At 39.1% G+C, this 257,148-nt stretch overlaps 3 protein-coding genes and 2 pseudogenes across 6 annotated transcripts; 2 read left to right on the top strand and 3 right to left on the bottom strand.

The window, feature by feature from the left end:
- Positions 1-80,614: 80,614 nt before the first annotated feature.
- On the bottom strand, positions 80,615-82,536 carry RETNLB (resistin like beta). Its single transcript, XM_066347330.1, has 4 exons — positions 82,396-82,536; positions 82,061-82,206; positions 81,473-81,547; positions 80,615-80,872 (listed from the first exon to the last, which is right to left on the bottom strand). Exons 2-4 carry the CDS (start codon positions 82,179-82,181, stop codon positions 80,745-80,747), a joined length of 324 nt encoding a protein of 107 aa, XP_066203427.1. The 5' UTR covers positions 82,182-82,206; positions 82,396-82,536; the 3' UTR covers positions 80,615-80,744.
- Positions 82,537-107,031: 24,495 nt separating this feature from the next.
- DZIP3 (DAZ interacting zinc finger protein 3) lies at positions 107,032-217,088 on the bottom strand. 3 transcript variants are annotated; one of them, XM_066346781.1, is made up of 33 exons: positions 216,750-217,088; positions 192,317-192,417; positions 188,831-188,900; positions 186,512-186,667; positions 180,984-181,100; positions 179,301-179,381; positions 177,799-177,923; positions 173,885-173,999; positions 164,311-164,430; positions 162,627-162,728; positions 158,037-158,129; positions 157,397-157,449; positions 153,267-153,343; positions 151,028-151,645; positions 148,751-148,783; positions 147,542-147,711; positions 146,588-146,632; positions 144,047-144,097; positions 143,561-143,586; positions 141,124-141,289; positions 138,975-139,070; positions 138,700-138,827; positions 132,252-132,320; positions 129,095-129,191; positions 127,289-127,392; positions 125,394-125,481; positions 123,576-123,677; positions 121,161-121,286; positions 118,763-118,899; positions 117,366-117,483; positions 110,733-110,876; positions 110,547-110,648; positions 107,032-108,391 (listed from the first exon to the last, which is right to left on the bottom strand). In XM_066346781.1, the coding sequence occupies exons 2-33, from the start codon at positions 192,343-192,345 to the stop codon at positions 108,281-108,283; spliced, it is 3,669 nt and encodes a 1,222-aa protein (XP_066202878.1). In that variant the 5' UTR covers positions 192,346-192,417; positions 216,750-217,088; the 3' UTR covers positions 107,032-108,280. The 3 variants fall into 3 exon arrangements, with proteins under 3 accessions (XP_066202878.1, XP_066202877.1, XP_066202879.1); XM_066346780.1 differs by having other exon boundaries at positions 121,146-121,286; positions 216,750-216,887; XM_066346782.1 differs by lacking the exon at positions 151,028-151,645 and having other exon boundaries at positions 121,146-121,286; positions 216,750-217,085.
- Positions 146,985-147,108, top strand: LOC136380254 (small nucleolar RNA SNORA51; annotated as a pseudogene).
- Positions 194,246-195,308, bottom strand: LOC136379624 (G patch domain-containing protein 11 pseudogene; annotated as a pseudogene).
- Positions 217,089-217,240: 152 nt separating the features above from the next.
- Positions 217,241-256,678, top strand: CIP2A (cellular inhibitor of PP2A). 2 transcript variants are annotated; one of them, XM_066346783.1, is made up of 21 exons: positions 217,241-217,369; positions 221,756-221,903; positions 222,868-222,980; positions 223,828-223,922; positions 224,432-224,528; positions 225,387-225,509; positions 225,666-225,811; positions 228,929-229,004; positions 234,278-234,496; positions 236,562-236,721; positions 239,204-239,345; positions 240,756-240,855; positions 242,384-242,502; positions 244,837-245,032; positions 246,284-246,358; positions 246,452-246,562; positions 250,930-251,126; positions 253,489-253,602; positions 253,843-253,925; positions 254,626-254,765; positions 256,160-256,678. In XM_066346783.1, exons 1-21 carry the CDS (start codon positions 217,268-217,270, stop codon positions 256,328-256,330), a joined length of 2,727 nt encoding a protein of 908 aa, XP_066202880.1. In that variant the 5' UTR covers positions 217,241-217,267; the 3' UTR covers positions 256,331-256,678. The 2 variants fall into 2 exon arrangements, with proteins under 2 accessions (XP_066202880.1, XP_066202881.1); XM_066346784.1 differs by lacking the exons at positions 217,241-217,369; positions 223,828-223,922 and having other exon boundaries at positions 221,765-221,903.
- The last annotated feature ends 470 nt before the right edge of the window (positions 256,679-257,148 follow it).

The following is a 257,148-nucleotide window of genomic DNA, read 5'->3' as shown; positions in this document are numbered from 1 at the left end:
TGATATACCTATTATTCTTATGTTATTCTTTTTGATGGAGTCAGATAATTCCTGTAGGGCTATCTCATTTTTTTAAATTTTTGAGTCTCTTTCTTCTTCTCTCTGTTGTGCCTTAAGTTGCTTGTCCTTTATCACTAATCCTCTCTTCTATCTGACCTGTTCTATTAGCTAAGCTTGTTACCTCGTTTTTCAGTTCGTGCATTGAGTTTTTCATCTCTGTTTGATTTGTTTTTATAGTTTCAATTTCCTTGGAAATATATTCTTTGTGTTCATTGAGTTGTTTTCTGAGCTCCCTAAATTGCCTTTCTGTGTTTCTTATATATCTCTGAGTATTTTTAGGATTTCTATTTTAAATTCTCTGTCATTTAACTCCAAGTTTTCCAATATATTAAATTTTTTCTCCATAGATTTTTCCTCATCTATCTGTGTTACCTCTCTTTCTTTTGTAACCTAACCAGAATTCTTAAGAAACTAAACATTAAAATAATAGAATACATAATAAAAATTGAGAAACAAGAAAGAGAAATGGCTAATAGCAGGTACAGTCTATTTTCTTACATGGGAAAAGTTTAAGTATCCATATTTTCTAAAAGAAGACAATTGGCCTCATTACACTGATTTTTATGTGATGTCTTAAAGGAAGTGCTATTAATAAAGTCAAAGCATTCTGAGAAATATTGTTTGACACACAACTGACTCAACAAATTAAAATCAGTATATTTACTGTAGGACTTTTCATGGCTTTAATGAGCCAGATGCAATTTCTCTTCTCAAGAGAAGGATGTATTCTGCAGTATTTCCAAAAATTATTGCACAAAAGGAAGCATTTTGCAGCACACTGGATCTAGCAACGTAATCTTCCTGTTGAACTGGCTCTTATCTTCTGGTTTCCTTCCTCATTCAGGACCTGATTTTACTAGAAAAACACCAAAAATATGAAATTTACCAACTATATATGAATTTCCATCTCTAGAGATGTTTTATTTGAACTTATACAGAAATAAGCTCTTAAATTCAAATGCTAAAGACACCATCTTCAGAATAACTTCCACAGTGAAACTAGTTTGAGTCCCTAAGGACCAGAAACATACACAAGTGAAAGTAGTTTAAGTATCCATATTTTCTAGAAGAAGACAATTGGCCTCATTACACTGATTTTTATGTGATGTTTTAAAGGAAGTGCTATTAATAAAGTCAAAGCATTCTGAGAAACATTGTTTGACACACAACTGACTCAACAAATGAAAATTTGTTGATACCAAAAAGTAATGCACCATCAGGGTCCTGACTAGAAACAAAATCAACAATTAAAAGGGATAGTCGAATGTAGGAACTAGTTTCAGAGGTGCAGGCAAAGCTAATGAGAAGAACAAGAAAATAGTGAGGCACTCTCAGATTAATAATAGCAAAAGCCCATGACTACTCCTTAGCTTGAAAGTACCAGAGGAATATCTCATTACTAGAAACCAGTGAGATATATAGCTGTAAGAAGGGGTTGCCTGACAAGAACTGTGACTCTCAGTTAAAAACACCACCACCACCCATAGCCACTGTCAGTTATGATCAGAGAAGGAGAAAGTTGTGGGCAAATTTCCCAATTTTGTTTTTCTTTGTCCTTCAATCTTTCATTCATTTTCATCATTGGTCAAACCCAGTGACATCAGAGGGAAAGGCAGCTCTCATAAGGCACTTTGTAGAAGTCAGCCTCTCCTGTGTCAATGAAGAGTGAGTGAAAAGCAGAAAGTGGATCCAGAGTGATAAATATTCACATAAGTGATGCTGAGAATGAACTTAGCCTTAATAGGTACTATCTGTCCTGCCAGACGTGGACTTCATAATTTTTTAAGTATACTTATTCTTCAGAACACAGAGGACTAAATAAGATCAATTAATTTTGAGAAATTTAACTAGATTCATCCGGGCAATTTTACTGACCCTAAAATAATATCTGAAATGTCCTGAATAAGATTAAGTTGGTTCTGCCAGAATAAAACAAAACAAAATAGTATTTATCCAGAGATGTTATCAAAATGATGGAATGGAGAATATAATAAAGAAAACTATATGTGAAAATCTCCTAGCATTTAATGAAGATAATGAATCTTTAAAGTGAAAAGACTCAGAGAGAAGGTAAAGCCAATGTGGCAGATGCTTAATAGTTTTAAAACTCCAAATGAAAAAGTACACGAGATTACTTTGAACCATGCTTGCTGTTGTTTTGTCAAGTCTGAAGTGATGACAAATGTAAATGTTTATAAATATATGTAAATTACAGCAGTATTTGCTACATGTGACATGCTCAGTAAGTACTAGATGTTGATATCATTATTAAACCAATAGCAAATTTAATAAAGACGTTACAAGAAAAGAAAACTACAGAAAAAATATTTCTCATAAACATAGATGGAAATATTGGTAACAAAATTTTAGCAAATCTAATCCAGCAATATATGAAAAGGATAATATACCATATAAATGAGTGGGTATGCAAAAATGGCCTAACATTAGAAAATTAATCAACGTAAGCAATAAAATCAACAGGCTATAAAATTCCCCCAACCAGAAAACAACCATGTGCTCATTGTAATAAAGGCATAAAAACCATTTAACAAAATCTCAACATGCCCTCCAAACTAAAATAATAAAATTCTCAAAAAACTGTGAATAAAAGGAAACTTCTTCAACAGAATAAGTACTTTCAAAAAAAACCTACAACTAACCTCATCCTTAATCGACGATTAAGGACATCAACCTTATCAATTACTGAATGTTTTTCTCTTAATAGAACCATAAGGCAAGGCTGTTAGGATAAAAACAGATACATAAATATATAGTTTATGTATAGGAGTGGGCAAAAGTACATTTATAGTTGTAATGCAAATAATTAATAAATAATCATACAAGTATAAACTGTGTCTTGTGTACTCACAACTGTAAGCCTCCTTTTGCCCACTCCTGTGTGTGTGTGTGTATTAATTCAATTGAATTCCAGTTTAACATTGTATTGGAGGTTCTAGCTCAAGCAAAAATATAAAGAAAATTAAATGTATGGATCTTGACTGGAAAGGAAGAAGTAAAACTGTCTTACAGATGGTGTAATTCTATAAAATATACAAAATATCTGCTAGAACTAGTTAGCAAGTGTAGCAGGGTTTCAGAATATAAGATTAATATATGAAAATTAATTGTATTTTTTACACTTGCAACAAAAAAATCAGAAATTAATATTAAAATTGGAACAAATGAGAACAATAGGTTTGGGGACTAAAGGCTGAGGGAGGGGTTGACTGCAAAAAGACACAGGGAACTTTATTGAGAAAAATTTGTAATGGTTTATTTTTACTGTATGTAAAATACACCTTGATAAATCTAACTTAAAAAATTTGGAGATAGAAAGGAGAAAAAAATAAGAATTTATGATTCTGTGTTGATAAATAAAAAATAACTGAAAAGAGAAAACTGTTTCACATGGATGGACCTTAATAACATTATTCTGGGTAAAATAAGTAAATAAGAAAAAACTAAAAACTATATAATTCCATACATAGGTGGGACATAAAAATGAGACTTAAGGACTTGGACAAGAGTGTGGTGGTTACAGGGGGAGGGAGGAGGGGGTGGGGAAGGAAGGTGCACAAAGAAAACCAGATAGAAGGTGACAGAAGACAATTTGAGTTTGGGTGATGGGTATGCAATATAATCAAATGTCAAAATAACCTGGAGATGTTTTCTCTAAACCTATGTACCCTGATTGATTAATGTCACCCATTTAAAATTAATTTAAAAAAAAGAGAGAAAATTGTTTTCTACCATGTGAACTGATACCTGTGGGAGGAATAATGAAGTTAGAAAATTCACCATTTTGAAACTATCAAATTAATGACTGATTCAAAAAAATTTTGTTGATAGTTGATAAATTAATAGGTTAATGATTAATAAACAAAGGGATATTTACATATCTCAAAATTACAAACTTTAAAAAGTTGACAAATTATAACTTGAAAAGAAGAACATAAATTTCTTGATGAACAAACAGCAGATAGAACCTTAACTAAGTATGAAAGTTAACCTTATCGATAATGGAACTAAAATCATGTATTTCCTAATATAGTGCACTGAGTAGTATTTTGCTGGTGTTCTTGTGATAAATGCAAAGCTTTAGTCAATTATGAAGAAATATAAGATGACAGTCATACTATATAGTAACTGGTTTATAAACCTCAAAAAATGTCAAGGTAGAGAATGACACAGAAATGCTAATTAACTGTTCCAGGCCACAGCAGACTAAGGAGACATGACACGTAAAGACAACATATGATCTTGCATTTGATCTTAGGATTTGGGAAAAAATAAGTATAAAGGACATTACTGGGATAATCGATAAAATTTTAATGTGGACCGTCAATTAGATAATTGCATTGTATCATTGTTAAATGTATTGATTTTAACAATAGTACTATGTTTATACAATAGAAAGACCTGATTTTAAGTAATACACACAAATATATTTAGAGATAAAGCGGCATAATATCTGCAATTTACAATCATTTCACAAATCCACGTGCAATGATAAATGTAAAGCAAAGAGAGAATGTTAACAATTGGTGTATTTGAATAAAAGACACGCAAGATATCTTTAGGCGATCAACTTATGGGCTGCAGTTTAACTAGAGCTCAGAAAAAAATGTATAACTTTTTTTTTTTTTTGTATTTTTCCGAAGCTGGAAACGGGGAGGCAGTCAGACAGACTCCCGCATGCGCCTGACCGGGATCCACCCGGCATGCCCACCAGGGGGCGATGCTCTGCCCATCTTGGGGCGTCGCTCTGTTGCAACCAGAGCCATTCTAGTGCCTGAGGCAGAGGCCACAGAGCCATCCTCAGCGCCCAGGCCAACTTTGCTCCAGTGGAGCCTTGGCTGCGGGAAGGGAAGAGAGAGACAGAGAGGAAGGAGAGGGGGAGGGTGAAGAAGCAGATGGGCGCTTCTCCTGTGTGCCCTGGCCGGGAATCAAACCCGGACTCCTGCACGCCAGGCCGACACTCTACCACTGAGCCAACCGGCCAGGGCCAAAAATGTATAACTTTATGCTATCAATAAATAAGAAAAAATTAGGTGAATTGTACACCCAACTATATAAGTAATAACTATAAAATACATTTAAAAATTAATGTAGAATATATTTAAGATAAAAGCAATAAAAGTTAGAAAACAAAAAGGAGTCAAATTAATAAATATATTTAAAAGCTAGTAATCAGAAACTTCATTTTAAAATAAATTGTTGACTATCAAAATCTAGTTAACATGGAGAATATTGTTTATATTTCTTAACCAAATAAGATATAAGAATGAGAAAATGTAATGCAGGAGGTTGGGGCCAGGTAGGTTCACATTGAATTTAGACAGACCACAGAAGAACTGCCCAAATGAAAGAGGAGTTTCCGTTTATTAGATTCTGGTAACAGTGGGCAAGTTAACAGGCTGGGAAGACTGTTTCTTTTGGGGATGGGCAAGTGAATGGGAAAGTCGCCACTGGAGAAGTACCAGTAGCCTTATGTAGGCTACACGCACACAAAAGTGGCTTTCTGCCACAAGCTCACCTCAGTAATTCTATAAAGTGATTGCAGCCAGAAAATGAGAAAGCAAGCCTAACTGTAGTGTTTTTTCCCTACACTCCATTCTTTAGTGTTGCTCACCTTACAACATATGCAACAGATATCTTCTGTGATGGCCCCTGTGCAAGGTTGAGGTACACTGTGCCAGTGCTAAGCAATGTACTACAAAGGCACAAGCTATACCGAAAATGACAAGGTGATGCATCAGCCTGCTGCTAAAGACACCCACCATTCTTGGAGGGGGTCCCCAGTTTAGCTCTCTACATCTTGGCTTACATTGTCCAAGTATGCTATGGACAAAAAGAGAGAGTTGTCATTGGTACCAAGAGAAGTACTTGCAGCTTGTGACCAGCGTGCAGTGTGTTCCAGGGAGCAACCCCCCCGAGACAATTGACATCACCTGGGTTGCATTCCACTGACATAGTGGCAGGTAGACATCATCGGACCCTTACCAAAGTTGGACGGATTCCAGCATGCAGTCACCTGTGTAGACACTGCCACTGCCAGGAAGCAGACACTGTGTAGGTCTGCTTCCTGCCTACCCTGCCCTTCTAGCCAGAGGGAAGTCATACAGGGTCTGGACCACCCATGTACTGCCTATGGGCAGACATTGGTTCTTAAAAGTGATGATGGTACTTATTTCACTGGTTCCATGGTGAAGCAATGGGCTCAAGACTTCATGGTAGACTGGAAGTACCATGTTTCCTACCACCCACAGGCCACTGGTATCACTGAGCAGTATAATGGACTCTTAAAACAGGGACTATGACAAGAGGTGGGGCAACAGCTCTCTTGCCGGATGGACATGCTGCTTGTGGACAGTACTCTGGATTTAGAACAAGAGACTCCAACAGGGGAGGGAGTGGGACCTGTGGAGGACCCCCTGCACTGGACACCTGCTACCATCCAGTTGCAGATAAGCACCAAGGACACATTACTGAAGCCAGGCTTTGGTGGCAGGGCAACATGCTCTTGCTTTTATCCCAACAGCCCTTTTTAAAATATTTATTTATTTATTTATTTATTTATTTATTTATTTATTTGAGAGAGAGAGAGAAGAGGGGAGGAGCAGTAATCATCACCTCATAGTTGCCTCTTTTTTTTTTTTTTTTTTTTTTTTGTATTTTTCTGAAGTTGGAAACGAGGAGGCAGTCAGACAGACTCCCGTATGCGCCCGACCGGGATCTACCCTGCATGCCCACCAGGGGGCAATGCTCTGCCCATCTGGGGCATTGCTCTGTTGCAACCAGAGCCATTCTAGCGCCTGAGGCAAAGGCTATGGAGCCATCCTCAGTGCCCGGGCCAACTTTGCTCCAATGGAGCTTTGGCTGCGGGAGGGGAAGAGAGAGACAGAGAGGAAGGAGAGAGGGAGGGGTAGAGAAGCAGATAGGTGCTTATCCTGTGTGCCCTGGCCTGGAATCAAACCTGGGACTCCTGCACGCCAGGCTGATGCTCTACCACTGAGCCAACCGGCCAAGGCCCAACCGCCCTTTTTAAAGGCCAACAGCTTCAATGGATATGGCCTTGGGCTGTACAGGCCCCTCACCTATGATGGATAGCCTTGTTGGCACTGTGGAGTTTCAAACCAGCAACCTCAGCATTCCAGGTCAATGTTTTACCTACTGGACCACCACAGGTCAGGCTCAACAGCAGATTTAAAATAGCAGAAGACTTAGTGAATTAGAAGATAGATCAATAGAAATTTTCTAACCCAAAGAACAAAAATAAAAGAAATTGAAAAAGAAAAAGAATAGTGTCTCACAAAGCTATAGGACAATTTCAATAATTCCACATATATTTATCGGAAGCCATGAAAAGAGAGCACAGAAAAGGGCAGAAAATTATTTAAAGTATAATGACTGAAAACTTCCAATTTGGTGAAAAACATTTATGTCCGGACCCTAGAAGCTCAATGAACACCAAGTAAATATACACGCACAAAAAAACCTCAACTAGACACATTATATTCAGATTCATGAAATCCAAAGAAAGTGAAAATCTTAAAGGCAGGAGATCAATTGTGTATAGGGAAACAATATGATTAATGTGTTATGTGCATTCTGTTTAGGGTGTTAAATGTTGGAGCCCAACTGCTCCGTAAGGGATGGTTCTGGCAGTGAGATTCCCAAGGTAAAGAGAGCACAAGGAGCCGGAGGCAGATGAGACATGCTGTAGTGCTTTATTTCTTCATTCCTTATAAGTGCGGTTTGTAGTACTTATTTCTTACTTCATGCTGTCTTCATTTAGCAGTGCCAGCACAGTGGATACAGTGCTTAGGGACAATAGTGGCATGGAGCCAATATGACATTAGTGAGGTGATGTCAGTTGCTGAGTCAGAAAGCCCAAAAGGGCATGGTTGCCCAAAAAGTCATGGCTGCTCTAGAAAGGCATGGGAATTGGAGCTGAGTCGGGCAGTCTGAAAAGGCGAAGGAGCTGGGGCTGCTGCCCAGAAAAGCCCGGCAGCTGAACTGTTCCTGTAGTCTTGTGTTGTTAACCAGAGCGCACATCCTGGGCCTTTCTGTCAGGCCCCCACATCATGGTTAACTTCTCATAAGAAATAATAGAAAGAGGAATGACATATTCAAAGTACTGAAAGAAAAAGTCAACCAAGAATTCTATAGCCTAGTGAAATTATCCTTAAAAATAATCAAAATAAAGACTTTCTTAGATAAACAAAAATTGATAGAATTCAATGCAGACCTGCTTTGACTTACAGGGAGAAAATTAAAAAAATAAATCTTTTAGGCTGAAGGAAATAACATGAGATAGTAACTCAGACCCATAGCAAGGAATGGAGGTCATCAGAAAAGTAAATGAAAAGACTATGTGTGTATGTGTAAACTTTTTCTTTCTTAATTTTTGTATAAAATTAGGATGTGGGTGGAGTGCATAGTGCATTCCTAGCAGCTGTGGCTGTTGCAATGTGTGTGAGAATACTCCAGCTCCCAGAAGCCTCCTGGGCACACCCAGGAAGAAAGCTCGCCCACTATAAGGAAGTGACTCAGCACCAACTACGCAGCTCCCTGATCTTTTCAGCCATTGGCTATGAAGGACATTCTGTAACATCCTATTGGCTGAACCCATGTATATAAGCTAGTTTGCTTCCTGAATAAAGTGGATCTGCATCACTGAACCTGGTCCCCAGAGTCGGGTCTTTGCGTCTCCGTTGTCCTTACCCCCACAGGACTTGTCCACAACTGGCGCCCAATGTGGGGCAGTGACCTAAATGGCATCCAAGGGACGGATGAGTGACCCTCTGCAATGAGAAACCTTCTCCCCCACTCTCAAGCCCCGCAAGCTAGAGCCCTGCACGCCCTATTGCAGAGTAGGCGAGTTGAAGTTTGTGAAAAGGATCCCTGTACTTACTGGGAGATTCTCTCTGGTTTCAACCCTTGGCTCCACAATGCACCTCTTTGGGACCCAGATACTTGGGCCTGAGCTTTCCAGCACGTCCATTCGGCCAAAATACATGAGGGACAAACCTTTCCTCTCGGCCTCATTCCTGCCTTGCTAGCGATACATGCCTGTCTGACCAGTGCTCCTCCTGGGGACCCTCCACCAGTGCCAAAGATATTGCAGACTGCCTCTCTTTCTGAGGAGCCCCTACCTCCCTATTCACCCCCCTCCACTGAGGAGGAAAGTAGTTTAGCCTCCGAGTTTGACAAAATCATGGCTGAGCGTGCAGAAACAAAACCAACCGAATTGCTAAATGTGCCATCAGTTCTGCTGCCAGAAAACACAGAAGTCACTACTTCTGCATTCCCTGCCAGGGCTCAATGACCCACCCTAGCCTCTCAGATGCCATTTACTCCAATACCTGTTGTTGCTGCAGACCCATGGGCCAGCCTATATGCCCCCATGTGTCTTTTTTCTTTCTGTCTGTCTGTCTTGTCTATTTTTCTGTATCTCTCGCTCTCTCTCTGCCCTGCCCCTCTCTCTGAAATGACACTGGAAGGACCCAGCCACAGCTCAGTGGCAGGGAGCACACCCTCTTCTAACACAAGGGAGAGGTTATGCTTTTGTTTTTCAGCCAATTTAGATCCCAGGAACCCCCCAACCTGCTTGACAGGGTTTCTTGGGCACCCACTAAGTGGTTAAGTCTTCACCCATCCAAAGCCACAGCCCTGGCCTTCTCCACAATGACTAGACCTGAGGGGAGGAGGTCTCAGCACTCCAGAAGAAGACCTCATGGCCAGCGTGTGTGCCCCATCACCTGGGGGGATGTGGAGGCTTTGGCGGGGCAGGCTTAGAGAATTGCCCCTGATGGGCCCCCAGGCCCTGGTGCTCTGTTCTTGCTTATGTGTGCTATAGTAACCACTGACTCCCAGACGCAGGTGGCGGCAGCCTGGGGCTCAAGCCCGGCAGTGCAAGCTGGTGTTTTCAGTTCATCTTTGGAGGATAAGGAGAATTGGGCCGGAGTTGCGATTCGCAGACTCCAGAAGGTAAACGGTGGCAGTTGCGGCGGGAGGATGAACGGAAGCCAGGCTTGCATCGCCGAGTGGCTGCTGGAATGGCAGGGAGTGCCTGCTAAGCCGCTGGTGGGTTCACTGGCATTTTGAAACATAGGGGTGGATACCATCATGCTCTCCAGAGCAGAGATGGAAATGCTGACTGCCATTACCACGTGCTCCTCTTTGGGACAGTGTAAGACCTGCCAGGACGCAGGGAGGAGGGGGGAGGCTGAGGCCCCATGTGCATGGACTGATTCCTGGACTATGACCTGAGTGAGCACTAGCTCCTTTGTTGGATGGATTTACAGATTTTGGACAATGTGAAATACCCTGATGGGAGTTGGGACAGCTTTGCTGGAGGCCCTTCCCCTGTCCCGGGAAGCTTTTCCCATGGCTAGAAAGAAGGCCAAGGACATTTTGTGCTTTTGGCAAAGTGCTCAGAGAGTGGTGAAATGTACCTTTGTAATTGTTGAAATTGTATGATTTGTCATGTTGTTGTAATTTGTGTATTGTGCCTTGCAACCATATGCAGTACGCAGCCCACGGCAAGCTATCCATTCTGTGTTTAGTTGCTGGGACCTTTGTGGGAAGGGGGCATGCATGGACCTACGTCCATTTTTTACAATCAAAATGGAACTGTGTTTAACGGCACCTAGAAGGTCTCTGTAACACAATGGGAGGGAAATGACATCCTGACCCTTAGGAGAAATCCCCTGTTTAAGACCCCCATCCTATTTCCTAACTAGTCAAACATTACAAAAGCTTGCCTCATTGTTTAATCCAGATAATTTATTAGCATATAGTATAATAGGTATTATAGTTGTTTTAGTTCTACTAGGGTTCTGTTGCATAATGCGGAGCATTCAGAAGCTAAAACAACAGCAAGCTGGTCATTCATCAAGTCCAATTGGCCTTAATTAAAAGAGAAGGGGAAGATGTGGGTGGAGTGCAGAGCACATTTCTAGCAGCTGTGGCTGATGCAATGCTGTGAGAATACTCCAGCTCCCAGAACCCTCCTGGGCATACCCAGGAATGGAGCTCACCCACTATAAGGAAGTGACTCAGCACCAACCATGCAGCTCCCTGATCTTTTCAGCCATTGGCTATGAAGGACACGCTGTAACATCCTATTGGCTGAACCCATGTATATAAGCTAGTTTGCTTCCTGAATAAAGTGGATCTGCATCACTGAACCTGGACCCTGGAGCCAGGTCTTTGCGTCTCCATCATCCTCACCCCTGGAAGGACTTGTCCACATTAGAAGGTTGCTTAAAGCCATAATTCTAACACATTATTATCAGTATTATAATATATATGAAGCTTCTATATATATGACAATAACACAAATGAGTGGGAATAGATGAAATTAAGCTTTGCTGATATTATCTATTTTGTTAAAATTAAGTCAGTACTAACTTCAAGTGAATTGTGAAAGTTAAAGATGAATATTTTAATCCCTAGAGTAACTAACAAAAAGAAAAATCTCAAAGAATACAGCTAAAATAATAAACAGCGAAATTAAAATGGTATCTAAAAAGTTTTTGTTTAGCACAAGAAGGAACAACAAGAAGATAGTTAGAAAACAAATAACACAATGGCAGATATAACTCCAACTATATTAATAATATTAACATGAATGAGCTGAACACTTCACTCAAAAGGCAGAGGTAGAATGGATTTAGAAAAAAAAAACCCAAGATCTTATTCTCTGTCTACAAAAGAAATGCTTAAAATTCAAAGATAGGTGAGGGTAAAAGGATGAGACAAAAATGTATGCATACAATAACTATATCAGATAGTGGCTACATTAATCTGAGATGAAACAGACCTCAAGGCAAAGAATATTACTAGTTATAACTTTGTGGACATTTCATAATGAAAAAAGGGCCAATACATCAGAAACATAAAATTATAAATATATGTACTTATAACAATAGGACCCCAAAACAAATGAAGTAAAAACTGACATAATTTAAGCAGAAATAGAAAGTACAACAGCCATATTTGGAGATTTAGCTACTGCTGACTTAATTATTGAAAAAAGTTGAGAGAAAATGAATAAGAATATAAAAACCTTGAACAACACAATCAAAAGGATTTAATTGACATGTAAAGAGTACTCTCCACATAGCAACAACAAAATGTACTTTATTTTTAAGCACACATGGAAAAATATTCAGGATAGACGGGTATATGCTATTTTATAAAGCAAGTATCACAATAATTAAAGAGGTTGAAATAACACCAAGTATTTTTGTTATTGTAATGGAATTAAACTAGAAATCAACAATAGAAAGATTTTTCGGAAATCCCCAAATAATCAGAAAATAAACAGCAGACTTCCAAATAACTGGTGGTCAAAGAAGAACCCACATGGGAATTTTCAAAATACTTTAAACTGAATAAAAATAAAACACAACACCAAAATTTATGGCATGCAACTAAAGCAAAGTTTAGAAGAAAATACAGGTCATAGAATGCTTACATAATTAAAGAAGGACAGTCTAAATCAGTAATCTTCTATTTGATAAGCAAGAAGAAAGATATCAAACTTGAAGTAGAAAGAAGAAAATAATAAAGATCAGAGCAAAAATCAGTAGAAGAGAAACATAAAAACAATAGAAAACATGAAAGGAACCAAGAGCTGTTTTTTGTAATGGTCAATACAATTGATAAACATAAGTAGAGACCCTGTAGGAATTAAAATAATTGTAATAACATATGGACAATTTACATGCCTAAAAACTAAAGAGGGATAAAACAGATAAATTTCTAGAAAGAGGCAAATTACCAAAACTGGCAAAAGAAAAAATTTAAATTAATAATTAAAAATAAGAGAAGAGGGAGATTGAAGGAAGGAGACTTTATGAAATTCTATATTATTTGAATGTTTTATGACGAGAATATAGTTATTAGTAATTTGTGTGGTGATAAGAATGTCTATTTCTACTAGCTGTAGTTGTTTAGAGTTCAGCTTAACAATTAACCTCACAGGACACATCAGGCTTCACTGAGCATCAAATTTATTTAATGTTAAGAAAGCAAACAGGAAATAGCTCAGTGCATACAACAACAGCAACGTAACCATCGTCTTGCACTTCCCAGGCAGAGCTTGCAATATTGTTGTCATGATGCTTATAGAACATGTGTGGTCATAAGAAATTAAGCTGAAAATGTGTAGAGGATGGAAGCTCAGGGAATGATGGACTCTAGGGTCACTTAAGCTTTTTTTATATATATCAATAGTGATCACTTTCCCTCTTTTTTTTTAAGTTTGACTTTTATTACAATATTTTTTTTATTTTTATTCATTCATTTTTAGAGAGGAGAGAGAGAGAGAGAGGAGAGAGAGACAGAGAGAGAGAGAAGGGGGAGGAGCTGGAAGCATCAACTCCCATATGTGCCTTGACCAGGCAAGCCCAGGGTTTTGAACCGGCGACCTCAGCATTTCCAGGTCAACGCTTTATCCACTGCGCCACCACAGGTCAGGTCTCTTTCCTTTCCCTCTTTTTAATTTTTGAAAATATTACTTATCTTTTAAAATTATAATTGACATACAATATTATATTAGTTTCAGGTATATGATTCAACATTTATCAATATATACCTTTGTTGTGATCAGCACGATGACCCTTGGAACCATCTGTCACTGCAGTAAGTTATAATGATATTATTGACAATATTGTCTGCACTGTACAAATTTTCTTAAGATTTATTCCTAATTAGACACACTGCTCTCTCAAATTATGCTATTAACATCAATTTTGTGGCACAGCTGCACTTCCTAAATCCCAATTATTCACTACTCAGTCTCAATAATGAGAAAGGTATGGTTTGGTCTTGTATCTGGTCCCTGGCCAAATTCTCTATTTTTAAAAATTATTTATTTAGTGAGAGGAGGGGAGGCAGAGAGACAGATTCCAGCACGTGCCCCAAATGGGATCCACCTGGCAAACCCACTGGGGGCAATGCTCGCCCATGTGGGGCCCTTGCTCTGTTGCAACCAGAGCCGTTTCTTAGTACCTGAGACAGAGGCCATGGAGCCATCCTCAGCACCTGGGGCCAACTTGCTCCAATTGAGCCATGGCTGCAGGAGAGGAAGAAAGAGAGAGAGGGAGGGGTAGAGAAGCAAATGGTTGCTTCTCCTGTGTGCTCTGACTGGGAATCAAACTCAGGACATCCACACACCAGGCTGATGCTCTACCACTGAGCCAACCAGCCAGGGCCCCAAATTCTCTTTTAATATGGATCTTCTCTAGTTAAATTCCTAAATATTTTTTTAGTTAATGTTGCAAGGAGGATTTAACATGAGCCAAATCCTCAGACTTCACTGAGACTAAAAAAAGGTCACAAAAACAGCTGTTAACTCCTCTTGAAAGTCTGGACAGATATTATTACTCAAAGATTAGTAAAAGTTATGTGTTAAGATTATAGAAATATTTTTATTTCTTATTTAAACTTTCACCTGTTTTGTAACTTTGCAATGAGCACTAATGATTTTATATTCATAAAAATAAAGCTAATTCCAAAAATAATACATTTTTATAAACAAACAAGCATTTGCTCAATTAGGGAAATGAACTATTGGTTCTGATGGGAAATATTTTCACACATGCCAATTTTTTAAAGACAAAAAATTACAGTGGCATGTGACGGTCTTAAAGTCAACATTTTAAGCACTGGCCAGGTAGCCTAGTTGGTTAGAGCATCATCCCTATACGCCAAGGTTGCGGGTTTGATCCAGGTTAGGGCACATACAAGAATCAACCAGCAGATGAATGAATAGGTGGAACAACAAGTTGATGAATCTCTCTCTTTCTCTCTCTTTCTCTTCCTCTCTCTATAAAATAAAACTTAAAAAGTTTAATTATATTTTAACTTTAATAATTCTAATTAAAAAAAATTATTTCAAAATTCCAAATAAGCTTTGAAACCAAAAGAGGAAGGAACATGGTTGTCGTAGGTTCAATTTCCTATTCTATTTTTGTAGCAAGTTGGGTTTTCCAGGAAGAAGACTCTGAAAGAAACGTTCGCTTGCAGGAGGTTTATTAAGAATGCAGTGGGGATCCAGTGTACCCGTGGAAGACGGCACAAGAGCAGGGCTGGGCAGAGGGAAGAGGAAAGCTTCAATGCAGTCTCAGCAGAAGCCCCAGCTGTGAAGATGGAAATACCTTTCACAGCTGTTCTAAGAGGTAGGGAAGAGGGAGTGGAAAAGGGGGGAAGAGTTAAGGGGAAGAGGGGGAGTCGAACCTTCGAGGCCTGCACTGATGAAGTCAGCCCTGGGAAGGGGCAGGTCCTTGGTAAGTCTCTCTTCAGTTCAGGTGACAGCTGAAGGAAACTGGTAGCTCGAGGCCTTCTTTCCTGGAGCAACCCTCCCAACAACTGAGCGATCGAGCCTTTATTCCTGAAGGGAGCTGTGGGCAGCACATTACAGTGTTCACCACAATTTGAAAATGACAAGTGAGTTATACTAAGTTTGTCTCATAACATAGTCTGTGTAGCAGATGCTATTAGTTGCCTGGCCAAGACTCGTCTTCTGGTGGCCTAATTTGTTTGAAGCAGTAACATGCCCAGAGCAGGTGAGGTAGTCAGAGCATCTAAACCAATTACAAGAATCCTGTTTTCTGCTTCCTAGAGCCTCTACCTGCCTTCCCACAGGCAGCAGTTAGATGTGGCCAAGTGGCCTGGTGATAAAAAGATAACGAGACCTCAGGAAATGTCTGCTACAAGAATTCTGAAAAATATTTTGTTTTCTTCTTAAAAGGAATAGATGAAGCTGATATACTCTTACGTCCTTCTAATTCCCTCTTCCTATTTGTATACACAGCTGTGGTACTTGCAGCTGCAGAAGTTCTTTTGCAGCTGCAGAAGTTCTCTTGCAGCCAAGAGTAAAAGGTCAGGAGAATGATTATGAGTTTGTTCCGATATTCATGATCCACTGACTAAAGCCACAAACCCACTTCTGGGTTTCTTGCTCTATAAAAGAAAAATACCCCTAATAGTTTAAATAGCTAAAATGGAATATTTTGTCACTGACTGTAAAGCATAATCCAAACCGAGCCAAGAGTTACAGGATGATGACCCTATTGAAAACATATAGTTGATCATGTAATATAAATATGTGTGTGTACGTTTATCAAATTTTGTGTGTTTTCAATAAACTTGGAAACACTAAATACTGTATCTTTCTCCTGGGATTTTATACTGCATATAGCATGAAGGATATTAATTAATTGCATTGAGATGCTCTGCCATAAACGAACTACCACAATGAACCAAAAAAAAAATACTCAGTAAAACTTCTCCCACTAATACAAAATGGATTGGGAAACGTTATTTAGCCTGAGTTCTGATCCATGATGCATTCACATTTTCCCTCTATGATTTTTTTTCTGCAGCAGTATTCCTAGGACCATTCCTTTTAAACTGAATTAAGCAAAAACGGTAAAACCTGGTTGCCCCAGATTTCTCAAGCAAGCAACCTAACTAGCTCTGAAATATGGACATGTTTGAACTGCGTTTTAGGATGTGGTCAGAGACCAACAGAGAAACGTGTGTAGCATGTTAGCAGATCACAACTAACCTGCAAACCTTGTTTGCTGGTCACAAGTAACATCCTGTGCCTTTCCATGCTAGCTATTTTTATCTGCCTGCCATCGGCCCCCTTGTACTACTGCGTGGGCTTGCTTATTGACAGTGCAGAAACAGAGACGTGAGGTGGAGGCATGCAGCGCTCCACGCTGAACAAGGAGCTTCACCCTCTATTTTGACAGAGGGAGTAATGGTCATGGCTACTTTAACAAAAGTCCTGAGTTGCATTTGTTCACAAAATTTCAGAGCCCGGCATCTACATTTAGCATGATCTACAAAGAGGGGTTTTAGACACTCCCTCCAAAGTCATTCTAGTGTGAATGACAGGATACTAGTCTTGCTTCTCTCTTTGATGTGCTTCAAAAAATGGGCCATTTTTTCTTGTAGTTATTTATTCAGTCATTCTTCTTTTGAAGGGTGACTCAGAATATCCCACAGACAGGTCAAACTAAAACTTTCTGAAATTGAACTTTTTTGGATTCCTTCTCCATCTTCCACATTTTGATATACCAGAAACCTAGGAATCATCACCTTTACTGCCTTGGCGTGTCTCTACCCCTTATAGCCAATCCATTTTCATGCCCAGCTTCAGAAGACATGTTAATTGATTTACGTCATCTCCTTGCTGCCCCCTGTAGGCCAAGCATCATGATCTCTCGCCCAGACCACTGCAAAGAGCTTCTCTACTCCTACACCGATGACTTTTATGATTGCTTCCCCACACAAGATCCAGAATAATATTTTAAAAACTAAATTATATCAAATCACTTCCTTGCTTAATGGGCACTCTTGGTTGCTTAACACTGCATTAGGACTAAAACTCCAGCTCCTTACTGTGCCCCCCGGCCCTACATGGTCTGGTCACTGCACAGTTTTCCAGTTTCAACCCGTAACATTTTTCCTTTTGCTCTGTAGTCCAAAGCAGGACAACCTACAACCCATGGACCAAATCCACCCCATCACCTGATTTTGCAAATAAAGTTTCATTGGAACATAGCCACACTTATTCATTTACGGACATCTAGAACTGCTTTTGTGCTGCAATAGCACAGTTGAGTGTTTCAAAAGAGGACATATGATCCCCAAAAGCCCAAAATATTTACTCTCAGACCCTGTGGAGAAACTTTTTTTTTTTTTTTTTTTTTTTTTCATTCTTCCGAAGCTGGAAACGGGGAGAGACAGTCAGACAGACTCCCGCATGCGCCCGACCGGGATCCACCCGGCACTCCCACCATGGGGCGACGCTCTGCCCACCAGGGGGCGATGCTCTGCCCATCCTGGGCGTCGCCATATTGCGACCAGAGCCACTCTAGCGCCTGGGGCAGAGGCCAAGGAGCCATCCCCAGCGCCCGGGCCATCTTTGCTCCAATGGAGCCTTGGCTGCGGGAGGGGAAGAGAGAGACAGAGAGGAAAGCGCGGCAGAGGGGTGGAGAAGCAAATGGGCACTTCTCCTGTGTGCCCTGGCCGGGAATCGAACCCGGGTCCTCCGCACGCTAGGCCGACGCTCTACCGCTGAGCCAACCGGCCAGGGCCTGTGGAGAAACTTTTGCTGACCACTCCTTTAAGTCCCACTAGCCTCCTTTCCCTCCTCGATCAAGATAACTTTTATCAACTTGAGCCTTTGCACTTGCCCTCCTTTCTGCTGGAAGAGGGTCAAGTGTTTCTTCACACAGCTTCTCCTATCTTCTCAATGACTCAGCTCCAACCTGAATATTCAGAACAGCCTTTCTTTAGAACTCTAATGAAAGTAGAGCACCCATCTCCCCAGGTCTGCTCCGCTCTATCATATCTTATTTCCTGTATAACACTTTAAAGATGAAAGAAGGTGAAGGAATTTGCTAATATATATACCACATGGGCACAAACAGGGTGTTGATGGCCAGAGGGGAAGGGGGGTGGGGACTAGGTGGAGGTGGGCAAAGGGGGGGAAGTGGAGAGGGAAAGAGACTTTGCTTGAGGTGGAGGGAGCACATGAGGGGTGCAGATGGTGCTTTATTGAGTTGTACATTTGAAACTGTATGGTGTTCCAAACCAATGTCATCCCAATAAATTCAATTAAACAAATAATAAAATAGAAATTATTTCTGTACAGAGTATGTGCTCAGCAAAATTTATTGATTTAATTAAGTAACAATTGTGACCAATTTCCCTAAATGACATCCAATCATCTACTTTCACATCCAACATGAATTCTCCCTGGAAAAACAGTGCTATTTCTTTCCTTCAGAATAGCCTAGAATACATGAGAGAATAACAATAAGCATTGTTACTGCAGCTTTTAGATCTAGTCAAGTTGCCTTTTGTATTCATTGCTCTGTGTGTTTATTCATTCAACAAATATTTATTGATAGCCATCTGTGGGAAACATGGGGCAAGATATAACATAATAAGCTTATCTATGGGGAAGCAGTATGACTATCATTGTCTTAATATGACAAAGAGTTTTCAAAAATCAAAACTTTTGACTGAGCCTGACCAGTGGTGGTGCAGTGGATAGAGTAGCGACCCAAGATGTTGAGGTCCCTGGTTCAAAATCCCGAGGTTACCCCTTAAAAGCAGGCTTGCCAGCTTGAATGTGAGGTTCCTGGCTTGAGTGCTCCATCATCGTCATAATCCCAAGGTCGCTATCTTTAGCCCAAAGGTCACTGGCTGAAGCCCAAGGTTGCTGGCTTGAGCAAGGGGTCACTAGCTCAAAGGTCCTTGGCTGGAGCCCCCCAGTCAAGGCACATATGAGAAGCAACCAATGAACAACTAAAGTGAAGCAACTATGAGTTAAATCTTCTCTTCTCATCTCTCTCCTCCCTCTCTCCCTTTCTCTCTCTCTCTCTCTCTCTCTCTCTCTCTCTCTCTCATCAATAAAAGATATATATATATATATATATATTTTTTATCCATTTTTAGAGAGGCGAGAGAGGAGTAGAGAAAGAGACAGAGAGAGAGAAGGGGGGAGGAGCTGGAGGCATCAACTCCCATATGTGCCTTGAACAGGCAAGCCCAGGGTTTTGAACTGGCGACCTCAGCGTTTCCAGGTCAACGCTTTATTTACTGCGCCACCACAGGTCAGGCCTAAAAGATATATTTTTGATAGAGATTTTCCCAACCCACTACCCTATTCATACTAGACATCCAGAAGCACTACCTCAAAAACTCAGCAAGAATTTTGCTGTTAACCTCAAGACTAGAACAGTCGGCACTGGTTACAGCCCTTGTGGAAATGGCTGTAGAACTAAGCATGCCTAGATGCGGCTGAAGTACTCTACAAGCAGAAATAAAGAAACTGGGCTTTCTTCTAGTGATTGAGTCTGGTTAGCAATGGAGGGAGAAGAGCAGTTTGGGATGGAAGACTTTTTTTGGAGCTCAGTGATATAGTGTCTCTCCAAGAGAAGGCTTTGGATAGTGTATCCCTTGGTATTTGTGGTATTAGACAAAATGTCATCTGACAGCTAAATTAGAAAAGAAAAGAGGAAAAGCACACTTTTTACACCTATGGAAAATTTCTTTATCTACCACTGCAAACCATTTAATTATTTCTCTTTGGCCATGGCCATAGCTTATAGGATCTTACCTTATATATCTTTGTAGCTTTCAGAATACCCAACTCAGACTTTCACATAGTATTCTCTTAAATACTTAGTGGATTGAATAGCAAGAAAACTTTGGAAGAAGGGGATTTCCCTGTGATTTTATCTGCATTAAATGTACCAGGAACATTTGCATGGTTTTCTGCCAGGCTCAGATTGGTGTTCCATGCTACTAAACCCACAGCTGGATAATATAATCAGGTTCTGAAACTTTTGTTCACTGTATGTATAGATAAATTGTTCATTGCAGCTGAAAGGTGGATCTATAGGCTTTGGTATTACAAGATAAAGCTGCTTGATAACACTGGGGAACAAAATTTTTGTTATATCCACAAAAACACTTGTTCTTACCTAATTCAACTGTGCTGATCTCAAATCTGACATTAGTTTTTCTCTGTAAACTACAGTGTTTTTGCAATTCAAGATTTTAGGTTTTCATCTCATTGTAAAATATTCAACATTTAGTTTAACATAATGAAGTATATAGAATGTCTTCTTGGGCATCATCTTTGTGAAAATATAATAATTTATATAATGCAATAAATACACTAATACACTAAAAATATGATTGCATCAGAATTTGTCAACAATTTTGAAATAGAACATATTAAGACACTTATTTTAATCATAAAATTTGCGCAAAACTTATTTAAATTCTATTCAGGAAAAAATTTGCATTTGTAGCACTTGTGTTTGTGTACTTGTTGAGGAAAATCTCGTTTGATGCTCCAGCAGTAGTCTGCTCATCACTAACAGCTCCAAGATTTTTGGGAACTTATCAAGGTGACTATTCAGGAAGTGAATCTTTTTTTTTTTTTTTTTTTTTTTTACAGGGACAGAGAGAGAGTCAGAGAGAGGGATAGACAGGGACAGACAGACAGGAACGGAGAGATGAGAAGCATTAATCATTAGCTTTTTGTTGCACATTGCGACACCTTAGTTGTTCATTGATTGCTTTCTCATATGTGCCTTGACTGCGGGCCTTCAGCAGACCGAGTAACCCCTTGCTCAAGCCAGTGATCTTGGGTCCAAGCTGTTGAGCTTTTGCTCAAACCAGATGAGCCCGTGCTCAAGCTGGCGACCTTGGGGTCTCGAACCTGGGTCCTTGGCATCCCAGTTCGATGCTCTATCCACTGTGCCACCACCTGGTCAGGCAGGAAGTGAATCTTAATGTTCATGTTACATCCAGTGTTGCGGAAAGCCAACAGCATCCTTTGAACCAGAAGATCATAGTTTTCTGCTTTTTTGTTGCCAAGGAAGTTCTTTGTAATTGCCACAAAAGACTGCCATGCTGCTTTCTCCTCCTTATTCATCTTCCTGGCAAATTCTTGTTTACGTATGAGGGTTCGAATTTGAGGTCCATTGAATACACCTGCTTTTATCTTCTCAAAAGACAAGGCAGGAAAAGCAGAAATAATATGTTGAAAGCATTCACTTTCTCTATTTAAAGCCTGAAAAAACTGCTTCATTAAGCCAAATTTGATGTGAAGTGGGGGAAAAATGATCCTGTCTCGATTAACTACAGGTTCATTCACAATATTTTGCATCCCTACTTCCGAGCTTCACATTTTGGCCACCTTCTGTGTCCAGTATTTCTCCCGAGCTCGCCTGTTCCACAAACACAGAAAGCAAGGAACACTTCGTGAAACCTCTCTGTTGTCCTGGCAGGAAATTTACCATTTTAAGATCCACACAAATCATCCAGTTATGCTCCTTATACTTCAGAAAGTCAAAATTCTTATTAAGTCATTTAATTCGGGTTGGCTAAACTGCTGAGGGGTTCATGACTGCTTGGCATCAGAAGAAGACCCTTCAGATTCTACAACCATTTCCTCATTCACCTTATCAAAATACACTTGATCACTATGTTCACTTTCTTCATCCTTAGAAGAAATAAAACCATTGAAAACTGGAACCAGGAGTGTCTCAGAGTGTGGGATAGGTTGTATTGCTGAAGGAATATTAGAATATGCAATCATATGCTGTTTTTTCTTGCCGATGCCCTTTGTATGGATCAGACAGAAATAACAGTCACTGCTGTGGTCCTTAGGTTCATGCCAAACCATGAGAATACCAAAAGGCACTCCTTTGCATTTCCTTTTGTCCAGTCATGAAGCATTTCCTCACAATTATGACACACAATATGAGGAGCCCAATTCTTGTCTGGATCGCCAAGGGGAACTTGAAAATAGGCAATATATGCACGTGTCACAAATGATGAAATATTGTGCCTTTGACGAAGTGTGTAACAGCCACATATATAATAGAAGTTGTCAGGACTATTCTTACATTTATGCCTACTTGAAGAAGCCATGATTCAATCTTAAAACAAAATAAGAGAATGTTTTTATCAGATAATAATTTTTTACATTGAAAAACAACTACAATTATGTAAAAGTGATTTTTGAAAAACATTAATAGCCTTGTGGTTATGTTCAATCCAAGAGTCATTGCCCTTTAACTCCAATTTAAAAACCAATGCATGCCATTAACTGTAACAAAAATAAATTAAAATTGCATAAAAACTAGAGCATGCACCAAAAAACGGATTTCAGATTTGGAATCAGTGATGCAGAGATATATAGAAACAGTTCTAAAACCTCATGCAATAGAAAATGAAAAAAAAAATTGTTCCCCAGTGTAATTGCCCTCTACTGCTCACAAAAATTAGGGGATATTTTATTGCTTCATTCTCATTTTGAAATAGCTCCTAATTTTTTTTTCTTTACAGGGACAGAGAGAGAGAAAGAGAGGGATAGATAGGGACAGACAGACAGGAACAGAGAGAGATGAGAAGCATCAATCATCAGTTTTTCGTTGCGACACCTTAGTTGTTCATTGATTGCTTTCTCATATGTGCCTTGACCGCGGGCCTTCAGCAGACTGAGTAGCCCCTTGCTTGAGCCAGCGACCTTGGGTATAAGCTGGTGAGCATTTTTTATTTTGCTCAAGCCAGATGACCCTGTGCTCAAGATGGCAACCTCGGGGTCTTGAACCTGGGTCCTCGGCTTCCCAGTCCAATGCTCTATCCACTGCGCCACCGCCTGGTCAGGCGAAATATCCCCTAATTTTTGTGAGCAGCATATTTGGCAATGGCAACGAATGGATTTCAGGATGACTAGCAAGCCATGATCTCAATAACCTGAACTTGAAGTCAGTTTTACTACAAATTGCGAGATGAATTTCCTATGGGAAACCACTATTCTGCCCCTAACCCTCCTCCTCCCACCACTGAATCTTAACTGGCGGCATTTCCAAGGAAGCTCTGCAGGGTTAGCATATAATGATAATGAAAGTGATTGTTTTTGAACCATATACATTTCCAGACAAGGAAAGGGAAAAAGCATGTAAATATTATGGATACAGTTTATACTCATTTATTCTTATTGAGGTGCTTTGTATATGTTGGTATAAGACTTCACCTTTGGCCTGTTCTCACTATAAAGAGAATTACAGTTTTAAAAAGGTCCTTTTGCTTATTTTCATTTTAATACATATTGTGTCTGTTTGCCTGCATCCTTCTTATATCAGTGAAGACTTAGTATTTGAAATATCAAAACTATTAACAGTGAAGGATTTCTACAAAACTCTCAATATTTCCCTGTTATTACTAAAAGCAAAACTGTTTGGGTGGAAGAGATCATTTAGTGCCAAAAACCTGCCAGATCAAAGCACCTAATCATCTAGGCAAAATAAAAGCTAATAAATCATTTTGAGAATCGTGGCTAAGGGTAAATCTTGAAATCTCACAGCTGTTTCAGGAACTGTCATTTATTTGAATAACGCTGAATTAATTATGTACAAAAGAAAAATGGGGAAATAGTCTTAGATAAAGAAAGGCAAGGCTTTGTTTGTTTTTGTTTGTTTGTATTTACTGAGAGGAGGGGAGATAGAGAGACAGACTCCCACATGCAGCCCAACCAGGATCCACCGGAAACCCCAGTCCAAGGCAGATGTTCTAATCAACTGAGCTATCCTCAATGCCTGGGGCTGATGCTCAAACCATTTGGCCCATTGGCTGCAAGAGGGGAAGAGAGAGAGAAGGAAGAAAGGGGAAGAGAAGCAGATGGTCGCTTCTCATATGTGCCCTGAAGGGGGATCGAACCTGCAATATCTACACACTGATCCAACTGACCAAGGCAATTTTTTAAAATTAAAAAATATATATTTATATATTACAATTAGCTCAATGTCAACTGAGCTCTCATGTGCTTGAGAAGAAATTGACACCATTTCTACCTTATATATGAATCAAACGCATGCAGCAAAACCCTGTGAGGCAAATGTCCAACTTATTTATTGACTCTATTGGTATAAAAAGAAAATCTGGATTTGTAAGGAAAGATAAATGTTACAGAAGTTGAATATAAAAGCCTTTAAATGTATTATATAATCTTCTTAAGGCAGAGACTGGTTCTTACTCATTTTTGTTATCCTTTATAAACCTAAGAAAGTTCCATGACCACAGGAGGGGCTCAGTGTGTAACAGAATGGCATTAGCACTGAAACAAACTGGTAACCCGAGCAGTCTTAAATTCAGCAGCGACTTATCCACATTTTGCACTTAAATATTGCAAAGAACTTTGTTTTGTCATACTCTTAAATTTTATCTCTCCTGAAATTCAGTTGTGATAAGTTGATATCAGTTCTTGATGAACCATAAGCAGATTTTATTGGAGACTGGTTTTTGAATTATTTATTTTATCAGTCTAATATATGGCTACCATTTATCACCTAGAACGTGACAGCATGCTAAAGAGATGCTGTGATCTTTAAGATGCACATTTCAGAGCAGCTTTTTTTTTTTTTTTTGGAAAGGTAGTACCATTTTATTTAGTGTTGTAGGAAATTTTAGGTTACTTCTTAAGAACAAACTCAGAGAAATTAAAAATTCCCAAAGTTACAAAGCAGGGAATAATATATAATCCAAAAATACTGGGCGATCCTTTAAAAACCCGAGGGAGGAAGAGGCCAAGTTAGTAGTCCACATACCAGATACCAAGAAACCACAGAGTTGAGGTTGGTGTGGATACTAGATTATGTTCTCCACGTAAGGCAATTAATCTTTCAGCCTCAGGGGATTATTTGTTTTTTGGGGTTTTTTTTTTGTATTTTTCTGAAGCTGGAAACGGGGAGAGACAGTCAGACAGACTCCCGCATGCCCCCGACCGGGATCCAGCCGGCACGCCCACCAGGGGCGATGCTCTGCCCACCAGGGGGCGATGCTCTGCCCACCAAGGGGCGATGCTCTGCCCCTCCGGGGTGTCGCTCTGCCGCGACCAGAGCCACTCCAGCGCCTGGGGCAGAGGCCAAGGAGCCATCCCCAGCGCCCAGACCATCTTTGCTCCAATGGAGCCTTGGCTGCGGGAGGGAAAGAGAGAGACAGAGAGGAAGGAGGGGGGTGTGGAGAAGCAAATGGGCGTTTCTCCTATGTGCCCTGGCCGGGAATCGAACCCGGGTCCCCCGCACGCCAGGCCGACGCTCTACCGCTGAGTCAACCAGCCAGGGCCTCAGGGGATTATTAATTGGTAGATTTAAGAAAAGAAAAAAAGAGTCATTTGGGAGAAGGGACCCAGTGAGAAAAGATCCCACCTAATTTAACATTAAATTGCCACTGGCCTTCAAGACAGTATGTGGCTGAGTGTCATGGACCCTCCTCCCTCAATGCCCTTTGGAGCTCACATGGTGAGCAAAGCTGGAACCACACACAGTACCTCATTGGTACCTGCATACACGCACACACCTCTCCACTCAGGTCAACAGCTGTTCCTCACGGCCAAGGGCAAACTTTCTTGCTCCTTCATTCTGCTGCCCTGATGAGGTTAACACACCAGCATAAAAGGGAAGGGCAGGACACCTGCCAAAGTCCAAGGAATGAGACGATATGAAACAACCAAGCAAATGATTGACATTTTTTTTCATGGAGCTGACCTCCAACTGAAATTCACTGCAAGGTGTTTGGTATTTAATCAGATGCTTCCCTAAAGTACTGACTGTTCTTTCTGGAGGCAGTTAGATAAGGCCGAGAAGAGAGCTGCCCCTGCTTCTCCAGAACACAGCCACCTCCCAGGCCCACCAGTTAGGCTATCATTCACAGCAGCTAGAGGCAAGTCCCAATTCTTGTAGAGACGGGCACAGGCCTTCAGACATATGCCATTTTAGAGCAGCTTTTTTTCTTAATTAAAAGTTTTTTTATTTTTAACTTGAACTTTACATTTAACTGTTTTGCCTTGTTTCTCAAATCATTTATTATCCACCCATTTTTATAAAGTTTTGATTTTACACCACTTTTAGATTTATAGAGTTGTATAGAATTGTGATAAAGAAAGCACTGAGAGTTCCTACATGCCTCAAACCCAGTTTCCTCAGTAATACCCTGCTACATTGGTTATAGTTAATGAGTGCTGGCACGGTGTGTATTTCTTGATCTCTTTACTTCTAACCTATCCCTTGCGTTTATACTTAAAATTTTTTTTTGCAGAACACATATATTTGGGTATTGCTTTTAAATCCACCCTGACAGTCTCTGTCTTGTGATTAGTGCATTTACACCATTCACATTTAAACTAATTGTTGATATATTTGGATTAATATTAACCAGTTTTAGAACTGTTTTCCATTAATTGTTAGAGGCTTCTATTTCTGCCTTCTCTGCTTCAAATTGAGCATTTTATAAGATTCCTTTTTCTGTCCTTTCACCATGACAATTACATTTTTAAAAAAACAAAATGTACTGGTTTTTCAAGTGTTTGAAATATATATATATATATATATATATATATATATATATTTAACTAATTTCACTTTCAATAAAAACTATTCCACTCCATGTATATATAGTACAGGAACAGATAATAGATTATTCCTAATTTCTACCTCTCATCTTTTGTAACATTGCTATTATTCATTCATTTATTCATAATGTCATCATCACTCAATAATTATTTCTATTATTATTCTGAATTATTATTTTTAGGTCAATTAAGGAAAAATATTTTATTTTACCTACATTTATTCTTTCTCTAAAACTCTTCCTTTTTTTGTGTATAACTTTCTGACCAATATAATTTTCTTTCTTCCTGAAAAAGGTTTTAAAGATTCCTTGCAGAGTATGCCTGCTGGTGATGAATTCACTCCATTTTTATTTGCCTGAGAAAATCTTCATTTCTCCTTTAGTTTTTTTAAGTGAGAGGAGGGGAGATAGAAAGACAGACTCTTGCATGCACCCTGACCGGGATTCACTCAGAAACCCACCTCTACGGTCAATGCTCAAATCAACCAACCTATAGCACCTGAGACTGATGCTTGGACCAACCAAGCCACTGACTGTGGGAGCGGAAGAGAAAAAGAGAAGGGGATGAGGAAGGGGAAGAGAAGCAGATGGTTGCTTCTCATGTGTGTCCTGACCAAGATCAAACCTGGGATGTCCACACGCTGGGCCAATGCTCTATCCACTGAGCCAAACAGCCAAGGTACTCCTTCACTTTTAACAGATAATTTCTATAGAGATATTCACCTGAAACCTATGTACTCTGTACTCTTATTAATTAATGTCACCCCATTAAATTTAATTTACAAATAAAGAATATATAAATAAATTACAAAAACTAAATAGAGACCACAGGAAAGATTTTTGGGGAGATTGTTACAAAAGGAGAGGTGTTGAAAATGTGAAGGGAAAAAGAAAGAATAAAAAAAGATAATTGAAATTATATATATAGAATTAATTCTAAGTTGATGGGTTTTTTATTTCAGCATTTTGGATATTTTATAGTGCTGAAATATTTCATAATGCTGAATATTTCATAATGCTTTTTTTCTGGCTTGCCTCTTTTTTTTCTTTTTATTGAATTAACTGGTGTAACACTAGTTTAAAAAATTATACAGGTTGCAGGCGCCCAATTCGACAACACATCATCTATACACTGTATTTGTGTGTTCACCACCCCAAGCCCTGTCTCTGCCACCATTTAACCCTCCGTACACCCTCATCCTAGAATTCCTATCCCTCCTCCCCCGGCAATCTCCACATTGTTGTCCGTGTCCATGACTTTCTTTCTTTTTATATCTTTTTTGCTCATTCCTTCCAACCACACTCACTCAACCCCACCCATCCAAAATTTGTCAGCCTGCCCTGTCCTTCAGTCTGTCTCTATTTTGCTTGTCAGTTCATTTACATCAGAGTCCACATATGAGTGAAATCATATAGTACTTGCCTTCTCTGACTGGCTTTTTTCACTTAGCATAATATGCTCAAGCTCCATCCATAACTGTTGCAAAAGATAAGTTTGTCTTCTTTTTTACAGCCAAGTAGTATTCCATTGTATTAATGCACAACAACTTCTTTATCCACTCATCTACTGATGGGCACGTGGGCTGTTTCCAAGTCTTGGCTATTGTTAATAATGCTGCATGAATATAAAGGTGTATATATTATTATGAATCAGTGTTTTAGGTTTCTTTGGATATATTCTTCTCAGAAAGGGAATTGTTGGGTTGTAAAGCAGTTCCGGTTTTCTTTCTTTCTTTCTTTTTTTTCTTTTCTTTTCTTTTTTTTTTTTTTTTTTTTGATGAAGCTTCACATTGTTTTACATAGTGGCTGCTCCAATCTGCATTCCCATCAACAGTACACCAGGGTTGCCTTTACTATTACATCTTTATCAGCACTTGTAGTTCGTTGACTTATTGATGATAGCCATTTTGACACATGTAAGGTGATATCTCATTGTGGCTTTAATTTGCACTTCTCTGATGGTTAGTGACATTGAGCATCTTTTCCTATGTCTATTTATCATCTGTATGTCCTCATTAGAGCAGTGTCTATTCACATCATTTTCCCATTTTTTAATTGGACTGTTGTGTGTGTGTGTGTGTGTGTTGAATTGTATAAGTTCTTTATAAATTTTGGATGCACCCCACAAGATATATATCATTGGTGACTATGTTCTTCCATAGCGTGGGTTATCTTTCCATTTTGTTGGTTGTTCCCTTTTCTGTGCAAAAACTTTTTAGTTTGTTATTGTCCCATCTGTCTATTTTTTCCCTTATGTTTCCCCTGACCAAAGAAATATATTAGAAAAAATATTGCTACTAGAAATGACTGAGATATTACTGTCAATGTTTTTTTCTAAAGTTTTTATGGTTTTGAGTCTTACATGTAAGTATTTAATCCATTTTTAGTCTACTCTTTTGCATGGAATAAGAAGGTAGTGTAGTTTTATTTTTCTGCACATATCTGTTCAATTCCCAACATCTCCTCTGTCAAATATCAATTGGCCATTAAGGCATGGGTTTATTTCTGCACTCTCCACTCTGTTCCATTGATTTATATGTTTGTTTTTATCCCAGAAGCATGGTGTTTTGATTACTATAGCTTTGTAATGTAGTTTGACATCAGGTGGTATGATTCCTCCAACTTTGTTCCTCTGTCTCAAGATTGCTGTGGCTATTTGGGGTCTTTTGTGGTCCCATGTAAATTTTTGGAATATTTGTTCTAGTTTAGTGAAGTAATCCAATGATATCTTGATAGAAATTGCTTTGAATTTATAAATTTCTTTGGATAGTATGGAATTTTAGTGATGTGATTCTTATCCGTGAACATGTGTATGCTTACACTTATTGATGTCTTCCTCAATTTCTTTCTTCAATGTTTTGTAATTTTCTGAGTACAAGTCTTTTTGTGTGTGTGTGACAAAGACAGAAAGAGGCCGAGAGAGGGACAGAAAGGGACAGACAGAGAGGAAGGGAGAGAGATGAGAAGCATCAATTCTTTGTTGCAGCATCTTAGTTGTTCATTGATTGCTTTCTCATATGTGCCTTGACTGGGGCACTACAGCAGACCGAGTGACCCCTTGCTTACGCCAGTGACCTTGAGCTCAAGCTGGTGAGCCTTGCTCAAACCGGGTGAGCCAGCGCTCAAGCTGGAGACCTCTGGGTTTCAAACCTGGGTCCTCCATGTCCCAATCCGACACTCTATCCACTGCACCACTACCTGGTCAGGCCTGAGTACAAGTCTTTAATATCCTTGGTTAAATTTATCCCTAGGTATTTTTGATGCAAATATGAATGGGATTGTTTTCATAGTTTCCCTTTCTGATAGTTTATAAAAATGAATTTTTATAATGTATAAAAATGCAGTTGATTTCTGGAGATTATATTTTGTATCCTGCCACTTTACTAAATTTATTGTTCAGTTCTAGTAGGTTTTTGGTTGAATCTTTAGGATTCTCTATATACAATATCATGTCATCAGAAAATAATGACAGTTTTATTTTATTTTTTTCCAATTTGGATGCCTTTTATTTCTTCTTCTGCTCTGATTGCTATAGCTAGGACTCTCAGCACTATGTTGAATAAGAATGGTAAAGACAGACATACCTGTCTTGTTCCCAATCTTAAGGGAAACATTTTTAATTTTTGCCCATTGACTGTGATGTTGGCAGGTGTGTGTCATACATGGCCTTTATTACATTGAGGAATGTCCTGTCTATTTCTACTTTGCTGATAAATTTTATTATAAATGGGTGCTGGAAATTATCAAATGCTTTTTGTTATCTATTGATATGATCATGTGATTTTTATTTTTCATTTTGATTATGTAATGTATCATGTTTATTATTTTGCCCCTATTGTACCAACCTTGTATCCCTGGAATAAATCTCACTTGATCATGGTGTATGATCTTTTTAATGTATTGCTGGATCTGGTTTGCTAATATTTTGTTGAGGATTTTAACATCTATGTCCTTCAAGTATATGGTCTATAATTTTCTTTTTTCATAGTATCTTTGTGTAGTTTTGGAATTAAGATAATGCTGGCCTTGTAAAATGAGCTTGGAAGTTATCTCTTCCCTTGAATATTTTGGAATAGTTTATGAAGGATAGGTGTTAGTTTTTCTTCTAATGTTTAGTAAAATTCTCCTGTGAAGCCATTTGGTCCAGAACACTTATTGGTTGAGAGTTTTTTGATTACTGTTTCAATTTCATTAATGGTAATGGGTAAATTCACATTTTGTGATTCTTCCTTGATTCAATTTAGGAAGATTGTATGTTTCTAGATATTTATCCATTTCATTCAGATTGTCCCAGTTGTTGGTTTTTTTCTGTTGGCTTTTGCAAAACAAGGACTTTTTTAATTTCTTTTTTTAGAGTATTTAATTTTTTTTAATTTTTTATTCATTTTAGAGAGAAGAGGGAGAGACAGAGGAGAGACAGAGAGAGAGAAGTGGGGGAGGAGCTGGAAGCATCAACTCCCATATGTGCCTTGACCAGGCAAGCCCAGGGTTTTGAACCGGCAACCTCAGCATTTCCAGGTCGACGCTTTATCCACTGCGCCACCACAGGTCAGATGCTTTTTTAATTTCTTTACCAAAATAGTACTATGCTATCATTCTCACATCAATAAAATTTAACAACAGTTGTTAAATCATCAAATGTTCCATTAATGTTCATATTTCACCAATTATTTTATAAATTAAAAAAATTAATTTATTGTGTAGACATGATTTCAAGTGTCCCACTCAATATAACACCCTCAACACCCCACACTGTGCCCTCCATAACCTATGAAAGTCTCTTTCTATTCCCATTTCACTCCTTGTACCTCCTCTCCTTACCTCATCCTCTCTTTCCCTCTCAGACTTGCTACCCTGTTATCTATATCTATGTGTTATGTATATATAATTTGGCTACTCCCTTCACGTTCTTTGATCCCTAACCCTCATCCTCATTCTTTCTGACAGCTGTTCATCTGTTCCTTGTGACCCCACCTCTGTTTCTATTTTGTTCCTCAGTATTGTGTTCATTAGATTCCACATACAAGTGAGATCATATGATATTTTCTTTTTACTGCCTGGCTTCTTTCATTTAACATAATAATCTTTAGGTCCATCCATGCCAACACAAAAGGCAAGATTTTCTTCTTTTTCGCAACCATGTAATATTCCATTGTGTATATGTAACACAGTTATTTTAATCATTCATATGCTGACAGACACTGGGCTATTTCTAGATTTTGGCTATTGTAAATAATGCCACAATAAACATGGAGTGCACATCTTCTTTTGAATTAGTGTTTTCAAAATCTTAGAATATATTCCTAGAAGTGGGATAGTTGGGCAATTACATTTTTAACTTTTTGAGGAAATGCCATAGTGTCTTCCACAGTGGATGCAGGAATCTACATTCCTACCAGCATTGCAGGAGGGTTCTCTTTTCTCCACACCCTCACCAGCACTTTTTGTTTGTTGATTTGTTCATGAGAACCATTCTGACAGGTGTGAGGTGATATTTCATTGTGGTTTTAATTTACATTTCTCTGATGATTGGAGACGTTGAGCATTTTTTCATATGCATATTAGCCATCTCTATGGCCTCTTTGGGGAAGAGTCTATGCAGATCTTTTGCTTTTTTTTTTTTTAGGTGAGAGGAGGAGAGATAGTGAAGCATACTCCTGCATGTGCACTGACCGGTACCCATGCAACAACTATATCTAGGTCTGATGCTTGAGTACTGAGCTATTTTTGGTGCCCGAAGCTGATGCACTCCAACTGGCTAGCCTCAATGCCTGGGGCTGATGCTCAAACCAATCAAGCCACTGACTGTGGTAGGGGAAGAGGGACAGAGGGGGAGGAGGGCGAAGCAGATGGTCACTTCTCCTGTATGCCCTGACTGGGAATTGAACCCAGGACATCCAAATGCCCAGCTGATGCTCTACCCACTGAGCCACTGGCCAGGGCCCTTTGCTCATTTTTTAATTGAATTGTTTGCCTTCCTGGTGTTGAGTTTTAGAAGTTCTTTATAAATTTTGGTTATTAACCCTTTATCAGACATATCAGCAAATATGTTCTCCCATTGAATGGGATGTCTTTTTATTTTGTTAATGGTGTCTTTTGCTGTGTAAAACTTTTTAGTTTGATGCAGTAGTCCCATTTGCTTATTTTGTTCTTTATTTCACTTGCCTAAGGAGATGTATCAGCAAAAATATTGCTATGAGAGATATCTGAGAGTCTACTGCTTGTTTTATGGTTTTGTGACTGACATTTAAGTCTTGTCGATCCTGAGTTTGTTTTTATGAATGGTGTAAGTTGGTAATCTAGTTTCATTTTTTTTTTTTTTTGCATGTACCTGTCCAATTTTTCCAACATCGTTTATTAAAAAGACTGTCTTTACTCCATTATATACTCTTGCTTCCTTTGTGCCAGCCCTGGGTCTCCCTGAAAGAAATCTGCTACAATCCAATGCAGGATATCGCCTGTGACTGGCCCTTAGCACCCTTCTTGAAACTACAAGCAATCAGAGTTTGTGGCTCCCTCCTCTGGGTCCAGGTGCACATGGAAACACCAATCCACCTACCTAGGCTGGCTTTTACCCACACTGGGCCTGGGGGGAAGTCAACAAAAGGCCCAAGGTTCCCTGAGGTCTGCTTCCTGCTGCCTCTGCCTGCTGGCTGCTTGTAGGGCTCAGCCACTGAAAAAAACCTCTGGTAGAGTCTAGAGCCTGGGGCACTTCAAGGATTAAGAAAGTTGGTGGGACCTGATCAGGCGGTGATACAGTGGATAGAGCGTCAGACTAAGATGCGGAAGACCCAGGTTCGAAACTCCGAGGTCGCCAGCTTGAGCGTGGGTTCTTCTGGCTTGAGAAAAAAAAAAAAAAGCTCACCAGCTTGGACCCAAGGTCACTGGCTCGAGCAAGGGGTTACTCGGTCTGCTGAAGGCCCACAGTCAAGGCACATATGAGAAGCAATCAATGAACAACTAAGGTGTTGCAACAAAAAACTGATGATTGATGCTTCTCATCTCTCTCAGTTCCTGTCTGTCTGTCCCTATCTATCCCTCTCTCTGACTCTCTCTCTGTCCCTGTAAAAAAATAAATAATAAATAAATTACATTTAAAAAAAAAAAGAAAGAAAGTTGGTAGGTGTGGTTTCCAATTCAGGGCCCCAGGTGTCAGTCTGTCCTGACTTTTTTTCACAGACCTCAAGTAGCATGTGGCTACTAGGAGTTGGTAGATGTGGCCTCTGTGACCCAGAGATTTCTGCCCACAGTCTGGACAGTTTCTACTAAATTTTCTGTGAGGCAGAAGCATCAGTCATATTCTTGCAGGAATGTGAGGGAAAGGTCCGGCTTCAACGCCAGAAAACTGAGTTGCAGACATACCTCACTGCTTCCTGGATTCTCAGTGGGGCAAGAGAGAATCCCAAGGGTGGGGTGGTTGCTTTCTCCCGGGCTGATGCAACACAAAGGGCACTGCTCTACCCAAGAGAGATGGCAACTTCAGTATTTGAGGACGAATCAGCACAGGGGTTCTTGTGGCTGTCTCCCACATCTCTCCCTGGACCACCAACTTTACACTCTCCTCAAACAATTCTAGTCTACTCAGGCCTCCCTGTGCTGGAGCCCTAAGTAAGTGACTGTGAATGAGATTTTCTGTGCTGGCCCTTTAAGATGGTGACTGAGTCTCTGAGAGCTCCCGTCTTTTTCTCAGAGATAGAAACCTCACCTCTTTTCACCAGCAAATGTTGTGTGGGTGTCTCTTCTATGGTCTGGTGTGCTAGGCTGGGGCAATCCAGCTGGAGTTTAGGACACTCCCCTCTCAGGGCAAAACTCCCCACAGTGAAAGTCCCTCCTGATCCTCAGCTGCCACTCAGTCCTGGGAGCAAGCTAGCCCTTTTCATCTCTCTGCCCTTCCTACCAGTCTCGATGTGGCTTCTTCTGTGACTCCTTGGTTAGGGACTTTATTTAGTCCAATGTTGTTTTTTCAAGATGATTGTTCGTAAATTTAGTTGAAACTCCAATTTGGTCCTGGGAGGTGTCAGTAGGAACATCTGCCTACTCTGTCGTCATCTTGGAATCCTTCTAGATTGTCCAATTTGTTGGCACATAGTTGTTAGCAATATTTTCTTACCATCCTTTGTATTTCTTTGGTGTCAGTGTTGCTTCTCCTTTTTCATTTTTTATTTTATTTATTGAGCCCTCTTTTTTTTTTTTCTTGTTGAGTTTGGTTAAGGGTTTGTCAATCTCATTTATTTTTTTCAGAAAACCAGCTCTTGATGTCATTGATCTTTTGTTTGTTTGTTTTTTCCTGTAGGATCTATTTGGTTTATTTCTGCTTTGATCTATTTTTTTAATTTCCTTTCTTCTACTCACTTTGAGCTTTGTTTGTTGTTCTTTTTCAAGTTTCTTTAAGTGTCAAGTTAGATTGGTTTTTTAAGACTTTTCTTGTTTCGTGCAGTAAGCCTGTAATGCTATGAATTTCTCTCTTGGGACTGCTTTTGCTGTGTCCCACAAGTTTGGGGTTGTTGTGTTCTCATTTTCATTTGTCCCAAAGTATCCTTTGATTTGTTCCATGATCTCATTGTTAAACCTATTCACTGTTCAGTAACATGTTATTTAGCCTCCATGTCTTTGTGTGTTTTTTAATTTTTTTCTTTTGCTCTATTTCTAACTTCTAATTTGGGGATTTTCCATTATCTATCTTCAGACATACTGATTCTCTCTTCAAGATGTCAAGAACTTTCATCTCTCTGCTTCTGTTATCCATCTGTACTAGCATGTTGGCTACATTTCCCATTTGTGTTCTTACATACTCATCACAGTAATTTTATAAATTTCTGTTTGATAGCTACAGCATTTATGTCATATTTGAGTCTGGTTCCAGTGATTTGTCTTTTCAGAATATATTTCCTTGCTTTTTGTTGTGCTAGTTGAAAGCCAGATATGTTGTTTTGGGAAGTAAAAACTTAAATAAATAGGTCACCGGTGAGGATTTATGTTAATCAGGCTAGGTTTGGGTTTTGTTTAATGATTGCCATAGTTATCTATACAGAATCTTCAAATTTCTCTAGTGTCTTCCTTTTCTGTCTCACATTTTGACTCCATACTTCTCTAAGTACTCCTCCTCAAATAGATTCTGGTTTTCTAGGTCTCTTAGTTGTAGTCCATCCGCTATTACTCCTGGAATCTGGTGGTGGAAAGAGGTGGGGCGTGGGGACTTGAGGCATGCTGTAATCTTCCAATTACATCTCAACCTTTTAGTGGGCTTATGTTTCTAGCCTGTGACTTTCACAAAGGATTCTTCTCATATAGCTGCCCTCTAACCCCATTAAGTGATGCGTGAGGACTAGATGAGGCTGGAATGAGAGAAATTCCTTTCTGTCAGAGCTTTGGAACAATGCTCTGACAAAGTCTTTCTCCATGAAAACTTTGTTATGAGAGAGGATTTAAACATGCATTTCAGAATAATTACTGCTCCTTTCCATCTGCCAGAACCAAAAAGACTATCTTTCTCAGATCTTAACTGTGAAAACCTTGGTTTCTTGTAGGCAAAGTTCATAAAATGTGAGAGTCTCTTAAAACTTAGTCCCCTAGGAGTTACTTACTCACACTAGTCCATAGTCAGCCTCCAGAAACTCTTAAAAATGATCATTTAAGTTGTTCTATCAGTTTATGCCTTCAGTGGTCTCTGCTCTAGGTCAGCAAATCCACTGTGATTAGTGGTGGGGTTCAAATAATTTAACAACCAGTTCTCCACTCTGATGACCATTTTAAGTATAAAAAAACGCTATACCAAAAGGTAGTTTTTTTATTATATCATGCATTTAATAATTAAATAAGAACAGTAAAAGAGGTACACAAACAAACTATAGAAATGATCCCTGAAAATATAGTCTTAAAAGAGGTACACAAAACTAGATTATATTATAAGGACAAGTTTTAAAATATTAATGAAAAAAAATTAAATAATATTTGACAGCAATAAAATTGTTATTTAAGATATTACCATATTGCTTCTTGATTGGTGTCCTCACTTGTGATTTTTTTCACCCATGGATGGAATGACCATTATTACTACAGGCGCTTAGAATATGCTGTTGCATAGACGAACGTTAAAAAAAGGTAAAGAATGTAAAATTGTGATTTCCACATTGGCAGCGGCCCAGGCTCTCACCTTAGAGAGAACCCTGATTATTGTTTTCAACTACACTATCTCTAAGTACTGCTTTTTTTTTTTTTTTTTTATCACAAAAGAAAACGTCTTTTCACTGTAGAAGTAGAATCCCATTCCTTTAGTGGCAGTTCGATTAGACTAATAGTCATAGTGTTTGATATATTAGAAACAGGCGACTTCTCTTCTCTGAACATGTTATGTTCATCTTCAAAAAAGCTCACTTTAGAGAGAACCCTGATTACAAGTGTCATTTTAACAACTGGCTCGCTGAACTCAACAAAAAATTAGGTATCGGTTCTGATAAACTGGTATGAACCAGCTGAATCCCGCCAACTATGATGTTCGATCCACCTGGCTCTCTAGATTTCAGGGCAGTGTTTTGTACTCCAAACTCACTTCTCTGATGGGTCCAAGAAAAGGTATTGATTTTCAATTTGTTCAACTTTTTTCTTACGAGCTTGGAGTAATGTCCTCTAAGCTCTTTAAATGTTGGAGATAACATCTGCATTTGACTTTAATTGGTTGTCTTTTGCAGATGAAATTTCATCCTTAAATACTAAAAATGTTTGTGCTTTTCTTTTTGAGGAAACATAACTACCATTGATTTACACTTTCATCACTAGCAATAAAAAGGCCACAGAACCACTTTTATCTCATTCTGCATGTTCTGCTTCTGTGGCGCTTCCTTTTTTTTTGCTGAAAATGCCTGGCTCTATATCTTAAATGCACAAATGAACATAAATTACTTCAAATAGCCTTTTTAAATGTATGTATGAATGGTTTACTTGTGTTACATTTTTTACCTTTTTATTCTGAAACACATATTCAAAAGAGTATACAAAATACACATGTGCAATTTAGAAAATAATTATAAAAGCATTACACCAGTAGCCACCTACATTAAAAATTGTAATATTGCTTTTTAAATACTTCACGTTTAATGTGAAATGGTAATGGAAATAGTGAGCATATTTGTTTTGTTTCTAACTTCATTAGGACAGCCTATAGATCTCCATTCAATAAAGTGATTACTTTGAGTATCAAATATATACTTTGTATCATGTTAAGGAAGTATCTCAATTATATTTTATTGAGTGTTTTTGTCAGGAATGGATATCTGGGGGGGGGTTTAAAGATATTTCAACATGTATAAATATACTCAAGTGATTTTCCCTTTGATCTATTAATATTGTGAATTAAATGAACAAGTTCCTTAATATTGATGGTACTTACATTCTGGGGATAAATCATACTTGGTCACGATGTGGGGTTTTTTTGTTGTTTGTTTTTTAATGTGCTGGTGAATTCAATTAGTTGTAACCTTTGGAGAGATATTAAGGTAAAATGAGTGGGTCCTAATTCAATATGACAGGTATCTTTATAAAGAGATTAGATAATTAATAGTAAAGTTGTACATATATCAATTTTTACAACTTAGTTATCTTTTATACATATATCTTTAGAAAATTCTCACTTGTGTAATATGAAGAGGAGTAAAAGGATTTTCTTAGCACTGGCATAAAAATTGAAAAATAAGATGCCATTTATCCCTCACAAAACTTAAAAAAAGATTGAGACACAGATATACACAGAAGGGAGGCCATGTAAAGACACTGGAGTAAGACAAATATCTACAATTTAAAGAGAGGTCTTAGAAAAAATCTACTGTGCCAATAATACCTTGCCTTGTGCTCTAAACCTTGAGAAATAAACTTCTGTTGTTTAAATCACCTGGTTTGAAATACTTTGTTATGGCAGCCCTGGCTAAGTAATATAATAAATGACAGTATTTATTTCAGTGGTTATGGGCAAGGTCAGAAAAATCACTGTGGTGTGTGTGATGCACAGGATGCTGAAGGCAAAGATTTCAGTGAATTGTTAACAGAAATCGGGATGTGTACTGTTTTACTGAGAAGTCAATTTGCCTGGTTCAATGATGGGCTAAGAGTTGTTCATTGCTGATCCATTGATTATTCTGTTTCAATTCTTCAAAGAAATATTTTTCAACATATTTTTTTTTTAGCCAAAAATGATGACTTATGGTAGTCATCATTTTCTTACGTAACCCTGTAAATAAAATGAGTACTAAATAATCCATTTTTTTTTCTATTATAAAAACTCTCTACCAACTCTCAAATGTTTTCTTGTTTGCATTTGTTTTGTCTTGAGCCATCATATAGGCACAGTGCACTCCTGCTTATTATGCACTGCAAGTTCAGCCTTGAAAAATTATCTGCTAGGAAAGCTAACTGTATGCATGACCATTTATCCTTAAAATGAGAAATTCATACACCTTTCCTACTCTCACCATTTGCCATGGTGCCTTTTCTTAACAATATTTTATTAATGAAGAAAAAACTAGCAAGTCAACCCTCATTTTAAAAACTCAGCAACTTTCCCTGGCTAAGAAAATGTATGTATTTGCAGCAAAATACCTTTTTTTTTAAGTCCTATGTAAGTTTTTTAAATGAATGATTTTTACCCTCTGCTGAATGTACAACGGCAGGTTTTGAGGCTCAGCGTCTTGCTACTCCACATTTAAGAGGCTTAATGGCCATTTGAGCTTCCACTTTTGTTCTTGTAGATATGGTGCAACTTTCTCCACATCTGTGCATTCAAGCACAATCAACTACATTATAAGTTACTCTCACTTCAGATATTACTAGTATAAATGTAATAAACAAAAGCAAGTGACCAAATCACTGATGTCTCTATTGTCATTCTGCCACATGGTAAGAATCAAATTCATGTTTATCTCTCAGCTCTTGTTCAAATCCAGCCTTATCTACACACAATGCTACCTCCGCAGGTTTTCTCCTCTGATGAGAGGTCCACCTTGTAAAGTAATTCTGAGATTGAGTTTAAGGGGAAAAAAATCAGTCAATTCTCTTCTGTTGTTTAATTATGCATTTTATGGTACTACTCCTTATCAAGATTTCTTTTCTTTTAGTTCCCCAAAATAGAAATTTTACTAAAGAAAAAATGATTAATTCATGCACATTCTCAATTTTCACCTCTTCTCAAGGATTCTAATTGTTTTTTTTTTAGACTTTAATTTTTTAATTTTTTTATTTATTTATTCATTTTTAGAGAGGAGAGGGAGAGACAGAGAGAGAGAAGGGGGGAGGAGCTAGAAGCATCAACTCTCATATGTGCCTTGACCAGGCAAGCCCAGGGTTTCGAACTGGCGACCTCAGCATTTCCAGGTCGACGCTTTATCCACCGCGCCACCACAGGTCAGGCATAATTTTTTTTTTTTAATTCATGTTGAGTCACCTCCTGGTCACTTGTTGGTTCTAAAGAAATGGCCAAAGGGAAGGGAGTACAGAGGAAGCCAAAGAATTCAGCATTGGCATGGCTAATAAAGAGCTAAAGTGGAACGAAGGTTGTGTGCATTTGGGGGAAGCTCCCAGAGCCGAGGGAGGGAGAAATTTGAAAAAGTTGAGCATGGATAAAGAGAACTGGAAAGAGTAGACATGTTTTGAATTAAGAATATGGAGGAAAGAGTGAGGATGAAAGGATTTTTAAAGATGCTTGTTTTGCTTTAAAATAGCTTTTACTCTTACATGATCCACTGAGTGACTATAAATTATTAAATCTTTTAAATTGCTTTTAGCTATCAGAATCAGCCATTGTGGGCTCTAGAATTGGATTAATTTATACCAGATTGATTTTTAAATGTCACTTCAGAAGGGATTACTTCATGCAGATATTGTTCAAGACTTTTTCACACAAGAATCACAAAGAAGAATGGAAAATAACAAAAAGCTAACTCTTTCCCAAAATATGATTTGGTGATGACCTGATTCTTCACCATCTGGTGATCCTTTGACTACACCAATCCACCAAACTTCTTACAATTTCATTCAGTGGTTCCATCAGGTATTTTTTAAAATATCTTTTCCAGAGAACCTTAGGAAGAGATCCTCACAAGTAAGCCCTCCATAAATGCTTCTTAAATGAAACATTTAATTCGAATTTATATTCATCTGCTTTTTGCTATCATGCTCCCTGTTTGTTTTTCTTTTTATTTTTTTATTTAACGAGAGATAGAGAGGCAGAGACAAACTCCTACATGCGCCCCAATGGATTGGGATCCACCTGGCAAACCCCCTACTAGGCGATGCTCTGCCCATCTGGACCACTGCTCTGTTGCTCAGCAACTGAGCTATTTTAGCACCTGAGGCAAGACCATGGAGCCATCCTCAGTGCATGGGGCCAACTTTGCTCGAACCATCCCAGTCATGGCTGCAGGAGGCGAAGAAAGAGAGAGAGATGGGGAGTGGGAGAGAAGCAGATGGTTGCATCTCCTATATGCCCTAACCTAGAATTGAACCCAGGATTTCCACATGCCGGCTGATGCTCTACACTGAGCCAACTGGCTAGGGCCTTTCTTTCATTTTGTATGAGTTTCTTGGTAACATTCTTCATGACTGTTTCCATCTGTCACCACAGTGATAGGAGAGGCAGATGACAAAGTAAGTGGGTTGCCCACATCTGCTGGCTAAATTATACATGGGGCAGCTTAAGCAGAGAAATGTCTCCCTTCCTTCTCAGAAGACTGTCCAAAACTAATTGCGACTAGCAAGGCTTCAGGAGACATTTCCGCAGCCCCATTGCTACTTTAGCATGCTCTGGGGGCAGGGCGGGATCTCAGCCTACCACATGCAGAGGTGGCCACTCGGCTCCATTTCCTTTGGGGCAGCGGTGCTTTTTAGGCCAGCGGGCTCTCAGCTGCATAAGACAGCTCCCGGGAAGTGGGCATGGGAGGATGCACCTCAACCCGCACTGGCACGTGCAGCAGAGGCTGTGCCCACGTGCCTATGTGGCTTCTCTGGAAGCCGTGGTATAGTCAGGAGTGGGATAACACTTTGCTTTGTGGTTGCGTCTATGTTTACCCTCTCCTTGTCAACCAATCTTCAAATAGTTTGAACCTACTACACTCTTCACTTGGTTGTTTTTAACTTTGTTCTCTGAAGCTATTTCCTTCACAGAAATGATAGAACACTTCAGGCAAGTGTACTATTTTGAGAGGGAATTAAATCATCTCAGTGGAATGGTCCTGCTCTGGGGTCAAGCAGCTAGCTACTGAGCAGAGTGTGGCTTTCCCCCAGGTATACCTCACTTCTGTTAATGAGCCTTAACAGATGAGAGAAAATGATCTTATTGCTGCCCTTGCTTTACACCAGGGGTCCCCAAACTACAGCCCGCGGGCCACATGCGGCCCCCTGAGGCCATTTATCTGGCCCCCGCTGCACTTCCGGAAGGGGCACCTCTTTCATTGGTGGTCAGTGAGAGGAGCATAGTTCCCATTGAAATACTGGTCAGTTTGTTGATTTAAATTTACTTGTTCTTTATTTTAAATATTGTATTTGTTCCCGTTTTGTTTTTTTACTTAAAAATAAGATATGTGCAGTGTGCATAGGGATTTGTTCATAGTTGTTTTTTTTATAGTCCGGCCCTCCAACGGTCTGAGGGACAGTGAACTGGCCCCCTGTGTAAAAAGTTTGGGGACCCCTGCTTTACATTTTTAAAGTGAGTTATACCTTTATTGCTATACTATCCTTTCTTTCAACAATTATTCTCTGAGTACCCCCAGCCACCATGTATTGTGCTAAATATTAAGGCTACACAAATGAGAAGATTACTGCTGCCTTTATAATCTACTAGAAACCAGACATAAAAATAACCAGTCATGCCTGACCAAGCCATAGCGCAGTGGATAGAGCATTGGACTGGGACGTGGAGGGCCCAGGTTCCAAACTCCGAGGTCGTTGGCTTGAGTGCGGGCTCACCAGTTTGAGCATGGGGTCACCAGCTTGAGTGTGGGATCATAGACATGACCCCATGGTTGCTGGCTTGAGCCCAAAGGTCACTGGCTTGAAGCCCAAGGTTGCTGGCTTGAGCAAGAGGTCACTCACTCTACTGTAGCCCCCCTCCCATCAAGGCACATATGACAAAGCAATCAATGAGCAACTAAGGAGCTGAAACAAAGAATTGATGCTTCTCATCTCTCTCCCTTCCTGTCTGTCTGTCTCTATCTGTCCCTCTCTCTGACTCTCTCTCTGTCTCTCTCAGAAAAAAAAAGCACTCACCATGAAAAAGGATTAGGAGAGGCATATATAAGATGCCAGGCTTAATCCTGGTGACAAGAAGACAGCACTAAGAAACTGACATTTAAGAAAGGAGTTAAAAATGATTAGAAGAAGAAAGCAGGAAAGGACTTTCTAAACTAATGAGAATATGTAAGTTAAAGCAAAAAGGCATCAAAGAGCATGGCATCTAACGTCCATAAACACAGCTGCTGAATCAATTGGATTAACTACTTTTCATATCCTTAATATTCTTATTATCGTTAGTGTTATTTTCCCATAGAATGCCAGCCGTTAATAGAAGAGTGTCTCCAACTTGAAGTATGGTGTCCCCCTCCTCCTTTTCTTTTTATTTCCCTCCATTTTTAAATTTTATGTATTTTTATGCTATGTTAATCAGTATCTAAACTTTCATCACTCTTTTATCTTCTTGATGGAGTGCATTTTTTATGAATATAAATGAAATCATTCATCTTTGTCTAGTCAAATTTCTACCGGGCTTAAATTTCCACTTTGTCTAATTTGTTGAGTTACTTTCATTAAATAAATTAGTTGAGTCTATAATAATTGGACCCTAGTCTTCTGCCTGGACCTTGAGAAAGAATAACGAGAGATGAGCCTGATCTCTGATACTTCAACCTTGAGAGTAGTCATCCATGAAGACATATTTTTTTGTTTTGTTTTGTTTTTATTCTTTGTCTGTTTGTTTTTAAGTGAGAAAAGGGGAGATAGTGAGATAGACTCCTGCATGCACCTTGATAAGGATCCACCTAGCACCCCCCACCCAGACAAACCAAGCTATCCTCAGTACCTGGGCCCAACGCTCCAACCGATTGAGACACTGGCTGCCAGAGAGGAAGAGAGAGAGACAGGGGCGGAGGGGAAGAGAAGCAAACAAGCCCTTCTCATGTGTGCTCTGACTAGGGATTGAACTGGGGACGTCCACACGCCGGGCTAATGCTCTATCCACTGAGCCAACTAACCAGGGCCATGAAAACATGGCTTTGGTGGGTAGAAACTAGAGAAGTAGTAGAAAAGGAGAAATCTATGAAAGTTCTAAGTCCTGGGCATACATCAGAGCCAATACAGTTAGGTAACAATCATTTCTTTTTTGATACTTCTTTGAAATCCAAACTGACTCCACTTTCTTCAAAAGTATGAGATGTGAGACCCTATAAGTTGAGCTGTTGTCCACAATAAACCATTAACACTTTCCAGATGCCTAGTAAGCTGCATCTTCTCCCCAGGGAAAGAATGGTCACTCAGTGGAACCCTTCTACCAGGGGGCCTGAGATGGGAAAATGGGAGGGACAGTAGTTGCTTATACTTTTTCTTGTTCATAAATAAATAAGCCTCTTTATCATTTAGTTTGGATCATGTGAGCTGAGACTAACTGCTGTTTAATTCAACTAGGCTAGAAGCCCCTTCTCATTAAACCTGCCCAAAGGGACTGGCTATGTGGGCAATAAGGTACCAGCAGAGTGAGTCTGTAAGGGGTGGGCAGCTCAGATAGAAGAATGGCAGTCCGAGGGGCCCTGTCCAGGAGACCCAGGTCTCTACCGAGTGCATGCAGAGAGGGACCATTAGACATCTGCCAGGCCCAAAGAGGAGAAAACATTTCTAGGGCAGTAAACATTCTGCTCCTCTTTGCCTTTTTCCCTGCCTGTACTCTTATTCTAGAGGGCTCAGGTAATGAGTAGCTGGAGGGAAAAATGGTGGAGGAAAAGACAAAGAAGCTAAAAAAAAAAAAAGAACTGTTCCCTAGGTGTTGTATTTGAAGAATCTATCCTACTGGGAGCCTATGCTTTCCTGGACTTGATATCAATGACAGCATCTGGATTTGGGGTTGATAAGACTTTGGGAGTAATTGTATTTTGCATGTGAGAAGGATGTGAATTGTTGTGTCCAGATAGAAGACTGTGGCAAATTGTATTTTTCAAAATGGATATAGTAAGAGTTCTTTCTTACTAGCACTCTTGCTCGCCTCGTCCAGTCAGCATGCTCTTATGTGACCTTAGCGCCTCTCATCAGTGTCCGTCTGCTTGAAGCTGGTTTGACCTTAGTGACTTATTTGACAATTAGAAGATGGTGAAAGTGACATTATGTATATTCAAGGCTAGGTCATAAGAAGTCTTGCCACTTCCTCCTGGGTCTTTTAGAATACTTGGACTTGTAAAACTCTTTTTGTAAATCCAGCCACCAGGCTGAGGAAAACCCAAGCTCTTGAAGAAGCACTTAGTGTTGCAATGAGCAGTTCCATCACAGCTGCCAGCTGACAGCCAGCAATGTGAGTGAGCCCCCTTGAACATTAGGCCCAGTGAGTCCTTCACATGCCAACAGCTGGCTGCAACTGCATAAGCAGCCCCAGTGAGGTCAACATGAGAGGCAATAAAAAATCTAGCTAGTATTCTTAGCCACAACATTGGTTGTAGCCCTATAGCTGATGAAACAATCTGCCTTTCTTCTTTTTTTTTTTGAACGTGACAAGTGCAAAAAATAAAAATGTTCTTTTTCCATTCCTTTTCCTCCCATCTTCTATTCTTAGAAACTTTATTTCTGTCACTCAAAGATTGTTTTCACTATCTGTGGTTTCTATTTATCTTGAGATTCTTGCTCTGTTTCTAAGAAGTCAGTGTAGAAAGATATGTTTTAATAAATTCTCTCATATAGCTGTGCAAAACTCAAGAATTGAGCACCATGAGCTCACTTACTTCTGAGGGATACATAGATGAAAGGAGAGTAGTTAGAGTGCAAGTGAATTTGTCCTTACATGCTATGTCTTCGGTATCAGGAACTTGCACAAACATTACCATAAAGAATAAAACTATTCAAATTCTTTTATACAGACAAGCAACAGTTGGATAGCACCATGACTTTTACCTTTTAAAAACCTATGAAAAGTCAGATAGAGATTAAAATTTTTCATTCCACAACCCTGGCCAGTTGGCTCAGTGGTAGAGTGTTGGCCTGGATTCCCAGGTTTGATGCCTAGTCAGAGCACACAGGAGAAGTGACCACTGTGTTTCTCCACTGCTCCTCCTTTTCTCTCGCCTTTTCTCTCTCTCTTCACCTCCCACAGCCATGGCTTGATTGAGCACATTGGCCCTGAGGGGCTAAGGATGGCTCTCTGTGGAGCCTCCACCTCAGGTGCTAAAAATAGCTTGGTTGCAAACATGGCTTCCAGATGGGCAGAGCATAGGCTCCAGAAAGGGGTTGCCAGGTGGTTGCCGGGTGGATCCTGGTTGGGGCTCATGTGCAAGTCTGTCTCTCTATCTCCCCTCCTCACACTTGGAAAAGAAGAAAAAAATTTCATTTCACAAATATTTAAAAAGGATAATTTTCATTCTGAGTTAGATTTCTGTTCAACCCACAATCAATCATAGATGTTTGATAAGGATTCAGTCCATTCATATAGTTTTTGTTAACACATTATAATGAATAACTCACATGCCTAGTTTGATTGAGAAAGGATGCTTTCCTTGCAACACTGATGAGCATTTATAATTTTAATATTTCTTTTACTTTTTAAAAAACCACTTTGACAAAGTGTTCAGTCTCATTTGGTGAGTTAAATAATGGGCAAGTTGTATACACTTTCCCTAAATGTAGAATGAGATTTAGATAACAGATGGAAGAATTAAAAGAAAAAAAAAACTGACTCAGGGACTATTACCAGAGACTCAGATATAATGTCAGCGTAAGTGTCCTCATGAGAAAATATAGAAAAACTTGGTACTGAAGTAATTGCTCTAATGACACAAAAAACTTGGTACTGCAAATTTCCAAGAAGTGTTTTGTAAGTAGAATTTACTTAAGTTGAACTACTGGTTTCTAATCAAGTTCATAATATCCATAATTTTTTTATAAAATAGCCACAAACAAAAAATATCATAAACCATAAATAATATGCTTATGTATATATACCATTAGCTAATCATTTGTGGATTTAATTTAATATAGAATACTAAAGTAGTTGTCTCACTTTTTATCTTATTTAAAAATCTCTTCTTTAACTTTATAACAACCTGCAGAAATTAGATAATTTCAAAAGCTTTTTTAAATCCTGGCTGGTTAGCTTAGTTGGTTAAAAATGACATCCCAAAACAACAAGGTTCTGGGCTCAATCCCCAGTTAGGGCACACAGGGAAACTAATCAAAAAATTCACAACTGAGTGGAACAACAAATGCTTCCATTCTCCTTCTCCTCTATCTCCCTTCCTCTCTCTGTCTCTCTAAAAACCAACAAAATGAAACCCTGGCCAGATACCTTGGTTGATTGGAGCATCCTCCCAGAGCACGGAGGTTACAGGTTTGATTCCCTGGTCAGGACACAAAGAGGAGCAGCTCCATGTTCCTGTCTTTCTCTCCTCCTGCCTCTCTCTCTCTCTTTCTTTTTTTTTTTTTTTTTTTTTTTTTAAATAAATTTTTATTAATGGTAATGGGATGACATTAATAAATCAGGGTACATATATTCAAAGAAAACATGTCCAGGTTATCTTGTCATTAAACTATGTTGCATACCCCTCGCCCAAAGTCAGATTGTCCTTCGCCACCCTCCATCTAGTTCTCTGTGCCCCTCCCCCTCCCCCCAACCCTCCCCCTGTCCCCCCTCCCCCCACCCCTGGTAACCACCACACTCTTGTCCATGTCTCTTAGTCTCATTTTTATGTTCCACCAATGTATGGAATCATGTAGTTCTTGTTTTTTTCTGATTTACTTATTTCACTCCTTATAATGTTATCAAGATCCCACCATTTTGCTGTAAATGATCTGATGTCATCGTTTCTTATGGCTGAGTAGTATTCCATAGTGTATATGTGCCACATCTTCTTTATCCAGTCTTCTATTGAAGGGCTTTTTGGTTGTTTCCATGTCTTGGCCACTGTGAACAGTGCTGCAATGAACATGGGGCTACATGTGTCTTCACGTATCAATGTTTCTGAGGTTTTGGGGTATATACCCAGTAGAGGGATTGCTGGGTCATAAGGTAGTTCTATTTGCAGTTTTTTGAGGAACCACCATACTTTCCTCCATAATGGTTGTACTACTTTACAGTCCCACCAACAGTGAATGAGGGTTCCTTTTTCTCCACAGCCTCTCCAACATTTGCTATTACCCGTCTTGTTGATCATAGCTAATCTAACAGGGGTGAGGTGGTATCTCATTGTAGTTTTGATTTGCATTTCCCTAATAACTAATGAAGCTGAGCATTTTTTCATATATCTGTTGGCCATTTGTATCTCTTCCTGGGAGAAGTGTCTATTCATGTCTTCTTCCCATTTTTTTATTGGATTGTTTGTTTGTTTGTTGTTGAGTTTTATGAGTTCTTTGTAAATTTTGGAAATTAGGCCCTTATCTGAGCTGTTGTTTGAAAATATCATTTCCCATTTAGTTGGCTGTCTGTTTATTTTTATATCAGTTTCTCTTGCTGAGCAAAAACTTTTTATTCTGATGTAGTCCCATTCATTTATCTTTGCCTTCACTTCTCTTGCCATTGGAGTCAAGTTCATAAAATGTTCTTTAAAACCCAGGTCCATGAGTTTAGTACCTATGTCTTCTTCTATGTACTTTATTGTTTCAGGTCTTATATTTAGGTCTTTGATCCATTTTGAATTAATTTTAGTACACGGGGACAGGCTGTAGTCGAGTTTCATTCTTTTGCATGTGGCTTTCCAGTTTTCCCAACACCATTTGTTGAAGAGGCTTTCTTTTCTCCATTGTGTGTTGTTGGCCCCTTTATCAAAGATTATTTGACCATATATATGTGGTTTTATTTCTGGGCTTTCTATTCTGTTCCATTGGTCTGAGTGTCTATTTTTCTGCCAATACCATGCTGTTTTGATTATTGTGGCCCTATAATATAGTTTAAAGTCAGGTATTGTAATGCCCCCAGCTTCATTCTTTTTCCTTAGGATTGTTTTGGCTATTCGGGGTTTTTTATAGTTCCATATAAATCTGATGATTTTTTGTTCCATTTCTTTAAAAAATCTCATAGGGATTTTGATGGGAATTGCATTAAATTTGTATATTGCTTTGGGTAATATGGCCATTTTGATTATATTTATTCTTCCTATCCAAGAACAAGGAATATTTTTCCATCTCATTGTATCTTTTTCGATTTCCCTTAACAATGCTTTGTAATTTTCATTATATAGGTCCTTTACATTCTTTGTTATGTTTATTCCTAGGTATTTTATTTTTTTTGTTGCAATCGTGAAGGGGATTATTTTTTTGAGTTCGTTTTCTAATATTTCATTGTTGGCATAGAGAAAGGCTATGGACTTCTGTATGTTAATTTTGTATCCTGCGACCTTACTGTATTGGTTTATTGTTTCTAATAATCTTTTTGTGGAGTCCTTCGGGTTTTCGATGTATAGGATCATATCATCAGCAAAAAGTGATACCTTTACTTCTTCTTTTCCAATATGGATGCCTTTTATTTCTTTGTCTTGTCTGATTGCTCTGGCCAGAACTTCTAGCACCACGTTAAATAAGAGTGGAGAGAGTGGACAACCCTGTCTTGTTCCTGATTTAAGGTAGAAAGTCCTCAGTTTTTTGCCGTTTAAAATGATGTTGGCTGATGGTTTATCATATATGGCCTTTATCATGTTGAGATATTTTCCTTCTATACCCATTTTGTTGAGAGTCTTAAACATAAAATTGTGTTGTATTTTATCAAAAGCCTTTTCTGCATCTATTGATAAGATCGTGTGGTTTTTGTTCTTTGTTTTGTTGATATGGTGTATTACGTTAACCGTTTTGCGTATGTTGAACCATCCTTGAGATTCTGGGATGAATCCCACTTGATCATGATGTATTATTTTTTTAATATGTTGTTGTATTCGGTTTGCCAGTATTTTGTTTAGAATTTTAGCATCTGTATTCATTAGAGATATTGGTCTGTAGTTTTCTTTCTTTGTGCCATCCTTGCCAGGTTTTGGTATGAGGGTTATGTTGGCCTCATAAAATGTGTTTGGAAGTATTGCTTCTTCTTCAATTTTTTGGAAGACTTTGAGTAGAATAGGAACCAAGTCTTCTTTGAATGTTTGATAGAATTCACTAGTATAACCGTCTGGGCCTGGACTTTTATTTTTGGGGAGGTTTTTAATAGTTTTTTCTATTTCCTCCCTGCTGATTGGTCTGTTTAGGCTTTCTGCTTCTTCATGACTCAGTCTAGGAAGGTTGTATTGTTCTAGGAATTTATCCATTTCTTCTAGATTGTTGTATTTGGTGGCATATAATTTTTCATAGTATTCTACAATAATTCTTTGTATATCTATGATGTCTGTGGTGATCTCTCCTCTTTCATTTTGGATTTTATTTATTTGAGTCCTGTGCCTTTTTTCCTTGGTGAGTCTTGCTAAGGGTTTGTCAATTTTGTTGATCTTTTCAAAGAACCAGCTCCTTGTTTTATTGATTTTTTCTATAGTTTTTCTGTTCTCTATTTCATTTATTTCTGCTCTGATTTTTATTATCTCCTTTCTTCGGCTGGTTTTGGGTTGTCTTTGTTCTTCTTTTTCTAGTTCCTTAAGGTGTGAAGTTAAGTGGTTTATTTCGGCTCTCTCTTGTTTGTTCATATAGGCCTGAAGTGATATGAACTTTCCTCTTATTACTGCTTTTGCTGCATCCCAGAGATTCTGATATGTCGTATTTTCATTTTCATTTGTCTGTATGTATCTTTTGATCTCTGCGCTTATTTCTTCTTTGACCCATTCATTTTTTAGAAGTATGTTGTTTAGTTTCCACATTTTTGTGGATTTTTCCCCCTCTTTTTTACAGTTGAATTCTAGTTTCAAGGCTTTATGATCAGAAAATATGCTTGGTACAATTTCAATTTTTCTAAATTTGCTGATATTGTCTTTGTGGCCCAACATATGGTCAATTCTTGAGAATGTTCCATGTACACTAGAGAAAAATGTATACTCTGTCGCTTTGGGATGAAGTGTCCTGTAGATGTCTATCATATCCAGGTGTTCTAGTATTTCGTTCAAGGCCACTATATCTTTATTGATTCTCTGTTTGGATGACCGATCTAGAGCCGTCAGCGGAGTATTGAGGTCTCCAAGTATGATTGTATTTTTGTTAGTTTTTGTTTTAAGGTCAATAAGTAGCTGTCTTATATATTTTGGTGCTCCTTGGTTTGGTGCATATATATTAAGGATTGTTATGTCTTCTTGATTCAGTGTCCCCTTAATCATTATGAAGTGACCATTTTTGTCTTTGAGTACTTTTTCTGTCTTGTAGTCAGCATTATCAGATATGAGTATTGCTACACCTGCTTTTTTTTGGGTGTTGTTTGCTTGGAGTATTGTTTTCCAGCCTTTCACTTTGAATTTGTTTTTATCCTTGTTGCTTAGATGTGTTTCTTGTAGGCAGCATATAGTTGGATTTTCTTTTTTAATCCATTCTGCTACTCTGTGTCTTTTTATTGGTAAGTTTAATCCATTTACATTTAGTGTAATTATTGACACTTGTGGGTTCCCTACTGCCATTTTATAAATTGCTTTCTGTTAGTTTTGTATCTAGTTTGATTCTTCTCTTTTGTTTTTCTATCATTTGTTTCTGTTTGTTTGTGTTCCATACTTCTTTCCTCTGTTGCTACCTTTTTTAAGTCATGTGTTTTTGTGGTGGTTTTTTCTAGGGTGGTTACCATTAAGTAATGAAAAGGGTACCTACCATATTCATTGTAGTACCCTATCTTATAAGTATTTCTGCACTTCATCGTCCTTTGCTACTGTTAATCTCCATTCTCTCCCCCCTTTTTTTTCCTTTGTTGTCACAGTTTAAGTTTGGTTTTATTGTGTTCTTGGTGGAGCTGTTACTTGTGGTGTTGTTTTCTTTTGTTCTTTGAATCTGGTTGGAAAACCCCCTTTAGTATTTCCTGGAGTGGGGGCTTTCTGGTGATAAATTCTCTCATCTTTTCTGTATTTGTGAATGTTTTTATATCTCCTTCATACTTGAAGGATAGCTTTGATGGGTATAGTATTCTTGGCTGAAAGTTCCTCTCTTTCAGGGCTTTAAATATTGGGGTCCACTCTCTTCTAGCTTGTAGAGTTTCTGCTGAGAAATCTGATGATAATCTAATAGGCCTTCCTTTATATGTTGTACTCTTCTTTTCCCTGGCTGCCTTGAGAATTTTTTCTTTGTCATTGGTTTGTGTCATCTTTATTATGATGTGCCTTGGAGTGGGTTTGTTGGGGTTAAGAAAACTCGGTGTTCTGTTTGCTTCTTGAATTTGAGGCTTTAGTTCTTTCCACAGGCTTGGGAAGTTCTCGTCTATTATTTGTTTGAGTATATTCTCCATTCCATTTTCTTTCTCTTCTCCCTCTGATATACCTATTATTCTTATGTTATTCTTTCTGATGGAGTCAGATAATTCCTGTAGGGCTTTCTCGTTTTTTATTATTTTTGAGTCTCTTTCTTCTTCTCTCTGTTGTGCCTCAAGTTGTTTGTCTTCTATTTCACTAATCCTATCTTCAATCTGGGTTGTTCTGCTAGCTAAGCTTGTTACCTCGTTTTTCAGCTCGTGAATTGAGTTTTTCATTTCTGTTTGATTTGTTTTTATAGTTTCAATTTCCTTGGTAATATATTCTTTGTGTTCATTGAGTTGTTTTCTGATCTCCCTATATTGCCTTTCCGTGTTTTCTTGTATATCTCTGAGTATTTTTAAGATTTCTATTTTAAATTCTCTGTCATTTAGCTCCAAGGCTTCCAATATGTTAAGTCTTTTCTCCATAGATTTTTCCACATCTATTTGTGTTACCTCTCTTTCTTTTGTATCCATAATATTCTATTTCCTCTTTCTTATTGGCATCTGAGGGTGGTCTTGTTGATAGCACTAATTAGAATTAATAAAGAGTAAAAAGTAAAAAACAAAAAAACAAAAAAACAAAAAAAAACAAAAACAAAAACAAAAACAAAAAACAAAAAAAAACCCCAAAAAACAAAGGGTAAAACACCCCACAAAAAAAAGCAGTAATAATTTATTATTTCCCCCTTTTTTTTTCTTTGTTCTCCTTCCCTCCTCTCCCCTCCTCAGGGAAATATCGTGCCTATAATGGAGGGCCTGGTTTGCGGTGTAGAGTTCAAGGGGGCAAAAAATAAAAAAGTAAATAAAAAAAAAAAAAAAAAAAAAAGGAAGAAAATCTTAGACAAGCATAAGTTGATCTGCCTGCGGGTGACGGTCAACCAAGAGATATAATGAGAGGGACAAGAGGGAACCAGAAAAAAGGACAAAAAAAGGAATAATCAAGAAGAAAAAATAAAAATAATAAGTAAAAATACGTTGTATTAAGTGGAGCAAAGACCAAATACAATGGAGACCTTGGGTTGGGAGGACCCAAAATGCCACAAAAACAAACCAACCAGAAAAAAACAAAAACAAAACCGAAAAAGAAAAACAAAGCCAAAAAAAAACCTTGAGTCCCAAATTAACTAATTTGTTCGTGATTGAGGATTAAATGGGAGGAAAGTAAAACGAGAAAAGAAAAAAACGAATAGAAAGGAAAAAATAAGAAAAAGAGAAAAACGAAGGAAGAAATAAAAAAGGAAGAGAAAAAAACAAAATAAGGCAAAAAAAAACAAAAGAGGAGAGAGTGAGCATTAAGTGTCCTGGAGTATAACCCCAAAGGAGGGTGAGGATGAAGAAGAGAAATAAAATGTAACACTTATGGGTAGTGTAGTTCAAGAAAAGGGAAGCATAAGATGGGCAGAGAATAGAAGGACTGAGGTGGAGGAAATAAAGGCAATAAGATAGAAGGAACAAACAACAACAACAAAAAAAAAAAAACAAAAAAAAAACAAAAACAAACAAACAGTGGAACAAGCTGCAAAGTCTGTGGATTTTTCCTGATTTTGAGATGTCAACCTCTTCCTCCTTCTCCTCTCTCCCTCTTCCCGGTCGGCGACTCTGCACCCCAGGCCCTGCCCCTGCGCCACACCCAGGCAGGGACTTGCAATTGATGGGGTTCTACGGCAATGTCACACAATTGGCTTTAGTCTTGCTGGTAGTCAAGGCCTTCCGGCGTCTGCAGGGTCTACCGACGTCTCTCTCTTTCTAAAAAAAAAAAAAAATTATTTTTTTAAAGAAATGTTGATTGGCGTTTTGGACAACAGTGGAAAGCATATGAATTTTGCAAATAAAGTTATCTGGTTAGTAAGTGAATTTCATGTAGGCTTGGGTAAATCACAGAGCCCTTTGAGACTAAACTTCCTTATTTTGAAGGACATAGCGTGCTTTCAGTTGTGAATCCCCACCCCCCTCACCCAGCTGGGGTTAAGTGTCTCTTTGCCCTTCTTCAGCACCCTGTAACCTATTCATTGTCTAGTATTGAAATTGTTTTGTTCATTATCATCTCACGTGTTCCTTAAGGCAGGGGCTGGATCTTGTTTGCTATTGTGTATCTAGTGCCTATCCACCTACTCTGTGGGACAAACAAATCTCTCAGCTAATGTTGAATGAATGAATAAATGAATGAATGAATCAGAGAGTCAAACTTGGCTCACTTCTCTAAATTTGTGTATTGTGTATTAGGCAGTACAGATATTACAGAAAATTTCCCTCACCACAGCAAGTTCTAATGGACAGTGAAACACTAGATTTGTAATCCTAAACAATAAATTGACATAGTTGGCTGAAGAAAAGGATTGTGCACAAGAAACAGTGCAAGAATTACATGTTCTATTTGTTTAAATATGTGACAGTTATCTTCTGGAATAACTGCATACCTATCTTAATATAACTCAATTAAATACAATTTCACAACATGCAAATCCTACCTGTTTACCATAACAATAAGCCATCTTTACAATGGGTGTTGGAAAGTCTTTTAGGTTCAGAAAGGGTAATGTAATCAAACCAAGATGGTAAATGTGAGTGAGTACTAATCTAATAACTACTTGTAAATAATTTCAAGTCAAGGAAAGGATTGGCCTAAAGCTTTAATGTCCTTCTTTTTTAAAAATGATTCTGTGATTTTATGAATTGAATGGTTTAATAATAATCCTCAGGAAGACTGTGTGATATTCAACTAAGTGAAAGATTCAAAAATAGTGATGTCACAGTAAGGGAAAAAGATACCAAAATAATATTCTAGGAGAGGAGACAGGTATTAAACTTGACATTCAGATGTCTTGATAGTTATTGTTTCTTTTAAGCAGTCAGAAAATTATCTCCCACAGATGTAAAGATGTGAGCTCATTTGAAACTAATCTGGAATCTTATCTAGTTTCTGAAGATAATGCTTGCAGAAGAGGGCTCCTCAACCCTTTGTCAGCACCTGGTATAAGAGAAGAATATTTATTCAGCACAAGTACTTCATTTTATCTTGTAAGACTTAGAATATCAGTAAATAAATGTTTATATCAGCAAATAAAGCATTTTCCTGATTTATTTACTCTCTCCAAGCCGTGTCATTCTCCTTCTGAGATATAACTTGTCTGATCTTTTTGTTGTCCTGCTCTACATGCAAAACAAACTTTTATAGTATTCTTGGAAAGTACTTCATTTAGTTGGACCAGGCAGTGGTGCTTGGATAGAGTGTCAACCTGGGATGCAGAGTGTTGGGCAGATAAAATGTATTATGCTCACTTTGTTAAAGAAGACGCTGCCCACGTGGAGGCCGTTGCCCAGGTGATATTAATGTGTGTTGAGAATCCTTGTAGCCTGGGGCTTGGTTTTGGGATTAAGCTTTTCCCACCCTTTTTGATGTGGGGCGGTACAATCCAATCATGCCTCAGAGAAGTGACTTTGTATTAGAGACTTCCCTATTTTGTATATTGGATTAAAGGTTTTGATCTCTACACTACAAAATGGGGCAGATCGGGAGCCTGCTCTCTCTTGGTTCCTGAGATTAGCATTAGAGGAGACAGCAGAGAGCAGAGAGAGGCCACGTGGAGGAGGCCAGGAGAAGCAGCCAAGATGTTGAGTGATGTCGGAGTGTTGAGTGAGATGCCAGTTTGTGTAGAGTTTGTGTAGAGAGAAGGAAGGAGATGGGGAACTGAGGAGAATAAGGCTGGTGAGCTAGAAATATTTGATTCTAGGAAACTCGGATAAGTCAGTAGCTTTGTGAGCACTGAATGTGAGTGGGTTTTGGAGCCCAGTGTGTGTTTTTTACTTGCCCGCCGGGTGCACGCTAGGATTAAAGATGAAGGTCCATCAGTTCTTGGCTCCATTGTTTCTTTGCCGACTGTCCAAAACCAATGCGAACCTGCATGGGCCAGGCTGCTGTAGTGGTGGCCCTGGCCCTGGTCGCTGGCTTTACACAGAGGATCCAGGTTTGAGACCCTGAGGTCAATGGCTTGAGCGCGGGCTCATCTAGCTTGAGCATGGGCTCAGTAGCTTGAGTGTGGGGTCGCTGGCTTGAGCATTGGATTATAGACAGGATCTATAACCTAGCCCTACCCCTACCCCTAAACCTACCGCTAACCCTACACCTACCCTTATACCTACTCATAACTCTACACCTACCCATAACCCTAATCCTAACCCTAACCCTACTCCTAACCCAATGGTTACTGGCTAGAGCCAAAAGTTCACTGGTTTAAAGCCCTAGGTCACTGGCTTGAGCCTAAGATCTCTGGCTTGAGCAAGGGATCACTGGCTTGGCTGGAGCCCCCTGGTCTAGGCACATATGAGAAAGCAATCAATAAACAACTAAGATGCTGCAACAAAGAATTGATGCTTCTTATCTCTCTCCTTCCTGTCTATCTGTCCCTATTTGTCCCTCTCCCTGTCTCTCTCTCTCTCTCTTGTTAAAAAAATAATAATAAAATTAAATAAAAGCACCTCATTTAAATTTTATTACAATACATTATGAAAAAGGTACTTAATTCAAAAGTTTACAAGATTACACTCTGTGTTGTTTGCCTGGATGCCCCACTGGATCAATAGCAACTGTAAAGCCAGGAGCCACGGCCAGGGCCACTATCACAGCAGCCTCCTGGCCTATGCAGGTTCGCATTGGATTCGGACAGTCGGTAAAGAAACAGCGGAGCCAAAAACTGATGGGCCATAGTCTTTAATTCTAGCTTGCACTTGGCGGGCAAGTAAAAATACACACTGGGCTCCAAAACCCAATCACATTCAGTGCTCACAAAGCTACTGACTTATCCGAGTTTCCTAGAATCAAAGGTTTCTAGCTCACCAGACTTATTCACCTCTGTTCCCCATCTCCTTCCTTATCCCAAATACAAACTCTACACAAACTGGCATCTCACTCAGCACTCCACCATCTTGGCTGCTTCTCCTGGCCTCCTCCACGTGGCCTTTCTCTGCTCTCCCCTGCTCTCTCTTCTAATGATAATCTCAGGAACCAAGAGAGGGCAAGCCCCCGTTCTGCCCCTATTTTATAGTGTAGCTTCACAACCTCTAATCCAATATACAAAATAGGGAAGTCTCTAATACAAAGTCACTTCTCTGAGGCATGATTGGATTGTACCGCCCCACATCAAAAAGGGTGGGAAAGGCTTAATCCCAAAACCAAGCCCCAGGCTACAAGGATTCTCAACACACATTAATATCACCTGGGTGACGGCCTCCTCGTGGGCAACGTAATCTTTAACAAAGTGAGCATAATACATTTTATCTACCCAACAGCAACAAATGATTAAAAAAACCAAAACACACACATTCCTCCTGCTTTCCCCAAACAATGGTATCTTGAATTGAATTGTGAGCCTCTGCCTCCAAATTCACATGTTAAAGTCTTAAACCTCAGTACCTCAGAATTTGACTGTATTTGAAGATAGGTTCTTTAAAGATAATTAAAGTAAAAATTGATGTTCTTATAAAAAGATGAGATTAAGAAACAAACAGATACAGAGAAAGGTCCATGTGAAGACAGAGGTATGAAACAGCCATCTACAAGCCAAAGAGAAGCTTCAGGAGAAACAACCCTTCCAACTCCTATATCACAGACTTCTAGCCTCCAAAACTGTGAGAGAATCATTTCTGTTATGCCACCCAGTCTGTGGTCCTGTGTTACAGCAGCCCGAGCATGCCAGTAAAGGTGTTGATAAACAAATATATTTCTGACTGCAGAGCTGAGACTTAAAATGGAGCTAGCCATGTATCTCCAAACTTAAAACTCAAATTCAAAACCAGGAAGCAAACTGATAAGGATAGTAAAGGACCTTATCAGTGTTTTCCCTTTCCCTGTACGTATTTGCTGTCCTTTCCTTATGACAATGAGAAACCTCTAAATATAAGAAAAATTTGTCTGAGAGAAATAGGAGTAAATAAAACAAAATAAGAAATGTCTGATTTTAATTACTAAGGCAATGAACAACTAAGGTGCCACAATGAAGAATTGATGATTCTCATCTCTCTCCCTTCCTGTCTGTCTGTCCCTAGCTGTCCCTCTCTCTGACACTCTCTCTGTCTCTGTCAGAAAAAAATAAATTACTAAGGCAAAAGCTAATTTTTAAATTGACTAGAACAGTAGTAGAAAAACTAAAGTAGGAATCAGCTCATGGTGGTCATTTCCAATGTTGAATAATGAAGATTGTTCTTTTATTTATTTATATTTTTGTATTTTTCTGAATTAAGAAGCAGGGAGGCAGAGAGATAAACTCCTGAATGCACCCGACCAGGGATCCACCTGGCAAGCCCACTAGGAGGCAGTGCTCTGCCCATCTGGGGCATTGTTCCATTGTAGCCAGAGCCATTTTAGCACCTGAGGCGGAGACCATGGAGCCGTCCTCAGTGCCTGGGCCAGCTTTGCTCCCATGAACTCTTGGCTGTGGAAGGGGAAGAGAGAAACAGAGAAAAAGGAGAGAGGGAATGGTGGAGAAGCAGATGGGCACTTCTCCTGTGTGCCCTGGATAGGAATTGAACCCGGGACTTCCACATGCCAAGCCAACATTCTGCCACTGAGCCAACCTGCCAGGGCCAGAAGTGTGTGTGTTTTTTTTTAAACCCAAAGTAAATAATATGCCAGTATGAATGAAAGAACTGAAAGTTAATATGTGACTAAATTCTCCTGCTATTTACACCACATGAATGTAAAGACCAGGAACATTTTATTTTAATAATACTTTCTGGAAGGAAAAAATGTATTTGTACGTAAGGTTACTATTTGGCTATGAGATTGGCTGTGACATTAATTACCTGAGTCTTAGATATGTCAACATAAAATAACTTCCACCTATAAAAATTTTAATGAGTTTATTTAAGCCAAACTGTTGACAATTGCCAGGAAGCAAAGTCTCAATGGATTGAGAAAGTGCTCTGGAAAAATGGCGGTTTTACCACTTATTTTATACAGAGATATAAGGGGGTTACATGAAGTTGATTTGATTGGTGATAGATCAGGGAGGTGGGAGAAAGCAAGGCAGGGAAATCTCTGGAATTGGATAAAAAGTACTGAAATTTCTTTTACATAGGCAGGAATAAAATACCGTATTTTTCTATGTATCAATATAAGATGCACCACCATTTTTCAAAATATTTGGGATCTAAAAACTGGGTGCATCTTATACAGTGGTTGTAAATTTTTTTACTTGCATTTTCCGCTTTTTTGTACTTGTCTTTGTGCTCACTGTTTTGCACTTGTTACTAGTATATTATGGTAGGTTACGTTTTGCCATGTTCTGCCCAGAAATGGCTCAGAAAATATTTTTGTACAATGCTGAATTCAAGTTAAGAGTGATCCAGTTTGCAAAAATGAATGAAAATTGTTGCTGAACATAAGTTTGGTCCTCCTCCAACTGAAAAATCAATCCGAGACTGGCTACAGGAAGAAGAAACCCTACTGAAAACACCACAGCAGAAGAAGGCCATGAAAGCCAACTCAGCAAAATGGCCTGATTTAGAGAAGGAATTGAAGATATGGACTGAAGAGCAAAGGGCAATTGAAATTCCTGTATCCACAAAGATGATTCAGCGTGAGACAAGAATTGCTGATGAAAAATAATTTACTGATTTCAAAGGAGGACACAATTGGTGCTTCAGGTTCATGAAACAGAATGGATTAAGCATGTGTACAAGCACAACACTTGCCCAAAAGATGCCTGAAAGCTATGAGCAGAAGTTCCTTGAACTTCATTGTTTTGTCTTTCAATGTCAAAAAACACATCAATGTGACTTGGGACAGATTGCAAATATGGACAGAGTCCTCTTTTAATTTGGTGTTCCAAGTAACAGAACTGTTGATAAGAAGGGGGTGAAAACTGTAACTTTGAATACTAGTGGACTGGAGCCATTATACAGATGTTCTAGCTTGTTGTGCTGACAGAACCAAACTGACTTCTGTGCTTATTTTCAAACACAAAACAATGCCAAAAGAAGACATTCCTTGAGGAGTGATTGTCTATGTTCATGACAGGGCTTAGATGGATCAAGATGGGATAAAAATCTGGTTTGAGAAAGTTTGAAGAAGGAGACCAGATGGACTTTTACACAAACCTGCCCTATTGGTGCTTGATCAGTTCAGGGTACACATAACAAAAAAACACAAAGAAGATTGCTGCAGAGCAAAAAACAAAACTTGCTGTCACACCTGGAGGCTTGGCATCCCAGCTCCATCTACTTGATGTCAGCATTAACAAACTCTTCAAAGCTGCCATGAGAGATGAACAGAAACAATAGATGAAGTCTTCTGGGGATATTTTGACACCAGCAGGAAGAGTGAAGAAATCAACTACAAGAGAAGTTAGTACCAGGGTGAAAAGATCCTGGGATAAAATCAAGATTGCGATCATTGTCAAGTCATTTAAGAAGTGTAGCATTGCAAATGCCATTAATGGATCTGAGGACGAGGAAATATATGAAGACAGTGATTCATTATCAGACACAGATTAGGACAAGTTAATGGATGGGAGTTTTGACAGTAATGAGGAGTTGTATGAATTTTATAATGAATGAAATGAGGTCAATAACTTTATGTAATACACTTTTTTTTTTTTTCAAATTTCAGGCCTCAAAATTAAAGTGTGTCTTATACATGGGAGCATCTTATACATGGGGAAATAAGGTATGCACTCTGATGTTCATTGCAGCATTGTTTACAATAGCCAAGATCTGGAAATAGCCCAAGTGTCCATCATTGGATGACTGGATAAACAAATCTGTTGCACAGTACATTTACACAATGGAATACTATGCAGCAATTAAAAAGGAGTAAATTAGCCTTGGCTGGTTGGCTCAGCGGTAGAGCATCAGCCCAACATGTGGAAGTCCTAGATTTGATTCCTGGTCAGGGCACACAGAAGAAGCAACCATCTGCTTCTCCACTCCTCTCCCTCCCACTTCTCTCTTTCCCTTCCCCTCTCACAGCCATAGCTCAAATGGTTCAAGCAAGTTGGCCCTGGTGCTGAGGATGGCTCCATGGCTTTGCCTCAAGTGCTGAAATAGCTTGGTTGCTGAGCAATGGAGTAGCAGCTCCAGATGGGCAGACCATCACCCTGTAGAGGGCTTGCTGGGTTGATCCTGGTCTGGGCACATGTGGGAATCTGTCTCTCTGCCTCCCTGCCTACCAGCCTTTCAATTTATAATAAAAAAAGAAGAAAAAAAATAAAAGGTATCTTACCTTTTATGACAGCATGGACGAACCTGGAGGTTATTATGCTAAGTGAAATAAGCCAGGCAGTGAAAGATGATACCATACAATCTCACTTATATGTGGAATCTAATGAACACCAAAAATTGAGGTACCAGACAGAAACAGAGGCAGGGTCACAAGGAACAGATGGACAGCTATTAGAAGGAAGGTGGAAGAGAGGATGAGATCAAAGAAGGTGAAGGGATTAGCCAAAATCATATATAAATAACCCATATATGCAAAGAACAGGGCACCAATTCCCAGAGGGAAAGGGGGGAATATAATTAGGGGCATGGGGACAAAGAGGGTGAAGTGGGAATGGAAAGAGACTTTGCACAGGGCATGGGCAATGCAGGGGGTAGAGGATGTTATATTGAGGGAGACACTTGAAATTCTGTCAACATAATAAATTAAAATTTAAAAAATTTAAAGAGATTTTATTTATTGATTTTAGAGAAAAGGGAGAGAGAGAGAAAGGGGGAAACATCAAATTGTAGCAGTTGCTTTCCATTTGTGCCTTGACCAGGCAAGCCTACAGTTTCAAATTAGTGACCTAAACCTTCCAGGTCAATACTTTATCCACTGTGCTACCACAGGTCAGGTAAAAACAATTAAAGAAAGGATTTTCTCAGAACCCCCCTAATCATACCCACTAGTGATGAGCTCATCTTTATTCAGAAGAGTGGAGTCACTGTGGAGGTATAGAGCGGTCTTTACCGCTCTATGTGGCCCCTTTCATCAGTAGAGGAAAGCCTAATCATAAGCAGTGATTCCTCTTCTAACTCTTCTCCATCTCCTGCAGAACGGTGTCCTCGTCTTAGTAATTTACATATACTCTTGTCCCTACAAACCCTGTGGCTTGATTTATTTTCTTAAGGATTTGGCAAAACTATCATTTTAATAAGAGGATTATTTAACACAAACGGCATTTATTACAACAGAAATAATATGTGTCAGCTAAAGATAGGACCCGGCAGTGACTGGTAGATTATCAAGGCCTTCTCAAATACTCTGCACTACTTTAACTTACAGTTATAATTATTAACATCTAAAAATGGAATTTGAAGAAAAAGTAAGTCAAATGGCATCTAATTTATTGAGAATTCTTTCTGGAGAAAGTTTTAATAATTTTTTTCCACAAAAAATAAAATGAATGTTTAAGTTTCTAAAGATGAGTATGTTTTTCCCCCAAAACATACTGTGAATCCAAAGTAGTTTTGTATTGGTGATCATGTCCCAACAGAAGAATGTTTTGATTTATTACATGGCTTGGAATTTTTAAGCAAATAGATCTCATTCTTCTATATGAGTCTTTGAAGGAAATGAGCCAATGATGACTAAACTTTCCTTCTAATTTAACAACCTTGAAGATAAGGGTCTATGGTGGTGGGGATGGGAGGTGACATTGGATTGATGGCCAGGAATGCACATGAAGAGATCGTGGTGAAGGGACAAGTACCATAAGAGGGTTGAGAACAGATCAAGGACCAGGAATGACATACAACTCTTCCCTCAATGACAACCCTCCGATGACATCTTCAGACGCAAACCTAATTTCCAGTCCTTCTCAGTATAAGAAAGGTACCTGAGCAGTAAAAACCTTATCTAGGAGGTCATAACACATGCCTCAATCACGTCATTCAAAGAACAACATCCTATATAAGATGTTGTTCTTAACTATAAAAATAATATCTGTGATTTCAAGGCAGAATAGAGACATGGAACACCAGCTTTTGGTAAAACTCTAGAATCATACTTTGACTTTCTATATAAAAGAAAGATTTCTGAATTTAGTTTAAATTTTCTTTTACATAATTTTGATTTTAAACATTATTTTTCCCCCAGGGATTCAAATAAGTTTGTTCGCATACAAATCTAAGAAATGACTCCATTGATTCAATGGGTGGGGAAACTATAAAAAAAACTAATAACTAGCTATTACTGAAAGCAAAAATAGTTTAATAACAAAAAAGATTTTTGCATCAGTAATTTTTAATATTTTTATATATTATATGTGTGTGTTTCATATTATTAAACAGCTGTTACAGTGGTACCTTGAGATACGAGTTTAATTCATTCTGTAACCGAGCTCTTAAGTCAGTCAACTCGTATATCAAACAAATTTCTCCCATTTAAAATAACTGAAATAGATTTAATCAGTTCCAGTCCTGTGAAACATCCCCAAACCATCCTAAATTATGAAAAAAGACATGTTTTTAATTAAGAAACACACATGTACACTTTACCAATGCATAACAAAATATGTGAAATAAAAGAAAAAAGTGTAATTTATATACCTTGGAGGCAGACAAGAGCAGCTAACAGAGGTGAATGGAGGAGGAGGAGGGAGGGAGGAAGGGATGCAGGCACTGTAGACATGTAAACTAAATCTACACTTTCTTAACACTAAATGTAAACTAAAACTGCATTTTCTTTACTTTAAACAAAACTAAAACTGCACTTTCTTTACTTAAATGAAACCACAAAAACTTAATTGTAAAAAAAAAATGCATTTTCTTAACTTTAAACTTAACCTAAGCTTAACATTATGTATTTTTTATTTAATCATCACCTGTTTTTGCCTTTTTGGCTGCACTTTCAGCACTTTCACTTACAGGACTTTTGAATAAAAATCTATCCAAAGAGGTTTGCTTTTGCCTGCCTTTTAAAATGTTACAGAAATGTGACAAACAAGTATCATTAAAAAGTGCTGAAGCATGACCAGTTGAAACTTTTTCTGGGTGTTTCTTTTCAATGAAATGAAAGCTTCTCCCACATTGCCAGCATGTCTTTAATTTCACTTGTAGAAATCACTTCCTCTGACTCTACCTTCTCCCCACTACTAATCTCTTGCAGAAGCTCCGTATGTTGCATCATCTGTAGCTCCTTCAACTCCTCAGTTGAGAGTTCCTTCTCATGTTCCTTGACAAGCTCATTTATGTCACTCTCATCTACCTCTAGACCAGGGGTCCCCAAACTATGGCCCATGGGCCACATGCAGACCCCTGAGGCCATTTATCCAGCCCCTGCTGAACTTCCGGAAGGAGCACTTCTTTCATTTGTGGTCAGCGAGAGGAGCACATTGACCATCTCATTAGCCAAAAGCAGGCCCATAGTTCCCATTGAAATACTGGTCAGTTTGTTGATTTAAATTTACTTGTTCTTTATTTTAAATATTGTATTTGTTCCCATTTTGTTTTTTTACTTTAAAATAAGATATGTGCAGTGTGCATAGGGATTTGTTCATAGTTTTTTTTATAGTCTGGCCCTCCAACAGTCTGAGGTACAGTGAACTGGCCCCCTGTGTAAAAAGTTTGGGGACCTCTGCTCTAGACCCATTGAATTTCCGAGGGACACAATCTCCTCCAACACTTGTACCTCGGTCTCGGTCTCTGGTTCAAATCCTTCGAAGTCCTTGTCTGCAACAACATCAGGCCATTACTTTTTCCATGCTGAGTTCAAGGTTCTTCTTATAACCTCTTGCCATGCCAAGTCAATAATGCATAAACATATCACGATGTTGTAGTGATCTTTCCAAAACTCTTGAAGGGTTAGAATTGTATTCTCAGTCACCTCAAAGCAGCAGCAGAACAAGTACTTTATGTAAAGCTTTTTAAAGTTGGAAATGACCTGCTGATCTATAGGTTGCAAGATTGAAGTCATTTTGGGTGGGAGGTAGAGGACTTTCACGAATTTGAACTCATCAAGAATGTCATCTTCAAGACCAGATATGTGGGCTGGAGCATTTTCAAGGATTAGTAATGCTCTTAACAGGATTTTATTTTCTTGAAGATATTTCTTCACTGCAGGACCAAAGACGAGATTTACCCATTCAATAAAAAAGTACCGCATATCCCATGCCCTAGCATTGGTGTGCCACATAACCTGCAGTTTTTCTTTAAGAATGTTGTGAGTCTTAAAGGCTCAAGGATTTTTGGAATGATACACTAGCAGTGGCTTGACTATACAGTCATCTCTAGCATTTGTACACAATGCAAGGGTCAGACGGTCCTTCATGGGTTTATGGCCTGGCAGCTTCTTCTCCTCTGTGGTGATGAAAGTCCTCCAGGGCATTTTTTCCCCAAACAGTCCTGTTTTGTCACAGTTGAACACTTGTTGGAGGATGTAGCCTTCTTTTGCGATAAGCGCAGCAAAATGTACGATGTACTCCTCAGCTGCCTTAACGTCAGCACTCGCAGCTTCACCATGCCTCACCGCTGAGTGGATGCCAGATCTCTTCTTGAAATTTTCAAACCAGCCATGACTTGCCTTAAACGTATCTTCTGCTGCCTCTTTTGAGGTTGATGGTTCTTTCTTCTTCAAGTCGCTGTAAATAATACATGCCTTTTCGCATATTACAGTCTCCGTCACTGTATCTCCTGCCAGCTCTTTCTCTATCACCCACACCAGGAGAAGCTTCTCCATTTCTTCATGGATATTTGTCCTGAACTGGGATGGAATTGTAGTTCCTTGCACTGGATTTGTGCTTTTGATGGCATCCTTTTGTTTAAGGATGGTACAAATTGTAGATGTATTGCAGCCGTACAGCCTTGCCAGTTCAATCCCTCGTACAGCACGCTCATGTTTTTCTATTATTTCTTGCTTTACTTCTATCGACATCAATCTCTTCTTCTCACCACTGTCCTTTACACTCACTTTTTTCAGCCCCATGATAGCACACAAAAAAAGTTAGTAAAAACTGCAAAAATGATGCAAGTACGAGTACAGCGCACATAATTCAAGTTTATTCTGCGGGTAACACGTGACAAAGAATGAAATGCTGGTGTTGTGCTGCCAATACTGGACCTGTGCATCAATGTACCAACTAGCGGTAGCTTTCTGAATCACAACTCATCTCTCCGAATTTCGCTCAGATCTCGATGGAAGATACGGACCAAGTCACAGCTCATATCTTAAAACAATTGTGTATTGGTCTGCTCGTATCTCAAGGGACCGCTGTATTATGAATATAGGTACTAATGAGCTCTACCTTACTCTTTTAAAAAAAATTATTTATTCATTTTAGAGCAAAGAGGAGAGAAAGAGAGATAAAAGGGAGGAGGAGAGGAACAGGAAGCATCAACTCCCATATGTGCCTTGACCAGGCAAGCCCAGGGTTTTGAACCAGTGACCTCTATGTTCCAGGTGACGTAGAGCCACCAGAAGTCAGGCTCTACCTTACTCCTCAGGGTAATGATTCTATTTTGAGGAGACCACACCCAAGGTAGTTTACCAATTTGTGTTTTACTCTGGAAGCATGGAATTTTACACAATCAATAACAATTAGTGAGTTATTCACCACTAGTTATGGTGATTGACTCACACAGAAGGTGCTTATCTTAATTACCATAAACCTTTAGCACTAGCTGCTTATTAAGACAAGCATATAATTAAGTGGTTCGTTGTGTCTCTTGCTTGTGAACCTGCTGCTTCTCTGTCCTAATCCTGCCAACAATATGCCAATGAGGGCTACACAAATCTCTTCCCTCAGGGTTTTCCATAATTAATGAAACTCCTAAGCCTCACTCATAATGGATTTTTCTTGAAAACTACCTCTCAGCCTCTAGTGGGAAGAAATCTACCTTTTTCATCTAAGCACATTCAGTCTCAGGCAGTCTTCAGCCTTCATCCTTTTCCTTTCAGCCCTTCCCTTCTGAGACCCACACAAACACATCCCCATATCCCCACTATTTCAACCGTTTGCTCTTTAGTCGTGTTATCCTCTCCCAGGTAGACCTTATTAGTAGACAGAACTCCTCTTCTTCCTTCTACTTTCTCCTTGTAAGGTTGAGCTCCAGGACTGATTTTCAAGTCTTGCCTTGGTAATTTTTCTTTTGTCCCTTTAGATTCTGCTGTTCCCCTATTATGCAAACAATACTGTTGGGTAAGGCTCAAAGTGGGACCACTCCTGTGGGTATGTGTATTTAAATTAGAAGTCTCAGAGATTTCTGGTCACCTTCACTCTGCAAATTAATCTAGTGATGGTATTTGAGGCAGGAAGAACAAGGATATTTGAAGAAAGGGAACTTCCTTAAAATTTTTTAAATTATATCACAAGTCAATTAAATAGTGATCACTGCTTAGACAGGTACTGTCACTGTTGAGTCATAGACTTGTTTTCTTGTTGTTTTTTCAATCTAGTTAGGGCCTGAATGGAGTTTCTATTCATAATCACAACCTTTCTATCTTTATTCTAATATACAAAGGGCTTACGTTCAACTCTTAGTACTAACATATTCTTTCCCTTATAGATAGATAATTATTTCCCTGATTGTCTGTGACTCTACAGTGATAGACAGACAGGAAGGGAGAGAGATGAAAAGTATCAACTTGTAGTTGTACTACTTTAGTTGTTCATTGATTGCTTCTCATATGTGCCTTGACTGGGGGGGGGGGGGGCTCCAGCTAAGCCAGTGACTGCTTGAGCTTCAAACAAGTAAACACAGGTCTATGATCCCAGGCTGAAGCTGGTGACCTAGCAATCAAGCTGGCACACTTGTGCTCAAGCCGGACACCTCAGGGTTTTTAACCTAGGACCTGAGCATCCCAGGTTGATGCTCTATCCACTGTGCCCCCATCAGTCAGGCACATGATCTATAGATTTAACACAATCCCAATCAAAATCTCAGCAAGTTATTTTGTGGATACTAACAAACCGATTCTAAAGTTTATATGAAGAGGCCAAAGACCCAGAATAGTAAAGAAGAACAAAGTCAAAGGACTGACATTATTCAATTTCAAGACTTACTGTAAAGCTACAATAAACAAGGACAAGGCAGTGTGATTTCACAAAAGAATTTTTAAAAGATCAATAGAACAAGATATATAGCCAAGAAATAGACCCACATAAATTAGTCAAGTGACCTTTGACAAAAGGTGCTGGAACAACTGTACATCCACATGCAAAATAACAAATCTAGACACAGTCCTACAGTCTTCCTGAAAATTCACTCAAAATGGGTCATAAACCCAAAACTTTCAGTAGATAACATAAGAGAAAATGTAGTTGATTTGGGGTATGATGATGAGTTTTTAGATACAACACCAAAGATACAATTCATGAAAAAAATAATTGTTAAACTGCTCTTCATTCAAATAAAAATAAAAAAAGAAACACTCTGCTCTGTGAAAGACAATGTTAAGGAATGAGAAGGCAAGTCACAGATTAAGAGAAAATATTTACAAGAGATATATTTGATAAAGGACTGTTTTCCAAAATATACAAAGAACCCTTAAAAGTCCCTTAAAAGTCAACATTAAGAAAATTAACAACTCGTTTAAAAAATGAGCCAAAGACATGCACAGACAGACACATCACCAAAGAAGATATACAGAGCACAAACAAACATATGAAAAGATGTTAAACATTATATGTCATTAAGGAATTACCAATTAAAAAATATGTTATTGGCCAAAATCCAGAACACTGACAACACAAAATGCTGATAAGGATATGGAGCAACCAGAACTCTCATATATTGTTGGTGAGACAGCCCAATGACCCAGCTGCTTTGGAACACAATTAGACAATTCCTTACAAAACTAAATATACTTTTACCATATGATCCTACAATCATGTTCCTTGGTACTTATTCATCTAAAAGAGCTGAAAACATATATCCACAGGAAAGACTGCACACAGATATTTATAGCAGCTTTATTTATAATTGTCAAAATTTAAAAACAACCAAGATGTTCTTCAATAGGTGAATGGATAAATAAATTAATACATCTAGACAATGGGATATTAAATCAATATTAAAATGAACTATGAAAACATTAAAAGACATAGAGAAACCTTAAATGCACATTACTAAGTGAAAGAAGCCAATCTGAAAAAAATCTACATATTGTATGACTATATAACATTCTGGTAAAGGCAAAACTGTGGCTATACAGTAGTAAAAAGATCAGTGGTTGCCAAGAGTTAGTGGAGGAAGGGATGAAGAGATAGAGCACAGAGGTTTTTAAGAGCATGAAACTATTCTGCATACTACAATGTAGAATACATTTCATTATACATTTTTCAAAACTCATAGAATGTACAACACCAAGAGTGAGCTCTAATGGAAGCTATGAACTTTGAGTTATAATAATGTGTCAGTGTAGGTTAATTGATTGTAACAAATGGACCACTGTGGGGCAGGTATGTCAATAGAGGGGGATTGTAGGTATGTAAGGACCAGGAGTATGTGAAAACTCTCTATCATTTCTGCCTAATTTTGCTATGAACTCAAAACTGCTCTAAAAAATAAAGTTTATTGATTATATGAAATGAATGTGAGCTATCCTATCTAGGGACCCAAAGGACCAGGTGTGAGGCTTATGTGGGGGGTAATCAGCATTTGAATAAAAATTGTGGGGAACTCAATATTTGCACACACATTTTTTACTACTTTAATTTTATTTTTCTGTTTCTGTGTTGAATGTTTCACCTCCCCAATCTCACCTTATGAATAATAAATATTCAAAGATCACTGAATAATGTATAGGTTTCTGAAAAAATGTCCTGTTCTTTTTGTGATCATGCTATTTTAGGGATTTGAGTAGTTAAAAATAAAGCAGTGGGTGAGCCTCATTTGGTGGATCTTTTTCTGCAGAATATTGCTACCATTTTTCTCTCCCCAAGGCAAAAGTTCAGAAAAAAGATGATAAATATGTTTTGGCTTAAACATGAATAGAAAGTGTTTTTGTTGAACTACATGATAAAGCTGATAGATAAATCATTTAAGATATTTGTAATCATATGTGTATTTTACATTGGAACTTTCAGCATGAATAAACCAATTCTTGTCTAAAGGGGTAACAAACTTTACTGTGAAGACAAGGGCTTGGCTGTAGTGGGTACAGTGAGCATAAAAGAAAGGAGGAAAGGAGGGAGCAACATTATAAAACCAACACCAGATCCCATGCCAGATCATCACATTGATGTTAACATCCTCCCATTAGAATGAGTATCTGAACACCAATCATACTTCTCTTCATCTTCCAAGCACAAAAAAGATGGTAACATGCTCAGTGGAATCACGGTGTGAAATTCTACACAGTACGTGGTGTGAGCCATTCCCATGTGAAGGGGAAGCATACCCAGAACCGTGAGAGTATTCCTACTGGGTCCTTGTGAAAGAGAATGAAAACATTGGATATTGGTTACGCTTTTATCTTTTTGTTTGTACATTTGGGAACTATCATTAAGTGTTTGATGTAGAATTGAAGAGAACTGTGTAAAAATCATGGGCGCTAGGCTATATGATCCCACAACAGTGGATGACTTATTTTCCTTACCGGCGGCATTGGGGACTGGTCAGCCTGGGACAAATCATTGCAGATTTCAAGGACGAGGGACTGAATGCTCATTCGTGTTAGAGTCAGAAGTAGGTTCGTTTATGCTGGATCCCGAGTCAGAAAAATGAAGATTTCTCCCTGTGACTTAGGGAAGCTTTAAACATTGTCAGCTTATGTCTCACTCCTGGATCATAGTGCTCTAGAGAGGTCCTGCACTCAGGGACTGGTCCTGGAGGCACCAGGAACCTACAGGAAGAATTAACACCTGCCTTTGGCACCTGCTACTTCCTTTTAGTCTTGGCTTCTCCAAAAACAAAAGGCTCTTCTGGGTTTTTTGGGGGTAATTCACAGCACTGATCACAATATAGTATATAACTCAGGCGTTCTCTTCTTTTTTTTTTTTTGTATTTTTCTGAAGCTGGAAATGGGGAGAGACAGTCAGACAGACTCCCGCATGCGCCCGACCGGGATCCACCCGGCACGCCCACCAGGGGCAACGCTCTGCCCACCAGGGGGCGATGCTCTGCCCCTCCGGGGCATCGCTCTGCCGCGACCAGAGCCACTCTAGCGCCTGGGGCAGAGGCCAAGGAGCCATCCCCAGCGCCCGGGCCATCTTTGCTCCAATGGAGCCTTGGCTGCGGGAGGGGAAGAGAGAGACAGAGAGGAAGGAGGGGGAGGGGGTGGAGAAGCAAATGGACGCTTCTCCTATGCGTCCTGGCCGGGAATCGAACCCAGGTCCCCCGCACGCCAGGCCGACGCTCTACCGCTGAGCCAATCGGCCAGGGCCTCAGGCGTTCTCTTCTGATATCAGCCTAGGGTCCAGTTCCAGGTCTGTAACTAACTCTTAGACAAATCACTCAAATTCCGTGAGAGGCAAACTACACTGTGAAGTGAGTGCAGTCAGTCCAACCTTGATGGTGAGTCAGGCTTAAACACTGAACTCTGCTAACAGCATCTGGGGTTTGGCTGCTGCCAATATTTTGCCCATATTTCTACTACATGTACCACAAAAAGTCCTCACAATGTGATAAGTGTTTCCTTGAACTTGTGACAAAGGGATTTTAGCACACCTTCAAGGATCTGGGGCGTCATATACAAATCCTCGGGCTGAAACGTCATAGTCGTCTAAAGTGGAACTATGTGCCAAGCTTCTTTCCTGGAGGAAGGGTCAGGAAAACTGACCACCTGTAAAATGTGAGTGTATTAATCCATCCCTTTATTTTCTGATGCTTTGACATCTTAAGGCTCTGATGACCCTGAAGGGCCTGCCTTTCCTAAGATGAGCTAATTTCTAGAGATAGCCAATAACGAGACCTTGAGGATCCATTTTGAATACAAAGCAACCAGTCAAGAGCTCAGAAACTTACCCACCTTCTCTGTTGGAGTCTCACACTCTAGGCTACCCTCTACCTGCTCTCATTACCACAAGGCCAGATAACAGACACCTGGGAGGGCGCCTATGCCCCAGAGCCTGCTGAAAGTGCGTCACCTAGTTGATTCTAAACCTGCTTACCCTCCCCCACCCATTCCTCCTTGTAGAAACCACAATAAAAGACTCTTGACTCCTTCCCCACAGCACCCCTCTCTCTGCCTCCTGCTGATCCCAGTGCTTCCCTGTGCCTGCCCCACCCCGCCGTGGTGTGGCAGGGCGTGTCCCTCTTACTAAGATGTAAGTACAACAAGCTGCCTTTACCAGGCAGCCATCTCCTGCTGTCGGCCTTGCCATTCCTAAATAACAATAAAACCTGCATTTTAAAGCAGTGTGTAATGATCAGGAGACTGGTTGCTAGACCACCAGGGTTGTTTCTGAGCAGAGACAAAATACATGTGCCTTAATGTCTAAGGAGTGTTCTAGATAATGAGCACTCTTGGGATATGTGTGTGTGTTGGACTGTAACCTCCTCAGAAGCTTCCCGAGTGTAATCTGGAACCAACCTCCTACCTCAGAGGGCAGGCAGAAACTAAAGAAAAGGCAGACCACTCCAGACTGGTAAACCACAGGTTTAATAAACCAGGAAACTTACTGAAGTGGCTTGTCTTAAGTGACCAAAAGACTAGTAGATTATCATGTCCACCTGCCAAATTTTCAAAGTGTATACAGAGGCTTTCGCTGGGGACAGTCACATACACAGGAAACCTAAACAGGGTTCAGTCATGTACACAGTCTCATCACCACATCACTATCTCAAAGCGACATCCTCAGGCAGCTTCCAGCACGGGGCAGGCTAGCAGAGAACACATTACAAACACAGGAGAGGAAGCGGGGGTTTCCAATTGCCCAGGTCCAGCTCACGAGTCATGTCTTCTTGATGACTTTCCCTAACAGCATGGTTTTACATCTGTCTACCCCTAGTGCCAAAAACAGAGCCCAGAACAGTGTGACTCAATGATTGTTGATGAAGAATGAGATGATGGTGGTGGAGGTGGGATGTTGATTTCAGTTCGTTTGATCCTCTCCATGGCTTCCCCATCTCAACACACACTTAGGGCAGGGAGACATCTGGTAGAGAGAAAAGACCCAGGTCAGGGGCTAGGAATACCAAAGGCACCAGCAAAGACTATCTTTATTATGTGGGAAGCAAGAATGTCACAGGCAGAGGAGACTTGACTTGAGAAGCTGTGATTTGAATGAGAACTGATCAAGGTTTCCTAGTTTTATTGCCTTCTTGGTCCCCAGGCTGGATCTGGGCCTCCTTTGCTTAGATGGGGCAGCGGGGGTGGGCAGCTGTCCACCCTACATGGTTGTACTAGCATTGGCATGTGGTTTCCTCCTGTATATCCGAGGAGCCACAAGGTAGCCACATGAGCATCCGGTGATGATGTACCCTGCATGGCATGGGTTAGAAACAGAAAACCACAGCCTTTATTTAGATTTTGAGGTCTTCATCTAATTACCTTTTTTTTTTTTTTTTTTTTTGACAGAGACAAAGAGATAGAGAGGGGAACAGACAGACAAGAAGGGAGAGAGATGAGAAGCATCAATTCTTCATTGCAGCTCCTTAGTTGTCCATTATTGAATTCTCATATGTGCCTTCACCCGAGGGCTCCAGCAGACTGAGTGACCCCTTTGCTCAAGCCAGCAACCTTGGGCTGCAAGCCAGCAACCTTGAGCTTCAAGCCAGTGACTTTTGGGCTCAAACCAGTGACCATGGGGTCATGTCTATGGTCCCACGCTTAAACCAGTGACCTGGCGCTTAAGTTGGTTAGCCTGTGCTCAAGCCGGTGACCTTGGGGTCTTGAACCTGGATCTTCTGCATCCCAATCTGATGCTCTATCCACTGCCACCACCTTGTCAGACCTCTAATTACCTTTTGTGCCCTCCCTTCTGATGGGACGGATGAAGTGTGAGATTAGATTGTGAGGGGAATAGAGGACATGGAGTAGGAGGTAGAGGACATGGCAAGGCACTGGAAGAAAAAAAAAAGGTTAGAGTAGGTGAGATGAAGGAAAAGGAGAGGGTGTAGAAGGAAATCTCAGATTCCTAAGCAACCCCTGGGGAGGAAATAATGGAAAGGAAATTATCGGTATGGGGTTGTGACTGAATCCAATGACATGACAGTCTTGATGTTGGGGACAGTTTGCTGGTGGCCTGAGCCCAGGAGCATGAGAATGGGGGTAGGGTGAGCTGGCATTTTTCCCTCATAGAACTATTAATACTTAAGCTGGCAGCAAGAAGCACAATCATTTTCATTAGTGGTGTGTAACATCCATCGGGTACAAGAACAAACGTCGGAGACTTTCAGGAGTATAGATGTAACTTTATTGGCCAGTTTTACCTGCGCAGGGGCAAATTCCCGAGGTGTCGGAGACACTGTGCTCACAAGGAGCTGCAGATGGGAATCGCACCTAGCGCTCACAGCTAAATCTTTTTATAAGCTAAGCAAGCAAGCCTACCTAATACAGAAGCAGATGTGGTGGTAACCTATTTGCTAAGGGGGCTGCACATAGCATAGCAACAGGGGCTGGGGTCTAGCTCTTTGGCGAATTCCAAACCTAAACTTCTGATAAGGGTCATTTAACCAATAGAATGCAAATGTTTGTCTCTTTTTCTTTTTTTTTTTTCTTCTCTCTCAGCCTCCCAGAGTCCCTATCTGTCTTTGCTTCTTGAACGACCTTGGGCATGTTATTCCTAACAGAACAGGAGCAGGACCTGCCTGTAACCCTTAAGTTCCCTGTTCCATTAGTGCCCTGCTTATTTTCTGATCTTCTCTTGGTCCTTACATGGTGCGGGTACAGGAGGGCTGTTTGTGCAGCCTGTGGGCTTATGCTCTGGGAGAGAGGCAGAAGCTAAGAAAGGGCCCAAACTGGCCACACCCTGTCCCTAAATCCCATTTCTCCCTTATGCTCATACAAAGCAGTCACTGTGTCCAGGATCTAGTCACTTAATAGCTGTGTGCTGTTGGCAAAATCACGTGACATTCCTAAGCTTCAGTTTCCTCTTCTGTAAAAAGTGAATAACAGTGCTTACCTCATAGAGTTGTGCTGAGGAATTAATAAAATAATAATAGAGCACCTAGCAGTGCATACTACGTGCTTAAAAAAAAGTTAGGTGCAGTCTTTTTTAAAATTGTTTATTCAGAAAATTAAATTTAACAGGGTGCATTGGCAGCAGCTCTAAGCACCAATAAGGCAGGGGTTTTGAGATGCATCTTCCAGTTAGAGGTTGCCACCTGGAGGGGGTTGGGAAATGAGGTGGGGTCTTGTAGCATGAGTCAGCATTGGGGGGGCGTAACTGCCTCCTTCTGTTCCCCCTCCACTATCAGCTACTCAGTTCACTGAGAGATGCTCTTATCTTTTCCTTCATAGCAAAAACTTAAGGAGTGTTGAGCATCTCCTGAGCTCATCAGTTGGAGAAGGGTCATAAGAAGGATGTGAGAAGTGGGCTCCATCCTGTATGAAGACAGAATCCACGATGAAGGGAAACATGGACAGAAGATGAAAAACGACTCCTGGGTACAGAGGGGAGAAAAGGAAGTAGGAATAGGTGTGCTTGGGAGGAAGGGAAGGGGAGCAGCAGGGTAAGGGCGGCCTGCACCTCTACCGCGCTCTCAAGGCGCAGGGGGCGCGACAGAGAGCCACGCGTCACCCACAGCCAAGTTCAAGAAAGAGCTGCCAAGGTTGGGAGAGCAGGTGCTTTACACCCTGGTGTCAGGCTGTGAGGCATTCTCTTCTTTTCACCAGCAAACCCTGGCAGTTCTTGGAATTTAAGGTAGCTGAAGAGCAAACCTTCAGAAAGAGTCTGAAACAAATACCAGCTTGTGTCTAAGGAGAGATACTTCCTGCTTTTACTCTGGTTCTCCACTTCAGTTCATCTTTCTGCCTTTCTCTGTTTCCCTTCTCCTCTCTCTGGGCAGTCCTACAAGCCTGGCAGCTACCCTGCCAGGAAGAGCCAAGTTTGCTGCCATCTCTCATTGTAGACCTTTTGTTTATACCTTCGACAGGAATAGGTGTGGTCTAAGAGCCCTGGTTTTCATCTGCTCAGATACCATAACATTACTCTTGGCTAATTCTGTTCAAGGGCAAGTAACAAAAATCCCAGCTGGCAAAGGCTTAACATTAGAATAGAGGCTCCATGAAGGAAGAAATCCTTGTCCATTTTAGCCTGTACTAAATCCCAATGCCTGTCACAGAGCAGAACTCTGTAAATATTTGTAAAATGAATGAACACAAACATTTATTATTTACTTATGAAGAAATGAGGTTCAATGACTTTGTTCCATGGCTGAATAATATTATTATAACTTCAGATTTTTTTTCCTTCCTTCTACTTCATATTTTTTATATTTTCCCCCAAAAGTCACAAAATGGTCGACTAACTCCATGGTGACAACTCCAGACCTCACATCCTCACACCAACATCGAAAGCAACAAGGTTTATGAATAATTTTGAATTTCTATTTTTCATTCAGGAAACAAACTCTTTCTCAAGAGGTCCAAAAAGATTTCTTCTCTAACTTCTTGGCCTGATTTTGGCCACATGCCATAACTCCACACCACAGAAATGTGTCTGGGAAAGAGAATATATGGACAAGAAGAGCAGGAACTCGGTCACTATTTTAAGCAGTAATTCATCGTTCAGGACTGGGCACACGACCAGCCCGAATGAAATCAGGATACTGTTAACATGGAGAAAAGGAATATTGGCCACAAAGTGGGCAATGGCTTCTGTCAGCCAGAGCTACAAAATCTGACTTCTGCTTCCATTGGTGCCAACTTATTGTTGGCTCTTTTTTTTCCCCCCCGAAAGAAGTGTCCTCTGATGTATAGCTATTTCTTCTATAGACTGGAACCCAGGGACCAGTTAAAACAATATCTGTTTTTTCAGTGATCAAGGCTGAGGTAAAAGAAGAGGAATAGAAAGCAAGAAAGAAAGTGGACTTGGACTCCGAGTTGGACTTGGTAGTAGGCTAACACATCATTTATTAAAACTGTTCCGTGGGCCAGGCACTGTGCTAAGCACTGGGGATTCAATGACATGCAAACTAAATAAGGTTTCACCTTTCATGGGTCACATGTCCCAAGGGGAGAGATAGTTAATAGATTGACAGATAAATACAAACTAGAATGTCAAGACTGAAAAGTATTTAAAAAGCAGAGGAACATAATAGGAAGGCTTCTCTGATAAACACTGAGGACTGATCTTGTGCGTGGAGAACCACGTTACTGTCTGGGGGGCACAGAGTGGAAAGGCCCTGCAGTAGGAGGGGGGTTATAACTTATAGGAACACCAAGAATGCAGGTAAGGCCAGGGTGAAGTGAGCAAAGATCAGAAACTAAGTCAGTGATCTAACCAGTGGCTAGATGCAGGGTTTTCTTAGCTATGGTAGATACTTGGGATTTTATTCTCTGTGTAATGAGAAGTCACTGGAAGTTTACTTTGGACAGGGAAGTGACATAATTTGGTTTAGATTTTTAAAAATGATTCTAGCTGCCATAAAGAGGAATACAGTTAAATTATTACAATGATTAACAGTACACAATTGAACAAAACATAAAATTTGATAAGTAATTAATAAACACAAAATGTATCCTTTGTAAATGTATCCCTTAAATGAGAGAGAGGTAGCTGCTCCCCCTCCCAAGTATTTTATATGCCCATGACTAAATAATCCTAGAGAAATAAAGTTTACATAAAACAGTTACAGTCCTATATTTTTCACAGTTATAAGCTTTGAGACTAATTCGTAATTATGTAAGAAGGGGAAATGTTGTGGACCGTAAATGGCAAAAGACCTTTGTAGATTTTTTTTTTTTTTTGTATTTTTCTGAAGCTGGAAACGGGGAGAGATAGTCAGACAGACTCCCGCATGCGCCCCACTGGGATCCACCCGGCACGCCCACCAGGGGCGACGCTCTGCCCACCAGGGGGCGATGCTCTGCCCCTCGGGGGCATCGCTCTGCCGCGACCAGAGCCACTCTAGCACCTGGGGCAGAGGCCAAGGAGCCATCCCCAGCGCCCGGGCTATCTTTGCTCCAATGGAGCCTCGGCTGCGGGAGGGGAAGAGAGAGACAGAGAGGAAGGAGGGGGGGGGGTGGAGAAGCAAATGGGCGCTTCTCCTATGTGCCCTGGCCGGGAATTGAACCCGGGTCCCCCGCACGCCAGGCCGACGCTCTACCACTGAGCCAACTGGCCAGGGTAAGACCTTTGTAGATTTGAGGCTTAGCAGAAGGCTAAATTCTTCCCCCACCACCTTCATATTGGCTGTGATGCTGAGTTTTTGCACCCACTTCACTTGCTTGCTTAAGTTGCTGGAAGCAATTTACATGCCCTTCCTCTCACTCTTTATTTGATTCAGATGTTGGTTGATTTTGCTTATGCATGGTGGGGGGATTCCTGTTTATGCCTTGGGAGAGTTCCTGTTTTTGCCTCAGATGAGTTAACTTTATATCAAGGACTTCCTTGAATTGCATATGGCTGTATAATAAAGCAAACTGGGGCTATGGGGCGCTCGGATATTGCCACCAGCATTGAAGAGGCTCCCGATCCCATTCTTTTTTCTTAATGAGTCTGTTTCCTTAATTCCACACCGTTCTCACTCAAGACCCAGAATTACGAGCCTCGCTGGTCCGCGGCAGGGAAATTTTATTATAGTAATGTCATTCAATTTGTTTGAATCCTTTTTGCGTTATTAGTTGAAAATCACACTGCAGCTAAGTATGAAAAGTTATTTTTGATGGTCTGTACAGTGATAACTGGTTATGTCCTCCTCCGGCACTGAGTCAGAAATGGGAACTTCCCAACTTGGAGAAGACTTGTTACCCAGACCCTGAATCACTCAACATTGGCGCCGTATTTTGAATAATTTCTTTGACATTCTGCAGATTGTTATACCTCAGGGCAATGAACCATGGGAAGATTCAATGGCAGGTAAAGGTTTGATTTTCTTTTGTTATGGGAGAGACACACGATGGCAAATTTATCACCTTGATCAAAGGAGACCTAGTATATAAGTTTAGGAAACAGTACATATACAAATCAAAAATCTAGAAATTAATTATTTTAATATTTTATTTTATTTTATTTTTATTTATTTATTTATTTATTTGTATTTTTCTGAAGCTGGAAACGGGAAGAGACAGTCAGACAGACTCCCGCATGCGCCCGACCGGGATCCACCCGGCATGCCCACCAGGGGCGAAGCTCTGCCCACCAGGGGGCGATGCTCTGCCCCTCTGGGGCGTCGCTCTGCCGCGACCAGAGCCACTCTAGCGCCTGAGGCAGAGGCCAAGGAGCCATCCCCAGCGCCCAGGCCATCTTTGCTCCAATGGAGCCTTGGCTGTGGGAGGGGAAGAGAGAGACAGAGAGGAAGGGGGGGGGCGGGGGTGGAGAAGCAAATGGGCACTTCTCCTATGTGCCCTGGCCGGGAATCGAACCCGGGTCCCCCGCACGCCAGGCCGACGCTCTACCGCTGAGCCAACCGGCCAGGGCTTAGAAATTAATTATTTTAAAACTGCCTCTGTTCGTCTCCACCTTGGAAAGTCTGCTTACACTTAGTTTGGAACCCACTGTGTTAGCTGGTGAAGTCTACAGGGGCATCGTGTTATTTTCTTTCTTTGTACATCTACTGCCAAGCAAAATGCCTGGCATAGAGTCATTATCTTTTTGTTAAATAATAAAAGAACTGAGTGTCCTTCTCAGCTTTTCCTATTTTCCTCACATTTTTTTCTAATCCTTGCTAAGATGGAGTAATTGGGATGGCGAAACATTTTCTGGCTGGAGGAGTCCTAAGTCAGAAGTGGTAACATCAAAAATATATACACAGAGAGCTTGACCTGTGGTGGCGCAGTGGATAAAGCATCAACCTGGAATGCAGAGGTCACCGGTTTGAAACTCTGGGCTTGCCTGGTCAAAGCACATACAGGAAGCAACTACTATGAGTTGATGCTTCCTGCTTCCCCTCCCCTATCTAAAAAAAATCAATACATTATATATATATAAATATATATATATGTACATATTGATTGATTGAATTTTGTATATATTGATATATTTATACACATATACACACAGAGAGAGATGCAAAAATTGCCTTTATTATCTAAGAAGCTGGGTTGGAATAAAAGAAAGGACAGGTTGAGTCAGGTTTCCTGTTTGGGGTCATGGCTCCATCACAGTCGTGGTCACAGAATAGGTACTCATCCTCCTCCTCAGCCCACGCGGCAGCAGCGGGCAGTGGTCCAGTCTATCACTTGGCACTGACAGTGGCACGTGGTTTCGCCCCGGATATCCCAGGAACCACAGCCATAGCCACAAGCACAACTGGTGGCAACACTCCCTGCATGGGCATATGAGACATGGACGTCAGAGCCCTGAGGTTTTGAGAGGAGGGAGGTCCACCCGTAACCATCTTAGGTCACTGCTTAGCCCACGGGTAGACCTAGGTTTTGTAGGACCCAAAATTAATTCACTTGTGAAAGTTCTCTTTAAGAAAAAGAAAATTACTAAAACAAATATAGGTATATGACCGTGGAGGAGAACCGTGGAGGTGAAGGGCCCAGGCACTTCTCTCAGATTCGTGATAAATTCACCCCTGTCCTGGCATTTCTACCCATCAAAACAGGGCAATAAGTTAAAAAGGGGAGACAAATGACAGGGTACTTGGTACATGACAGGTCTTTAGCAGGACAGCTGAGAGGAAGGCCTCGTGTATTAGGTCACGAAAGGAAGGCGGGAAAGGAAGAGGCAGAAACCCAGGGTCCCTCAGTAGTTTCCGTAAGGGAAATGGGAAGGGGGCAGTGATCTCTGGATGGCAGGAGTCTTGACTCAGCCCCAGGAAAACACAAATGTGAGGTAAGAGGAAGGTGTAGGTTCTGGGGATGGATAGGGGAGGACACAGGACATCTTACTTGCCACCCCTCCTCATGGAATTACTCACCTGCAGGGCACGAGGCCAGTCTGCCGGAGCTGGTGACACTGCTACATGAGATCGTCATTGAAATAGGATTGAAGTCTGAGTAGGAGAGAAGAAGGGGTATTGCCCATGAATTCTGTCTCCCATAATGCCCTCCTGAACCCCCTTCTTCCTCACAGGCGTCCCTGTGTTCATAATCAGGCTACTAACTAGTTTTAATGTTTAGTTTCCTCATTATTTGAGTGAAAGTAAGAGTTGTACTTACTTACCTCAGAAAGTGAAAATTAAACAAAGGCATCTATGTAAAGCTTTTCATCATACCTCGTTCATAATGAGTGTTCACAAATTACTGTTCTCCTCCTCCTCCTCCTCCTCCTCTACTTTCTCCTCCTCCTCAATCTCCTCATCATCAAGGAAACCTGACCTTTTCGCCAGGAATCCAAACGAAGGTGGGGGAGTGGGAAAGCCCTGGGCAGGAATCTCAGGCTTGAGGGGACTGCTTAGAGGCTGGGATGTGGGGACGGGAGAGTGTAGGTAGCTAGGGTTTAGGAGCAGAAGGCGTGACCAGGGGTTACCTTCCCCCACATCCCCCCATTCCCGTCAGTTACAGACCTTGGAGAGCTTCCTCTATCTTTGTATCCACAATGGAGTCTAAGGAACACTCAGTGTTCCCTGGGATTATCAGCTGGAGAAGGAGGATGGGGATGAGAAGGTTGCAAAAGGTAAGCTTCATCCTGTGGAGAGGCGGTGTCCTGCGGCTGGGAGGGAAGATTGGAAAGAAGCTGAGAGCTCTGAGCTGCAATGTGGCTGGGAAAGAAGGGAGGAGAGAACGTGGAGAGTCTCCGGGGAGTCCACACACAGGGAGGAACGGCAGTGTCTGTACGGAGTCTAGATCTCTAAGCAATTTGGAGAAACAGGGAGGCTGGCTGCACAGAGGACTCACTTACCAAAAACTTTAGAAGAGGTCTGCAAAGACTGCTCAGGCATCGGTGTTTTATAACCTGTGGTACTGACCTGAGCACTCCTGAACACACAAGCGTGCACACACACACAAACACCCTCCCTAATACAGTTTCAGAGAACTGTGCCAGCTGGGGTATGCCACACGACAACAATACTCTAGTTTGTCCATGGTAAGAGACAGTTGCCTTTGTTCTACTTCTCCAGTGCCAAGGGGAAGTTTCCTGCCTTTCTGTTCTTCCCTCTTCTTTTTGGCAACCTGATAAGGCCAGCACCTTGACCTTCTGTTGACCGCCCTTACCATAGGGCTCTTGTTTGATTCCTTATCAGGAAGCGGTTACTTTATGGTCTGTTGAATGTGAGCCTTACTTGTCATCTGTTATGACATCATTTTATTGTCCCTGGCTAATCTCACCTGTGGGAAAGTAACAGAAAATCTGATGACCACCGATTTACAAATGAGGAAATGTACTAGTTACTTAATTGGAAAAATGCTGCTTGATTTCGGCATTCTTCTGAAGATCCAGCCAGGGTCATTATCAACCTGATCCTTTCCCCTTTTTCTCCATGAGTCTCACTTATTGGCTTTTCAGCCTTGATCTTATGTCATCATGGTCACAGGTGGCAGGCATCACATTGTCAGCAAAGACCTGGAGCAGGAAGGAAGGATTGGATACAACCAATCTCTCTGTAGCCTTTGCCTTTTAATTTTGGAAGCATGATTTTTCTCTAGAAGCACAAGCAGATTTTTTCCTATACTGTATTGCATTGTGCAGTCCTGGGTCATGTGACCTCCTTTTCTACCGTGTGTGGCTGAGAAATCAAGTAGGGCTCCATAACTCCTATTCAAGGCAACTGATCCCAGATGTGTTTAAGAACTCAGAATCTGCCTGACCGGGCGGTGGTGCAGTGGATAGAGCGTTGGACTAGGATGTGGAAGACCCAGGTTCGAGACCCCAAGATCTCCAGCTTGAGCGAGGGCTCATCTGGTTTGAGCAAAAGCTCACCAGCTTGAGCCCAAGGTCGCTGGCTCGAGCAAGGGGTTACTCGGTCTGCTGAAGGCCTGCGGTCAAGGCACATATAAGAAAGCAATCAGTGAACAATTAAGGTGTTGCAATTCGCAATGAAAAACTAATGATTGATGCTTCTCATCTCTCTGTTCCTGTCTGTCTGTCCCTGTCTATCCCTCTCTCTGACTCTCTCTCTGTCTCTGTAAAAAAAAAAAAAAAAAAAAAAAAGAACTTAGAATCTTTACAGATTTCAGAAGGTAAAAGAGTACAAATTCTATGCTATGCTACCAAGGAGGTCTGAGGAAGCGTTCTATAATCAAACACATTAATAAGTGTCCTGCACAAGTGTACAAATATTTACAAAACGTGCGACAATGACTGTAAACAGCTTGACACCAAGCGAAGTCAGATTTTGCTGCTAAATGAGTTAGCTTCATACTTGGGAAAAATGTTTTAGGCTTTCAGAGAATTTTAGATTTTGGAATAATGAATGAAAGCTTGAATCTCGTGACTCAAGAGGAAGAGGGGGAAGCAGAGACCACGTGTGGGAGGCAGCCAGAGCAGAAAGCCTGGCTCCACCTCTGCTGTGGCCAGTTCACCGCCTCTTCCCGGGGATGCCCGCTGCTGCAGTTAGCTCTTCTACATATCTCTCCTGGGAAACTCTGAGGATGGGACTCACTGATGACAACAAAAAGACAAGGATGCTTTCTTACTTACCAGATAGGAGTTGAGGAAAGAAATGACTGAGGAAAGCGAGAAAGAGCCCAGATGGGGGAGCTTCTCTGTACCACTTCTAACTCTAGTACTCAACACTGTTAATAGTCTTTGCCCTCTTGAGACTACGTTGTAATGTGGGAGTTAAAGATGTGATATGTCATACATATAAAAATCCCCCGAAGAAAAAGAAATAAAGTCAACACAATTGAGGGTGCCTCTGTCGTGTTGGGCATGATGCAGGGTCAGGGATGGCACCTCAGAAAAGCTAACTGTGAGCAGTGTTGTGGAGAGGTGTGTGGTGAGACAGAGGAAGAGGTGGGCGAATGTTCCAGGCTGAGGGGCAAGCAGGTGTAAAGAGCCTAAGGCAGGGAGGTGGTTAGCATGTTGAAGCAATAATTACAAAGGCAGTGTGACCAGAGTAAGTGAAGTGAAGAAGGGAGAGAAGTCATAAAAAAGCCACACACACACACACACACACACACACACACACACACACACACACACACACCCAGGGCCAGATTATAGAATGCTTGTTAAATCAACAAGGGCATTGAACTTTATTGTAAATTTGACAGGTAATTACTGGAGTTTTTGGTTCAGTAAAGTAACATAAGATGATTCATGCTTTATAAAGCTAACTAAGGTTGCTGTTGTGGAAAAGAGACCTGAGGGAAAACAGGTAAGCAAGCAAACCGGCAGTGAATGTGCAGTTGCAGGTTTCAGAGGGCAGTTAAGGAAGGAGGGAGAATTGGGTGCATTTGGGTTAGCTATAGAAGATTGAGCCTCTTTGGGGTTTACTGATGGACTGGATGTGGGGTATAGTGGAAAGAGAATAGTGACAGATGAAGGTTATGTTCTGAACAACTTGCTCAAGAGTGATGCCATTTACTGAAATGGGGACTTCTGGGGACAGAGCAGATATCACAAGAACATTAAATCACATTTGGTGGTGATCTGTATAACATGCCTATTAAACATCCAAACAGAGCTGTGGCTTGAGTTGGGTATACAAGTTTGGGGCCAGGAGAAAGGTGAGAATGAGAGACATAAAACTGAGAATGATCTGTATATACAGATGGATGTAATAGCATAGATAATCTAAATAAGAAGAGGAATAAAAAAATTAAGGCTCATGTAAAGAAAGTGATAGATTGGGAAGTGGATGACCAGAAAAACACTGGTTTATAAACATGAGTTGAAATGCATTGCCTAGTGAGTTTGCTGAGAATGGCAGGGAGAGAGAAGAGAACAAGATCACACAAGAGTGCTCTTAGATTAAACTGAGCCTGCACAGCAGAGAGAGCAACCATCACTTCTGGGTAACACTTGTAGTCAGTGGCATGCCTACAGAGTATTTGAAACCCAAAGGAGGTCATTTTTAACACTACTGTCCTTTATACAAAAAAACTATTTCCTGTAATTATTATGCAGTGATCAGTAATAATCATTATTTTTTATTATTCATTATCTAGTTTTAAAACCAAAAATAATATTAAAAGAATAAATGTGAATTTTAAATATATTTTTATATTTAGTATAATATTTTTATGTGAACTAGAACTTTCACTTACCAAACAAAAATATTACAACTCTCAGTTTGCACACTCTTTGAATTTATTTTGAACACAACTAAACCCTTCATAGTCATATAGAATGACTAATTCAAATACTATTAACATGTCTTAACAGTCACTGGGTTGTCATTGCTTATTTAGAACCTACTGTGTCACTCTATAAATATGTAATAGCCTAGGGATTGGTGACAAAATGCAAACCTGAACACTTCTGAACTGTTAAGAACTTACTTTAAAAATGAAGGTATATAGCTAAGGCTGACGATGTGGGGCTCCACTGTGTAAGTGTAATTCTCTGAATTAATTTCTATGTATAATATAATGCTCATTAGAAGATAAGTCATAAAAATTGCTAATTAGAAGTTTATATGTCATTATTAAAACTCAACAGTGGCCCTGGCCAGCTGGCTCAGTGGTAGAGCGTCGACCTGATATGTGGAAGTGCTGGGTTCTATTTCCAGTCAGGACACACAGTAGAGGCGATCATCTGCTTCTATGCCCTTCCCCCTCCTCCTTCTCTCTCTCTCTCTTTTCCTGTCCCACAACCATGGCTCAATTGATTCAAGTGCAGGTGCTGAGGATGGCTCTGAGGAGCCTCTGTCTCAGGCACTAAAAATAGCTTGGTTGCCAGAGGCCCCAGATGGGCAGAGCATCAGCCCGAGATGGAGGTTGCCAGGTGGATCCTGGTGGGAGTGCATGCGAGAGTCTGTTATCTGCCCTATTGTCACTTAAAAAGAAAACCAACTCAACAGTAATCATAGTAATTGTTCAGACTAGTGTTTTGGGGGCGGAGTATTTTACCATGAACATTATTTAGAATTACCAGTGCATGATAATAATAAAAATCAAGTTTACTTTTATGCAGACTTATGATTACTTTTAAATTCTCTATAGACAATGCACTGTGTGCTTTGTGCCTGCACCCCTACCCTGGGTAGTCACTTCTTATGGTATGAGGACATTGGCTGGGACCAGCCATGGTAGAGCTTCTCCTGTAGCATCCATGGACAATGTTTAGAAAGTCTTATACAGAGAAGGTGGAAGAAAAGCTTTTGTTCCTCCAACATATGTAGATAAATTAAGTGAAGTTGTGAACCCTTTAGCCCTCTTTTCTCCCTAGAACTACCCACTTGCTAAGTGCGCTCCTTCCCTAAGCACCCAAAGGTGGAGGTACATTTTTCATCTTTCTTATCTCCCCTTCCCCAATGATTCTCCACTGACTACTTTGTATTTTATTTTATATAAATAAAGTTTTAAAAGTTAGTAGCATAGGGCAGAGGCTGCAAACAGGGAGACCATAAATTTGGGTAAAAGGAACTAAACAACTAAAAAAAGTTACAAGTTAAGTTAAGGCCAGCACTGTTTTCCTCTGTCTTTCTTTGTACATGGGAGCTGGGGTCACAATGGTACACAAAATAATCCACTGAGAATAAGAAATAAATAACAGAACTTTTATTTTTATTTATTTTTTCTTATTCTTTAATATTTTCTGTTATATATTTGCTTTAGAGTAAGCAAATTAATTAACACATGTTTATAGCCTATAAATTGCATTTCAATGTATGCTTAATTTTTAAAAACTCACAGTGCATCTGAAAAAATAATAGGAGACTAAGAAAACCAAGAACCACAGGAAGCTTGCAGATGTCTCAAACACAAGTTCCTAGCTCTCTTTTTGACTAGAGTTGGTGAGCTCTCTAATGAAATATGAAGTATTGCTCTTTCATTTTGTAGATTCATATACTTTAGATAGTACACGAGAAATCATCCAAGTTGATATTAGATGTAAAAAGTGAGATGCAGATAAAAATTGAGAAGTTGACCTGCGCTGAATAGAGATTAATCATGGATTTGCTTGGAGTTAAAGCAAAGTGTCTCTCAAAAATTATCTTGAAATCTGCTCAAGGGTTATATAGCTACTTGATTTAGACTGCAGAGTTCCGCATCATTAAGCAAGGGAAAAATCAGTTCTTTATAACTTGATCACTTGATACTTTCAATTAGCTGTGAAACCATAAAGGTTCCTTGCTCATCAAGGTTCCAATCAGGCACAAGTCAGCTAGAAGAATACTGTATTTGCATTCTGCTTGCCAAAGGAGTTTCTCTGAGTGGCTGAGCGGACTGATTTGTCCAAAGCTGTTGTTCCTTTGGATGATGGAAATATTTAATAAAGACAACAGTATATTCTTGGCGTTACTTATTGTAAAGTTAGTTGTGGTAACACTCGGTTAATAAACTCAGCTATTGAGTGTGGACAAAACAGAGGCAAGAGACAGAGATCATGGGTGAAGAATAACTACAAGGTGGAACAGCGGGAAGGGAATAATAGAAGATAAAGACAACATTAGAAAAGGAGGTAATAGGGAAGAAGAAGTGAAAAGAATGAGGATGAGCATGGTAGAGGCTAGAGGAGCCATAGATGTGTGGATTTTCCTGGAAGTATACAGTGTCTCAGTGGAGTAGCTTAGAAGTGACATAAGACACACCTCAATCAACAGAATCACCCTGGGATCACATACCATGGCAGCCATCCTAGCTCAGAGCTTCTTCCCCAGCTATTACCCTGTCTCTCTGTCTCTGTGTGCTGGTTAAAGAAAGGCAGTGGAGGATTCCAGGGCTCTGATTCAAGAAAAGGATGGGTCCCAGGGAAGATAGATAAGAACAACTATAAAAGAGGACACTACAATCTGACCAGGTGGTGGCGCAGTGGATAGAGTGCCAGAATGGGACGTGGAAGACCCAGATTTGAAACCCCAAAGTCACTGGCTTGAGCGTGGGTTCATCCGGCTTGAGCACAGGCTCACCAGCTTGAGTGCAGAGTCGCTTGCTTGAGCATGGGATCATAGACATCACCCCACGGTCGCTGGCTTGAGCCCAAAAGTTGCTGGCTTGAGCAAGGGGTCATTTGCTCTGCTGGAGCCCACCAGTCAAGGCACATATGAGAAAGCAATCGATGAACAACTAAGGTCCCGCAATGAAGAATTGATTCTTCTCATCTCTCTCCCTTCTTGTCTGTCTGTCCCTGTCTCTGTCCCTCTCATTAAACAAAAAATCACAGAATTAAATGAGACTGGTAAACTATCTTCATGTAGCCATAAATACAACATGATTGGGAACTACTTTTGGGGGCTACTTTTTGATTCACTCTACGTTTAAGTTTCCTGGAATGCAGAACTAATCACTGGGAGAAGGGAGCATATTTATTAAAAGGCCTAAGAGGTTTCTGGGAAGAAACGGTAGACACTCAAATACATTGATTTTGAAGTTCAAACTCTTTAGAATCTTATGTTTAGAATCAGACGTTTAAGACTGAGATGATCCTTCCAGGGGTCCCCAAACTTTTTACACAGGGGGCCAGTTCACTGTCCCTCAGACCGTTGGAGGGCCACCACATACAGTGCTCCTCTCACTGACCACCAATGAAAGAGGTGCCCCTTCCAGAAGTGCAGTGGGGGGCCGGATAAATGGCCTCAGGGGGCCAGATGCGGTCCGTGGGCCGTAGTTTGGGGATGCCTGCAAGGACTGAGATGGTCCTGGTTGAGTTCTGCTAACACAGAAGGTCACCGAGATCCCAGATGAGGACCTGTGGTGAAGGAGGAGGGGTCTGGATTGGTTGACCTGCTCCCCACCAGGAATTAGAGGTTTCACAGTTGAAGACTGATTCTGGAAAAGCCTGTGGCCAACTGAGGAATCCTCTTTGTTATTGGTCATGATTTGAAAATAAACACAACTTGGAAGATTCCGGATTGGGGTGTCTAGCTTAACTTATGCTTTGGAAAAAAATTCATGTTTCTGAGTTGTCTATTCTTAGTATTAGGATGATATTAATGTCACAAAAATAAGTGCAAGGGTCTCACAACGGACACATCATAGATTCATTGCCTGAATAATTAAACATGAGCAGATGTCTCTTCTCTGTCTAGTTGCTTCTTTTCTTCAATGCCTGATGCCTCACTGGCTTTTAAGTTGATTTGGAGTAAGAATCATATCTTATTCTTCTCTATACTTCCAGCATCTACTGTTTGGCATACGACAGGTGTCAATAATTGGTGATGGCTGGTGAATAAATGAATAGATGAATGTTGACCTACACATTTACTTTAACTTTTTATCTGGTTGGTGGATAAATGAATAGATGAGTGTTGACCTAAGAATTTATTTTAACTTTTTATCTGGTTCTATCCTGCCTCAACTTGAGGGCCAAGCCAAAATTTTTCATGTTGTTGAAATATATCATAAGGATTCTGGACCTTATGTCATCTTTAAAAAGATAATCAATGAGTTAAGGTTGAACAGGGTCAACCCTGGCATACTCCAGAAGCAGAAATAGGCTGCTCAGCCTCCCTGGTTCTCAGACCCCATCTTCCCTCCTCTAACTCAACATAGACATCCAGCCAGCATTAATTTTTTAAAGTTCCCTGATCCATCTCTGCTTATAAAATTAATTCTAGCTTTTTTTTTTTTTTTTTTTGTATTTTTCTGAAGCTGGAAATGGGGAGAGACAGTCAGACTCCCGCATGCGTCCAACCGGGATCCACCTGGCACGCCCACCAGGGGGCGACGCTCTGCCTACCAGGGGGCGATGCTCTGCCCCTCCGGGGCATCGCTCTGTTGCGACCAGAGCCACTCCAGCGCCTGGGGTAGAGGCCAAGGAGCCATCCCCAGCGCCCGGGCCATCTTTGCTCCAATGGAGCCTCACTGCGGGAGGGGAAGAGAGAGAGAGAGAGAGGAAGGAGAGGGGGAGGGGTGGAGAAGCAGATGGGCACTTCTCCTGTGTGCCCTGGCCGGGAATTGAACCCGGGACTTCTGCACGCCAGGCCGACGCTCTACCACTAAGCCAACCAGCCAGGGTAATTCTAGCTTTCTTTTTCCACCTCTCTGCCTTTTCTCAAGCCCATAACTTTTTACCTTTCTTTCTCTTTCCCTTCGCCTGACTCTTCCTTCACATTTCAGTGGGATCATTGGTTTTAAAAGAGGAAAGTCCTAAAAGTTATGCAATACTATAATATATCCATAAAACAAAACAGCAAAGTGACTCCTTTCTCGGGATGCAAGACCGCCTAAGACCACCAGAGAACGGAGGCTGCACAGATTGTTTCGGGTTGTGTTCTCAGCAAAGCTCTTTCCAAAGCCAGATGTCTGGTGATGGATATGGACTCTCTCCTCTCCTAATGGGCAACTGATTTTTATTATAAAACTAAAAAGGGTCCTGGCCAGCTGGCTCAGTGAATAAAGTGTTGACCTGGCATATTACATTCAGGGTTCAATTCCCAGTCAGGTCACACAGAAGTGACCTTCTGCTTCTCTTTCACCCTCTCCTTCTCCCCCTCCTTCTCCTCACCCTCTTCCTTTCCCACAGCCAATGGCTTGGTTGGTTCCAGCACATGCCCCAGGCACTGATGATAGCTCAGTTGGTCTGAGTGTCAGCCTCAGGAGCTGAGGATAGTCCGGTTGATTTGAGCAGTGGCCCCAGATGGCGCTTGCTGGGTGGATTCCGGTTGGGGCTCACTTGGGAGTCTGTCTTTCTATCTCCTCTCTTCTCAATTAAAACAATAAAAAAATAAAAATGAACAGGAGTGTGGGGTTTGGGGAAAAGAATTCTGACAACTGCTTGTTTCAATATTCTATTTTCCTCAGTACATTTCCCCCAAGTATAATCTTCATGAATGTCACACTCACTGATATATTTCTCTGTAATCAGTCTTCATTATTATTACTTAATCCCTTTTATGCTGAGCCCTGACCTAGAGCTCTGAGCTGGGTATGAGTCTTCATCGCCATGTTAGAAAACATAAGAATGATGATCTAGTGTCACCAAACTTGGCATTGTGCCCATAGATCAGAGTTTAGGAGTTAGTCCTTCTCTGAGAACCTCTTCTTCCTGCTGCACTACCTCCAGAGCATTATGTATTTTCAGCCCAGAAAGGGGGGAAATTTTAAACCACTGGCACTTTCTGATGTCAGTCAAGACTCCTAGCTAGGATGGGACCTAGCATTCCCTATTGGCATCGATTTGGGCACAAGACTCCACGATGTCTAAGCTTTCTTTAGTCCTGACAAGCCTCTAATTTTTTCTGGTCCTCTGAGTTCTCATTCATCTCACTCTTCTGAAAGCAAGGTGATAGGTTACCCTTGTACACATTTGACAAGAGCCCAGGATATTTTGGTAGCTGTCACTCTTTATTGGCATGGGGCCCTGTCTACTTGCTCTTTGTGGGGTCTGGTCTGGAGGTCTAGTGCTAGGATTGGAGGTCTAGACCAGGGGTCCCCAAACTTTTTACATGGGGGCCAGTTCACTGTCCCTCAGACCATTGGAGGGCCCAACTATAAAAAAACTATGAACAAATCCCTATGCACACTACACATATTTTATTTTAAAGTAAAAAAACAAAATGGGAACAAATACAATATTTAAAATAAAGAACAAGTAAATTTAAATCAACAAACTGACCAGTATTTCAATGGGAACTATGCTCCTCTCACTGACCACCAATGAAAGAGGTGCCCCTTCCGGGTGTGCGGCGGGGGCCGGATAAATGGCCTCAGGGGGCCTCATGCGGCCCGCGGGCCGTAGTTTGGGGACCCCTGGTCTAGACAATACATGGATCAAGGGCTGGAAAACCTGCTAACTTAACCTAGACTTTCTTTTTGCAGGGTTTTGATTAGGTCAAGGGCATGCATAGCATTTAAAGCAGGAGTCAGAGCCCAAGAAGCCAGGAGCTGAGCAGACACGTAAAACAGGATTGGGAACAAAGAAATGTCAAAATACAAAAGATGAAAATTTTGGCTAAGGAGCTTGACGTGCAAAATATTTTGAAAAAAGAAATAAAATATTTTTTCACATTTAATTAGAGGGGATATCACATTCAAATGATTTCCGTCACATTCGGCTCTGCATCTCCTGTTGCAGCACCTTGTGGGCCCTCAGCCCAAGCAAGGGGAGCCAGTCTCCTCCGGGGCTTTCTCTCCAGCCACTTCCCCCATCCTGAAGGAAAAGGCTCATTCCAGGTTTCCATTTCTTGGTCTTCATTGCCTGTGTTCTTCACAAAGCATTGGACAGGTACCAGGGATACATCTTACCGTTTCCTCTGACTTTGCTTCCTAAGGAGTAGTTTATAGTTTGTACCAAGATCTAGTACCCAAGAAACAGAATTCTGACACTTCTGAAGCTGCCTCTATCCCATGCTGATCTTTTGCTCTCCACATCCTACTTCAAATCATAGGCTTGAACCTGTCTTTGGGGGAAGAAATTTGAAAGCTCATGTTTGGTTTTAATGTTACCACTTTTAAGGAACTAAAAGAAGCTTCCCAAATATTATAGTTTATTTATTTATTTATTACTTTTTTTTTTAGCGAGAGTGAGAGAGAAGACAGATAGACAGGGACGGATAGACAGGAAGGGAGAGAGAGATGAGAGGCATCAATTCTTTTTGTGGCACCTTAGTTTGTTCAGTGATTGCTTTCTCATATGTGCCTTGACCGGAAGGCTCCAGCTGAGCCAGTGTGACCCCCTTGCTCAAGCCAGCAACCCTAGTCTCAAGCCAGTGACCCTGGACTTCAAGCCAGTAACCTTTGGGCTCAAGCTATCGACCATAAAGTCATGTCGATGATCCCATGCTCAAGTCGGCAACCCCGTGCTCAAGCTGGTGAGCCTGCACTCAAGCTGGATGAGCCACACTCAAGCTGGATGAGCCACCCTCAAGCCAGGGACCTCAGGGTTTCTTACCTGGGTCCTCAGCATCCCAGGCCGACAGTCTATGCACTGCAGCCCAAACAATTTATTTTAAAAAGACCCTTTAGGTGCTTTGAGATTTTGCCGAGTAGTCCTGGACGTTTTGCTGGTGGAAGCCACCTCGGTGCACAGCTGTTCCTTCCCACTCACCCAGTCCCCAGTACAGGCAGCCACAGAATATGCTTCACTTTGTAGCTCTGAATAGGTTGCCCAGAGCAAGTCATAGGCTATGTCTGACTGGCACCAGACCTGCACCAGAGTGCTCTCCAAGAGGTCCCAGACCAACACCCAGGGGACAGCTTCAGACAACATCAAAGTAGCACCCAATTAGCTTCACAAGTGGCATATACAGAGATCTCAGCTGGCTCCCGACACCGCTGAAGCAAACGGCACTTAGTGTGGTCAGCACCCATACAACAGCTCCTACACTGCTTGAGGCCAATCTTCACAGTCTGCCAAGCTGAGGGTGGTTAAAGGGGCCCTCTAAATAAATGTATGATTTGGGTCTCGACAAGCACCAAATAATCTTGATTGAAGTAAATGCAGACTGTTAAGGTGTATGGTGGATATGGTGGATTGGGATTGATTAGAATGAGCATAAACCATTACCCAGACCTAAAAATGATAGAATTTATCAGGACCTAATGTCTATTGAACCTAGCAGAGCCACTGAAGGGCTTCTTTGTGATCTGCACCACTGTTAACCATGTGTTAACCCTTCCATCTTAAAGGAGGGCTGATTGGCATTTGAGCCGAGATGAGATGGGTACCATTTGTGCATATAACAAAAGAAAGCATTTTTGAACAAGTAAACTTGAAAGATCCTGGACTCAAATATATTTAAACCATATTCTTAAGCTTAAATATGTTTATGTGATTGGGTATTGCCCTAATGTTTTAGATGCCCCGACTAATCCGGAATTGGACTGAATAGGTGGCCATGACACTTGAAAAACTGAGGCAAAATTTAAGTAAGCACCTGCTATCTGATTGCCTCAATGCTTACCTTTAACGGGAATGACAGCATTCATGTAATGTTCCTTTTATGCATGGGAATGGTAAGTGCCACAGAACTGAAAACAAACTGACCCTATCAGTAAGGGTGTTCAAGTAACAGTGTTTAAGTCTCTTTCTCAGCTGTGAACTTGTTCATAACAGGTGACTTTTTTACTAGATTCCAACTAAGTGCATCGGAAAAATGGTTAGATGTGAGGTAATTGAGCACTGTCAAATTCTGCATGTTTCCAGGTACTTGGATAGCGGAAATCACCATCTGCGTATAAAGCATATCATCTAGAGTAGACCTTCAAGTGAAAATGGGCTGTGGTGCAAAAAAGTTGCCAGTTTGTGAAATATCTCACACCTAAAAAGGTTTATGAGCAACAGGTCCATTACCACTGTAAAGATGAATATCAAACCTCCCTCCTCCGGGTGACTCTCAGTTCAATGACCAGACCGAGGTTTACAGCAGAGCAACTGGAATAACTGGCAAACGTACTTGGACGCATGTGACAATAGCAAAGAATGTCAATGAACGAAGAGCACTGGGCTCCAGTGAAACCTGGTTAAGATGCCCTGTACCAACCTGGCCGAGATAAGGTGCCTTTTATTCATTTTTGGTATGAGTGCTTTATCATATGATTTCATTCTTTGTGATGTCATATCTTTGGTCTCAGGCCTTGTCGAAATAATCTTACTGACATAGAATCATAACTAGGGTTTTCCTATAGAATGAGGAATTTGCCATTCTGAAATAAAACATAAATAAAATTATTAACTAGTTTCCTTCCAATCGGTTGACTTGAAAGATATGAAAAAGCATAAGGATGTGAGATAGTTGTATGATAACTCTGTGCATCAGGATAATAATAATACAGATCTTGTGAAGATGTCGAAGGGGTTAAATAGATAATATATGTAAGATATTATGTAAATGTTAGCTTTAGTTATTTATATAATTAAATATATTTAAGATATTATTTTCCAAAGTACAATTCAGATCCTACTAAACAGTCAGTGCTTCTAGAGTGTTATTTATCGCACCAGCGGTACCACTTCAAAAACATTACTCTGCCCTGATTGAGATTAATCTTCTCTTTCTTGTCTAGACCAAATCATCACTTTTTCTACTGCAAACAGGAGTGGACCTGGCAGAATAGGGCCTTCATCCAAGGAGATCAAGCAAGGAGATGGGGAGTGGGCCGGGGATCTGCCCATTTATCACTGAGGGAGAGGTAAAGAAGGCATTTCTGATGCATTAACTTATGAGCCTAGAATGCTAAATTACATCACCTATAAATCTAAGCTCGCTCAGAGTTAGACTTATACCTGAGCCTTGCGAGCTGAAGAATAATGGCGTTATTTATCTGCAAGGGCCTGGTGGATGGCAGCGATCCGGGAATTAAACACAGATAATCAGGACTGCTGAAGAAGCACTGGCCACTCTTGATCAGCTCCAGGTGTTTTATCTGGCGACAATCTCTGTTGTTCAATTCAGACAGAAAACGAGAGCGCTACTGACAGGAAATTCTATGGTCCTAGTTCATTTTGTTGGCTTTGGGTAGTTTTCAGGGGTGATATTTCTTTTCTTCCTCTCAGGAAAAGCAATCGTGGTTAGCAGGGCTGTTTTTAACCCCTCAGTGGTGCTTTTAGCTATCTCTTTCCTCCTTCTTTGGGAATTTAACATCTCCTAATGGTTTAAATGTAGCCTACAGTATTAGATTAATGTTGAAATTGCTTTTTTAGTGTTGGTTACAGTACTAAAAGATTTTTCTTTCATTTTATTTTTTTTTTATTTTTCTGAGTAAGAAGCAGGGAGGCAGACAGACAGACTCCTGCATGTGCCTGACCGGGATCCACCAGGCATGCCCACCAGGAGGTGATGCTCTGCCCATCCGGGGTGTTGCGCTATTGCAACCAGAGCCATTCTAGCGCCTGAGGCAGAGGCCATGGAGCCATCCTCAGTGCCCCGGCCAACTTTGCTCCAGTGGAGCCTTGGCTGTGGGAGGGGAAGAGAGAGACAGAGAGGAAGGAGAGGGGGAGGGGTGGAGAAGCAGATGGGCGTTTCTCCTGTGTGCCCTGGCCGGGAATCAAACCTGGGATTTCCACACGCCAGGTCCATGCTCAACCACTGAGCCAACTGACCAAGGCCAGATTTTTCTTTCATTTTAGTTTAAGCTGTCTTGTTAGTGACTGGAAAGGAATGATTCTTTTTTCTTTCTTTCTTTTCTTTTTTTTTAAAATCAATTGCCCTCTAAGGAAAAATACCCGAGATTTTCACAATGTTAATTTTTTAAAAAATCACCAAATGATGCTCAGAGCAAATTGAGGGTGCTACAGATCACCCAGTGACTATTAAGGAAATGTTTCAGCAGAAGGGAGAAAACCCATTTCTCTTAAAATTCAAGATAAACTAATGATATGTAACATAATTTCCTAATGTTCTGACACAAAGATTCTGAAACAAAATAACTAGAAGGGTGCCTGATTTTTGATATTTTAAAAGCAACTGGCTAGGAGATTTGGGAGGGGTTTCAGCCTGGAAAGAGAAGAACCACAGCCGAGCAGCGGGCGGAAGCACGGCCTCCCCAGGCAAGTGCTTACTGAAGGCTGCTGGCCAGGCAACACCGTGTTAGGCACAGGGACTGAAGACCTAACAGACTATATACATATATATATATTGCATGATTCCTTTTCTGGAAGTGCTGGAAATAGCCTGGAGAGCTATTATCAACCCAAGGACAGTAATTGAAGTATTAAAGTGGAGAATAAAGAGCAAAGTCACAGCTAACATTATTGGGTTCAGATCAGAGGTGACATAGATTACAGGACATAATGATAGACTAAGAAGAAGACAAAAGACCCGAGTTCTAGTCTTGACTCTGGCACTAATTAGTGTTTGGCTTTGAGCAAGTTACTTCAAGTCCCTGTAGTAGAGGCATGAAATGTGGGGATAAAGTCGAGCAAGCCTCGGGAAAGTGAATGTAGCTGTCCTGCCAGGTGCCAGGTGACTCCCTTCTTTCCTGACATACTGTAAGGGACAGAGCCATGGGTGATTCTGTATGCCTTAGAACCCCAAAGAAAACTGGACTTTCTGGAGTCGATGAACAAAGTAAAATCTCTCCTGTCTAGGAGTTTATTGTCTTATGGAGAAGAAAAGTTTTGAGTGACTATAGTTTTTTTTAAATCTGTTTTTGAAGTTTTCTACAATGATTGACTATAATCTATCATTGATTTTAGCACATTAAAGAGCTGTTGTGATTATGAGAAGCAAGTTAAGTAAGGTAATTAAAGTCTCTTTCATAGTAGGTTCTCATTTAGCTGGAGCTCTTATTATTTTCTCATCAACTAGGTAAACTTGTGGGCACCGGAGCCCAGGTCTCAAGTGATAGTTAAAGATGGGATTTATCCAGTGGTGGGATTCAAATAATTTACCAACAGATTTTCTGCCCTAATGACCGTTTTAAGTATAAAAAAACCCGATATACCAAAAGGTAGTTAATTATGTCATGCATTCAATACTTAAATAAGAATAATAAAAGAGGTACACAAAACTAGATTATATTAAGAAAGAGTTTTAAAATATTAATGAAAAAATATTAAATAATACCTGACAAAAAACAATACAAGTTGTCACCCCCTGCTTGTTTGGCACTTTTTCTCTCTACGTGAGATGTTTGTTTACTGAAGTATCAAACGTGAGGGAATTAAAGTGTAGTATTTCATCAAAGGTATAATGAGTTTTATGAAATGAATAAATAAATATTACAAGCATAGTTCTGTCAATTTTTTTCACCTATAGTACAGGTGCTTAGAATACGCTGTTGCACAGATGAATGTTAAAAAAGAATAAGAAATGTAAATCTGTGATTTCCACATTGGGTTGCTGCCCGCGGCCACCTTAGAGAGAACCCTGATTACAATGCCATTTTAACAACTGGTTCACTGAATTCAACAACAATAAAATGAGGTATTGGTTCTGCGGAACCCGGGCAAACTGGCTGAATCCCACCAATGGATTTACACTTCCACTTTAGTGCCTCTGTTTCTCTTTTAAAACATTTCCCGAAGTATTTGTAAAAGATTTTCCATTTGTTTATGAAAACGTAAGTGACCCTTGTGACTCTTGTTTCAAAGGAAATGAGAGCTTTTGTTTCTTCTTACACATTTCCCCCCTACAATAGGGTTACATGCAAGCGAATGAGAAGAAACCACCATTTGCCTTAGTGACCTAAAGCTATTTTTCTTTGTGGTTCTTTTTCATGTTTTTCTACTCAGGAATCTCTACCAAAAAGTCCTGTATAGCTGATGTGAGGATTAAACAGCAAACTCCTAATGTTTGGGAAAAGTCTGGTATTTGGAAGTTATTTCCCCTAGTCTTAGAATTTTAATTAAGAAAGATAAGAAACCACAGGTGTCTTCTGTGTAAAGTGTGAACCACAGTCTGGAAGTGCATACTTTTTGATAAAAAGTTGACACCACTGGTATTTAACAAGGCCAGTAGGTCACAGGACACCATCAATTTGTCTTGAGCTGAACTTATTTAATGATCTAAAAACAAATTAAAATATCATCTCTGGAACCATTAAGAATTATTAAGAAGGGTTGACTCTGTCCCTTATTTAAATTTTCAAAGAATTGCATTCGTCCTTGCCTCACAGAGGCTCTTCCCTTCTTTCGTTCTGACACCTGCTTTCTGTCTCCTGGCTCACTTCTGCCCCCTCCTTGCCCCCCCCCCCCCACTCCAGCCTGTTCTTTGTCTGAGACCCACACGAATAGGGGAAGGAGGGCACTGCAGTGTGAGTTACTCATTCGTCATTCCCCACAGTTAAAGCAGACTCAGCCCTACTCTGTAAAGTCTAAAACTAGCTTATTTTTGATATTTTTTCTACAGAAGTAAAACATATTAATCATTAAAAAAAGAACTCTAGTCAAGCAAAAAAAAAAAAAGAATCTATAATCTACCATCCCGAAAGCCATTGTTATGTTTTAGAATATATCTTTCTAGTGTGTTGCTATGCATATAAAACAGTTAACAAAGATTAGATCATATTATCAGTTTTCCAATTTATTGCCTTTCACTCAATCATTATACAAAATTGCCCATGTCAAAGTTCTACAACATTTTCTTCCATTTCATTTTAATAAATGTTTCTTTAGAGCTACCACATACACAACCGTTACCTGATGCAGGGGTCCCCAAACTTTTTACACAGGGGGCCAGTTCCCTGTCCCTCAGACCATTGGAGGGCCGCCACATACAGTACTCCAGGAGCACAGGACCTCACTGACCACCAATGAAAGAGGTGCCCCTTCCGGAAGTGCAGCGGGGGCTGGATAAATGGCCTCAGGGGGCTGCATGCGGCCCGTGGGCCGTAGTTTGGGGACCCCTGCCTGATAGGGTCCACAGGTGAACCAAACAAAGATAGTTCTGCTTGCAAACACAAGACAGGTGAGTGTTAGAGAGTGGGTGGATGAGGTGTTATAGAAAAAGTAAATATCCAGGAGATAAAACCGGGAGAAGAGTTGGGAAAGGGCTCCTGAGGAAGTGACCTTACCTTGTAAATAGAATGCAGGTATTCCAGTGTATTGCTGCACCTGTAGACATTATCAGCTCATATCCGAGGCCTCCTCACCTAGCTAGCTCTGCCAGGTGTTAATCTCTATTTAAATATTATGCTTTGTAACTTCTATTATCCATCTCTGTGTAAATAGGCTTGTTTCTTTGCCTTAGCCAATTAAGTGGATATTTGTTTATTAAAAGGTGTCTTCTAGGCTGGAAGCCTACAATAAGAGAGGTGACATAGGAAAAACAGTAACTATATAGTTCTCCAATCTGGCCTCAACTTCAGAAATGCCCGCTGAAGGCATTGCGGGCACACTGCCCGAGTTCAAACTCCAGCGCTACACGAGACGTTGGGGAAAGCCTCCACCTCTCTGAGCTTCTTCCCTTTCTGTACAATGGAGGGTAATTACCACATGCCATAAACATGTCACAGGGATCAAGTTAGAAAATTCATGTGATATATGGCTTAAATTTAGCATTTTATTATTATCCTTGTTGTTGCTGTTGTTATTCAACTATTTGGCTGGAAACAGCCAGAAGAGAAGACTGGAGGCCGGGTGTCTCGTACAACTTCTCCATTTCCCAAGTGACTGACGGTGTCCAGTCACAACACGGTTTCCAGATTGCTCCTAGCACCTTTGAAATGTGGGCACCACCACCCACTCCACCTGGAGATACCACATGGCTACCCTCCTGCCAAGCTTTAGACCTTGCCTGAAGGGTTTCCTTCTTTCTTTTTTTTAAATATTTTTTTTCCATTGATTTGAGGGCGGGGAGAGAAAGAAAAGCATCAACTTGTTGTTTCACCGAGTTGTGCATTTGTTGTTTGTTTCTTGACTGGGATTGAACCCATGACCTCTGAAGTGCCGGGACACCACTTTATCCACTGAGCCATCAGCGGGGGCTGAGGGTTCCCTTCTTTCTTGTATGCTCTGGATAACTGCTGCTTTAGACTGTTGCCCCTGCTCTCCACACAGCTTGAACTCACTTCCTTCAGGAAATTGAAACCTTTGTACTCTAATTGATTGTCACCCTGTTGAATTTAATTTTCTTAATAAAATTTTAAAAAATCGTCTACAAGCACTGCCACTTCACTGCAGCTGATGACCTCCGGATAAAGCCACCAAACATCCAGGACAGTAAGAAAGCCCTAGAATCCTTTCCACAAACCAGACTTCACAGCTCCACGTTCTTTCTGTTCCCTGCCACTTCCGCCAGCACGAAGTCTGCTATGACCTCCCTGCTCAATTTCTGATTTATGGGACATCCTGTTTACCTTATATATTTTCTCTGACTAAATTTGGAGGTCAGAAGTATTGAGTCAACAAATCTTTTACCTAAGAGGAAAAGGCTATCTTTGTTACTGTAATTACTGGAGTGAATATTTTCTTGCTTTGATATGGAGAGTTGGGGAAGCAGAAGAGGAGTTTTTAAAGATATTATCTATGGTGATGGGATTATGAAGTACAAATGGTCAGTCATAAGAACAGTGCTGGGTGTGGAGTACAGCATAGGGTGTATAGTCAATGAGACTCATAGCTGTGTATAGTAACAGGAGGGTACTAGATTGATCTGGGACATCATTTCACAAGTGATATAGATGTGTAATCACTATGCTGTATACTTGAAGTTAACATAATATTGTATGTCAGCTCTAATTGAAAAATTAAAAAAATAATTTAAAAAATAAAATAAAAAAGGTTTTTTCTTGAGCAGTAAGAAACTTAGGCGATACAGAGTGTGGAGATATGTCCCCTGATTACTGGCTCTGTGACCCTTTCTGAGGGTGGGATCCTCATTATGGGTCTCAGAAACTTGATGTCCTCATCCAAAAGTGGATCAAATAACAACTTGCCAACATCACAGAAATGTCAGGAAGCTCACATACTTGTGAAAGTGACTTAAAAACATTGTTTTATAAAAGTTAATTTTTTATTTTTTTTAAACGAGCTGGCACTTTTTTAGGTATAATATCTTCAAAAGTTAATGGAAACAGTCGTAAGTCTCCCTCCAAAAATTTCACAAATTTTAGAAAATAAAATATATTTCTTTCAAATTATTTGTATTTCTGTTACCATGTTTTCTTCTCAGAAATTCTGATTTTATCTCACACAAGCAGCTAAGAGTTTATTTCATCCATCAATGAAACTGAGGTTTTGTGAGTTAATCTTTTATGCTGGAGCATGAGCCGTTCTGACGGAGCACTCTACAGGTTCAAGGCTGGACACAGGAAGCAGAGGACAGGCACAGCTCCCAGTGACATCACTCACTCCTCGGCCTGCAGTGCTGCCCTCCTCCGGGACGATACTGCAGTGCTGCCCTCCTCCGGGACGACACTGCCGCGCGGCCCTCCTCCGGGACGACACTGCAGCGCGGCCCTCCTCCGGGACGACACTGCAGCGCGGCCCTCCTCCGGGACGACACTGCAGCTCGGCCCTCCTCCGGGACGATACTGCAGCGCTGCCCTCCTCCGGGACGACACTGCAGCGCGGCCCTCCTCCGGGACGACACTGCAGCGCGGCCCTCCTCCGGGACGACACTGCAGCGCGGCCCTCCTCCGGGACGATACTGCAGTGCTGCCCTCCTCCGGGACGACACTGCAGCGCGGCCCTCCTCCGGGACGACACTGCAGCGCGGCCCTCCTCCGGGACGACACTGCAGCGCGGCCCTCCTCCGGGACGACACTGCAGCGCGGCCCTCCTCCGGGACGACACTGCAGCGCGGCCCTCCTCCGGGACGACACTGCAGCTCGGCCCTCCTCCGGGACGATACTGCAGTGCTGCCCTCCTCCGGGACGACACTGCAGCGCGGCCCTCCTCCGGGACGACACTGCAGCGCTGCCCTCCTCCGGGACGACACTGCAGCGCGGCCCTCCTCCGGGACGACACTGCAGCGCGGCCCTCCTCCGGGACGATACTGCAGCGCTGCCCTCCTCCGGGACGACACTGCAGCGCGGCCCTCCTCCGGGACGATACTGCAGCGCTGCCCTCCTCCGGGACGACACTGCAGCGCGGCCCTCCTCCGGGACGACACTGCAGCGCGGCCCTCCTCCGGGACGACACTGCAGCGCGGCCCTCCTCCGGGACGACACTGCCGCGCGGCCCTCCTCCGGGACGACACTGCAGCGCGGCCCTCCTCCGGGACGACACTGCCGCGCGGCCCTCCTCCGGGACGATACTGCAGTGCTGCCCTCCTCCGGGACGACACTGCAGCGCGGCCCTCCTCCGGGACGACACTGCAGCGCGGCCCTCCTCCGGGACGATACTGCAGTGCTGCCCTCCTCCGGGACGACACTGCAGCGCGGCCCTCCTCCGGGACGACACTGCAGCGCGGCCCTCCTCCGGGACGACACTGCCGCGCGGCCCTCCTCCGGGACGACACTGCCGCGCGGCCCTCCTCCGGGACGACACTGCCGCGCGGCCCTCCTCCGGGACGACACTGCAGCGCGGCCCTCCTCCGGGACGATACTGCAGTGCTGCCCTCCTCCGGGACGACACTGCAGCGCGGCCCTCCTCCGGGACGACACTGCAGTGTTGCCCTCCTCCGGGACGACACTGCAGCGCGGCCCTCCTCCGGGACGACACTGCAGCGCGGCCCTCCTCCGGGACGATACTGCAGTGCTGCCCTCCTCTGGGACAATACTGCAGTGCGACAGCAGGAGCGCGGCCTTTTAGGTTGGGTTGGCCTGGCTCCAAGTTTTAGATGAGTCTTTTCATTTTGGTTTTCTTATCTTTTTTTTTTTTTAAACACATGCTTCAAGGGAACTCTTTTTTTTTTCTTTATTCATTTTTTTTTAGAGAGGAGAGAGAGAGAGACAGAGAGAGAGAAGGGGGAGGAGCTGGAAGCATCAACTCCCATATGTGCCTTGACCAGGCAAACCCAGAGTTTCGAACCGGCGACCTCAGCATTTCCAGGTCGACGTGTTATCCACTGCGCCCAGGTCAGGCGGTTTTCTTATCTTTAAGATGGAGATAATAATTCCTATCTTGCAGCGTGTTTGCAGATTAAATAAAGTGGGGAATATTAATCTACATCACAGGCCCTGGCCAGTTGGCTCAGTGGTAGAGCATCAGCCTGTCATGTAGATGTCCTGGGTTTGATTCCCAGTCAAGACACACAGGAGAAGTGCCCATCTGCCTTCCATCCTTCTCATTCTTTTTCCTCTCTCTCTCTCTTTTTCCCTCCCACAGCCAAGGCTCCGTTGGAGCAAAGTTAGCCTGGGTGCTGAGGATGCCTCCACGGCCTCCACCTCAGGCATTAGAATGGCTCCAGTTGCAAGGAGCAATGACCCACATGGGCAGAGCATCGCCCCCTAGTGGGCATGCCGGGTGGATCCTGGTCGGGTGCATGCAGGAGTCTTGTCTGTCTGCCTCCCGCTTCTAACTTCAGGAAAAAAAAAAAATCTGTCACAATCCTGGAATTTAGAGATGAAAAGAAAATGCTTCCTTTTTTCTTTCTCCTCCGTCTCTAGACTGATGCTCTAGTATCACCAGCTGAGTCCCCAGCCACCTTGCTCCAGCACCGTGAGGGTCAAGTTGGCACTGAGCTCAGTTGCTGCATGTCCCCATGGGAGGATCCTGCTGCACAAGACAATTTCCTAGATATGGTGCTAATTGCTTGGTCATATGGTATGTACAAAAGTGAATACAAATCTGTGTCTTCATGAATGCCTGTTCATTGAATATGCACCAATTTGTCACACAATGGCAATGACAATTTTTCCCAGAAAGAAGTGTTTCTGATTTACATATGTGTGGCGGATGCATGAAGTGGGTTTTATAAATCACTGTGACATCACCACCAAAATGTGCCCTCTAGCCATATTAAAAGGAGCCTGTGACAAGGGACCTATCAAATTGAATAGAAAGGCCATAAAACCATCAGTTCATTTGACATAAAACTGATATATTATGTGATAATGCTTCAAGTAGAACCCAGGACCCCATTCATCACACAGGCTGCTCCTGGGCTAGCTTCTGAGCTGTATGTTAATGAAACCGTCACGCTCCACTCACACTGCAGATTGCAGTCTCCACTCAGCACCTGGGGTCCTATACACCAGCAACGTTCCTGTTGAAAATATGTTTCATTCACTAATGAATTTTCCTGGGAGAAGGTTGCATCAGGACAAAGGTCACACAGCTTCTCGGGGGCACAGTGTCCTCACGTGTAAAAGGTCAGACTAAACCCACGGTTCTCAGTAAGAGAAGTGCATCGCTTCCTTGGCCAGCACACGAAAGCACAGGACTGAGACATGATGCTGGTGGGTCCCAGGGCTCCTCAGTTTCAGGAGATCCCTAGGTGATCTGAGGCTCACCTGGGTCGGGCCTTTTTACTCAAGAGTGTCATCCCAGGACGAACGCAGCAGCATCTGCTGAGAGCTTAGTAGACATGCAGAATCAGAATCTCAATTTTAAGAAGAGCCGCAGTGATTCACTGCATATTAAAATCTGAACAGGGTCAGAACAGTGTTTCACAGCCTTGAACCCATATTAACATCTCCTGGGAAGCTTTTCAATATCCCACTGCCCAGCTGTGCCACGGACTCAAATAAAAACCCTTAGGAGTACAATCTTATTGACTATATTCCCTGTGCTATACTTTATATCCCCAGGAATGTCTTTATAACTGGCAATATGTGCTCTTAATCCTCAGTTTTTCCATCAAGCCCCTAACCTCCCTCCCACCTGGCAACCATCAGTTTGTTACTATATTTTTGTGTGGACAAAGTCAATCCACATTGGGGATGCAGCCTGAAGTACGGGAAGAGTACACTAAGGGGCTAAAGATCTGCATCACTCCCAGAAGGCTACTCTGTCGCTATGACCTGGGACAAACTATTTCCCTTTTACTTGATCCTTACTTTTATCAGCTGTAAAACAAGGATAATATCCTCTCAGAGTCAGGTAACAAACACTGGAAGGTGTCCTGTAAAACCTGGATAATGTTATGCACATGGACAATAAACAGGAAGGAACACGTCACAAGACACACCCTCTGACAGAACTTGCACTGATAGTACCGGAAGCTTACAGGTGTTGTTGATGTAAGTACTGCCACTTCCATCACTGGATTTCTGGGCAGGATGCTATTCTGGGCCCATTATACTCACAGGAATGACAGTGATGATTAAAGTATCATGCGCACTACAGTTGTCTTTATTATTAAATTATAACTCAGAAAGAAAAAACAATCCCATTACCTTTAGCATCTACAGATTTGGACATGACTTTCAGGAGCACGTACTACTACACTCTCACCATGTATCAACTATGGTACTGAGACCTCAGCCCCATCTTTGGAGCCCAGAATAGCAGGTGCAGCACCAATACAATCTTGCAGCATGAGTTTATACAGAAAGCATGTGACCGAGTGTCAGGACCCTCAAGTATTAGGACTGCTTCAGCCACTGTTTAGCTACACGACCTTGGGTAAGATGTATCTGTAAAAGGAGAAGATAGACTAGAGCGTTACTAAGGGCCCTACAAACTCTGACACTCTATAATCCAAGACATCCTTGGCATTTTACAAGTCTGGATGACTTGGAAGTGGCCTTCTTCTTGGATAATTTCTTATTCTTTCTCATAACAGAAGACAAAATTGAAGCACAATTAAACAGAAACAGATTTAAAACAGCTTCAGGATACGGTTAAATAGATATATACAGGCAAATGAGGTGTTAAGAAACAATTATTCTTTCCCACATGAAAAATGAAATCGCAGTTGTAAACATAAACTAAGAACCATTTGTTTTACAAGATAATTGACTATATGACTATGACCTTAAGATGTTAGACAAAAAAATTATCATAGGCCCTGTAAGTCCTGAATTTTGCAGTTCTGATACATTCTTGGCATTTTATGTATCTAGATGACTGCCTTCATTTTTGGATATTTCCTCTACATTTTGCAGAAGAAAACATTTAGCATACTGTTACAGAAACAACAGATTTAAATAGAGATCTGAAGTAACCTAAAGATACATTTAAACTGAAATATTCAGAAAGAATAGTTGCTGAGTCAGAGAACACAATCTCAGTTTTATTAATTATGAAAAAAAACAGAACTAAGTAACATTTGTCTTACAAGTAACTGCTCTTTTAATTTTTATAACTGGAGACATGTACAACACTTACAGCATTTATACAATACTATTTTCAAAATCGGTTTTTGACTGCTAGGAATGAAAGCTCTTGGTGACAGTTTAGACGTGCAATTTAGCCCAGTGGGTATCAACTTTGTCACAAGAAGCAACTATACATAAACAGTTCCCCACCACCCCCAGCATCAGAGAGCGAAACTGGACACTTAAAGCAGAAAAGCAGTATCCCTACAAAGTGTAAATGAGTAAGGCTCAAAGACCATGTTCACAAATGGACATAAGATCTCAATTATTTAACTGAGCAAGTGACTTAATTCAGGCATGAACTCCTTTCTTACCACCTCCTTATTCCTGACTCTGGGAATATTTACGCCGTAGCTGCGGGCTAGACACGGGCACAGAGAGGCTCAGACATGGCCCCGGTGGTACCCTGGTAAACATTTAACAAGCAGCTCTTGAGAGGAAGAAAAGCACTTCATTACAGCATTTACCAATTTCTATGAGTGGCAAATTTCAAGCTGCCAGAAACTTGACAATTGGCTCACAAAGTTCCTGAGACTTTAACAATGAACTTTCACAAGCCATTATAAGCCGATTCCAACACACATTGCATGGTCCACACCCTCAAGTAGCTCATGGATACATATTTTAGAGAAAAGAAAAGAAAAAGAATAGGGAAGATAGAGATAAAATTTAAAGTTATATTTATATAAGCAGTTTTAAAAATGAAAACAAACATTAAAATCTGTGGAATTTCCCTACTTCTCTTTTTACTATTCCAGTGTTTCTCTTGCTTAAATATAGCTGAGGAAGTTAGAATGTAGTACAGTGGGGGAAAGTATGCATGAGTGGAATAAGAAGGAAAAATGACAAGAAAAGACACCCTAAGATACATGCTAACAGTTACAATGCTTATGCTGGAAGAAAACATCTAAGGTAAGGCAGATACGATGTAACCTTTAACACTTTATGCTCTTGAAGCCCTTTCCGTCTGTTCAGTCCTGATGATTTGTCCTGTCCTCTTTGGCTGCAGCTTTGGTGCGATTATCTAGCTTCGTCTGCACAACACTGAGGAGTGTACTCCTTCACACCACTCCCACTATAAGCTCACAATGAAAGGCGAAACTGAGCCGTGGAGTCTGGAAACTTCCTGTGCATAGCCGCCCCTTGTATCAGATCTTGGGCACGTGCCGGCCTGAGTGACCAGGAAATTCTTCTGGCAGAAACACATGGAGCCTGCAGGTAGGGCATGTCCCCTGCTGCAGTAACCAAGGTCTGATGCACTAAGGAGCAAAAAGATTCGTGTCAGTCTCAAGATTGAACCTGGCAGAGGCAGCTGTTCACGTATCTATGGACTGTCACCCCCATGTCTATCAGGAGACCTCAGAGCCCCATCTGGTGCCCTGCCGGGCCGGCGGCTGCGGTCACCGCGCCTCTCTCAGTCTGCTGAGTGCTCCAGCTGCTAACAGGACACCTGCCAGCCAGCTCATTCTACTGAGAGCCTCCCTGAACCCCAGTATTCAGGGTCATTAGCAGTTCTTTCCCCCTACTTGTTTACATATTTACAACTTAATAAACTTACTTAATAATATATCATCTATCTTTACAATTATAAAATTAATTCAAATTATAGAATAATGGTACTATTGAATTCCCTTAAATGTACATTTTGTAGCATTCATTTGTCCTAACCTTTATAAAGGGATTAGCAGTTCTTTATAACAAAAAGGTTGAGGAAAGCTGCTATATTTTTTTCTCTAGTTTATTATATATTGTTCTCCCTTATAACCCAGAAAATGTTATGACTGACATACAGAAGTCCCTAATACCTTGTATCAAGTGCTTAGGGTGGTTTGAAGTTAAGACCCCTAGATGATGGATACACTTTTCAGATTGCTTTTTCTTTGGTGACAATGGGAGTATAAACTATCTGTTAGGTCATTTGCTTGAAAACAAACTCTGCAAATTTTTTTTTACTGGTATGAATAATGGAGAGCGAGGTCAGGTGAGAAAGAATTAAGAATAGGCACTAGCCCTGGCCGGTTGGCTCAGCGGTAGAGCGTCGGCCTAGCGTGTGGAGGACCCGGGTTCGATTCCCGGCCAGGGCACACAGGAGAAGCACCCATTTGCTTCTCCACCCCCCCCCTTCCTCTCTGTCTCTCTCTTCCCCTCCCGCAGCCAAGGCTCCATTGGAGCAAAGATGGCCCGGGTGCTGGGGATGGCTCTGTGGCCTCTGCCTCAGGCGCTAGAGTGGCTCTGGTCGCAACATGGCGATGCCCAGAATGGGCAGAGCATCGCCCCCTGGTGGGCAGAGCCTCGCCCCCTGGTGGGCGTGCTGGGTGGATCCCGGTCGGGCGCATGCGGGAGTCTGTCTGACTGTCTCTCCCTGTTTCCAGCTTCAGAAAAATGAAAAAAAAAAAAAAAAAAAAAAAAAGAATAGGCACTATATATGAAGCCCTCTGAATCTAACCCTAAAAAGTAACCTGAATGAATTACTTGCTTTCTATTCATTGGGTAATGGCAAAGAATAAAATTAGTTAAGTGAAACATTTAAATTCTAAATGAATCAGACTTTTAAAACTTTAAATGGGAAGGTCAGGTGACTAAGTATGTGCCCTGGAGATCTTTTAAGATTAGTCATTCTGAGTATGTCTCTTCATATCAGAGTGGACGCAGACTATACTTCTGTAGCATGTATCACATATCACGTATCTCTGAAACGGTGTTTTACAAACATGGCTTGAATGAGCTCCTATAGTTCACTTCCCTGAGAAGCCCTTTTCTGTGTGTAAGATTATATTTTCTGGTGTCAAATTTTATCTCTGCAACAGAAGACCTGGATCATAAATTGTATATCAATAGCATGAGCACAGCAGCAACACCGGGAATTAACCTATATGATTTCCCAGAATCAACAGAAGATATGCCAGTATCACATTTTTCTAACATCAAAACTCAAGTCTGAGCATTTCAAAAGCAAATGCCAGAACCTGAGCAGATTGCTGAGGTAAGTCGTTTGCGTTATAACAGTAGAATCTGTCATTAGGTGAGGACACAGGCAGGTGTGGACACAGGACACCATGTATTATTTCTAGCACATCAAAGTGAGTGGCACTGTTGCTAAATCGCCACTGAATTGCCATGTCAATCGCATTCATCTCTGTTCTATTCAAGTGAACGGCCTACTCTCTACCACTTAAATCTCATCATTGTCCACTCTACGGTGAGGTGTACGGAGACCTGAGACAGCACGTGCGATCTGGAGGTAGGCATGGGGAACAGCTGCAAGCACATCTGTGTGGTACCCAGAAGGCTAGCATTATACTCAGCGGAAACCAAGAAGCAGTGTGGATGATGATACAGGCATATGATTTCAAATAAGGCAGTGTGAGTCTTGCTTAGTTGATCAGCGGTGAAATATTAAGAAGGTAAGTTTACCTGAGAGTGGAATTTGTGAGCACAAGGTAACACTGAGAGGTTTTCTGGAGAGAGATTCTCATGACAGATCACACAAGGCTCTTCTTCCCCTTCCTCATTATCCTGGGTAAATACACATAGGATGGATTCAGCTCATTTCTTTCTCTCAAATTTAAAGGTATTTGTAATCAAAAGTCTCAGTCTCACCAAACTCTTGGCTCCTTCCCAGGTCCCAGGACCTTGTGGAACGAGGGGCCTCCGGGCAGCTGTGGGGGGCTGGGCTGCGTTAGGCTGCAGTGGAGCATGGCTGGGTGAAGCACAGCCACCAGCGGGCACTGGTTTGCCTTGACTCTGAAAAGAATATTATATTGATTTTAAAGAACTGGTTGAAAACAGAAAGAATTAATAAACTAGCACAGTATAGTGAGAATTAGCAAAAGGCTACAGGTCAATCAGATTCATAATAAATCTTGAAACAAAATGTAGGCAATATTACTTATATATTTAGATCTAAGTAAAACAAAATAACTATATATACTTACTATATATACTTTTTTTTTTCTTTCTATTTTTCTGAAGTAAGAAGCAGGGAGGCACAGAGACAGATTCCCGACTGGAATCCACCCGGCATGCCCACCAGGGGGCGATGCTCTGCCCATCCAGGTGTTGCTCCATTGCAACCGGAGCCATTCTAGTGCCTGAGACAGAGGCCATGGAGCCGTCCTCAGCACCCGGGCCAACTTTGCTCCAATGGAGCTTTGGCTGCGGGATGGGAAGAGAGAGAGAGATAGACAGGAAGGAGGGGGGGAGGGTGGGGCGAAACAGATGGGCGCTTCTCCTGTGTGCCCTGGCTGGGAATTGAACCTGGGACATCCACAAGCCAGTCCGACACTCTATCGCTGAGCCGACTGGCCAGGGCTATATATACCTTTTCCCCCTTCTTTTCTAATTGAAAGGAGGGGAAATAAAGAGGAAGAAGACTCCCCCATAGCCTGACTGGGATCCACCCAACAACTCCTTTTGGGGCTGATGCTCCGCCCATCTGTGGCCATGCTTGCAACTGAGCTATTTTTAGCACCTGAGGGGGAGGCTCCATGAAGCCATCCTCAGTGTCCAGGGCTGATGCACTTAAACCAATTGAGCCATGACTGCAGAAGGGGAAGAGAGAAAATGAAAGAGAAGGGGGAGGGTGGAGAAGCAGATGGTCGCTTCTCCTGTGTGCCCTGACTGGGAATTGAACCCAGGACATCCATACACTAGGCTGGTGCTCTACCACTGAGCCAAACGGCCATGGCCTATATATACTCTTTTAATTTAAACAAATGTTTGCAGAAAATTAAAAAAAAAATTGCCTCCTTTAGAATCATTCAAACCAATTTATTCTAGAATAATCAGTTTATTCTAGAATGATCAGGAGGTATTTGAAAAAGACTTTTCATACCATTTGTCAAGTTGAAGTTGAATTTTTAAATTGTTAATAGATGACTTAATACAATACAGATTACTGATTTTACTGAACATGTTAGAGAGAGAATTAAGACAGCTAACTAAGAGTCTGAGGGAGCTGAAGATGGAAACTGGATGAGCACAGAAAGGCACAGCTCTGACAAGGGTAGGAGAGATACGGTCCTACCAAGGGGGAAAAAACCACACCCCGCTGTGGTGTTCCATGGTCAGGAACACTCTCAAAGGCACGAAACTCTTCCTTGAAGAGTGAGGGATTCAAATTCACATCAGGCATCCCAACCTTGGTACATGCATAAGACATATGAGAACCCAAACACTTGGCTTTGAAAACCAACAGAGACTTCATCCAGGAAATCTGAAGAACTGCAAGGAAAAGGAATTCAGCTCTTAAAGGGTTCGTGTACAGACCCACTTGACTTGGAAACCAGCAAGAAAACACCAGAAAAAAAGCACACAGACCAGTGATTTTCAACTGTTTTCATCTCATGGCTCACATAAACTAATTACTAAAATTCTACAGCACACCAAAAAATAGATTTTTTGACAATATGACCAAAAAAAGGAATAATTTTGATTCATTCATACCAAATGGCTATTGATGTGTTGTCTGCTGTTAGTTTATTTGACAGTCTGAGGGAAAAGAGGTCAGCGCCATGTTTTAGAAATTCCTGTGGCACCCTGACTGAAAACTGCTTCCGCTGAGCACCACTGAGGGAGGCACACTCACCATACTCGGAATGCTGCCACAGAGGCAGGAGGCACGAGGCGGCATGGACTCGCCACAGGCCTGCAACACTGGCAGCAGCCATTTGTAAGCTCTAGTTCTGCCTAGCTGATGCCGGTACTAGCAGACACCACTTAACAATTCTCCCTCTAGCCTCCTAACTCCAGTGGGCACATTGGTGAAAGCTTACACCTCCACATCTCAGCCCTGCTACACAGCCAGTCCTGCCCACACGACATGCCAGCAGCAATCATGGCTCACCACAATAGAAGCATGCATGAAGCTCAACCGGGAACAATCCTGGAGCACCTGGCTCTAGTGACCAGAGGGGATTACCCTACTGAGGTCCACAGGACATCACCTATATAAGTCTACTGCTTGAAGACTGGGAAACATAGCTGATATACCTAATGCACAGAAACAAGCACAGAGAATTAGGTAAAATGGGAAGACAGAGGAATATGATCCAAACTAGAAAACAAGAGAAAAACTAGAAGTAAATGAAATGAAGGTACACAATGGTCATAAAGATGCTCATCAAACTTAAGAGAAAAATGAACACAGTGAGACTTTCAACAGAGACAGAAAATATAAGTATCAATCAGAGCTAAAGAATACAATAAACTGCAATGAAAAATACATGAGGGAATCAACAAATGAGATGACATAAAAGAATAGATCAGTGATCTGGAAGACAAAGTAGCAGAAGTCACCCAAGCTGAAAAAGAGAAAAAAGAAAAAAAAATTAAAAAGAATAAGAATAGTTTAAGGAACCTTTTGGACAACATCAGCACACTACATTTGCATTAGAGGGGTCCCAGAAGCGGATGAGAGAAAGAGGCAGAAATCTTGTTGGAAGAAATTAATAGCTGAAAAATTCCCTAATTTGAGGAAGGAAACATATAGTCAGTCCCAGGAAGCACAGTATCCCAAACAAGACAAACCCAAAAAGGTCCACAGCAAGACACATTAAAACCACAATGTCAATAATTAAAGATAAAGAGAATCATGAGAAAAGCAAGTAGTAACAAACAGGGAAAGTTTGCAAGCCAGAAGGGAATGACACAGTATACTCAAAGTTCTGTAAGAAAAAATCCTATGCCCAAGAATACTTGATAGCAGGATTATCATTCAGAAGTAAAGGAGAGACATACACTTTCCCAGATAAATAAAAGCTAAATAAGTTCCTCACCACTTAGCCAGCCCTAAAACAAATGCTGAGGTTTTCTTAAATGGAAAAGAAAAAGACAGTAATTAGAAATGACAAAATATATACGTGAGGGAGATCCAAGATGGCAGTGAATGGGAAGTTACATTCAACTTTTCCCAGGATCAAATCGGAATTACAACTACATTATAGAACAATCAACCTGAACAACTAACTGGAGACTAGATGAACAGAAGTTTTATAACTAAAGACATACAGAAGAAGGGCAGAGATGTGAAAAAAAATGGACCAACACTCTTGTGTGGTGGTTGAGAATCCAGAGAAATATCTCAGCTTCAAACAAAGGTCTGTCTTGAGGAGCAAGGGGTCTACACTCCATGCTAGACCCCCAGCCCAGAATACCAGAGCAAGGAAAAGAAGCCCATGCCATATGGCGGTGAAAATCAGCGGGGATTCCAACTGCCAGGAACAGACAGGAGTCTGCTACAAACCCAGGTGCCAGCAGACAAAATCCCGTTCATGGGAACTCACCTGAGATTTGGTAGAGGGATGGCGGCTCTGAGTAGACTGGAGTCATACCGGGAGAGACTGGGGTGTGTAGCTTTGGGGAGAAGGCTAGAGTGACAGCTGCCATTGTCCCTGCGCTGAGACCCTCTTCCACACTGCCCACAGACACTTTTCCTGGGTAGAGCACTCTCCTCCATATGGCATCAACCGGCCTGGGGAGACCACTGGCCCCACTCTCCCAACTCCCTGTGGCCCCGCCCTGTCGCGCTGGCCCCGCTGAGGCATCAGCCAGCTGCAGGCAGCTTGGGCCTGCTGCAGTCTCTCTTGAAAGGCTCTCAGGGAGGGACAAGCAGTCTCAAGGAGTGTCAGAGATGCACAGGGAGACCAAGTCGTGTGGCTCTGGGGCAAAGCCATTTCCCCCCACCACACCCTGACAAGTGCCACCATTCCTATGCATGGCCTTCCCTCCACATGATAAACCCTGATCTGTTATAGACTGATAAACTGTGCTGGCCTCACCATGACGACTCTGAGACCCTGCTGCCCACCACCAAGATGTACAGGCCCCAGGCGGGTAGTAGCTGACGTTGGTGTACTCTGAGACTTTGGCTCAGTGGCCTTAGACCCAGAACTGGTGCCAAGATTGAATCTGTATCGACCTGGTGAACACCACTTGCCACTACCTAATGACTCAGAACTCTCCGGTTGCAACTCACTTACCACTGGAGGTTCTCTCAGTGGCTGAGCCAAACAGGCAGTGGAAGACAGAACCTAATCTCAGGGTGTCTCGGGCCTGCTAACCTGCCCCAGACTCAGTTCTGGTGGAAGCCAGCCTTGGCGCACAGCTTGGCTCCTCAAAGTGCATCCAAAACCAGCAGAGGCGGCCACCAACTGTGGATCATCTTATAATTGCTAACAGCTACCCAGTAGCCCATGGCCAATCACTGGAAGGTTCTGACACTGACCTGCACTGGAGTCCCGCCGAAGAGGTCCCAGAACCAACACTCCCAGTGGATGGCTTCAGACCCCCTCAGAGCATGATGCACTTAGCTCCACGAGTGGCACACCCACTGGGATGTCTCAGCAGGCACCAGACCCTGTGATGGTGAATTCTGCTTTATGGAGTCAGCTCCCTACAGAGCTACACTGTGATTGGGGGTCAACCTTCACATTCACCCAGGCTGAGGTCAACCACACCAACAGAGAAGCTGATAGCAATCAAGACTCAACTACAACAGGAGGGCTTACATAACCCAAATAAGGGACATTCTTGAAGTACTAGCTCAGATGATCAGGAACACTTTACAACTGAGCCCCATAGGACCTACTACATAAGGTCACCTTTCCAAGGCAGGGATATGTAACAGATCTACCTAATACACACACCAAAAAATACAGAGGTGCAGTCAAATGGGGAGATAAAGAAATATGCCCCAAATGAAGGAATAGGAAAAACAGCTATAAAAAAATTAAATAAAATGGAGGCAAGCAATCTATTAGATATAGAGTTCAAAGCAATGATTATAAGGATGCTCAAAATATTCCATTTCAGTAGCACAAAAAAAAAGGACATAGAAACCGTAAAACAGACCCAGGATAAAAGTAGAATCCTATATTTAAAATGAAGTATACTGCAGAAATCAACAGCAGATTATACGGAGTAGAGGAGCAAATCCGTGGTTTAAAAGGCAAGGTAGCAGAGCAGCAAAAGGAAAAAACTATATATAAAATGAGGATCATTTCAGGGACCTCTGTGAAAACATAAAGCATGGCAACATCCACATTAAAAAAAAACCAAAAAAAAACAAAACAAAAAAACCCCCCAACAAAACAGGAGAACACAAGGGATCAAGAACCTATTTGAAGAAATGATGACTGAAACCTTTCCTAACCTGGTTAAAGAAAAAGGTAAGTCTAGGAACATAAGAGAGTCCCAAACAAGAAGAACCCAACAGGGCCCACACCAAGACACATCAAAATCAAAATGACGAAGGTTAAAGACAAAGAAAGAATCTTAAAAAGCAAGAGGAGAAAAACAGATGCCACAAAGAAGCTCCCTTCAGACTGTCCGTTGCTTTCCCAACAGAAACACTTCAGGCCAGAAGGAAATGTCACAAACTATGCAAAGCAACGAAAAGCAAGAACCTACAACCAAGACTACTCTATCCAGCAAGGCTATCATTTAACTTGAAGGAGAAATAGAGCTTCTGAGATAAAATGTGGGAGTCTATCTCCCCTCCTCTCAGCTTGGAAAAGAAGAAAAAATAAAAAAATACATTTATATATCAATATATTGATAAATATATAAGGTCTACTGGAAAGTTCTGTCCGTTTCTATCACAACAAGTTTTGACACGTAAACACATGTTTATTTGGTGCATGTGTGCCTCTCTATTTTTATCACTTAATGTATACATACTGACATAGCAAATTAACTAAAACAAAGTCGATTCACGTTACTCTTATGTGTGAAGCGATAGTGTACCCATGGCTACTGATAAAGTTCATTTACGCCACTGTAATTTTTATGAATTTCAACAAGGAAGAAATCCTACAGAAGCATGTCTGTTGCATCTACCATATTCCTCGGACTTAGCACCCTCCGACTATCACTTGTTTTTGTCTTTACAAAATTTTTTGAAGGGCAAAAAATTTAAAAATGAAGAAGATATCAAACAAGCACTGGTTCAATTTTTTACATCAAAAGATAAAACATTTTTCAAAAATGGGATATACAAATTGCCCTCACGCTGGCAAGAAATCATTAATAATAATGGCAATTGTATTATTTAGAAAGTTTATTGATAGTAAGAAAAATTTGTATTTTGTTTTATTCCAAAAACGGACAGAACTTTCCGGTAGACCTTAAATATATATATATATATACACATAGTTTTTAAAAAGCTAACTATTAATACTATAGATAAGGGCAGAGAAAAATAGGTTTATTTTATTTTATTTTATTTTATTTTACCTGAGATCTCTTGGGGTCAATAAATTGAGAAATCTTGTAAACAATTTCATCAAATGTCAGTCCCGATGGATTCCCGTGAGCATCCCTCAATTTTCGTAAGAAATCTGTAAGCTCCTTTCTGGAAGAGATAAAGGAAAGAACAGTGGTAATTTTCCCTACTGCCTTGAGGATGTGCTCCCCAAACAAGATATAAAATCCCATTGTTTGACTGAAAGGTATCATATAGCCATGACCCTTTAGATCTTTGATCTAAAAACGTGATCACAGGTCCATCTGCATTTAGCTTAAGCCAAAATGAATAGTCCTAATGTTTTATTAATGAGCTAAATGTGTTCATGAGTTCAAAGTTTAGTATTTATTTTCCTTCAAAAAGATACTTTCACTGTGTTGGAAGCTCACCGTGTAACATTAGTTATCTCCTTATTGATGTACTGAGCTCTTCATATCGCATCTCTCACCCCTTACCAGGACTAAACATTCCTTTTTAACTCTTACTGTCTTTCTCTCCTCTATCACTCTTAATAGTTTTACTTTGTAAAATCCAGACACAGAAAACAAATATTAAACAACAGAAAAGCAAAGATTAAAAGATACATTAATTAAAAAACAAACAAACCTAGGAATATTTTTATTGATAGGTTCTTTTTCGATTCTCATGCTCCACTGACTTAAAAGCTTGCACATATATTTTTGGGGTATAACAGTAACAACTGTATTACTGTTCTGTTTTCACTAGCTATTTATGATAATATTTATAAAACTATAATCTATCCTGAAGCATAACAGTATGTACATTACATAAAAGTATTGGTTTTCAAATATAAATACTGGTGAAAACTAGAATTATTGCCTTGGATGAAAGAGTAAAGATAAAAAAAACTTCATTTCTGGAGGAGTAGAATTAATTACCTTTCTACTGAAGTCAGAACTGTGAAAGAACAGGAAAATTATGATTTCTTGCATTTAACTGTGTTGCCTAGTAAAGAAACTATAAGGACTCTCAATAAAATTAAGAAGATAGGAGAGCAAAACCTGATCATGTCTGGTTTTATATAGCATACTATCAACTTAAAACTCACTTTGGAAATAGGTTATTAAGCTAATTCTTGCAGCTGGTGGCATTAAAATTAGATAAGTTTACAACTAGATGCACTTTCAGTAAATGAGCAAAGCTAAATTTAAAAATGTATTTTCTCATGACTTAACACTAATAATTGGTGAAGAGGTTTAGCATTTACTGAACACAATCCCTTCCTGATGCACTTAATTTCCCTTAGCAAGGCCATGGTAAGGAAACTACTTTTCTGTGGGTGTTACGTCAAGTATTTCCTTGCTGTAAGTATGGCTGTGGCTGCAGAATATGATCTGCACTCAGCACTAAGTACAGACTCAGGTACCTGGTCTGCTGGGGGAAGGCAGTTTGTAGTCTGTCTGTAATCCTCTCCCAGTTCATCGCAGGGTCGCTCCCCAGACCCGCACCGGGAGGCACAGCCTCTCTCCCAGGGGCCGGCACAGCCCGGGCTATGCCAGTCATCTGTGAGGAACACAGGGTTACACATCATCAGCTTCAACTCTTACAAAGCAACATTCTATACCAACATGGTATTTCCATATCTCAGAAAATGGGTAGAATAAAAAAAGGAATACTGACATCAGGTTCCCTTTTTAGTTTTTTCTTAACTTAGCACAATATTTCTAATTGTTTATGTAAATTTATTTTTTATTTTTTACTGAGGGAGACAGACAAGAAGGGCTAGAGATGAGGAGCATCAACTTGTAGTTGTGGCACTTTAATTGTTCACTGATTGCTTCTCATATGTGCCTTGACCAGGGGGTCCAGCCAAGCCCATGACCCCTTGCTCAATCCAACAACCTTGGGCTCATGTCAATGATCCCACGCTCAAGCCAGTGATCCCGTACTCAAAACGGATGAGCTCGTATTCAAGCCGGCAATCTTGAGGTTTTGAACCTGGGAACTCAGGGTCCCAGGTCAATGCTCTGTCCACTGTGTCACCATTGGTCAGGCAGAGCTGTAACTTTATTTTATAAATGGAACATAGTAGTCTCAGTAATTGCAAACATGTACAGAAATACATATAAGATGTTTATTTCTGTATGTACAGAAAAAGGTCTGTAAGTTATAAAGCATTCTGTAAATAGTGATTACTTCCTAGGATTCAATGGCAGGGTTATTTTGTTTTTTGCTTTATATAATTATTTATTATATATTTTGTATATATTTCTGTATCTCTGTATTGTTTGCTTTTTTATGGTTAGCATATACTACTTTTATAATTATGAAAGTAACAAAGTTAAATTTTCAAACAACTAAATAAAATGAGACTACTACCAGAATGTCTGCCCAACGTCTCATGAACATTACAAAGGTGGTGTGGAAGCTGCAGGGACACCCCTGAGCCGTGAGACCACCCAAGTTTTCCCCATATTGTATGGGAGGTAGTTCCTTATTAGAACCTTTAGGATCCTAATTAACATCAATAAGTAAATGTTTTTGGAGTGCTAATTTGATTACTATGATAATTATAAACATGACATCTTTTACCTAAGGCTATACAAGTTATTTTCGAATATAAGGTTATCACTCATGAAAACCAGCAACTACTAACAGTCACTGGAATAACTCGTGCATAGCCTAGTAAGTCAGAAGGAGCAGAATACTGCTTGGAAATCCAGGTTTGCCTCCCTAGCAAGCTTCTTCCCAGATATCATGAAGTAATATTATTAGAAGGCTGATGTATTTTAATGTTTTCTCAATACAGTTTTGCCATACTTTCTTAAAAAACTGAGCAGGAGCAAACCACGTGAGCAACGCTGTGAAATTATGGTGATAAAGAGACGTGGTACTCAGTTAACATATTTGCTTGTGGAGAGGCAGCCTCTACGAAGATAAGCAGAGTTCCTAGGACTATATATTTCAAAGGGAGACTGTTAGCAATTTGTAGGCACAAAGAAAAAAAAAATTGACTAGAATGTACTTATGAGAAAGTCAAATTAAAAAATTTTTCATTAATTATAGTTAACATAATCTTCTGAAAAAATATTTTTCTTCTAATAAAAAAGTTTACCTTAACCAAGACTACAACTAATAATTCTATTCATTTTAAATTTCCCTATTGCTTCTTCAGGTTTAGAGAAGGCTAATCTAGCTATTTATAGATAGAAAGATTTGTAACTTTACAGTATAATATGGTCCAAGGTGAATCTATTTATATTGTCTGTTTATAGATCCTGTCCTATTGGACATATACACGTGTGTGTATTTAAATAAAATTTTTATTCACTTTGTAGCATCATTTAGTTTGCTGTGATTTGGCTTCTCTGCTTTTCAACCTACCCAACAATCATGCTAAATATAATTATCTATTAAAGCATCAACCTACCCATCACTATTGCTTGTTATAGAAGCAAAGTGTAACTGTGAGGATTATCAATTATAAAAATATGCTGCTCACAAAAATTAGGGGAAATTTCAAATGAATATGAAGTGATAAAATATGCCTTAATTTTTGTGAGCAGTATATATTTAGCTTTGAATCTAAAAACTAAGCTTTTTATCAGTTAATAAAATATTATAATTAAATGATATCTGTAAGGCCCTTAACACAGTGCCTCACATGAAATGATTTATTCCATTAGCACTGAGCTCTCATCATCATCACCACCCTGCCACTGTCACCATCGGTTATCAAGTAAATGAACAGAGAAGAGACAGACATTCCTCTGGAGTGATAAAGAACTTATGGTCAATGTCTATCCCACCAGAAAGGGCTCTACCAGCGGGGGTCGAGGCTGGCCAGGCACAGGGACGACTCCAGGACAAACGGCAGGCATGTGAGGAACGTTGAGTACGGGTCTAAAGAGAGGCTCTTTCACAAGAGGTCTTCCCAAGAACCGCTGCATCTAAAACAGAAACAGTAAATAATAATGAAAACAAAATCCCACACCTATCTGTTCATGTAGGCAATGATCCAAACTCACAGAGCGATGTTTGGGGAAGAGACTGATTAGAAATCTGGTTACAGAGCACAGTAGAAATAATGTCGTCATAAAACTAGTTAAATGCATAAATATTCAAACAGCAAAGAAGAGTGAAATATACTAAAAACACTAAAAGAGAGAACCGGGTTCTAGACCGGCTTTTTTACACCTAGCTGGGTAACCGTGGATGCCAAGTTACTATCTATCAAATAAGGCAGCTGGGTTAGTGACTCTTCAGGTTCCCTCCCGAAGGGGATAACAGAGACTCTGCGAAGGAGCTTGTCAGTAGTACTCCTGCTGAAGACAGTGCTGACACTCAGAAATCCCACTGGTTCTTCAGTTCAGAGATTCATCTTACTATTCTATTTTTATATATTTTTCAAAATTTCATAATGGAAAGTTTTTAAAGATAAAATGAAGGGTGGTTACAGAGTAAATAAATAGTCCTCCTGCTCTCTTTCAGGACAACTATTACCTAACACTACTTTGAGGATTAGATAGCCAGTATACAAAAATAAAAATATACTGAAACATAAAAATATTGGAATAAACTGGGAACAGTACCCATTATTTCCGACTTCTCAGGTTAGACTACAATATACATAGTTAAAACCTGGCGGCCATTTCTTACGGTACTAGAGTCTCAGGGATAGATGGCCTTTCTTGATCAGATTTCCTGACAGATAAATGAGAAAACCAAAGCCCAGAACAGCTCATTTTCCAAAGACCAATATAGTTCTTCAGAGTTACCCAGATCTCTAGCGTATTTCCATCGTATTATATCACCTGAATTTACAGTAAATAGTATATTCATAGTTACAGTACTTGTGCTTTCAAACTGCTGCACATGCTCAGTGGTCACTGATGCCTGTGCTTGAACACCACTGTCAGCTTTCAGCAAACACAGCATCGATTCGCTAGGGAGCACAAAGACACACCTGTACCTCTCAGATGTTAGCACAAGGATGCTCATGAATTAATTCCATAGGGCCTAGTATTATAGAATTGTGCACCTGAGACCCATATAATTTTATTAACCAGTGTAACCCCAATAAACTCAATAAAAATAATAGAAAATAACAAATAATGAAATAAAAATAAACAAAAAACAACAACAAAAATAATTCCATAGAGCCTAACTGCCAGTAGGTTTTGCCCTTGTCGAAACCTGGGTACCAACATCAGAACTAAACAGTGTCTGAAGGAATAAAAATATAGAGGTAAAAGTTTACTTATGTTTGTTAACTACATAGCATCACTGCTATCAGACAGCTTATGCTGGTCTGGTTCAAAAATATTCCAAACAACAGCTCTATATCTAGTTTTTGAGTCTCTGGAGCCATTTAAAATTTAGTCATGGGAGACTTTACCTACAACCTATAGGCCGCAGGATTCTGCTTTTGAAACACAGTGAAACACTATATAATTCACACAATATTTTTTAGGTTCTGTAATTTAATCAACTATTTGTAGAAATGAGATTTTAAAGTTCTCCATAAGCAGAAGTGCTGTCAAAAGTGATCTGCCCCTAATACCTCACACCTTTAGTCTTTTCCTTGCCCAGATTTGTTACGGGAATAAAAATGACCACCGAGCGGTTCTGTGCTAAAAGATGTTTTGGAAAGATATGTGTGCTAACTGGGTTAAAGCACTCTTTCCCAAAAAGGTAACATAAATAGTAGAGCAGGGATATTAAAATGTCTGATAAGGACTAATTGTTCCCTATCAACAAGCAGAGAAGGGGCATATAAATAAATGGAAGGCATCCTTGCTGTTAAAGGATAAAATGAAGGGAAAGACAGTTTTAAGCAGAAGTGAAGGGATGAAGTCCAGCCTGCTAGGGTATTATGCTGAAGGGTTTCAGTCATCTGGGGGTAACTTGTGGGCACTGAAATTCTGAGCACACATCAGTTTTCTTCCATGAGGTAGATGAGAGTGATAGGATGAATGAAAATATACTACCTCTTAAGATGTCAAATGTATCACTACAATCTAGGGATGCAACCTATGTAAGCGGCCTCGGTTGAGCCAGCCAACAGCTATTATCCTCTGAAGATGAAACAGCAGAAATGGACATGGCAAATGATTTGCACAGTATATGCCTATTCCATTTTGAACATGCATTAAACATACTGCATATTCAGTGTTTTACAGCCCTTACCATTTTATCAGGATGAAGACAGGAATTTTTCAGAATGTCACATTTCTTACCAGTATCTCTGGAACGGGTGGCGGGGGAGGAAGCTGGATCGGAGGCAAGGAGTTCAAGGCAAACCCCTGCTCCACCTTGCTGATCTGTTCATTATACTGTGTCTAGTAGAAAAAGGGAAACAACATTTTAAGCAAAATCAACCTCAAAAAAGAATATAAAAACAATTTCTGACATAAAAACAATTCTATTGAACGTTATCCCTGCATATAAATAGTTGTACTTATAGAAGTATCTGTTGATTGACAAGATACAGAGACACATAATTCAAAGATCCTTGTGATAATTCTTCTTTGTTTCCATAATATTCAGCCTCAAACTGGGAACCACTGACGTAAAGTGAACAGAACCTAAAGATTCAAGAAGCTATAACATATTGGCTGATTCATATAGGAGGAAAGGATCTGTAACGAAGAGTAGAATTATTTCCAAATTTCTTTATCCCCCCCCCTTCCCCCAGAGAGGAGAGGTAAAGATAGAGAGACAGAGAGACAGAACCATCGAGCTGTTCCTGTATGTACCCTGACCAGGAACCAAATCAGCAACCTCTGAGCTTCAGGACCACGCTCATAACCAACGGAGCTATCAAGCCAGGGCTTAACTTAAAAATATTTTTTTTATTGATTGATTTTTTAGAGAGACAGAAAGAGAAAAGGAGAGAGAGGGGGAGAAAAGGAAGCACTCATTTGTGAATTCACTGGTTGCTCCCCACGTGCGCCCTGACCAGGGGTGGAACCCACTCCTTGTTTCAGGCGGTGCTCGGACTGAGCTCACTGGCCGGAGCCCGAATCACTTGCAAATTTCATTTTACAACCTAGAGGAAAAATTTTAGGGGATATTTATTCAATATTCTTATTTTGTTTACCTCAAGTTATACCTCTAGTTTTCTCCAGTTCCAGATATGTCTTTTATTCTCTTGGATTTTTCCAAAGGATTCTAATCGCTTAAGTTTAGCCACATGCTTATAACAGTTTTGGGTGTTGTCCCCATTTTGCTTATATATTATTTTGTAAATATCCTATAACAGCTGGAAAAGAGTCTTAAGTAGCAAAACATTGAGAAACTCCCACTCAGGGAACGGTTGTTTGAAGGGAAAGAAGGATACAGAACGAGGAGCAGCTCTTCGGGCCAGAACTCTGAATCAACCCAGTGGAAACAATAAGCATCACTGAAGACTGAGGAAGAAAAGTGTGGGGAAGAGTCAACTCCACCAATAAAAAAGCTAGAGAAGTAGTTCATGCGACGAGGCAGCTTTTCACAATTGAATGTTATTGTCTATGCTCTGAAATCACAAATCAACATTATAAACTTTAAGGTATACATGCAAAAATATCCAAAATCCAAATGAATAAATTCGCTGGTTACCTCTTTACATTACCTTTATCATAGCCTTAATTCTATTAAACCAATAATTAAGAATGTATTATTTTGCATTATGGAACGATTATATAAAAAGTTAAGATTGAAAACTAATATGGGTCTGCTTAATCTTCCCTTTAATTCTGTAAACACACAATTAATTACTCAATCCAAGTAAGACATTTACTTCTGATTAGAGCAGAGTTAGCCTGGAAATTCTAAGATCAGGTATGAGGCATAGCATTTGCTTTAATAAGAACCTAAATAACCATGTTTATCTACAACAAACTATGTGGAAGTAATTGATCTCAAGCCTCAAAAAGGAATAAACTTTAATGACTGAAATAAAAAACATGTTCTTCTTTTAATTTCTCTATCAGTTGTTTTTAGTATTAAATGTTTTCTTTAAGTATATACCACCTACAACATTCAGCTTTCCCTCAGTATACTTCGCCACTTACCCTGAGGGCTGCAATCTTGTTCCTGACATCTGTCACGATGGCACTCCAACTATCCACGGCAGCCTTTAGCCGAATCGATTCCAGGTTGCTGGTGTAGAGAAGGAGACACAAGAGAAAGTTCTTTCTCTCTATACACCAATTAAGTTTCCAAAGATTTCCATTATGTTCTCTACCACATATGTAAATGTGTAAAAGAACAAGATTACCTCCATCACCAACCTCAAATGGGCACAAAGTTGTATGGAAGGGTTATTAAAAATAAATCAAGAAACGTATGATTGTTTTTTGCAAGAAAAAAAAAATCTGCCTCAGCACACCAAGATTTTATTTTTCTCTAGCTTGGCAATGTATTTTTAGGACGTATTAAAAAACCTTTTCACAGGAATCCATCCACGGAAGGTGGAAGGCAGTGGAAGCCAAACAAGGGAACTGCCCTAGACAATCAATGCAGGTTGAGAAGACTCATCTCGGAAGAAGGTTTGGACTATCTTCACGTTATCCTTGACATCACAAGGTCACAGCTGGCTGGTTTATCAGCCTCCTCTGTAAATTAGAAAAAGATAGTCCAGCCTTGGCCAGCTGGCTCAGTCCATAAAGCATTTGCCGGGTGTACGGACTCTCCAGGTTTGACTCCCGGTCATGGCACACAGGAGAAGTGACCATCTGCTTCTCTCCCCCTCCTTCTCTCTCTTCTGCAGCCAGTGGCTTGATTGGTTCGAGCCTTGGCCCTGGGCGCTGAGGATGTAGATAGGTTGATTCGAGCATTAGCCCCAGCCCGGGCACAGGGAAGGGGTGGTTTGCTGGGTGGACCCCAGTCGGGGCGTATGTGGGAATCTATCTCCACCCCTCTCACTTAAAAAAAGAAAAGAAAAGATATTCCACAGGGGAGGGCAAATCAGAAAGATGTACCACTTTTGCAAGAATGAATTAGATTGCTGCCTCGAAACAGTGCATAAATTGCACAAGCACAGCAGCTCTGCCAAACATACCCAGTAAATGATAAGTAGGAACAGCTTTGAGATGTTTAGGGACTGCTGTCTCCAGAAGAGAGATTTCAATGCCTTTCAAAAGGCTGTTAAAACATCCCAGCCCAGTATCACCCAGTGCATCAGCTTTAAAAAAGCAGAACAAGTTATCTTTGGGATTATGTCAAAGAGGTTTGATAATATTCTACTTTACAGAGCATTTCCCCCCTCTAACAAGGAGAGAGACTGACAACCACTTAAAACAGTGCTTCTGTGACCTGAATGCTCATCAGTGTATCTTGGGAATCTCGCTAAATCTCAGAGATTGTGATTCGTTAGAAATGAAGAACGATAATCATTAAAATGATAATTATTAAAAAATAATAATGCCTTGGCTCCAGAGATTCTAATTTAATTCTTTAAGTTTGAAGTTATATCTCATAAAATTACAAATTTAAGAAGAATCTTATACAACCTGCCCAATATTTGAAAATCACTTATATAACAACAGGAAATTGCTTTCAACATATAATTTTAGGTGTTACTACTGATTTTCCCCCCAACGTACTCCAAAGGTATTTAAAATCAAGCCTTTGAAGAGAAACAATTAGAAAAGTTTCCAGCTGGAATGCACCTTGGTTTGTAGATATCGTAAATGTCTGACTTTGGATCTATTTCACAGTGGAGTGCGGGGGGAATCTGTCAGCAGCTATTACCGCATTTAGCAGACTGTTCAGCGCTTCAGCAGAAGCAGCAAAGTAAAAAGCGTCAAAGTGACTACGTGACTTTTGAGGCTGAAAAACACAAGGACTCTTCACTCTCCGAAGACTCTGATGTCATATATGTAAAGCACATCAGAGATTATGTTCAACACTGGAGCCACTTGCGAGTACCTCTGAGATCAAGAAGCACAAGGAAGGGAGCAGTTACCTGGCCGCCATCTGAGTCACCCTGGCCAGCTGGCTGAGGCACTCCTTTTCCGTCTGCTCCAGATGGAGCACCCCGAAGTCTCTGCGGCACTGTAGGAAATACAGCTATGGGTTTTTGAGAGAAAGAAAAAGAAGTTGAAGGTGTCCTTGTAAATAAACACATTATTTTCCCAATCATTTCAAGTGAATTCTAAGCCACTTCTCTTTCTTTCTTTTTTGAGAGAGGCATGGAGAGACAGGAACATCGAGCTGCTCCTGTACGTGCCCTGACCAAGGGGAGTGGACTGGCAGCCTCTGCTCCGAGATGGCGCTCCAGCCAACTGAGCATCCAGCCAGGGCTAATTCTGTTTTCTTTTTTTTAGAGACAGAGATTAAAAGAGAGAGAAAGGGAGAGAAAGGGAGAGGGGGGAGGGGGAAGGGCAGCTTGCATTTGTTGTTCTACTCAGTTCTGCGTTTATTGATTGCTTTCCGCATGTGCCCTGACCGGGGATCAAACCCACAACCTTATTGTTTCGGGATGATGCTCTTAAGCAACTGAACTAACTGGCCAGGGCCTTCAGCCATTTTTCAATTTCTTCCAACAGCACCTGAGCTTCTTGACCAGCCACGATACATTATAAACCTTTTATAAAAAAAATCAATTCTGCAATTCTAATTTTTTATTCAATGGTTACTGGGTTTGTAAACAATCTCGAACATAGTTTTCAAACCTGTATATACACTGGAAACATCTCAAAAGTCTTAAACCACCTTTAAAAAATGATGTCTGGTCCCAGAGATTCTAATTTACTTGATACTAGATGCAGCCTGAGTATTGAGTTAAGAACACTCAAAAGAAATCCTGCTGTTTATTTTTTAACTGATGAAAAGGTAAGAAAAAAATCAGACCCTACAGGATCATGCAGTCCAGTAGGGCCTTGGAGGTCACCTAGTCCAATATCAATCCCACAGCAGGAATCCTTCCTGCATCATTGATTGAGAAAAGCATATTATTCTCTTAGGCAGCATTACGTGTTTCCAAAATGTCCATGGAAGTAGAAAGAAACTTCCTGACTAAACGCAGTAAAAAACAGAATACAAACTTGAGCTCCTAAGGTAATGAGATTTCTTGTCAATTAAAGCTGGCACTCCAACACTTCACTCCAGAGGTTTGTGGTTTACACACCACTCCTTGATTATTGACCTCTGGACTTCTGAGGACTCGACCAAAGAATAGAGCTTCTTATGACAGTGCTGAGAAGATCTGTGATGCTTTTAATACCAGTGAGCTCTCCCAAACTTAAATCTTACTGTATATCAAGTTTGGTTATCCAGAGACAAAAATTACATACATATATGTTTCTTTTGAGAGACCTAGTTGTGGGGTTGGTGCTAAGCTAACTTGGAAGAAACTGGGTAACTTTCTAGGTGCAGAAGATAGGTTGGTTTTGATATTGGAGTGTATGATGTGTATGTGCTTTTGCAAGATCTATGGAAGAAGTAGCAAAGAAGAGAGAATGGCAGCGGTGAAAGGTCGTTCTTCGAAGTCTAGCTTCATGAATTTCCCAAGATGTCTGCATTTGGTATATATAATGAAGAAGACCAATTTCTTGGAGTCATTTGAGGAAAACCATTGTACGATCATCAGCACTGAATCATGTACAAAATGCCAACAAGTCAAAAAAGCACAAAGGTTGGAGCTGAATTTTTTGGGCTGGTCCTAAAATATCTATTTCTCTTTATTCAAAAAATAGCCTTTTTCAAAATTCTATAGTATAAAGTACACAAATAAAACTTGCCTCCCCGGCCTCCCTCTCCCTCTTGTTACCTCAGCTGTTAAAGCTCTGCTGGTTTCTGCTTTCAGTTTGATTAAGTACGTTTTAATAGTGCTTTCCATATTATGCTTCTCCATTTCCCATTGAGATCTGAAATACATGATCATTAAAAAGTAAGCAGTATTGCAGCAAGAACAGACCTTTATTATTCAGGAGGAAGAAAGATAGCAAGCTATTAATAATTAATAATTTCTTGAAAAGTATACGGCATATAAAAGCAAGAGAAGACATTGCTTACTGTTATCCTTTGCTATCAAGAGTGTAGCAATTTAAAGCTGTCAATACAGAGGTAATAATTTAAAACTTGGTTCTAAAATCAAGTTGTGTGAGGATGAATCTGAGTCTCACAGTTTATTAAATGTGAAATCCTGGGCAAGTTAGTGAATTTCTCTGTATCTCAGTTTACTCACATGTAAAAATGGGGAAAATTTTATTACCTCAAAGAGCTATAGTAAAAATTAATTCAGATAATATACATAAAGAAGTTCATGTTTGCCACATAGTAAGTACTAAATTAATGTACCATTATTTATGAATTCTATATAAAATTTCTATGAGCCTTTTGTATCCCAACAATACCAAATAACAAAGGTTTTTATTTTCCCTGTCATTCAGGCATCCCCAAACTACGGCCCATGGGCCGCATGCGGCCCCCTGAGGCCATTTATCCAGCCCCCCGCCGCACTTCCAGAAGGGGCACCTCTTTCATTGGTGGTCAGTGAGAGGAGCACTGTATGTGGCGGCCCTCCAATGGTCTGAGGGACAGTGAACTGGCCCCCTGTGTAAAAAGTTTGGGGACCCCTGAGTCACTGCATAAATATTGATATTTTACTGGTTATCTCAGTGCTTACATTCAAGACCACAAAATGAAAACTAATCTATAGTTTGAGAGGGAGGGAGCTGATGATAGGACATTATTTATCAAGGACATTGTGGAAAATTACTACCTTAAGGTTTTTCTTTTTCTCATCTCATTTCAGCTTGAGCTCAGATCTAGAGCATATAAACCTATATCTTTTTTTAATTTTATTTTATTTTATTTATTTATTTTTACAGAGGAGAGGGAGAGACAGAGAGAGGAGAGACAGAGAGAGAGAAGGGGGAGGAGCTGGAAGCATCAACTCCCATATGTGCCTTGACCAGGCAAGCCCAGGGTTTCGAACCGGCGACCTCAGCATTTCCAGGTCGACACTTTATCCACTGCGCCACCACAGGTCAGGCTAAACCTATATCTTAAATGGAAACATAAAATTGGAAATATAACATACATTAATAGGGAACTTTCATAAAAGCTATCCTCAATATTATATTATTAGAACTATCTGTATACTTAAGTATCTGATAAACATTGATGAGCAGCTTGATAAAACAATATATTGTTAATATCATTAAAATAAAAGTATTTTGAGGGAAAAATCATAAAATACTCAAGAGATATATTAACTCAACCAAGAGAATTGTTATATCATTAAATATTGTACACAATTTGCCTACAAGAACAAGAGAAAAAATAAGTTGAACTTCATCAAATTAAAACATTAAAAACTTTTGTACTTCCAAGGACATCATTAAAAAAGTGAAAAGACAATCCACAGAATGGGAGAAAATACTTGTAAATATCTGATAAGGGACTTGTATCCAGGACATACAAAGAGCAGTTAAAACTAATAGTAAAAACATAAACAACCCAATTTAAAAAATGGTCAAAAAATATGAATAGATATTTTTCTTTCTTTTTTTTTTTAAAGATTTTTATCTTTTATTTTTTTTATTTTATTTATTCATTTTAGAGGAGAGAGAGAGAGAGAGGGAGAGAGGAGAGAGAGACGGGGGGAGGAGCTGGAAGCATCAACTCCCATATGTGCCCTGACCAGGCAAGCCCAGGGTTTCGAACCGGCGACCTCAGCATTTCCAGGTTGACACTTTATCCACTGCGCCACCACAGGCCAGGCATGAATAGATATTTTTCTAAGTAGATAAACAAAAGGCCAATAAGTACATGAAAAGATGCTCTACATAATTAACCATTAGGAAAATGCAAATGAAAACCACAGTGGTATACCACTTTACATCTGTTACAATGGGTAAAATAAAGACAGATAATCCAATAGGATTGGTGAAGATGTGGAGAAATAAGGATTCTCACCCATTGTTGGTGAGATTGTACAATGTTGAACTGATCTGAGAAATAGTTTGGTAGTTCCTCAAAAAGTTAAACAGAATTGACTGCATGTCTTAGCAAGTGTATTCTTAGGTACATACCTAGAACTGAAAATATATTCACACAAAAATCTATGTACAAATGTCCTAACAGCATTATTCATTATAGCCAAAATGACAACAAACCAAATGTCCATAAACTGATGAAAAGAAAAACAAAATGTGGCATATCCATACAATGGAATATTTATCTATCTATCCACAAAAAGAAATGAGCACAGATACATGCTACAACACAAATGAACCTTGAGAAAATCATGATAAATGAAAGAAGTTAATCACGAGAGACCACACATTATATGATTCCATTTACATGAAATGTCCAGAATAGGCAAATCCAGAGACAAAAAATTGATTAGTGGTTGTCAGAGCAGGAGGAAGAAGAGATTGGGAAGTGACATCTAATGAATCAGGGTTTCTTTCTCGAGTGACAAAAACATTCTGGAATTAGTGGTGCTGGCTGTACATTTTTGAATATACTAAAAACCAATGAATGGTATATTTTAACAGGGTAAATTTTATGAATTAGATCTCAAAAAAAGCTGTTATAAAAAATTTACCAACAGTCAAATCTATGAATGAGAACAAACCCTAAGCCAGTTTCATAAAGCAGTCGGAAGTAGGGGAAAGAGATAAGAACTCAGTCAACTCTCGTCCCTGACAGTAGTATGCTGTGGGACCATCTTGGCTGATTTTATTCTGTCTCAGCAGTTTTCTAGGGCCAGAGCTAAAGTGAACATACCTCACAATTTGCCTAGGATATTTACAGTTTATATCTATTGCTCCAGTGTAATTACAAATACTACTCAATTTCAGCCTCAAAGTGCCCCAGTTTGGATGACAAATTATGTGGCTACCCCATCCAGAACACGCTGAGTAGAATACAGTTTCAGAGAGGGTGCACTCAACCAAAGCAACAGCTGTTTATACCTTTTCATGGAAAGTTGCTCTTTAAGGTTCTTGATTACATTATCTTTAGCATGGCTCTGACGTTGTAATCTAAGCAAAAAAGAAAGTCATAAAATGTTAGAAATTAATAGTCAGAATTTTCTAGCTCTACTTATAGAGGAGGGATTAAGTATGTCCATTTTGGGCCACAAATGTTGAGCCTAAAATTAACTAAACTCTGATATCTTAGTCCTTCTGAAATTTACCTTATTTCTGATGTATGTCTGCTTACTGACTTCCTAAAGAAAGAACTAACCTCTTAGTTCTAACTAAGTTGCAAATTAGAAAGCCAAAGAGAAGAATTATGGTATCTTGTATTCTCAGTTCAATGACTTGAAGAAATGGCTTTCGCTTTGTCCTTTCCTGTGGCCACCAGAGAACAGAGATGTATCTTCTGACGTTCTAGGCCTATGGTGGGACTGAGAACTTTAAGTCCCTTAATGAGATATTATATCCAGTCATGCAAACTATTAAAGATGTAAGGTCTGAAGGAAATTAGACCTTAAATATAGAAGTAATAAAACTGTGTGCAAATAAGAATTTTAATAAAAACTATAAATTAAAACTGGGAATCAATCCTATGACCTAATCATGGAAAGAATGGGTAAAAAAATTGTGTAAATCAGAAGGCATAACCTTGATTAGCTTAAAATTAATACACAAGAAGCTATTAAGAAAAATGCAAATAGTTTTGGCTAACACACATTCACATGCTCTTTGTAGTGTTCCTCCCCTTGTGCTGCTGTATATCTTTTCAAAGCAAGCTTTCACATCCCCCTGTTAATCTGCTTCAGTGTGAAAAGATTTATAGCAAAAGCCTACTTCTTTTTAAGTTTCTAATATGTTGGGACACTTGAGATACACAAGAGTATTGGTTAATATAAATGATTGGGATAGTAAAGTCTTAAAAACAATCACTTGAACTGTGGGCTGGATTGCTCACTACTAGATTTCTGAGACTACCCACTCACCTCTACTCTAAGTTTCTCATTCAATAGAAGCTGTAGACTTCCAATTAATGTTTTGTTGGACTGAAAATGCAATGAAAGAAGCTAGATCTCTTTTTATACAAAAGAGGTCACATTCTCAAGTAAATAGTAAGAAATATAAGCTTTGTTAATGTAGTATACAGGAGAATGGGGAGAGAGTTGAAAAGTCTTAAGATTTCTAAAACTGGCATCTTCCTTCCCAGGCCCAGTTTAGAGTGGGTGGTGAGAGTTGGCAGCGCTGGCAGGGAACTCAGAAGACCCGGATTTGTAAGTAACAGGATAAGGTCTGCACAGTGCTTATCATCCAGCTTGGACATGAACCCGTCTTTATGTTCAGGCATTGTAACTCCTCGGTCCTTTTTTTCTCATGAATAACATGATAGGGTAAAATGAGATGTTCTTTTCTAAAAGATCTAAAGTTCTCAAGCTTATTCTGGCTGGCTATTAAGTTTATTATATGGACTTTATTGACAGCAGTTTCTTAACATTTATTAAGTACTAATTGTAATTTGTATAAAATGTCACTTTTATGTAAATCTTCTTTGTTAATCCTGTGATTACCATCAACAAATAGTTACCCAAACATTTATTTTAAGACTGACATTGAATTAGGTAAAAGAAAAACATTTTTTTTGTTTGTTGTTTCATATTAAACACCATATCCTAAGATGAAAAAAATCAACATTCTACAATTAAATAAAGATTATTTATATTTTTCTCACATACTCTTGGGGACATGATCAAGTTAGTTAAATAAAAACAAAAAGAAAGGACTCAAAAGCTTATATGAGAACACAGAGTGCTCATGTTTTTTCCCTGCCTTCTCTCCCATCTCATCTACCTAACCTATGTTCAATACTATGCCTTCCTCTTCACAAGATCTCTATGAAGTACAGCTCCATGTGACAGTGGTGTGCTGTTTAAAACGTTCAACTTTTGGAGATAACCATAAATTCACATGCAGGTATAAAAAAATGATACGAAAAGACCCCATGTACCCTTTACCAATCTTCCTGCAAAATGACAGTGAAATAATCAGGATGTTGAGAGATACAGTTCAGATACTGCATAATTTTATCACCACAAGGATCCCTCATTTTGCCCTTTTATAGCCACACTCACTTCCCTTCTACTCCCATCTCGTCTTTGTAACTTTGGGACCACTAATCTGCTTTCTTTTTTTTTTTTTTTTTTTTTTTTTTTTAGCGAGAGCCAGAGAGAGAGAGAGAGAGAGAGAGAGAGAGAGAGAGAGAGATGGAGAGATAGACAAGAAGGGAGAGAGATGAGAAGCATCAACTCATAGTCATGGCACTTTAGTTGTTCATGGATTGCTTTCTCATACATGCCTTGACCAGGGGGCTCCAGTTGAGCCAATGACACCTTGCTCAAGCCAGCGACCTTGGGGTTCAAGCCAGCAACTTTGGGGTTCAAGCTAGCAACCATTGGGCTCAAGCTAGTGACCATGGGGTCATGTCTATAATCCCATGCTCAAGCCAGTGACCCTGCGCTCAAGCTGGTGACCCTGTGCTCAAGCCAGATGAGCCCATGCTCAAGCTGGCAACCTCAGGGTTTCAAACTTGGGTCCTCAGCATCCCAGGTCAACACTCTATTCAGTGAGCCACCACCTAGTCAGGGTAATCTGTTTTCCATTTTTATCGTTTTGTCATTTCAAGAATGTAATAAAATGGAATCAGACATTATATAAGCTTTGGGGATTGGGTTTTTTCACTCATGAGTTCTCTGATGTTTGAAGTATATGTAGCAATATCACTGCTTCATTCCTGATGGTGGTAATAGTGTCTTTTCTCTTTTTGTCAGTTTTACTACAAGATTGTCAATTTTATTAATCTTTTCAAAAAATAGCTTTATTTAATCCTTGACTCGTTTTGTTTCAGATTTCATGATTTCTCATTTTTATTATTTCCTTCTGCTTGTTTTGGGTTATTTTGCTTTTCTTTTTCTGTGTTCTTGAGGTAGAAGCTTATATTATATACAGTTGAGGCTTCTGCCTTCTCCAATGTGCACATTAGTTCTTCTCAGAACTGCTTCAGCTATGTCCCACAAATTCTGATATATTGTATTTTCATGTTAACTCAGTTCAATGTATTTTTATTTCCCTTGGATTTATTGGATATGTGTTGTATAGTTTCCAAGTGTTTGGAGATCTTAAACTATTATCTTGGCATTGATGTTTTCAAGTTTGATTCCATATAGCACGAGCATATGCTTTACATATTTTAATTTTTTTTTTTTTGGACAGAGAGTCAGAGAGATGGACAGATAGGGTCAGACAGATAGGGAAGGAGAGAGATGAGAAGCATCAATTCTTGGTTGCAGCTCCTTAGTTGTTCAGTGATTGTTTTTTCATATGTGCCTTGACTGGAGGGCTCCAGCAGAGCGAGTGATCCCTTGCTCAAGCCAGCAGTCTTGGGCTCAAGCAGCGACCTTTGGGCTCAAGCCAGCAACCATGGGGTCATGACTATGATCCCATGCTCAAGCCAGCAACTTCAGGGTTTCAAACCTGGGCCCTCCACATCCCAGTCTAACACTCTATGCACTGTGCCACCACCTGGTCAGGCTTCGTTTAAATTTTTTGAGGTTTGTTTTATGGCCCAGGATATAGTTTATTTTGGCATATTTCCTGTGGACTCTGGAAAGCATACGGAATCTGCTGTTACCTGGTGAAATGTTCTAAAATATCTATGAGATCTTATTGGTTGATGGTACTGTAAAAATCTTCTATACCCTTGATTTTCTTTCTAGTGGTTCTATAAATTGCTGAGAGTAGGATGTTGAAGTCAGCAACTATAATTATACATTTTTCCATTTCTTTCAGGTTTTGCTTCATGTACTTTGAACATACAACTGTTCTGAACATATAACTTTGTTTCAGTATGTACATGATTATTGTGTCTTCCTGGTGGCTTGATCCTTTCATCATCAGTAATGTCCCTCTTTGTACACAGTAGTTTCCTCTGCTCTCAAGTCCACTTTACCATATGGTAACATAGCTACTCCTGCTTCTATTATTTTGATTAATGTTTACATGACATATCTTTTACCATCCTTCCACTTTCAACCTACCTATGTGATTGAAACTGAGGTGAGTTTCTTGTAAACAACATATTATTGGATCATATTGATATTAGTGATTAGGTTGCCATTTCATTATTGGTTTTGTTTTTTTCTGCCTGTTTCTCTTTTCTTACTTTCTTGTGGATTTTCTGAACATTTTTTAGGATTCCATTTTGACTTAGTATTATTGACTATCTGTTTGAGTAGCTTTCTTAGTTGTTGTACTAGGTTTTATAATATGCACACATAGCCTACTGCCATTGATCTTTTCCTACTTCAGGTGAAGTGTTTAAGCGCTGATTCACACTGTGTTCTTGCTGTAGGGTGGAGAGAGGCAGGAGCTCCCAGTTGGGCCTCTCTGGCATGGGGGGAGGAAGAAGAAGGGGGGGACTAGTCCCAGTGGTGGAGACTCAGCTCCTCATAGAAAGAGCAGCAATAAAACCTAGCACTGACTAGTCCCACCTCCAATCAGTTTGTTAAGTCTCACTAGTGCTGGGTAGAGGTAGAAGCTTTGCTTGCAGCTGGACCACTTTGATGCTATCGTGGCAGAGGAATTGGAGCAGTACCTGCTGTCTCCTGGTGGAGACTGGAAGATCAAATGCATGCTCAGTACTGCTGCCCCAACAGAGGAATCTGATTTCTGCCATCTGCTTTTGCCAGAGCATACTACCTACTTCCAAGGAGTGGTGTGTGCTATTGGTATTGGGCTGGAGTAGGTGCATAGTGCCAAGGAGGTTTTTAGTTGTTAAATTTTCCTTTGTCTGAGCCTTTGGCTAGAGGGAACAGGTTTTTCTCTTGGAGCATTTTTCCCCGTGCACACTGGCCAGCACAGGTTGGAAGTTTCGGTGGGGCCCTCTCTAAGATATGTGGGAGGCAAAAAGAAACATTCACTGCTGTATCATTCAGGTCCCGAAGTCTCTAGGCAGGTTATTTTAGTTGTAAGAGGGACTTGCAACTATAATGGAGCTACTACATACTGAAATCCCGCAGTTATATGCAATTTTAATTCCCTCATAGTAATCTATGCTCTCTGTTAGCTCCCAGTTGATATCTGACATGTCTTGGTATCCTTTACATGTGCCTTACATAATTCTTCTCCACACAAGTAGTCCTTAATTTGGTAAATGTTCAACACTGAATGCTTACTGAGTGAAGACATGTGCTTCCCCGAAAATGATCTGTTCAGTCTCAAGCATATAAGGGTGTCTGGGTCAGCTATCAGAGCTGAGAAGGGACATATATTTCCAGGCAGTAGAGGGGATAAGAAGCTCATCTGCATGGATGGTGTTACTTTTAGGACCTCTGATATTATATAACATATTCCTGGACTGGTCATTATCTCCCAGGATAAAAGACAAAGTTTTGAATCCTTCCTAAGTGATTTCAGCCAGCTTAGTTTGCCTTAGCTAATCTTTGTTACTTACCTCCTTCGGAATTTGAAGGATCTTTCTAAGTCCAGCAGCGACAAGCCTGAAAGTATTTTCAACTGATATTATGTTGTCAGAGATATGGTATTTAGTTCTTAAAAATCTCTTCAGGTCAGATGATACATAGGAGAAAATTTTAGATCTAAATCTCTGCCAAATATTTCTCCAATTTAAGCGTTAGTATTTATATTTTGGACTCCTCACTCTGAAGTATTTCCTAGAACTCGTCTACTATTAGTAGTCGTCTAGGAACTACAACAGATTTCACATTAGACTTCAGAGACAACCAGGGTCTTGTGGTACTACTATTTATTAAAATAATTTGTTATAAATTATATTACTCTTTCAACTGATACTCATTGGAGGCAGTGATTATTAGAAAAAAAAAATAAAGCAAGAGACTTGTTTTTCTCTATTAAGTCAGAATTTTTAGTCTTAGGCCTTTAATACTTAAAATTGTAAGAGAAATGAATTTGGTAGGGGTGAGAAGAGTCTCCAAGAATTTGATTTATTTTCAATCTCTTGGGCTTAGAAAACAAATACTCAGGGACCGGCATAAAAAAAAAAAATCATGCAAGTGATCCCATGATGTCTTTGAAGAATATATTTATTATATTCTATAAAAAGACAGCCAATCATTGGTCACATTTTTACAAACTAGAGTCGTAATCTGAAAGTCAATTATCTTTCTCATAAAGTTCTATTATTGTTACACTTGTTCATCTAATACATGAAGAGCTTGATATATAGAGTGATCAGCCGCTTGTTTCTCAGTTTGGCCATAAGGCAAAAATAGAGCTGGTTTTCAAGCAACTGTGGTTGGCAGATCCTACTGTGCAGTCACAATGCCACCTAGTGGCTATGTAGGGATTATCTTTTAAAGATAATATTCACTATGGAGCAAATCCAGAATTTTGTTATCAAAAGAGTTGTACTTACTTGTAAACCTTATTAATTCCAAAAGCCACTTGTTGGTTAAGAGATGCGATGATTTTGTCTCTCTTTTTAATATGAATTTGGTTTTCTTGCGACCGAAATGTCACTGTTTTCAACTGTCTTTTGAAATCCTGCTCAAAGAAAAATATTTCAGTTAATTCTGCCCGTCACCAGAAATTGAAAGAAAAGGATTGGTTTCTTTAAAAAAGGAAGATACCATTAAGTCTAACATTTGAACTACCTCTGACTTGACTCAGATCTGAAGGCAAAGTACTTACTTCACACTGACAGTGCAACTTATAAAGCTGCTGTTGTCGAGCCAGCTTCTCCTCCTCAGTTTCCCCATACTCTGCAGAGACCGTGCTGGGTGAGCCCTATTGGTCAAATGAAATACGCACATTTTATTTTCCTTTTATAAAAGCACTAATAGCCCTGGCAGGTTGGCTCAGCGGTAGAGCGTCGGCCTGGTGTGCGGGGGACCCGGGTTCGATTCCCGGCCAGGGCACATAGAAGAAGCGCCCATTTGCTTCTCCACCCTCGCCCCCTCCTTCTTCTCTGTCTCTCTCTTCCCCTCCCTCAGCCAAGGCTCCATTGGAGCAAAGATGGCCTGGGCGCTGGGGATGGCTCCTTGGCCTCTGCCCCAGGCGCTAGAGTGGCTCTGGTCGCGGCAGAGCGACGCCCCAGAGGGGCAGAGCATCGCCCCCTGGTGGGCAGAGCATCGCCCCTGGTGGGCGTGCCGGGTGGATCCCGGTCGGGCGCATGCGGGAGTCTGTCTGACTGTCTCTCCCCGTTTCCAGCTTCAGAAAAATACAAAAAATAAATAAATAAAATAAAAGCACTAATATTTTAGTTATTTAAAGGATATTTAAAGTTGCCATCTATCGCCTATTTGTGCTTTATAGGTGTCAATGCAAACATCTCTTCTGATTAGTTTAGATAAACCCAACCTCTTCCCTAATTACAGCATTCACAAAATACCATAGTTACCTGTCTACTGATACTACTATTGGGTACCATTACCTGCATGCTTATCATTTTTAGGAATTTTTTGGTAATGCTTTTACTGTAAATAAAAAAACAAAGCAAAAATCCATACGCAGTAGGCAATGATTAGTTCCATTTTGGAGATGATAAAACTAAGTTAACAAGGTCACAGTGAGTGGAGGAGCCTTAACTGTCCAAACAATACTATTATATGATATATCTTTGTTTAGTATTCAAGTTCTCCACTGTATTATAAGCACTATGATCACAGGGCCCATGTCATCACATAGCTCTTGACACAAAGCAGGTGCTAAATGTTTTCTGAGTAAAATGAATTTATTTTCAAAAGGTGCATGACATTTTGTTCTATTTTTAAGCTCTCATCATTTTCATGGCTATTGAATGAAACCAAAGGCCTCACATTTAAACTTTAGTGTAACATCGAAAGCTTAAAATGTTTCACTTCAATGAAAATATACACATTGTAATATTATAATTGGAAAGGTGAAAAAAGGTGTGACAATTATATGAATGTTGTACTATCAGCCAGGGACTCATTTGTGCTAACTGTACCCTTGGAGAACAGATATTTCCTACACACTTTGTATCACTATATTTAAACCATGGCACAAGTTATCATAAAATTCTCAATACAGAATTCTCATGGGTAGGTAAATCAAGTGGTTAAAAGAAACCACCTTTCTGTAGAGTGCTTAAGTCATATTCCTTCATATATAGGCATCTTGTTCCCAGCAATTACTACTACCAGGAAAGGAACCAAAAACTGTTGTACACTGATATTTTTTGTAAACATTTCATGGTAACAATCAGGTTTAATTAAAAAACAATGAAAGTAGCTTTATTTTAGAAAATTATTTTTCTCATAATATTTAATCCAATGTGATTGATTATGCTAGTTTTGCTCCCTCTTCTGAGGTAGCTGAGAATCCTTTGCAAGGGATACAGTTGAAATCAACTGCCCAATAATTAAAGCCAGGAAATGTCTTGGGTGCTAATGTAAAAGTTTCTAGCTGCTAAAGTTCTTTTTTCCTTCACCATCCCTCTCTCCCGCCTTTCCTGGTTTTTTTCTTTCTCCTTACAAACACAGCATGAACCACTCCAATGGTCAGCAAACTCATTAGTCAACAGAGTCAACAGAGCCAAATATCAACAGTACAACGATTGAAATTTCTTTTGAGAGCCAAAATTTTAAAACTTAAACTATATAGGTAGGTACATTCCTTATCGAGGTAGCGCCTGCACGTGGTATTTTGTGGAAAAGCCACGCTCAAGGGGCCAAAGAGCTGCATGTGGCTCGCGAGCCGCAGTTTGCCGACCACTGCTAGGCTAACATGCTGTTCAAAGAGTCACAGGGAAAACAAAGGTTAACAATTATTTCTGGAAGAAGGAAGGCAGGGCTACCCGTTCTACAATCGGGCCTACCTGCTCTATCATGTCCAGAATGTGCAGTTCATCCAGGCTATAGAACTTGTCTTCAGTTCTAGAATCTTCTTGAACATCACTGGCATCATCTTTCATAAGACTACTGACTGGGTGCAGACTGGCTTGCTCCTTCTTCAACTGCTCTTCCTTTTCTACCATGTTTGGGCTATAGCAGTGACAATCAAAGCGATCGTTTAGAATTGTACAGTTTTCCATCTAAGGCCTTGTGTGCTAAATCAGTATTGCACTGGTCTCATAAGATGCTCAGTATCAGAAGGGCTCATGGTCAAAGAAAGTTTAGACAGTGCTCACACTCTGCATTTCTCTTAAGATCACAATGAATTTTAGCATATTAGAAATAGCACTCAATCAAAGTATCTGTTATGCTCACCCCAGTATTTTCAAGAACTATGAGACAGTGAAGTTCATTTTTCAAACTGTAACTATTAACATCAATTACTTTAGAAAATACTGACAAGCATGTCCACATCTACTATATTATTCCGTCACAACATTCTTGACAAGTACGTTGGTTTGATAAACTTCAGCATTTAGGTTCAGTGTACATTTGAATAGAAGACTGAAAATAGCAACAAACACAGTATATATTTTAAAATGAAGGTTTCTTTTTAAAGAGGACCTTAAAAAACTGTAGTAAGAAGATGGATTTCAGTCACTAGGAACCACTGCAAAAAGAATGAAAATACTATATGTACAGTGGCAATTAGCCCATTTCTATACCTATGTCTAATGGGTGAATGCATACTACTATTCTTTCAGTTGGCCTACTATTTAGCAGCTATAAACTTCCTTCCTAGTCTCACTGAACGGTAACAAAAAATAGTACTTTTACTTAAAGAATGATATAAATGTCTTGATTTTATCAGTGAATAGAAATAAAGGTAACTCTAGAAAGTATTGTTACTTCTTTTAGTAGTAATACCACCAAGACCTAGAAACATTGACATCTAATTTTTGTAGAATAACATGTAAAACACTATAAAACACTTCTTGGGTATCATTGAGGTATTCTAGAATGATTCAAACATTTTGGAAAGTCCAGTGAAATCAGCTGTTTATGTATCCCACTGGTTCCCAAACTAAATTAATTTTCCAAATTACCTGAAGAACTTTTTCAAAAATCACATTTTTCCAGGTACCTTAAAAACTATAAAAATATACATGAATTCGTATTTTGAAGAGCTCCAGGAGATTACTCTTAAATTTTTAAAGTATGATTGGTAGGGCTGTGGTAATATAGGAAAATGTTCGTATTACTAAGAGATGCAAACTGAAACATGTAGAAGTTAAATTACATAAATTTAGGGGTTGAAAACCTTTTAACAAGGAACAAAATGTTAAGGGAAGAATGAGGCAAATGTGGAAAAATAGTGATAATTGTTGAATCAGGATGATAGATAGATGTGCTACATATAGATACATTATTTTCTTTACTTCTGTGTATATTTGAAAATTCTCATTTAAAAACAAAGCTCCCTGGGTGACTTAATGATCATATAGGTTCGGGTCTACGCTGTAGGCAATGAGCAAAATGATTGATGACACTATTTCATTCTTAAGTTATTTTTATGGCATTTAGATATAGCCTAAAAAAACAAAACAAACAAACAAAAACACCAAAAAAAACTTGCTTTCGGGCATTAATTTTCAACCTTATTCATCTCATGACACATAAACTAATACTAAAATTCTGTGGCACACCGAAAAATACATTTTTGCCAATCTGACAAAAAAAATAGCTATAATTTTTATTCATTCACACTGGACAACTACCGTTGTGTTGGCTGTTGTCATTTTTTCATTTGGCAATCTAAGAGAAAAGAGGTAAGAGCCATTGACTAAATAGTCTGGTACTGCCTGTTTTAAAAAGTCTCGCGGTATACCAGTTGAAAATCACTGCTGTAGGGGCTTGCTCGACAGAGAAAATGAAAACCCATCTTGGATGATGAGCTAGTCAAGGGGATCATATCAATTATCAATGAGAAAATATCAACTATAAGTGATGGCTTTAAAGTTAACAAAGTATATATGCTCTTGTTACCAATTTAAAGATAACTTCTATTCTCAGAGTGTAAAGCTACTAATCTCAATTAACAAACTCTTTGGTGAGTGTAAAAAAAATCTAGACTGTATTATTTTTTGTTGGACCCAAATTAGTCCTCTAATCAAGCAGTTGGCATTGAATGACTCTTCAGCAGCCTTATAGAAAAATGGTAAGAGATTCTATTCTACCAAAATAAATGAAAATTTAACTTTTTGTCACTTTGTATAAAAGGTGACAACTTATTAAGATAAGGAACTGTGGAACTGTCCTTTCTTCTCTTAATGAGAACACTTCCCAAGGCAAGGCTGTGTCATACTGGCAAAGCACATTTTCAAAGTACTAAGGAAAATTTAACAATAAATGAATACTTACACTTGCTCTTCTTTTAACTCCTTATTCTGAAAAACAGCATCAAGAATTAATAATCTACATTGACCAGTTCAATAAAGCACAGTGATCTATGTAGGTCAGCATTTCTCAAACTTTTTTGACCATAACCATAATAAGAAATATATATATTTTACATAATAATATAAATGCACTAACATAAGTATTTTCATATATAAATATAAAAAATAGAAGTTCCATAAAATAAACCTTACCCATATTATATGTTATGAATTGCATATTTGTGTCCCCTCCCCTAAATTCATACAGTGAAACCCTAACCCTCCCAAAGTGATGGTAACTGGAGGTAGGGCTATTGGGAGGTAATTATGTTAAGACGATGCTGTGGAGTCCTCATAGTAGAATTAGTGCCCTTATAAAAAGCCCAGTGAGCTAGCTCTCTCTCTCTCTCCGCCGTGGTATGACAGAGCAAGAAGGTACCCGTCCGCAAATTAAGATGAGGGCCCTCACCGGACACTGAATCTGCTGGCAACTTGAGCTTGGACTTTCCGGCCTCCAGAGCTGTGGAAAATAAATGTTTGTTGTTTAAGCCACCCAGTCTATCGTAGTTTAGAATAGCAGTCCAAGCTGACTAAAACAATAAGTTATGAACTCGGGAAATTTTTTTATTCCTACTAATTCTATTGACTTTTTAAAAATGGTAGTTGTTACCCATGAAACTGATTATGTAATCTACTGTCGAGTAATGATACACACTTGAAAATCATTGATTCAGATACTGAACGTGAGTAGTGGGGCTGAGTTGTACCTATTGGTATATCTTGGGAGAGGGCAGATGGGATTCTCATTTACGGAATCCTGTATTAAATATGAGAGTCCTTGAAAATCGACACGTACAAAAGCAGATTTATATATTAAAATCGTAAAAAAAGAAATGTTAGGGAAATCACAATTGGCAGAAAATGTTAAAAAGCCCTAAATTTTACATTCATTAAAACAGAATTATAAAGGCAACATAATAAAGGCAAAATCAAAGACACTTAACACAAGTTAAGAGTATTAGTTATTCATGTATTACCTTTCCATTAAGACTATTAATTACTCTTACATAAGATAGAGTATTAATTTCTACCACCTCATTTACAAGAAACTTCAGACACTTTCCCTGCAGATTCCCCAATGTACTTACAAATCTGTCTGGCTTTATTGTTGGCACACTAAGAGAATTCTTGTGTCTCAGTGTCTGATCAATGTCCAGTGCCAGTATGATTCTACAATTATGAACCCCTGCCTTGATTCCAGTGTACCTGAGTAATTCAGTTAGAGACCTTTAGTTGTTTATAATGAACATATCTAGCATAGCTGATTAGCATTTCTGAAACTCCTTTTTAGCTCTTTCCATGACACTTCATGCCACTGCATGTATCAGTCTGTCTTCTTAGATGTATCTCAGCAACTTCCCTTCGTTACAGAGGACATCCAATTTGAAGGACTTAATTTATTTCTTGCCATGTTTCTTTTTATCACCAAACTTCATCACGAAATCTTCTATTCTTCTGCCATGTGCTTTACTTCTCTATTCTGTTCCTAACCCTCAACTGCCCTGGGGTGGGAGTAGGAGCAGAGTAAGAGTAATTAATACTCTTCACAGAAGGGTAGGTAATATATGAGTAATGAATACTCTAATTGACCCCAAAGAGCTATTTGAATATATTAGAAGCTAAATTCTAAATTCCTAACTGAAGAAACAGAGCATAAAGAGTAGCTACAAAGTCTTTTATGTACTAGTTAAAAGTTATCTGTATTGTATCTGCTACACAAATTTTACTTTTTTTATCACATTCTTCCAGTGAGTCTCTAGGTGTTTTTAGGGCTTTAACAACATTAGGTGGAAATGTCAGAAAACAGATTAACAGAGGACACAACTTCACGTAGAGTGGCTCTGTCCTCAATCTATTCACATAAGCAAATTCCTGTATGTTACAACTTTTTATGAGAATTTCTGAGTAGAGAATTGGATTGACTTAATTTTTATGACTGGTTGCTTATACAAAAAGTAGACAATTCTTTACACTTAAAATAACAACAATTGAGTATATGAATAGGATTATTCTGTATAAAATAATCATATGCAAAAATTTCAGCATTTTTAGGTACTTTACTTGAAAATTTAGATAAAAGATGTGAGATTTCTCTTGTAATGTCCAAATTTTATCTTGATAAAATTATCTTATAGTCAAAGGATCTCAACTTCTTTTAACTAAAATATATGAAAAGAAAGTTAAGGTGCTAAAAAAAATTCCAAGACAGTTATTGACATTTAAAAAAAAAATTAATATTACTAGAGTATGAATTTTAAATGGTGTTTACATTTATTTCCAGTTTTTTTCCTGTTTAATTTTAATTTGAAAATAAAGTCTGAATTTAAAAAACATTAAGTCCTCCCATGATGACTCCTGACTTTCCCTTGTAATTTGCAGCAAGCAATTAAAAAACTTCTTGCAAAACTGTGCTACAGTTAAGTAACTTGTTCATTTTTCAAATGGCAAAAAAAACAAAAACAAAGCAGAGGCATAAAAGAAGTTTTTTTTTAAATTTGTACCATTTTTGCATATTATTGCATTGTTGGCAGACTCTTAGAAACAAAAAAAAAATCAAGATTTTTTTAAGGTTTTAAAACTGTTTCTGAACATATAAGTAGAATAGGAGAAAATGTTTTTAAAACACTGAGCAGGCATTTTAAAAATGAAAGCAGTATGCAAAAAATAATAGAATTTCTAAGTGACTAATTTTGTTTCTTATATGTACATTTAAATGTACGAATTATGATTTAGGGAAGTAAAGTAAGCACACTGTAAGTTTTAGTCATTCAGGATCTAACACACATAACTTCTCTATAATCATGTATTTAATAAGCTATTGACATTTTTTAAGCCATTTGTGCTATATGTCTATTTAGATTAATTGTAAGTTCTAACAGTGAATCCATATATTACATGAATGTTAAATTATTAAACATCCCTCCATTACAATGCTAATATAGTCTCTTACCTTTTTATTCTTAGTCTTTTTCTTTTTCTTTGGTTTATTCTTAACCTGATAGGTAAAAATATATATATTTATTTAATATGAAATCAAACTGAATTAATGAACTATTTTGCAAAATATATTTCCTCTAACCACTGAAATGATTTATTTTCTAGTATTTTAGATCATATTTTCTTTCTAGACTCTATGGAAAATGTTCACTTTAATGTTTTCTGCTCTTTAAAAAAAACCACTGATGTATAATGGAACAACACATAACACCAATGAGTAGGCCACTGAAGAAAACTCATAAATCCTCATTTCCATACGTGCATGCATGAGTAAGAGAGGAGGAGGCACTTTTAAAAAGTCAACATATTCAGGTCCATAATGTGAAAAATTAAGTCTAGGAAGAATTTAGTGACTAATAGTAACTTATCACTTATCTATAAAGAAATACAGAAAGAGGAGGCAGAGTAAACCCACCCATCTACACCTCAGCCCTGGCCCTTTGCCTGGTCTGTATTGTGAATGGGGGGACATGGGGTTCGGGAAAAAAAAAAGAAAAAAAAGAAAAAAGAAAAGAAAAAAGAAATACAGAAATTCCATCTTGAATGATTTTAACCCTACTTCTGTGCAAATGGTGTTAAAATATCCTTGTTTTTCCTCCTTTCTCTCTCCTTCTACTCCCCACTATGCTTTCTTCTACTTTCTATTAACCTCTCATCTATCAGAATAAAGAAACATGTTCAAAGGTCTACATAGTGCCTGGCACATAATAAATATTCAATAAATGTTGGCAAAATTAATGGTTAAGGCAGTAAACATTATGGAATGAAGTACTGGGGAAGGAACTATTCCAATTTAAGCTTTGTGTGAACACTATGATAAATATAAACTAAGACTGTTGTTCGTACAACAAAGTAAAGGCCCTGATTATTAAGTACTTCTAATTCAAATATTAACGAGAGCTTATACTTCCTGGAGATCTTTGATAGATTCTGTTGAAGATTCACTGGGTATCGATGCCCCATCTTTATTCATTTCTGCTAAATGTATTTCAGGGTTTGATGTCACATTTATATTGTATTCCATGAGAGGTGGACTTAGTTCTTCTTCCTCATTCTGTAATTCGTCTGTTCCAATACCTAAATATTAAAGACAAAATACTCAAAATTTGGATGTATGCAGTTAGCATCTTAATACTATTATTATAAATATATTTACCCCAAGAAAACACCATTCCAGAAATAAAAATAGAAGACATTTTACTTTGTTCAATTACCAAATGAAAATAAAATGTCCATTTATCAATGACCATATAATATATATACTAGCCTGAATCAATGAGTATGAACCCAAATGCTAAGATACTTAACTGTTATCTTAAGTAAACTCTTATATCTTAAATATTCTAGAACTTAAGTTGACTCTGTTAAGTTTTTGAATATCCTGACATTGACCTTATTACTACTGTAAGTAGAATTATTTTAGGACATAAAATAATAGAGAAAGCTAGAAGGTCTATTTTTCACCCTATTTCCTTCTTTTTCATAATCAAAGGGTTTGAAAGGTTATCAGCTCCTTATTGTGTGGCCTCTTGACACCCTACTCCTTGATACTGCCCTAGAGATTCAATCTCAAAACTTATGAACTTGACCTGAATGGTCACAGATGGTCCAAACAAAACTCACTATACTAACAAGTATAATTTTACTCCAAACCAAACCCCTGGTACCGTTTTCTTAAGAAAAATTTAAATTGTGCAATATAATTACATTAAAAAAACAACAGCACAAAAATGAAAATAAAAAAATTTAGCAACACACCATCCAGCAAAAAAGAATATAGCTTTAACAATTGATAGTGAAAAGCTACATAAGCTAACAGTAGCCTACATGAACAGGTAAAGCAAGCAGAGAGGCCCTTTTGCCTGTTGCAGTGTCCTGTGTTTCAAAAGGTTAAATACTATGCTTGGGTAATCTCTGGGTGACAAGTACTAAGACCAAGGGAGAGTAAAAAAGCTGAAACTAGATTCAGCTGACCAGTAGTTATTTGCCATGCTTTTCAAGCCTGGAAAAGTTACAGTTTATTATATAGTTTATTATCTGACCAAGAAGACTCTTACAGTGATCCCTCAGCTATCCCAAATTGAAAGGTCACTTGTCATTTTGTTAACATACTTACATTGACTGCTGGTTATTGACTGTAGAGCAATTCCTATGATACATTAAAAAAAAAAGTTTTAGACATGCAATTGCAAATGCAATCAACAAATATATGACTGGGACTAAGCCAGAATATTTTTATATTGCACCAAGTATTTTATAAAAATAATCGGCTTCATTCATGAATCCAGTTTAAACAAGGCATGATCTTCAGTTAAAACATAAAGCTTATAAACCCATGACTAAAGAAAGAAAAGTCAACAAAATTTTTGATAGTTCTTGATAGATAGTACCTTAAATGAAGCAGCAGATTGTTATGATTTATAAAGTCTAAGGTCATGAAGTATTTAATAGCCAATTATAACTTCCACTGGAAGTTTGAGACTTTTTAAAGCAATATTATCCTGATAAGCACTCCCTTCTCCTTACCCAGGAATATTGTATCAGGCTCTAGAGATTAAATGGTACATAAAAAAAGACAACCTTCATAAAGATTTAAGGAGACAATGAATATAAAAATAATCAGATACACAAATGAAAACTGCAACAATAGTAACTCCTAGGAAAGAGGTATACGATGCTAGGAAAGTCTCTATTAAAGGGATCTGACCAATAAGCTCTTCAGACTATCTAAATGAGAATTCTTGAGCCCTGGCCGGTTGGCTCAGCGGTAGAGCGTCGGCCTAGCGTGCGGAGGACCCGGGTTCGATTCCCGGCCAGGGCACACAGGAGAAGCGCCCATCTGCTTCTCCACCCCTCCGCCGCGCTTTCCCTCTCTGTCTCTCTCTTCCCCTCCCGCAGCCAAGGCTCCATTGGAGCAAAGATGGCCCGGGCGCTGGGGATGGCTCTGTGGCCTCTGCCCCAGGCGCTAGAGTGGCTCTGGTCGCAACATGGCGACGCCCAGGATGGGCAGAGCATCGCCCCCTGGTGGGCAGAGCGTCGCCCCTGGTGGGCGTGCCGGGTGGATCCCGGTCGGGCGCATGCGGGAGTTTGTCTGACTGTCTCTCCCTGTTTCCAGCTTCAGAAAAAAAAAAAGAAAAACAAAACAAAACATAAATGAGAATTCTTGAAATGCCTTGAATTTATTTAGTGCTCAAAGCACTTTCCCAAATATTACTTTTCTTGTGACTTTTTGTTATTTAAAATCTTAATAGAGTGAATGTATATTAAAAAAAAAACCCTATAATTTATCAGTCAAGGGTCCTTGCCTGATTTTCTTACATCATCAAACTTCACATTCTTTTATTCTCAAGGAAAGCTCTTAAAGAGTAAGCAGGAAAACACAATGGTATCCCAGGGTCTTAGCAGAATGGGAGAGAAGCTAGCAATCATCTCTGAAAAATATCCAGACCTGGTCAATTACTAGAAAACTGGGAAGCTGAACATTTAAATAGCATCAGTGTGGTCATCACTTGCTCATTAGGTAGCACAACTAATAACCTGGGATCAGGAAGAGTCACCCAGAATAGTCCAAGGGTCTCAGGGATGCGGATGTGCCTTGAACTCCACTTCCCGTGATGACAGCGGAGAGGCTCTCTCAGCATGTGGGAGAGGAGGTCTGAAGTCTTTTCCACATCAGTACAGTGCCTGAGAATGGCCACTGCTGACCTTAGGTATATGCATAAATGTTAGCTATTTTTTTAATTACCCATGGCCACAGGGTAGCTGCCAAACTAATAAACATCAAGATTCTGCTGGAAAGGAGGAGACAAACACACCCATGATGTCTAAGAGGGTATCCTTGCAACACACAGTACCAGTATCTCATGGTGGTAGGCAGGCATCCTTAATTTTGTAAAAGTGTTAAAACTCCTCTACTTACAAATCTTCAACAATTCCTTTCTGATAATCCAAACCCCTCAACATGGTAAGAGAAAACCTCTTGAATGTATTCTCTCTTTGAATGCTCCCCTACTTTATTCTCTGTAAGACTTAATAATCTACTTTAAGGACAAACTTTTAGTCTCCTGCATTGTATTTTTACGTTTCTATACCCTTGTTCTTGATTCCTTCTGAAACATTCTTCTCCATCTTCTCACTTGGCTACCTTTTACATGTAATTTCGGAATTCCTTAAATATTATATTCTCCAGGAAAAATTTTTTTCACTCTCTTAGGCTAGGATTTGCCACAGTATTCTGGAACATCTCTGGCACTATTAATCTTGATTAGCTTCTTGGTGAGTCTATTCTCCCAAGAATATCAGCTCACTGAGATTCCTGTCCTTAGCACTGTGTCTGGTACATAGCAGACACTCAATTAAGGTTTACTGGCTGAAGTAAATAATGATTCTGTACCTTGTTGATAACAGGATAACATCCTCTGGATGATATCTGGTACTGGTATGCCTAGGTAGATAGACAGCTGATGGTAATCAAGGGAGATATTCTCAATGGGATTCTCCTTCACTTTGTCAATATCCTCTTGCTTCATCCCAAGGCGCAGAAGAGTATCTGAAACTTTTTTCCAAATTGAATTGAACTGTGACTCAGTGAGACCATTCACCAAAATCTCACTAAGGAGGATATCCCTGTACTTGCACAGCCTCAGGATGTCTGCAGACTTAGAGAGATCAGAAGATGGTGGTTCCATATTCCAGCCTTTCTTGGGCGCAGGGAATACATTCAAATGTTTTATGAGAGCTAATAAGAGGTGTAAGTCAAACTGTTTGGACTGTGGTAGTTCCTTGTTTGGGGGATAAAGAAGATGCCATGCTCCACCCAAAGGGTGATTAGTCCAAAGATGATTGTAGTAGGGTTCCAACACATTCTTGTGAATAAGAAGCTCTTTTTTCAAAAGAGGGGGTGGCAGAGCCTCGTCAAATATTTGCCGGACAATGTCAGTACCAGAAATAATAATTATATGAAGCAGATGATAGAAATAATTATAATCAAGTTTGAAGATAGGCATTTCATCTGAAAATGAATTTTGAGAAATGAAAACATTCCACATTAATGCTATTTTTCCCTGTGGTCTCCCACATTGCATGCTAAGCTCCCACAGAACAGGGACTACTACAAAAGAATGAAGTACAGTACACTGTTTTGCCATAGCCAGTGCTCAATACGCATGCTGCTATCTGTCTAGCTGACAAAAATTCAAAACAAAAACACTATGTCCCCAAGCAAAAGTAATCACAAAAACTAATCACTACAGAAGCCTTTCAAGCATCCAGGGTTTTGTTCAAGTAAATGAACTTTGGCAACCAAATGGCTTTCAATTCTGAAGACTGTTAAGAACAGTAATGGGCAGAGTTTAATTATACTTTACTTAGGCAATTATATTTCATCTTAATCAGCACTGTCCAACAGAACTTAAGAAAATGTTTTAGATTTGCACTGTCCACTAGCCACTGAACACTAAAAATGTTGCTTGTCTGACAAAGGAACTGAGTTTGAAATTTTATCTAATTTTAATTAATTTAAATTTAAATATGGCGTCTAGTGGCACCATATTAGACAACACAACTGTATCAAGAAACATAAAATGATAGAATGCCTTGCTATGCAAAGTGCAGGCCATGGGCTGGCAGCATCAGCATCCACAGGGGAGCCTGTTGGGAAAGGAGAGTACCAGGCCCCCGCCCAGGGCTACTGAATTGGCACCTAACGTTTGAACAAAATCACCAGTTGACTTAAATAGCTATTAAAGTCTTGAGACACACTTCCGTGATGACATGTTCCTACTTTCTCAAAAAAGACAGCAATGATTAAGTGGGTATTTCATCAATGAAATGGAATAAGGCATGAGATCGAACTGTTTGGCATTTTTCTGGGTCAGTGGCACTTCCACTGAAGGAAAGTAAACTAAGATGAATTAGAAAGTAGTAAGAATGTGGTATATGATGGTATATGTATGAATATAAAAATATGTTTATCATAAAATGCAGCTTTATTATTTTATAGTTCATGATTCTGTGTTTCAAGAGAATTTAAATTATTATGCTTGCTTGATATACTTGACATACACTGTGGAGGAAGCAAGGTTCAAAGCAAATGACTCACACGGGTTTCTTTGGGTTGCCAGATAAAGAACTGGCTGGGATCAGGGACATCCATTCCCCTTAGCAAGAAGGAATGCCATCAAACTATTCTTACATGGGACCAGGAGCCCTTGGGTTCTCCAAGTGCTGAGCAGCTGGCATTTACTAGAACACACTCCTAAACAGCTGGTAACTAGGTTTAGACTATGTGGTCTTAGCCCCAAATGTTCATTCTTTCCATGTTTCTCTATCAACAGGGAACGGGACAAGGAAGCAGGGGTTGGAAGGGAACCTGCTGAAGCCAAATCTCACTGTGAAGTCACAGCTATGCACTAGGCCAGCAAACATCTCTGTAGAGACCAATGCCCCTTCCTTATACCTGCTGATCTTTCTGTCCATGAATTCTAGCCTACACCAAAAGATGCTTGCTAGTGTAAATCTAAGCCCAGTGAGTGACAAAAAATACATGGTTGTTAATGGCATGATAAACGACAGAGTAAGTCAAAATCTTCAACACACTTCTCAACAGGAGGCATAGAAAAATAAAATAATACCTTTTGTATTAAATTTTATATTGATCTTCGGTTTCACATCAGTATCAGTTATTTTCAGAGACATCAATTTTTTATAACTGCAAGTGGAAAAAAATTGTTACAGTCAATACCAAAGTCAGTCAAGATTTCTGGTGTCAGCATAGCTAAGTAAGTCTTTTAGTCTCCTCTTCCTAGAAATAATTTAAAAGCAAAAGAGAAAAATGAATGAACAAACAACACCATCAATGACAACTCCAGATAGTCATTTTCATTGGAATTAAGAGGCAAGAAGAATTTCTAGAATTAATATGAAAAAAAATCACCCAACTAGATTGTTTGCAAGAAGTCTCTGTAGTTGCCGAGAAAAAAAAAATCTTTGCATTGTGAAAAAACCCGGCAAAACTGGAACTTTTCCCAGGTCATTCCCCACCACAGAATCTTCTTACCAATTCTAAGAAAATTCAATTCATTTAGTCAAGTGATTTAAAAAAAGAAAGAAGTAAACTGCCTTAACATCAATACAAATAATTAGAAAATAATTAAAAGTAGCAAAATTTATTAAATGGACTAAACGCTAAGTAAATATTGCCATAAACAGATAACAAATCCAGACAGACAGTGCAAAAAGAAATCTGTGAATCAAATTTCCTTAGGAACATAGAGCAGAAATCCATTAAACATATTAGAAAACTGAATCCATTAATAAAGATTCTCTCCATAACCAAACTTGAGAAAGGCTCTTCTGAGCTCTTTTATAATAATGCCCCAACCTTGACCATGTCCACAAGAGCTCAAGTTTAGCAAGAGAACATGCAGAAAAGCTAGAACTCCCCTATACACTGGCAAGAATGATAAAATGTACAGCTACATTGAAAAGAGTTCGGCAGTTTCTTACAATATTAAATACATACCACATGACTCAGCAATCCTGTTCCTAGAAACTTACCCAAGAGAAATGAAAGCATATGTTTATACAAGGAGTAATACGTGAATATTTATAGCAGATTTATTCATAATAGCCAAATACAGGGAACAACTTAAATGTCATCAACTGTTAAATAAATAAATAAGTTGTACATCTACACGGACAGTACAGGACTACTCAACAGAAACTAAAATGAACTACTGACACAAACAATAACATAGATGCATCTCAAATGCATTATGCTAAGTAAAAATCGGCAGATGCAAAAGGTTTTCCTACTAGTCAGTAAAGAGTCATGAAAAAGGAATTTTTCAAGATGATCAGGACAGACGTTGTATTAATGGTTACCAGGGTCTGGAGGGAAAGGACTACAGAAGCAATTTGGGGGAACCTTCTGGGATAATGGAAATGTTCTATATCCTGATCACGGAGAGGATACCCAGCTCTATACAAAGAGATTCATTTCAATGTTTACTTTTAGAGTGAATTTCACTGTATATATACTATATCTTGGAAAACCTGACCTATAAAAAACTTCAGTTTTATAAATGCATTTATAAGGAAATTTTCTTACTATTCTTTACAAATGTATTAATTATAAGTGTATTTTTAAACACTGAAGTTTCTTACAAGTCAGGTCTTTTCAAGCTATAGTCTATATATACACAGGAGGTCAGGATAACAGTTCCCCGGGGAGAAGAGGCTGGGGGAGGGGTACACTGAACGCTTCTGTAGTGCTGGCAAAACTCGACTGGTTCACTTGGGTGGGGCCACAAGCCACAAGGGTTTGCTTCATAATTATCTGTTGAATTATGCATTTATATTCTGTGAGCTTTTCTTTATCCATACTTTAAATAATAAATAATAACTAAGCATTTTGCCATTCATTCATAAAACCCCACGAAATAGCTCTTCCATTTTTGGTAGTAAGATCCAGTTACCGGAAGACTTTCCCACAGAAAACAATTATACTGAGGAACGGAACTGAGACAGAGGAGGGATCAAAGGGACCAGAGGAAAAGGGGACAGAGGGGAAGGGAATGATGGATGGGACAAACCTGAAGGGAAGGGGGGAGGGCAAAGTTGGGAAGGGGGCAAAGGAGATGTTGAGGGGAATACGGGGGATGGGGACGCATTCGAGGTGACACTAGATTCTATGTTAATACAATAAATAAAACAAAATAAAAAAAATAAAACAATTATAAAACCTAGGTACATTACAGAAAGCAACGCCCTGATAGCACTGAAGTACGGCAGGCACTCTGATGGAGAGGTAACATGCTCAAAGGGATGGACTGTATAACGTAAGTTCATGAATTTACCAATAGCACAGCTTTTAGCCTGGGGAGAAGCATAGCCTGGTGGAAAACAAAGCTCTCCCTGGCCAAAGGAACCAGGCAACTAAAGCCACAGAACCATGGGTGCTGAAGAAAATGGGGGAATCAGAGAGGGGAACAGTCAGAGAAGAGATCCCAAATTCTTTCTAGCCACATCTACAACTGACTGATGAACCACGCGTATAGAACAGACTCAAAGAAACTCAGCTAAAGGCGAAAGATCTGATTGAGATGGGACCCCCCCCCCCAAAAAAAGGAGAGCACAGTTCATATTCAATCAAGTTACCTGCCTGTCAAAACAAAAGCAACATACCCATTGTAAAGGAATGGAGTTTAAAATCTCAACATCTGTCCTCTATTTACTGAACACATTCTATGCCAGCATTATGCTATGTTCTGGATTATAGCAGTAAGCAAGATCAACTTCTTGCCCTCATGAAGTTATAGTTAAATGAAAAAGATAGCTAAGAAAGTATAATGAAACTAAGTAAATGTTTTAATAACAAATGTAGAGGGAATATGTGATAGAATACCTAATCTAATGTATGTAATAAGGCTTTCTAAAAACTTTAAACAGGTAAAGCCAAAGGAGTAGGGAATTCTAGGCAAGGCTTGGAGGTAAAATGGATGGCACAATCAAGAACTAAGAGAAGCCCAGTATAGTTGGTGCATGTATAGTAAGAAATGAATGACAAGAGATGACACTAGTGCAGTCAGCAGGGACCAAAGTGACTGAAGAGCCAAGCTAAGAACTCTGAACTTAAGAACAATGAGAAGCCTCTGAAAGATTTTCAAGCAAAAAAGCGCTCACGATGGCTATGTAAACAACCAACTGAAGAAAGGTAAGAAAGACCAGTGTGGAAGCTATTTCAGAATTCCAAGTGAGAAGTAATACTTCATCTAGTTTAGTGGAAGTGCAGAGGCAGAAATAAGAAGGCAGTTACAATATATTTAATAAGTAGAATTGACTGGACTTAAAAAACAATAGAGCAGTGTTGGGAAGAAAAATTACAATTCCAGTTGTAATCATATAGATCCTTTTGAACCACATAAGTGGATATCTTCAGCGTGCTAGTAAATAGATCTGCATTTTAGGAGTGATAACTAAGCTAAAGATAAAGATTTGGATTTAATTAGTTCATAAGGCAAAACTAATGCCTTAATATCAATACAATGCCCCTGGTAGATCGAAAAATGGTAGATATTTGCACTTTAAACCAAAGAAAGAGTCAATGGATTAGAAGAACTTTCCATACTGAAATTTCTAATTAGAACAACAATATTCTATACCTCTATGAATTCCCAGCCTATACTATACAAAATAAATATGAACCTATAAAATATCCCCTAATTTTTGTGAGCAATATATTCTTCTCATCTAAGCAAAAGGACAGTTTGAATTGTCAGACAAGCTTAAAGGTTTGAATGAGTTTTGAAAGCTAGAAGAAAGTATATATAACAACCTATTAAACAACTTGAAGAAAAATATGTTTGGTTTCAGGAAAGGTCATTTTTGTTTTTTTCAATTTTTATTTAGAAAATTAAATTTAATGGGGTGACATTGGTCAATCAGAGTATATAGGTTTCAGGTAAACATCTCTATAGCATTTGACTGCTGATTGTATTGTGTGTCCATCACCCAGAGAAAAGATTATTTTCATACCTAAGGAAAAAGTATTCATAGTTTCTCCTTTCCTGCTTTAAAATTTAAAGGTCCACAAAATAGAGACTGAGGGGAGATACATGTCAGTTAAATATAATTTTTTCACACAATATTACCTTTAAATTTAATGACGCTCTAACAAGTGACAGAAACACAGAAGAAAGAAGCAACTGAAAGCTACATACATGCTCATAAAAAAATATAAAATATTTCATTTGAAGCTTACCTTTCTCCTAAATTTTCAATGGTTATATATTCATCCTTTCTCACAACTTCAAACTGCAAGTAATGGAAAAAAATAGCTCTAAAGTAGTTCAATTTTCAAAGCTCTTTAATGTTACTTGTTAGCCTTAACATTTGGAGAAAGATAATGACAACAAAGCTACAGCAAATATAATTATAAAACATAACAGAAATGACAGTAACATACACAATCTAATCAAACACACTATAGTTAATCTTAAAAAGAAATACAGTACTACTTTACATCACCAAAAATGTAGTGATTTTCATAGGAAGGTGCTTACAAACTAAAAGGGAGTCAGAAAGTCAAAAAGTATTTTTAACTTTAGGTGGCACAGATTAGTTTATAATCCTTGATTCATGACAGACTTCTCATTGGTATAGTCATGGCCTGCTTTTTCTGTGTCTCTCTCTGTGTCAGTGTATCTTTATGCTTTAAATTTTCTTGTTCTTAAGGACTACTTAATATTACTTTGGGGAAATCAAAGCAATAGAAAGAGCATAGAATTTAGTCACCATCAAAGAGAATACGGCTAAAATACTATTATTATGATTCCCAAATGTGTTCAAGTCAAAAATACCATTCTAATGTAAGAAAGCAAGAAAACTGAAAAGATACTTACCAAAATTTTAACAATTCCAGGTACATCACACTGTAGCATCCTTACCATGTCACCTGCACATCCTTCCTTCAAACATTTTTTCCCACTAAAACTCTAAAGTTATCAATAGGAAAAAAACACAAAATTATCAAAATAAAAAATACAAATAATAAAAAAGAAAACAATCACTGATGTACAAATCTAATTATATTTAAATAAAGTCAGAAGCAGATGTTGCTAGATGGTAAAAGATTTGAAAAACATTTGCGATTTAGCTGTTCAAAAACAGTTCATCGTGTATCAATGGCTTAAAATGCATGATCACACTTTTATCATTCCTACTTCAAAATCTTCAAGTAGCTATATTACAGGCTATGATGTAGTCACCGAGCACAGGGAAAGCAACTTCTAGTAAAATGTGCCGATCAGGTAAGTGTAGAAAGGAATACTGAATTTCTATTAGCCATGTGAGATTGCAAGGAAAAGGATAGAATAAAAATGTTGAGTCTTCTCTCTTGTTCTGATCTTATTTCATTTCTTCTTGTTAAGTTACTTAGTTTTCTTCTAGTTCTCTTTCTAGAGTTGGGCAATATTGATTGCCCTAACAATCAAAGAATGCAAAATATACACCCTGCTTAAACAAATGAATAATAACACTTTATTAGATAATGATTTTTACAGTGTAAAACAATGCAAGTTCATCTGTTATCTGTTCATCCTCACAACAACCTTAGGAAGTAGGTATAACTATCCTCACTTTAACTTTATGGCTTAGAAAAATGAGTCTCAGAGCGGTCGAATTACCAGACTAAAGTAAAAACAAACAAACAAAAAAACTCAATGACAACATAAAACTCAAAAACTATAGGTGGCTCAATCTGGACTTAAATCCAAATCTCCCAACTCCATATATAATACTCTCTCTACACGGCAACTGCTTTATTGGGCTTTTCTGTTTACACAATGTAAACACTCTGGAACCAAACACTATACACCCAACTTATGGTCATCAGCTCACCAAAGAGTAAGTAATACAGAACTGGGCTTTAGATTTTTACTTTAATTTTAGCAGGAAAAAAAAAAAATCATTTTAGTTATATGACTATAGGTAAATACAAAATCACAAATAGATTTTTGAAGACTATAAAATTTATCATTGCTTTCTACCCTTTAAAATAGAAACTATCCTTAAAATTATATAATTGTCCTTTATTACCTTAAGTAATTTTATTCTTTGATTCCATGTCTTTTATGTGGATATATGCAATAATATTTCTATTCTTAAGAGTATATAAGAAAAACTATAGAAAAAATCAATAAAACAAGGAGCTGGTTCTTTGAAAAGGTCAACAAAATTGACAAACCCTTGGCAAGACTCACCAAGGAAAAAAGGCACAGGACTCAAATAAATAAAATCCAAAATGAAAGAGGAGAGATCACCACAGACATCATAGATATACAAAGAATTATTGTAGAATACTATGAAAAATTATATGCCACCAAATACAACAATCTAGAAGAAATGGATAAATTCCTAGAACAATACAACCTTCCTAGACTGAGTCATGAAGAAGCAGAAAGCATAAACAGACCAATCAGCAGGGAGGAAATAGAAAAAACTATTAAAAACCTCCCCAAAAATAAAAGTCCAGGCCCAGACGGTTATACTAGTGAATTCTATCAAACATTCAAAGAAGACTTGGTTCCTATTCTACTCAAAGTCTTCCAAAAAATTGAAGAAGAAGCAATACTTCCGAACACATTTTATGAGGCCAACATAACCCTCATACCAAAACCTGGCAAGGATGGCACAAAGAAAGAAAACTACAGACCAATATCTCTAATGAATACAGATGCTAAAATTCTAAACAAAATACTGGCAAACCGAATACAACAACATATTAAAAAAATAATACATCATGATCAAGTGGGATTCATCCCAGAATCTCAAGGATGGTTCAACATACGCAAAACGGTTAACGTAATACACCATATCAACAAAACAAAGAACAAAAACCACATGATCTTATCAATAGATGCAGAAAAGGCTTTTGATAAAATACAACACAATTTTATGTTTAAGACTCTCAACAAAATGGGTATAGAAGGAAAATATCTCAACATGATAAAGGCCATATATGATAAACCATCAGCTAACATCATATTAAATGGCACTAAACTGAAGGCTTTCCCCCTTAAATCAGGAACAAGACAGGGTTGTCCACTCTCTCCACTCTTATTTAACATGGTGCTAGAAGTTCTGGCCAGAGCAATCAGACAAGACAAAGAAATAAAAGGCATCTATATTGGAAAAGAAGAAGTAAAGGTATCACTTTTTGCTGATGATATGATCCTATACATCGAAAACCCGAAGGACTCCACAAAAAGATTATTAGAAACAATAAACCAATACAGTAAGGTCGCAGGATACAAAATTAACATACAGAAGTCCATAGCCTTTCTCTATGCCAACAATGAAATATTAGAAAACGAACTCAAAAAAATAATCCCCTTCACGATTGCAACAAAAAAAATAAAATACCTAGGAATAAACATAACAAAGAATGTAAAGGACCTATATAATGAAAATTACAAAGCATTGTTAAGGGAAATCGAAAAAGATACAATGAGATGGAAAAATATTCCTTGCTCTTGGATAGGAAAAATAAATATAATCAAAATGGCCATATTACCCAAAGCAATATACAAATTTAATGCAATTCCCATCAAAATTCCTATGAGATTTTTTAAAGAAATGGAACAAAAAATCATCAGATTTATATGGAACTATAAAAAACCCCGAATAGCCAAAACAATCCTAAGGAAAAAGAATGAAGCTGGGGGCATTACAATACCTGACTTTAAACTATATTATAGGGCCACAATAATCAAAACAGCATGGTATTGGCAGAAAAATAGACACTCAGACCAATGGAACAGAATAGAAAGCCCAGAAATAAAACCACATATATATGGTCAAATAATCTTTGATAAAGGGGCCAACAACACACAATGGAGAAAAGAAAGCCTCTTCAACAAATGGTGTTGGGAAAACTGGAAAGCCACATGCAAAAGAATGAAACTCGACTACAGCCTGTCCCCGTGTACTAAAATTAATTCAAAATGGATCAAAGACCTAAATATAAGACCTGAAACAATAAAGTACATAGAAGAAGACATAGGTACTAAACTCATGGACCTAGGTTTTAAAGAACATTTTATGAACTTGACTCCAATGGCAAGAGAAGTGAAGGCAAAGATAAATGAATGGGACTACATCAGAATAAAAAGTTTTTGCTCAGCAAGAGAAACTGATATAAAAATAGACAGCCAACTAAATGGGAAATGATATTTTCAAACAACAGCTCAGATAAGGGCCTAATTTCCAAAATTTACAAAGAACTCATAAAACTCAACAACAAACAAACAAACAATCCAATAAAAAAATGGGAAGAAGACATGAATAGACACTTCTCCCAGGAAGAGATACAAATGGCCAACAGATATATGAAAAAATGCTCAGCTTCATTAGTTATTAGGGAAATGCAAATCAAAACTACAATGAGATACCACCTCACACCTGTTAGATTAGCTATGATCAACAAGACGGGTAATAGCAAATGTTGGAGAGGCTGTGGAGAAAAAGGAACCCTCATTCACTGTTGGTGGGACTGTAAGGTAGTACAACCATTATGGAGGAAAGTATGGTGGTTCCTCAAAAAACTGCAAATAGAACTACCTTATGACCCAGCAATCCCTCTACTGGGTATATACCCCCAAAACTCAGAAACATTGATACGTGAAGACACATGTAGCCCCATGTTCATTGCAGCACTGTTCACAGTGGCCAAGACATGGAAACAACCAAAAAGCCCTTCAATAGAAGACTGGATAAAGAAGATGTGGCACATATACACTATGGAATACTACTCAGCCATAAGAAACGATGACATCAGATCATTTACAGCAAAATGGTGGGATCTTGATAACATTATAAGGAGTGAAATAAGTAAATCAGAAAAAAACAAGAACTACATGATTCCATACATTGGTGGAACATAAAAATGAGACTAAGAGACATGGACAAGAGTGTGGTGGTTACCAGGGGTGGGGGGAGGGAGGACAGGGGGAGAGTTAGGGGGAGGGGGAGGGGCACAGAGAACTAGATAGAGGGTGGCGAAGGACAATCTGACTTTGGGCGAGGGGTATGCAACATAATTTAATGACAAAATAACCTAGACATGTTTTCTTTGAATATATGTACCCTGATTTATTAATGTCATCCCATTACCATTAATAAAAATTTATTTAAAAAAAAAAAAAAAGAGTATATAAAAAAAAGAGTATAAACTTCTACAAAGAAAGGAACAAACCGATAGCAATCACGAAGCAAAGTACTAGCAGTAGCCTCTGCAAAGATCTATTTAATAAATGGTGATGATGAACAAGGAATAGTAAAGAGAAAAGCATCAAAGAAAACAGGGGAGAAAATGGAGGAAGAAAATACAATAGAAGAGGAAGGATGTGAATAGGAAGAAATAAGAAAAGAGGGAAAAACAAAAAAAGGTAGAGAAAGAAATGTAGTCAAGTTTTGAGGGAAGAACAAAATACCTGATCATGTTCGCCAGGATATTTTAAATTCTTGAACTTTTTCCAACAAATTTTATGAAAATAAATGCAGCAGCTTTTACTGCACATTAACTGAAAAAATCCCTGGAAAAGAATGAAAGTAAGCTGTTGGCATGGAAAAGAGATTCATGTACTGCATATATAGAAAATACCACCTGAAGTCACTTTCAACTTGACAAGTTTCTTGTCCTCCCTTAGAACTACAGCTATGCTTCCTTTAAACAGGCAGACTGGATGACAAAAAGCTAATTTTGCAGGCCAGACTCCCTGCTGCTACATGCTGCCCATGTGACTGGAACCCTAAGGCCTCTCTGGAAACCACAACCATATTACCATGTCACTTCAATGGTACTGTGCTTAACCAGGTCAACTTTCCTAATTCATAGCTTACCCTAACGAACAGATCGTGGCTTTCCCTCCTCCCCACCTACCCTATTTGAGATACACCTCATCCTTTCTTTTTTCTGTCCATTCTAACAGGTATCTTTATTTGTATAAATCCTTATATACAATGTATTCTTTCAGTCTTTCTGGGTTTTTCTTTTTACAAAAACAAACAAACAAACAAACCACAACATCTAAAACCCTTCAATGCTGTCACTCCCACAGACAGATGCTCTCAGGCAGCCCTCCCCCTGCAGGCTTCACCCTGGACACCCATGCCTTTCAACTGAGACTTCCGTTATTTTACGGAAGTGGTGTAGATCTGCACTCATCTCATTTTATCTTGTGGTCTTCCCAGTCTTATTCTGATAATATCCACTGAGAACTAGACTTGAAGTACTTTGTTTAATTTCCTCAAAGCAAGGCTAATTATGTTTTTTCTCCCTCAAGGCCCATAGCAGAGATAATGATCACTTGGTAACATAATTCTTAAGGAGTGACAACTTTTCTGTTTAGTAAAATAAATTTTTTTTTTTTTGTATTTTTCTGAAGCTAGAATTGGGGAGAGACAGTCAGACAGACTCCCGCATGCGCCCAACCGGGATTCACCCGGCATGCCCACTAGGGGGCGACGCTCTGCCCACCAGGGGGCGATGCTCTGCCCCTCCGGGGCGTTGCTCTGTCGCAACCAGAGCCACTCTAGCGCCTGGGGCAGAGGCCAAGGAGCCATCCCCAGCGCCCGGGCCATCCTTGCTCCAATGGAGCCTCGGCTGCGGGAGGGGAAGAGAGAGACAGAGAGGAAGGAGAGGGGGAGGGGTGGAGAAGCAGATGGGCGCCTCTCCTGTGTGCCCTGGCCGGGAATCGAACCCGGGACCTCCGCACGCCAGGCCGACGCTCTACCACTGAGCCAACCGGCCAGGGCCTAGTAAAATAAAGTTTAAATGAACACAAAATAACATTTCTAACTCTAAAGAATAGTTTAGATCATTTCCATTATATGATATCAGTAATATTAACTATAAGTTCAGAGACATATGATTATTACAAAAACCTTGGTAAAACCCATTCATTTTTAGTGATTCACAGTGTAAAAACAATTCCAGCTCATTATGATCCTAAATTCTCACAGATACTCAAACAACTTCTCAACTGCATTATCACTGTAAATACTAAGTATATTTTTAAACATTATTTTGGTGCATGATCATATAAAATTTTTACCTAAAAGTTGAATTTTATGATTATATTTTTAAAATATTCAGTTAATTGATAATTATAGTACCTTAAAATTGGTGTTCCTTAAAACATCAGCTTCGCAAGATCTTTCACAATCTAGATAACTGCAAATGGTCTGCTTCATTATATTACTTTCAGTTGTCATGATAAAATTATTGAGAAGATCCTAGATTTTAAAAATAAATTCCATGAATTAGTAATAATAATCCCTTCTAATATTTTACCTTATATAATTTTAAGCACTTTAAGTAATGTACCATTTGTTTTTTTAAAAACCGTCATAGAATGTACTTGCCTCATTCCAAGTAAATAATAGAGAAGTGCTAAAATAGAAATATTGGATTTCTTACTGAATATAAATAAAGTAAAAAAGTCTGTATTTGAAGCTATACCTCACATCACATCCTAATATAGCATAACACCTGGCATGTTCCTATCAAGAATGACCTGTCCTGTTGTCTCTCTATAAAGAGAGACTAGATATCACTAGAAGGCAGGAGAGTCTCGCTACAACTGGCTAAAGACGCCATGTTGGCAGTGGAACCACCGCCATGGTGCACTATGGCGTTCTCTGTTAATGAGCAGTAGGAGGGTGCAGAGAAATATGCTTCCAGTATTCAGAGTTAAAACTCGGAATGCAAATTTCCTGTTTTAAAATGCTGATTAAATGCAGGTGAAACATATCAAGTCTAAGTCAAACTGGTCCTTAGACCAGGTCCTCACCACTTATCCTTCAGAAGGGCAGAACTACAAGCTTTCAAATACTATTACTTCTAATATATTGAAAGTATATGACATAATAAATAAGACTCAATGGACTATTTCTTGAATCTAGTCACCATTCATGATATTCTTTCAATGGCACTCGTATTTTTTAATTGATCAAATATCAAGATTAAATAGAGAAAAGAGAAGCATTCAAAGGTCTATCAGTACGAAGATGGTACATTCTGTCAGGATAGCCAATAGCTGAATGAAGATGTCAAAACAAAAGAACAGGACTCAGTTTGCATGTAACTACTGAAGTTTCACAAATCTCAAATTTAATAGTTCAATATTGATTTATTGGTTCTCCTACCAAATCTGTTCCTTGTTCCTATTCTTTATCTCCCACCCCCAGTCTTTGGCATTCATCCATTCAGCAAACATTTACTGATTATGTGTCCTGGGCCAGGTGATGTATATAGGACACAGCAGTGAATTCTGCAGGATAATGCCTGGACCTCCTGGACACCAATTTCATCTACCACTATCCAGCTTCAAGCCAAAAATCTTGAAATCTTCCATTGCATAATGGCTTCTACTATCACACGGAATATACCAGCAAGTACTTGTGAGTCTTCTTTCAAAATACATTGCAAATTCTTCCATTTCTATCTCCACTGCTACCGCTTTGTGTCTTACCTACATTACTGACTAGAACAGATGACTACGGATGGTAACTGGTCTCCCTCTTCCGTGAATACTCTGCTTCAAAACACTACACAGAAGCAAAGTATCACGTCAGTTCCTTGCTCAGAAGGTGGTTTCCCAGTGAATCTAAACAAAATCCAGAACCCTTACTAATGACTGACTGACTGCAGAGGTCCTGCAAAATCTGAATCCAGTATATCTAGCCATTGCTGGTCCATCTCTTCAAACTCACTTCTAGTGTCACTCACTATAGTTTTATTTTTTCAGTTCCTCAAACTTGATCTTCAAGGCCTAAAAGAGCCTTTTTCACAATTCTGTTTACCTAGAATGCTCTTCCCTCTTCTCTTTACAGAGCTAGTTCCAGTCTCAACCTTCTAGTTTCAACTTAAATATCCCCTCCCAGAGAGGCTTTTCTAACCACTCCACACCAGACACAGACACTTAGGCACATATACAAGAGACAAATACGGAGAGATGCAGGTATAGGAGGGCGTGTCTGTGTGTGTTCTCCATTTTCTCTACCCCGGTCCTCGTATTTCTTTAGAACACAAACCCAATTTTTCACTATTTTATTAGTTTTGTTTTAACTTTCTTAACTACTTCCTTACCCTAAATATAAAAACTATTCAATGTTGTAAATTCCCTCATATTTTATTATAATTTGATCATATCATTCCATTGTTTAAAAGTCATCAGGGGTTTTCTATTATCCTCAATATCTAACCTGATCCCCTTCCCTTCCTTGGCTTATAAGGCCTTCCATGATAAGGCCAATATGTACCTCTAATATAGTATGCATTCTTGGAAAAAAGAATAATGAAAAACAGAATGTAATTTAGGAAAAAAAAAGGGATGTTCATAAAAAATACTCCTGGTAAATAGTTTAAATAATCACCGAAATTAAAATGCAATACAAGAATAGGAACAGGGTACTGTTAACAATAGTAACACTGCAGGACACGGCCCTGCTAGAATGCCAGCATCCCCCACCAGGGTAAGTTCATTTAAGGAGACACATGAAGATTGAAGGATCTGGGCAGGGAAGGACTCCGGTGACCCACCTGGGATTCCTCAGTACCAGATAAAGGGAACAGCCTAGCCCTCTAAGCTCCCTAAAAAATATTAATCACCATCATCCCGAAACAACAAGGTTGTGAGTTTGATCTCTGGTCAGGGCACACATAGGAAGCAACCAAAAAATGCTTGACTGAGTGGAACAAATGTAGGGAATCGCCCATCTAACCTTGAACCCTCTATGACTTGGATTGGGGAACTTTAGTTAAAAAGTCCTAAGTGAATGTCTCTTGAATGCAAACACCAAGGAGTTATGTGAGTGAGTGACCTTTGTGCAGACAGAAAGGAATGCATGTGGATGGGCTTTAGAAAATTAGCCTAGAGCCTTGGTCAGCAAACTGCGGCTCGTGAGCCACATGCAGCTCTTGGGCCCCTTGAGTGTAGCTCTTCCACAAAATACCACATGTGGGCACTACCTCGATAAGGAATGTACCTACCTATATAGTTTAAGTTTAAAAAATTTGGCTCTCTCACCTGATCGGGTGGTGGCGCAGAGGATAGAGCGTCAGACTGGGATGCGGAGGACCCAGGTTCGAGACTCCGAGGTCACCAGTTTGAGTGCGGGCTCATCTGGTTTGAGCAAAGTTCACCAGCTTGGACCCAAGGTCGCTGGCTTGAGCAAGGGGTTACTTGGTCTGCTGAAGGCCCATGGTCAAGGCACATATGAGAGAGCAATCAATGAACAACTAAGGTGCCACAATGAAAAACTAATGATTGATGCTTCTCATCTCTCTTCGTTTCTGTCTGTCTGTCCCTATCTATCCCTCTCTCTGACTCTCTGTCTCTGTAAAAAAATAAATAAAAATTGGCTCTCAAAAGAAATTTCAATCATTGTATGTTGATATTTGGCTCTGTTGGCTAATGAGTTTGCCGACCACTGGCCTAGAGAGTTCTAGATGTGTCTTCCTTTGTGCTTGTTAATTAGCAAAAGAAAAAGAATGTACTGACTGAAATTAGCTCTTTCTCCATGTCAGTAAGAAGTCCATTAGTCATTCTTTCCCCTTACCACCTGATCTCCCTCCCCTGTAATCCTGTTACCTTTGTTCTGCTTCTGATCAATAAAAACTGAGGGAGAAGGAGAGCCAGGAGGTCAGTCTCCCTTGGTAGCCTCTCCCTCTTCCTCCTGAAATCAGTTTGTATCTTGAGCGGTTTTTTTCCATGTGACACTGGTAGTTTCCAGTGGGCTGCAGTACTACAAAAAATGCTTCCCTTCTCCATTCCCTCTCTCCCCTTTCGTCTCTATGTTCCTCTAAAAATCAATAAAAATTAAGCCCTGATCAGATAGCTTGGTTGACTGGAGCCTCATTGCAGAGCACGAAGGTTGCCAGTTAGATCTAAGCTCAAGCCAGCAACCATGAGTAATAAACATTTCAGAAAGAAAAGAGAAACTGTAGAAGAACTCATCAAGTAAATCAGGAAAATACCCCAGACTCCAAAAACGTAAGTTCAGAACAATAGGGATACACATAATATCCTAAAAACTTCCAGAAAGAAAGAAATAAAATTACAAGGAAAAGATTGAGAATCAGAATAACGTATGTTGGGCAAATGAGTTTGTAAAATCTGTATTTTTGAGGTTTGCTCACTTTTATTGTTAAAAATGGCTGCTGCCCATGTGAATGATGCTGCCCAAGTGAGGCTGCTAATTACCTTCCTGCTTGAGAATGGGCTTTGTTATGCTAATGTGTGCTGGAGGAGGGGTTTTCGCGCCAAGAAAAGTTTGTGCGGAAGAAGGAGAGGAAGAAGAAAGCCAAGACGGCAGGTTGCTGAAGGAGAAGCCAGTTTGTGCAGAGATTGTGTAGAGAGGAGACTAATGTGAACCTGCACATGCCTGGCGGCAATGGCCATGACTACTAGCTGTATATTTGGCGTAGTCTGTGGCAGGATTCGGATCAGATCAGTATGGAGCTGCCACCACCCTAGAGCAGTAGGGTAGAGGACTGGCTGCTGTTATGGTTCTCCACGGCTGTCCTTTTGGGGACCGTGGGCTGGCCGATTTTTACAGTCCTGCAAGAGGGAACCGAGAGCTCTGTGGAAGAGGCTGCTCAAGGCCTGCAAACTGAGCAGCGGAAGGAGTTGGAATGGCCACAGGAGAAAGAGATGCAGATCCTGGACCTGGAGGGAGTGCTGGAAAAGAGGCCAGCCAGGTTGGGAGTTGCACCTGGAAACAGAGCAGTCTCTGGAGAAGGAACTACAGGTTCATGAGGTGCAGTTTGCCCTGGAAGTTGCCGAGAGGCGGCAGCCACGGGAGCCGAAGATGGAGCTGTGCCAGCAGAGTGGATAAGAGTCGGCGGGAGCAGGCGTTTCCAGATCCTCTTCTGAGGGTGAGGAGACTGGGGCTGAAGCTGCCGTCCGCAGACTTCAGAAGGTAAAAAACCAGCAGCAAGGAGTTCCTACTACACCCCTATAGGTTTGCTGTGATTTTGGGTGTGGATGGCAGTGTGCTCTCTGGAGCAAAGGTGGAATGCTGGCTGCCACTGCCACGTGCTCCTCCTTGGGACAGTGTCTTAAGACTTGCCAAGACAGTAAGGATGAGGGGGAGGCCTGAGGCCCCATGTGCATGGACTGACTCTTGAACTGTGACCACAGGGGGCACCAGTTCCCTTGTTGGATAGCCTCGCGGCTCATGAAAACCCTGATGGGGGGGCAGGTCTGGTGGAGGGCCCCTGCATCGGGAAGCTTTTCATCCAGTTGGAGAGAAGCTCCAAGGACAATTTGTGTTTGGGGCAAAGTGCTAGGGAGACTGGTGAAGGGCATCTTTGTAATTGTTGAAATTGTATGTATATAACTTGTGCTGTTGCTATAATTTGTTTGTGTGATGTGCCTAATTCCCTTTACAGGAATGCCTGTGGGTGGTGTGTGGATTGCGAAGTGAGCAAAAGGGGTGGAATGTTTGGCAAATGAGTTTGTAAAATCTCTATTTTGGGGGTTTGCTCACTTTTATTGTTAAAAATGGCTGCTGCCCATGTGAATGATGCTGCCCGGTGGGCTGCTAATTACTTTCCTGCCTGGGAAGGCTAATGTGTGCTGGAGGAGGGGTTTTCACGCCAAGAAAAGGTTTGTGTGAGGAAGAAGGAGAAAGCCAAGATGGCAGGTTGCTGAAGGACAAGCCAGTTTGTGCAGTTTGTGCAAAGTGAGAGCAGAGAGAAGGACATGGGGATCCAGAGGGGACTGAGGCTGGTGGGGGGCCTTTGATTCTAGGAAAACTCAGAAAAGAACCTCCTGGTTGTGAAACTGGAGAATGTGTGAGTGGGTTTTGGAGCCCTGTGTCTTTGTGTTTACTCGCCAGCCGGGTGCGAGGCTAGAATAAAGGAATGGCCCACCAGTTTTTGGCTCTGCTGTTTCTCTACTATCTGACCGAATCTAACGTGAACCTGCTCAGGCCTGGCTGCGACAGCCGTGACTACTAGCTGTACAACATAGACTTCCCAGAGGTATTACTGGAAGCTAGAATAATAAAAGCACATTTTTAAAAATGAGGGAAATGGCCCTGGCTGGGGGGTCAGTTGGTTGGAACGTCGTCCAGCTGGACCGAGATTGTGGGTTTGATCCCTGGTCGGGCATATAGGATAGGAGTCAAATGTGAGTGCACGGGTGAGTGGAGCAATGAATTGATGTTTCTTTCTCTCTCTATCCCCTTCCTCTCTCTAAAATCAAGCAATATATTTTTTAAAATGTTGATGATGAAAAATAATTTTAATCTATAATTCTATGCTCAGGCAAGATATAAATAGAGTATACAAAAATTATTTTGAAATTTGAAACATCTCAAAAAATTTACCTCCCAAGCAAGCACCCTTTTCTGAATGAGATGTGCCACCAAAACAAGGAAGTTCCTCTAGAAATAGGAAATCCTGAGATTCTACACAGGAGAGAGGTGAGTGATATTCCCGGACATAAAGGTAACCCTAAAGCCAATTAAATAAAAACCTGTAACTATTAGTAGAACAGAGAAAGGGCAGTGTGTGCTTGAAGGGGCTGTATAAGAAAGCTACTAGCCTGACCAGGTGGTGGTGCAGTGGATAGAGCATTGGACTGGGATGCAGAGGACCCAGGTTTGAAACCCCAAGGTCACTGGCTTGAGCAGAGGCTCACTAGCTTGAGGGCGGGGTTGCTGGCTTGAGCGTCGGATCATAGACATGACTCCATGGTCGCTGGCTTGAGCAAGGGGTCATTTGGTCTGCTGTATCCCCCCCACCCTCCATCAAGATACATATAAGAAAGCAATCATTGAACAACTAAGGAACTGCAACAAAAAATTGATGCTTCTCATCTCTCTCCCTTCCTGTCTGTCTGTCCCTAGCTGTCCTCTCTCTAGTTTTCTGTCTCCGTCAAAAAAAACAAAACTATTAAACTATCATCTTTCATAGTGGGAAGTCAAAAGATATCTAAAATGAAGAAATTCTTTAAATAGCAGTACAATTTTTAAAAAATGTATAGTTAAATATGAAAAAAAATTTGCTAAAGATTGGAAGAAGTTGCCTCTAGTTAGAAAATATATTTAGAGATGATAGAAAATAGACTGTTAATATTTAAGCTTTTTCCACATGCAAAAGAATGAAACTGGACTACAGTCTCTCCCCCTGTACTAAAATTAACTCAAAATGGATCAAAGATCTAAACATAAGACCTGAAACAATTAAGTGCATAGAAGAAGACATAGGTACTAAACTCATGGACCTGGGTTTTAAAGAGCATTTTATGAATTTGACTCCAATGGCAAGAGAAGTGAAGGCAAAAATTAATGAATGGGACTACATCAGACTAAGAAGTTTTTGCTCAGCAAGAGAAACTGATAACAAAATAAACAGCCAACTAAATGGGAAATGATATTTTCAAACAACAGCTCAGATAAGGGCCTAATATCCAAAATATACAAAGACCTCATAAAACTCAACAACAAACAAACAAACAAACAATCCAATAAAAAAATGGGAAGAGGACATGAACAGACACTTCTCCCAGGAAGAAATACAAATGGCCAACAGATATATGAAAAGATGCTCATCTTCGTTAGTTATTAGAGAAATGCAAATCAAAACTGCAATGAGATACCACCTCACACCTGTTAGATTAGCTATTATCAACAAGACAGGTAATAGCAAATGTTGGAGAGGCTGTGGAGAAAAAGGAACCCTCATACACTGTTGGTGGGAATGTAAAGTAGTACAACCATTATGGAAGAAAGTATGGTGGTTCCTCAAAAAACTGCAAATAGAATTATCTTATGACCCAGCAATCCCTCTACTGGGTATATACCCCAAAAACTCAGAAACATTGATACGTAAAGACACATGCAGCCCCATGTTCATTGCAGCATTGTTCACAGTGGCCAGGACATGGAAACAACCAAAAAGCCCGTCAATAGATGACTGGATAAAGAAGATGTGGCACATATACACTATGGAATACTACTCAGCCATAAGAAATGATGACATCGGATCATTTACAGCAAAATGGTGGGATCTTGATAACATTATACGAAGTGAAATAAGTAAATCAGGAAAAACCAGGAACTGCATTATTCCATACGTAGGTGGGATATAAAAGTGAAACTAAGAGACATTGATAAGAGTGTGGTGGTTACGGGGGGGGGGGGGGGGGGGGGGGGGGAAGGGGGAGAGGGAGAGGGGGAGGGGGAGGGGGAGGGGCACAAAGAAAACTAGATAGAAGGTGACAGAGGACAATCTGACTTTGGGTGATGGGTATGCAACATAAGTGAACGACAAGATAACCTGGAGTTGTTATCTTTGAATATATGTATCCTGATTTATTGATGTCGCCCCATTAAAAATAAAATTATTTTTTAAAAAAATTTAAGCTTTTTACTATTATTTGACAAACTGTATACATGTATTACTTTGCGTAAAAATTCACTAAAAAACATTTGGATAATAAAGAAAGATATTTTAAAAAGAGGAGGAAAGAAAGAAAAACAACCACACCAAGAAGGAATTCCTTTAGATAAGCAGAGAAGTTAAATATTTTTTTAAATTAATGAAATTATTACTTTATTAAATCAAAGTTAAAAGTCATATATTTATCCTGACAAATGCCCCAAATTGACTGCTTATTCTATTGATTACTGAGATAGGCATATTAAAATATTCTACTGTGACTGGGAGTATTTTATTTCTCCTTTCAGTTCTAGCAATTGTATTCTGAGGTTATACTATCAGGTATATACAAATTTTGAGTTGCTATAGCTTCCTAGAAAATTGAATTTTGTTTTTTAATGAAATTTTCTATTTTGATGCATGCATTTGGCCTTAAAGTAACTAAAATATAAGGATCCAGGAAGGTTTAAAGTAAAAGTCTGGAAAGAGGTATGTCACTCAAACACTAACCAAGAGAAACCTGTGGTTAATGTTCATAGTTTTAAACAAATTAAAAAGAGACCAAAGTGACTTACCAATAAAAATATGCAAAAAGTAAAGAATACCCAGAGGATGTGGAAATATGGAAACTCTGATACTCTGTCTTAAGAATATAAACTGGTACAACCTTTCTGAGAGAATATGGAGCTAGAGATCAACAACTTTACAAGTGTGTGAACACACTGCTTCACAATTCCATTTTTGGAAATTTACACCCCCCCCCCCAATGATAAAAAAATACACAAAGATCACTCTACCTAACAATGAAAAACTGGAACATTTAAGATAACTAAATATTCAATAGCAAGATGTGTGTCTAGAAAGATATAAATAAAAATACTAACAATAATTTTTCCATTTAAAGAAATACAAATAAATTTTAGTTTTATCTTCAGGCTTTTTTATATTTTTCAAGTTTTTGAAGCATTTAGTACTTTTAAAATTTAAATCAACCACAAAATGACAGTAAGTATAATTTGAAAAAAAGAAGTTAACTATTACATTTAGCTCTAGCTCTATGAAGAACTATAAAGGTTTTAATTTTTTTATTTGGAAATGCTAACACAACCACCTTACTTCTACTTATTGAATCATACATTCTGTATTACACAATGAAATCAAGGTTGTTTCTCATATAGAAAACTAATTTCCAATTAAAAAATGTTCTTACTATAGAGTATGGCAGTTAACATAAACTGCACTTTATCAACAGTGATTCTGATTAGTCGAGATAAAAATGTTCTTAAAATTGCTTACTTTAAAAGTTGTAGGTAAATCTTCATCTTCTGTAGGATCTATGTCAAACCAATGATCATTTTTATCGCCTATTTCTTGTAAGCCTTTATGAAATTCTAGCAGTCCTCCGTTATATCTGCAAGGCATTTTAAATAAGGTTAGTATGACTATGACTCTGTAACTAAATAGTTTACAAATAAGACGAGTAACCCATTTTATTTATTTTTGAGATAAGTAGGGCAGTGATAACCTCTCGCATACTATAGAAATACAAATGCTAGGACTCTCATCTGTGGTAGACTGGGATGAAATACAGCTGGAAGGGGAGACAATAGATTATATAGTAGCTCAAGCTTGAACAGTATGGGGCCATGGTAATAAAAAGGACTATAAGTTGGTTGGCTTTTGTTTACTGTCTTGGAAGCCTTTAAGAAAGATGATGACAGGCACAGGTCAGCCAACTACTGACTGAGAACACACTGTAAAAGACAGATGCCTCTATGGCAGCATTTAAAGAGAACTTTCTGTTCTCCAGCCATAAAAATAATCTATGTTAAAAATCAGGCCCAGGTTTAATCAAAGGCACAAAAAACCATAATAAAAAGAGATGAAATGCGTAACCTCGAAAAGACTTCTATTAACAACTCTGATTAAAAGGCCTCTGTGGTAACACGTTGGGGACCGCAAGCCAACAGGGTCTTTGCGGTTTAGATTTTGGGGGACAGAGGTGTGGGGGACTGGCAGTAAGCTGACAGTCTGCCCAACCCCCACCTCATTTGCTCGGTTAAGTTGCTAAAGGCTAAGTTTTTCTCCACACCTCCATGTCAGCTGTGATGCTGAACTGTTTCTACTGTCCACCCTCCATGTCCCTTGGAGAGACTGCAGGCAGTTTTCTTCTTATTCTTTGTTTTGTGAAGTTAAGATGTTATATAGGGTGGGGGTTTTCTGCACTTGGGAGAATTCTTGGGTTGCCTTGGAAATGTGATCAGAGTTATCACTGATTTGCTAATGACTCTCTCTGCCCTATAAATAAAGCCGGGTTGGGGGTGGAGAGTACTCTCTGTTCTTGCCATCAGCTTGCAGAGGCCTCTGATCCCACCCTATTTCTCTTTAAGTTTATTTTCTTCATTCTGCATCATTCTCCCTCAGGACCTGGAATTACCAGTTACGCTGGTTCGCGGCAGTAACATATAAAGAATCTTTACTGACCCTAAACATAGGATAAACTGTGCCAAAAATGAAGCCCAGTATTTAATCATAAGGGTAGAACAACAGTAAAGACCCAAAGTACAGCTCTGACAGGAAACAGGTAGACTCTGAGATCTGGAATGGGGACATTTAGGTGAATATACTTAGAAACAATGAATCCCTAAATTCTCCTGAGTCCTCTGATGGCGAAGGTCTCTCCCTTGTTAGATGAGAGCAGATTGCCATTACTTAGCGTCCACACAGAAATATCATCTGAGGTACATCAAAAAATGACACCTTCCTTCTTAAAATCCTCTCTATCCCCACTCATTGGCTACAGACTAGTATACCTAGGATCAGGTAAAAGTAAAGTCCAAATGAGAAAACAGAGCCCCTTCCAGAAAGAAAAAGCTTATTCATCATAAGAACTGCAGAACTTGACTAGAGCGTACTGGCAAAAACATGTATGGGAGTGGATCTTAAGAGTGCCAAACCAGTGGACAAATATACAGCTGGACAGGGAAACGTACACTGACCTGGGACAACTCTTCCATAATTCCATAATCCTACTAAAACACCTGAAGCCAGTATTAGTTTGCTGCTAAGAAGGTTATTTGAAGCTTGGATATAACAATGGCCTATATAGTAACTGAGGTGGAAATGCTGAAAAATTCTTGGAAAGAATATTAAAAGAAAGCTCCAGGAGGTGAGGATGTTAGAAAGGACTTAGTACCTAAGACCACAGAACCCACCACTAGACAATGATCCCTGGAAAGACCTAGATGACACTATCCATTAATATAATAAGAAATACAGGTGAGAAGGGCAGCTCAGTGGTGGTTGTTTATATAGGTTGGGAATGAAAGGAGATGATGCCATATGATTGGGCTTTCTAATGTCAACAATCTGGAAAACAAGATACTCTCCAATGCCCACATGTAAAGAGAATAAAAAGTAGTTCACATATCTGAGGAAAGGAAAACGGTACATATTCTCTGTCTTGTCTCAGAACTATGTTAATTCTCTCATAATACAGACTAAAGGGATTGTGATCATTCTGACATTCTGAAAAACATCACATTGATGACATCATACTAGCATACAGCAAGTAGGAAATCTTCAGGTTACCTTAGTAAAGCATAGAAGATAAAACAAAGACTGAGGGAATGATCAGATACGAACCTTTTAGAGATCCAAGGGCTGGGCCAAGCAGTGATCTTTCATGAGAATTTACAGAAGTAAGCTTTCTACTGTAATTCACCCTTCAGATCTCAGCCAAACATTATCTCCTCAGAGAGACTTCTGATTCCCAGAACCAGACTGGGCCTCCGTTATTAGTCTTTTATTGTTCATTGTATTTTCCTTCATAGTTTTTTTTTTTATCACATTTGATAATTATTTTGCATAACTGGTTATTTTATTAATATCTATAATGTTACATAAGAACAGAAACTCTATTTTGTAAATATAGTACTTGTAACCCCAAATATAGCAGTTTCTAGACCAGGGGTCCCCAAACTATGGCCCGCGGGCCACATGCAGCCCCCTGAGGCCATTTATCCGGCCCCCGCCGCACTTCCAGAAGGGGCACCTCTTTCATTGGTGGTCAGTGAGAGGAGCATAGTTCCCATTGAAATACTGGTCAGTTTGTAGATTTAAATTTACTTGTTCTTTATTTTAAATATTGTATTTGTTCCCGTTTTGTTTTTTTACTTTAAAATAAGATATGTGCAGTGTGCATAGGGATTTGTTCACAGTTTTTTTTTATAGTCCGGCCCTCCAACGGTCTGAGAGACAGTGAACTGGCCCCCTGTGTAAGAAGTTTGGGGACCCCTGTTCTAGACTATGATAAATGCTTACCAAAAAAAATGAATGAATGATGTTACAAATGGCGAAGGACCTCCCTATGGGGAGTGAACAAACCGCTAGTCCATATAGATTCTGCTGTACAATTTCACTAAATACACCATTCACAAATATTAGGGGATCCGGGAACAAGCACACACTCCAGTACTTTCAGCTTTTTGCACAGTGCATCTTCACCAATGAAATAAAAGTTGGTTTTGCATCTCATTTGCAGAATTGAACAAATTTCTTTGACTTGGCATTTGCTTTTCTGATGTTCTTGTTTAGTTTAAAAAAAATCAAATGCCTCTTTTTTTCTATCGTTTCATATTCATACTGAAATATCTTCTAATTTTTGTGGCAATATATGTAATACTCAACTCTTCCAAAACTCAGCATTTGGACCCTTTCGATGCTGTATAAATTCATTTATATCTTAAACACCTATTCCAAATGGTGATAATAGTAATAACTACAACCATCATTTATTTGTTAAGAATAGCTTTTTTGTGTCCAGGACACTATTCTACATCCTTATGAGGTAGGCACTATTATACGTTCCATTTTACAAATAAGAAAAAAAGATGAGGCTTATCAACATTGTTTCTTTGCATCAAAGATTAGGTAGGTGGTAGAGAATGTATTTGCACCCAAGTCTTTCGGATTCCAAAGCTTATGTTCCAATGTCTATGCTACATACACTGCCTCTTAGTACACTGTCATAATTAGTTAAGTTTGATACTTATTATTCTCAAGTATGTTAAATAAATTATATACAAATACAGAAGAAAAAAAATCAGTCCAGTACAAAGTCATTATCCCTGTTATACCGTGCAAACTCCACTTGTATTTCACAATGCAAAACGCTGACAGGGAATCTACTCATTAATTAAAATCCTTACCTCTTTTGAGCACATCGAAGCACACCACGTCCAAAATAAACTAAACACATAAAGTTTTCAAAAATTTCGTTTTCTTGGATCACCATCTTCATCACCAGAAATTTATTTTCAGCTTCTATATAATCCTATAGGAACATAAAACTGGGTTTGGCTTATGTACAGGCATTAAACAAGTATTCCACAAACTAGAGAAGTTCAGGAAACTTTAAAATTGATCCAGTCTTTTGGTCATTTATTCACACCTCTAATCCTATCACCTAGAAAATATACTAAGTGCTAAAAATATTTAATACAAAATAATAACAAGATAATCTTTGACCAAAATTTCCAAGTGAACATTAAAACTAACAAAACAATTTTGTTTCTAAAACTGACAGATATTATTAGCTAAAACAATGATGACTATGGGAGCGTAAGTCTATAATTCTTACTATTTTTTTTTTTCTAATTGGAGCACAAATCTAATTTTTCAAATTGCAAGTAGAGAGTATAACTTTCTGAAAACAAAAGTAAAGAAGTATGAAGGTTGCAAAGAAAATATAAGAAATAATTAAAAAACACAAAAAGAGAATGTTAAATTGGAAAGGATTGTCTTTTTGTGTGTGACAGAGCTAGAGACAGAGAGAGGGACAGATAGGAACAGACAGACAGGGAGAGCGATGAGAAGCATCAATTCTTCGTTGTGACACTTTAGTTGTTCATTGTTTTCTCAGATGTGCCTTGACTGGGGGGCTACAGCAGACTGAGTGACCCCTGGTTCAAGCCAGCAACCTAGGGTTCAAGCTGGTGAGCCTTGCTCAAACCAGATGAGCCCGTGCTTAAGCCAGCGACCTCGGTGTTTCCAAACCTGGGTTTTCTGCGTCTCAGTCCAATGCTCTATCCACTGCGCCACCGCCTGGTCGGGCTGGAAAGGATTCTTAAAAATCACCTAAATTTTTACATTTTGCACTTCACTTTATTCAACAAAGAATTTAAAGTAAAACATATATTTTACAAAAGGGGTAAGGATTAGGACCAGAGATTAAGCTATACTAGAAAATGGTTTAAAATGTATTGTGTAAGTGAAAGATGCTAAACAATTTTCTGTTTTACACAAATGGTAAGCATTTAAAGGATAAATAAGGCCCAGTTGCTCAGTGGATAGAGCATTAATTAGCACAGCATGCAGACATCCTGGGTGGATCCCAGGTCGGGGTGGATGAGGGAGTCTGTCTCTTTATCTCCTCCTCTCACCTAAAAAGTAAATATTTATAAGATAACTAAAATTATGTTTTCCCTATCAAAAATTTTAATATCATAAAATAGTTTCTGGCATAACTATTCTATATATATATACATATATATATACACACACACACACACACACACACACATATATATATAAAAGTCACTGAATTGTTTCAATTTTTAAAGAATTTCAAAAATCAACATTTTAATTTGTTAAAATAAGGTCAGTATATGTAAAAAAGATTTTTAATGGACAAATAATAAAGGCTACATACCTCTTTCTTTCCTCTTTCAGTGAGTGATACTCCATACAAAAACAGTAATGTCAAATAATAACCAACATTAATCTGATGTGCCTAAAAAGATAAAATATATTTCAACTGGTTATTAAAGACTAAGCTACCTTTTTTCCTTTCTACTGAATTTATTGAAGTGACACTAGTTAACAAAAATGTGTAGGTTTCAGGTGCACAGTTCTGTGACACATCATCTGTACACTGCACTGTGTGTGCACACCCCAGGCCCAGTCTCCCGCCACCACCATCTACCCCCATAACCTCTTCTGCAACTTCCCGCCCCTTCCCTCTCCCGCCACCACCATCTACCCCCATAACCTCTTCTACAGCTCCCCGCCCCTTCCCTCTCCCGCCACCACCATCTACCCCCATAACCTCTTCTACAGCTCCCCGCCCCTTCCCTCTCCCGCCACCACCATCTACCCCTGTAACCTCTTCTGCAACTTCCCACCCCTTCCCTTTGGTAATCACCATGCTGTTATTTGTGTCTATTAGGTTTTTCTTACTTTTAACTTTAGCGAGATTAATTAAATACCCTAAGTTTATTTAATAATTATTAAAATAGTAAAATTATCAATCATAATAATTATAGATATGTATTTGGTAATTTGACCCAGAAGAGGATAGTTAATAATCCTGATATAAAACATGAAAGTTTGATTTAAAAAAATAAAAGCAACTACCATCAAGATTTGTTATATTCAAACTTTCAAAAAATTCTCTTGCTCTCTCTCTCATTTATAATATTTCAGATATCAAAACAGTTTAGGCAATAATATAATGAACCACCCAAGTATCTACCATCCAGCTTAAAAATACAATGATGTCTTAAATCAAAGTCTTTGAGCATTTGGTGGTATAACAGTGTAAACATAAAGCTTATCACTTCTTCAGTGAAAAATTAAAACATGAGAATATCTGCATTTAAAAACAGTCTATGCCAAATTACAGAGATGGGAGAAAAGATTATTGATTAGGAAGAGTGAGGAGGGCAAGGCGTGCCTGTAACTATAAAGGGATAACACAAAAGAGATTTTTGTGGGAATGTGATAGTTCAACTTGACTACATGAGTGGTTACACAAATACTCATAAAATGGCAAAGAACTAGACACACCATGCACAAAAGTTAGCATAGCTGGCCTGACACTGCTATCCTTACCAAGGCCTGCTTGCAAGACTGACCCGCTATACTGGTATCTGGCAATCCGGATTTCAGCAGTGTTCCCACTGTTCTCTGACTGATAAGGGCGGTTTATTGTACAAACAATGGGATTTATGCTGAAAACAACAGTACCAATTTTTCCTAATATAAAAGTATCAGAAGAAAGAGAAACTGATTAATAATTAAGGAGAAAGAGAGGAGTGGATTCTGTCATGACTCCCTATTTCTAATTGGGAGAGCCCATTTTACTTGTTCCAGTTTCTCTTAGGGTGCACAATTTCATGGCAGGGTAGGAGAGTGGTAAAGACGGGTTAAAGAAATAGTCATAAGAAAGTACAATACAAAGGAAGAAAGCTAATTTATGTGTAGCTTTCTCTACATGTAAAAGAGGAAAACAGATCTCGACCTACACCTTAAAGTTAACATGCACTAGCCATTCTCTCATGGAAAATTGTAGTCCGAGTCCATTATTTCAAACTTTCAAAAAGAAAACACTTACAGTATAATTAGTAGCTTGAATGTTCCTAAGAGCTGCTTCCAGTTGTGTTATCAAGAAACGTAAAGTCAAAGCAGGAACAATTTCCTCCCCATTATGGCTATTAGCTGTAACTTCTCTCTATGAAAAATTATTCAGTTGAAAATATTCTTAAATTAGAACAAATATCTACATATTTTTATTATACAAACAATACATGCTCATTATAGATATTCTGGAGTATAGATATAAAGTGCACACAACCCAGATACAATTATTCTCATACTTGTTTTTAAGTAGTCTCGTAAGTCTATTTCCTTAAAATACTAAAAAAGTATTTATGTCTGCCAAGGGGTTGGCAACATTTACTCTTACTTTGAAGGGAAGGGGTAATCCCACTTCATTCTCATCCCTTCTCTTCTCCAGAATGACAAAAATCCTCCTTCCAACTCTGAATCTTTAATAAGCAGGAATGCTGGCTTTAATACCAACACTAAAATAAGCCATCTTACATGCTGCCATCTGATTGGAACCAAGCTAATATATGATTTATTATGTACCATAATTTGATGTTTCCATGGGTGAAATAAAAGGAAGGACTATGTCGTATTATTTGTGTCCATTCCCCAATGCCTTATGCCCACAAGTCCTTGGCTTAAATTACATTATGTTTAATGATGTATTATCTCTGTGGAAAGTTTAATCTACACTTTCTTAACCTGGTTTCCAATATACTTTTTGTTTTTCTCCTAGCTAATTAATGTATTATCAGTCTCCTTACCACTCAATTTAATGACTCGCTTTTCCATCAACGCACATTCCCTGGAAAGAGTAATCCACTGCCATGTTTCTAAATGGTTCGCACACACAGACAGTTTCAAATTCATATCCAGCTCAGAACTGTCACCTGAATTCCAGACTCATATACCCAACCATTTACTCAACAAAATCTCTTCAATTTGAAAAGGCATATAAATAACAGAACTCTGAAGTTCCACCTCTGTCAAATAGTCCGGATAGTTTCCAATCCACCCTCTCAACAACAACTAAGAAAACTGGACAAAATATGAAAGCCATCTGTTTGAAGGCAACGGAAAGCTGGTAGGGCATGGAAATCTCTGGGGCCAACATGCAAGAGAAGAGGAAGGTCCAGAAATGTGAGACTGACTTCTGGAGTCACTTTTATCCTTAAGGCAACTGTTGTATTTAGTTGTGGCTGAGGCCGAGATGCTAGGCAGAACTTTCAGCAAAACTGCAGAACTAGAGAAAACTGGGAGTTCATGACCTATCAAGGGAGCGGAGCCCTGGCAAACACCGCATTCTTTTGATTGGGACCCTAAAGAAATGGTTCCAACTGGAAACAGACCCTAATACAAGGATTTGAATGCACATAGTTTACTTGGGACGTGCAGAGAACAATGGCAGGGGAGTGGAGAAGTGATACAGGGAAGGAGAGGCAGGCTTAAAACGAATGGAAATGATAAACCAGTCACCCACTGTGAGCAACAGGGTTAATATAAAAGGGGAACCCAGAAAAAGTAAAAACGTCAAGGAGAAAAGGAACTGGGATATTTAAGTAACAATTCCCAAGGCTTATTGATTGATTGGTTTCTGGGGTGAGGAGGGAGTATTAATTCCTTGGGACTTCTGAACTGCAATTAAACAAAAAAAGCCTTCTATAGTTTCAGAAAAAAAGAAGAAAGGCCTGAGGATAAAGATGTAGATACTGAAACTGGAAACTGTCCAGCACATAGTGAAATGACAGGAGTCAAGGGGCATGGGCAGGGCACTGACAGTATTTGCCACAACGGGCGAACCACCAATGGACCCTTCTTCATAGAACAGAAGATTGCGATGATCTCGATCGCCAGTTGAATTAAGCGATCCGCCAGAAAAGCACAAATAAGCATTACTAAGAAATATTTCTGCCAGTTTTTCCCGTTCTTCTCAAAGGAGGGTAGTTCTAAGCCAATCCAGGTAGTCATGGCAAATAGCAGAATTCTCTATTACTATTTAGATGACTATGGAATTTGTATTAATGTTTTCGTGTTCACATTCATGATTTGGTTATTTTTACCTTCTTTCTTTTTCTGAACATTTTTACCAGGCATTTATCAACTTCATTGGTCTTTTCAAAGAACCAAGTTTTGGCTTTATCGACTTTCTCTAGTATGTGTTTTATTCTATTTTATTAGTTTTAGCTATTTCTTCAATATCACTTCCTTTTTTAGATTTCATTTTTAATTTGCTGTTTTTCCATTAACCTCTTGAACTTTATATATATTTAGATGATTGGTTTTCAACCTTGCTTCTTTTTGTAATATATGCATTTCAAGCTATAAATATTCCTTGAAGCACAGCTTTTACCTAATATCAGTTTTGGTATATATTTTTATTTAGTTCAAAGACCTTCCTAATTTTCATTGTAATTTCTTCTTTGGCCCATAGGTTAACTATATTAGAGATATATACTTTAACTTAGGATCAATGGCTTTCTAGTTTATCTTTCTGTTACTGATTTCTAAATTGATTGTATAATAGCTAGAGAGCATGCTCTGTATGTTTGGACTCTGAAATTTGATTAGACTTGCTTTGTGATTTAGCATATGGTCAATTTTTGTAAATGTTCTGTGTGCATTTAAAAAGAATGTATATTCTGCCACTGTTAGGTCCAGTGTTCATACACACACATACACACACACACACACACACACACACACACCCAGAGCTACATCTTTACTAATTTTACGTCCCTGTTCTGTCAACTATTCAGAGTTATGTTAAGTTCTCCCATTAGGATTGTTGATTTATCCATTTCCCCTGTAGCATTATCAATTTTTATCATTTTATGATATAAAAAGTTCTATATGTACTTGGGTCTACCTTTTGGAATTTCTTCTCTATTCTCTAGACTTGTCTGTAGAGGCAAGAGCAAGTAACACAATCTTTTAGTTATTAGATCTTCACAGTAAGTTTTAATATCTAAGTGAACAGAATCCAAGTCCTCCCCCCTAAACTTCTTTTTTTTCTTTTTTCTTTTTGTATTTTCTGAAGTTAGAAGCAGGGAGGCACTCAGACTCCCACATGCACCCAACTGGAATCCATCCAGCATGTCCACTAGGGGGCGATGCTCCGCTCATCTGGGGCATTGCTCCATTGCAACTGGAGCCATTCTAATGCCTGAGGCCGAGGCTATGGAGCCATCCTCAGTGCCCAGCCAACTTTGCTCCAATGGAGCCTTGGCTGCGGGAGGGGAAGAGAGAGACAGAGAGGAAGGAGAGGGGGTGGGGTGGAGAAGCAGATGGGCGCTTCTCCTGTGTGCCCTGGCCGGGAATCAAACCCGGGACTTCCGCACGCTGAGCTGATGCTCTACTGCTGAGCCAACCAGTCAAAGCCCTACACTTCTCTTCCATAATTTTCTTGGCTATTCTTCCTTTTATTTCCCATTTGAATTTTAGAATTAGCTTTTAGTAATAACAAAAAATCCTTTTGAAACTTTTATTGAATTTTATGATATTTGTGTATTTTTAATTTTGGGGAAATTGACAGCTTTATCATATTTTATCTTCCTACATGTAGTGCTTTCCATTCAGGTCTTTTCTTCCCTTTCATAGACTTTTAGAGATTTTAATTTATTGTTTTAACACAGTACTGACTTCTAACCTCTATGTGAAGAGAATCAGAGTGTGGGTACTTGCTTGCTAAAATGCCGACTCCCAGACTCACTCCCAGAGATTCTGATCCTTTAGCAGCAGTATGAGGTTCAGATAGTCTCAGGTAGGTGGCTTAGAAAAAACTTTGAGGAATACTAGTTTATAATCTTATTCCTTGGGTGTTTTCCTATTTTACCATTTTTGTTGCTGTTATAAATAAGTACTTTTTATTTTCACCTTTAATTAGCTATTGTTTGCATACATAAAGGCTACTGGTTCCTAGTTCTTATTTATTGTTTCCGGGTGATTTCTAATAGATAAGAGGAAAATTGTGGCTTTATTCGGTCAATATCAAACCAGAATTCATACTGTGGTAAATTCTCTCAGTTAAGGTTATAATAAGGTTTGTATATAAAGTCTTTGGATATTTTCAGAGTTTGTTTGACTTTATATTCATAATAGAATTTATTTGTTTCATGGAAATAATTAATACATTTTCTCACAGAAAAGGCAAATGTGGCCTTTTCAAGATACCTATGGTGTTTTGCTTCCTTGCCCCCAATTGCTACAAGAAAAAGAGTGAGTCATTTTCTTTAACTTTGGAAAACTCCATTAATTTAAAAACTGATACCCATCTTGTGCTGAAAGTTTCACAAATGCTATCTAGAAAAACTATTTTCAGATGGATATCTACAATATATTCTCTAGCATATTTATTTCACTCATAAATCTAAAAGTTTTGGATATTATTTTTATATTTTGGGAAAATTTATCAACATTTTAAAAATTAGAAAAACCTGAATGTAGTCCCAATCCCAGAGTGGCATGTAATGGGTTATTAACAGTATTAGGATAAATATTAGACCTAATAGTCAACAGCCTACAAACTACTAACCAACATCTCGACCATTATTCTTGAAAGGCTAGCACTGGATTAACTCCATTTAACTAAAAAAGGTCTATTGTCAAGCCTGATACTAAGCCCTGGACAAGTAGTAAGATGGAGATTTCAAGACCTTAGCTGCACTGTTGTGGTTTTAAAAAAAAGTTATTATCTGCCCCTAGTTCCTGCTAACATTTGGTCTTTGACCCTGGTTCCAGACACAGAGTTCCTAAAACTGTTAGAATTTCTGAGTGATAGAAGTATCTTTTGTTATAATGGAGTGACTTTTGGTGGGCTCTTACATTCGGGTAAGTCACCAGAAGGATCAAGCCAAGATCAGAAGTTTGGATCTTTCAGTCCCCTCCACTATTCCCAGAGATGGCAGAGGGCTAGAATTTCAAGTAATAATTGACCATGCCTACATGATGAAGCATCCACAGAAATCCTAAAAGTAAGGGATTTGGAGAGCTCCAGTTTAGTGAATACATCCATGTGCCAGGGGGGTGCTGTTAATCCAACTCCACTGGAACAGAAGCTCCTGTACTCGGGACCCTTCCACACCTTGATCTGCTGTTCATCTATATCCTTTATCATATATTATATTATGTAATAAAATGGTAAATGTGTTTCCCTGAGTTCTGTGGACAGTTCCAGCAAATCACTGCAATCAAGAGGGGTTTTTTGGAACCCCGGTTTATAGCCACTAGGTCAGAATACTGGGAATAACCTAGGACTGGGGAATGGCATCTCAAGTGGGGGCTGTCTTGTGGTACTGGGCTCTTCACTTGTGGGATCACAGGTAAATTCCAGGTGGATGGTGTCAGAATGGAACTGACTTGTAAGACACTCAGCTAGCCTTGAAGAACTGACCAGTGTGGGAATAAACGCACACATCTAGTGTCAGAAGTGTTTTGAGTGTAGTAGCAGGAGGACTGTAAAGGAACACAGAGTGTTTTCTTAGATATTTATGTACAGAGAGCTATACTTCTGCCCCAAAGAACAAATTATGATCTTACCTGCATAGTTTGGGAGGAAAAATTTTCTTGTAAAAACTTCTTAATGTAAGGAACCACACCTTTTGGTAGAGAATCAATTGCACTCAGTAACTTCTTCACTTCTAATAGTAGGTTAATGGGAACAATCTCAGGAACTATGTCCTTTTCTTGTCTGTCCTATAACATATTATTAAAAATTTACAATTATATTTGGCTAATATTAAAACCAGCCAAAGTATTAAAAAAGAACATAGTGCCTTTACATACTATATATTGATCACAGTGACAGACTACAGAAAATCCTAATAACATTAAGACATTCCTCTTGCTCTCAAGAAACTTCCAACATTGCCTGAAGTTTATGACCAAAACTCAAGAAGCTTTAATATAGAGAATATCATTACAAGTTCATTTGGAAATTATAAACAAAGTAGAAATCCAAAGATAGGAATAATTACACCTATTTTTTATAGGGTGGTGTGATAGGAAACATGAACAATTTCAGGGAAATGTGAGGTAGGCCTTAAAAAAGAGTTGCTCTTGAGAAATACACAGCATGTATTAAAATGGTCCACTAAGCACACACACACACACACACACACACAAATGCTAAGTTTAAAATATTACATAATAAATGAAAACTATTTCTACAAAATAAATGAAAACTATTTCTAAGAGTTTTTTTACATTAGTTGTGAGGAATCAGTGGGCAACAGAAGTGGATCAAGAGCTTGGAACAGATGGATGACGGCCTTCCTTCAAACCTTAAGAAGCTACCACAGCTTCTATACCCTGCTGAAACTCGGGGAATATGACTGTTGCTGCTGATCTCTGAATATCAGAACACCTGTTAGCACAGAGGCCGTGTGGGACTTGAATCATTGAAAATGTGCTGGTGTAGGGGTGGCTCTGTAACTAGGAACCAGTAAAATCCATCACTGAACTCTCTGCCTACTCTCCCCTTCTGGGTCTGACAATTAAGATTCGTCCATCTCCAAAAATACCAAACAAATATACCTTATATTTTATAGTACTTCACTATATAAAAATTATATCCAAAAATACAGGAAAACATTAAAAATAACCTAAATCTCAGTGAAGTGTCTATAAGTGTATGTTGTACTATTCTTGCAATTTTTCTGTAGGTTTGAAATTTCTCAAAAAGTTAAAAAATAAAGAACTTCCATAAATAACTAGATAAGCCCTTATAAAGAATGACCACTATCAATAGTGTATATACTTCAAACTAAAGGTCAAATTCATCATCAAAAGTTACCACAGAATCATCTAACACCAATTATCAAATTGATACACAGCAAGATTATGACATAAATTTTTTCAAAAGGAAATACTATAAGCATCACGCTTGTTAAATATATCTTACTATAAATACAATTTTAATTATTTAAGTTAGTTGTCAAAATATTTGATGCTCAATTCATTTTTTGCAAAATTGATTTAGCACTCAAATAAAATTCAGGCCCAAGTTTCCACTTCCTTTACCTTCTACAGTCCCTAATCTGTATCTTGAAAAGTCCTTTCTGAGTCTAGTCCCCCTGGTTACACTGTGCGTTCTTATGTACATTGGCACATACCATGTTTACTCTGCAAAGTATTTTACACTGATAACCTCATGCAACTAAATACTATGGCTATTTTATGTTTATCTATTTTTCTCTTCATAAGTTACTGAATAACCTTTATAAACTTTATTACATGGATATCAACCATTATATAAAACCAGGTGGAAGATAAAAATTACTTGATTAAAAACCTAACAAAGATCTGTTCATCTAGACTTCATTAAATATAAACACATGTGATACATTTAATCAACCATAAAGCTTATTATCACTGGCAATAAAAGCCTTTTATTAATGTATAATTTATTTTCATTCATTGAGTATTGGGTGTTATAACTGTAAAGATGATAATAATAGGAAAGAGAATTAACTTCCAAACTAACTCAGTGAATTTTTTATTAAATAGAATTATGTCTGTGTGTGTATGCATATCACTTTCATTTTGTTTGAAGACTGCTTTTAAAATACAAATAAGAGATTTCTTAGAACTAACTAATGGGAAGTTTCTGGTCAATTCAATTCAATTATCTATTAATTTTAACTTATACTGAGGACTGGTGCATAGAATAACTCTGAGACACAGGTATCATGTATCAAAGAAAGATTTAATTATGACCCTAACTTTATTAAAGTATGAAAGTGAACTTACCCCCAAAATTTTAAAATAATTAAATGAATTAGATTTAGCATCACATTCTCTACATATTTAGTCATTACTAATTAACTGACAGTTAATAAAAATTAAATCTTCTCTTACCAGCTGATCAGTCGATTTTTCTACCTTATTATCAGTTTCCTCCTTAGTTTGCTCCTCCACAGGCAGATCCCTATTTTAAATAAAAAAGAAACATTTAGAGCATCTCCTTACAAAAAACAATTAAATACAGTCGTAAAAACAAGTGAATTTTTGTCTAAAAGTCTCAGAAGTGCAGACACTGTGTCAGACTGATGAAGCGGAAGGTGCCGTACCACCTCGAGACTCAAAAAATTATGCCACGCCCGAACTGCCTGGTGGAAGAGAACCGAAAGCTAATGTCAAAAACCTCATCTTCAGAGGACCCGGGTTCGATTCCCGGCCAGGGCACACAGGAGAAGCGCCCATTTGCTTCTCCACCCCTCCGCCGCGCTTTCCTCTCTGTCTCTCTCTTCCCCTCCCGCAGCCAAGGCTCCATTGGAGCAAAGATGGCCCCAGCGCTGGGGATGGCTCCTTGGCCTCTGCCCCAGGCGCTAGAGTGGCTCTGGTCGTGGCAGAGCGACGCCCCGGAGGGGCAGAGCATCCCCCCTGGTGGGCAGAGCGTCGCCCCTGGTGGGCGTGCCGGGTGGATCCCGGTCGGGCGCATGCGGGAGTCTGTCTGACTGTCTCTCCCTGTTTCCGGCTTCAGAAAAATGAAAAACAAAAACAAAAACAAAAAAACCTCATCTTCAGACAGACACACAGTAGACCAAAATAATGGGAAAAATTAACTTTATAGCACTGTTTCTTTTTTCTTTTTTTTTAATTTTTATTTATTCATTTTAGAAGAGAGAGAGAGAGAGAAAGAGGGGAGGAGCAGGAAGCATCAACTCCCATATGTGCCTTGACCAGGCAGGCTCAGGGTTTTGAACCGGCGACCTCAGCATTCCAGGTTGACGCTTTATCCATTGCGCCACCACAGGTCAGGCAGCACTGTTTTGATGTAAAGAGAAAAGGTTCTTGAAAAGGTTGTTTTGTTTTATGTGTACGTATGTACATTTATCAAGGTAATAAAGGTTTGGAAAGGATCTATCAATATTATATAGATCATTTTATTTTTTGATTCAGATTTCTGGCCTTACAACTGTCCAGCTTTCCAAAATGATTTTTTAATTGAGGCAGAATATTTAGAAATTATCAAATATTTTTGTAAAAAGGACTAATTTGACAAGTTTTGCTTTTGACATTGACCTGAAATGTGAACATATGTATATTATATACTAAAAGGAAAAAATTATTTATAAAATTGCTTGCCTACATACAGAACCGTGATATATTACTCAAAATGTAAGAACCATAACAGAGGCTCATATACGATTTATATAATCTTAATTTTATATACTTGCAGAGATAAAACTGAGGTGAGAAGTTTCTATCAATTGATTTACTCAAAATTGTATTTTGTAAGTATTATCCCATTTTATTCCACATTTATGTACTAATTTGGCAGACAATCCTTTATCATCTACTATGTATAAAACTGATTTTTTAAGGGGAAACTGGGACAGATAAGAATTATAGTATTATCCACATAGTGAAAGTTTCAACACAAGATGATTCAGACACACAAACAATATTTCACAATATGACTTCAGTGCTCTTTAAAATGTCATAGAAAAGAAAACCCAGCCATGGCCGGTTGGCTCAGTGGATAGTGTGTCGAACCAGCTTGTGGACATCCTGGGTTTCATTCCCAGTCAGGGCACACATGAAAAGTGACCATCTGCTTCTCTTCTCCTCCCTCTCCCCCTTCTCTCTCTCTTCCCCTCTTGCAGCCAGTAGCTCCACTGCTCCAAGCGTCAGCCTCGGTGCTAAGGATAGCTCGGCTGATTCAAGCACTGGCCCCAGACAGGGGTTGCCGGGTAGATCCCAGTTGGGGCACAGGCAGGTCTATCTCCCCTCCTGTCACTTAAAAAACAAAACAAAACAAAAAAAAACCCTTTATTGTCTTTTCCTCTACTTCTAAGCCCCTTCCCAAAAAGGAACACTAGAAAGTTCCTTGTGTTATCAATGAATAACTTGTTTTAAGTTATATACCTAGAAAATAACAAAGCTAAAACTAGACACTAAACTAGCATTTTTCTGCTCCTTTCACCACCTGTGTACTTTGTTCTGCTGCTGGGAGAAGGCTGAAGTTTTGCAATAACAATATACAGCATCCTGAAGTATATATAGTATATCTAGTAATGTTCCAATTTTAGCCCCCAACCACACTTTTTTTTTACTACATTTTCTACTTAAACCAATCTCATTTACACCATGTAGAAACAATCTCAAATAGGGATCAGGTCCTTCTTATTCATTACCTTACCTTCCAGTATTTAGCCCAATATCTAACATAAAGTAGGCACTCAAGTACTTATTGAATAAATGAATGAACATAAAAATAAATGAGCAAATTTCCATGAACCCCATTCTAATTATCCCCAAATCTATTATCTCCAGCCTTAATTGCTTTGAAGCTACAGCTCCACATTTCCTACTCTGTACTCTACCACCTCTACAAGAGGATCTTGGCAGCACCTCCATCTCAGGTCCAAAACGGAGAACTTGGTTTCTGTCCTCTCATTTTTTCTCACATATACATTAAATCTGTCTCCTTTTGAGATCCCCAAATTAATTAATGGTGCAATTTCCTTCTGGTCATTAGAAACTGTAAGCCATCTCTACTTCTTTTTTCCCCTTCTTATCCTTTAAAATTCAGTTCAAATGTCACTTTGTGAAAACCCATTCCACCCCAGTCAATACTTATTGCTCATTTTTATATGTAGCCTTAGCATTTCTAATACAATACTTATGTATGCATTTTGTCTAAATATAAAATAACTTTTTATATATCTTCCTATTACATTATAATTCTAAGTACTCAAATTTTGTTTAGATTTTATTCACTAAGCACCAAGGAGGTCAGTAAATGCTTGTAATATAAATAGATCACATAGAGAGCTAAAGATGAGAGCGAGATCTCCAATACTAACCTATTGTTTAGTATTATACGACAGAGGTATAGGTAGGCTGCACTTGCCCTGATTGGAGGGGACAGATGGACTTTTGAATGGACCCAGTTGAACTACTCAGTAGAGTCTTCTGTGTTATGCTTAGGTTACCTTCTATAAAATAATAAAAGTATCTACCGTGTAGAGTTGTTATGAGGTTCATATAAGTTAACATTTGTAAAAGCATTTAAAACAATGTCTGGCAAAGAGTAAGTCTATGCAAGTGCTTGTTAAATGATAAATAAAATATTATTTTGTTGGGCATAACCCAAATACGACAAGCGGTGGCACATTTTTCAATTCTTAGCTCTTCAGCCAGGGCATGGTCCCTAAAGAAATTTTCTAAAATTAGATTTCACCCAGTCTACATCCCACAGTAATCAAAGTTGCTAAACTGTCCTAAAGTATGAGGGTATCTCATTCACACTAATTTTCCAAGGTTATATGGAATAGACAAATGCTGGGTCTCTGGAATACAACAAATGCAGTTGCCTTCTGTCAATCCATCCCTTACCTCACAAAAAGTTCTGGTGGAGAATCCATGATACACAATGTTCTTTTGCAAAGGTCTTACTCCAGTGCTTGCAGACTGATGTTTACTATTGCTTTCCAAAGCTGTAAGGAAAGTAGCATTTTTAGTGGAAAGGCTTACATCCTTTCTCCCTACTACAGGGTGTGGCAAATATAGGTTTACAGTTGTGAGTTCACAAAGTAGTTTATTCTTGTCTTACTATTTATTAATTATTGTAGATATTATTTTCCATATGAACTCTGAATCTACTTGTGCCCCACCGACCCTGTGCATTAGTAGATTATCATTAACAAGAATTTTGGAATTGCTAATAAAAGTAAATAAAACTCTGTTTCATTATCTGAACATGTCACTATTTAGTTTAATATACTTAATTTTTTCTAAGTATAGGTATACTTTATCAAATTGTAATGAATTAAAAAACAATGCTCTACAAGACCTTTTTCACCACTGAACACTATATCAAAAGCATCTTTCTTGCTATTTTATACTTCTAGTAATCATTCTCAATAGCTACAGAACAATTGGTTGATTGGGGTTTCTTTGACCATTTCCTTATAGTTCGACATTTAGACTGTTTCTCATTGTTTTATTATATTATTTTATAAACTCCATTGTCCATAAGGCCTTCTTTGTATTTATGATTATTTCCTTATAATAAAATATCAGAAGTAGATTTCTAGGGCAAAAGACAAAATGTTTTAAGCCTCCTGTATAGTGCTAAATGGCTTCTGAAAAGGGCTGTACTCATTTATTTCCCATAGCTATAAAAGTTCCCATATCTATAAAAAGGACTAATTTGACAAGTTTTGCTTTTGACATTGACCTGAAATGTGAACATATGTATATTATATACTAAACTGAAAAACTTATTTATAAAATGATAAAAATTTATTTATAAAATCGTGATAGCACTACTTGTTTTATTTTCTTTTAGTCTACAAATAACATTTAGCCATATTTTCCACAATTCATATGATTTTATATCTCCATAAAATAAAAAAAGTGGGATGTAAAGAACTCTTGCATACTCTCTGGTTCAAATAGCAATGAATGTTGTACATGTTTCCTGAAAGAAAAAGAAAATACTGAGGCAACACAAATGAAAACAAAAAGGAGAATAGTATAGAACAGTATCATTAGTACACCTATTTATATAGCTCTCTATTTAACTATTCTGTTTCAGTATAGCCCGAGCTCCATGTCATCAGACGTCCCAGATTTGACTTCCCCACACAGTGGGACACTCCCGCTTATCAGCAGGGCTGGCAGCCTCTTTGAGACTCCTCTTGAGGTGGCTATGAGGATTCTACTTATCAGTGCCAAGACTAACTGCCACTGGAGGAAAGACACGACCGACTGACACACAAGTTTGTTGCAAGAATCACACGGGCAGTTTATTACTCACAAATCCTTTTAGTGTGCCTGGGTACAGCTTAAGCGGGCCCATCCGCACGCTCCTCTAGGCTAGCTTTGGTCAGCTAGATTTGGTCGTCAGGGCAGCGTGCAGACAGTCCATGTCAATGTTGGAGTCTGGGCAATGACTGCAACGGGGGGGGGGGGGGGACCCTTTGCTTTAGTACCTTTTCTGGCCGACGCCTTCTAACAGGTGTCAATCTACAGGATTATCACCTCAAACCACCTTTTAGGGAGTTCTTCCAAGGGAGCCCTTTTTATGTTAATCTACTGAAATGTTACATCAAGCCACTTTTAAGATGTTCCTAGGGAAGCTTCTTGTTTGTGTTAACCTACAGAGTTATGACATCAAGCCGCTTCTTATTTATATATAACTTCACACACACACTAACTCGGCCCTGCACGAAAGGCAGAGTCTGCTTATAATATCTGTACACACTATATTAATTCCTATCCAGACAGCATAACTTTATTTTTTTTTTTATTTTTTTATGTTCTGAAATAGCATTCCATTATTTTATTGAAGTCAGTGAACAATTACACTCTAAAGTACAAAAAGAGCAAAACATAATAAAAACCCTTTTTCTTTACTGGCATCAAAAAGTCTGGGGATTCTAACTGCTCAACTGTCTAGAAAACAACGGCCTTTTCCAAGTTCCTACTTTATGAAGAATAATTTTAGTCATGATTGGCAGCAGTTGGTCCTGGGCAATTTGAGGACAGGTCTTCATAGGCTGTTCCACACCAAATACAATACAGATGTTCTTCTCTTAAATAACTGGTCAGTATTTGTAATTTGTCTACTACACTTAAATCTTCACTCTCATATTCATCTTCATCTTGTTCTTTTTCTTCCTCTTCCTCTTCTTCAGTCTCTTCTTCAAGTCTCAGCCAGTACCAGGCCTCCCTGGGAACTTGAATATTCTTCTGTGTATCCAACTGCTGGCAGGCTCGCTGGCTTCTTCTGAGATCTCCTTCCAGCTTCATTTTGTCTTGCTTGTTTCTAAGTCGCATTCGAAACTGTTCTGCAGCTTCTTCTGCAGCTTGGTTTTTCATGTGAATCTTTCTTCTGTAGCTTTCTAATTTTTCCTCTGCTTTTCGTTTTAATAGTGCCTCGTGACCAATGCCACTTTTTCCTGTTTTGACATTGAGAGGAATTGGTTCAACAATACCAGCTCCACTCTTGCCAAGGGCCTGACCACTTTTATATCCCATCTTCTGGAGCAAAGCAAACCCTTTGTTTTCACAGCCTAGTGCATTCTTCAACCCAATGTCACGTCTCTCTTGTTCTTCTTTTAAACTCTTCTGCCTGTTTTTCAAATTAGCTTCTTGTTGTTTTTCTTCTTTTCGACGGGCTTCTCGGATTTGCCTCAGCATTGGCAATCCTGGTCTGATATCTTCCTGGACATTAATGAAGGAATCAGACATATAATCTTCCTCTTCTTCCATGTTCAACTTCACATGACAAAAGTACCTGGCAGCTCTACTTGCCTGGGGCCAGCTTACAACAGCGCAAGCTGCGCACAAGCTCCCCTACCAGCGTAGGACGTCTAAGGTCCAACCCCAGCATAACTTTATTTAATTTCCTTAATTGCTTTTGTTGGGCAAATAAATTGTAAAATTTGTGTGATTTGGTTTTGCTTACTTTGATTGTTACAGATGGCGCTGACCACGTGAATGGCCATTGCCTAGGTGATAATATTAATTACCTTCCTGCTTGGGAAGGGCCTTGGTTATGCTAATAAGTGCTGGGGGTGGGACTGTCCCACTGAAAGGTTTTAAAAGGAGCTAGGAGGCCATTCTTGGAGAGGGCAGAGAGACCAGTGGTTGGAGAGGAGGAGGCAGCCAAAATGGAGGCATGCAGAGGGGACTGAATGGAGAGGCCGAGGCCTTTGATTCTAGGGAAAATAATGGAGAGTCAGTGGCTTTGGAAGCCTTGGATGAAAAGGGAAGTGTTTTCCCTTTGTGTGTATTTTCTCGCCCGCCAGTTGCGAGCAGGAATAAAGGAAAATGGCCCACTAGTTCCTGGCTCTGTTGCTTCACTACTATCTGTTCAAATTAAATGTGAACCTGCAAAAGCCAGGCGGCTGTGATGGTGGCTGCAACTACTGGCTTTACAGCTTTTAATATTATCTATTAATTATTTTTATATATCTTCCATATTTTTCTATATTTCTATATATTTAATTACTATAACCTTATATCACTGCAACATATTCCAACACCAACTCTTCTCAATTTAGTCCCACATGATTGATCTCTTTTACTGAGAGTCAATCCTCCAACTCGACTGCTTTCTGCTAGGCTGACCTACCTTTCTGATTCCACTTTACAGAGCTCAGGAATTATTAGAGCAAACATATGTGGAACTATTTCTCAATGCTTTGGGGCACAGTAAGAAATGATGAGGAAAAAAAAAAGAATATGGACGCAACAGCATAAATGAAACAGACCCAGAGTGACTTTAACTGGATACCAAGCACAATACTGGGTCAAGTTTTCCCATTGTTGCCTCTGGGCTGCTCATTTATCTCGGGAATTGAGTAGCTAGTTTCTCTAAATGTATACTTAATATACACCTATAAATTAGATTGGTAGAGCTTCTGGAGGCACAATTTAACGTAGGTAATTCCCAAATCAAGACGTATTCCACAAGATCATTTGTAAGTCACCTATTAAGAATTCAGATTGTATTTACTCGAAGAAACATGTCCACTCTCCCCAAAAGCCAGAAAAAGACAACACATAGAGAGAGAAGGAAGTGCAGGACCTGCACCCTCTTAGCCTTGAGGGCCGAGTATCCTGCCACTATGAGCTTAACAGGGAGGGCACAACTCAGTTCCTGGTCTAAAAGCTAAAGAGAGTCCTGAACCTGAAGGGATCATCCGCAGTCAGTCTAATTATAATACTACCCATAGTCTTTATTTGACTCACACCAGCTCTAAGTTATAGAGTCTTGAAACAAAGGTAATTCAAAGCTAACTGACACTTCTTAATCTAAACTCAAATGAAAAGATTCACACACAAGCTGATTTTACCTAAATTTCCTCGTTTAAAACAGAGCTAACACCTCCTAGTTTCTTGCCCTTCCCTAATAAAACACTTCTTGCCTTCAGTATTATAACTTATCTATAAAAATCTATTTCTCCTAGGTAAATTGTTATTTTAGCTTGATTCTTATTTTAAAACCTCATTAATCAAAGTCATATATCTCTTTAAATTTGCATGCTGTTCAAGTACCAATGAAAGCTACAACATAAAGCTAATAACAAAGAGAGGCTGTATGAACCTGTTATTGCACAGTAAATCTGATCTGTTTCATCTCTTTGATACAGCTATAGAAATGAACATGGCTTTGAGAATCTTAGGAATGTAATCAAACTGTTTTTCCCTTATGGTTTCTATAACCTCCTTGGATATTTTTAATAAAAAGTTTAACAGGCATTACTTCATAACCAGAGCATACAAACGTAAGCCTTCTTTTAGATGAACAAACACGCCTGACCTGTGGTGGCGCAGTGGATAAAGCGTCGACCTGGAATGCTGAGGTTGCTGGTTCAAAACCCTGGGCTTGCCTGGTCAAGGCACATATGGGAGTTGATGCTTCCTGCTCCTCCCTCCCCCTTCTCTCTCTCTCTCTCTCTCATTCTCTCTCCTCTCTAAAAATTAATAAAAGTTAAAAAAAATTAAAAAATTAGATGAACAAACACCTCATTTCTAGAATTTAAAAGCTCAAACATGAACATCTCTTCGGATAAGCTTTCCTTCAGCCAATAGCTGTTGTACAGACAAGGGTTGGGGGGGCTAAAAAAAGGGGAAAGAAATCCTCTGGCAAAAAAGTAGAGAGAATAGAAGGCCCCTGATAAGCTATTCGGTGTTTAGTTTGAAAAATAAAAGGGTGTAAAATCCATCAATCAGAAGATATTTAGATACTGAATTCAGGTTTAAAAAGGCTAATGGCGCCTGACCAGGTGGTGGTGCAGTGGAGAGAGAGTCAGACTGGGACACAGACGACCCAGGTTAGAATCCCGAAGGTCACCAGCTTGAGCGCAGGTTCATCTGGTTTGAGCAAATCTCACCAGCTTGAGTCAAAGGTCGCCGGCTCGAGCAAGGGTTTACTCGGTCCACAGTCAAGGCACAGATGAGAAAGCAATCAATGAACAACTAAAGTACTGCAACGAAGACCTGATGTTTCTAATTTCTCTCCCTTCCTGTCTGTCCCTATTTGTCCCTCTCTGAATCTCTGTCTCTGTCAAAAATAAATAAATAAATAAATAATTTAAAAGGCTAATGGCTTTCTTTTTCAGCCTGCTTAAAAATACAACCTGGGAAGAATCTCTGTAATGGAAGGTCTTCCTCCCAGGAGAGATCAGCAGTGCCATCGTGTCCCTGGAGCTGAGCAGCTGTGTGTGGCAAACCCTACTGGCAATGGCAGCAGCAGTAGCACTTGACAGCCTCTGTTGGGAAGGGAGGCCTAAGTGCCAGCAACAGAAAGGAAACAGCCAGACGGAAACATCACACTGTGCTTCTAAAGTAATTCAAAGGTTCTTACCAATCCAGATGCTGAAGAAAACCTCTATAATCAGGGTTAACATGGGAGAAAGGGTGAATCTGGTTTCCCCTGGTACATGCAGTTCCATAGATATTCCTATAGTAGGAAACTAAACAGCGACTCGACTGTCCTGGGACTGAGGACCTGACCTTCCGCTGAAACCCCTGACTGTGGCTGGCAGACCAGAGGGCAAGCCGAAGTTCAGTGTCAATTTACAGCAATCTTTATCCACCAACCAAAATGATTTTATCTGCACACTGTTTGAGAAATAAGGCATTAGTATCCATATCTTGACAACAGTAAAATACCTTTTTTACTGCTCTGAGTTCTCAGCTCCCACTTACCCTCTTATCTACTGAAATTAAAACTTTTCTTATTATAAACGGTTTCCCCCCTACTTTTAAAGCTGTGTTTATAGATATAAAAGTAGGCACAGCTCTTGTATATAACTTTTTGATCATTCATTTAAACATTTACCTTGAGAACTTCTATCATCTCCCTAAATTATATATAAGCACATTGTTTTTAAATCCACCAGACCAATTTAGAGGCTCTCATTGGCCGACAAGGAGTTTACATTTCACTGTTTGGAGGACATCCCTAGAACCTGCTGCCCTTGACAGTTCTGGCACCTACAGGTCACAGGAGGCAAGTAGAAAAGTTATTTATGAATATAAAAAAAAAGTAAAAGAAAGAAAAAGAAAATCTCACTTTTCTTAATGCTATTAGCTTGAAAAGAAGATAATGCATTTGATATTTCTAGGAAAGGTGTTCAGGTATTGAGAACTTTTCTTATGCCCACTAAAGTCAGTTTCTCTTTCTTAGCACTACCAACATCCAGGCTAAATCTTTGTACAGGGAGTTGTCCTACACATTTTTAGAATGTTTAGCAGCATCCGTTGTCTCTACCCAGTAGATACCAGTTACAACTCTCTCCCACTTCACAGCCCCTTTGTGGCAACCAAGTGTCTCTAACCATTGTCAAGTGTCCCCTGGGAGACAAAACTGCCCCTAGTTGAGAACTACCTAACTAAATAAATGAAAATGTTAATTAAATGAACAAAGAACAGATTGTTCTGAGGGAGAAAAATACAAACATCTTAATTTTAGGTAGTATGTGCAAACACAAACAATAGATCACCTGTCTATAAGAAAGAGAAATGGCATAAAGTATTTCATTTAGATTTCTATCAGTACCAAAAATAAGTTGAGAGGTTGTATAATGTTGGTAGTTACAAGCACAGAAACACTAGAATCAGTGTGCAAGGTTATATAAGCCTACTTTGGCACTAGCAGTGCAACCTTGTGCAAGTTAATTAACACCTCTGTGCCTCAGAGTCCTCATCTGAAAAATGGGGATTACGATGATACTTGTCTCATAGGGTTGTCATGAAGACTGGGTGTTTAAAACACACAACTACAATAGCTGACACATAGTAAGTACTATGTAAGTGTTCTTATCATCACCATCATTACTATCTAATTTTGTTTCAAGTTTGCAGCAAAATCTACCAATTCTCTACATGATGGAGAAATGCTATTACACAGAAAGGAATGTTAATAATTGCACTTAAGAATTGGGAGAAAAGAAATATGTCCCACATGGTACAACAGCTTAGTTTGCCTTCTGGTACCTTGTATTTTTCACATCAACACATCCAAATAGCCATATTTTTTAAACTGCACGATATGCAATTGTAAAAATATAGCATTTTCCCTGGCCACTAATGATAAATACTCCATTGTCTCCAGTTTTGTCTTTTTATTTTTGGCTATTACAGACATGCTGTAATTAACCACCTTGAACTTTCAACTTGGTAAAATTTTGATTGCTTTTTTTTTTTTTCTTTTTTGGACACAGACAGAGAGAGAGAGAGTCAGAGAGAGGGATAGATAGGGACAGACAGTGAAGAAAGAGAGATGAGAAACATCAATTCTTTGTTACGGCTCCTTAGTTGTTCATTGATTGCTTTATCATATGTGCCCTGATAGGGATGCGGGGTGGCTACAGTAGAGCAAGTGACCCCTTGCTCAAGCCAGCGACCTTGGGCTCAAGCCAGAGACCTTGGGCTTCAAGCCAGCAACCTTTGGGCTCAAGCCAGCGACCATGGGGTCATGTCTATGATCCCACGCTCAAGCTGGTGAGCCTGTGCCCAAGCCAGATGAGCCCGCACTCAAGTCCGAGACCTCAACCTTGGAGTTTCAAACCTGGGTCCTCCGCGCCCCAGTCCAATGCTCTATCCACTGCGTCACCGCCTGGTCAGGCGTGATTGCTATTTTTATTTTTTATTTTTTTATTTTTTTATTTATAGGGACAGAGAGAGAGAGAGTCAGAGAGAGGGATAGATAAGGGCAGACAGGAACAGAGAGAGATGAGAAGCATCAATCATCAGCTCCTCGCTGTGACACCCCAGTTGCTCATCGATTGCCTTCCCATATGTGCCCCAATCACGGGCCTCAGCAGACCGAGCAACCCCCCCGCTCGAGCCAGCGACCTTGGATCTAAGCTGGTGAGCATTTTTTATTTTGCTCAAGCCAGATGAGCCCGCGCTCAAGCCAGCAACCTCGGGGTCTCGAACCTGGGTCCTCGGTATCCCAGTCCAACGCTCCATCCACTGCGCTACCGCCTGGTCAGGCATGATTGCTATTTTTAAAAGCTAGATTTACTAAGTCAGCGTTGAATTAAATGTACTCAAGAAGTTCAAGGGTTTGTTAATAACACAAAGTCTGACACCACTAGTTATTATTTGTTAGATTTTACCAAAAGAATTAGGAAAAACTCCTTAAAGTTGATGTAAGATGTTTTGGCCATACGAGTGGTAACCACTTCAAGGCTTAAAAAAAAATATGAAGAGGACACTTTCTAGGAATAAGGCAAGACATTTGTGATGGGAGTCCCTTAGAACCAACATTTTAATTATTACTGGTCAGATTACGTCTGCTAGACAAGCAGCAACAGTAATTCTTTCTTGGTGACTTTTAAAGTACTGAAGCAGTTGTTATGTGACTCTAATCCTCTGAATGTGTTTCTCTCTCATATATTAGCTCCAAGTAAACAAGAAGGTTAGGACCATCAGGTTAGACACAAAGAACTATAGATTGAACCATTATTTTGTTATTAGCTGTGTTAAGAATGAACAAACATAATGGTTATCTGGTTTTCTAATTTTCTGTTAGTTTCTTCCATTTTTGGATTTGTTTAACTTCTTGGCAAGGCCAATTAGGAACAAGATAATCACATAGACAAACACCCAGAAATAACACTATTTACGTGACTGCACTGGTCAGTAAATGATACTATAAAGATAATTAATTATGCCATCTTAATATTTCATTAGTATACTATTCACATTAGTTTTTTGCTAGGAGAATTCATTTGTTCAATAAAACAATTCAGAATAATGCCAGATACTGTAAGTGGTACTGAAATGAACAATAATACTTGCCTAAAACTGTCAAAGTTAAGGTAAACCTGAGAATACACTAAAAAAATATAAATAGCAGTTCATTTATAAATTATCTGCAAGTATAACTGTAATAGTAAAAAGAATGAGATTAAAGTGAATAAAAATAACAAGTTCTATTATTTGTTCCCACACCCCACAGTTTCACATATCTCAAGGTATGCATAATACATTTTAGACACCACTGTCTTAGAAAACAGCTTCACATTTTAATTCAGGAAACAGCCACCCATTTCATGATTTTAGTAATAACAATTTTCTGAAGATCAGAAATTTTAAAATGAGACAAGGACCTCTCTCTGCACAAACTAGATCTTCAATACATATTAGTTATAATTAAAAATAATGACTGTACCTTAATTTAAAGTAAAAGTATGTCACCTTCATATTCACTATCTAGAAAATTGGACTCAGAAACAATGAATAATGCTTCTGTTTCAGCAAAATGGCAACCTTACGATTCTGGAATATGAAATTAGATGTAATAATAGGGTGGGAAACATTTACTGAAAATATCCAAACTTTGTAGTCTTAATCTAGAGTTGAATTCTGTCAAATATATGGGCGGGGGGGGGGGGGGGAATTGCTTGAAAAATGAAAAGGTTTGTTTTATGGTTTGACAAATCTTTCAGGAATTAGCTGAATTTTAATACTTAACAGTTGGGAAAGGAACCAGGAAAAAGAACAATTGAAAAGGGAGAATATTTTGGTTTATATAGGTTTTCTGGCTTTGTGATAACATTTCTTAAAAATAAGGTGATATTAATTATACAGACTTTGTTTTCTGGACCTGCATAAAGGATAAATCAATTTAATATTTGAATTGTTTTAGCCATAGGGGTGACATGGTATCCAAATGACCCCATACCTGGACCTCTGCCAGTTCTACCACTGAATTCCTTTGCTTTGAATCTTTGGGATTTAGGCCACTGGAACTTTTATTCTACCTAATGTTTATGCCTACTAAATCACATCTGAGTTTTAGATTTGGCCTAATGTTCCCAATGGAATGCAAGCCCTATACAGTCAGAAAAAAAAAAAATGTAATCCCTGTTATATCACTAGTGCCTAGAACACCTGGCACACTTAAACACTCACTATTGACTTAAAGGACGAAGTCTCCCATCCTTCTGCACGCCTCAAGGCCTCTGAAAGCAGAAGAGTTTGAATGTAGATTGACTGCCTTTTCTGCCAACCTTACATCTTCCCTTAGAAGAGAACCCCCGATGCTATAAGACTGATTCCTGCAGATAAACAAGGGGTCAGGGTGGGGTATTCTAGTTTACTTAAGGTCCTCAATTTCCTCAGGGACATAATAACCCTATAATTCCCTGCGGACCTTTTTCTTATAATTCTTGACTATTACGGCTAAAGCAGTGGGTTTAGAAGGGGTCGTGTTCCCTAAATCTTCTCCTCGGGTCTGGCTCCGGGTAAGAGGCGGGGATTCCCTGGAGCCAAAGCAGAGGAGGGCAGGGGGCTGTAGCAAGGTGATGATAGCTTTTACAATAGTTTACTGTGCTGTTATCTTTTGCCTGACCAAGCAGTGGCTCAGCCCTTGAGCTAAGAAAGAGGTTTCTTTGTTATATACACTATAAGGGAATCAACCAGGGTGCCTGGGATTCCCGGTGCCCAAGGGGGAGGGGAAGGTGCCCAAAACTGTGAGGGGAGCCTGCCGCTTCTTCTGCAGCCAGCTGCAGCCTGGCTGCCTTTTCTTTCTCTACCTCTGCTGCCGTACTGGGCTGCATACTGACCGTGCCACCTGCCTGCAGGTGGGTGCTGATGATAGTACGCTAGACTCTCTATGTTTTCTGTGGGTCTAGCAATCCTTGGTTTGGCCAGTCTGCTCTTAAGTTGGCCATTTTAATTTACAGAGTTCTCAGTGTATCTTCTTAATATTAATTCTTACCCTTTATTTTCTAAATGGGTAAAATTTCTTTGGGTCAGTAGGTGAATATCTGAATATCTGAAACTAGTTTCTACTCTATACTTCCTCCAGCACTCTCTTATGTCTTTAGTTAGTTCCTATAATTTGTGGGCTTGTTTATGAATTTCCCTTAATATAGTTCTTAAAAAATTTCTTAACATAACCTGGTCTTCTCGTGGCTATGTCAATCCACACATCTATATATGGCACCTGGTCAGGGTGCGGGACCCAATAGACATTTGCCCTGACAGCAAAGAGTGTGGGTAAATTGAAGGTGACCTCCGAGGGCCACCCTACACCAAAGGTTGGCCATTCTAGTTCACAAAGAGTCTGCAATGTGGCGGAATCAAAAGGAGTCCCAGAGTCTCGTGCCCTGCGAGAGAAATCAGAAAAGTGATCAAGCAAGCACTGAAGAGGCGTTAGGGCAGCAGATTGCCCCTGACCCATGGCCCTTGACTCTCGAAGGAATCCTGTGAGGAAGCAATGGGTGAAGCAGACAAACAAACCAAATATGCACACAAAACAAACAAAACTTCTAAACCAAAACCAAAGGGAGAAGGCAGCGTCCTGCGTTCCCCGACCGACCAGGTGGGAGAAATCAGGTGGCATCCCGCCTGCTCCACTACACCTTTTTCTAACCAGAGCTCTGTTTCCAAATATTCAAAGAGGAAGCTTCCTTACCAAACAGTCTTGAGACTCCAAATGTTTCGAATCAGCCAAATTCAGTTTCCAAACGGCAACTGCCGGAGGCTGGCCAGCTACCAATGTCTGCTGCAGCCCACTCCGTGAGGAGGGGTCTTACACGGCCTATCTCGCTGGGGCCTCCATGTGTTACATCCCAGGAGACAGACCACAGCAAACCCAAAGTGAATTTTATAAGTTTTATTGCAAACCTGTGCAGGGACCGCAGGCAACCCACGCAAGGGAACACTGCAGCCCCGAGCTTCTAAAATGGCTCCTTTTTATAGGGTGGCTATCTAAGCTGAGCAAGCAAACAGTGTTTACAAGGGCGAGAGGGGTGAGATTAGCTGACCTCATTCTTAGCTAAGTCTCTAGGGTAGGGGCTTCCTTGATCTGGGTACATGGAATTCAGTGGAAAATATTGCTACATTTCTAACGGTTGTTTATCTTTTTTCCTCCAGCCATGTACTGGATGTACTCAGTTTTCATGGCTGGTGGCCTGCACCGCTTGTCCTAAGATGTTACACTTTTGTTTAACAACCTTAAGTGTGTTTCCCAAACTATAACTTAGGGGAAATACCTATACTAAATACAACAAACAGGCAGCAATAAAAATTTAGAGAACAGGGATTTTATGCCAATCCTTAAAAAATAAAGGAATTGAATACTTAGTATTTTTCTCTAAAACATGTTTTTCTATAACATATACTAGTTCTCTTAATAGCACTTACTCTGGTTTGTCTATTTCTCCAACAGACTCTAAACTCTCTGAAAAAGAACTAGCACTCAGTACATATTTGATAAATGAGTGAATATTAACATTTAAAAATATAGTTACCTGACTGATTAAAATGCAGATGCTCACTTCAGCTAGTGTCTTTTAAAATTTTCTGGCACAAAATAAATGTACTTTACAAAAATTGTAGTATAGAAATATACTAAGCCTTCAAATTAAAAAAAAAACTATAAAACATAAAAATGTATGTATATAAATAAAATTATTTTAAAAAGTCAAATTAGTGATTTTGGGGGAAAAAAACAAATTTGGTTATTAAAAAGCAGAATAAAATAGACTAATGGCACCTGACCAGGCGATGGTGCAGGGATAGGGAGTTGGCTTGGAATGCTGAGGACCCAGATTTGAAATCCCGAGGTCACTAGCTTGAGTACAGACTCACCCAGCTTGAGTGCAGGCTCATCCAGCTTGAGTACAGGGTTGCTGGCTTGAGCGTGGGATCATAGACAAGACCCCATGGTCGCTGGCTTAATCCTAAAAGTTGCTGGCTCTCCTGAAGGCCCCTGGTCGCGGCACAAATGAGAAAGAAATCCATGAACAACTAAGGTGCCGCAACTATGAGTTGATGCTTCTCATCTCTACCCCTTCTGGTCTGTCTGTTCCTGTCTCTCTGTCTCTCTTGCAAACAACAACAAAAAATAAATGGTTGAAATGCCCAACTAAAAAAAAAAAGATAACATCAGAATGAAAAGAAAATTTAAAACAGCAAAGCAGACATAATGGAAATTATTGGAATATTGATGCAACTTTATATCAATAATTTTTAAAATCTAGATAAATAGTAGTATGCTAAAATATCTCTAGTATTTCCAAAATCAATTCAAGATAGAAAAAATATTATGAAATTGATAACCTTATTACAAATATCTTCTAAAGATCTACCACTAAATAAACTACCAAGTTTAATCATATAGGCCATTTGTGTATAACCCATAAGGATCTGTGATTCTCCTTATCCTATAGCACAGAAATAAAAAGATTAAAAACTTCCAATACATTTTTCTTTTCTTTTCTTTTTTTTTAAAGTGAGGAGGGGAGATAGAGAGACAGACTCCTCCTGCATGTACCCTTATTGAGATCTACCAGACAACTCCTGACTGGGGCCTATGCTTGAATCAACTAAGCTATCCTCAGTGCCAGAGGCTAACAATTGAACCAATCAAGCTACTGGCTGTGAAAGGGGAAGAGAGAGAAAGAAAAGAGAGAGGGAGGGAAAGAGAAGCAGAAGGTCACTTCTCATGTGTGCCCTGACCGGGAATAGAACACAGGACATCTGTATACTACGTGTTAGCCACTGCCAAGTGGCCAAGGCCCAATTAATTTTTCTAATTTTTTTTTACTTTTTTTTTTTTTTTTTCTGAAGTTGGAAACGGGGAGGCAGTCAGACAGACTCCCGCATGCGCCCAACCGGGATCCACCCAGCATGCCCACCAGGGGGCGATGCTCTGCCCATCTGGGCATTGCTCTGTTGCAACAAGAGCCATTCTAGCACCTGAGGCAGAGGCCGTAGAGCCATCCCCAGCGCCCGGGCCAACTTTGCTCCAACGGAGTCTTGGCTGCGGGAGGGGAAGAGAGAGATAGAGAGGAAGGAGAGGGGGAGGAGTGGAAAAGCAGATGGGTGCTTCCCCTGTGTGCCCTAGCCGGGAATTGAACCCAGGACTCCTGCACTCCAGGCTGACGCTCTACCACTGAACCAACTGGCCAGGGCCCAATTCATTTTTCAAAAGTAACATATACCCCAAATTCTAAGAAACAACAAAGAAAAAATTATTTTTCATTCTCATGAACATAAATTAAAATCTTGAATAAAATATTTGCAGCATAACAAATAGATTTGCTACTACTATCTTTGTGATGGCAAATACCTGTGTGATGGCAATTATACCACTCACTTAGTTTTTTCCTCTTTGAAATGGAGACCATAAGTACCTAAAAAGCATGGAGTTGTTACAAAGATTAAATATTAAATGTAAAGTCCTTAGAACAGAGCTTGGCATATGGCAAATGCTCAGTAATCTATTACTATCCCAAGAACAAAGCATCATAATTCACTGTATCACCATTTTAAAGAAGAAATAAGGTATATAAATGTAAACATTTGATAATATTTTGGCAGACATTCTGGCAAATCTTTAAATAAAACAGGTGAAAAAGCCACTCTCCTAAACATTTTAAAAAACATCATACACCAATTGCACAAATTGTACTGTGTTAAAATACTGGTCATTTCCATTCAATTAAATATTAAGACAAAAATGTTCAGTGTCACTATGATTATTCTATATTTTGGAGATTACACTAATAAAGTAAAACAACGAATGTTGAAAGAGATAAAATTATTTGCAGATTATATATAGCTAGAAAGTCTAAGATAAGAGAGTAAGCAAAACGCTGATAGAATTAATGAGATTTTTGTTATTAGGCTAATTAAAAGATGTACCAAAAATCAGTATCTTTTTTATTTAATTTTATTTATTCATTTTTTAGAGAGGAGAGAGAGAGGGAGAGAGAGAACAGAGAGAGAGAAGGGGGGGAGGAGCTGGAAGCATTAACTCCCATATGTGCCTTGACCAGGCAAGCCCAGGGTTTCGAACTGGCGTCCTCAGCATTTCCAGGTCGACGCCTTATCCACTGTGCCACCACAGGTCAGGCCAGTATCTTTTTTTATAGTAGCAATGACAAATTGAAAATTTATGGGGGAAAAAGAGAACCCACTCTGAGCAACAAAAATTATACAATACTCAAGAACAAACAATGAGAATGGTGTAAGATTTTATGATAAACTATTCAAAATTTCATTTAGCATAAAATACAACCTGAATACTTTCTATTAACTACTCAGCAGTATCTGTTTCTTCTTAACCACCCATACTATATATAAACTTGGCATCCCTTCTAGTTTTATACCTCTCCTCACTTGTCACATCTGAAATTAGTCATGAAGTCTTGCCTATTTCACCTCATAAATATTTCTCAAATTTGTCACCCCTTTGCTCTCTCCTCTTCAATTATTCTTGCTATCCTTTGGAAAGACTCCAGCAAATTAAATAGTTTCTCCCTGACTAGAGCCTTACCCTCCTCAAAGTCATAGCTTATCCAGTTACCACAGTAATCAATCTAAAACACAAACCAAACCACATAAGGCTCCAGCTTAAAACCAGAGGATACCACTGAATTCTGAATCAAGTCCAAGGTCTTCAGTCATTTCCACCCAAATTTATCTCCAAATTTATCTGTCTTCTTTATTCCCTTTTTTGGGGCTTAAAATATGGCTGTTTCCCATGTTAGGATATACAAGTTATCTCTGACTCAAGATGTTAGTTAGGGCTTCACACAGCTATCATCACAATACACCCTAATAAACTTACAATTTAAGGTGAAGATTTTTTTTTTTAAGATTTTTAAATTTATTCATTAGAGAGAGAGAGAGAGAGAGAGAAGGGAGGAGGAGCAGGAAGCATCAACTCCCCATATGTTCCTTGACGAGGTAAGCCCAGGGTTTTGAACCGTCAACCTCAGTATTTCCAGGTTGACGCTTTATCCACTGCGCCACCAAAGGTCAGGCCCTAAGGTGAAGATTTTTTTGAGGTGTTATTTCATATTAAAATGAATACTTTATGGAAGCAATGTAAAATTTGTGTGCCTACTTAAGTTAAAATGCGAGATTTCAGGGATCTGAAGATGGCAGCAGAGTAGGCAGATGCACAGACTCCCAGCTCTCACCAAACTGGAATACAAATCAATTTAGGAACAATCAGCATGAAAAACCAACTCTGGACTACAAGAACAGCTCTCAAACACCAAGGAGCAAAGAAGCCACAACAAACCTGGTAGGGAGCAACTGAATCTCCCCTGCTTACAGGAATGGAGGAGGGTGAGGCTAAGAGCCCAGAGGGGCTCTCACTCCAGGGAAAAGAGCAGAAAATACTGCTCACAGCCACTTGCCTGGCGACCAGGGAGAGAGGTGTGTTGAAAGGGCTGGCTTATCTTCCAAAAAGAAAGGGGAGAGAGAGGGACAGACGGTGAGGGGCAGAGGAATGCAGGGGACAACCTAAAAAGCTGACTCATCCAGTGCTGGAGGCGGCCATAGCTGGGGGAGGGGCTGATCCTTCTACAAAACAAAAGACTGAAGTGCTTCCGGGTCACAGATCTCCAGACATCTCTCCAGTACCAATCAGAGCAACAAGACACAGCTGAAAACAAGAAGTGGGGAGGAGGGGCAGTAACTCAGGTCTCCATGGAGATCTGAGACACACCTCCACCTACTGAAACTGAGAAAACACCCTGCCCCCAGAGAGATTAACTGGTAGAGGAGAGAGTCTCAGCTTACACCCACTCACATTCCTGGATACAGTTTCAAATAAACCCCTGCTGAGATCAGCAAACAAGACTATCACCTGTTAAGAAAACAAACAAATCAAGACTTCAAAGCAGCCCAAATCCAAAAGTGGATTACAAATAATAGCTGATGCCAACCCAAGAAGACCTAGAAATAACACAATTGAAAACTGGAGGCAGACAACACCAAGCCTAGATTCAACCAGCTCTACAAACAAAACACCCAAACACACAGGCATAATAGAAGACAGAGAAGTGCAATCCAAATGAAACCACAAGAGAAACCTTCAGGAGATGAACTAAGTGAAATGGAAATAACCAAATTTCCGGATGTGGAGTTCAAAATAATGATTGTAAGGATGCTTAGGGATCTTAGAACAACAATGGATGGTCATTACGAACACCTAAATAAAGAAATAGCAAGTATAAAAAAGGATATTGAAATATTAAAAAAGAATCAGTCGGAGATGACAAATACAATATTAGAAATAAAGACCACAATAGAAGGAATTAAAAACAGGATGGATAGAGCTTAGGATTGAATCAGCGAGTTGGAGGACCACTTGAATGAAGGAAAGAAAGCAGAGAAGAAAAAAGAAAAGAGACTCAAAAAGTCTGAGGAAACTCTAAGAGAGCTCTGTGACAACATGAAGAGAAATAACATACGCATCATAGGGGTTCCTGAAGAAGAGAAAGAACAAGGGATATAGACTTTGTTCAATCATATCATAGCTGAAAACTTCCCTAAATTAATACAGGAGAAACTCTCACAAGTTCAAGAAGCACAGAGAACTCCATTAAAGGGAAACCCAAAGAAACCTACACCAAGACACATCATAATTAAAATACCAAAGCTAAGTGATAAAGAGAAAATATTAAAAGCTGCAAGAGGAAAAAAAGCTATCACCTAAAAAGGAGCCCCCATAAGGATGACATCCGACTTCTCAACAGAAATACTAAGGCCAGAAGAAAATGGCAAGAAATATTCAAAGTAATGCAGAACAAGAACCTACAACCAAGACTACTTTATCCAGCAAGGCTATCATTTAAAATTGAAGGAGAAATAAAAAGCTTCCCAGACAAAAAAACGCCCAAAAACTAAAGGAATTCATTACAACCAAACCAATGAATGCTGCAGGAAATGTTAAGGGGCCTGCTGTAAACAGATCAAAGTGGGAAAAGAATATAGCAAAAGAGGAATACAGCTTTAAAGAAAACAATGGCAATAAACAACTACGTATCAATAATAACCTTAAATGTAAATGGATTAAATGACCCAATCAAAAGACATAGGGTAGCCGCATGGACAAGAAAACAGGACCCGTATATATGTTGTTTACAAGAGACACACCTTAAAACAAAAGATGCACATAGATTGAAGGTAAAAGGATGGAGAAAACCATTTCATACAAATGGAAATTAAAAAAAAGCTGGGGTAGCAATACTTATATCAGACTAAATGGACTTTAAAACAAAGGATATAGTAAGAGATAAAGAAGGCCACTACAGGCCCTGGCCGGTTGGCTCAGCGGTAGAGCGTCGGCCTGGCGTGCGGGGGACCCGGGTTTGATTCCCGGCCAGGGCACAAAGGAGAAGCGCCCATTTGCTTCTCCACCCCCCCTCCTTCCTCTCTGTCTCTCTCTTCCCCTCCCACAACCAAGGCTCCATTAGAGCAAAGATGGCCCGGGCGCTGGGGATGGCTCCTTGGCCTCTGCCCCAGGAGCTAGAGTGGCTCTGGTCGCGGCAAAGCCCAGAGGGGCAGAGCATCGCCCCTGGTGGGCGTGCCGGGTGGATCCCGGTCGGGCGCATGTGGGAGTCTGTCTGACTGTCTCTCCCCGTTTCCAGCTTCAGAAAAATACAAAAAAAAAAAAAAAAAAAAAAAAAAGAAGGCCACTACATAATGATAAAGGGAGTAATCCAACAGGAAGATATAACTATTATAAATATCTATGCACCTAATATAGGAGTACCTAAATATATAAAGCAGACTTTGATGGATATAAAGGACGAGATCAACAGCAATACTATAATAGTAGGGGATTTCAATACCCCACTAACATCACTAGATAGATCCTCAAGAAAGAAAATTAACAAAGAAACAGCAGACTTAAAGGACACACTAGATCAACTCGATTTAATAGATATCTTCAGAACCTTTCACACTAAAGCAGCAGAATATACATTCTTTTCAAGTGCTCATGGTACATTTTTTAGGATAGACCACATGTTAGAGCAAAAAAGTGGTCTCAACAAATTTAAGAAGATTGAAATCATATCAAGCACTTTCTCTGATCACAATGGCATGAAACTAGAAATGAACCACAGAAGAAAACCTCAAAAATTCTCAAACACATGGAAACTAAATAACAGGTTGTTAAATAACAAATGGATTAAGAATGAGATCAAAGAAGAAATAAAAAAATTCCTAGAAACAAATGATAATGAGCATACAACAACTCAAAATCTATGGGACATAGCAAAAGCAGTACTGAGAGGGAAGTTCATAGCACTACAGGCACACTTTAAGAAGCTAGGAAAAGCTCAAATAAACAACTTAAACCTGCATCTAAAAGAATTAGAAAAAGAACAGCAAGTAAAGCCCAAATGTAGTATTAGGAAGGAAATAATAAAGATCAGAGCAGAAATAAATAACATAGAGGCTAAAGAAACAATACAGATGATCAATGAAACTAGGAGCTGGTTCTTTAAAAAGATAAGCAAGATCGATGAACCTTTAACTAGACTCACCAAGAAAAAAAGAGAGAGGACTCAAATAAATAAAATTAGAAATGAAGGTGGAGAAATAACTGACACAACAGAAATACAAAATATTGTAAGAAAATACTATGAAGAACTGTATGCCAAAAAACTAGACAACCTAGATGAAATGGACAAATTCCTTGAAACATATAATCTTCCAAAAATCAATCTGGAAGAATCAGAAAACCTAAACAGACCAACTACAACAAATGAGATAGAAACAGTTATCAAAAAAACTCCCAACAAAGAAAAGTCCTGGGCCTGATGGCTTCACAAGTGAATTCTACCAAATATTCAAAGAACAACTAACTCCTATCCTTCTCAAGCTATTTCAAAAAATTCAAGAGGAAGGAAGACTTCCAAGCTCCTTTTATGAGGCAAGCATAATTCTGATTCCAAAACCAGGCAAAGACAACACAAAGAAAATTATAGGCCAATATCCCTGATGAATATAGATGCTAAAATCCTCAACAAAATATTAGCAAACTGGATCCAACAATATATGGAAAAAATCATACACCATGATCAAGTGGGATTTATTTGGGGGAGGCAAGGCTGGTACAATATTCACAAATCAATCAATGTGATCCATCACATAAACAAAAAGAAGGAGAAAAACCACATGATAATTTCAACAGATGCTGAAAAAGCATTTGATAAAGTCCAGCACCCATTCATGATCAAAACTCTCAGCAAAGTGGGAATACAGGGAACATACCTCAACATCATAAAAGCCATCTATGAAAAACCCAACATCATACTCAATGGGCAAAAATTAAAAGCAATCCCCTTAAGATCAGGAACAAGGCAGGGGTGCCCCCTTTCACTACTCTTATTCAACATAGTCCTGGAAGTCCTAGCCACAGCAATCAGACAAGAAGAAGAAATAAAAGGCATTCAAGTTGGAAAAGAAGAAGTAAAACTATCATTATTTGCAGATGATATGATATTGTATATAGAAAACCCTAAAGTTTCAGTCAAAAAACAAATAGACCTGATAAATGAATTCAACAAAGTGGCAGGATAAAATTAATACTCATAAATTAGAGGCATTTTTATATACCAACAATGAACAGTCAGAAAGAGAAATTAAGGAAACAATCCCCTTCACTATTACAACCAAAAAAATAAAGTACCTAGAAGTAAATTTAACCAAGGAGACTAAAGACTTGTAGTTGGAAAATTATAAAACATTGATAAAAGAAATCAGGGAAGATACAAACAAGTGTAAGCATATACTGTGCTCATGATTAGGAAGAATAAACTTCATTAAAATATCTATATTACCCAAAGCAATCTATAAATTCAATGCAATACCAATTACTTACTTCAAAGATATAGATCACATATTCCAAAAATTTATATGAAACCAAAAAAGAACACAAATAGCCTCAGTAATCTTAAAAAAGAAGAATAAAGTGGGAAGTATCACACTTCCTGATATCAAATTATACTACAAAGCCATTGTACTCAAAACAGCCTGGTACTGGCATAAGAACAGGCATATAGATCAGTGGAACAGAACAGAGAACCCAGAAATAAACCCACAGCTCTATGGACAACTGATATTTGACAAAGGAAGTAAGGAAATATAAATACAATGGAGTAAAGACAGCCTCTTTAACAAATGGTGTTGGGTGTTGCAAAGAAATGAAACTAGACCACCAACTTACACCATTCACAAAAATAAACTCAAAATGGATAGGAAGACTTAAATGTAAGCCATGAAACCATAAGCATCTTAGAAGAAAATGAGGCAGTAAGCTCTCCGACATCTCTTGCAGCAATATATTTGCTGATTTATCTCCATGGGCAAGTGAAATAAAAGACAGGATAAACAAATGGGACTATATCAAACTAAAAAGCTTCTGCATAGCTAAGGACAATAAGAATTGAATAAAAAGACAAACTACACAATGGGAGAACATATTTGACAATATATCTGATAATGGTTAATAACCAAAATTTATAAAGAACTTGTAAATCTCAACACCAGTAAGAAAAACAAGCCGATCAAAAATGGGAAAAAGAAAAAAATAGACACTTCTCCAAAGAGAACATACAGATGGCCAATAGGCATATGAAAAAATGCTCCAACATCACTAATCATTAGAGAAATGCAAATTAAAACCACAATGAGATATCACCTCACACCAGTCAGAATGGCACTCATCAATAAAACAACACAGAATAAGTGCTGGTGAGGATGTGGAGAAACGGGAACCCTCCTGCATTGCTGGTGGGAATGCAGACTGGTGCAGCCACTGTGGAAAACAGTATGGAGATTCCTCAAAAATTTGAAAATCGAACTGCCTTTTGACCCAGCTATCCCACTTTTAGGAATATACCCTAAGAACACCATAGAACTATGCCATAAGGAGAAATGCACCCCCATGTTTATGGCAGCATTGTTCACAATAGCGAAGATCTGGAAACAGCCCAAGTGTCCGTCAGTGGACAAGTGGATTAAAAAGCTTTGGTACATATATTCTATGGAATACTACTCAGCCATAAGAAATGATGACATCGGATCATTTACAATAACATGGATGGACCTTGATAACATTATTCTGAGTGAAATAAGTAAATCATTAAAAACTAATAAGTATATTAATCCATACATAGATGGGACATAAAAATGAGACTCAGAACATGGACAAGAATGTGATGGAAATTGGGGAGGGTGTTGGGGGGGATAGGGCGAGGAAGGAGAGAGAGGGGGTGGGAGAGGGGAGGGGCACAAAGAAAACCAGATAGAAGGTGATGGAAGACAATTTGACTTTGGGTGAGGGGTATGCAGCATAATCAAATGTCAAAATAATATGGAGATATTTTCTCTCATCATATGTACCCTGATTTATCAATGTCACTGCATTAAATTTAATAGTAATAAAAAAAATGCAAGATTTCAAAGAAAGATGGCACAGCAAGCAGCTCTGACCCTTTCCCTCAGCTCAAAATGGGAATAGGGATGGGGAAGATGATGTTCTTGTCATCACTAATGAAGTCTATCTAACACCACCCAACTGTTATCACTGCCTTTGCCAAGGACCTGAGATGTACCAACACTTGCTGGGAACATAATTACGCTAGATAACTGGCTGCACCACCTGACGACTTCATCTCTACTAATCTATTCCAGCTGCAATGGCTTCCTTGCTGTCCCTGACAGCTGGTGTCAGGCTCCCATGTCAGGGCCTCTGCCCTTGCTATTCTATCTAGAAATCGTTTCCCCCAGAACAGGGCTTGTTGAAGCATTTCCTCAAGTTACTCTCTTTATCCTTCATCCATTTCCCGCTTCAGTCACCATTAGAGAAATAATTCTATTTTTTCCATTTCACTTTGACTGTGTTTATCAATTTTATTTTTCCTACCAGAATGGTAAGAGTTTTGTTTTATTTACAGTCGGACTTCTATTGTATTCACTGAATCTAATGCCTAGACCAGTGCCCAGCACTTTGGAGGGTCTAATTATTAATTGAATGAACAATCTTATGAAACAGATATTGCTGTTAGCCAGATGTTACCTTATGAGAATGAAGCAGTGAGAATCTGCGTATGGTCACACAGAAAAAGGTTGAGCTAGGACTTGTAAGGAGACAGCCTGACTCTACTCTTTACAGTAACTGCATGGTGCCTCTAATTTATGTGGTGCACAACACAGGTATCATTTATGATGTTTCCCTTATTAGTTTCTTTGCAGTAGGGGGTACTTCATCATTTTTGTCCCGACTGGCACATCTAGCCCACGTTACACACTCAATAATTATATGCAGGATGAATGAAAGCATAAATACATTAACCACACAATGATTTTTACATGTATGTCACAATCAGCTAGACTGAGCTTTCATATCTAAATATATCTTGCCTTTTATATTTTATATATTTTGATCCTGCCTTTATATTTTAAAAATCTTGCCTGTAAAGTGCAGTGATATAAAAATACTTTCTTTCAATTGACAAAACACGTCTGACAAATGGTTTAATTAAAAGCATATACACCCCATTCTTAAAATTTTCTCCAAAACTGTTTTTTAAAGCTTTATTGGACATTAGCATACATTAAGCAAAAGCTCCAGAGCCAGCTATTCAACTTATTTCATGATACACGCATGCATAATACTATCTTTGAGCAAAAGCCGCAAACGACAGTGCCATTTCCACAAACACCAAGATTTATAAAACAATCACGCCAGATAAACAGACACTTGAACTTGGAGACTGATGCTAATGAGAACACCCCGGAGCAATACCTGGCCGGGAGTCACCCGCAGGTAGCTATCTCAATTAAGTTTGACAATGACAACCATAAAGGCGCCACTAACTTGCCACAGAATCCCAGCGGCCATAGGTCTCTACTCTGGTAAACAAACCATCCTGGGCACAGGAAGTGGACACGAGAGATTTTAACAAAAGACACCCCCCCACACACCAACTCCGCCTCAAAACCTAGAGCCCAACTTTCTCCTCAGAGCTCTCACCGTGTCTAGACTAGGGGGAAGCGACCATTTCTCAAGCAGAGGATGATGCATAAATGAAAAACTGGCCATGCAGCATGAAGGCCGACGGCGGAGGGGGCTCTAACGAAAACAGCCTACTGATGGATGAACAAAGACCCCCGGAGCTTAACCGCCGCTTCACAGACTAAGCTGCAACCGCGTTTCTCGCGATATCTCTAGTCTTCACGTGATCTCGAAGCTGAAACCTCGCGGCTTTTTAAATAAGGGGTCTGAAAGAATAGCTCCTGATCCATTTCACGGAATCTCAGAGCGCCAGGACCTCGCTAACTGTACAGTCCTTCCCTCCACCCCGCCTCCCGTCAATAAGAGCAGTCCTAGGAACTTCCGTAGCTAGACCGGAACCGGAAGCTTCTGGGAGCGAGGGTGGGTAGGTGGGGCCGAAAATCAAAAAAAGCGCGGCGAAAGCTGGAGACCTTACCTGGCCTGGCGGAGGCGGTGGCGGTGGCGGCGGCCATCTGGTCGTGCCGCGGCGTATTCCGATGGACTCCACCTCCTGCTTGAAGTCCCTGCTCCTGACCATCAATCAGTATAAAGCCGTTAAGTCAGAAGCGAACGCTACCCAGCTGTTGCGGCACTTGGAGGTGAGGGCCCGGGGCGGGAGTGCCAGATGGGCTTCCCTTAGTTCTCCGTGTGGCCGGGTGTAGCGGCCCCAGGTTAGGAGAGGAAGGACAGCCCTGCCTGCGGCAGCTGTCTTGTTGTCTAGTTAAAGAACTGCGAGTGTCGGCGTTGACTTCTGCTGCTCGCCTGCCCCGCCCCGGGCCCTCCGCGTTCGGCTGGCTGCAGCGGGGGGACGAGTGACCACTGGAGTCCTAGAGGAAGCGTGGGACGGAAGTTTGGGGATTGAGGCTGTGTTTGGGGTTGGTTGGTAGAGGCGAAAGTTCATACCTGTATCTTTTCCCTTGCTCTTTTTTTTTTATTATTATTATTATTATTTTTTTTTCCCCATCGTAACAGCAGACACCCATGCTCTGGAGTGAAGGTGATGGGGAGTGATGGTGATGGGGAGTGATGATTAAAGCTTGTTTTATCTCTTGTCACTTAGGCAGTTTACGGTCGGAACCTCTTCCTTTCTGTTTTTATTTTTAACTTATGTTTAACTGGAACTTGAAAAATAATATTTCAACTTTCCCTGGACTAAGAAGCAATTTCACTGACAGTAATCGATCTTTTGTCTTTCCTAAAATATATTGCTCAGTTTTTTAATCTTAAAATACTGAATTGCTTTCATTTTTTTTCTATTGGTTCCCGCTGGTTTGTGTGGAAAGTACGTACTTGTTCTGTATTATAACTGTTTTGTTCATAATCTGCTGTCGTTTGTTAAATATTCATGGAATTCCCAACAACACTGACCTCAGTTTCATTAAAAAAAGAATTAAGCTCAATGAAATCTTATTTTAATTCTCTTTGTTGCAGAGAGATAAAAGGTTAAATTGCCAAACATTAGCAAAATACAAAGAGAAGGCGATTGTGAATGGTACAGCAAGATCAGTTTTTGGTAAAGCTGGAGTGCATTAAATGAGCCTCTTCTCTCAAGCTTCACTTGTACTCCTTACTATGCACTTCAAGTGCCCGTCTCCTAGTAGGTTTTTTTTTTATTCGTTGGGTCAACACATTTCTGCAAACCTAGTAATCATGAAGGTGTTAGCTATTAAATGTTAATGCTTTATTTCTCAATTGGCTCCAGAACTACAGAATAAGCAGGGCTGTTCATTTTATTTAGATAAAGCATTAAGTATTTTAAATGTTAACTTGAAACATTACCTGTCTTTGAGAGTAAACAGGTATGTTGTGAATCTGAGCACCATGTTGTTGTGAATTGAAGGAGACTTCAAATTTGAGGCTTAAAGACTTGATACTGTGCTCCAAACTTTCAAGGGGTCCTACTGAAAAATCTTCTACCATTTAGAGAGATAACATACATTTGGTGCGTAACGTGCATTTCATTAATATTAACAAAAGAGCTTTTTTTTCACATATCTACACTCTTTTTTTTTTTTTTTTTTCACATATCTACGCTCAAGTAGCTAACATCTCTATCATAATACAGGATATTTCTAGTCCCCTATAAGGTTTTTTCAGTTGTCTCATAAAGTTCAGGTAAGTGGACAAATACAATACATACTTTTGTATCTGGCTTCTTTCACTCAGTATTATCTGAAATTCACTCGTTTTGCACACTTTATTCTTTTTGATTTCTGTTTAGAATTCCATTTTATAAATTCACCAATTTATTTGTATTCTCTTGATGGACACGTGGGTTGTTTCCAGTTCTAGGTAGAATTTGAATAAATCTATTTTAAAGATTTTCATACTCTTTTCTGGATGTATGCGCTCATTTTTCTTATATACCTAGAAATGGAATTATCAGGTCTTAGAGTTTATGTTCAGTTTTAATTGAAACTGCCGAGCAGTTTTTCTCAAGTTACACCATTTTATCGTCTTCCTGCCAGCAATATATGAAATTTGCTGTCATTCATCCATACCAATCCTTGGTGTTTTCAGATTTTAAAATTTTAACCATTTTGGTGATGATATTAATGGTGACTGTCTTTGTGCAGACTTCACAGGAGCAACAGCTGAGGATACAAAGATGAGTATTATGTGAATGGAGATTTATTATCGACTCTGCTGTTCTACCGCACTTATACTGCTAGTTTTTCTTTGCAGCCCCATTCAGAACCTGAGCTTTGGATTCTATACTTGGCAGAGCTGAAGTGGTCTCAATCTTGATGGTTTTTCACAGCACTAATTTTATGTAATGTTTATGAGCATGGATTCACGAACAATGAATCCTAATTATGCTACTGTCTCAGATTGTGCCTCAGTCTACTCATCTTCAGTACAGTTAGCACTTACCTTGCAGGTTATTACTAGTAAAAAATGAACATACAGTATATAATTTACCTAGGGCAGGCCTAGGCCACAGTAAGTACTAAAGTATTAGTATTACTAAAATAAATTCTATTTGCATAAAACATTCAATGTGTATGAGTAAAGACCAAAATTTATAAAACAATTTTACCTTGTAATGAATAATTATTACATGTCAGAGTACTTAGGTTATTGAAATATGGATCCAGTCCTGAGGGAAATAGTATTTAAAGCAAAAAATGTCTTTAATCTTCCCGAGGGCTAGCTTGATAAGTAGGCAAAAGGGCAATGCTCAGAAGCTTCCTTACTACAAAATATCTTTAATCAGAGTCTGATTTCACCTGTGGACCATTTTCAGTCATACAGACTTTTACTTTAATGTTAAAGCACATAATCCTTGGGAAAATAATTCTGAAGCTCGCTTATCAGTGAAGCTTTAGAAGAAAAACTGATACCTGGGTGAAGGAATAAAAGCACAGAGAGGAAAGATTAGAGGGATACTAAAACAGACTTTTTACTTAGACTTGCTCTTTTTTTTGTTTGTATTTTTTTGAAGTGAAAAATGGGGGGAGGGGACAGACTCCCACATGCGCCCCACTGGGATCCATCGGTATGCCCACCAGGAGGCGATGCTTGGCCCCTCTGGGGCATTGCTCCTCTGCAGTCGGAGCCATACTAGCACCTGAGGCAGAGGCCATGGAGCCATCCTCAGCGCCCGGGCAAACTTTGTTCCAATGGAGCCTCGGCTGCAAGAGGGGAAGAGAGAGACAGAGAGGAAGGAGAGGGGGAGGGGTGGAGAAGCAGATGGGCTCTTCTCCTGTGTGCCCTGGCCGGGAATCAAACCCGGGACTCCTGCACGCCAGGCCAACGCTCTACCACTGAGCCAACTGGCCAGGGCCTAGACTTGCTCTTTTAAAATAAAAATGTTTCAAAAAGATTTCATCTAATTCTAAAGTAACTAATTTTTTTTTCTTTTTGAGTGGAGGGGAGATAGACACACTCCCACATGTACCCCAACCAGATCTACATGGCAACCCCCATCTAGAGGCTAATACTCGAATCAACTGAGCTATCCTCAGCACCTAAGGTCAACACTTGAACCAGTGGAGCCACTGGCTGCTAGAGGGGAAGAGGGAGAGAAAGGGGGGAGGAAGGGGAAGAGAAGCAGATGGTCTCTTCTCAGGCCTTGACTGGAGATCGAACCCGGGATGTCTGCATGCCAGGTTGATGCTCTAGCCACTGAGCAAACCAGCTAGGGCCTGTTTTTCCATTTTCATTAATGTTATTCATTAATGAATAACATTCAAAAAGCGTTTGAAAATGCATGACTGTCTAACAACTGTTTTGGGCCTTCAATTCTAGCTTTACCTTCCTGAAGGGGAATGAGGAAGGTGGTTTATAAGGTTATAAGAGAGGAGTAAGAAGTGGAATAACCAAAAATAAAATTTGTGCCTGACCTGACTACTTAAACACATTTTTTTCAACTTCCTTTTTTGTGATCTCTAATTTCTGGGTTCAGCTACTGTCTGGAAGGGAGCAGAAAGAAATAATACATAGTTAATCATATGGCTAAGCCTTAGAATTTAGCTACTTTTCACTTTGCATTATCTCTCAAGGTAGGTAGAATGAATGTACTGAAGTTCATTTTTTAAGCCAATATATTAGTAGTAGAGTGTTGATTTGTAGCTGATGCCTTCATGGAGTGTTCAATATATAAATATATAGTAGGAAGGACAAATACTGCTAGGTCAATAGGGAGAATATACAATATATTGCTAGGTTATCAAAAGTTTGCCAGTTAGTTAAATAGAAATATAATGTATTATAGGATAGTGTAATAGGCAAACCTAACAGTTGGTGGAAGAGGAATAGAAAAGGCTTCCTAGAAGAAACAAAGCTCAGACCTGAATGATTACATTAGCCAGTGAGAGAAGGGATAGAACTTCCTGGCAGAGGGAACCACAGCATGTATGAATTTTCTAAACTGGGAAAGAGAGTAGCATTTGGTACTTCAGAAGAACTGAATTTTTATTTAAAATGGAGAAAAGGTGAACACTGCCAATTTTAACTAACACATTTTAATTACTATTTCGTAGGTAATTTCTGGACAGAAGCTCACACGGTTATTCACATCAAATCAGATATTACCAAGTGAATGCTTGAGTTGCCTTGTTGAGCTACTTGAAGATCCAAACATAAGTGCACCACTGATCTTCAGTATCATCAGTTTGTTATCTCAATTAGGTAATTTATTTAATTTCTCTTTTTTCGGCCCTGGCTGGTTGGCTTAGTGGTAGAGCATTGACCCAGTGTGTGGAAGTTCCAGGTTCAATTCTAGTCAGGGCACACAGGAGAAGCGACCATCTGTTTCTCCCCCCTCTCCTTTCCCCTCCTATTCCTTCTCTCTCTCTCTCTCTCTCTCTCTCTCTCTCTCTCTCTCTCTCCCCCTCTCTCTCCCTCCCTCTTCCATAGCCATGGCTCAAGTGATTCGAGCGCATTGGCCCCGGATGCTGAGGATGGCTCTGTTGAGCCTCTGCCTCAGATGTTGCCAGCATAAGTCCTAGATGGGCAGAGCATCTACCCCCAGACTGGAGCCATTATAGCACCTGAGGCAGAGGCCACAGAGCCATCCTCAGCGCCCGGGCAAATTATGCTCCAGTGAAGCCTTAGCTGCAGGAGGGGAAGAGAGAGACAGAGAAGAAGGAGAGGGGGAAAGGTAGAGAAGCAGATAGACACTTCTCCTGTGTGCCCTGACTGCGAATTGAACCTGGGACTTCCACACGCTGGGCTGATGCACTACCACTAAGCCAGCGGAGCCAGGGTACATTTGCTTTTTAAATTTTTATTTATTTTTTAGTTAGTAGACTCCCTTTTTAGAACAGTATTAGATACAGAAAAATTGAAACAATTTTTAATAGGAAAACTTCTACAAATATGTAAAGCAGGTTATTTTCCTTTTGATTTAATGCACATAGAGAAATCATTTGTTTATTGACAGTAAAGGGAAAGGTTATACTTCCTTCTCTTTTCTCTAGCTCAATTTCTGTGACTAAACTTCTGAATTAGAAACTGTATGTAAATAAAATAGCCACATTATATTTGGTGTTTTTATATAATTGCAAATTTTAATTTGGATATTAAAATTATTTCTTTCATCCATGAAGACCGTATGTAAAACTGATATGTTTTGTGCCCTTTTAATTTACAGCTGTAGACAGCGAAACCAGGGACTATCTTCAGAATGCATTGAACCTGAATAACGTGCTGGCAGGAGTGGTGTGCCGGAGCAGCAGCTGCCACAATGAGTCAGTGTTCTTGCAGGTATACACACCCATGCAGCACTTTTCACTTACTGCTTGTTCTTCCTTCTTTGCAGATGGAAACCGATAATATCTATGAGAAACGGCTAACATACAGTGCATATGCCAGGGTAACATGGCGTGATTAGGCATATTCTTGTCATTAATAAATTTAGGAACTGGTTGATTGTACATACATTACTGTTTAAAAGTTTCTAGAGAAGGGAAGCTTATTCACATCTAGCAGTGTTACAGAAGAAAAAGCAAATCTACATTGTAACTGCTTTAACAGACTTATAAAACACAGATGTCAACATTATGACATGTAAGTTATTCACATTAAAATTGTCATTTGAGTTAGCATTTAGTCTCAATTTGTTGAAGAAACATTCTGCAAAAACTGAAGAGACAGATTTGGTTTTATTTAGCATGACTCGAGCTCTTACACCCATGATATTTTATTGAACCTAAAATGCACTTACAAGAAAGTAAAGCATTGCCAATTAAACTGACATGTAATTTTAAAGATAGTAAATGTGAAAACATGTATATCTTAGATTTGATGGCATATATGTGTTTAGACCTGCATATAAGTCTAAGATGATGAAATAAGCCGCGTTGATGAAAAGATGCTGTCTTTGAGGTAGGATGTAGAGGAAGGTGAATCAGGAGATGAATCCTAATGTTTATTACTTTTTATTTAAAGAAAAAAAAAGCGAGAGAACCATATTAAGAAATGGAAAAGTTCTTGCTCTAAACTCTGCCTCCTAAAATGGTGACATGCTTAGAATATGCACAGAAGTCCGCTTTTTGTGAACATGCAATATCTTTTTATGTGTTTGTATTCATTACTATATTTTTATTCTCAGTGCATTCAACTTCTGCAGAAATTAACATATAACGTCAGAATTTTTCATTCTGGTGCCAATATAGATGAATTAATTACATTCCTGATAGATCATGTGTGAGTATGCAACCAAACACATAACTAAAAATCTGTTGTTTCATTTTTAAACCAAAACCAGGTAATAATTCAGTTTTTCTTAAATAATTTTTTCCATTGTTTATAAACAGATTAATTTTTATCTACTCCTGCAAGATAATTTTAAGGATGTAAAGCAGCTTTAATTTGCAATATGTAATTTTATATATACATCCATAAATTTATGAAGTGACTTTATTTGAACAGAAAGAAATTACTGAAACTGAAAGTTGTATGTTTATAATTTAATCATAATAGGAGAACATACTAATGAGATAGCATATGATCACTGACAATTATTTTCATATTTCTACGATTGAGTAGAATTATTTAGTTTCAAAACATGAAATGAATGGGCAATGCTATTCAAAGTTTGACTGTATTCACATGTTAATCGGGCTTTTTGCATGCAAAGAGGAATTTTTATGTGTAAATTTTGAATAATTTAAAATGAATTTAATGCTTTTTTATTATTTTTCTTAAAATAACAGTCAGTCTTCTGAAGATGAGTTAACAATGCCTTGCCTAGGATTATTGGCAAATCTTTGTCGACACAATCTTTCTGTTCAAACACACATAAAGACTTTGGTAAGATGGTTTTTGTAGACTGTTTCTTTCTTGTTTTGTGGTGGGTCCTGTGCTTCAAGAAAGTTTTATGCATCTTGTCTCATCCAGCTGACCCACCAAAGTTAATAATCAGATTCACATAAAAATAACTTGAAGTATTCCAGCCTTCATATATGTTGTATTTAAGATGTTAAGGGTTAATACAGATGTTGAATACTTAAAGTTTAATTAGCATCCCATTTTTTGTTGTATTGAATAACACAAGACAAGCTAAATTATCTTGTGTCAGTAGAAGGGAGACACATCACTGGCAATCCCATTGCCCTCAGTCTTCTATTTCCACAAGAGCAATGGCAATTCCACCAGAAAGATTCATGAGTAAATACCTAGCGTCCACTACCAGTAGTTGTGATATGTGCAGGCACACTAATGAGGTTAACTGATCCGCCATTAGAAATATAGTAAACCAAGGAAGTTTGTTGATTCTTGAAGGTGCTTTGTGAACAACAGTTCCCCTGCTTGCAATATATAGTATTACCTGTTTAATTTTAAATTAAATAATATGTCATTTGTTCATGTGCTAGATTATTCTGACCAGTTCTTATTTTGGAGGTGGAGATTATTTTGAGCCACAGAAATGTTTGAGAAGTTGAACTTTTACTCACAATCTTGTATCTAAACACTGCTCTTCACTTAGTTGTACCTGTATATACTACTGGAAGCAGTATATGAAAATACCCTCTCCTTAAATGACTTTTTATGTTGATAATGATGTTTAATACAAGTTTGCCTACCCTGTGTAAGATGTACTTTCTGAACCAAAATATAAAAATTACAATTTTTCATTCTAATTTATTTCTTAATATTTTTCTTCCTCAGAATAATGTGAAATCTTTTTATCGAACTCTTATAAGCTTCTTGGCCCATAGTAGTTTAACTGTAGTTGTGTTCGCACTTTCAATATTATCCAGTTTGACATTAAACGAAGAGGTTGGGGAAAAGGTAAATATGATTTTTGTTATTATTTTTGAAAATAATTCTAAAGTTTATATTCTTGGATACTTTAAAAGTCCATAATGAGGTTCTTGATTACATTTTATGATAGTTTCAGCTTAACTTTCTTTTTGTATAATACGCTTTCACTAATTTGTTTTTAAGCTGTTCCATGCCCGAAACATTCACCAGACTTTCCAGCTAATATTTAATATTCTCATAAACGGCGATGGCACACTGACCAGAAAGTATTCAGTTGATCTACTGATGGATCTTCTTAAGAATCCTAAAATTGCTGATTATCTTACCAGGTATGGCTCTGACAAATTTTAAGACCTTTAAAAAATAAAAAGTCAAGATGTGTTTTTGATAAATAAAGCTTTTTAAATTAGTAAACTTGAATTTTACTGATTCACAATAGACTAAATAAGAATATTTTGGTGGGATTTATTCCCATTCTTTTTGTTTTCATGGCCTGTAATGTAAAAATACAACAAGGGTGTGTATGTGTTTCAGTCTTTATCTTAAATGAATAAGGTTGTATCATTCTCCAAAATGTACGCATCCTGATTAATCTTTTTCAAAATCAGTTTTAAATCTTGAACACTATGAGTTTTTGAAAGAGTATTTTTATTATAAGAACATTCATGTCCATGTGTCTTTCGGTGTTTATCATTTTGTATAAAAATGGATGTTTCCTTCAGTGGATGACTCTATTGCATTATAAGGCAAAAATGACAACATATTTATATGTCCATTCTATCTCATTGGCATTTCATACGATTATGTTTTGACATCGATTAGCAACTGTATTTCAAAGAGTTCATGGCCTTTTTGCCTCTTGAATTAAATTTTCAGAGTGTCTAAACTGCTTTGTAGTTCTAAGTTAGAAAATTGTTGAAATTGCTTTAGAGTTAAATTAATGAGTCATTCAGAAACAAAATGTTTATTGAGCCCTGCTATAGCCAAGCATGGGGGAGGAGTCAGTGTTAGCAGAGGCAAGAATATGAAGACATAGTCCTCAAACGTTAAGGAACATGGAATCTAGAAGTTATACAAAGACATAGTTCCTAATCTTTAAGGAATATACAACCTAGAAATTAAAAAAATCAAAAGCCAAGCACTAGGACAAGGTTGATCACTCGTCATATGGTTAACTGATATTTTGTACTACCAAACAGTATTCGCATTGGCATTTTATTTTTTTTCTCTTAAGCATCAGTAGATAAGGGAACTGTCTTCCAGAATGCCTTCTCTTTACCTGCCTCTCTCTATCTGTTCTGAAAATCTTCCCAGTACATTCTCATGTAACACCTGTACAGACCACCGAAAAGTACTTCTTTAACAGCTTAGGAGTAAACAAATAATATTGTGGGTATACCTCTCTGGGAGGAAAGAAAGATAATTTTATTTAACAATAAGTAGTTGCTTAATCACTTTTGTATATCTCTCAGTTACATTATCTATTTTTATTATTAACTTTTAAATTTTTTCCATTGATTTGAAGGAGGAGAGAGAGAAGTACAACTTGTTTCACTTACTTAGTTGTTCCATTTGGTGTTGTACTAATTGGTTGCTTCTCATATCTAACCCACGACCTAGGCACACTAGAATGACACTCTGTCCACTGGGCCACCCAGTCAGGGCTGCATTATCTATTTTCTATCTAGCTATGTTGTCCTCTTATTTATCTGCTCTACCATTTAGCAGAATATTCCTGAATCTGTTCCAAGGTCTGACTTAATACCTGGGTTACTAATCAAAGCTTGAGAAAATCACATCTATGAATTCGTACACTACTTGTGATCTCTAACTTCATCTGGACAACACCTGTTACATTTATTCCCAATCAGCTTTCTCATTTTCTGCAGTGGCTTTAAATATTTACTACTTTCCTCTTGCCACTTTTACTTAGAAAATGTCCATAATCGTTGTCTCACAGAAAAGTAAGAAAATAATAAAGACTCCCATATAATTGGAGGTTCCTCAAATCTTCTCCTGAGCAAAGTTAGCCATGTTTATTCCAATTCTTATTTGGTGTCCCGTTTTGTTCATAAACATATCCCATTATTCTATGCATTAAGTCTCGTTCTGTCCTATCGTCAACAATTTCTCCCATCTCTTTAGTGCCTACCATTCAGTTGACTCCCTTGATTTTTACATATACTCAACTTTCATCTTTTTTTTTTAAATAAATTTTTATTAATGTTAATGGGATGACATTAATAAATCAGGGTACATATATTCAAAGAAAACATGTCTAGGTTATCTTGTCATTAAATTATGTTGCATACCCCTCGCCCAGAGTCAGATTGTCCTCCGTCACCCTCTTATCTAGTTTTCTCTGTGCCCCTCCCCCCTTTTTTTTTCAATAATATGTTTCTTTTAAAATTTGTAATCTGCCATTGTATTCATAGTGAATATCCAAATTTTCAGTATAGCCCTCTAAAACCTGGCCACTGGCAGTCAGCCTTATTTTTTCACATTCTTCCTTATGTACTTTTGTATCATTTCAAACAGTAAATAGAACCACTAACTTGCTAGAAATGCCATTTCATATGTCCATGTGCTATTTTCTGAAGAGCTTTGTTTGGAAGGCTGGGATACTCTTTCTCCTATATACGTCTGACTCCTATTTCAGACTCAAGTCTGGGAAGCTTCACCTCATCAGGCCTGTTCCATCAAGTCTGGGTTTGATACCCATCCTGTTTCATAACATTTTATACATTTCCATTAAAGCATGTTTTACATTATAATATATTATTTTTTGTTTTTCTAACCTTCATCCATAGACTGGGTTCTCTGACAGTGCTCTACTCTCCGACTCTAGGATTTACCAGTCCCATAGAATGTAATGAATGAATGGTACCGCTAGGACCTCTTAGTGTTGTTAACACAGGGCCCTGCTCCTTACTTCTGTATCTGCAGAGCCTAACTTAATATCTGGACATTGTAGATGCTTTATAAATAACTAGCTAATTGTTAGTATATTACTGTTCTGTGAATTTTACAGCCTTTAAAAAAAGGCTATTGAGGTATAGAAAGTTCAAATGAATTATTTCTTGCAATGAGTTGTTTTTATACTGTTTTTATATATGACAGAATCATTTTATGCATATCATAGTGGTAAGATGTGTTTCAAGTTTTAAATATAAATTTTATAAAGGCTGTTCTATATTAGAAGCTCAAATAGGTGAAAGAATACACTTACATTTCATGTTTATTTTGTACATAAATAATTTTTGATGTATCAATTTTACAATATCATTTGATGGACGATTTTTTAAAACTGTCTCAGGTGTACAGCGAAGTGGCTAGACAATAATATACTTTACAAAGTGATCCCCTGATATTTCCAGTACCCACCTGGTGCTGTACATAGATAGTTATTACAATTATTCATTTATTGTATACCTTTTCATACCTAGATATGAGCACTTTTCTTCATGCCTTAATCAAGTATTAGGTCTTCTTAATGGAAAGGATTCTGATTCTTCTTCAAAGGTATGTAAAAACAACTCTTGTTTTAAACTTTTTAAAAACTAATGTGATGAAAAATCTAAGTGCACAGTTCACAAACTAAGCGTAGTTTAAATTTGAAGTGGCGAGGGAGAGACAGAGAAGCACAACTTGTTTTACTTACTTAGTTTTTCCATTTAGTTTTGTACTAATTGGTGGATTCTAATATGTACTCTGACCTGGGATCGAACCCATGACCTTGGCACACCAGAATGACACTATCCGCTCACTGAGCCAATGTCTAGATCAAGAAACAGAACATTACTCTAGAACTCTCCTTAAATCTTTATACACTGGTATAGCCTCTTTGGAAAGCTGTTCACAGTGCTTACTGACCATATGTGTACCGTATGATGCAGTAGTTCCACTCCTAGCTACATAGTCAGGAGAAACATGTTCATAATTTCACCAGAATACATGCAGAAAATACAGTCATCCCTCGCCATGTCGCGGTTCACTTTTAGTGGTCTCACTGTGTTGCGGATTTTTAAATTGTATAGTATATCTAATTTTGTACTAGGGATTTTTTCTATATCATGGGATTTTGCGGTATATAGGTATTTTTATATACTGGTTATTTTAATTATTTTTGCAGTAAAATATGCATTTTCTAGCCTAAATAATTGAAAACTAAAAAATGTAGAAAAATTAAAACATTAAAAGAATATTAAATCAAAATAAAGTTTTAAAATACATATAAATAATAAAATAAATACAAGGTCGCTATGTAGCATCCACCGGGTATGAGAACAAACATCGGAGACTTTCAGGAGTTAAGATGTTACTTTATTGGCCAGTTTAAACTGTACAGGGGCCAACTTCCGAGATGTCCGGAGACACCGTGCCCACAAGGAGCTGCAAATGGGAGCCGCGCCTGGAGCTTACAGCCAAGCCATTATATATCCTAAGTGAGCAAGCATAGGACAGAAGCAGATGTGGCAGTTTAGCTATTGGCTAGGGAGGTCACACGCAGCATAGCAACAGAGGCCAGCATAGCAACAGGGGCCGGTTTTAGCTTAGTGGCGAATTTCAAACCTAAACTTCTGATAAGGGTCTCTGACCTTCTTTGTTCCCAGCCTCACAGGAGCCATATCAGCACTTACTGTTCCTGCAACAGTTACACTCTTTGGCAGCCCCAGTACTCCCTGAATCTAACAGCTACTTCGCAGATTTTTACTTATTGCGGAGGGGTTCTGGAACCTAACCCCTGTGATAGACGAGTGACTACTGTATTAATCAAATAGAAAATTAAATTAATTAAATTTGAAAATCATACCATTTACTGATTTTGTGTGTTTGTGATAGAGAGACAGACAGACAGACGGGAAAGGAGAGACATGAGAAGCATCAACTCATAGTTGTGGCCTCCTAGTTGCCCATTGATTGCTTTCTCATCTGTGCTTTGACCGGGGGCTCCAGCCAAGCCAGCGACCATGGTGTCATGTCTATGGTCCCAGTGACCTCACGCTTACGCTGGTGAACCTGCGCTCAAGCCAGCGACCTTAGGGTTTCGAACCTGGGTCCTCTGCATCCTAGGCCAAGGCTTATCCACTGTGCTACCACCTGGTCAGGCCCATTTACTAATTTTTTAAAATGTCAAATACTTCCCGGATAAATCTGACAAAACATGTACAAAACCTCTACTCTGAAATTGTGAAATGAGAGAAATAAAAAACCTAAATAAATATGGACACACCAAGTTTATAGTTTGCAAGAATTTACAGTGTTTGGTCAATCAAAATTATAGCAGGTTTTAGTGTTTTTTTTGTTTTTGTATTTTTTTTTTTGGTGTTTGTAGAAATTAGGAAGCTGAATTTACAAAGGTCTAAAAGAGTGTAGGTAGCCCAACTAGCCCAGTGGAACAACAGTCCAGTCCAATCTATAGTTTATGGATTCTGATTGATAACAGTGAAGTCTTAAAAGTATGGTCATTTCAATAAATGCCACTGGGTCAATTGACTATTCATATGGGAAAAAACTGAATTGTGACCCTTACCTTACACCAAATGTGAAAATTGGTTCCAGAAAGATTGTAGATCTAAATGTGAAAGGTAATACAATGAACTTTTAGAAGAAACATCCAGCAGAATATCTACCTTTACAGCTTTGGAATAGACAAAGGTTTTCTTAAACAAAAAACAAAACGCCAGCTCTACAGGAAAAAAGTTGAGAAGTAGAGCTATATTAAAATTAAGAGTTTCTATTCATAAAAAGATCAATAAGAGTGAAATAACAACTCAGCATTGGAAAGTTACCTATAGTACATATATCCAACAAAGGGCTCCTATCTAAAATGTTATCTAAAAATTTGTACATATAAGCAGAAAATAGAGTGGACCCAATAGCTAATCTAAACAAAGAAAACTTGAATTTGTCAATAAATATGAAGTGCGTATTCAACTTTATTAATATTCTGAGAATGGATATTTAAATGGTAATGCAACATCACTGCTTACCTACCAGATGGTTAAAATTAAAAATAGGGGTAAGATCAAGTATAGATGAGAATGTTAAAACTTCCTAAGTGTCTTAGTATGCATGGACTGAAATTTGATACAGTTCACTTATGAAAACTGGCATTATCTACTACCATTAGACACATGCATACTATGGCATCTGACCATTCCACTCTTAAGAATTTACCCCAAAGAATTGAATGTGTATGTTCACCAGAAGACATGTATAACTTAGCAGTACTGCTCCTGATAGCCAAGCATTAGAAATAATTCAAATGCTGTCAGCAGTGGAGTGGGAACATAAACAGTGGAACTGGAAAACAAGCATGCACCACTTAATGGGGATACATTCTGAGAAATGAATCATTTTATGAACATCATAAATGTACTTACACAAACCTCGGTGGTGTAGCCTACTACACACCTAGGCTATATGGTATAGCTTATTTCTCTGAGGCTACAAACCTGTAGCAGGCATCCCCAAACTACGGCCCACGGGCTGCATGCGGCCCCCTGAGGCCATTTATCCGGCCCCCCGCCACACTTCCAGAAGGGGCACCTCTTTCATTGGTGGTCAGTGAGAGGAGCACTGTATGTGGCAGCCCTCCAATGGTCTGAGGGACAGTGAACTGGCCCCCTGTGTAAAAAGTTTGGGGACCCCTGCTGTACAGCATCTTACTGCATTGAGTACTGTAGGCAATTATAACAATAATATTTATGCACCTAAACACTAAACATAGAAAAGTAGTAAAAATACAATACAAAAGATTAAAAAAGATGCACTGTGTAGGGCATTTTCCATAAATGAAGTTGCTCTATGTGAGTGATTGAGTGTGAATGTGAAGGCCTAGTATCATACATTACCCTACTGTATGTTTACTTCATAAACACCACATACTTAGGCTACACTAAATTTATAAAACACAAAATGAAATCGAGCACAAGAGAAAAATGATGCAATCAAGAGACACTATAAACATGAGATCTTTGAAGTGCTACTGGCATGACCACATACTGTTTTACAGCAGAGTACATCCTAAATAATGATTAAAAGTATAGCATAGTACATACATAAAGCAGTAACAATGGCACTTACTATCATTACCAAGTAGTATGCACTGAATAATTATATGTGCTGTACTTTTATGCTACTGGCAGCCTGTTGTTTGCACCAGCATCACAAACATGAGTAATACGCTATGCTCTGGCATTAAGATGAGACTAAGTGATAGGAATTTTTCAGCTCCTTTACAATCTTATGGGACCACCATTATGTGTGCTGTCTGTCATTGAAATGTCATGTGTCGCGTGACTACTGTACAGTTGAACATGAGTGAAATGTGACAGCATGCAACAATATGGATGAATCTCACTAACAATGCTAAGCTAAAAATGCCAGACATAAGCGTATACACTGTAAGGCTCTATTTATGTGTAAGGTGAGGCAAGGTAGGCTTGCAGTTGTGAGTATGCAAAACAGAGTTCATTCTTGTATTATTTATTGTATTAATTTCCATATGAACAACTGTATAAAACAGTCCCATGTGATTGTTTAATATAAACTGGTAAGCTGATTGAAAAACTATGTAGAAATACAAAAATCCAAGAATAGTGAAGGTAAAATTAATCTGTGATGTCAGAAATCTGAAGTGAGGAATGGTTCCATGTTGCCTTAGGAGGGGACACAAGTGGGTTGGAATTCCGGTAGAATTTTCTTTCTTAATCTGGTTGCTAGTTTTCTGGTGTGTTCACTTTGGGCAAAGCATCTAACTGCACTAGTGATTGATTTGTTTACTTCTCTGTATGCTATACTTACAGAGTAAGTGTAATTGAGAAAATATATTCTTGTATGTGTACATAACATGTCCCTGGTAAGATAAACAGTAAACTAGTAACATTGCTTGCTCTCAGGGAGTGTAACTAGAGGTCAGGCTGGTACCTTTGACTTTGGAATCAAGAACATGTATTACCTATCCTAAAACAAGTACTACAATTTATATTTAAAAGAGAATAAATCAAAGATTGTTTCTAGAAAATGCCAGTTGACTGAGTTCTATTAAAATGAGATGCTATCAAGTTGATTAAAACACAGATCCCAATTATATGTCATTTACGAGAAACAAAGTTAGAAAATAAGTGATAGGCAAAGAAATTAAAAGAAAAATTTAAGATAGGTTGAGAGTATGTGAAATAAGATAGACTTTAACTTAACAGCTAATAAACCGGTTGATGTGGAATGTTATGTAATGCTATAGGGCCCAATTATGAAGTAAAAAAGAAATAAGGTAGAGTAGGAGAGCCCAGGGCATAATGCTGACGGACAAACTGTGAAAATAGCCGTTCTTAAGATCGTAAAGCTTTGGGATACCATTTTTAATACTATCCTAAAGAATGCTTTATAGCAATTCTTGAAGCTTACTTAGCATAATAGCAAGTGTTAGTTACTAATTTTATTTTAATTTTTTTATTTTAAAAACAGATTTGTAAAGAATAAATAAATAAAAACAACATTTGTGCTTCCACTATGAAGTGCTTCGGAGGCGTGTAAACAGTGGTTGCGGTTGCCCTTCAGGCTCCCATTTATCGGCAGTGACCACTGCAAACAGAGTTCTTTGTAACCTTGTAGAACCTGTTAACTCTTTTTGAAAAATAATACTGGGAGAAAAATTGGAAGCTGCTCCTAATTTTTGTTGGAGGGTATTTTCTTTTAAAATGTCTGTTATTTTTAGTGTCATAATTTGATCACTTTGTGCATTCAAATCTAATGAAACTGACATTTAATGAAGACTCTGTGTTGCACAGGTTTTAGAATTACTTCTTGCCTTCTGTTCAGTAACTCAGCTGCGCCATGTGCTCACTCGGATGATATTTGAACAGTCTCCATCTGGCAACACTGTTCTGGGAAGCCGTTCTAAATGTTTAGAACCTACTGTAGCTCTGCTTCATTGGTCAGGCCAACCGTTGGATGGATCAGAAAACTGTTCTATTTTAGCACTGGAGTTGTTCAAGGAAATATTTGAGGTAATATTTGACTTTTCTGCATCTTTTTAAAGATTTTACTTATTGCCTGACCAGGCGGTGGCACAATGGATGGAGCGTCGGACTGGGATGTGGAGGACCCAGGTTTGAGACCCCGAGGTCACCAGCTTGAGCGCGGGCTCAAACAAGGGGTTACTCGGTCTGCTAAGGGCCCACGGTCAAGGCACATATGAGAGCAATCAATGAAGAACCGGGGTGTCACAGCAAAGAGCTGATGGTTGATGCTTCTCATCTCTCTCCGTTCTCGTGTCTGTCCCTATCTATCCCTCTCTCTGACTCTCTCTCTGTCCCTGTAAAAAAAAAAAAGATTTTACTTATTGAGAGAGGAGAGGGGGGGGGGGCGGTGAAGGAGCAGAAAGCATCAGCTTGTGGTAGTTACTTCTGTATGTGCCTTCACAGGGCAAGCCCGGGGTTCCAAACCGGCCTCCTCAACCTTCCAGGTCAGTGCTATCCACTGTGTCACCGTAGCTCAGGCCTGACTTTTCCAGGGTTCTCAGTGAACAGTTTGTTTTTAAAATGTTCATATTAATCTTCCAGTTGTTCATACACTTCAGGAAAACTTCTCCATTACCAGGCTCCCCACCATTCAGCTACTGAATTTCTTTTTTCTGGCGAAGTCACAGATAATAGTGTTTTCCTTTTTTTCACAGAAACGCTTGTATAAACTTTTTTCAGTGTAATAACTAAAGTCTTATGACTTATATGTTTTCTTGTTGTATAACTACTTTCTGAAGTAATCACATTCTATCTCAGTAGATACTGTCTACTCTTTATTAAGCTGCTGAGGGGACTAACAGAGGAACATTGGATTCAGTTAGTGAGATGGCGTGGAGCATGCCAACCACTTTTAGACATTTGGGATACAGACAAAAATTCTTTCCCTAGAGGCCTCACATTTGGGCAGATTTTACCATCAGGGTCATTTTGCATTCTCGACTCTGCTCCCTGCTTTTACCCATTCTGCCAGAGTCTTTCTAGAATGTCTCCCCTCTCCTCACTGGATCCTATGCACAAATGTACATGAATGATTTTAAAAATTTATTGTTTATTTAATCACTTTTTTAGTCATTGATTTTAGAGGAGAAGGGGGACCGGAGGGAGAGAAAAACATAGATCTTTTCCTATATGTGCCCTGACCAGGGATTGAACTTGCAACTTTTTCATACCGGAACGATGCTCTCACCAACCACACTATCCAGCCAGGGCGCCTGATCAAAATTTTTTTAAACAATTATGCACAAGTTGTTTTTTCTGTTTTATTTTGGTCTTGACTGCTAACAATCAGTTTTAGTCTTTAAAAAGCCCTTTGATTCTTGATGAAAATTATTTATGGTTATAAAATATTAAGACTAGTATCTATTTAATTATTATAATTACATTTAGCAAACTCGAGATATCTGGTTGTTGTTTTTTTTTTGTATTTTTCTGAAGCTGGAAACGGGGAGAGACAGTCAGACAGACTCCTGCATGCGCCCGACCGGGATCCACCCGGCACGCCCACCAGGGGCGACGCTCTGCCCACCAGGGGGCGATGCTCTGCCCCTCCGGGGCATTGCTCTGCAGCTACCAGAGCCACTCTAGCGGCTGGGGCAGAGGCCAAGGAGCCATCCCCAGCGCCCGGGCCATTTTTGCTCCAATGGAGCCTTGGCTGCGGGAGGGGAAGAGAGAGACAGAGAGGAAGGAGGGGGGAGGGGGGAGAAGCAAATGGGCGCTTCTCCTGTGTGCCCTGGCTGGGAGAGATATCTGTTTTTAGTACATACTTTTAATTTGTAATAATTTTAAAATCACAAATATAGACTATTTAAAAATGTCTTGTTTGCAGTTGATTAACCCAAAATCTTATTGTTCCATATCAGAGAAAAAGTCATCACAGCTCTCAAAACTGGATAAAAGGGTAGATCTGAAATAGAAGACATAAGTCAATGAACTATTAAAGTACCTGTAAGAAAATTTAAAAGAGTATATTGTAGCACTGTGATGGCTATTTCTGCATTCTGTAGTCCATCTTTTGTTCTGTTTTTAATCATTGGCGGTGGTTATATTCCAGGATGTCATTGATACTGCTAGCAGTTCTTCCGCTGACCATTTTGTGGCCCTTCTGCTGCCTACAGTCCTTGATCAGCTTCAGTTCACAGAGCAAAATCTAGATGAGGTCTTAATAAGAAAAAAATGTGAAAGGATGGTCAAAGCCATTGAAGTTTTGTTAAATATCCTTTACTGGTATAAACGTGGAAACTAAATAACCACTCACTTTTTTCCAGCATTGCATTTACTGCAATTTTGTTTTTGTAATATTATAACTTTTCATGCATCTATATATTCAGAATTATTGAACTGAAATTTAAAATATAGAACTGATTCTCAATGTAGAATTTCGATAAAAGTTGTTCAGACTCTTTCCCCTTATTCCTATGCAAAAGTCTTAAGCTAAAGAACATTTTCAGAAATGCTTTTTAAACTTGATTTAGATATTTCTGTCATGGTTTGAGATTAGGAGTTATATTCTAAAATATCTGCCCTATTACTTTCTTCTGATGGTAATTGCTGCCCCTGTATGATTTACGGTGCCATCTTTGGTGGAGTGTATCGGAATAAGTAAATCTTGGTAAAGGTGTTATTATTTTAGCCAAGTAATTTTTAACTTTTAAAAATTAAAGCATAAATGTTTTCAATGAAAATGACATCACACTTGGGTATAAAACAAATACTATCAACAAATTAGTTTATTTTTAAAAAAAAGACCTTGAGTATAATTAGTGTCACTGCTTACCTTCTGTATACTGATTTTCTTTTCTTTTTTTAGAGAGAGACAGGAAGGGAGAGAGAAAGAAGCATCACCTTGAAGTTACATCACTTTAGTTGTTCATTGATTACTTCTCATATGTGCCTTAACTGGGGGACTCCAGCTGAAGCAGGACCCCTTCCTTGCTCAAGTTAATGACCTTGGGTTCATGTCAGTGATCCCACGCTCAAGCTGGCAGCCCCATGCTCAAGCTGGTGACCTTGAGGTTTTGAGCCTGGGAACCTAATGTCCCAGGTTGACTATCCACTGTACAACCATGGGCCAGGCTACCCTGATTTTTCTAGGTTTTCCTTACTAGGTTTTTTTGTTTGTTTGTATTTTTAGATCAGCTGATTCTAAGCCTTTAAAAGTTTAAATCTCAATTTTTAATTATTAATGCTTTTATTATTATCAGCAAGGAGTTTCTGTATATGAGGCAGATCTCTTATATTTGCTTGGTCAGGTTTTTTTGTATCTCAAAGCAAGAAGAATTTGTTGAACTTTGTCTTGACCTGTAGCAAACTCCGCCTCTCTTTAATCTCTTCTCTGAGCCACTGTTTCTTCATTTTCCTCTTCCTTTACAGGAGTGATGTTCAACCTTGGCAATTTTTTTTTTTTTTTTCCATTTAAGTGAGAGGAAGGGAGATAGACAGACTCCCACATGCGGCCCGACCAGAATCCACTTGGCAACCCCCATTGGGGGCGATGCTCTGCCCATCCAAGGCCATGCTCGCAACCAAGCTATTTTTTAGTGCCTGAGGCAGAGGCTCCATGGAGCCATACTCAGTGCCTGGGGTGGACATGCTCGAATCAATGGAACCATGGCTGTAGAAGGAGAAGGGAGAGAGAGAGAAAAGGGGGAAGGGAGGAGAAGCAGATGGGCACTTCTCCAGTGTGCCCTGATCAGGAATCAAACCCATGACTTCCACACAGTGGGTTGATGCTCAACCACTGAGCCAACCAGTCAGTGCTGCAATCTTGGCAATTTATTAGAATCATCAGAACATTTAAAAAATACTGACATAATAACCATACTTTCAGAGATTCTAATTTAATTGGACTAATGTGAAACCATGGAGGAAGGAGTTTTTATGATTATTTAAATTACACAAATGATTCTGACATACAGTTGAAAACCATTGCTATGGAGACATATAGTCACTTTGCTTGACCTTAGAGATATCTGTAATATATTCAGGCCTTCTTTCATTGATTGGTACCAAACTTGACCCTTTTGAAGTGATAAATATTTAAAATAGCTTACAGCAGGGTTCGGTAACCTATGGCTCTCGAGCCAGATGTGGCTCTTTTGATGGCTGCATCTGGCTCGCAGGCAAATCTCTAATAAAAAAAATAATAACGTTAAAAATATAAAATATTCTCATGCATTACAATCCATTTCCTACCACTCATGTGTTTGGTTGTGAGTGGCTGGAGCCAATCACAGCTGTCCTCCAGGACAACACCAAATTTTTATTGGATAATGCGTAACGTACACGGGTTGTTGTATGGCTCTCACAGAATTACATTTTAAAATATGTGGTGTTCATGGTTCTCTCCGCCAAAAAGCTTCCCGACCCCTGGCTTACAGTGTCCAAACTATGAGAAAAATTCAACAAATATTTATTGAACTGTTGTGATACCTGGTAACTAACATCTAGTAGAGTAACAAATTCTTTGTTTCTCTACCTTTCAGTCAGAAAGTTTTGGTGTCAGTCCCAGCTCTTGCTACTTATCAGTCACTTAACTGCTCTGAGCTCTAGTTTCCTAATCTGTCATTGAACTAATGTAATACACTGAATTGCAGTGAGGAGATCATTTGTATGAAATCATCCTAAATGCTGTAAAGTGCTATACAAAAACAAGGTTTCTGAGAACTTTTTGTTTGTGTCCTTAATAATACTTACCTCTGTGTGGAGATGATACCCTAAAAATGCACATTGCAAAAATTCTGACTACTATCAAATGTACCACTCTGATAGAAAAACAGTTTGCTTATGGCAAAATTGATCTGGGGTTTGGAACAAAAGTCGCCGATTCTGAATTGTGGTGAGTATATGAAATCCAAATTGCAAAACGGTAAGGCCAAACTTAATAAAAATCAAAAGATGTAGTGATTCTCATCTCTTGGAGGCTATCCTTGGGGTATGTTCTTTTTTTATTTTTTTTTATTTTTTGTACTTTTCTGAAGTTGTAAATGGGGAGGCAGTCAGACTCCTGCATGCACCCGACCGGGATCCACCGGCACGCCCACTAGGGTGATGCTCTGTTGCAACCAGAGCCATTCTAGCACCTGAGGCAGAGGCCACAGAGCCATCCTCAGCACCCAGGCCAACTTTGCTCCAATGGAGTCTTGGCTGCAGGAGGGGAAGAGAGAGACAGAGAGGAAGGAGAGGGGGAGGAGTGGAGAAGCAGATGGGCACTTCTCCTGTGTGCCCTGGCCAGGAATCGAACCCAGGACTCCTGCACGCCAGGCCGACACTCCACCACTGAGCCAACCGGCCAGGGCGGGGTATGTTCTGTTAACTGAACGTGCAGGAAAGAATGAAAATTTTTTCATAATGAATTTTTACAAAGTTTATTCAATTCATGGATCACATGCTTTTGAAGAAAGATGAACATCTGTGATTTGTTTTTCATTGTATAGGTATGTTTTGTGATGTTTTAATTTATTGTGATTATCTAAGGGTTTTTTTTACTCTTGAACGTTTCTTTTCTAAAGATCCTTTTTGATATTCCCTTAGTAATTATTTTTATGTTCATTTAATTTTACATGTTTAAGTAAAAGAGCATGAGAAAACTGGGTAGTTTTTATTATAAGGAAATCATTCACAGTTGATAGTTTCCTAATAAAAAAGACAACTCTTAGCATAAGACTTATGGTTAAAGGGAGTATAGTAAAGAGATTCTTTTATTCCCCTCCTCCCACATGAATTAAGTCTTTAACAATTATTTGTTGAAGATCTGCTAAATGCTAGACACTGTGATTTGTTCCAATTTTCATAAATGTCCTAAGTGTCAGATTTGCACTCTGCAGTAGTAAGGATTATCTGTTTATCTTTTTGTTCTCTTAGGTACATGGCTGAGAATACAGTATAATTTGATAAATATTAGGTGTTTTTATTGCCCAACATTGTCCTCTATGGTTGGTATTCCAGTGACAAAGCTAAGAAATAATACAAGGGTCATGTTACCAGTGCTGCTAGTGATTGAAGCAGAATTTTGAAACATGGGGTATTTGAGAGTAGAGAAAGAAATGCCATCACTTAATGCTAGTTCTTTCTGTGTCTTGGGTTAAAGGGATGTTGGTCTCTGACATTTTTACTTCTCAAAAGAAACAATACTGTATCTTGAGGTTTAAAAACAAAGATGTTGGTTTTTTGTTTTCTTCAGAATTATGAACAGAAATAAACTTAAAGCAATGTTGACTTAACAAATTTAAATGATTTTTTTTTTAAGTAAACTTGCTGCTGATGTAATTTTGAAAACTCTTGATTTGATGAACAAACTTAAACATTTGGTTCCTGGTATGGAAGTAAGCTTTTATAAAATCCTTCAGGTGAGTTTAAACTCTTCAAATTATTGAAGTTTATTCCTATGTAAATGCTTATATATGTTTCTGTTTTGAAATTCTTAATTTTTGAAGATGATTTGCTTAGAATTGGCATTCAGAAGAAATCTTAAGCTTGTTAATTGCCTTAAGTAGCTATAATAATCTCACTACACAGTTATTTTCGAGTTTCACCAGAATTGAACATAAGTGCCCTTGGTTCTGACGTACAGAATGATAGCGGTGCTTCCTCAGCCTTTTGTGTGTGTGTGTCTTCAGTTTTCTTCATTTATTTTTATTGGCATTGTGATGGGAGTGGTATTTGGGGCTTTGGGTTTTAGTTGGAGATGATGAGGTAGAGTCTTAAGGGGATAGGGAGACATTTGGGAGAAAAGAACTTGATTGTGAATGATTATTAGAGAGGGTCTGCAGAAAATAGCTAACGCACAGATTTCAGTGATGGTAGCTGAATTCAAAGAGCTCTAGATGTTTACCTTGACTTCCACAAAACCTGGTTTATCATATATTTAATAAACACGTGTGAATTAAGTTAGTATAATAACTTAAAAGATGGTTCACATGTCTCTATAGACAGAATAGAAGCCCGAACTGAAACCTTAGACTGGGGCCACTTGTATGCTTTGAGAACGTAACACTTAAGAAAAAGGGTTGAAATATTGACTCCACCACTTACTAATCACTGCAGACTTGAATAAGTTATTTCATCTCTCTGAGCTCTAGGGTCTTGACTACAAAGGGCAAATAATGATCTCCCCTTCGTGGGAGGAGTTTTGATGGGTTACCTTGGGGGTTATGAAGAGAAAGGACAGCTTTTATCATAGTTCTGTGGCATTAGATTGTACTTGAGTACCTACAAGACACTCAACGTTGTAAAATGTTGATAGTTATAAAGGGTTCATGTTCTGTTGTTTTTCTCAAATTTTACTCAACTTAAATATTGAGTCAGATTTTATGTCAGTTCTTAGATGTTTTTCAGAGTAGGTGATTTGGAGCTTATAGTACTAATGTAAAATATTTACTGACATTAAGGACTTTCATTTTAAGTATAATTGTTTTAGTCACTTAATTTTAAAAATTTTTATTGAGGTAATTTGATTTTTTTAATTGATTAATTTGAATTTTACTTTAACTTTTTACTTTAATTGATTGGGAAATGATTAGCCATTTTCTCTTTCAGCCAGTTTTTTTTTTTTTAATGGTAACTAGAAAAATAAAACAGTAATTCAAAACATCATTTAGTTGTGGATGATATTTTAAATTCATCAAAATATTTGACATAATTTTCATAGCCACGGTCAAAAGCCTTCAAAGCCTTTGCCAGATTTTTAAAGCTAGTGTTTATATTGACTGCTAAGACAATTATAATAAGATAAAGACTAACAAATACATTCAAATGTCAGAAACACTAGAATTGGCCTAGAGTTATTTTATGATTTAGCTCTGTTTACTCACCTTGTTTTAAAAGACCTGACCATTATTTTTCTTTCTTTTGTTTTCTGGTTTCTGATTTGCGTAGGATCCACGTGTGATCACTCCTTTGGCTTTTGCTATAACATCGGATAATAGAGAACAAGTGCAGTCTGGACTGGGAATATTACTGGAGGCTGCTCCTCTGCCCGATTTTCCTGCGTTAGTGTGAGTTGAGTAGTAGTCATATGTGGTGATCTGTGGTGCTGCAGTATCCTGCTGTGTTGCTTTAGTAGGCCTCAATACAGATAGATTAGAAAAGTAGTGAATTCAGGCTTCATTATAATAGTAATTTTTCAACTAATCAAAATTTGATTCCAACTGAGAAGACCGGGTGCATACAGAAGAGCTAGATCCAGATGGTTTAACATATTATGCGTGTTCTGTGTCTCTCTGTCTCTCACCATCTCTTTTTAATGTATTGGCTCTGGACTAAGCTTACCTCCTACCAGTTTATTCCTCCCTGGAAAGAGGATTTCCTTCCCAAGTGTTTAAGTAATCTAAGCATCACAGTCATTAACTAGATATGGGTCATTTGCCAAGGTGGGGACCTTGGCACCTGCCAAGGTTCGGGTATGAGAACCTCATGGACCAGAGGTCAGGAGTTGGGGGGTCAGGAGGGTGGGAGGTAGTAGGTGGGGATATTCTCAAAGAGTAAGCCTTGGTTTTTAATGAGAAAGTGGAATAGACAATGGCCAGGCAAAATTATCCACTATACTCATTAATTTCAAATACATACTAGGTTTTGAAAAAGATTTAGATTTTTCAGAGCTGTCTATAAACTGAATTGTTAACAAAATGTCTAGTAGGGTTATATTTTAATTTTTAAAAGTTTAAGTGGTTTATATAAATGTATTTGCAAAAGTAGTTTGAATAAACCAAAGCAGTGGTAAGTAGAGAAGACATTTCTACATGCCAGGGGCCAGCAAACTCTAGCCAGCTGATAGGAGCTGGTCTTTGTAAATAGAGTTTTATTGGGATAGGGCCACATCCATTTATTTTCATACTGTTGTTGTCTGTGTCTATATTCATGATATGACGTCAGGGTTGGGAAGTTGTAGCAGACTATAGACCCTCAAGCCTAAAATACTTACTGCCATGTCCTTTAAGGAAAAGTTTGCTAATGTCTGCTATTTCTAGTAACTGACTTAGCAAAGTTATTTTTCGGAGTTCATTTAAATAGTCATAAATTAAGAAAGGAAGACTATGGGAAACAAGACATGGAGATGACATAATCAAAATTCTCTTCATTTTATAGTAAAATCTTTTTTAACAAATAGATTGACAAATAGGGAGTGTCTCAAGCCGCAAGATAGAAACGGTCTGTGAAGCTGCTTCATTCTGTGGTGGCCTGCTTGCTTCAGCTGTGCTGCTCTGACCTGAAGCAAACCCCCACACTTCAGAGTGCCACGTCACTGAAAGGCTCATCTTCTGTCTCGGTGTGTGACACCTTCCCACCATTTCACTGTCTTGGTCGTTTGTCCCTGTCTTACTTGTGTTGTATATTTTTCTTTTTGGAAACTCTCAGGTGTCCAATTACATATATTTTTGCCTTTTTTTTACTTTACTTTAGATTTTTAAATATTTATTGCTTTTAGCGAGAGAGGAAGGGAGAAAGGGAGAGTGACAGGAACATTGTTCCATTCCTGTATATGCCCTGACCAGGGATTGAACCAGTAACCTCTGTGATGCGGGATGATGCTCTAATAAACCAAGCTATCTGGCCAGGGAACCTTAGACATTTTAATAAAGTGAACCGGATATTCACTTTATATCCACTTATATTCTAGATGGATGGGTGGGTGGGTGTTTAGGTAGGTGTTAATTTTATTTGAACAGTTAACAAACATCTGGTGAGGGCAGCTTTGTACCAGGTTCCCCTAGGCACTTTGGACATTGCAGTAGATTAGACAGGGAGCCTTCTTTCGTACATCATTATGAATAAAGGGACCTCTCCCAGGAGGCTAATTTGAATTGAGACTTGATGATAAAAAGGAGTCAACACCATGCAGATCTGGTGGGTAAAGTATTCTCGGTAAAGAAACAGCTTGTACAGAAACCCTGAGACAAGAGAAAGAGAAGATAAATGAAAGGGGCAGATGGAAGGCGGCTCTTTGAGGACATACACGGAGGGAGAGAGGGAAGAACACAGGGGAAGGCCAGGGGTGATGCCTGTGGTGAGGATGTTCTAACCTCTGCCCATCACGTTGTCCTTAACTTTTTACAAGTAAATCCACACTCCCAAACTAGTACTAGTGCCTCCAATTCCAAACCAGATATGGAGTAGTTTTTATAAAGGTTTGTAAGCATAAAATAACTTCTTCTAGCAAATTTAGATATTTCCCAAAACTGTGCTTCATCATACACTCCAAGGTTATTTCAAAAATATTTGAAGACATATTCTCCCAAACAAACCTATTTTTAAAGAATCCCTCATTCTCTACTAACTCTGCCTTTTGCTTTATTTTCTGTAATTATTTCTTATTTTTTTTTAATTCTCAGACTTGGAGAAAGTATAGCAGCAAACAATGCCTATAGACAACAGGAAACAGAACATATCCCCAGAAGAATGCCTGTGCAATCATTAAATCACAGTTTTCCAACATCAGTAAAATGTGCAACTCCTCCACTTTTGAAAGATAGAGCTTCTAGATTGAACATTGAAGACTTAATAGAGAAACTTCAGTCTGGAGTGATGGTGAGTGATAAATCTCCATTATAAAGGGGATTCTGCTCACTACATACCAAGGAATATCATTCTCAATTATAACATTAATTTGACAACTTTAGACATAGATTTGATCATAATATAAAAAGTAACAATATTCTGGAAAGTTTGGAAATAAGAAAAAATGAACCATAAAATTCCTATATTTAAATATGGCTCTAATTCTTTCTCTATTGTTCCCCAGCCAGCCCCACCCTCCTCCACATCCTCAGATTGAGAAAAATATTTTAAATTCCGATAAGCATTATAAATTTTACTCAGATATTCTTATGCAGTAACCAGATTAGTGAAATGTTTGTGAATTGCCTGGTATGACATTCTTTTTTTTTTTCATTCACTTTTTACTCATTAAGTTTTTTTTTTTTCCTTAAATGAGAGGAAGGGAGGCAGGCAGACAGATTCCTGCATACACCCTGACCAAGATCCACCCAGCAAGCCCCCACCAGGTGATGCTCTGCCTATCTGGGGCCAGTGCTCTATTGCTCAGCAACTTAGCTATGTTAACACCTGAGGCGAGGCCATGGAGCCATGGAGCCATCCTTAGCGCCCAGGACCAACTTGCTCTAACTGAACCATGGCTGCAGGAGGGGAAGGGAGAGCTAGAAGAAGGTCAAAAGGGAGGGGTGGAGAAGCAGATGGTCACTTCCCGTTTGCCCTGACTGGGAATCAAACCTGGAACTTCCACACACCAGGCCAATGCTCACCACTGAGCCAACCCACCCGGGCCATATTAAGGTTTTTTTTTAATTTTAATTTTTATTTTTTGTATTTTTCTGAAGCTGGAAACGGGGAGGCAGTCAGACAGACTCCCGCATGCGCCCGACCGGGATCCACCCGGCACACCCACCAGGGGGCGATGCTCTGCCCATCTGGGGCGTCGCTCTGTTGCGACCAGAGCCACTGTAGCGCCTAAGGCAGAGGCCATGGAGCCATCCCCAGTGCCCAGGCCATCTTAGCTCCAATGGAGCCTTGGCTGCAGGAGGGGAAGAGAGAGACAGAGAGGAAGGAGAGGGGGAGGGGTGGAGAAACAGATGGGCGCTTCTCCTGTGTGCCCTGGCCGGGAATCGAACCTGGGTCCCCCGCACGCCAGGCCGACGCTCTACCACTGAGCCAACCGGCCAGGGCCCACATTAAGTTTTAATGACTTATTTTTTTGGTAGGCATTTATTTTGTCAGATGTTAAAGTTTTCTGATTTTTGACCCAATTTTATTAAAACTTAGGTAAAGGATCAGATAAATGATGTGAGAGTATCTGACATAATGGATGTATATGAGATGAAACTGTCTACGTTTGCTGTGAGTACAAGCCTGTTTTAACTGTGTAACAATTAAGCTTTAATAGATGTTTTCCAGTAAGTGGATGAAGATTAATGCAGTTTTTTTTTCTAGTCCAAAGAAAGCAGGCTACAAGATCTCTTGGAAGCAAAAGCTCTAGCCCTCGCTCAGGCTGATAGACTAATTGCTCAATATCGCTGTCAGAGAACTCAAGCTGAGACAGAGGTGGGTACCCTATAAAGACATATCTGATTAGTAGAAAAATAAATGAAGTAAAACATATTACAAAATATTAGTAATATCCTTGTTGTTCTGATTGAAGTAAATTGTCCTCAGCATTTCACACAACTACTCCCTCCATCTTGAAATCCTCTTCCCTTTTATTTTGGTTACACCATTACCTTTTGATATTTTTTCTTACCCTAATGGATTTAAAAAAAAATTTTTTTTAATTACAGTTGACATACAATATTATATTAATCTTGGATATACAACATAGTGATCAGATGTGTATTCTATACCTTACGAAGAAATTACACTAATAAGTCTAGTACCTATTTGACACCATACATAGTTATTAAATATATTACCTATGCTATATTTTATATCTGGGTGATTATTATTATTATTTAGTGAGAAAGAAAAAAGAGACAAACAGGAAGGGAGAAAGATGAGAAGCATCAAGTCATAGTTGCGTCACCTTAGTAGTTCATTAATTGCCCCTCACATGTGCTTGGGGGGGGGGCTCCAGTTGAGCCAGTGACATCTTGCTCAAGCGTGCGACCTTGGGATCATTTCGATGATCCCATGCTCAACCTGGCAAGCCTGCGCTCAAACTGGATGAGCCCGCGCTCAAATGGGCAACCTCGGGGTTTCAAACCTGGGACCTTAACGCCCCAGGTTGATGCTGTATACGCTATGCCACCACTGATCAGGCACAGGTGATTATTTTTATAACAGGCAATTTGTACTTAATCTCTTCCATCTTTTTCACCCATTCCTGCAACACCCCTTCCATCTGGCAACCATCAGTTTGTTCTCCATATCTATGAGTTTGCTTCTTTTTTATTTACTTTGTTTTTTTCTCTATTCATTATGAGCTTTTTTATCCATTCAACCCTAAATGTTGGGTTTTCTTTGTTTTAAGCCCTTCTTCCCCTTTTGTAATTAAATATAGTTGACATAGCAGTGGTTGGCTAACCACGGCTCACGAGCCACATGCGGCTCTTTGGCCCCTTGAATGTGGCTCTTCCACAAAATACCACGTGCAGGCGCTACCTCGATAAGGAATGTACCTGCCTATATAGTTTAAGTTTAAAAAATTTGGCTCTCAAAGGAAATTTTAATTGTTGTACTGTTGATATTTGGCTCTGTGACTAATGAGTTTGCCGATCACTGGCATATAGTATTAGTTTTGGGTGTACAATATAGCGATTTGATATTTATATATCTTATGATGTGATCACCACGCTGAGTCTAGTAACCATGTGTCACCATACAAAACCACAGTGAGCCACCACCTCACGTATGTCAGAATGGCTATTATAAAAAAAAATCAACAAATAATAAGTGTTATCAAGAACATGGAGAAAAGGGAACCCTCATATACTGTTGGGAATGTAGTTGGTGCAGCTACTATCAAAAACTATGGAAATTCCTCAAAAACCTGAAAGTAGGACAGCCATAAACCCAACAGTTCTACTTCTTGGTATTTATCGTTTTCCTCTTTTTAATCATTACCAGAATGTTAATGCCCCCAAATTTATATGCAGAGGCCTTTTTCCTACATGTTAAATGCCTCCTTGTACGGCTCCATTTAAATATATAACAAATACTGCCAACTGAGCATAACTAATATTGAAGTTATCACCTCCCTTTTTAAAAGTATTTTTTCTTGTATATTCATTACCCCTAGTGTTCTTAGAATTTTTTAAACGAGAAACATGGAAATCACAGTTTACTTTCTGCAGTTAGTCATTTACCAAGTCCACATGATTTGACCTAAATAGTACTTTTTGCTGGCCTTTGTCTCTGTTCTTGACACTGTTTTCTACAGGTCAAAATCTTTTCTCATGTAAATCACAGCAGAGTTTCTAATTAGACTTCCTGCATTCAGTCTAGTGCCCTCTCCTCAGCTCTACACCACCCACAGTTGTCGTTTGTGTTTAGTTCCACCATCCCTTCTCCCCCACAGTGATCCCTGAGGGAGTGATCCCGTCACTTCTGTGCTGCACATCCTCTAGTGGCTTGTCATCAGCTCGGAGGTCATTTCAATTCCTTCGTTTGTCATACTAGGATTCCTGCTTCTCATTCCGCATCTTGCATTTCTGTGCATTCTCTGCAGTCAACATATTAGATTACTTTGAAACCGGACAAAGCTGGAGGTCGTGCTCCCTGTCACCTTGTAGCCAGTACACAGGGACGAGACTGAAGTGAATATGTGTTTTTCATTGAATTGCCAGCCAACCTGAGAAGGCAGGGCTTCTGGCCCAAAGTCTGCTTTATACTCTTGTCCTGCTAGCTCTTTTTATGTGGTTCAGGGGCTGTTAGTGAAGGTGCAGAGGGCAAAAATCTGTGCATTTAGTCATGTAGGCGAGGGGGTAGTGGAGTCTTCTAAGGTAGGTCAGTGTGCTCTGTTCTTGAGATAGATAGCAGACTATCTGTCTTCTTTATCTCTGCATTCTTCCCAGACTGTCCATCTCCTCTATTAGTCTTTGGGCTCCTCCTGGATGCTTCCTAGGTCTGCCTGACAGATAACTTTCCCCCACATTTCAAAGGAGGAGGTCATGAAGCCTCATGGCCCATGAAGAGAATAGAAAGCAAATGTACTAATTAACTATTGCCTAACCCTTGCAACTTTGCAGTCTCTGAAGCTTGACAATGTTAGGTTTACCTGACCTTGTCCTTCCTCGTCAATGTTTGGAAACCTCTTTCTAACTCCTAATAATCCTACAGATTTTAATTTTTAGTATCTTCATTTCCCAAAGAACTTCTTTGGTCTTCTTCCCATACATGTTTGGTGATCCTTCCTCTCTGTATTTACCCTGTGCTGCCCTCTTTGTTGTTTGTTTGTTTGTTTTTTACAGAGACAGAGAGTCAGAGGGATAGACAGGGACAGACAGACAGGAACGGAGAGATGAGAAGCATCAATCATCAGTTTTTTGTTGCGACACCTTAGTTGTTGATTGATTGCTTTCTCATATGTGCCTTAACTGCGGGCCTTCAGCAGACCGAGTAACCCCTTGCTTGAGCCAGCGACCTTGGCTCCAGCTGGTGAGCTTCTTTTTTTTTTTGCTCAAGCCAGATGAGCCCGCACTCAAACTGGCGACCTCGGAGTCTCAAACCTGGGTCCTCTGCATCCCAGTCCGACGCTCTATCCACTGCGCCACTACCTGGTCAGGCTGTGCTGCCCTCTTTATGACACCTCCCGCCATGTGAAAAGTGCATGACCTCCCCCATCCCTGATGTCAGAGACTTTCTGTATCCAGAGGGTGCCAGAAAGTTTGGCGTTGTGCTATGTATGTATATGTACATAATGTATACATTATGGGTGAGAACCTAGTGCAGTAATACGAAATTTCTGTGGATACAAATGGATACAAATGGAATCTAGACAACGTGATATCATTTGTAATGAGTTATAATAAAGTACATTGACTTCTGATAGGGGCATTAAAATCATTGACTAGTATAATGCCTTTTAAATCTTTTTTGAGTAAAGGTATTCTAAAAAATATAAATAAATATAACCATATTTTTTCTTTTTTTTTTCTTATTTGGATTCATTTGTCTTGACTGGTGAATGGTATATTGAATTTTTCATAAATTCCAATAAAGAAAATTAGTGATATTAAAATTATTTTTTTCTCTCCCTTCTCATAGCCCGATTATTAGACATAACTTGAATTTTATGGAGAATTTAATGTTTTACTTATTTTACTGAAAAGACTTTTTGTAAAAATAGCACTAAATATTTGGGTATTACTGCTTTATAGACTCCAAAAGCAAAGAATGGCTTAGGTTTTTATCTGGTATTTCAAAATTTTTTGGAAAAAAGAACGGGGGAAGTACACTTACTCTAGTTATTTTTCTGCTTTAATTTCTTTTTCTTTAACTTTTTTTTGTCACAGTTACTTTCATATTGAATCTAGGTTGTGTTCACTGATTGTGCTGGCTTAGTTTTAAATGTTTATTTAAGCATCTGTGATATAGTTAAATCTTGTTCTTAATTCTTGCCTGAAATGGGAGAACTGAGGTGTGCAAACTTTGTGATTCAGTTTTAGCAGCTCGCCCCAGGGACTATACCCTTTTAACTAAGTACTGTATGTAGTTTTACCTTTATGTTGTTATATTTGTGTTCATTTTCATGAATCTGGTCATGCTGAGATTGTTTTGTCAGAATAATCTATTAAATAAAAAACTGTAATAATATTAGATTAGAAGTAGTTAAGTAATAAGTTCATATGACTAATAAATCTTGATATAACCCAATAGATGCTAGCCTATTAGATATTTGGTAAATCTTTTAAATTGTAAAAACTGAGCATATTAAATAATGATAGTGGAAAAGTCTCTGTTTCATTTTCTTTTAGGCACGAACACTTGCTGGTATGTTGAGAGAAGTTGAGAAGAAAAATGAAGAGCTTAGTGTGTTGCTAAAGTCACAGCAGGCTGAGTCAGAAAGAGCCCAGAGTGATATTGAGCATCTCTTTCAGCATAATAGGAAGTTAGAAGCTGTGGCCAAAGAACATGAGATACTGACAAAATCCTACATGGAACTTCTTCAAAGGTAAATTAGTAAATGCCTCTGTTTGAGATTAGAATCTATAGTGAACACATAGTACTTTTTTTTCTGTGGTCCTAAAATCCTTTTGTAAGCGTTTATTTATTCTGATAATATAATAAGGTACGTATATGTTGAAGTATTGCTTATTCATACTGCGTATTGAAGTTAGAAACAGAATGCAGGTCTCTTTATTTTCTTCGAATTGCTTCTACTTCTTTGCATTTGTTCATCGGCCATCTGGGATGTCAGCAGCGCAAGGCCAAGTCTGTCTGTTTTGTTCACTGACAACTCTGTCGCGCCTAGAATAGTGCTTGCTACATAGTTAGGCACTCCATAAGGGAGTGTTGAATGACCTTAGTCACACTTTATATTAGGTTTAACCATGTGAATTGGTCCTTCTATGGATCAAAGGTGATTGAATATTAACATTTTCATGTCATTCAGCTTAATAGAATGGAAATTTAGGTGTTAGTGTTTAACCGATTTCTAGATTTTTAGTTAGTATTTATCCTTAATGCCATTGAATGTAGTTTACTTTTGAGTAACTATATCTATACGATATATTGTTAAAGGTGAATTACTGGGTTAAAGGGTATGTGCTTTTAAGTCTTTGATAGATTGCCAAATCTCCCCTCCAAGAAGGCTATGCCAATTTATATACCCACTAACAAGGTAGAAAATTGATTGTTTTCCCCTCCCTTGTAAAACTTTTTATCTTTTAGTCCAGTCTTAAAATTTGTGAATTGTGAGGAAGACCAGGAGTAATGATGTATTCTCCACCAAACAATACAAAAAAAGACTCCGGCTAACTTGATCCTTGTTTTAATTTCTATTTTAAGATTAGTTAAGATCTGAAAAATTTCTGCTGTTTTATGCTGTTAATAAAGACACATAGAAAATTATTAACTTGGGCAAGGTCTATGTGTTTATCTGCCCATCGATAAAAGTGAAGGGTGAAAAATGTATAACGTCTGGGAAATACGTGATGACAAGGTGACTTCTACACAGGATATTTTTCCCCAACGACAACTCTTTCCAAAGTCTGATTTGGGCAGCCCTGATAAAGTGAACTATCAGTGAAAGGGAAAGTACATACGTGGTCCAAGAGAAATAGTGATCTCTAGGACCAGCTGGTGTTCCAGGTAGTGAGTGAGGAGCCAAGAAGTAAAGCTTCTGCACTGAGGAGCCAGGTGGGTAACAAGTGAATGACACTGGTTGGGGAAAACTCACATGTGATACCAGAGTATTCAAAGTTAGATTTTATACACTCTGTAGGACAGATAAAACACGTCTGCTGGCCAGAGGTGGCTAGTGTGCCAGTTTGTTTATCTTAGTAAAGTAAAAAGGACATTTTATGCTATGTTAATCTAAAAAGAAAAGGCCCAAGTGAGAGGCAGCAAATGTTTGAGATCACAAAGAATAATAACTATTTGGGAAGCACTGATTCAGGCAAAAACCCAAATAGTGTTCAAATTAGGGAATGAAGAAGGGAAGGGACTTTTATGAGAAAGAGAAGGGAAATAATTATATAAGTGGAAGGAAGGAATTTCTATAGGTACAAATAAGCTAAGTTATTGTTAGGTATACATGGTGGTGCTAATTCTAGAGAATATCTTGAACATTCAGCTTGGTACTCAGGCTACCTGTTTTCCTATTCGCTTTCCGTACAGTTCTTTGAAATACATGCTGGTTTGGCCCAGTCCCAACATTATTTTGCCCAGTTCAAACATTCCAAAGGTTTGAGAAGTAAGACATGCAAGGTAATTCTTCTGGAATAGTTGTCATAGTTCTATTTAAAAATGGCTCTACTTATGTCAACTTTTCACACTTAAGATAGAGGGCTGTCAGAGTATCATTTTTTTCAGTGTTGACCTTGAAGGTAAAATAAGCAGTATTATTAGATACAGAGCTTTAAAGAGGGAAGAGAACTTTAGAATTCTCAACTGCTTTATCCATTAACTGGGCATTTTTAATTAAACATATATTATGTCCAAGAAGCTAATGATGACAGATTTTTACAGAGGTTTCCATTTTGGACCTAGCTCTGAAGATAGCTGTATGTGTTTATAGGAAACTATGTAATGCAGTATTATCTGTAGAATAAAGCTCTATATTAGTAAATATGAGGTTAATGCCCTACATATTTCCATTGTATAGTAATTTTTATCACCTCAGTCAGCCAAAACATGTCTTTTCTGTCTTTTGGAGTTAATCTGTTTATGCCCTGCTAGTTCATAACTTTCATTCTCTTACCTGTAGTGTATGTAATTTGGTTAGAAGAAAAAGTAAAGAAAACGTTGATTATTTTTTTCTTCACTGTGTGTTTTCTTCCATAAAAATATCACTCATCGCCTTGTCTTTTCAGGAATGAAACTACTGAAAAGAAGAATAAAGAGTTACAGATCACATGCGATTCTCTGAATAAACAAATTGAGACAGTGAAAAAATTGAATGAGTCACTCAAGCAACAAAATGAAAAGTAAAATCTCTAGTGCTTTATTTTACTTATTTTGGAACTTTTCAAAAACAATGATTCCCTTTATACAGAATATGGTTTTTTACAGATAACTCAATAGAAGTTTAACTTATTTTAGATATAAAATGCACTAGGCAGAATTTAAAGGTCATTACTATTAGAAATTTTCTCTTAAAATAGTTGAAGAGAAAAAGGAATGATATGGTTTAGTGATATTTTCTTCTATATTTTGTATAATTTCAGATCTATTGCCCAATTAATAGAAAGAGAAGAACAGAGAAAAGAAGTACAGAACCAGCTAGTAGACAGAGAATGTAAACTGGCAAGTAAGTAGCTTTTTATTTAACATACTGTTTATATGTTAACATAACTTGTATTGGGAGAAAATCAAAACATGAATGGTTTTTATGTTGGTTTTCCATTAGTTTCTATTTCTCTCATATTTTAAAACCTTAAGTCATATCCTAAACAAGTCTCCTTTTCTTGTCATAACATTTCAGAAAGCAATTTAGTTAAATGGATTTTAAAAACTGGGAGTTACAGAAAATTACCGCCCTCTGTAAAATAAAACATTTTACAGGAATGTAACAGCAGGTGGCAGTGCTAGGTAACTTTTAGTGACTGGTTCCTTAATGATAACTCCAAAGTGATCCAGAAAGACATTGTTTTGGTTCTAACTCACTTGCCTTAGAACACAGACATCATCTACCTATATAATTTTTCAGTCTTCTTTCTCCCTTTCTCTTCTAATCCTTAAGCTCTGAGGATTGTCCTTCTCCTCATATTATATATTATCTTTAGAACAGAGGAAGGGGGAAAGACATGGAGATTTAGCATTTTTTCTGTAGAGTACTGATACAGAAGAGTTACATGATGTTTTTTATTCATCAGATACTATTAAAACATTTATTTTCAGCAAGGTGTTTCTTTGTCTTTCTTTTGCTTTTATGAAAATAGCTACTAAAGCTTTCAGGAAAGTTAGTATAAGACCCCTGAACATATAACTAACTGTTTATTTATTTTAAGATTTGCAACAAAAAACAAAAGTACAAGAGGAAAAGATTAAAGTCTTAAAAAAAGAAAGGGAAGATAAGGAAGAAACCATTGACAGTCTTCGAAAAGAGTTAACCAGAACGGAACATTTAAGAAAAGAATTGAGCATTAAGGTAAGAATCTGTTGAGTTCTCATTTGCAGTAAATTGAAAAAGTCTTACTTTGTGAAAATGGTGAATTTGGATAAATTAATATTCTGTTTCTTTAGCATAATTTTGTTTTAAAGATAATTAGGATCTCAGAGTGGTTTTACAGTTGTTATGAAGAGTCTCTCACAATGTAAAAAACCTGGATTTCCTAAAATAATTGAACATTTATTAAATATATACTGTTTACCAGAACATAACTGCTGTTAAGTAGTCAAGGAATACAGAAAAGAGTTCCCAGTTCTTTATGTCATGTGTAGGTGGCTGTGTATGGGTATGTAGCCTCCTCTCTGGTTGTAGAGATGGTAATAAAAATAGTAGTTTCCATTTGTTTAGAACTTTATAATGTGCAAAGGACTTTTTCTTTTTTTTGTATTTTTCTGAATTTGGAAACAGGGAGGCAGTCAGACAGACTCCCGCATGCGCCCGACTGGGATCCACCCAGCACACCCACCAGGGGGCGATGCTTTGCCCATCTGGGGCGTCGCTCTGTTGCAACCAGAGCCATTCTAGCACCTGAGGCAGAGGCCATAGAGCCGCCCCCAGCGCCTGGGCCACCTTTGCTCTAATGGAGCCTTGGCTGCAGGAGGGGAAGAGAGAGACAGAGAGGAAGGAGAAGGGGAGGGGTGGAGAAGCAGATGGGCACTTCTCCTGTGTGCCCTGGCCGGGAATCGAACCCGGGACTCCTGCACACCAGGCCGACGCTCTACCACTGAGCCAACCAGCCAGATCCTGTGCAAAGGACTTTTTGAAACATTCTCCTCACTTTGACAAATACATTAATATATATAAGTTAATTATTTTCATTCTACAAATGAGACTGAGTGTTGGGTTAAGTTATTGGCTCAAGGGCATTCACATAGCTAAGGGGAACGGTAGACTTACATAGTCCGCATCTGAATCCATTGCTCTTTCTCCATTACCCCGGTTGCTTGGCGTGGTACTCTGGATAGTGCTTCCTAGTCCATCTGCTGCCAGGAAGATGAAAACACTGAACAACTACAGAGCATAAGTGACAGAGAGGCGTAAAGCTGCATACCCCACTTACAGATTTCCTGCTTCTGCTTTAATGTGCTTATTTTAATAGTAATTCTAAATAGTAATTAGAATTTAGAGTTAGCAGGATTTCCGTTGCTAACATTGACAAAGACAAATCAAATACGTCTTCCCAATTTATTTTGTATTGTTTAATGATTACTTACCTTGAACTGTGTAATTTAATTAACTAAAATACACATATTTATCATGTGTCACTTGAAATGGTTATCTTACAAATGAAAAGTAAGGACGTCCTAACATATGTGTGGAGAGAAAACTGACAGGTGGTTTGTTTTCCTCTCCCTCTCCCTCCCCGGTCCCAGGCTTCCTCCCTGGAGGTTCAGAAGTCCCAGTTAGAAGGGCGTTTGGAAGAGAAAGAGTCTCAAGTGAAACTTCAGCAAGAGGAGCTGAACAAGCACTCTCATATGATCGCGATGATCCACAGTCTCAGTGGTGGGAAAATCAATCCGGAAACTGTGAATCTCAGCATATAGACATTATGTATTCATGGACTGGGGAAGGCGGGCGGCGAAGGTGATGTCTGACTCCAAAAGAAGAGCAAATTATTATCTGATTTTTAATTTAGTAAAGAACCTATCTGATACATGGTTTTATTTGTTCTTAAAGTTTTACTTCCTATTTTTGACTTTTATTGCTTAAAGTTTTCTTTGGTTCTTATATTAGAATATTAATAGTCTAAGGTATTTCTTTCCTCTTCCTTAGTTGCTGCCACTCTCTTACTTAATTTGGTCTCATTTGTGATTATTTAGATTTTAAAATCAAACTTGCTTAATATAACAGTCCTAAATATTAATAAATTGAAAATGTGATTAGTAAAAGGAGAGACGGTATGATGTAGCCAGAGAAGTTTTCTTATAAAATAGCACAAAAGGACAGATCAGTGAATTTAAAATAATTTTATTACTGCATTTAAAGCAGCGGTTCTCAACCTGTGGGTCGCAACCCTGGCGGGGATCGAAGGACCAAAACACAGGGGTCGCCTAAAGCCATCGGAAAATACATATTTATTATACAATACATTTTTAAATGGCTTTAGGCAACCCATGTTTTGGTTGTTCGACCCCCTCCGGGGTCGGAACCCACAGGTTGAGAACCGCTGATTTAAAGTATAGTAAGATATATGGTATAAGTTCTAAATTTGAAAAAAAATTCAGTCACTGTAAAAGAAAGAATGTTTAAAAACTAGAAAATAGCCAATGTATTAAATCACTGCATTGTGTATCACTTATAAAGCTAATACCTTGTAGAATTATTTATGAGATAGCTTTAGTTTTACTATTTGAAATGTTTT

Source organism: Saccopteryx leptura, chromosome 8 (genome assembly GCF_036850995.1).
Source record: "Saccopteryx leptura isolate mSacLep1 chromosome 8, mSacLep1_pri_phased_curated, whole genome shotgun sequence".
In the NCBI taxonomy this organism is placed as follows: Eukaryota; Metazoa; Chordata; class Mammalia; order Chiroptera; family Emballonuridae; genus Saccopteryx; species Saccopteryx leptura.
The sequence above is the reverse complement of the archived record's forward strand: the minus strand, read 5'-3'. Positions and strand labels throughout refer to the sequence as shown.

Coding starts and splice junctions, on each gene's coding strand:
- CIP2A (XM_066346783.1), top strand. CDS start 217,268: ATGGACTCCACCTCCTGCTTGAAGTCCCTGCTCCTGACCATCAATCAG. Junction 239,346..240,755: donor GTCGCCGATTCTGAATTGTG/GTGAGTATATGA, acceptor TTTTTTTTTAAG/TAAACTTGCTGCTGATGTAA. Junction 253,926..254,625: donor CAGAGAATGTAAACTGGCAA/GTAAGTAGCTTT, acceptor ATTTATTTTAAG/ATTTGCAACAAAAAACAAAA.
- RETNLB (XM_066347330.1), bottom strand. CDS start 82,181: ATGAAGCTTACCTTTTGCAACCTTCTCATCCCCATCCTCCTTCTCCAG. Junction 81,548..82,060: donor GATAGAGGAAGCTCTCCAAG/GTCTGTAACTGA, acceptor TCTCCTACTCAG/ACTTCAATCCTATTTCAATG. Junction 80,873..81,472: donor ACTGGCCTCGTGCCCTGCAG/GTGAGTAATTCC, acceptor ATGCCCATGCAG/GGAGTGTTGCCACCAGTTGT.
- DZIP3 (XM_066346780.1), bottom strand. CDS start 192,345: ATGGATTCTCCACCAGAACTTTTTGTGAG. Junction 186,668..188,830: donor AAAAATCGACTGATCAGCTG/GTAAGAGAAGAT, acceptor AATATGTTATAG/GACAGACAAGAAAAGGACAT. Junction 125,482..127,288: donor GTGACTCAGATGGCGGCCAG/GTAACTGCTCCC, acceptor TCTCTACACCAG/CAACCTGGAATCGATTCGGC.